The sequence below is a fragment of the Carassius gibelio genome, chromosome B17, assembly GCF_023724105.1.
Source record: "Carassius gibelio isolate Cgi1373 ecotype wild population from Czech Republic chromosome B17, carGib1.2-hapl.c, whole genome shotgun sequence".
NCBI classification, from domain to species: domain Eukaryota; kingdom Metazoa; phylum Chordata; class Actinopteri; order Cypriniformes; family Cyprinidae; genus Carassius; species Carassius gibelio.
The window spans coordinates 4,759,594-4,991,346 of record NC_068412.1 but is presented as its reverse complement, the minus strand read 5'-3'; the positions used below and the strand labels follow the sequence as shown (position 1 = coordinate 4,991,346).

General features: G+C 39.4%; 7 protein-coding genes and 1 long non-coding RNA gene across 17 annotated transcripts; 6 read left to right on the top strand and 2 right to left on the bottom strand.

Annotated features, from left to right (window-relative positions):
• Positions 1-252: 252 nt before the first annotated feature.
• Positions 253-44,988, bottom strand: eipr1 (EARP complex and GARP complex interacting protein 1). Its single transcript, XM_052580072.1, is given in 11 exon segments — positions 253-495; positions 6,212-6,239; positions 7,980-8,148; positions 9,681-9,819; positions 9,821-9,848; positions 18,755-18,799; positions 18,801-18,883; positions 22,171-22,270; positions 25,861-26,017; positions 33,659-33,791; positions 44,875-44,988. Coding segments are annotated over 11 exon segments (1,143 nt in total). The 3' UTR covers positions 253-348.
• A 1,429-nt stretch (positions 44,989-46,417) lies between these two features.
• On the top strand, positions 46,418-71,946 carry trappc12 (trafficking protein particle complex subunit 12). 2 transcript variants are annotated; one of them, XM_052580601.1, is made up of 12 exons: positions 46,418-46,544; positions 47,667-48,820; positions 50,202-50,318; positions 57,094-57,207; positions 57,659-57,797; positions 58,292-58,404; positions 58,505-58,577; positions 68,544-68,617; positions 69,748-69,846; positions 70,247-70,350; positions 71,208-71,295; positions 71,386-71,946. In XM_052580601.1, the coding sequence occupies exons 2-12, from the start codon at positions 47,687-47,689 to the stop codon at positions 71,626-71,628; spliced, it is 2,298 nt and encodes a 765-aa protein (XP_052436561.1). In that variant the 5' UTR covers positions 46,418-46,544; positions 47,667-47,686; the 3' UTR covers positions 71,629-71,946. The 2 variants fall into 2 exon arrangements, with proteins under 2 accessions (XP_052436561.1, XP_052436560.1); XM_052580600.1 differs by lacking the exon at positions 46,418-46,544 and adding an exon at positions 46,607-46,748.
• Positions 64,298-68,536, top strand: LOC127976286 (uncharacterized). 3 transcript variants are annotated; one of them, XR_008157764.1, is made up of 3 exons: positions 64,298-64,547; positions 64,684-67,154; positions 67,257-68,536. It is a non-coding gene; the product is annotated as an uncharacterized LOC127976286 (long non-coding RNA). The 3 variants fall into 3 exon arrangements; XR_008157765.1 differs by having other exon boundaries at positions 64,298-65,172; positions 65,207-67,154; XR_008157763.1 differs by having other exon boundaries at positions 64,298-66,971; positions 67,040-67,154.
• Positions 71,947-72,491: 545 nt separating the features above from the next.
• adi1 (acireductone dioxygenase 1) lies at positions 72,492-83,771 on the bottom strand. The gene is made up of 4 exons (XM_052580605.1): positions 83,534-83,771; positions 73,816-73,935; positions 73,525-73,704; positions 72,492-73,302 (listed from the first exon to the last, which is right to left on the bottom strand). Exons 1-4 carry the CDS (start codon positions 83,657-83,659, stop codon positions 73,186-73,188), a joined length of 543 nt encoding a protein of 180 aa, XP_052436565.1. The 5' UTR covers positions 83,660-83,771; the 3' UTR covers positions 72,492-73,185.
• Positions 83,241-100,738, top strand: psen1 (presenilin 1). 3 transcript variants are annotated; one of them, XM_052580603.1, is made up of 11 exons: positions 83,241-83,300; positions 88,541-88,594; positions 89,816-90,075; positions 92,432-92,573; positions 92,654-92,721; positions 93,407-93,627; positions 93,750-93,848; positions 93,957-94,043; positions 96,563-96,730; positions 98,694-98,812; positions 99,724-100,738. In XM_052580603.1, the coding sequence occupies exons 2-11, from the start codon at positions 88,559-88,561 to the stop codon at positions 99,877-99,879; spliced, it is 1,356 nt and encodes a 451-aa protein (XP_052436563.1). In that variant the 5' UTR covers positions 83,241-83,300; positions 88,541-88,558; the 3' UTR covers positions 99,880-100,738. The 3 variants fall into 3 exon arrangements, with proteins under 3 accessions (XP_052436563.1, XP_052436562.1, XP_052436564.1); XM_052580602.1 differs by lacking the exon at positions 83,241-83,300 and adding an exon at positions 87,857-88,004; XM_052580604.1 differs by lacking the exon at positions 83,241-83,300 and adding an exon at positions 88,327-88,350.
• Positions 100,739-109,592: 8,854 nt separating this feature from the next.
• Positions 109,593-155,685, top strand: paplna (papilin a, proteoglycan-like sulfated glycoprotein). Of its 3 annotated transcripts, none has more exons than XM_052580596.1 (29): positions 109,600-109,738; positions 111,425-111,469; positions 111,564-111,638; positions 113,044-113,147; positions 117,497-117,557; positions 118,024-118,126; positions 118,264-118,394; positions 123,203-123,326; positions 123,412-123,492; positions 127,120-127,292; positions 127,555-127,678; positions 134,442-134,568; positions 134,771-134,842; positions 138,086-138,290; positions 139,263-139,439; positions 139,549-139,699; positions 139,904-139,984; positions 140,167-140,332; positions 140,456-140,543; positions 145,796-145,913; positions 148,073-148,409; positions 150,426-150,584; positions 151,955-152,082; positions 152,229-152,301; positions 152,390-152,530; positions 153,156-153,283; positions 153,376-153,484; positions 153,580-153,752; positions 153,965-155,685. In XM_052580596.1, the coding sequence occupies exons 3-29, from the start codon at positions 111,588-111,590 to the stop codon at positions 154,135-154,137; spliced, it is 3,558 nt and encodes a 1,185-aa protein (XP_052436556.1). In that variant the 5' UTR covers positions 109,600-109,738; positions 111,425-111,469; positions 111,564-111,587; the 3' UTR covers positions 154,138-155,685. The 3 variants fall into 3 exon arrangements, with proteins under 3 accessions (XP_052436557.1, XP_052436556.1, XP_052436555.1); XM_052580595.1 differs by having other exon boundaries at positions 140,164-140,332; XM_052580597.1 differs by lacking the exon at positions 134,771-134,842 and having other exon boundaries at positions 109,593-109,738; positions 140,164-140,332.
• Positions 155,686-168,632: 12,947 nt separating this feature from the next.
• Positions 168,633-210,123, top strand: aqr (aquarius intron-binding spliceosomal factor). Of its 3 annotated transcripts, none has more exons than XM_052580593.1 (36): positions 168,633-169,046; positions 169,144-169,200; positions 169,475-169,515; positions 169,719-169,754; positions 169,834-169,954; positions 170,304-170,444; positions 171,378-171,446; positions 171,705-171,805; positions 171,887-171,963; positions 175,186-175,250; positions 175,468-175,584; positions 175,955-176,068; positions 177,270-177,373; positions 177,859-177,961; positions 179,571-179,691; positions 180,767-180,908; positions 181,195-181,373; positions 182,073-182,240; positions 182,500-182,669; positions 184,200-184,441; positions 184,765-184,908; positions 185,216-185,285; positions 186,230-186,340; positions 186,538-186,647; positions 190,804-190,939; positions 192,441-192,650; positions 195,941-196,078; positions 196,329-196,400; positions 197,914-198,101; positions 198,425-198,596; positions 199,842-200,012; positions 203,088-203,173; positions 204,712-204,877; positions 205,209-205,322; positions 206,485-207,357; positions 209,342-210,123. In XM_052580593.1, the coding sequence occupies exons 1-35, from the start codon at positions 168,969-168,971 to the stop codon at positions 206,779-206,781; spliced, it is 4,431 nt and encodes a 1,476-aa protein (XP_052436553.1). In that variant the 5' UTR covers positions 168,633-168,968; the 3' UTR covers positions 206,782-207,357; positions 209,342-210,123. The 3 variants fall into 3 exon arrangements, with proteins under 3 accessions (XP_052436553.1, XP_052436554.1, XP_052436551.1); XM_052580594.1 differs by having other exon boundaries at positions 168,688-169,046; positions 206,488-207,357; XM_052580591.1 differs by having other exon boundaries at positions 168,688-169,046; positions 209,345-210,123.
• An 8,081-nt stretch (positions 210,124-218,204) lies between these two features.
• On the top strand, positions 218,205-223,163 carry LOC127975992 (gap junction delta-2 protein-like). The gene is made up of 2 exons (XM_052580088.1): positions 218,205-218,780; positions 219,803-223,163. The coding sequence occupies exons 1-2, from the start codon at positions 218,710-218,712 to the stop codon at positions 220,659-220,661; spliced, it is 930 nt and encodes a 309-aa protein (XP_052436048.1). The 5' UTR covers positions 218,205-218,709; the 3' UTR covers positions 220,662-223,163.
• Positions 223,164-231,753: the final 8,590 nt, after the last annotated feature.

Here is a 231,753-nt window from a genome sequence, read left to right as displayed (position 1 = left end):
ATTTCCCACAGCACCAAACAGAACACCGATATCTGCATTCATATAAACTAATGCGGGTGCTGATGAACGGCAGACCAGCTCAATAAATCATCAGGTGTTGGGAAATCACCACACTAATACAGTGACGAGTAACAGCTCAGCTGCTACAGATGTCTGATGTGACAGAGTTTACTCAAACAGTCCTGTATGAAGTCAAAGCAGGGTTGCACTCATCCACGTCTGCAGAAGCTGGGAATGTGAGTTCATCCTGGGAAAAGAGAGGGACCAACTGTTATTTTTTACACATTACTCAATATTGAATAGTATCATTGGTGTCCCTGTTTTCCATCATTCAGTTGCCCACCTGCTCTACAGTAGGATGCGGTACTTGAGGGCTTGAGGGACTCTGTTAATCACCAGCCAGCCGTCATAGCTGAGGGAGACGAACAGCCAAGGGTTTGCAGCAGACCACTCCACTGCATACACGCTAACTGAACTGATCTGATCTAAACTATACTGAACTAGACTAAAATAAATAGAATTAAATATTGCTGATTGTAACTATGCATTCTTTTTGTGTGATTTAACAGAGCTTGACTAAACAGAACTAACCTGATCTGAACTATTCTGAACTGGATTGACTTTATAAGGATTTAATATAACAGTATCTGAGCTCAAATGAAAAATAAACGACCTGAATTAAATTGTACTGAACTGGATTGAAATGAAAACGAATTGAACTTAAATCAATTGAAAATAAAATATATTTTGTGGAATTTAACTGAATCAAACTGAACTGAAAAAAAAAAAAAAAACACTGAGCTAAACTGATCTGGCCTAATTGTTGTCACAGTTGGTTAAACCGTGATCTCTGCTTAGCACTATGTGAGTGGAGTTTTGTGTGTCTCTCATCATCACTGATCATTTCATGTGGGCGTCTCTGTTAATTGTTGATCAACCATTAGCTGCTCCCTACTTATTGCCCCGTCTTTCATTTTGTGTTTGTCAGATCATTGTTTGAAGCTCCCTGTTGTATGCCTGGTTTCTTGTTCCTGTTTCTCCCTGTTTCATCTCCTCGCTGGATCTTCACACCTCTGGAACCCCATCCACTCCACTCACATCAGATCGCTCATCTCAGTTCCTGCGTCACGCTCTCCTGCTGCCTCACCTCATCGCCACTTCCTGGACAGCTGTGACATCATCTCTCTACACACCGTTTGTCCCTGCTGTTACCACTGTACACTTGCGTGCCTCAATAAATCCACTATTGTTACTTGCAATTGCTTCCTCACCCTCATTGCCATTACAGAGCAAACTGATCAACCATGGAAGCAGCAAATTCAACCTCAGTCTCTGAATTCATCCACCACAGCGTGGTGACGCAGGTGTCCAAGTTCACCCAGCATTTCCAACAGCTAACCACTCACGCTGCGCCACCCACACCGTCTGTTCCCCGAGCTATCCCTGAGACCAGCTATTGACCAGAGCCCCATCTACCAGTTCCTGAGAGTTACTCCGGTGAGCCGAATTTCTGTAGAGCATTCCTTACCAGATGTTCCATGTATTTCTCATTGCAGCCTCGCACCTTCGAGACAGAAGAGTCTAAGGTTGGGTTTGTTCTCACCTTGCACTCCAGGAAGGCAGCCTTGTGGGGAACGGCAGTGTGGGAGAACCGAGACCCATGCTGCACCTCGTTCTACACCCTTGCGGCCGAAATGAAGAGAGTTTTCTACAGAGCAGTAGCTGGCAAGGAAGCTGCCAGGAGACACGCGGGTCTCAAACAGGGGGACCTTTCCGTTGCAGACTACTCCATTGAGTTTCGCACATTGGCGGCCGAAAGCAAGTGGAACGAGGAGGCACAGTGGGATATTTTCCTGCATGAGCTGGCCGACCGTGTTCATAAGGAGATCTACCTGCTTGATTTGCCATCTAGTCTCAACGGGGGTATTGACTTGGCGCTTTGAGGGGAATGCTTGCATTGAATGACTGGGACTGCACGCCCGTTCTACATGTTTTCCCAGCAACGCTGAGATTGGCAACCTGAGCAGAGAGAACACGGCTGGCCCCTTCCTCGATCACGAGGAAATGCAGGTGGGTAGAGCTCGGCTGTCCCGTGAGTAGAGAGAGAGGTGGAGGTCCCGTGGACTCTGTCTGTATTCCGGTGGCTCTGGACATTTTCAACTCTCTTGCCCGGTAAGAGGAACAAGCCCATTAGTAAACTTGGGGCTACTATCGGGTGGGATCTCCACCGGGAAGTCCTCATCATCCACTCTCCTTCCGGTGAGACTGAGATTGGCCAACAACACGCACACCTGTCAAGCCCTTCTGGACTCCAGAGTGGAGGGTAACTTCACTCGCACCAGATCTCCATCAGAGTTCTTAACGGCCAGGAACTTCCCAACATCACATTCACCACTGGACCCATAACTCTCCACACCTCTGGAAACCACACTGAGACCATTCCCTTCCTCCTCATTAATTCCCCCGTGGCACCCATTGTCCTAGGTCACCCTTGGCTGGTCAAGCACAATTCACGAGTGGATTGGGGTTCCAACACCATCACCTTGTGGAGCGAATGAGTCCTGTCTGGTGTCTGTTTGTTCCTCTGTGTCTGTGTCTGTTTTTTTATTTATTTATTTTTTCAGGAGAAGGCCCAGAGTATGTGGATCTGAAGGAGGTGTTCAGTAAGTCCCACGCTGTTTCTTTTCCTCCGCATCGTCCCTATGACTGTGCCATAAAGTTAGTCCCAGGTAAGTCCCTAGCACTAGTGTGCAGCATCCACCTGGATGATGCGACGGCAGCCATTTTGCGCCAGAACGCCCACCACACACCAGCTTACTGGTGGAGAGGAGACAGAGTGATGAAGCCAATCAGCAGATATGGGGATTGTTAAGAGGCCATGATGGTCAGAGGCCAATGGGCGAATTTAGCCAGGATGCCGAGGTCACACCTCTACTCTTTTCGAAAGACATCCTGGGATTTTTAATGACCACAGAGAGTCAGGACCACGGTTTAACGTCTCATCCGAAGGACGGTGCTTGTTGACAGTATAGCGTCCCCATCACTACACTGGGGCGCTAGGACCCACACAGACCACAGGGTGAACACCCCCTGCTGGCCTCACTAGCACCTCTTCCAGCAGCAACCTAGTTTTCTCAGGAGGTCTCCCATCCAGGTACTGACCAGGCTCAGCCCTGCTTAGCTTCAGTGGGAAACCGGTCTTGGGCTCCAGGGTGATATGCCATTCGTGCTTTCCTACTCTCCAGCAGTTTTTCAAGCACTCGTTAATGACGTGTTGAGAGACATGGTAGATCAATTCATATTTGTTTACCTGGATGACAAATAGATTTTTTCTTCATCTCTCTAGGAACACGTGCAACATGTCAGACTAGTGCTCCAGAGGCTAGAGAATGGGTTTAGATTACATGGTCTCGTCTGGATCATATGGATCCTCACAAGGTTAAGGCTATGATAGATTGGCCAAGTCCAGATTCCCGTAATGCCCTACAGCAGTTTCTGGGTTTCTCCAATTTTTATCTGTGTTTTATTCACAATTTCAGCCAACGAATCTCACCTCTGACCGCCTTGACCACCCCCAGAACAACGTTCAGGTGGTCCGATACAGGCGAAGCTGTATTTACCAACCTCAAGAGTCACTTTGTTTCGGCTCCCATCTTAGTCGCCCCTGATCCCACACGTCAGTTCGTGGTGGAGGTCGACGCATCAGAGGTGGGAGTAGGTGCAGTGCTTTCCCAACGCATTGCCTCAGATGACAAGATGCACGCTTGCGTGTTTTTTTTCCTCATCATTTATCTCCTGCCGAACGTAACTATGATATTGGTAACAGAGAATTGTTTGCCATCAAGATGGCATAGGGGGAGTGGGGTCATTGGTTGGGAGGGCCGGGGGTACCTTTCATTGTCTGGACCGACCATAAGAATTTAGAATATATTAGAACTGCCAAAAGACTAAACTCCAGGCAGGCTAGGTCGGCACTTTTTTTGGTCGTTTTGACTTTTCTTTATCGTACCGCCCAGGTTCCAAGAACATCAAACACTATTCTTTGTCACGTATTTTAAATCCATCCGCCCGGTGACTTCCGAGTGTATTTTACCTGAGAAAGTAGTTATCTCATCACTCATATGGGAGGTCGAGTCGAAGGTGAAGATGGCCTTAGAAGGGGTAATGCCTCCGCCTGGGTGCCCACCGTATCGGTTGTTCATTCTGGAGGGGTTGCGGTCCGACATGCTTAGTAAAGCAACGAATCTGGTGTCCACTCATGGCTCGCTACATTCACAATTTTGTTTTGGCCTGCTCAGTTTGTGCCAGTGGTAAGCCATCTAACTGACCTCCACATGGGTTACTTCAACCGCTGTCTGTCACTTCATGACCCTGGTCCCACATCGCTCTAGATTTTGTTAACGTCCTCCCGCCCTCTAATGGTATGACAGTTGTTTTGACCATAGTGGACCAATTCTCGACGGCATCACATTTCATTCCCTTGCCCAAATTACTGTCAGCCAAGGCAAGTTACATGGTTACATGGCCTCCCGATAGACGTGGTCTCTGACAGGGGTTCCCTATTTGTGTCCAAATTTTGGCAATAATTTTGTAAATTATTGGGAGCTACGGTTATCCTGTCTTCAGGTTATCATCCCCAGAGCAATGGTCAGTCCGAGCGTGCCAACCAAGATTTGAAGAGAATATTGCGATGTTTGGTCTCCAGTAGGGCTGTTCAAAAAATCAAATGCGATTTTCATGCGCATCTCATCAGTAAAGACGCTCCTGTAATTAGAAGTATATCTCCAGCACGTGCGTTCAGATAAGGGTTGCCAGGTTTTCACAACAAATCCTGCCCAGTTGCTTCTCAAAACTAGCCCAAGCATGTTTCCAGGAGGTTTCCCCTTTAAAGATAGCTTCCCGGGGTTAAAATATACGTTTTTGGCAGGGTTAACTTGGTAAAATGTGCATTTTAGACCGCAGACTTGGCAACACTGGTTCAGGTGAAACGGCAGTTACTACACAGAGCCGTAGTCTACCAACAACCAACACAAAATCACTTTCAAAATCGACGAAGAATCGCCTGCGATTTTAAAATCGATTTTGCGTAGACTGTCAGTGAATTACGGCTCTGTGTAGTAAATGTCAACCAGTGTTGCCAAGTCTGTGGATGTTTTTCATGTCCGTGGGTCGAAGCGACAATACCAATAATGTGATTTTTAGCCCCTAAAATGCGAATATTACCAATGCAACCCTGCCAAAAAACATATATATTTTAACCCCAGGAAGCAATTTTTATCCTCCTGGAAATGCGATTGGACTACGTTTGGAATAATTTTGAGAAGCAACGGGGAAGGATTTGTTGTGAAAACCTGGCAACCCGAATCTGAATGCACGTCCTGTTGATATACTACTAATTACAGGAGCGTCTTTACTTATGAGATGTACATGAAAATCGCATTCGATTTTTTGCACAGCCCTAGGCTCCAAGAATCCTTCATCCTCGAGCCAACAACTCTCTATGGTTGAGTACGCACATAACTCGCTACCAGCTTCATCCACGGGCCTCTACCCATTAGAGTGCATAGATGGGGAACCCACCTATTCAGTAAATTGCATAATGGACTCGAGACGTAGGGGTCAAGGATTTCAGTACTTGGTGGACTGGGAAGGTTACAGTCCAGAAAAGAGGAGTTGGGTACCTGCTAGGGGCATACTGGATAACTCCCTATTTGATGATTACAATCGACAGGTAAGGTCATCAGGGAAAGCCAGGAGGTGTTCCTAGAGGGGAGGATACTGTCACAGTTGGTTAAACCGTCATCTCTGTTTAGCACTATGTGGGTGAAGTTTAGTGTGTCTCTCGTCAGCACTGATCGTTTCATGTGGGCGTCTCCGTTAATTGTTCATCAGCCACAGCTGCCACTCATTACCTGCTCCCTACTTATTGCCCTGTCTTTCATCTTGTGTTTGTCAGATCGTTGTTTGAAGCTCCCTGTTGTATGCCTGGTTTTTGGTTCCTGTTTTCCCTGTTTCATCTCCTCGCTGGATCTTCACACCTCTGGAACCCCATCCACTCCACTCACATCGGATCACTCATCTCAGTTCCTGTGTCCCGCTCTCCTGCTGCCTCACCTCATCACCACTTCCTGGAAACCTATGACATCATCTCCCTACACTCCGTTTGTCCCTGCAGTTACCACTGTATACTTGTGTGCCTCAATAAATCTACTATTGTTACTTGCAATTGCTCCCTCACCCTCATTGCCATTACAGTTGTACTGAACTGGACTGAAATTAATAGAATTATACTAAACTTAATTAAAAATAACAATACTGGGCTAGACTAAATTGATCTGACCTGAACTGAACTATGTTGAACCGGATTGAAATTAATAGAATATAACTGAAAATAAATATATTTTGAGGAATTTAACTGAGTCAAACAGAACTGAAAAATACTGAGTTAGACTGAACTGAACTTGACTGAATTAAATAAAAAAAAGTATAGAACTGCTTGGAACTCAGTTGAAAATAACAAATGTATTTCTTATAATTGAACTGGATCAAACTGAACTGAAAAACACAGAGCTAGATATAATGGAATGGCATGATCTAATTTATATTGAACTGGATTAAAATTATTAGAATTTAATGGAACGGTACTGAACTCAACTGAAAATGAACTCAACTAACTTAAATTGCACTTAACTGAATTGAAACAAACAGAATTGAACAGAATTATAATGAATTACATTGAATAAAATCCTAGAATCACACTTAATCAAACTGAACTGAAAAAGACTGAGCTAGACTTAACTGACTTAAACTAGGGCTAGGCAATATGGCCAAAAAATTATCTTGATAAAACTTTTTTAAATCATCAATATTGATAATTGTCATGATAAATTCCAATCTCTATTTCTTTCAAATTTAAATTCCCATTTTTTTTATTTATTGTGATTTTAAACTACTTGTCATGGTCAGAATATGATAAAGACTTCAAATTCTTGAATTCTTTACAATTTTGCAGTTATTTTCACTTACCCAAATAAACAGAAACATTAAATAGATGAATTTATAGAAACAGTAATTTCTTAGTTTCTGGACCCTCTAATGAGGGATAATGTTTTAAATCATGAAACAGATTTGTGTTGCCTGACTCCCTTAGAAATGCATATTTTACAGTAGTTTGAGTTAGGTTTCAGATGTAAATTAAAGTTCATTATTAAAAACAGTAACATCTGTAAAAATTGTAACAACTTTAATTATTTGATCATTATGACTGCTTGAGTTTTAGTAAAATAAACTATTGGTCTTCCATAGTAGCATACATTTAGACCACGATAACCACAGTTAAAAGCACACACCATGGTGCAGTTAGTGTTACTACAATAAATCCATGGTATTTATAGACTGAAAAGCCTTCTGACTATATCTTTTTCTCTATTTGTCAGTGCTATTTCTATAAACTAATTTACATCACAAGTCATTTGTGTTCTTGGCTGAATTGAGGCGCCTTACACCAGATCTCACAGTGTTGTTTAGTGTTACATGACCGAGACTTTTGAGTTAAGCATCTGTTCAAGTGAAGCTCTCGCTGTGCTGCTGTTTGAACTTTGAGCCGAGCGGATAAACGCTCCGTCTGGCGTAGCGCTGTTTCCTTACATTTTTTATATCGAAAATGTTTCAAATTCTTGTTGTAGCTTTATAGAGGAAAATTATATCGCAATAATTATCGTTAACATTGAACTAGCCTGAACGAAATTCTACTGAACTGGAAATTAATAGAAGTGTACTGAACTCATTTGAAAAGAACAAATATATTTTGTGGAATTTAACTGAACCAAACTGGACTGAAAAACACTAAGCTGGACTGAACTGACCTGAACGGAATTCAACTGAAGAGAACAAATTTATTTTGTTGCATTCATATAGAATATCTGAGGACCTAAAAGAAGCTGATGTGGAAGGGGAGAGAGATAGAAAGGGAGGTGTACTTTTCTTCCTGATGGCTCTCCTCATTGTCACTGAGCTCGTCGTCGTCCACCAGGTGTCCGAGCGGCTCTGAGGAGATGGACACCATGTTGGACAGGATGACCCTGCTGTCGCTGCTGCCGGTGAGCAGCAGCTGGTTGTGAGAGTGATTGTACCTCACACTCCACACCCTGGAACAAACAGCCCAGCGTCACACACGCCTGCGTTCCCAGACTTATTTCTCTTATTTCTCCTTCCTCCATCTATTTAAGCCCCGGGCACAGCTCAGAAAAGGATCCCAGCCCTCATAGCCAGGGACTGTGGGAGGATAACTCAGCTGTCAGCAGTCAAATCTGGCTCAGTCAAGACTTCTCCCTAACTAATCTGTCTCCTATCCCAGAAAATTCCCTAATACCTCCCAGCCCGAGGCTCAGCCGAACCCCTGTCGCTGCAAACACAAGAAATGAGAATCATGTACGGGACATTGTTGTTGTGGCTCTTTCCTATCTAAATAGGATCAAAACGGCTCTGATTGATCCGGCGCCTCTATCTTTAAGAGATAGCATCCTGCTGACATGCTATCATGCCTTGATTGGTGTGCGCACGTGCGTGTGTGTGTGATTCTGAGGCAATTATATCCAGTGACTCACACCTACGAGCAGATACTCTCTCACAATCACACACACTCCTCTTTCTTCACTGAAATAGATCTGCAGTGAGCTAAATCCAGCTACGTTAACACACCCCGGAGGCCGGAGCACTATAACACACAACTATAGCATCAGCAAGATGTAAGAGCACAGATATATACACACTAATTAAAATACTGTCTTCTACATTTAAGATAACAATGTTGAAACCCGACACGCACAGATAAAATAGCACAGAAAGGATGGATTCAAAAGAAAAATGTAAAAGATCGTGCTAACACAAGCCTCAAACCTCATAAAAAGATGATTCTCTTTGACTAAAATACAATTATAAATGTGGCTGCAAAGGTAAGTCACATTAGACGGATTAGCAGCTAATTAACAGAGATCTCACACACATGCATTTCAACTAATATAAAGCTACTGCTGATATAATGGACAGGACACAAGGTAGTATCATTATTGACAGATTCAATTCTGTTTCGTAAGTAATAAACAAATTTTTATATAAAAACAAACAAACAAACAACAAAAAAGTTGAGGTTAAGAGTTGATGTTTCCAAGCCTGCATTTATTTAATTAAAAATACAAATAAAACCATTTAAAAGTCTGTTTTCTATGTAAATATATGCTGTAAAGTGTTATTTATTTCTGTGATGCGCAGCTGTATTTTCAGCATCATTCCTCCAGTCTTCAGTGTCACATGATCTTCAGAAATCAGAATAATATGATCATTTACTGCTCAAGAAACATTTCTGATTATTACCAATGTTGAAAACAGTTGTGCTGCACAATATTATTGGGGAGACTGTGATACACTACCATTCAACTGTATGGGGTAAGTAGATATGTTTTAAAACAAGAATCCTGAAAAAATAATTCATTACAATTTCTACATAAATGTTACACAGCCATAATTGTTTTCAATATCGATAACAAAAAGGACCATTGTTAATAATTGAGCACCAATATAACTGAGCAGAAAATCACAGATATATATTCAAATACAAAAGAGTCATTTTAAAGTGTAATAATATATCACAATATTTTTTTTATGTTTTTATTATATTTTCAAGTGAGAGTGCTCCTCCAGACACTTGACGGGTTCGTTGATGTGACGCACGTCCCAGAACTTGACTTTACAGTCGTCTCCGCAGATGGTCAGGTAATACTGCTCGTTGGGTTTGAAATCCAAGTCTCGCACCAGCTGCCCAATGAGCGCTTTCAATGCAGTAGATCTGACTGTGAGCAAAAAAAACATCACATCACACACTCAGACCAAAACAGACGAGAAAGCAAACGAACAATGGAGAGAGAATCACAGAAGAGAATGAGAGGAACAGACAGAGTGGGAAAGAGAGAGATAAGTATAGAGCGTTTCTCATGAATCAAAAGCAGCCCGAGCGTCTGGGTCTGAAGGTCAAACCTCCATCAAGCGGCGTGTAAAAGTGTGACAAGCCATAAAGCACAGGCTGCTGGCGTCCTCTCGCAAGGTGATTGTAAACCTCGTAAAGGTGCTCTGTGTGTGTGTCTCTGTGAGTGTGTGCTTTAGAGGACCTCAGGCTCATCTGTATGGACTAAACACAGTCCAGACACATTACTACACCATCACGTCTGGATTTTTTTACTCCCATTAGCCGGCTATCTTGCCACACACTCATTAGACAATTAACACCCTAATTAAAAATCTCATTAAAACAGGAAGTGAAATATTTGACATGTGAGAGTGTATGGAGATTCAATTAAGTCTCCATTCGAGACAAGTCTAACTCAGCCGCTCGAGAGCCATGTTAACATCGAGAGTCTTGTTTTATTGAGTGGAAATATTAACTCAATGGCAGAGGACATCAATATGCCATCTAGGGCTGCAACTAACTAATCTTATGGCAATCAAATAATCGGACAATTACTTCTTCCATCAAAATCTTAAGTTGTCAAATATATATTTTCTTATTTTATAAGTGAAATATGTTGTTATTCCACAGCTTTCTCAGCACTCTCTAGGGATGCAACTAAAAGCTAGTTAGCAAATCAATCGATTTGACAATTATTATGCCAATTGATTAATCGGACAATTCTTTTTTTCTTTTTTTTTACAATTTAAAAACTAGATTGTCTTACTGTTATTCTACGTCTAGCTCAGTACTCTCCTTCTATACATTTTAAACTACAGTAATCAGGAAGTATTTTATTTATTCTATGTAAGATTTCAGTCAAATATGGTTTAGCTATTGATCGACAACAAATCTTTGGTCATTTTTTTTCTCATTTTCTGTCAACAGTGAAATAAGAATTGTACTAGTGATGATATTCCATCACATGCACAGATAACAGTTTACAAGTTAACCTATACAACATATAAATAATCTATCAAAGACACAGCAATCTGGCCACGTGAAACAATATGTCATTCATTGAAAATTGTTATATAAAAGTACATTTTTATTTTAATTACTTGTGAAGGTCCTTTAATTCTACACAGACCCAACTAATTAGGGCCAGAGCACTGTTGGTGTGAGGACCCTACTGGAATTGCTTGGAATTCCAAAATGAATCGCATTTTTGTGGGCCTAAATATGCTCAAAACATATTCAGTTATAGTCATAGCGCCTCCTGCTGCAAACAGGAAGTGGCATGTTTTATGCTCTAACAAACTCCTCCTAGAGATTTAATGACATCAACAATATATTTGGTCAGTCTACTCTAAAGACCTTTGCAATGTTTAATTGAAAATATCTTGAGTTTTCGTTAAAATACTGTCCATGACAGTGTGACAAAATTCAATGTCTCACCATTAGAATAGAAGTTGTTGTAACTATAAATGTCCAATCTGCCCCAAAATTCACACGTTTGATAAGAGTCCAAGCTTAAATACATATAAAGGTCAATATTCTGTTATAGAGCCATCTCCTGTCAAAAGAAAATTACTTTTTTTTACACTAACTTAAATATTCAATGTCCAATCTGCACTAGACTTGTTTGGTAAGAGTCCTGGCCTGAAGACATTTAAAGGCAATATACACTTATAATTAAAGCGTCACCTGTTGGCAAAAGGATATGTCAAGTTTTAGAGTAACTCAAACATACCATGTTCAATCTGCACCAAACTTTATATGTTTGATGAAGTCCTGGTTTGAAGACATCTACATGCAAATATTCAGTTATAGTCATAACGCCACCAGCTGGCAGCAAGAAGTTTGGCACATATAAATGTCTGACATATTCCTCCTATATGTCCCACTTTAAATGTATATCACTGACCATTCACTGTTTTCCTAAAGCCACCGAGAGGCGGTGAGTCCAGGTGCAAGATCCCTTTCAATGCTGCTTGCAGCTTTAATTCATAATGAAATTTATTGTTGATCATCATTATTGATTTTTTATGAGTCTTTTGATTATTTGTTGTAGCCTTAATTCCATCATCTTATCATGTCTTCAGACATTTTCAGCACAGCCACAGTGTGTTGACCGACAGCCACACTGACCCTCTCTTACATTTCTCACACAAAAGTTGATTATAAGAATGTAAAGTAAACTCCAAGAGTTGAGGTGCACAGGTTATATCAGTAACAAAAATCAAAATCAAGTGACTTAATCGACAATCAAGTCTTTCTCAGAATTGTGACTGAAAGGGTGTTTAGTGCACTCAAATGTCCTAATGAGTGGCATTTACAGAAAGATGATAGTGATTTAGTTCCTCACACACTCACTTAAAATTATGCCATTAAAAATTAAATTATTATTTAATTCATGTAAAAACTAATTTTCAGTCACACTGTATTGCTTATATACTAGTACTAGTACTCAACCATTTGATGCAATATATATATAATGCACATTTTGGTTGACTGTATTTATGGTATACTACAGAACACATAGTCAATGTTAACTAGCTGCTATAACTCATTATTAATTAGCATGCATAGTATTAGCATACTGGCAGTTTATTAGTACTTCACAGTGAATACCATGTGCTTCCTAATCGAAAAGGTTTACATTTAAAGTATTTGCATTTATTTGTACAGTACTGTTAACTTCATCCCTAATTGTATTACAAAACCCTTATAATCCTAACAATAGCCCTAGCCTTACTATTAAAACCCAACCCTACAGCAAATACAGTAAATTAGCAGTAAAAGTGTGAATTGTCCAGAACAACATGCAGTTATGAAGTAAATCCATAGTCTTGAAGATATTTCATGTTAGTACATAGGAGTTATACCACTAAATATATAGTGTGACCATTTTTTTTTTCCTTACGTAAGTATGACTTAACGCAGAAAGAAATTATTTGGAGAAATACATAATATATTACATGAATTGTCTTGTGATAGAGTTTATAAAATGTACCAAAATAATTAAAACCAAGAACAAAAGAAGAAAATTTAGGAACTAATTTCCAGTCCCCATTGACTATGAAGTCAACAGGGACCAGCTGCTTGTTTACACATCCTTCATAATATCTTCTTTTGTGTTCAGTAAATGTTGACAGAGTTTTAACTTTAGCTGGACTATCCCTTACACAGTAAATGGTAATGCCCCTTAAAAAAGGGTTTTATAGCTTGCTCTTGACAAATGGCCAGACTCTATGCTGATATTGTCGCATGCCCTCTCGTTGGCCTCTCAAACCACGCAGACGTGACAAAGGAGACTTTTAACAGACGGACAGGTTGCAAACTTTCTCCCTCTCATGGTTAAGGAGCAGGGGACGCATCCTGAGCCACAGCCAGCACCGACCCAGCCAAGGAAGTGGAGCAAGAAATGAGGTTAGCTGTGCTGCTCCTGAGTCCTTCATGCTTGTAAATGTGAAATTGGCAAAATGGGCAAAGCCTGGGTGAGCACCCGCCACACAAAATCAGACAGAGATTAGTTGTGTTGATCCATAAGCCTGCGGACAGGCGCAGGCCAATCTGCATCCCTATCCTGGCCGCAGAAGTCATTCTGAGCTCCAGTTCTGCACTGCAGCGAGGCAAGGCCGGCTGATAAATGGCCGTGGCTGAGCGGATCGGTCTGCGGAGCCGGACCTCTGTTTCCATGGCAACAGCCAGGCACATGACGGCTGAATGGTAGGGCTCGAGACCTGACATCTGCCTCCGTCTACGAGGAAGACAGTTTAAGAGCATGTGGGTTTCAAACAGCTCTTAAACACTCTGCAGGAAATGGCACTTTCTGAAGGCTACGGGTAATTCGATAGACAGCAAGAAAGTTAAAAGGTCAGGAGACAGTCTGTGGATGTTTGACACACTGCGAAGACATCCGGTGTAAAAACACTGACGTGTGTGGCTCACATTTTTTTGCAGTAAAGATGTCACACACACACACACACACACACACACACACACACACAAAAGCAGCCTGAAGAGGATAAATAATAATAATAATAAATAAATACAATTCTAATTAAAAAATAAAATTGTTATACTTTTTAACCCTTTTATTTCAATATTTAAAATTTTTTATCACAATTACGGTAAGAATCCATCAATTATATTAGCATGATATATTCATAACATTATACATTATTATTACATATTTAATTTTATTTTAACTTTTTAATTGTTATTTTAAATGGTGGTTACCCGCGGGGTCCGCTAATAAAATATGAAAATATATATTCAAATTAGGGATGTTCATTTCGGTTATTTTTCCTAACCGACAACCGACGCTCGTTAACCGATTATTAACTGACAAGATTATTTTAAATTAGAGATTAATTAAATTAGAAAGGATAAGTGTCTGTGACCCGTTAAAAATAATGCACAAAGGTTTGTTTTTATTGTGAATGTACACAAATAAAGGCAAACCGTTAGAATTCTGATTATGCTCTTTATGACTAAAAGGAGAAGTTGCTCCCACTGTTAGAAGAGAAAAAATCAAGTTAAGCTATGCTACTTTAACAATACAGCCTGTTCATTACCATAATAAAATACGGTCAAACAAACAGAAAAAAAAACGCTGCTCAGTTTAAATACGTAATAAAATATGTGCTGTTAAGTGTTATTACAGATGTTATGCAAAACATTTTGTTGTACGTGGATATTGGAACGCGATCGTAGGCTAAAAATAATAATTTGGCATTGTCACGGTTGGTAAACCGTGATCTCAGGGTGTTTGCACTTTGTGGTGAATTCTGTGTGTTCCGCGTCTGCACTGATTAGTTTGTGGCCGTCTCCGTTAACTGTATCAGCAACAGCTGCCACTCATTACTCATCCACTATATTGGCTTGTCTCACGTCTTGTGTTTGTGAGATCGTTGTTTAATGTTTGATGTGGTTACCCTGTTCATCTGGCTCTCAGTGTTGTTTGTGTTTGGATGTCTGTGTTTCCCTAGAACCTCATCCACTCTCCGCACGTTCACTCAGCCAAGGACATCTACCTTCGGCTCCATTCCCCGCAGTTCCTGTGCCATCCTCTCCTGCTGCCTCACGCCGTCATCATCCGGATGCCTCACCTTCTCTCCGCCGTCAGCTGGATTCCTCACCTCTTCACCATCCCCTCCGAGTGTCGCTGTCTCATCGTCATTGTTTGTTTATGTACTCATTCTATATCTTCTCATTAAATTAGTAAACTTGCATTTGCTTCCAGACTGTCCTTTCACCCACCGTCACATAACGATCTCACCACCATGGAAGCAGCGAGCACCAACACCTTCACAGATTTTATGCATCACAGTGGTCAACGCATGGATCAGCAGCAGGAGAGCACCTCTAACACCTGACGCGCTATCCAAGCGCTGGTGGCACAGGTGTCAGAGCTCACCCAGCGTATCCATCAGCTCAAATCTCCCACTGTGCCCATCGCACCGCCTGCGCCGTCCATCCCCCGGGAGATTCCCCAGGACCACTTCAGGCCAGAGCCGCGACTTCCGTCGCCGGAGAACTATGCAGGTGAGCCAGCGTTTTGTAGAACCTTTCTAACCAAGTATTCGATGCATTTCGCCCTACAGCCCCGCACCTTCACTACTGAAGAGTCTAAAGTAGCGTTTACGCTCACACTACTGTCTGGTAAGGCTGCCTTATGGGGGACGGCGGTGTGGGAGAATCAACACCCATGTTGTGCCTCGTTCCATGCCCTCTCAGAGGAGATGAAAAGAGTCTTTGACCAGGCCGCGACCGGCAGGGAGGAACTCCGGCAAGGATCTTCTTACGTCACCGACTACTCCATCGAGTTCCGAACCCTGGCGGCCGCGTGCCAGTGGAACGAGGCGGCGCAGTGGGATAGATTCCTGCATGGGTTATCCGACCGTGTTCAGCAGGAGATCTACCTCCTCGAGCTGCCCCCTACTCTCAACGGACTCCTAGAACTGGCGTTACGAGTTGACGCAAGGTTTAATCGCCTGGGCCGCCAACCCAGTCCTTCTAGATCTACCATCTCTCATGTTAGGGGGCGCTTGAGTCGAGAGAACATGGTCGGTTCTGTCGACGACCACAAGCCCATGCAGGTGGGTAGAGCTCGGCTGTCCCGGAGGGAGAGGGAACGGAGGAGGTCCCAAGGACTGTGTTTGTACTGTGGAGGCTCAAATCATAACATCAACTCATGCCCAGTTAAAAGAGCCAGCCCGGTAGTAAACTTGAGGTTACTATCGGGTGGGATCTCCGCTGAGAAGTCCTCACCAACATCATCGACCCTCCTTCCGATGAGACTGCGGTGGAAGAATCAACATCATGAGTTTCAAGCCCTTCTGGACTCCGGAGCTGATGGTAATTTCTTTGATTCTTCACCTGAACATTCCTGTCCTTCCTGTGTCTCTCCCCATCCATATGTTACCTGAGAAATTAGTGGTCTCAGCACTCGTATGGGAGGTCGAGGTGAAGGTCAAGACGGCCTTAGAAGGGGTAACGCCTCCGTCCGGTTGCACACCGAACTGTTTATTTGTGCCGGAGGAGTTAAGGTCCGAAGTTGTTCAGTGGGGTCATTGTTCTTATGTGGCTTGTCACCCAGGGATAAGTAGAACTAATGGGTTGGTTAGACAACGATTCTGGTGGCCACGTATGGCTTGTGATGTTCGTGATTTTGTTTTGGCTTGCTCAGTTTGTGCCAGTGGTAAGTCATCTAACCGACCTCCTGATGGGCTTTTTCAACCGCTGTCTGTCCCTTCAAGACCCTGGTCCCATATCGCTCTAGATTTCGTTACCGCCCTCTAATGGGATGACGGTCATTTTGACCGTAGTGAACCGGTTCTCAAAGGCGGCACATTTCATTCCCTTGTCCAAATTACCGACAGGTAACAGTCCTGACTTTTCCATCACCTGGTTTCCTTGCGTTCCTTGTATTTTCAAGTTCCTGTTCCTGTTTGTTTGTTTGTTTGTTTGGATTTGGACTGATTTTTGGATATGACCCCCAGCTTGTTTGATTCAAATTTTTGGATTACCCAATAAACTTCACTGCTCTTGGATCTCTCGTCTCCTGTGTTCCCGAAAGTTACAGAATTAAATAATAAAATGTGTCTTATTGATATGCTGCGTGACATTTGATTTTATCTCTCTAAAAAACACATTTTGTTTAATACATTTAGCACAGCTTATTTTAACAATGCCGCAAACTTTTTTAATATATATTTTATGGGGAATTGCAAGCAACATCTTTTTTTTTTTTTTTTTTTTTTTTTTTAATGACCCGCCCCAACCCGCTCTGCAAATAAAGTGATAATTTCTTTACCCGCCCCAACCCGACCAGCGGGTTACCCGTGGCATCAATAATGACCAGATCATGACGAGCACATTGTGTGTATTACATGTTATAACTTTTTATTTTATTATATTCAATAAAAAATGGCATATCAAATTATTTTGCCATATAAATGCTGTTGTTTAATTATTAGAAATGCTAAACAAATACAGTTTGACTGACTGTTGTAATTCAAATCAATCAAACTGATTCTGTTTGATTATAAATCACTTAATGAACCACTGAATAATTTTAGTACTGTATGTGTAATCTAAAGGTTCCTAGTGATTGCAATTACTAACACCCACATGTGTCCTTTTAATGGAGCCAATACTGGTTGATGAAGCAACCTAAAAATCCTTAACCTATAATGGAAAATAACATATAGAACGTATACATACTGTTTCTCATTACCATTGAAAAACTTCATCTGGAATATACAGATGACAGAAGTTGTCCATCACCATCAAGAGCAAAGTAAATGAATGTACCTTTGGACATATTTGACATTATTCTTAGAGAGAGAGAGAGAGAGAGAGAGAGAGAGAGAGAGAGAATGCATTTATGCTGAAACTTTTGATGAAGCAGTTTCCCTTTAACACCTTCCTCACTGAGCTGTAAATGAATGTGCTGATGTCTCCTGAAATCAGTGCAATCAAACTGCAGGGCATATTCTCACTCAACAGTTATCATACGACCTCAATCTATCACAGACTGCCCTTTATACCAGAGGATCCTCCCTCAACGTTATACAATGATCATTCTGAAGTTATCTCAACATTGTAGGTTTAATACATAGTTTGATATAAACTACATTACGGATGGAAATATGACAGATTACTCTTGTTATGACATTCATCATGTAATGCTAAAAATAAGTAAGAGAAATAGTACTTTTTCGAATAACCTAGAATATAGGAGTGTAGAGTCATAACCATGTTTATGAGTACATGGTGTATCATAATGCATTCCCAGACACGATGATAACATGGATTTCTGGTAAGAAGAAAGTGTTCAAACTTGTTCATATTTTGAAAATAAGTCAACAAGCCTGTATTTATTTGATCAAAAACGCAGTAAAAAAACAGTAACATTGTGAAATATTATTACATTTACAAAAAAGTGTCTATGCTAATATATGTTTAAATGTAATTTATTGCTCTGGATTTTCAGTATCATTATTCATCATTATTATATTCTTCAGTGTCACATGATCCTTCAGAAATCCTTCTATAAGGCTGATTTGTTTTCATTACTGTTGAAAACAGTTGGGCTGCTGCATATTTTGGGGAAACCATGATATATTTAATTTTTCAAGATTCTTTGATGAATAGAAAGTTCAAAGGAACAGAATTTATTTGACACAGAAACATTTATAGCATTATAAATGTCTTTAATGTCACTTTTAAACAATTTAACGCATTCTTGTTGAATAAAAGTATTAACTTGCGTGTATGTGAATGAGGCTCCTCACGTCGTACCTCATGCTCGGCAGGTCCCAGCCTCGGATGGCCGTGTGCTGTGTGCTGTGTGCTGTTGTGATGTGTGCTTCACTTGCCTGCTGTGAACCTCAGCTGCCCTTTACCCTCCAGAGTGGTGCTGCTCGAGATCTGTGGGAGGAGAATCGATCAGTTTTTCAGTGACCTTGCTTCTGGAAGTATCAGCCATTTCATAGGCTTTTAAAATAATAAAACGTTTTTTTTTAAGCATTATATGCCACGAACCAAACCAACCTCCTATGAGGTCATTCACAACTTTATTTGAAGCAAAAAATGCAAGAAAAAGAAAAAAAGTACAAGACTGTTGAGAAGCAGATTTCCCAGTTCTTTGAATCTCTCCTGCTGATTTTTTTAGGGTTTGTTGCTGTGCTGTAGCTCACTGACCACAGAGAAAACATATTCAATATTCCAGCACAAACACCAGTCTGAGCGACTAAACAATAACACATTGATCCATCTTTTGATCATCTGCTTATCAGACATTTTAATGCATGATAAACACACTTAAAAACAGTAGGGAGCATCTTTATTTGAATGATACTACTTTTTAAAATTATTTCTTTCACTTAAATGGTAAAGCAGTATCACATTTTTCCTTTGCTAAGGAGAAGAAACACAAAATGCATTCCAATAAGCTCACTAAAAAGTTCACAGTGAGAAATCTTAAATATAAGTATGCTTAATGCTAAAGCACATACTGTATATTTCTGTGCTATATATTTTAGCTTATTATCGAGCATGATGTTCTTATATAGTATTTTTGTCTTGTTTTTCAGATATCTATAACATTCCTAAATCATGATCCATTTACCAGAGAACCAAAATTACCCAAGAAAAATATATCAAAATTAAATAAATGCATGTTTTAAAACAAAACATATATATATATATATATATATATATATATATATACCAACAGCATAAAAAAACAACCTTTTTGCTTTGAATTAGGTTAATTTTTCTTTCCTTATATGGCAAATATGTGTTTTTTGATTTGAGCATAAACTCTATTAATTCTGATACATTTTTAATTAAAAGGCATAATATCATAATGTCACATGTTGGTTTCCATTTAGATCAAGTACGCTCCTGTTTAGTTAATCTTCTTCATAAAGATCACCTGTTTCTGGTTTTTAGTCAACCTCATTACCTGTCTGCCTCTTGTTATCTGCCCTGTCTTAGTTTGAGCCCATTCTGTTCTCCCGTAATGCTATGTTTGAATGGTCAAAGTGTGTTTATGTTTATTAAAAACTCCTTTATTCCTACTCCTTCTTTTCAAGCCTTTATTAAAACAAAAATTGAAGTTCAAAAACAAGATTCCACATATTGCTGCACACTTGTTTCTCTAAGCTCTATAGAAGTGATTTTTACCCACTAGCTAGTTCTACTTTATTATATCTACAGTAGCATCCCATAGATAAAATTAGATTGTATTCTGTCAGTCCAGTCTGGGCAAACAGTGCCAGCCACACAGCTGGTCATAATTAACAATGCTTTAAACATTTCAATGATGTTATTATCCAATCATCATCAACATTTACATAGTCTAGTAGTTATAAATGTATCTCTCACATGTGTCCTGAAAAATCCCATCTATTGTCCTAAAACACAGCAATAAAACAAACTGTCACACAATTAAGAAGCACTATTTAATCTCATATTTTGCTATATTTTTTTTTCTTAAAAATGGCATTTAAAAAAAAAAAATTTGCAGCGAATGCCATAGAAACATTTTTTTTAAGTGAAAAGTTCTTAAAATAAAAATTATCCAAACTATGCTAAATATTTTTTTACTATAAAGAACGTTCTGTGCAATGCAAAAGTTTCACGATATTAAAGGTTCTTCATGACACCATCAACGCCAATAAAGAACCATCATATTTAAGAGTGTGCTGTTGATTATTTTCTCAGCCAGTTTGTTTGAGGACGCTTGTTTCTTTGGAGAAAACGCCCCAGGTACATGCAGACGTGAGCTAGGAGGCTGCTTCTCGCCTCCTTTTCTGTTTGTGGGATTCAGCGATATCTGAATAAAACACTGGCAGACGCAGCGTGGTGATAAACACATCAACCTGAGCTGTTCTGGAGAACAGAGGGATGAGCGGATGGGGGAGGCTGATGAGTGTGTGTGTGTGTGTGTGTGTGTTGTGAGGATGGGGGTGGCATGAGGGGAGATTTGCATGAGGCAGATTAGCATTCTTCACGACACCGCTGGAATCTAGCTGTGCCGAGAGCTTTCCGAACATCCTCTCTGTCTCTCTCTTTCTGCCTCCCCCTCGTTTCCTTCGCTCTGGTGTTTTTAATGGGCGCTGCACTCAGCAGGCCTTGCCACTCTATAACCTCCTCTCACTTTGCATGCAAAGCTGACAATAGTGGGACCTCATGGAGCTACTCAGTGTGATGTCAACCACGGGCCTCTTCTCCAGCCTCCACTGAGTGTTTTCGCAAGTGACGCTTCTTCGTCAAATGTCGAGTCAAGGTTATGTTCGCAAAGGCCTGTGACACCGCAGACTGTGAGCGGCAGTCTGGGAGGCATTAATTAGTAACGACTTCAGCTGATTATTATTGAACATTATGCGCAAAGCTGTTTCTTACTAATAGCACTGTCAGTGAACCGGTGAAGTTTCTCCTCACTACAAATATTAGGCATGCAGGATGCAGAAAATGAGGACGGAATCAGAGAATCCAGTCAAAAAAATGGAATTCCCAGTGGAATGTAGCAGAATTTGTCAAATTTTGGAAGGAAAAATCAAAAGGAATTTAATCAAATTCTGAAAGTCCAATTTAACCTCAAGTAATAATATTAATTATACAGTATATTAAAACATTATTTTTAAGAAATATCAAACAATTTTTCATCCATGTTTCAATTTAAACAGTAAACCTGCAGTGCATTATTTGCCAGAAGGAAAAAAGAAAAGTTCGAATTTGATTTAATTGCATTTTAAAAGATTAATTAATTTTTATGTTTTGTGCATTGGTTTGATTTACACAGTTTTTGGTAATATATATGTATTAAATTATAGAACGAAAAATACAGAAAAATTACAACAGAAAAAACTTTCTGAATAAATAATACACTATATTATATTATATTATATTATATTATATTATATTATATTATATTATATTATATTATATTATATTATATTATATTATATTATATTATATAAAAAAAAGTAGTTTATAGTATATATGGGAACTATTTTTTTTTTCCTTTCCTTAATACAAATTCTAACTACATTGACTAGCAAGTCGTACATCTATACTCATTGGTTGTCTCAGTAATATCTAATGGGAACTGAAAGTTGTGTCTTGTATCATTGATATGCCGTGCTGGTGGCTCCAGAACTGAGAGAAGAGCAGTGAAACTCTGCAGTTATGAAAATAATGAACCTCACCGTGGCCTTGGTGGAGCTCTCCTGAAGGTCCCAGAGCAGCACGTGGTTTTCAGCCAGAGATATCACACGCTTCCCATCACCCATGGGCTCCCATAATACACTGCAGGAGACATGAGAGAAGACACTGACACACACAGTCATGTGCATTTATTCAGTGAATGCTAGCATTTAATATAATGTTTGAATGATGCTCTTTGCGTATGTATGAAGAATGTTGATATAGTTGTACAGGAGGTGTACAGCAATTAACCACACTGCAGTCCACACATTATTATCATTAGCTATCAACAGAAAACGTTTCTATATGAGCGCATGTTGTCCAAATGCAGTGCAATAAACATCCACATTTAACCCAATCAAGTAATTCAAACTCCTTTTAGTCAACAATGTTCTTGCTCAAAATTGATGAATTTATGAGGTGGGGATATCTTGCCCAATTACCTTTTCCTGATAACATCATTAATGATTTTTTTTTTAATTAGGTATCATTAGTGTAAAATAGTTAAATCACATATTCAGTGTAAATGTATGCAGCTTGACAATCTAGTTTAGATTTATTAATTAATTACAGGACAATAATTTAATGAATAATATGCAGGCTTTTAGTTTAATTGAAGGGATGTCTTAACAGAAAATCAAATACCATTAAATAACTTGACTCAATTGCTCCGTAGGTTATGATGAATAATGAAGATAATTTAAATTAATCTAATTCTAATCTATTATTATGTAATACCTCCATCAGACCTCGAGAGTTTAATAAAAAATAAAAATGTTTTACTTCAAAATTAAAACTATTCATATTTTTTGTGACCTATACTGTACAGTATATACAGGATTTTTTTAGATTAAAACAGTAACAGTTAAATTAATAAGAACATAACCATTCAGTAAATGTACAGAGATAAAAGTTTAGTTGTTTAGATTAATCAAGAGAAGACAAAACTAGGAGGAATTTTACCTCATTTTACATTTCATTTGCATGTCAACTTTTTTCACCCCATTTACTCTCATATTTAATATGCATGCAGCTTTTTATGATCTCATATTAACTTAGAGACTAAATGAAGTATTTGTACTGTACAAATTGCTGCAATAAATTCCTAAAAGTATTATCACATATTTAATTTAGTAATGTCATTAAAATATTGATGTTGATTAAAAAATGTCCATGGACACCAAATAAACACATGCTGGGGAAGCTGCTTCAAACTGTAGTTTGTCAAGCTTCACATGATCAAGCATAAGTTGTGTAAAAGTATCTAGCAAGATATAATCTAAATATATTCAAACTATTGAAATGTGCCATTTATTTTAGTGCAATTTAGTGTGGCTTCATCAAACCTGAAGACACTGGACAGTCTCTGGATAATTCACATAATGCCACTATTTTTAGTTAATCTGCAGTATATATAAAACCAAACAGAAAGCAAAGTATATCTGATAGTTTGGTAAATGGCTTAAGTTTGGTCTGAGGGAAGAAGGCAAGGTAGGAGGAGTGATGTCAGGAGGAAACCCATGCGTAGCAAATGTCCACAATATAAAGGTGTGTGAGCATCGACTGGCCCCTGAACATCACAGAGATTACTCCATCATTACTGAAAGTATTGACTGACCTATATAACAAAGTATGCTTTCGTTTCTTCTTCCAATTGATCTAGCATGATCAGCCATCACACAGCCATTAGCCTGTCTCACGCTGCCTTCGCTACTCGCTCAGCACGTCCCAGGCACAAATACTCACAAATGCTCCACTGGCCACAAAGTGCTCAATGGGCATCGATTAAGAGGCGTCCACTAGCTTTCAAAATAAAGCCATTCTTTTGTGTGAGAGGCAAAAACAAATAACAAAACATAGGTGACAACAAGTCTTTTTGGTACATTTTTCATTGATATCTCGTCTATTCTCTTCAGGGAAGCAATTGGAATGTTTTCAAAACCGGCACATTCTCACTACTGAGACAGAACAACAACAAAAATTGTTGAAAATTCCCTATGAATCATGTTAACACTGGTCTCACATGTCAGAATCTCGTCTATTTGACCAATGTGCACAACAACAACAACTTACATTTGGAAACAGGAATGTGTGAATTGCATCTGTCACTGATCTGTGAGAAATCAGAAGTGTCATTCATCTTAAACAGATGATATCAGAAGACTAAACACATTATCAGACCCCAGTCACTTCGGTTCACAATCGCTTCACTTCGGAACATGGGCTGGAATATGTTTGCAGTTATTTATTAACAAGGTCACAATCAGGTATACTTAAGAAAAATAAGACTAACAGCAAAAAATCTAGCTTATATTGTTGTGTTACTTTTGACCCACCTGTGTGTTACTTTCGTCCAAACCGATGGGGTCGAAAGTAACAATGTTCAACTTATGTTCAAAGTGAAATTATACTGAAGTCTTTCTACATTTCTACAAAATACCACCTGGTATTGTTAGACTACACATATGAGTTACTGGCCACAGCAGAAATATATCTCTGTATACAACATTATCTTTTAAAATGAAGTTTTTCTGATTTTTCTCTCTTTCGCCACTGCTCTCCCCTAATGCTTGTGAGCTGTCCTCGTCTGGTATGCGACTTGTGTAAGACTTTTGTATGCTGACTTACTGAAGAATCTAGACACTGAATTGTCAGTTAGCTGTAAACTGTGCGGACTTCACCCCTCTCCTCACCAGTCAAAACCAGATGTAATGGCTCGAATTGAGAGGTGGATGTGCAATTCCTTCGGGTCCCCCAAATGACTTTGTTTTGTCCCATACCCTTTTCAACCTTGCTAGAATTAAGACACATCGTAGGTGCACACAAAGGCAAACATCTAGTTTCTCTTGTTTCTTTTGCTGTAACCTGTGTGCTTTCTCCCCTGCATGCTTCTTCTTTGTCATGTCTGCATTGTTTGCCTCACTTTTCCTTTCCTTGCTAAATGATTCTACACATCCACATATGTGAGACACCCTACAGCATCTCACTAATACTATTTGTGATCATTGCACCAATATCTGTGGGGGACATCTTCAATCAACCTATTTCTGATGACACACTCAAGACTCATTTGTGTTTATACATATTCAAACGTTTAACATGTTGCACCAAGTTTGACTTCCCTGACCCCCAATGGACATCACTTGTAAACGATTGAGACATGCAATGTGTACATTCTGAAAGCTATTATTTTATGCTTTAACTTTGGGCTTTAATAGTTCAATACAGTGAGGAGATCTGAATGTATTAAATATTACAATTTTCATTTTGCTAAATTGAAATGCCATTAGTATGTGCAAAGCCCTCATCTGATGGATGTGAGTATGATGGCCATTTGGCAAAACCTTAAAAACACAACCAGGATTTTTTATTTTATTTATTTTTTCCTATTCTGTGTTGTGAATTATCGTGCATAAAATAAAGCATGTGACTGAGACATGTGCAGAGGTTGAAAATGAAACCAAACAGATGGGTGCATGAATTACAGAGCAAACTGATTTCTGAAACATCTAGAAAAGAACTGAACAATAGATTGAAGGGAGGCAGAGCCAAAATGCTGCAAGAGATGGAGACAAAGCGAGACGGAAAGAGAGAAAGGGAAATAAAAGCCATGACGAGAAGGAAAGCAAAGCTAGGAAAGAGGGAGAGAGAACGGGGAAGCTGCAGGGTTAAATCGATAGCGTGTGGCGTACCAGGCCACGCTGCCATGGGCCGTGTTGTCAAGGTGACAGAGGAGCTCCAAGGTCTGCGGGTTGTTTGATGAATCATCGGGGGACTCGTGGCTGCCTGATTCCCATTCCGGGGGCATCCTCCACACCGCAGCACATGTGAGCCGTCGACTCTCAGACGCTGGTCGACAGGAAACACACACACACAATCTCACATGAGCATGCATGCACACAAAACAGCTTAAGATCACGGACACAGCCATTTCAGCTCATCTGCAATCTGGAGCACGACAAACAAAAGAAAACAAAAATGCTGATTCTTTAGAGATGCATATAGACATTATAACAGCATCAACCATATCAGTCTAATCACATCATTTGACAGTAAATGTATATGATGTGTATGTATTCATTGGGAATGTGTATGGTTTGTGTCTAATGCATCTGTGGATTGTTTTCCAGCAGCACATGCCACATGAGCAGTACAGGAGTGTGTATACTAGTATCAGTAGTGTATACTGCCTCTAGAGGCCAGATTACTCATAACGCTTTATTATTTCAAATACTCATCTTTAATGGAATTGGAATAGATGAATGAATGAATGAATGAATATCGTGTTGTTACAAACATGATATGTTTGTAATACCCTGTTCAGTACATTACAGATTTGTAAATAATGAAATTCAATACAATTCAAGTTTATTTGCATAAGCGCTTTTCACAACACAAATCGTTGTGAAAGAAGCTTTACAGAAAATTACGTTTCTACAAATATATTTAGTGGTGACTATGTCAGTTAATGTAAATATGAAAATGGCCAAAGGAAATCTGTAACATTTCTCAATAACGTTATTTTTTAATCATTACTTAATTAAATAAGTTAACATGAACTAACTAACAATAAAACTACCTCTAAAGAATTTTAGTTCAACGTTTACTAATAATTTATTATTATCCAAAGTTTTACGTGTTTACATTATTTAATGGAATTGAGCTGACACAAACCAACAATTAACAGTATTATTTTTATTAGCTAAATGGCATTGTCACTTAACGGCAATTAATGCATTAGCTAACGTTAATGTTGGACCTTATTGTACAGAGTTGAAGAAAAATCTCACTGCACATCTGAATGCAAAATGATTTCATTATGAGAAACTTTTACTCCACAACGTGTCTTAGTTTTGAAAAAACACACATATTTTGTTATTTAAAAATGAAGTAATGTTATATAAAGCATGCAGGCAGCAGTCTCTCTTTTGATGTGTGGGAGAATGAGAACGAGTGTTCGGTTCCTCCGGTGTAACGGCTGCTTTGGGAGAAGTTCAGAAACGCACATCAGCACTTTCTGCTTCAGCCAAAAAGTGTACAGCTAGTTATGGGATACAGATAAAACCTGCAGCCAATAATTACATATATACAACAATACATGGCTTGTGTTTTCTCTCAAGTATTTTAAAGCTTTTATCTCACATTGTAAAAAAATATTTACAAAAACTGCAAGTTTTGATTGCAAGAAATCCACTGTAAAAGTTTACATTCATTTCATTTAGTGATGCATACAGTATACCAAAATCACAGATAACCACCATGATAATACAGCTGGCACAACAGAGAGCCACATGGTAAAGCAGAGTTTATAGTCTGTCCATAAAACATTATACATATAGATGATGCAAAGAGTCACGAAACACTATCAGTTAAACACAAAACACAATCAGTTAAACACTTATGACACTAAAATAATGCAATGAACTAAATAACAGAAAAATATAACACAAAGCACTCTAATGTAGTCAAGTCAAGTCAAGTCTGCTTTATTGTCAATTCTTCCACATGTACAGTACATACATAAAGAGAATCAAAATTGCATTACTCTAAGACCCCCAGTGCATACAGATGACATTAACAGTAGAGCCTAAAAATCTAGATCAAATATAGAAAAGTTAAATAAAGCAGTGCAAGGCACATGGCAGATAGAGTGCAAATCAGTGAAGTGAGCAAACAGTGCAAAAAGAGCAGTTATTTTATTTAACTGACTGATGAGGTAGTGGAATAATGTCAGTTCCATGGTGAATGAGGTTGTGAGCAGACCAATGTTGCACAAAGTGACTGGTGCATGTCATCGTATATTAGTTGGGGGGGGGAGCACCTGAGGATGTGGGATCGGGGGGGGTTCATAGTTCAGTGGTGCCTGGGGCAGAAGAGGGACAGGGGGGCAAGTTCGGGAGCGAGTTCAGCTTCCTGACAGCCTGATGGATGAAGCTATCCTGGATTGGAGACTCCGCAGTCTCCTCCCTGATGGTAGCAGGCTGAAAAAGCTGTGTGATGGGTGAGTGGGATCACCTGTGATGCAGAGGGCTTTGCAAGTGAGACGGGTTCCATAAATGTGCTGGAGGGAGGGGAGAGAGACACCGATGATCTTCTAAGCTAGTCTCACTATGCGTTGCAGAGTCTTTCGGCAGGACACTTTTCAGGCGCCATACTGCACAGTGATGCAGCTCGTCAGGATGCTCTCGATGGTGCCTCTGTAGAAAGTGTACATGATGGGGGGCGGGGCTCTGGCTCTCCTCAGTTTGCGGAGGAAATAAAGATGCTGCTGGGATTTATTGACCAGTGCTGCTGTGTTTTCTGTCCAGGAGAGGTCCTCTGTGATGTGCACACCCAGGAACTTGGTGCTGCTCACTCTCTCCACAGTTAACCGTTGATGGTAAGAGGAATGTGCAGAGTGTGTGCTCTCCTGAAGTCAACAACAATCTCCTTCATCTTCTCCACGTTCAGAGAGAGATTGTTGTCACTGCACCATCCAGTCAGGTGGCTCACCTTGCTCCTGTAGTTTGTCTCATCTTTGTTGCTAATGAGACCCACCACAGTCATGTCATCTACAAACTTAAAAAAGAGGTTGGAGTTGTGCGATGGTGTGCAGTCATGGGTCAGCAGAGTGAAGAGGAGGGGGCTCAGCACACATCCTTGGGGGGTCCCAGTGTTCAGTCTGATGGTGCTGGATGTGTTGTTGCCGACCCGTACTGCCTGAGGTCTTCCAGTCAGAAAGTCAAACAGCCAGTTGCACAGCGAAGTGTTGAGCCCCAGCTGGACCAGTTTGTGAATGAGCTGTTGAGGGATGATTGAGTTGAATGCTGAACTTCAGTCTATGAACAGCATTCTGACGTATGAGTCTTTTTTCTCTATATGTATGAGTGCCGAGTGGACGGCAGTGGAGATGGCATCATCGGTTGACCGGTTGGACCAATATGCAAACTGGAAGGGGTCCGGGGGATGGGGGGCAGACTTGATGTGGTGCATGGCTAGCCGTTCAGAGCACTTCATGAGTTTGGGAGTCATTGAAGCAGGATGGAGATGGTTTCTTTGGAACTGGAATGATGGTGGTAGTTTTGAAACATGTGGGAACAACAGCCTGACTCAGTGAGATGTTGAAAATATCTGTGAAGACATCAGTGAGTCCTGCTGCACAGTCTCTCAGTACACTCCCAGGGATGTTCTCAGGACCCAGAGCTTTGCGTGCATTGATCCTGAAGGATCTCCTCACGCTGTCTGGGGTCAGGGTCATAACCTGGTCGCCGGGAGGAGGTGGAGTCTTCTGTGCAGTGGTGCTGTTTTGTTGCTCAAAGCGAGCGAAGAAGGTGTTCAGCTCATTTAACAGAGAGATGTTGTTGTCACAGGTCCCTGGTGGGGACTTATAGTCCGTAATGGTCTGTATCCCCTGCCACAGGTTCCTAGTGTCTCTGCTGTCGCTGAATTGATGGGCTATCCTCCTGGAGTACTGTCTCTTAGCCTCTCTGATGCCGTGGGACAGGTTGGCCCTGGCTGTTCTCAGGCCCACCTCATCTCCAGCTCTGAAGGCAGCGTACCGTGTCTTCAGGAGTCTGTAGACCTCCCCTGTCATCTATGGCTTCTGATTGGCCCGGACAGTGATGGTTTTTGTGACTGTTACATCATCAGTATACTTGTTGATGTAGGCAGTGGCAGTCCCTGAGTAGTCCTGGAGAATGCAGTTCTGCCGACATCGAGCATGATGCTTCAACCATCATGACGTACATGACATGTACATGACTGATAAAAAAAATATAAGAGATAAAACTATTCAAATAAAATATAATCATATGAGATGTATCGCGAGGGAAAGTCATTTTACTTGTTTTCGCTGTAATTTATAGTAATGTTTACTACCAAGAAATATAAAATTACATACAGTAACTCATTATAACCATTTACATTTTCTTTAATACATACACATGGTTTGGTAATTTACAGTTTTACTGTAGTACATTTACAGTATTTTACAGTACAAATTACAAATATTTTTTTGTAGTGCATCATTATAGTAAACGTTGAGCAAGATAAACAATGCAAATGGCCGCATCTGCTATCATTATATTTGCTGTGTAAAGGTACAGTAAGAGATTTCTAAGAAACAATGTTGATATTTTAATCACCAAATCACCTAAATAAACACGCCCCTACCCAAAAGGATCACACCTTTATTGAAGGGGTCCTATTATGCCCTTTGGTCTTTGAGGTGTACTAGAATAGGTTTTCGTCCTTGATTTATCATTATCTCCCACTTATTTTACATTATTGAATTATTAAATGTGCTCTGATTGGCCCAGTGTGTTGTGATCATAACCACAAGTTTCATCTGCTCAGCTGTAAATATTAACAAAGGTGCCGTTTTGGCCGATCCAGACCCTGAGAATGTTTGTGAACAAGAGGATCGTGCTGAACCTTTGCAAGCACAAATAAATGGTTTTTTTTTTAAACCGGGGTGGAATTTGTTTGTTGTAGTTATTGAAAAGTGTTTAGGTAGAGAAAGTCTATGTCCTTTTAAGGTGGACTTTGAGCTTTGTTAACTTGCAGATTTTTAAATCTCAAACAGCAACATTACACATGAACTAAAGTTAAAAAATAATAGGATTATTATTTAATCATGATAACCGGAATAAAGCAAGAGCTGGAATTCAAGCAATCATAATTCAGTGGGGCTTTGATTCATCTGAAGGCACCAGCTAATTACAGCCGTGCTGATATTCAGAGTAACAGCACAGTTACACATTTGATATTGCTTTTATACAACAGCTCATTTAGCATACAAATCAGTATACTGTAAATCTCCTCATACACAATGGTGGCCAAAATGATGAGAACACATTTTCAGCAGCCCAAAAATGGTTTCAAGTCAGTTATTTCTATAGTAGTGCTGTAGTGTGTCAGTAAGAAAATATCTGTTTGCATTTCCAAACATTCATTTTGTCATTAATTGTAAGAATCCAGTGAAATACTAGTGTTGTAATCACTTTGGCCACCACTGTAGATCTCAGATTGATTATGTATCATTGACTAAGCTATGAGTTGGAAGGTTTCATACTGCAGTTCTTTTCTGTTGCTGAAGCCGTTGAAAGGCTGTGGCAGTGTAGTAGTGGAGCTGAAGCGTACAGCCGTGTCAGAATAAGAGCTTTTCTCAGATCAGATGGTCGAGTGCGGGTGATGATGGAGCAGACTCAGTGCCGCCCAGCTTCTCCATTAGCTTGAATGTCACGGTAATTACATTCCTCTTTTGAACTCCACCATGACATCTTGCACATTGGCCTCATCATAATGAAGATGGAAGGAGAAATTAATAAAAAAAAGGAAATAAATGTTTCCCACTATGTGAACTGTCAGTTAACAGCCACAGGCGTTGGTCTTATAAACATGGGATTTAATTAAAATTTCCACTTTCAATTGCTTCTTCATGTTTGTGTACATTTTTTAATTGCCTCGAGGCGAGTGCAAGAATGTGTCATATATTGCTTTAACAGTCTGTGTGACTTGACTGTGCCAGTGCACTCACAGCACATAGAACCACATACTAAAAAGTAGAAAGTCTTTTTTGAAGTTTCACTCATGAGGTTAGAAGTAATCTGAATGGAAGTACAAAACCTTACTAGTGGAAGACAGCAGATGACTCATACGATTTAATAAGCATTATGCACACAGCTTTATGAGAAATTGACTACTTTAAGACTACGATTTTGTTACAAACCCTACCTACACATTATGATGCTCAGAATACAAACGCTGTTCTAAACAGCAAAAGGCAAAATTATTACACTAAAACTACTATTAAAACTACTACCTAGTTGCTTATTAGCATACATATTTCTGGCATAATGGCTGATTATTATTACTCATAAAATGATTTTTTTTAAAAAACAAATAAATAAATGTTTTAATATGTTATAGGCTAGGCTAAACTGCCTGTCACTATCATCAGCTGGAGTGCCCATAAACTCCTATAGAGGGTGCTCCACTCAGGACTCCGGCATTTTGTATATCCATTTCCAACTCCATTCCCCAGAATCATATGCTAATCACCACCAGGTATTCCCCATTACCACTCCCCTATATAAACTGTGTCTGGACTCAATTAAGTGTGAAGTCTTGTTCTAGCTTTGTCTGTCAATTACGAGCATTTCTCCTTGTGTTTGTTCCTCCCGTGTCTGACTTTGGATTGTTTATACCGATTTTAATTCTCTGCTGCCTGCCCCGACCTCTGCTTGTTACTGTTGCTGATTCTGGATATCCCTGACATACCTGACACTGTTTTCTCTGATCATTGCCTGTTTGACCATTCTCTTTATTAAACCACTGCATATGGATCCGAACCTCTCTGAGTCCATGTTACACTCCCTTTAATTATACATATAAATCATGAGAAAATATAGTTATTTTATTTATAATTTTCTTCAATAACCATGTCCCTGAAGTCATTTTCCACCCAATAACTTTTTTTGTTTTGTTTTTTACATTTTATCCTGCTTGTCCCACCCTTAAAGTTCCACCCTGTTAGGCTATATTATGGAGAATGTTTGTCCTATCAAAAAATGTAAAAATAAATCTGACATAGTTATAAAAGTTCTGTTAATCTGTAGATGGTTAGCTAGCTAAATGTTGATCACTCAGTGATCTATGCTTAACTAAGCTCAAAATTTTCCACCCTGTTAGGTGGAAATTCTAATATAATAAATAGTATTTAGTGTATATAGAATATATTTATATATATATATATATATATATATATATATATATATATATATATATATATATATATATATATATATATATATATATATATATAGTCATCTATACAGATAATTATTTTGCCACCATGATTGATTGTGATAAGGAACCACACAGCTATGTTTTGTGTCCCTCCTGGATTATTATTTATTTATTTATTTATTTATTTATTTATTTATTTATTTATTTATTTATTTATTTTATTGTTTTGAAATAATATTATATAGCAGCAGTTCCACACATTATAGATGGGAAACCATGCAGGACAATGACGAAAAGCATGTCCACCGTTAGAACCTGTTAACACTGGTGTTCCACCCTGTTATGCTCCTTTCCACCCTGTTAGACAAAACAGTCCCTAACAGGGTGGAATATTTTCAATATTTTTTTGAGACCCCGAGCTTGACCAACATCCATTCCTAAAAAATAAAAAATAAAAATAAAAATCATGTAACTTTTTTTCCAACACTTATGAAGCCAAAATGTTACCCCATACCAGGAATGACCCGAACAGAACAAATTAGCATGAGATTGCAAACCTTACTAAATCACTTTGTATGATTCATTTAAATATTCTCGTCTCTTAAATGTTGCAACTGAAAGTGAAACTCCTGCAAAAATGCACAAGCAATGAGATCTGCCCCAAAAATAACCCTATCCACACCTTCGGTCAATCCTTCTCATTTAGTAAATCCTGCCAGTAGTTTTTCATCAGTACTGAGAGGAAGAGAAAGAGAGACTCACTCTTGCTGTAGCAGGTGGTCAGCACTGATTTGTCTGCAGGACTGCCGTTGATGTGCCAGATCTCACCAGCGTCATGCAGGAGAACGCTCTTATTAATCATATTATTCTCATCATCAAAGTCAATGATGTGAATCTGCAGAAGAGAAAAAGCAGAGCATCCTGATGGCAGTTCAAAGAGCTGGGACTACACTCGCAGATATTTACTTCAATATGGCAGTAAATGAAATCTCAAATGCTTTTTAACTTCACACACTCCTGACACTCATTTCCCAGCTTTTATTTCAACTTTGAAGCGACTGCATCTTTTGAACTAATGTTAGATGCTTAAAAGTTATATGCAAAGCCTGGCACATTTGAAGAGGCAGTAGAAAGTTATTATTTTACTGAGGGGCTTCATGCACACTGTGGGTAATATTCTACTGTAAGTGTTGTCATTATGTGAATAAAGGAGTTGTTGTGTGCTCTTCACAAAATCCTATTCTATCCCTAAAAACATCTAAACAGCATTAAAACAACAACAATCAATTTACTTTGAGAAGGAAAATTGAAATATATATGGTCTTTTAATCTTGATAGAACAATACACTCCAAGCAAAAAGCATTGCTTTTTAGGAGTTTATTTCATTGCATTTTACCTATTTGCATCTGTAAATTTAAATTACAACACATATCTCTAAAGGCTTTCTCACAATGAGACAGACATCTCGCATACACTAAGCTTAGCAGTTTTATACTGTATATATATATATATATATATATAGAGAGAGAGAGAGAGAGAGAGAGAGAGAGAGAGAAAGAGAGTGAGTGTCACGTTCAGTGTTATGGAAAACACAGAGAGGGAACCAATTGCAGGTAAGTCGTTTATTAAGGGATAATCCAAAGGGGTAAACAGTCCAGGCAGGGTCAAAACCAGAAGATCCAAAACAGAACATAAACAAGACACGAACACAAGGCAAGGCAAGAATGACGGACAAGAAAACTTACACATTAAACAAGGACTCCATGACACAGACTGAGACAAACCGGGTATAAATACACAGAAGGATGATGAGGGAAGTGGAGACAGGCGGGGAACAATCAATTAACAAAAACAAGGAGGAAGGTGACCAAATAAGGGAAAGTGAGACCTCTAGTGGACACCCAGGGATACACAGACCAGACACTGTGACATTACCCCCCCCCCCCCCCTCTAAGGAGCAGCTTCCAGATGCTCCACAGACACAAAAAACAAACCAAAAAGACCAGGACAGCGGCGGACAGGTGGAGGCTCAGGGGGAGGGACGGAGGGCCGGAAAGGAAAACTTGGGGAACAGATATCAGAAGTGTAAACACAAAACAGGGAGACCAGGAGGGAGGAGGAACGGAGGAGGTTCAGGGGGAGGGATGGAGGGCCAGACTAACTGAGGGGAACAGACAGAAACATAACAGAAACCAAAACACCAAATAGAAGTCCATGAAGGGCATGTTGAGGCACCCACCAGGGCGGAGCAGAGGACCACCACAGCCATGTGGTCAGGGTGGAAGCCCCCCAGGATGGAGCAGAAGACCCCCACAGCCATGTGGTCAAAGCCAGAGCCCTCCAGGGCGGAGCGGAAGACCACCACAACTGTGTGGTCAGGGCGGAAGCCCCCCAGGGCGGAGCAGAGGACCACCACGTTCTCGTGGTCACCGCCCGAGATGCCCAGGGCAGAGCGGATGACCACCACGTCCTCGTGGTCGCCGCCCGATTCCCCCAGGGCGGAGCGGATGACCACCACGTGACTTGGCTCTGGAGGGTCATCGGTGACTGGCCCTGGCTCTGGAGGGTCCACAAACACTGGACTCGACTCCGGAGGGTCCACTGACACATGACTCGACTCCAGAGAGTCCACCATAACCTGACTCGAGGTTATGGCGACCATCTTGTGCTGTGGCGCTGGGCTGGCGGCCATCTTGTGCTGTGGCTCTAAGCTGGCGGCCATATTGTGTTGTGGCTCTGGGCTGGCGGCCATCTTGTGCTGTGGCGCTGGGCTTATAACCACCCTGCAGGAAGAGATAGGAGTGGCTGGGGCATCCCACCGACACCGATGCTGCAGGTAGCGCACAAATTCCCAGAATTCCAGTGTCTCTAACTGTGCCATCTCCTCCAGAGACACTGGATCATCCAGACCGCCATTAAAATTATCTTTAAGGGCCGTATCGTTGTAGCCCATGCACTCTGCCAGGGACCAGAACACCTGAGCCATGGGCACCCACTTCATTGCCCTCTTGGCGGAGGGCGGTTAACCTCAAATACTTGGCTCGCCTCTCCGCCATCTTGGCTGGGGAACGGAAAAACGACATACCGCTGGTTCTTACGGTGACGGAGTCCTTCTGTCACGTTCGGTGTTATGGAAAACACAGAGAGGGAACCAATTGCAGGTAAGTCGTTTATTAAGGGATAATCCAAAGGGGTAAACAGTCCAGGCAGGGTCAAAACCAGAAGATCCAAAACAGAACATAAACAAGACACGAACACAAGGCAAGGCAAGAATGACGGACAAGAAAACTTACGCATTAAAGAAGGACTCCGTGACACAGACTGAGACAAACCGGGTATAAATACACAGAAGGATGATGAGGGAAGTAGAGACAGACGGGGAACAATCAATTAACAAAAACAAGGAGGAAGGTGACCAAATAAGGGAAAGTGAGACCTCTAGTGGACACCCAGGGATACACAGACCAGACACTGTGACAGAGAGAGAGAGAGAGAGAGAGAGGGAGAGAGACAGATAGATTATTTTCCTGATTTATATGACTTTATATTTATTTTAAAAAATATAATTTTTCTGTCTGATTTATGGAGTGACTGAAAGAAAAAATCTGTGAAAATGTTGAACTCTGTCAACAAAATTAAATGATCATTAGAAACTGGCTTCATCCAATGTTAAGATTTCTGCTTGAATGAATGCAGATTAGTGTATATTTAATTAGATAAGGTCTCGTTTGCATGTTTAGTTGTAACATTTCAGAAAGCGTAACACAAAAGCAGATCAATTGTGTTAATATACTGTGGTTAATCAGTTGGGAAGGTACGGTAAGATCTATAGTATATCTATCGTTTATTATATACTGAAGAGTCTAGGATTGCATCATCATGTGATGGGTATTGAAGAGAGAGGACTCAAATGCAAGGGCAAAATGACAGTCTTTAATTAAACAAAGGAAAGCCACAGGAAAATCCAACTAAGGAGTACAAAAGATGAGAACCAAGGAAGACCCGAAGGCTGGGTTTAAATAACACAGGAAACCTCTGTGGCTGGAACGACCAGAAGGCTGGCGAGGTGGAGGCTTGACCGGGCTCAGGGGAGAACCGGGGATCGGAGCTCGCAGAGCGGGGCGGTCGCGGCGTAGAACAGCAGGTAAGGTTCTGTGGGGTGCAATGGGTGAGCACAGAGATGTACAGGTAATGATAGCAGAAAACTAACTTCACCCCGACTAGACAGGACAGGACAGGACAAGACCAATTGCTAACGTAGATGCCAAAGGCAACGGCTTCATTCGGAAGTAACAATCTGACAAAGAGACACGGGAACGAGAGGGTAGAAGTAGCCCAAATAACGAGGCAGGATGAGAACCAGGTGGAGGGGAAATTATCTTAATGAGAAGTGAAGACAGCTGTGACACAGAAGCGAAGAGCGAGGGAGACAGGAGGGGATAAACCAGCAGGGGGAGACAGAGAGAGAAAAAGAGAGAGAATGACAAGATGGTCATGACAAGACCATGACAGTACCCTCTCCTCAAAGAGCGCCTCCCGGCGCTCCAGCGGGGAAATGCTGGCGAGACCGGAGGAAATCATCAATGAGCGAGGGGTCCAGGATATCCTTAGGGGAGACCCAACTCCTCTCCTCAGGACCATACCCCTCCCAATCGACTAAATATTGGTGTCCACGACCCCGACGCCGCTTATCTATGATCCTGCGGACGGTGTAGACCAGGGAGTCTTCGATACGAACGGCAGAGAAGGATGTGGGAGGGGGGGAGCGAGGGGCCGGTTTAATGCAGGAGACGTGAAACACCGGGTGAACACGACGAAGATTCAGCGGCAACCGGAGTTTGACGGCGACAGGGTTAACGATCTTGATAATGCGGAACGGCCCGATGAAGCGGGGGGCCAGTTTACGGGAGTCAGACTGGAGGGGTAAATTAGATGTAGAAAGCCAAACCTTCTGACCCGCGACATAGCGAGGACTCTTGACACGCGATCTATTAGCAGCCACGCACATGCGCCTCTTAGAACGACATAGAGCAGATCTCACCCTCTTCCAGGTTCGCTTACAGCGACTGATAAAGGTCTGAACGGACGGGCAGTGAGAATCGGTCTCTTGGGATGAAAATAAGGGCGGTTGATAGCCGAGGCAACACTGAAAGGGAGAGATACCAGAGGCCGAGGAAGGGATGGAATTATGAGCATACTCAGCCCAGGAAAGCTGTTCGGCCCAAGACGAGGGATTGCGAAAGGCTAGACTGCGGAGCATGCGGGCAACAATCTGATTGGCTCGCTCGGCCTGGCCATTAGTCTGTGGGTGAAAACCCGAGGAAAGGCTAGCAGTGGCACCTATGAGACGGCAAAATTCTTTCCAGAACTGCGAGGCGAATTGCGGACCCCTATCGGATATGACGTCGGTGGGCAACCCGTGATACTTAAACACATTATCAATCATAATCTGGGCCGTTTCCTTAGCAGAGGGCAGTTTGGTAAGAGGAATGAAGTGCGCCGATTTTGAGAAGCGGTCGACTACCGTCAGGATGACAGTCTTATCGACTGAGGGCGGAAGACCGGTGATAAAGTCGAGAGCTATATGGGACCACGGGCGAGAGGGAACAGGTAGCGGTCGGAGGAGACCAGCAGGCGGAGAGTTGCCCGCTTTGGTCTGGGCACAAACAGAGCAGGCAGCGATAAAACGGCGCGCATCACGTTCTAAAGAGGGCCACCAGAAACGCTGGCGGATAAATGCGATAGTACCTCGAGCACCGGGATGAACCGCTAGTTTAGAGGAATGGGCCCATTGAAGAACTGCTAATCGTGTGGGAACTGGGACAAAGGGGCTGCCCCTAGGGCAGTTACGGGGAGTAGCGACGTGACAGAGAGCGCGCTTAACCTGTCTCTCGATCCCCCAGATCGTAGCCCCCACCACCCGACCGGGAGGAATAATCTCCTCTCGGGGGGTGCGGCCGATCGAGGGATCGAAAAGTCGAGACAACGCGTCTGGTTTACCGTTCTTAGAGCCCGGACGGTATGAAATGACAAAATCAAAACGCGTAAAGAAAAGGGCCCAACGAGCTTGACGCGAGTTCAATCTCTTGGCGGAGCGAATGTATTCTAAATTGCGATGATCCGTCAAAACAATAAAAGGAACAGAGGAACCCTCTAACCACTGCCGCCACTCACCCAATGCCAGGCGGATGGCGAGGAGCTCACGATTCCCGACATCATAATTACGTTCAGCGGGGGAGAGGCGGTGGGAGAAGTACGCGCAAGGGTGTATCTTATTATCCGACGCTGACCGCTGGGAAAGAACGGCTCCCACCCCTACCTCGGATGCGTCGACCTCAACGATAAACTGTCTTGAGCTATCTGGAGTGCGGAGGATGGGTGCGGACGTAAAAAGGGTCTTAAGCCGGTCAAACGTTTCCTGCGCAGAACCGGACCAACCGAAACGAGATTTAACCGAAGTGAGGGCGGTGAGTGGCGCGGCCACCTGACTGAAGTTGCGTATAAAGCGGCGATAAAAATTAGCAAAACCGAGAAAGCGCTGTAGCGAGACACGAGAATCAGGGACGGGCCAATCGAGCACGGCCTGGACCTTGGTAGGGTCCATACTGATCCCCTCTGCTGAGATAACGGAGCCTAAAAACGTTATAGACGAAGCATGAAAGGAGCACTTCTCGGCCTTAACAAAGAGTCGATTCTCAAGCAAACGTTGGAGAACGCGGCGAACGTGCTGCACGTGAATCTGGAGAGAGGGCGAAAAAATCAAAATGTCATCGAGATAGACGAAAACGAATAAATTGAGCATATCCCGAAGGACGTCATTGATCAGAGCTTGAAAGACAGCGGGGGCGTTAACCAATCCAAAGGGAAGGACCCTATACTCGATGTGGCCGAGGGGCGTGTTAAAGGCGGTCTTCCACTCGTCCCCCTCCCGAATGCGTACGAGATGGTAAGCGTTACGTAGGTCGAGCTTGGTAAAGACTTTTGCCCCCTGCAGGATATCAAAGGCTGAGGACATCAGTGGCAGGGGGTAACGATTCTTAACAGTGATGTCGTTCAGCCCCCGATAATCTATGCATGAGCGTAAAGAGCCGTCTTTCTTTTTAACAAAAAAGAATCCGGCGCCGGCAGGCGACGAGGACGGAACGATTGTGCCGGCGCTGAGAGACTCAGATAAATAATTTTCTAAAGCCTCCCATTCGGGAGCAGAAAGAGAATAGAGCCTACCCCGAGTGGGCGTGGTCCCTGGGCGGAGATCAATAGCGCAGTCATACGGACGGTGGGGCGGAAGAGACATGGCTCGAGAACGGCTGAAAACCCCTCGCAAATCGTGATACTCCTCCGGTACCCCAGTCAGATCTCCCGTCTCCTCCTGCAACACAGAAACAGAAGACACGGGGGGAACAGCCGAGGCTAAACACTTAACATGACACGACAACTTCCAAGACAAAACAGACCCCTTAGCCCAGTCAATGTGTGGATTGTGAAGTTCTAACCAAGGGTGCCCCAGTACTAAAGGAGTAAAAGGAGACTGAAAAATAAAAAAGGAAACTGTCTCTTTATGGTTGCCAGAAACGGTTAGAGTTAATGGGATAGTCTGTTTCTGTACCCTAGGTAGGGCGCTGCCATCAAGGGCAAATAAAGGGGTGGAGTCTCTTAGCGGTGTGAGCGGAATACCTTGTTGGAGCGCCCACTTCTCATCCACAAAGTTTCCCTCGGCCCCAGAGTCGATCAAGACCGCACAGGAGGCTGACGACCCCGCCCACTGGAGATGCGCTGGAAGTGTCGTGCAGGAAGTGGAAGGGATGGTCTTAGTGGTAGCGCTCGCCAGTAACCTTCCTCCTACTGGCGAGCGTTGGCTTTTACAGGACACGAAAACACAAAGTGAGAGGCACTAGCACAGTACATGCAGAGGCGGTTAGAGATCATCCTCTGACGCTCCTTAGGTGAAATACGCAGGCCACCCAGCTGCATGGGTTCCGGTTCTGAGTGGGAGGGGTTGACTCGGGGCGGCGAGAAGAGACTCTCCTCTAGGCGATGAGCACGACGGCGCTGGTCAAACCGTCTCTCCACCCGGATGGCCAGGTCGATAAGGTCGTTGAGCCGGGCGGGGATCTCACGGACGAGGACCTCGTCCCGCACCTCTGGAGACAAGCCCTCCAGGAAGCGAGCAGTCAGAGCGGGTTGGTTCCACCCACAGGTGGTAGCGAGGGTCCGGAACTCAACGGAGAAATCCGGCACGGATCGTCTTCCCTGCCGGAGTGTGGAAAGCCGACGGGAAGCCTCCTCTCCGTAGGCGGAGCGGTCGAAGACCCGGATCATCTCCTCCTTGAAGCGTTCAAAGCTTGAGATGCACTCTGCCTCAGTCTCCCAGTTGGCCGTTCCCCATTCGTGAGCCCGCCCGTGGAGGAGTGAAAGAACGAAAGCCACCTTGGCCCTCTCCTTAGCATATGTGACGGGCTGGAGCGAGAAAACCACCTCGCACTGGGTAAGGAAAGCGCGGCACTGGGTTGGCTCACCCGAATAGGCCGGAGGATTGTTTATCCGAGGCTCCGTCAGACCAGGAGGACAATAAGAGGCGGAAGGCTGGAGACGGAGGTTGTGGACCTGGCTGGACAGCTCGGACATCTGGGCGGCCAAAGAACCGACGGCGTGTCGGGTAGCGGAGATGTCCTCCTCATGCTTCCCGAGGAGGACGCCCTGGTGCTCAACGGCGGTCTGGAACGGGCTGCCACTCGCTGAGTCCATCATTTGGTCAGATTGTTCTGTGATGGGTATTGAAGAGAGAGGACTCAAATGTGAGGGCAAAATGACAGTCTTTAATTAAACAAAGGAAAGCCACAGGAAAATCCAACTAAGGAGTACAAAAGATGAGAACCAAGGAAGACCCGAAGGCTGGGTTTAAATAACACAGGAAACCTCTGTGGCTGGAACGACCAGAAGGCTGGCGAGGTGGAGGCTTGACCGGGCTCAGGGGAGAACCGGGGATCGGAGCTCGCAGAGCGGGGCGGTCGCGGCGTAGAACAGCAGGTAAGGTTCTGTGGGGTGCAATGGGTGAGCACAGAGATGTACAGGTAATGATAGCAGAAAACTAACTTCACCCCGACTAGACAGGACAGGACAGGACAAGACCAATTGCTAACGTAGACGCCAAAGGCAACGGCTTCATTCGGAAGTAACAATCTGACAAAGAGACATGGGAACGAGAGGGTAGAAGTAGCCCAAATAACGAGGCAGGATGAGAACCAGGTGGAGGGGAAATTATCTTAATGAGAAGTGAAGACAGCTGTGACACAGAAGCGAAGAGCGAGGGAGACAGGAGGGGATAAACCAGCAGGGGGAGACAGAGAGAGAAAAAGAGAGAGAAAGAGACAGGATCATGACAAGTCCATGACACATCATTGCGGCGATTAATATGTTTCTAGCATGTTGTATGTTTTGCAACAGTTAATTTAACCCTAGCTGATGCAGTGTGTTGCATTTCATTTTTTCATTAGACAACCAATGATTTCTGAGTGAAAAATAATGTTTTATAAAAAAAAAAAAGAGATTTCTTGAGCCTTTGTTTACTTCTGCCTGTGGTTTTTTTGTAGTTTTTAGTATTTTGCGCTGTGCATAACAAACGCCCCTTAGCTGTTATAAATTCACTGTAAACCACAGCTTCATATGGGGTTTATATCTTTATTACCCCCCCCCCCCCCCAGTGTTGTTATAACATTGTTATACTGCATGTGGGTTTTTGCTTTTGCTGTGTATGCTCTGACATGGGTCAGTAAACTGGTAGAAATTAAATAGCAGTGGTTTAAGTATCATTCTCCAGATCATGATTTTAGCAAATTAATGTCATATTAATTAGCTGTTTGCAAAACTATAGCCCAAAAGGCATCAGTCTTGCTGGTCACCTGTGTAGATGTATGACATGTGAGAGAGAGTAAGTGCGCACACACACACACACACACACACACACACACACGAGAACATCTTTGTCTCTGTAGAGCTGGAGAGGAAGCCATTTACCTTGAGTTGGACTGCACTGAAGGAGAATTATTAGGCAACGTTATAACTTTATGGAGGAGAGCAATACAAATAAATTGCGATGGCTGGACAGGATAATTGGAGGCATTGGAAGGTTCTGTAACTAGTGCTGGGCTTGAAGAGACTTGTTCGTGATTCATCAGCCTCTACCGAAGCTGAGTGAATTATCTCATGAGCCTCTTCTCTTGCCGTAGTGGTCATGTGAAGGAGCGGTCAGGGGCTCAGGTTCAGACGCGTGCAGACCTGCTGCAGGGAAGGTTTATGAAGCACAAGTGTTTTTACACACTGCAAAAATGCCCTTACTATGCTAGATATTGTAACCGAATATGCCTAAAATAAAAAAATCTAAACTTCTTGGAAGCTGCCAAGTGAGAAAATGATCATACAGTTGTGCTCATTAGTTTAAATACCCCTTATGAAATATGGAAAATAATTTTTATTCTGTGGAAGGAAATATTTTAAAGAATGAAAGGAAGTGGGGTCTAATGTTGCTCTGCACACTGAACTCATCCAAACATCTTCTTTACGTCTTTGCACAGATGAAAGTCAAACGGGTTTGGATTTATAATTATATGACAGACTAAATGATTATTATGTGTTTGTTTATTTGTCAGAAAGTAAAAATGAAAATACACTGTAAAAAAATCAAAAGTTGAGAAAAGTTAAAAGTTTAAGGCAAACAGCTTCAGGACATTTTTGAGTTTATCGACCTCTTGTATTCAGTTTCTACAGAAAAAGTTGACGAAAAAAACAATAATAATAATAAACCTAAAAAACTTGTTTCCTTAAACTTTTAAGTTTTCTCAAGGAGAGTGATGAGGTGCTGCTCCAGATGACCTGGCCTCCACAGTCACCGGACCTGAACCCAATCCAGATGGTTTAGGGGTGAGCTGGACCGCAGACAGAAGGCAAAAGGGCCAACAAGTGCTAAGCATCTCTCGGGGAACTCCTTCAAGACTGTTGAAGACCATTTCAGGTGACTACCTCTTGAAGCTCATCAAGAGAATGCCAAGAGTGTGCAAAGCAGTAATCAAAACAAAAGGTGGCTACTTTGAAGAACCTACAATATGACATATTTTCAGTTGTTTCACACTTTTTTGTTATGTATATAATTCCACATGTGTTAATTCATAGTTTTGATGCCTTCAGTGTGAATCTCCAATTTTCATAGTCATGAAAAAAAAAAGAAACACTTTGAATAAGAAGGTGTGTCCAAACCTTTGGTCTGTACTGTATATATATATATATATAAGTTATTATTAATTAATATTATTAATCTTATTAAATTTGTAACTGTATTAATCTATGATTTTATATTCCTGTTTATTTATTATTGTATTATTATGATATATAATTTTATCATTTACTATTGATCTTAATTATATTTTATTATATTTAGGTTAGACATCCTTAATATTCTACAAGTTAAGATGAGCACAAAGAAAGTCAAAAAGCCTTATTCCAATGGGAGGAGTGTTTAGGAAACCTGTTTGAAAACAGTGATTTGTAGTGATCACAACCAATGCCTTTTTTAAAACATATATGAGTTTTTCAGCTACTAAATCAAAGTCTGATATAAACTGGCTAATGTAACAAAGCAACAAGTGATAAACACTTTCTTTTACATGCAAGGTCTGTGATTTGCTTTTAACCCACTATGACAAATAAGGCAATTTAATTGTTTTGTTGTGTTGTATTTCTGAGGCGTTTCCTCAAGTAGCCGTAAAACTCTGGTAACACTTTACAATAGGTTTCTATATGTTAGGCCTAACATCCGTTGATGGTGAACTAACAACAAACATTTCAAGTTGTATCAACCAACATTAGTTAGTGTCAAGCACATGCATTCAGAAACCTGTTAGAAAGAGTACTGCAAATACATACAATAACATTATTATAGCAAATATGAGGACTGTAGAGAAATCCCCTGCATTCATCCACTCACCTGGTTATCAAATCTGAGTGACTGTGTGCCCACTAGAAACCTGATGGCATCTGTCTCAGCTGTCTGAGCTGTCAGAGCACACGTCTGAAACACACGGAGAGAACCACAGCCCATGCATTAATGATACACAGCCAAAAGACAACACGTATATGACACCAGATGCCTGCAAGCTGCTACTTACATTGCATTTGTAGGTATTGCAAGGTGGGCTCATTAGGATGTTTTCTGCCCTAATGGTAGTTCACACAAACATGCTGACTAAGTAAGCAGCTTAAGTTGTATACATGTTTGCTATGTAGGAAGCACTTGATATCTGAAACTGCTGTTTATAGACATCTCCATAGATGCCCAAAAGCACTGTCTAGATAAACTGATCATTTAAATGACCTGAAATGACATCTGAACCAAGCTCAGAGTCACTAGACACAGATAAAAATACAGAAATACTGTTTGATCCTGTCTTACTTTAGGATCAGTGAGGTGCAATTATTATTTTTCATTTTTTGTATTTTCCCTTTTTATTTTCAATTTAGTTAAGGTTTTATTAGCTTTTTTTATGTCTATATTAATTTTCAAGTTTAGCTTTAGTTACTTTAGTACACTAAGATAAACTAAATGGTAATGAGGTGAAATAAAAGCTAAAATATAAAAAGATGCAGTCCCACACACGATCCATTCTAAATATAGAAGTTTATTAAGAAATGTATGTGATTAACAACTTATGCCTGATGAAGGTCAGTGGACTGAAACATTGCTTTTGTTAATAAACTTCAATATTTAGCAAGAATTGACAGTGTACGGGATTGCATCTTTTTTTTAATTTTTTTTTTTTTATATTTTGGAATTGACAGTTTTGTTGGACCCTTTTCCTAAGCACCTATCAGTTTATTTTTTTGTATTATTATTATAATTATTTTTTTTAAGGTGTGCTGAGTTTGTGTTGAGTAAAATAAAAGCCAAAAAGCATAGTCAAAATAACATAAGCACAAAAATGTAGCAAAACCATGTGATACATCCATATAATTTTATTATTATTATATATTTTTAGTAAATATTCATATTTTACATTTCCTTTATATAGGCTATATATATATATATATATATATATATATATATATATATATACATATAGAGAGAGAGAGAGAGAGAGAATTTATTTTATTATTTTTTGCATTTTATTTTTGCCATGAGAAGTTTGCCATCCATAGTTGCTACATTGAAGTGCTATGGTAATACCATCTGATTCTATGCATACACTGTGACAGATGTTTGAAACGGAAAATATAACGGTATATCAATGTGTTACTTTTAATACAAATGCTAGTTTTTAATATCCAACTGATATTTAACGTAAATATCTCAGCAGTTCAGTAATTCTCAGATACTAATAACAGGTACAGCAGTTCCGCGATAGTGAAATAAGACTTACGCAAACGGCGCATGGAAACTACCGTAACACTCTTCCGGGTGTCGCGCTGCTTCTTTTACTGTCTATGCGCTGCTTTAGGTTTTGTGAACGTAAGTTTCGTTCAAGAATACCAGACTCCACCGCAGCGACGATGTTTGACACCTTTCGCACACCGTACCGTAGGGTTAGTTTGTCTACGTCAGTGCGCATGCGTGTGTTTACTCCGCTGTCATCCCCATAGACAGCGTTCATTTCACAGAAGGTAGTCTCGTTTTTACACTTTTTATTTTATTTTATTTTCATTCACTTTGCGGAATTGTTGCGAAGAATATGACGTTTTCTGAAATGTCAGTTCAACGTTGTTGTGTTTTAGTCTAAATTTCATCACGCAGTTGCAACAGAGCTCTTCAGAAATACAGGATTTATAAGTTTTTATCGATAAACTGATGTTTAATCATATTTCTGAGTTAAGTTTCTCCTCCAAAATGTTTGGATTTCTATCATTAACGTTAACGCTACTAGTATTATGATTGCAGTTGCTCATTTGATATTCATCATCATATTTATTATTGTTAAGGGGATACAAACAAGAAGAGGTTTAACGTTACGCGTTTGTTGTTTCAGAAAAGCGTAAAGGTTATTTGTCAAATAATATTTCTGTTGTTTAGTCTTCTGATTTGTATTATAGTATTTTGATAAGCGATTGCTTCCTTAAATATTATGTGAACTATAGAATAATGTCATTGCACTAAATTTAAACTATAATATTTTTTTTCTCCATGTAATTGCAGTTAACATGCAATTGATTGTCCAAAACATTACATTAAGTAATTTTTTTAATGTAGATTATTTGTGACCCTGGAGCACAAAAGCAGTCATAAGTATGTTTTTAGAAATATCTGACAATACATTGTATGAGTCAAAATTGTCGATTTTTCTTTTATGCCAAACATCATTAGAATATTAAGTAAAAAAAGTATGTTCTATTAAGATATTTTGTTAAATTTCATACTGTAAATATATCAAAACTTAATGTTTGATTAGTAATATGCATTGCTAAGAACTTTATTTGAACAACTTTAAAGATGATTTTCTCAATATTTAGATTTTTCACCCCCTCAGATTCCAGATTTTCAAATAGTTGTATCTCAGACAAATAATGTGCTATCATAACAAACCATACATCAATGGAAAGCTTTCAGCTGATGTATAAATCTCAGTTTCAAATAGTTGCCTGTTTTTGTGTTCCAAGGTCACATTTGAACAATAAGCATGCTAAAGTGTCCTTCGTTTTCACAAGGGTTCTTCTTATATAACTAAAGTTTATTTATTAGTCATTTATCCTAAATCATTGATCTCTGTTTTGTCTGAACGTGTATCGCAGGGAGCATCCAGGCTGGACTCATGGACAGCAGTGAGGGTCCAGCCCAGAGGCCTGTGACTCTGGACATAGATGGAGCAGATGAGATGCTAGAGGCCTCCGTCCCGTCCCAGACCGACCCGACAGAAGACTCCTTCCAAGAGGAGAGCATCGATCTGGACGCCGAAGCATTTGTTTCGCCGCAGGATGACAGCTGTCACTCTGAGAGCCTGATGGACAAGCTGAATGACCAGATGATGGAGAGCGTGATGATTTCTGACTCCCCAAATAGTGAAGAAGAGGACGTGGTCCCCATCGACTTGCTCTTGGAGCAGAATGAAAACAAGGAGGACAAAACACCTGACAGAGATACAGAAGCAAGAAACGAAGACGTAAGCACAGCCAGCACTGCTGAACCTGACGAGGCATCTGAAGCTTTATGTAAAGAAGAGAACGAGGAGGAGAAGATTGTGCAGGTGGATGACAAAAGGGAAACTGTTTCACCAGACGACATGAAACCACAGGCTCCCAAAACCCAGGAGACTGCGCTTGAGATGGATACGGATACAACCCCCAAAGACGAAGCTATCCCAGTGTGTACCCTCTTCAGTCAAGGTGTGCAACCCAAAGCACAAGCTCTGATTCCTGACGGCTTTCAGCCCACGCTGGTAAAATCTCCAAGTTTTACCATCGGCAACACAGAAACCCCCAACAGACTGGTTCCTCAGGTGTGCCAGCCGAGCCCCAGCCTCAGCAAGTTCTTCACGGACAGCAGCGCGGTCAACCCCGCATCAGACTTCTTCGATTCATTCACAACATCCACGTCTTTCATATCGATCAGCAACCCAAACGCAGAGTCGCCCAAGACAGCCGCCCCTCCAGAGTCTCCTCTCTTATCTGCTCCCACCGCGGCAGGCACGTACTTCACCCCCGTCGCCCCCAAACCTGGAGGAAGTCCCGTAGAGCCCATGAACAAGCTCCAGGCTGTGTTCCCGAGCGGAGACGACCCCTTCGGAAGCGCTCTGATCACCAGTGACCTGGATAAGCGCTATGACGCATGGCTTCCCTCAGAAGACACCAGGAGAGTGCTGATATCGGTGGCCACACAGCAGATCAGTCCTGTCCAGATAGACCGAGAGCAGCTGGCCATGCCTGGACTCAAGTTTGACAACCTGCAGGTCAGTGCAACAGTACAGTTTAAAAACTTCAAAAATGAATGAATGTCATTATGAAAGGCTATCTTTCACCATTTTTAACAGGCTTTGTATTGCATGTCAAGAGTGGATAGAAATGAACAGTCTGTAATGTCCAAGAAGAACCTTTGGCATCGAAGGAAATGGTTCTTTAGATGATTAAAAGTCCTTCACACTAAGAAAAAATGGTTCTCCGGATAACTCTTCACTGAAAGGTCCTTTGAGGAACCCAAAATAGTTATGCACTGCGAAACCGCATTTTACAAACATTGTTTTAAACTGAGCAGATGATGTCAAACACACCACCCAGTGACTTTTTGAAACCCCAAGGGCTTTGGTGTAAACTAGACATGGTATTTCTGTATCTCTGCATTGTGGGTGATGAATTAATCTTTATAGGGAAAGGGAACACCAAAGCAATTTCTGTAAAATAAATTCTCATATTAGAATGATTTCTGAAGATCATACAATACAATACAATATTTATTTATAAAGCACATTTAAAAACAACCAAGGCTGACCAAAGTGTTGTACATAGCAGAGAATAAAATGCAGAGCAGTACCGGACAAAAGAAACCATAGAAAAAAATAAAACAAAAATAAAAAATAAGCATTAATCGTATCAGAATCAATGAGCATCAAAAGCAAGAGAAAACAAAAAAGTCTTTAAAGAAGATTTGAAGATGGAAACTGAAGGAGCCAGTCTGATATAGAGAGGCAGACTGTTCCAAAGTTTTGAGCCTGCAGTCGCAAAAGCACGGTCACCTCGTTTTTTAAGCCTGGACCTAGGCACGATGAGAAGACAGTGATCGCTGGATCTCAAAGTACGAGAAGGAGTGTACAGACAGAGTAGATCAGTCAGGTACTGAGGGGCCAAATTGTTAAGAGCTTTATACACAAAAAATAAAATTTTAAAATCAATTCTAAATTTTACAGGTATGAATGGAGTTTGAATAAGATAGGGGTGATCGACTCATACTTGCGTGTCCCAGTGAGGAGTCTAGCTGCTGCGTTTTGCACTAGCTGTAGGCGAGAGAGAGAAGACTGAGATAGACCAAATGACTTTACAACAATAGGTTTCATGTGACACTGAAGACTGAAGGAATGATGCTTCACAGCAATCAGTCACATTCTACAGTATATTAACATAGAGAAATGTTTAGGAAACAATACTGTATTTTTATAATTAAGAAAAAACAATCTTTCAGGTCTTTAACTTGCAGTAAATAACATATTTAGTAAATAAACTATTTTTAGTTAACTAAGATAGATACTAAACCAGAGACAGTAGTCACTTTTCATTGCTCTTGGTGTTTTAACTGTGTAACAGCGAGTGAAGCAGAAACTGAAGCTCTGGTGTTTTCAGGGCGATGCGGTGAAAGATCTCATGCAGCGGTTCTTGGGCGACCAGGCCGCTCTGAAGAGACAGGTGCTCTCGGCCAACTCAGTGGAGCAGGACTTCCTCGGTCTCAAGCGGCTGATAGTGAGTAGCACATCATATGTACTGACTCATTTAAGCACAGACATGCACCTGTTTGGTGTCTTCTTTGTGTTATGGCTGGGATATTTTAAGTTGGAGGTGAGCGACATTTATGGCGAAGCTTCACTTTTTGTGTTTGTTCAACTTCTCCATTTCTTTTTGAGTTTCATCACTGTATAAACTAACTTGTGGCAACTAGCACTGATTTTCCCCAAACTGTAAATCTGAGCTCAAACCCTTCACTGTAATGTATTCCAGCCATTAGTTGTAGTAGTATAGTCAATCACAATAGCTATTTGAATTTAATCCTTTCAACAAAAACCCAATAGGATTTTTCCATTGGCTTTTTTGATTATTGCAGAACATAAACCCTGTGTGATCAAACAAAAGTTTATGATTCTTGCATGTTTTGTCCAATGTGATCTTCACAAAAGAATACAACTTATGAATTTTGAAGCATAGATGCAACTGGCAGAAGTGAAGAGCTAAACACAGAAACAGAAACACTAAAGAGAAGTTGTGCTATGGCTGCAGCACTCTGTTGAGAAAATAGTAATAGTCAAGAATTAAAGTGCTTTCGTTTTCTATTAAATCTGATTATTAATTCTACACCACTCCTTCCAATCCAATCAATTTCATTCGGATTAAACTCATTCAGATCAATTGAGGTGTTTACATGAAGGCTTTTTTTTTCGATTGACCCTCCAATCTGATAATAAACAGGTTATTGGGTGCATGTAAACATGGTGATGTTGCTTGATTTTGTATTACTAGCAAAATCATCACACACACATAAAGCATGTATCAGGGATATTCAGTATATCTTCCATATACATTGTATATCCCATAGTTTTGGCCATCTCTGTCTGAGATTGTGTGTGTGTGCAGTGCTGAATCGAGCAGCATGAAGTGTCAGCTGGAGCTCCAGGGGCCCAAAATTACTGCCTCACTGATTTACCTCTGAACACACAGACAGGCCTGAGATGCACAGCCTTGCCCGCTGTGCCCACGACCTTCACCGAAAGACAAGGAGACACTGCGTGTGTGTGTGTGTGTGTGTGTGGAGCCTGTGCAAGCTTGAGCTCTAATCCCCAGATCCTGGACTTCACAGGCCAGATCACACAGCTCTGAAGGCAGAGAAACCCTCAGAAGTTCAGTCCTCTGTATATAGTGAGGCGTTCACAGGCAGTGCACTGTATTGCTCTAAAAAAAATACATTTACATTCATGCATTTGGCAGATGCTTTTACCCAAAGAGACTCACATTTCTTCCAAACTGTAGATTCATTAGTTCATGCACTCTCTGGGAATCAGACCCATGAACTTGGTGTTGATAGTGTCATGCATTACCGCTTGAGCAACAGAAACCATATGTGTGTGCTCTCTTGATAAAAGAAAGAAACATTTATCTGAATCATTTGCAGTTAATTACAAATATTGACATTGACATGTCCCATCCAAACTTACTGTTTTAATAGGAAACATGTTCTGAAAACATATTTTCATATTTTGTTATTGTTAATAATATGCATGATAATAAGCACCTTGTTAATAGTGACAACTGGTCCCTATGCTAAAGTGTTACTGAAATTTTAAATGCAATTCAGATACGTAAATCTTTTGCCTATTTGTGTTTGTGTGGAGATGGGTCAGGTTTTTTTTTTGTGTGTCAATAAGTGATGGATAACTTTTGACTAATTTTTCACTGTGTAATATAAAAGCGTCACTTTGGAAAGGTTTGTTGGGAAAAAAATAGTCATGGGCCTTGTGGATAAAGTAAAACTTATTTTTGTTGTTTCCATATTGTCATGCAGTCGTGGTTTTAGTAAAGGCGCACGAAGGAGGAGTAGGAATAAAGGGGTTTTTAATAAAATAAACATAAACTTTGACCATTCAGAATAAACATCAGTCCAGAACGAAAAACAGAATGAAACCTTTTAAAGAAAGGGAAACAAAAGAGCAAACGAGATGATTAATATAACACCGGTTGAAACCAATGAATGAAGACTAACATGAGAACAGGAAATGAACCAAATGAGGACAGACAGGAACTAAACCGAAATCAAGACGTGACACATGCAGTGTATTTGTACACAGGACTGAGGTATAGCTGTTGAAATAGTCTGGGACTGGGACTGCTGTAGAAGAGCATGCTGATCCAGATCTGTCATCCCCAGAGAGAAGAGATGTGTGTTTCTCTTTTATTCTCTGTTTCTTCTGATCTGGCTCTTGTCTTCATGCGGGGTTGCAGCGATTATTTTTGGCTTTTCTCGTGGCACCATCCTGACTTCCTCTCCAGCTGTTTAAAATAATGTTCCTCCAGCTTATTTCTATGCTGACAAAGGACTGGATCTCTTGCTTCATTTCACGGTTCAGTTTAGATAGTGAGACAATTTAGGGATTTGAAAAAAAGATAAGATTGCATTTACATAGAATCAGTCAATTTAACCTGTTAACTGTCACCCGTCCCCTCGGTGGGACGCCTATTTTACTTCACTATATTACAGTTAAATCCTAATCTAATCATGACAAACTATATATCATTGGAAAGACTCCTAAATAGATATTTTACCAATATTTTTGTTAAAAATTATGTACTCTTTCACTCAGAAATTGCAAATTGTGATACAATTTATTTTCTTTTCATAATTGCAAAGAAATGGCAAGTAGCATTGAATTAAACATGAAATTAGAAAGACTCGAATGGTATTTTCTTGTTAAACATGATCCAATAATCTTTGTTTTATTTACAACTTCAAAAAGGTTTTTGTTTTGTTTTGTTTTTTTAAGATTGAAGTTGTTACTTGATCATTTCTTGCTTGATTTTAATAAGGATTCATTAAATATCTGATGTGTTGATGAGAAGTCAAGCTGTGAAAGCGTATAACTGTTGAAATGAGCCGCCATAGTGATGTTCCTTTACGGTCTCAAACTGTCACAGGAAGCAGAAAGATGGGTCTGAAATCAGTATGATTTTCATTTATAAATAAATAAACTAATAAATCCAAAGAAAGTCATTGACCTACTACTGAACTTAGAGCAGATTTTATGAGAACATCAGCCAATTCATTACTGCTAGACTGTATTGAATTAATGCTGTACAAATGAGTACGTTTATTGAAATTAAATGTGATGCTTTCATTTTGTACGTAGGCTTTTTTTCTAGAATTTAAGTAGAGTTTGAAAGCCATTCTGAATTACTGAAGTTCAATCGCAAAACAATTTTAATTTCACTTTGAAGTCAACCCATTGATTCCTATGTTTACAAAGTTTGATTTGTTTCCAGATTGAAAAGGGGAAATGTGTCTTGGACTCAAGGTGTGTTTATACTGACAACCCTGATCCATGTGACTGGAAAGTACAATACAAATGAATTATCTTCCTGTATTTTTGTGAAAAGATGCAAATAGATCCTTGCCCTTAAACTCCCTTTCCTTCCACCACAAACAGGGTTTCTGTTGCACTGTCAGGTTAGACACTATTAATAACTTTTACAAGGCTGTAGTCACATATTTAGGATTAAGTAAATAAAAAGGCCATTAATACATTGGTGATTTTTGTGTCTCTTTAAAAAGCAAATTGTGTGTGTGTGTGTGTGTGTGTGTGTGTGTGTGTGCGCGCTCTTGTTTTTGTGACATATAAGGAAGCAACTCTGTATAATGACATGGGTATGACACAGGTATTACAAGGAGAGGGTGACTTATGAGGACATAACCCATGTGTGTGTGTGTGTGTGTGTGTGTGTGTGTGTGTGTGTGTGTGTGTGTGTGTGTGTGTTTGGAGTTCCCCGAGTATGCAGTATATCAGGAAGGACCCTCATTTCCCCTTTCATTGACTTCTCTTATGTTTTATCTCAGTGGTGGCTGCTGCTTTTGCCCATTTCCTGCCAGTGGTTTTCTGGCTTCATTTGCCACTCTAATGAAGATTTAGAGTCTCTGGGATCTTTGACTGAAGAGAGAGAGTGGGAGAGAGCAGAAAAGAAGGCAAGCAGAAGTGAGAGGAGGTTATGGGGCGATAAAAATGCAGAAGAGAGACTCCGCTCAGGATGAGAAATGAATACAGATGGGAAGACAGTGCTAACAAACAGCATCCCATCTAGGGGACTTGCACACCACCATGATCCAAGTTACAGTCCTCTGCTCTGCTGTGAGAATTGCACAAAGTGTAACCAACAAGAAGTGTAACCAAAAAACTACATGAGGTCAAAGGGTGAATTTTGATTAAGATCTATAACAAATCTAGATATTTTTTAATCCTATATTCTATTGTATCTATTTTTCTGATTAGATGATTCATTGTTTTGCTAAAATGATTAAATGTATGTAAATGTAAAATAACTTTGCCGATGCACGGTTTACAGATTTGTCTTTACAATGGCATGCATTGAGTAAAGATCCTAGATTGTATTCCCTTTTTTTCCAAGTTTTATGGAGTTATGGAAATATGTTACATCAGCTTTATAATTAGCATAGATTAGTACATCTATGACTCTTTCCTGTAAGAAATTAAGATCACTATTGAGGTCCAAGTCTCACTATTAACTCATGCTTTGTTGCTTATTCATAGTTAGTAAGTTAGTTGTTATGTTTGGGTATGGGGGGATCCAAAAGATGTTCATGCATAATATTCCATTAATATGGACTTTATAACTACTACTACTAGTATAGTAATATGCAGTAGTGTCAGTTGGTCCCTAAACTAAAGGGTTAACAAGATTAAATATGGCACTGCCCTTGCTAAAACATTTCTGTCTTTTGGATGAATCTCTTGTCATGTCTTGGCAAGACAAGTCTCATTTATGTGCAATGAGCTGGTTATTTTCTAACCCCTTTCAATCCAGTCAAGATTTCATTCAGATCGAAATCAATTGAATTTATTGAGGAGTTGACATGAAGACTTTTCAATCTAGTCATTATAACATTGATAACAGGTACACAAACATTGATGGGGCTTACATGGCGACCCCCCTTCCTCACCTGGGACAGTCAGATCACCTTTCCTTATTTCTCACCCCTAAGTATTGACCTCTCAGCAGCCGTGTGAAGCCATCAGTGAGGACTACTGGACCAGACTCTTTACTTCAGGACAGGTTTCAATACACGGACTGGAGTATGTTTACTTCTCAGCCTTCCTGTCACAGGGCTGTGTGCTGAGCCCATTCCTCTCCTCCCTCTACACCCACAACTGCAAGCCTGTGCATGGATCCAACTCCATCATCAAGTTTGATGACACCACGGTGATTGGCCTCATCACAGACAACGATGAGACTGCCTACAGAGAAGAGGTACAGCACCTGGCCACATGGTGCGCTGACAACAACCTGCTCCTTAACACCAGCAAGACCAAGGAGCTCATTGTGGACTTCAGGAAGAAGAAAGAAAGCATGCATGACCCCATCCGCCTTTTCTTCCTCAGGACACTGAAGAAGAACCAGCTGTCTTCAGCCATAGTGGTGAACTTTAACTGGTGTGTGATCGAGAGCATCTTAACCAGTTGTATCACAGTGTGGTATGGGAACTGCTCAGTTGCTGACTGCAAGGCACTGCAGAGGGTGGTGAAAACTGCCCAGCGCATCACAGGGACACCACTTCCTGCTATTGAGGACATCCAGAGGAAACGCTGTCTATGTCGAATTCACAGCATTCTTAAGGACTCCTCTCACCCTGACCATGAACTGTTATATAACGCGATATTGCAGATTATTAAGATATATAAGCAGATTATTGGGGTAAATGTAGCAACTGCAGACATCCAAAAAACAGATCTATGCCACATGTGAGTTAAACTTTGCTGTGAACAAGCCTGATATGTCAGTCCCCTGTTTGTATCACAGTAGAAATTAATTCCATTTCGATGCTCATTTTGAAGGTGTTTAATTGGAAGTCTTGGCTTAATAAAAGGTAACATACACAGTCTCACCTAATCTCATGTTAATCTTGAGTACCTATAGAGTAGTACTGCATCCTTCATATCTCCAAAAAGTCTTTAGTTTTATCATATTTATAAAAGAAAAATACAGCTTTCCGATTTTTTCCCAAAAAAGCCGAGCTCCTGGAGGCGTTCTGTGGGCGGAGCTATAATAATGCTGTTTCGTGCTGTTTCCATTAACATACCTTCACTTATATGCTGATTTCCAACAAAATACACAAATCTGATGCAATTGTACTTACATGAATGGGGTCTTTTTATAACAGGGACGGCTCCATGTTTTAATCGCAAACGATGTGCAAATCCAGCATCGACTTGGGCCTTGTTTATAAAGCATTCGTCACTCAAATGACCAGAACACACAAACGCACTTGATACACTCTGTCGCTGCCCCGGAACAACAACAAGCATCCACTGTTCGTGTAACGCTGGGTTCTTGGGAAGCTGAACATGGTAAACTTTCTGTCACATCCAAAAACGCACTTATTTGGAGGCATTCATGAACAAATCCTACGCAGCGCTGCCGACGATTTTGAAGCGCGTTGATGAGCTCGGTCTCGCTCTTCTCTGATCAGTGTGTGTGCGCGGCACGCTTTCCAGAGAGAAGTGCTCATATAAGGACTTCCGTTCTCGTCTACGTCATTAGATCCATGATCGAAAAAATCCAGCCGAAACTTGTACCAACCTGGAAGTAAAATTTTCGGCACAGAAACTCTGTCATTCTTCTAAATTATTTTTTACAACTTTGGCCATGTTTAGCATGAGAATCCATCTCTTTAACACTGTGAACAGCTCTGAATACACGAAACACCATTGTACCCCCCCTTTAATGTCTTCATCTCTTCTCACAGAGCACTAAGAACTGGAGGGCGGCCGTGGACCTGACGGGCAGACTGCTGACGGCTCACGGTCAGGGCTACGGCAAGAGCGGCCAGCCCACCAACCACACCACTGACTCCCTGCAGGTGAGCAGAAGCACTAGCACACCGGGGCCAGATTCAGCTCGTGCCAGGAGTTACTAAAGACACATCCAAACATTAGCCATGAAAGGCCATGAGCACAGTTATCTTTTTGCATATGATTAGTTCACGACATACACTTGTCTATTATTATTACCTTCTTAATATTTACGTTAACCTGCAAGATAATGTTTAATGGTATTATTAACCCAGTGTGTGTAATACTGAAGATAATGATTGCTCAATTTGGAGGCAATACTTGCTAGTTTCATAACACCTAATTTCATCAGTAGATTTTATCACATTACTGGATATGCACTTTATTTAACATGCTGAATGAATGCCATCATAGTAACCTAATATTTTAAAGACCAGAAAACACTGGTAAACTACACTTACAGAAAGAAGTAAATGTTGGTTAGTTTTCCTGAAGCAGAGCGCTCTCTTCTCTCTACAGCTGTGGTTTGTGCGTCTCTCTCTTCTGGTGAAGCTCAACCTTTTCCAGAATGCAGAGCTGGAGTTTGAGCCCTTCGGGGATCTCGATCATCCAAATCTCTACTATGAGTATTATCCTACTGTTTACCCTGGAAGGAGAGGTAAGAGTTCTGGAGTTATTTAACTACAGTTCATGCAGAAGGATGTGTTAAGATGTTGAGGAATAGCTATCCATACAAAGAAATCAGTCAATTATTCAAAAAGATGCACTAAATCGATTAATAGTGAGATTAAAGACATTTAACGTTATGCAGTTATGTTATGTAATATACAGGCTTAGTGAGCAAAATAGTTCTCTTTAAAAACATTTTAAAAAATTACTGTTCAAAAAACTTTTGCCAGGAAGTGAAGTTCTTTCTCAAAAGCATTCATAATATCAACCCAACAGAGCTTTATTTCAAGACATGCAGATATATAATATACAAAGTTTTATATTAGGTCTGCGTTACAGGATCGGTCCTGATATCAAAGAGGCGCATGATCAAAGCCACTCATTTCACCAGCATGGAGTCTGTTTCTTGACAGAAAAACAGAAGAGAAAGAGCATGCATTAGTGTTGATATCTATCTCTGTGTGTTTGTTTTGCCTGCTCTAGGCTCGATGGTGCCCTTCTCCATGCGTGTTCTTCACGCCGAGCTCCCTCAGTACCTGCAGAAGCCTCAGGAAACTCTGGACCGTCTCCACAGAATAAAGAGCGTCTGTCAGAAGGTGACCTGAACTTTACACCTCAGCGCTCGCACCTGCAGGCAAATTGAATTAGCCTCGCTGTAATTAGTGCTGTAAAACTTCTGTTCCTGTCCTCTCACAGATCCTGAGTAACCTGCAGGAGGGTTTAGCTGAGGACGGGAGTATGATGAACCTCACGCAGGACAACAGACTCGGTACAGACCACTCAAATCTGTCCTCTGTGGCTAGTGCAGGTCAAATACATAGCGCTGTTGAGTCAGAAAGAATGGAAAATCTGACACCTTTCACTCACCCTTCAAACTAGTTATTTATACATTTATATTGATATTTTCATGTAAGTTAAGATGATTGAATTATAGCACAGACTTATAAAGAGATTTGCAGACATAAAACTTTCTTAAAATCTAGGTTGAGGATAATGTTTAAATACCTTTTTCTAATATTAAAATACTTTCTAGCATGAGACAATGCCCAGACTCCCTGTTGGGACAAAAAATAGGGAAAATATCAACACAAAAAAGAAAACTGTGCTTGTCATGTCTGTTTGAGGTAAAATTCCATTAAAAAAAAAAATAATAATAATAATAAAAATTACATACACTCAAACATATATATATATATATTTATATATAACATTAATTAATGAGGACATTTGTTATTTTTTTTATTATTAATCTTTTAAACATGCATAAAAATACAAAAATTCATTGTTAGTTCATTACATTTACATTTATGTATTTAGCAGACGCTTTTATCCAAAGCGACTTACAGTGTATTCATGCTATACAATTTATTTTATTTTTTTAACCAATATGGGTGTTCCCTGGGAATCAAACCCATGACCTTTTTTGCTTCTAACACAATGCTCTACCACTGAACCACAGGAACAGTTCATGTTATCTCCGATGAATTAAATAATACAAATACATACTGTATTTTTGGACTATAAGTCGCACCTGAGTATAAGTCGCACCAGTCCAAAAATACTTCATGACGAGGAAAAAAACATATATAAGTTGCACTGGACTATAAGTCACATTTATTTAGAACCAAGAACCAAGAGAAAACATTACCATCTCCAGCCGCGAGAGGGCGCTCTATGTCTTCAGTGTAGACTACAGGAGCACTGAGCAGCATAGAGCGCCCTCTGGCAGCTGGAGACGGTAATGTTTTCTATTTGTTAATTTCTCTCAGTTCATGTCAAATTAATTTTGATAAATAAGTCGCACCTGACTATAAGATGCAGGATCAGCCAAACTATGAAAAAAAAGTGCGACTTATAGTCAGGAAAATACGGTACTTTAGATTTTAATAATATATGCTGTAGAGCTGCAACTAAAGGTTATTTTTTCTGTTGACTAATCTAACGATAATTTTTTCGATTAGTCGACTAATCTAACGATTATTTTTATTAAAATAAGTTATTAATCTAATGTTCTTTTTTTTGATTAGCTAATTAATCCTTTGGATAAATAAAAAAAATATATATAAGTACAAATTCTAATATAATATTTATAATATAACCTTTATTCATTTTTTCCCTAAAAAACTTCAAGTTTTTACAGTATACAAAAATAAAGAGGCAAAGAAAAATTATTTTACTATGGCAAATATGAGTTTACGATATCATTTATAATTAAACCACAGTAGCCACATATTTGCAGTAGTCTGAGACGTCATGAAATGTTCTTTAGCATCACAAACCATAAAATGTAGTCAGGGTTCTGCTATGGTTTATTTTCATAATAGGTAAACACAGGTCACAAGTTAACACGATCACATTTCCTTGATTCAGCAGCTGACGATGTGCCACCGAGAGTCCTGTCTTAAGGATAGATCGGTAGCTCTGTGATTCATGACTGTTGTCTCGTAGCGCTGTCTTTTAATGCTTGTTCGAAACCCGCACCAACACAGACTTACTTTATTTTTTTGTTTATCCTACTTACTTCAGCCGCTATGGGTGATCATACCAATAACTTTTTTAATCTTTACAAGAATATCAGAATCATGCAATGAGCAAGTCTGCGTTTATTAGACACTTAATAATATCACATCAGTTTGTGCTTTTAGAATCGCTGAATCTGCTGCGGTTGTTCCATCACATCTGCAGCGGAGACCTGAACCGGGATAACACGGTAACCAGTTAAACCGTAACACCGGAGAGCGCCAGAATGTTTTCTTCTGAGGTGCTCGAGCATCACAGTTGTGCTGTCGTCGTGCACCATATCGGTTTTGCAAATGGAACAAAGGGCCATTTTATTTGTCCTCTGTTTAAAGTATTCCCATACTTTTGATAACAGTGGTCTCTGTTTTTGTGATAGAAAGCAACTTTCTCCATTTCCAGGAGCAGAAGCTATTACGCGAGATGTACACACTGTGACGTGTCGATGCATTTCACGCACGTCGACGTATTTTTGTAGTCTACGTAATCGATGACGTCGACGCGTCGTTGCAGCTCTAATATGCTGACATTAATGTTAGGTTGATGATTATTTATTTTTATTCAAATTAAATTAAATTAATTAAATAATATATACTATGCGTGTATACATTCACCGGCCGCTTTATTAGGTTCAACTGTTCAAATACTTGGTAACACAAATTGCTAATCAGCCAATCACATGGTAGAAACTCAATGCATTTAGGCATCTAGATGTGGTGAAGACGACCTGCTGAAGTTCAAACCGAGCATCAGAATTTGGAAGAAAGGAGATTTAAGTGACTTTGAACGTGGAATGGTTGTTGGTGCCAGACAGGCTGGTCTAAGTATTTCAAAAACTGCTGATCTACTGGGATTTTCACACACAACCGTCTTTAGGGTTTACAGAGAATGATCTGAAAAAGGGAAAATATCCAGTGAGCAGCAGTTGTGTGGACAGAAATGCCTTGCTGATGTCAGAGGAGAATGGGCAGACATACACTTATGCAAAATGTATTTTAAGATTGATATTTACTTTCCTGCCCCTTGAAATACATTTTTGAATATATTGACATTTTGTTTAAATGAAATATATTTTTAGTGTGAAAAATACCAATACTTTTGGTCCAAATTATATGTATTAGTATATATTTGTAATATATATTGGCCATGGAAAAGTCTATATTTTTAAATATCACCATTAAACTTGGAGCCTCTAAGCTTTGTCTGGCCCGTGAGTCTGCTCTCTAAAGCTACCTTGAGAAGAAGCCGTCGATGGTAGCGTAAGATCCCGTCTCAAGCGATCCATCAGAGCTGATACCAGATGCATCTGTAAGTCCTGCATGCTCCATTGATTCCCTCACATGTTGTTTTGGTGAAGACAGAGATAAATACATGCTTCAGCGTAGCTGTGAGGAGAGTGTGTGACTTCAGCAGCCCCCTGCCGTCTGTGGGTGTGATGTGCTTTCAGCGGGACGTCTGTAGCAGAGCTCTCACCCTCAACCCTTTCTGTCTGGCTGTTCATTGCTCCTGTGTGCCCCCTGGCAGCATGAGGAAGAACAGGATTGATTCAGAAAGACCACATACATACTAGAATCCTGTAACATTGAAGGTGCAATTTTGTCTGAGCTGTAGGTGCTTCAGGTTCAAGTTAATAGAATTTTCAGTATTATCAGTTTAATGTTCTGTCCTCCATTTAGTTTGCCGATACAATAGCAAAACCCAAACATCAGTGTGACCACAGTAGAAAATGTTTTATTTAGATTTTTATTCTGCAATTCTAATCAATACCTCTAATATCTCAGAGATTTATTTAAATATGTTGTTAATTGCATTTAATTTGATGGACATATCATGAAAATAATTTGGTTACATTAAATGATCACCACGATCAAAACTTTGCTGAAAAATCTGTTGCATATCATCAGGCTTTTGGGGAGCGTTTATTTCTTCGTCTCTCTATAATTGGATTGCTTTGCATTTTATGTTTTAAATATTTGAATATCTTACTAAGACATATTGTAGATTTAGAGTGATGACTAACATTTTATGAAAGTGTCTGCTATACTGTTATAAAGATCACATTGATTTACATTTCAAAGCATCAAAATTTCATCATATAAATATCATCATCTGCACCAAATTGCATATTTTTGCTCAGTTTGGGTCTGTTTTCTCTTCTTCACGTATGAGTTCGATATTCCCAGTATATGGTACTTTATGAACCATAAAAGCCTGATGTATCAAATATGAAAATCGATGAAAAAAAAAAAACTGATTTATTTATTTATTTATCCAGTTTCAGCAAACTACTTTTGCTACTTTTAAAGGGGTCATGAATTGTGAAATTCATGTTTGATCTTTTGACATTAAAACCAGTCCTGTAACTTTCCGTAGTGGACTAAAAACTTATATTGAAACCAATCTACTAAACTTGTTTTGGAATGTGTCACATTATGACATCATAGTGCAATGAAAGCCCATCCCTGCAGTAGAAGATCAAAACCTCTTTGACAGTGGAAAAACCTTCCTTCTGATCCAAACATTAATAAAGAGTAGATGAAGTTCCAGATCACGTCGGTAACAACCTGGTCATTTCGTTTCATTTTTCTGTGAATTAGTTTTTAAACAAGACACAATTACACACAGAATTTTCAGAGAGGTTGATACTAAAAGAAAATGCTGTGCTGACTATATTGAATCAGACAGTAATTTCGCAACACAAGTGTAAGTAACAATGTTTTAATCATGTATCACTTTTGCTTTTTTGCAGTAAGCCCTTTTTTATGAATGTGTGAGATATCCAGTACATTAGACCCTGTAGGGAAATGTTTTGAAGAATAACAAAGTGCAGTAAATGGTAAAACTGTTTGCACTACAAACCAGTTTGTTCATAATTAAGAAAATATGTTAAAATAATATGGTTAGACACAACAGTTTGCAGTATCAAGAAGCAAAACTAGTGATTCTATACAGTACATTTTTTGGATATTTCAAACAGTTTTTGGAGTCATTTTCATCGTTTAGTTTCTGCGTAGACCTTTGCATTCACCTCTCTCGCAAACGCTACATGTGCGAGTCAGGCAGTGATGTAGAATCGACAGGCGAAACAAACCGGCGGTGATGTATAATCGGTAGGCGGGGCAAACAGGCAGTGATGTATAATCGTTAGGCGGGGCAAACAGGGAGTGATGTATAATCGTTAGGCGGGGCAAACAGGCAGTGATGTATAATCGGTAGGCGAAGCAAACAGGCAGTGATGTAGAATCAGTAGGCGAAGCAAACAGACAATGATGTAGAATCGGTAGGCGAAGCAAACAGGCAGTGATTTAGAATTGGTAGGCGGAACAAACCAGCGGTGATGTATAATCGGTAGGAGGGGCAAACAGGCAGTGATGTAGAATCAGTAGGCGAAGCAAACAGGCAGTGATGTAGAATTAGTAGGCGAAGCAAACAGACAATGATGTAGAATCGGTAGGCGAAGCAAACAGGCAGTGATTTAGAATTGGTAGGTGGCGCAAACGGGCAGTGATGTATAATCGATAGGCGACGCAAACCAGCAGTGATGTATAATCTATAGGCGACGCAAACCAGCAGTGATGTAGAATTGGTAGGCGGGGCAAACAGGCAGTGATGTAGAATCGGTAGGCGACGCAAACCAGCAGTGATGTAGAATCAGTAGGCGAGGCAAAGAGGGAGTGATGTAGAATCGGTAGGCGGGGCAAATAGGCAGTGATGTAGAATCGGTAGGCGGGGTAAACAGGCAGTGATGTAGAATCGGTAGGCGGGGCAAACAGGCAGTGATGTAGAATCGGTAGGCGGGGAAAACAGGCAGTGATGTAGAATCAGTAGGTGGGGCAAACAGGCAGTGATGTAGAATCAGTAGGCGAAGCAAACAGGCAGTGATGTAGAATCAGTAGGCGAAGCAAACAGACAATGATGTAGAATCGGTAGGCGAAGCAAACAGGCAGTGATTTAGAATTGGTAGGTGCGCAAACGGGCAGTGATGTATAATCGATAGGCGACACAAACCAGCAGTGATGTATAATCGATAGGCGACGCAAACCAGCAGTGATGTAGAATCGGTAGGCGACGCAAACCAGCAATGATGTAGAATCAGTAGGCGGGGCAAAGAGAGAGTGATGTAGAATCGGTAGGCGGGGCAAATAGGCAGTGATGTAGAATCGGTAGGCGGGGTAAACAGGCAGTGATGTAGAATCGGTAGGCGGGGCAAACAGGCAGTGATGTAGAATCGGTAGGCGGGGAAAACAGGCAGTGATGTAGAATCAGTAGGTGGGGCAAACAGGCAGTGATGTAGAATCGGTAGGCGGGGCAAACAGGCAGTGAGGTAGAATCGGTAGAAGAGGGTAACAGGCAGTGAGGTAGAATCGGTAGGCGGGGCTAACAGGCAGTGAGGTAGAATTGGTAGGCGGGGCTAACAGGCAGTGAGGTAGAATCGGTAGGCGGGGCTAACAGGCATTGATGTAGAATCGGTAGGCGGGGTAAAGAGGCAGTGATGTAGAATCGGTAGGAGGGGCAAACAGGCAGTGATTTAGAATCGGTAGGAGGGGAAAACAGGCAGTGATGTAGAATCGGTATGAGGGGCAAACAGGCAGTGAGGTAGAATCGGTAGGCGTGGCTAACAGGCAGTGATGTAGAATCGGTAGGTGGGGCAAACAGGCATTGATGTAGAATCGGTATGCGGCGCAAACCGGCAGTGATGTAGAATCGGTAGGCGGGGAAAACAGGGAGTGATGTAGAATCGGTAGGAGGGGCAAACAGGCAGTGATGGAGAATCGGTAGGAGGGGCAAACAGGCAGTGAGGTAGAATCGGTAGGAGCGGCAAACAGGCAGTGATTTAGAAAAGGTAGGTGGCGCAAACAGGCAGTGATGTAGAATCGGTAGGTGGCGCAAACAGGCAGTGATTTAGAATCGACAGGCGGAACAAACCGGCGGTGATGTATAATCGATGGGCGAAGCAAACAGGCAGTGATGTAGAATCAGTAGGCGAAGCAAACAGGCAGTGATGTAGAATCAGTTGGCGAAGCAAACAGACAATGATGTAGAATCGGTAGGCGAAGCAAACAGGCAGTGATTTAGAATTGGTAGGTGGCGCAAACGGGCAGTGATTTATAATCGGTAGGTGGCGCAAACGGGCAGTGATTTATAATCGATAGGCGAAGCAAACAGACAATGATGTAGAATTGGTAGGCGAAGCAAACAGACAATGATGTAGAATCGGTAGGCGGCGCAAACAGGCAGTGATGTAGAATCGGTAGACGGCGCAAACAGGCAGTGATGTAGAATCGGTCGGAGGGTCAAACAGGCATTGATGTAGAATCGGTAGGCGAAACAAACAAAATTATTTAGAATCGGTAGGCGGCGCAAACTGGCAGTGATGTAGAATCGGTAGGCGGCGCAAACGGGCAGTGATTTATAATCGATAGGCGGGGCAAACAGGCAGTGATGTAGAATCGGTATGCGGCGCAAACCGGCAGTGATGTAGAATCGGTAGGTGGGGCAAACAGGGAGTGATGTAGAATCGGTAGGAGGGGCAAACAGGCAGTGAGGTAGAATCGGTAGGAGCGGCAAACAGGCAGTGATTTAGAAACGGTAGGTGGCACAAACAGGCAGTGATGTAGAATCGGTAGGTGGCGCAAACATGCAGTGATTGTAAAATCGACAGGCGGAACAAACCGGCGGTGATGTATAATCGATGGGCGAAGCAAACAGGCAGTGATGTAGAATCAGTAGGCGAAGCAAACAGGCAGTGATGTAGAATCAGTAGGCGAAGCAAACAGGCAGTGATGTAGAATCAGTTGGCGAAGCAAACAGGCAGTGATTTAGAATTGGTAGGTGGCGCAAACGGGCAGTGATTTATAATCGGTAGGTGGCGCAAACGGGCAGTGATTTATAATCGATAGGCGAAGCAAACAGACAATGATGTAGAATTGGTAGGCGAAGCAAACAGACAAGGATGTAGAATCGGTAAGCGAAACAAACAGAAAATGATTTAGAATCGGTAGGCGAAACAAACAAAATGATTTAGAATCGGTAGGCGGCGCAAACTGGCAGTGATGTAGAATCGGTAGGCGGCGCAAACGGGCAGTGATTTATAATCGATAGGCGGGGCAAACAGGCAGTGATGTAGAATCGGTAGGAGGGGCAAACAGGCAGTAATGTAGAATCGTTAGGCGAAGCAAACAGACAATGATGTAGAATCGGTAGGCGAAACAAACAAAAAATTATTTAGAATCGGTAGGCAGCGCAAACTGGCAGTGATGTAGAATCGGAAGGAGGGGCAAACAGGCAGTGATGTGGAATTGGTAGGCGAAACAAACAGAAAATGATTTAGAATCGGTAGGCGGCGCAAACAGGCAGTGATGTAGAATCGGTAGGAGGGGCAAACAGGCAGTAATGTAGAATCGTTAGGCGAAGCAAACAGACAATGATGTAGAATCGGTAGGCGAAACAAACAAAAAATTATTTAGAATCGGTAGGCAGCGCAAACTGGCATTGATGTAGAATCGGAAAGAGGGGCAAACAGGCAGTGATGTGGAATCGGTAGGCGAAACAAACAGAAAATGATTTAGAATCGTTAGGCGAAGCAAACAGACAATGATGTAGAATCGGTAGGCGGCGCAAACAGGCAGTGATGTAGAATCGGTAGGTGGCGCAAACAGGCAGTGATGTGGAATCGGTAGGCGGCGCAAACAGGCAGTGATGTGGAATCGGTAGGTGGCGCAAACAGGCAGTGATGTGGAATCGGTAGGCGGCGCAAACAGGCAGCGATGTAGAATCGGTAGGAGGGGCAAACAGGCAGTGATGTGGAATCGGTAGGCGGCGCAAACAGGTAGTGATGTGGAATCGGTAGGAGGCGCAAACAGGCAGCGATGTAGAATCGGTAGGAGGGGCAAACAGGCAGTGATGTGGAATCGGTAGGCGGCGCAAACAGGCAGCGATGTAGAATCGGTAGGCGAGGCAAAGAGGCAGTGATGTAGAATCGGTAGGAGGGGCAAACAGGCAGTGATGTAGAATCGGTAGGTGGCGCAAACAGGTAGTGATGTGGAATCGGTAGGAGGCGCAAACAGGTAGTGATGGAGAATTGGTAGGAAAGGGGAAAACAGGCAGTGATGTAGAATCAGTAGGCAGCACAAACAGGAAGTGATGGAGGAGGAGTGAAATACACATAGAAAAGATGGTCAGTTCTGACCTCTTCAAGTGGCATGGATACCAACGAGATCAAAGGCGGATATCACATTATTCACAAAGTAATTCATTTTGCTTTAATACTAATGTGTATTTTAGATTTTTATAGAAATATGACAACAATCATCTCTCACAAAGAGATCGCACTGTCATAGTGTTTGGGAATATTCATATAAAACCAGTTAAAAAAAATATATATATATATATATATTTTTTTAGAAGAGAACACAGCATCACAGTTGTCTGAACCAATGAGCATTAAGCTGTATCATCAGTCAGTCAATTCCCATCATGCATTTGATCAGCGCAGTCGGTGGAGAGCAACTCGCCGTCATGACAGTTTTTTGGCACACTGCAGCATAACATCAGGGCAAGTCAGACGTACCTCGGACACTTTTCTAACCAGCATGTATCTTGCGGATGATCACGGGTGATCGGCTCTGCACCGATTTTTCTCATCTCAAATGAGCTTATTGATCATCTTCTGTGGTGGCGGTGCTCAGAACATCCCACATTCGTTTTGACAGACCGTCTTCAATATCAGCTGTTTTTAGAGTAACAACAAAGTTTTGAGTTCTGTAACTTACAGGATGTCTTCATAGAACAAAAGATCAAGGGAATTTTAGTTTCTCAGTTCATGACCCAATTAATTAGTATGCTTTCAGGAATATTCTCACATTTCTGATTTGTGTGTCAGGAGTGGAGGAAGCGTGATATTGTCAGTCTGTGTGGTCACACAACATCAGAACTGAGACACATATGCTGAAGTCTGTTCTCACACACACATACACACACACACACACATGAGATCAGATCGGCTCACTGATGGGGGTCTATAGTGAGCCAGAGGGGGAAAATAAATGCAATTGTCACTGTGTCTTTTCCTCCTGCACTATAATTCCCGCCAGCAGACAAATAATTGATGGTTTAGAGCCAGGAAAAAGGATGGAAAGACTGCAATTTCCAATTTTATTCCATTTGCTCAGTCTTTCTCTCTCTCTCTCTCTCTCTCTCTCTATGCTCTGTGTTTCAGCCTCCATCCAGCTGTGGAGGTCACGTCTGAGCAGAGTGATGTACTCCATGGCCAACTGTCTGCTAATGATGAAGGTACGTGAGTGGAAGAGATAGCAAACACATACTCACTCACACATTCATATGTGACCTGAATCATATCTGTGCACATGTTTAGACTCTAGGGTTAGAGAGAGAACAGGCTTTCCTTCCAGCAGGTGCCTACTGAGAAAATAGCTTTTCTGATTACTGTTCTACTGGTAAAACAGTGTGTATGCACACATAGTCTACTGTTCTCTGTAGTATACCAGACTGTCAGTAGCTAAAGAAATAACAGTTTTTTTGCAAGTTATCATGGTCAACAAGTGCCATCTGCTGGCCAAAGACTGTAGTGACACACATTAGCAGACTCACACCGAAGAAACTCACAAACCTGAATCCTTGTTGTAGTGCATCTTTATATATATATATATATAAAGGAAATCCACATATTACATGTATACTATATATATAAAAAAAATATAAAATATATATATATATATATATATTAGTATACATGTAATATGTGGATTTCCTGGGGTTTTAATGGGTAGAAAAAATAGGTTACACTTCATTTTAAGGTGCTGTATAATTAAATTCAATAATTAAAATCTAAATAAAGTTTTTATCAATTATAAATTCTTAAACTGTTGTCAATTTTATTCCTGATTTATGTTTATATTTCACTTAGGTCTTGATTTATTTTCTATAAAATACACATAAAAGGGTAACACTTTAGTATAAGACTCCATTCTCACTATTAATTAGTCACTTATTAGCATGCCTATTATTAACATCCAACGCACTTTTGGTCTTTTCAGTGACCACGTCTGTCAACCTCAATGATAAAAATGTTTCTTAACAGTAGTTCATACACCTTTGAATGAGATTAACTATCATCTGCAGTTGTCAAATCTCATTCACCCCGCAATATTCAAATGTACACGTCACGATGCATTTGGTCCGTTCCTCACACAGAGCTATGACTTTAGGAAACATGGAATGAATCACTAGGTTAGGTTCCTAACAGTCATATATGTATTTTATGGTAATGTCATGGTGTTTTTGTTTTTTTGGAGCTTGGCAGTCATCAAGAGTATTTCAGCAGAACACAGGTTCGAAGCAGTGAGATGGTGTGTAATCCTGACAGACTTGTAAAAGGTGTTTATTTTCTCTTTGACATGAAGGACTTTGTGCTGGCAGTGGAGACGTATCAATCCATCATCGAGTACGAGCCGGAGCAAAGAGTGCAACTGCTGAGTGGAATGGGCCGCATTTTCCTACAGGTGCATCAGATGGCATCAACAGCAAAACACTGTTTACAATTCACAAATTTACAAACTTTAAAGTATAAGCATGCATCTGCAATATGTACACTACTGTCCAAAAGTTTGCAGTCAGTGATTTTGAGAAATTAAGAATTATGTCCATCAAGGGCACATCAAAGGTCTGGAAAAAAATAAAAATAATACAATGCTGTAAAGCTTCACGTTGGACCAATTTTTGGTTGAAATATGCCGTGTTTACCTGTAAGTGGAAAGCCACAGAACGTCTGCCGGATGAGGGAACGATGTCTTCGCTCTGCAGAGCTGCTTTTGTTTGAAGAGGATCAGAGTGTGTGCTTCTCTCTTCATGTTTTATCTCCACACAGACCATAATTAATGTTCTGTTTGTTCATATGATTAGATTGGAGACATCCGAACTGCTGAGAAGTATTTTCAGGATGTGGAGAAAGCCTGTCAGTCAAAGGGGAAAACACCTGAAGAAGACACCTCAGTGCTGATGAACAGGTGAGCGCTGATTTCATGAAATCTGTTGACACTCCAGCCCATCGAACGCTGGAATAACTGATTGCTTTTTTTCATTTTTGAAAGATGCGTTTGAAGTTTCTTCTGCTCATCGAGGCTGCATTTATTTGAAACAAAAATACAGTAAAAGTTATATTGTGAAATAATTTTACATTTTAATATAGCTGTTTTCTGTGTGAATATCTGTTCACCTGTGATGTATTTCTGTGATCAAAGCTGTATTTTCAGTATCATTACTCGTCTTCAGTGTCACATGATCTTCAATTATTAATAATGGTTCTTCTTATTATGAATATTTAAAACACTTGTGTTTTTTAACCTAACATTTTTTGTGGCAATCATGTTACTTTTTCAGGATTCTATGAGCAATATTTACTTAAATACAAGAATTTATAAGAATAGATATTTTAAATGATTTGATGATTTAAATAATTGTATATTAATAAATTAATATAAAAAAATATTTCCTGTCACTTTGGTCAGTTTAATGTGTTCTTGTTGAATAGAAGTTTTTATTTGTTTATTTTTATTTTGTTGATGTTGTGCATTTTGGTTTATTAGCATCATTTGGCATCAACTGTTTTCAACATTGATAATAATCAGAAATGTTTCTTGAGCAGTAAATGATCATATTATTCTGATTTCTGAAGATCATGTGACACTGAAGACTGGAGGAATGATGCTGAAAATACAGCTGCACATCACAGAAATAAATTACTATAAAAAATGTATTTTTGATTAAATAAATGCATCCTTAACAAGCTTTCAGAAGCATTTGTTCATCTGTAGTATACGTGCTTCTGTGACTCTCCTGAAGCTGGATGTGATGTCGTCCACAGGGCTTTTGTTTATATGAGTCAGAATAACTATGCAGACGCGCACATGTGTTTCTCCAGTGTCCTGAGACTCGATCCCAAGAACCCAGTGGTAAGTTAAACATGTGATTGAGTGATGCACCGCCAGACAAACAGCACTGGATAACCTGCCAGCAATAACAACGCCAACTTTGTTCTTCAGGCAAACAACAATGCAGCAGTGTGTCTGCTGTATTTGGGGAGGCTGAAGGAGTCCCTGGGCCAGCTGGAGAGCCTGGTGCACAAGGACCCAGCGCTCTACCTGCACGAGAGCGTGCTGTTCAACCTCACCACCATGTACGAGCTGGAGTCCTCACGCAGCACACAGAAGAAACAGGCTCTGCTGGAGGCCACCGCCTGTAGAGAGGGAGACAGCTTCAACGTCCAGTGTCTCAAGCTAGTATGAGACGCCCCCGTCCAACACACAGGACACTACCGGATGATTACGAGTGAAAATACTGTTCTGCATTTACAGCTTTTACAAGTTCACATATGTTGTGCTTACCATGTACAGACAGGACCAAAGTTAACATGACAACTCAATGATATTTGCGCCGCACAGAGCAGAAAAAGGGTTAAAGTTACTTGCGTTTCAAGAATCAAGAGAAATGCTTCTAAATGCATTAAGTGATTGTTTTCAAAGAGTCTAAGCTAATTATAACTGTACTGTGTATTTCTGAAGATGAAAAAAGGAAATCTTGTTAATAAATGTGTTAAAACCTGACCTGATGTTGAGATGTGGTTTATTAATGCGCCATATATTAAGGAGAACTATTTTGTTTTTGTACTCTTTTACAAATTATTTGATTTTAAAATGGCATTTCCCTGCCACTTTAAATAAAAAAGGCTACTTTTTGACTCCTCCTAGATTGTTTGTTCAATTCACAAAGAGAGCTGCAACTCCTCAGCAGTTTAATCAAGGTCAATTCAATTCAATGTATTTCTTCTTTAGTGCCAGTGCTAACCAAGCCTTGGAAAATCAATCATACAAAACAACAAAAACGCCAGCCATTAGTTAATAACATGCATTTTTTATGGTGACTTATCGCAATAAAAATTTGCATAATGTATGAGGCTGTATACTATATTTGCTGAGAATCTAATTGACATTTTTGCTAGCATCTCTGTAATTGTAAATGCTGTAACTTTTTCCATTAAGCAACAGTTTTGTGGATGAAAATGCCTTGTTGATGTCAGAGGTCAGAGGTGAATGGCCAGACTAGTCATAGAAGCAACAGAAACTAAAATAACCGCTCATTACAACCAAGGTACTTTTTGATGATATTCTAATTATATGACCAGCACCTGTGTATACATATATACAATTGTATGAAAAGGTTTTTTTTTTTACCTATACATTTTCAGACCAAAAGTTGGGTTGTTTGCACAAAAAATCTAAGTCTTCATAAAACACAGCACACGTGAAAAACTGAGAATTCTAAGAAAACATGCAACATTTCATACATTTCTGATGCTTGACCAGTTCATTTTTACAATGCAGAGAAAATATTGTTTTATTTAATCAACGAACAAAGAAATCAGTGAAATGCTTTAAGATCATCAAACTAGGATTCAGTCTCTTTTGAGCTAATTAATAGTTGTCTGTTGTGGTATGAATAAAAAAACAAACACTTATAGGCTAAACTGTAAGAATATCAGTGATCATTCAAACAAACACGTTTTCATTTCAATAAGACATGTCTAACATGTCTTCATTACTTACATGAATTAATGGTACAAAATTTGAGTCTATTAAACAACCACCATCCACACAGCCTTCCAGGACTACAATTCATTGTCATAACTATCAAAAACCTCATGTGTTTATCATTAGTAATGATTTTTTAGATGTAGTACTCATGATTGTAACCCGTTCAAGAGTGTTTGTTAAAGGCACAGCAGAGTTTGATTCTCCTGATCATCACTGATGAAGAGCACAACTAAACCAATCCCATCATGCATCTCAAGAGCAGCTCAGGGAGTTCACATAGGCTTTGCGGATGTCAAAGTCATCAGCTGGGCGGTTGTAGGCCTTCCAGACCGGTTCACCAACAAACAGACGCATGGCTTTCGTGTAGTTCTAAAGAGAAAAGCAAAACACTGTTTTAGTTTAAAAAAATGAATGTCCTCACCCTCAGATCGTTCAACTTGTAGATGAGTTTCTTTCTTCATCAGATTTGTAGAAATGTAGCATTGTATCACTGTCTTGAGGATTATTGTGATGTTTTATCAGACTCTCATTCTGACAGCACTAAATGACTGAATGGAAATGCTTTAGTTCAGTAAATTCTGAGACGCATACACTCTCATCAACGGTGAATCTGTGGTAAATTCCCGCCGGCAGCGTGATAAGATCCCCTTTAGATACAGCGATTCGGATCCAGCGGTCATCTTTGCCCCTCACATCAAAGTAAGACGATCCGTCCAGTATATAGCGGATCTCATCGTCAAGATGAAGATGTTCTTCATAGAACATTTTCACCTGGAAAATAGAGTTTGAAATTTACAGATGGATTTCATTACAAAAATAAACATACCGTACTGATTTTTTTTTTTTCATACAAATTAAATCATGTTAATATGCATAACCTACTTTGTTCTCATAATCAGGAAGTTTATCTGGGTGAATCGTTATGATATCCATATAGGAGTAACCCTTTTCTTCACGGATCTTCTGCAGTTCAGGGTCATTTTCATAATTATCAGCATTTAACTACAAAAAGAGACAGAAAAAATCAGAACCTTTGGAAAGTGACAACCAGTCACATTTTATTGCAGCTAAAATACTATTAATTTATGTTAATAAAATTGAGTAGATTTTATTTTTCACTTTCTAGTATATATATATATATATATATATATATATATATATATATATATATACACACACACACACACACACACACACACACACACACACATTTACATTTATTCATTTAGCAGAAACTTTTATCCGAAGCGACTTACAAATGACGACAGTGAAAACAATCAAAAACAACAAAAAGAGCAATGATATATAAGTGCTGTAACAAGTCTCAGTCAGGTTAACACAGTACACATAGCATGGGCATTTTAAATAATATAATAAATAAAAAGAAAACAGATAGAATAGAAAAAGAATAGAGCAAGCTAGTGTTAGAGGTCGCTACACACACACACACACACACATAAGCATAATAAATGAAAAGAAAATAGAATACAGAAAGATTAGAAAGGTAGTTAGATTTTTTTAAGAATAGAATTAGAATAGTGAGTGTTAAAGTTAAAGGTCAAATAAAGATGGAAGAGATGTGTTTTAAGAGGATTCTTGAAGATGGCTAAGGACTCAGCTGCTCGGATTGAGTTGGGGAGTTCATTCCACCAGAAGGGAACATTTAATTTAAAAGCCCGTAAAAGTGACTTTGTGCTTCTTTGGGATGGCACAATCAAGCGACGTTCACTTGCAGAACGCAAGCTTCTAGAGGTACATAAGTCTGAAGTAACGAATTTAGGTAAATGGGTGCAGAGCCAGTGGTAGTTTTGTAGGCAAACATCAATGCCTTGAATTTTATGCGAGCAGCTATTGGAAGCCAGTGCAAACTGATAAACACAGGTGTGACGTGTATTCTTTTTGGCTCATAAAAAATTAATCTTGCTGCCGCCGTTCTGAATTAATTGTAAAGGTTTGATAGAATTGGCTGGAAGACCTGCCCAGAGTCCAGCCTGGACAGAACAAGAGCTTGAACAAGGAGAAAGAAAGAAAGGGACTGATCTTCTTGATCTCACAGTTGATGGAGATTTGTGGGATGCACACCCAGGGCACGAAGTTCCCGTTCCACCACATCCCAAAGATGCTCTACTGGGTTGAGATTTGGTGACTACGGGGGCCATTTTAGTACAGTGAACTCATTGTCATGTTCAAGAAACCAATTTGAAATGATTCAAGCTTTGTGACATGGTGCATTATCCTGCTGGAAGTAGCCATCGGAGGATGGGTACATGGTGGTCATAAAGGGATGGACATGGTCAGAAACAGTGCTCAGGTGGGCCGTGGCATTTAAACAATGCCCAATTGGCACTAAGGGGCCTAAAGTGTGCCAAGAAAACATCCCCCACACCATTACACCACCACCAGCAGCAGCGTGCACAGTGATAACAAGGCATGATGGATCCATGTTCTCATTCTGTTTACGCCAAATTCTGACTCTACCATCTGAATGTCTCAACAGAAATCATCAGAGACTCATCAGACCAGGCAACATTTTTCCAGTCTTCAACTGTCAAATTTTGGTGAGCGCGTGCAAATTGTAGCCTCTTTTTCCTATTTGTAGTTGCCATGAGTGGTACCCGGTGGGGTCTTCTGCTGTTGTAAGTCATCCGCCTCAAGGTTGTGTGTGTTGTGGCTTCACAAATGCTTTGCTGCATACCTCGGTTGTAACGAGTGGTTATTTCAGTCAAAGTTGCTCTTCTATCAGCTTGAATCAGTCGGCCCATTCTCCTCTGACCTCTAGCATCAACAAGGCATTTTCACCCACAGGACTGCTGCATACTGGATGTTTTTCCTTTTTCACACCATTCTTTGTAAACCCTAGAAATGGTTGTGTGTTAAAATCCCAGTAACTGAGCAGATTGTGAAATACTCAGACCGGCCCGTCTGGCACCAACAACCATGCCACGCTCAAAATTGCTTAAATCACCTTTCTTTCCCATTCTGACATTCAGTTTGGAGTTCAGGAGATTGTCTTGACCAGGACCACAACCCTAAATGCATTGAAGCAACTGCCACGAGATAAAGATTTAAAAAGATTTTTAAAAAATTCTCTCTAAACTACGCAGAACAATAATAATTAATTTATTCTACATATAAAAAAAAATATAAACATAAGAATCACTGCGATGCCTCACAAACGTTGCTGTGCCTTGCGTAATTGCATTCAAGGTGCTGCCGCGAGCCCACAAGAGCTGCTACGTTAAAGCTATAGCTTGAAGCTAAAAATGGATCACTTTGTCAAACTTAAAAAAAAAATTTGAGCACACGGAAAATATAGCAATAGGAGTGAAAATATACCGTTGCAGTGGAGGGAGAGCACTGCTTGACCTTAGAAACAGAGGACACCAAGGAATTGGAGGATGAGGAGACGCGACCGGAGTCCGAGGCGGAGGAGACAGGTGAGCAGATGGAAAGAAATGGCTCCTCATCGAGCGCTACAGCGGGCACGGATGGTGGGAATCCTGACGGTGGAGTGGGTTTAACAGGGGATTTAAGCCATGGCCCAGCCGAGAAACCAAGACAGCCTCAACTAAAATCATACCCGCGTCGATCTTTTGGATCGCAGGGGCAGCTAGCATCCAGGGGTTTTAGTTACTCGTGGTTCAAACAGTACCAGTGGCTTAATATTCTGTGTCAAAAGACGCTGCTTTTTGTTTTGCCTGTTGTCATTTTTTTTCCACAGTGTGCATGGATCTGGTGGTAACTCAGAAAAGTACTTCACCCTGGAAGGATTTAAAAACTGGAGAAAAGGAGGAGAGAAACTGGCGCAACATAATGCCTCATAATGCCTTGTCAAACCATTGGTCAAAGAGGGACCCAAGAGAATGAACAGTCCACCAACAGAGGTAATCTGCTGGGGAAGTTTGATAGCACTGTATCCAAAAATTATCTACTGGGCCAGGTAATACAAAATATGTCCATCATGAAATTCAGAACGAGTTAATTGATATAATGGCCTGCATTTTGAGAGAATAGGTTAGTAACAAAGTTAAACTGGGAGAGCACTTTACTTGGTGGATGAAAAAAGATGTGAGCAAAAAAGAGCAGATATCTATTGTTCTGCGCTACATACACAATGATGACATTTATGAAGAGTTTCTTGATTTTGTTCCAGCTGATGGTTTGGATGCAGAGTCTTTACTTGTGACAGTGAAAGAGGCATTGGCTAAATTCAATATAGACAAAAATGCATGTGTTGGACAATGTTAAGACGGGGCATCTGTAATGTCTGGCTGCAACAACGGTGTTCAGGAAAAATTCCGCAGAGAAGTCCCACATGCAGTGTACATCCACTGCCATGCACACAGATTAAACTTGGTTTTAGTTGACTGTGTCCATAATGTAAAACCAGTTGCTGACTGCTTTGCCACAGTTCAGCTACTTTACAACTTTTTTTCTTGTTCAGTAACTCACAAAGTGATCATAGAGAAACAAACAGAACTTGAGCCCACTAAAAAAAGCTGTGGAATTAAAACGTCTGTCAGATACCAGATGGGCATGTCAGTACTATAGTCTTTGAGCAATAAAGCAAAGCCTCCCTAGCATCTTAGCCACACTTGAGGGAGTCAGCAATCAAACAAATAGCCATAGAGCTATTGAGACTAGATCACTAAATGGCTTGATTGATGCACAGTTTGTTTTGCAAATCTACATGCTGGAGAAAATATTTGGGCTCACAAAAACTTTATCTGACCAACTACAGGCCACATATTTAGATTTGGCATCCGCCATTGATCTTGTCTTTGCACTGGTTGACACAAAGAAGAACGCAATGGTGAAACTTGGACCCATTTGTGGCAGGGCGCAAATGACATGTGTGAGAGAGTGGGCACTGACATGCAGCGCCAACAGGCAATAAGAAAAATAATACAGCCCTCCCACCTGCAGCAGTAGCCACACAAGGAAAAAGATACTGCAAACACCAGAAGACTACAAAATCCACTGTTTTTTTCCCAGTACTTGACCGTTTAATCAGTGAATTGAATAGGTGCTTCTCTGCTGACAGTTGCCACGTTATGAAAGGAGCTGCAGTTATTAATCCCAAACACAAGACCTTCCTGCACCAAGATGCCCTTCAACCCATGGCTAGGCAATATGGCATATTAGAAGACAACCTTTCAGCAGAACTACAGTCAGGTCCATAAATATTGGGACATGGAGACAATTCTAATCTTTTTGGCTCTATACACCACCACAATGGATTTTAAATGAAACTAGCAAGATGTGCTTTAACTGCAGACTTGCAGCTTTAATTTGAGGGTATTTACATCCAAATCAGTAAACAGTGTAGGAATAACAACAGTTTGTATATGTGCCTCCCACTTTTTAAGGGACCAAAAGTAAAAGGATAATTGGCTGCTCAGCTGTTCCTTGGCCAGGTGTGTGTTATTCCCTCATTATCCCATTTACAAGGAGCAGATAAAAGGTCCAGAGTTCATTTCAAATGTGATATTTGCATTTGGAATCTGTTGCTGTCAACTCTAAATATGAGATCCAAAGAGCTGTCACAATCAGTGAAGCAAGCCATCATTAGGCTGAAAAAAACAAAACAAACCCATCAGAGAGATAGTAAAAATATTGGGTGTGGCCAAATCAACCATTTGGAACATTCTTAAAAAGAAAGAATGCACCGGTGAGCTCAGCAACTCCAAAAGACCTGGAAGACCACGGAAAACAACTGTGGTGGATGACCGAAGAATTCTTTCCCTGGTGAAGAAACCCTTCACAACAGTTGGCCAGATCAAGAACACTCTCCAAGAGGTAGGTGTATGTGTGTGTCAAAGTCAACAATCAAGAGAAGACTTCACCAGAGTGAATACAGAGGGTTCACCACAAGATGTAAACCATTGGTGAGTCTCTAAAACAGGAAGGCCAGATTAGAGTTTGCCAAACAACATCTAAATAAGCCTTCACAGTTCTGGAACAACATCCTATGGACAGATGAGACAAAGATCAACTTGTACCAGAGTGATGGAAAGAGAAGAGCATGGAGAAGGAAAGGAACTGCTCATGATCACCTCATCAGTGAAGCATGGTGGTGGTAGTGTCATGGCGTGGGCATGTATGGCTGCCATTGGAACTGGTTATCTTGTATTTATTGATGATGTGGCTGCTGACAAAAGCAGTAGGATGAATTCTGAAGTGTTTCGGACAATATTATCTGCTCATATTCAGCCAAATGCTTCAGAACTCATTGGACGGCGCTTCACAGTGCAGATGGACAATGACCCGAAGCATACTGCGAAAGCAACCAAAGAGTTTTTTTTAAGGGAAAAAAGTGGAATATTATGCAATGGCCAAGTCAATCACCTGACCTGAATCCGATTGAGCATGCATTTCACTTGCTGAAGACAAAACTGAAGGGAAAATGCCCCAAGAACAAGCAGGAACTGAAGACCGTTGCAGTAGAGGCCAGGCAGAGCATCACCAGGGATGAAACCCAGCGTACGCTGATGTCTAATTGATCTCCAGACTTCAGGCTGTAATTGACTGCAAAGGATTTGCAACCAAGTATTAAAAAAATGAAAGTTTGATTTATGATTGTTAATCTGTCCCATTACTTTTGGTCCCTTAAAAAGTGGGAGGCACATATACAAACTGTTGTAATTCCTACACCGTTCACCTGATTTGGATGTAAATACCCTCAAATTAAAGCTGGAAGTCTGCAGTTAAAGCACATCTTGTTCGTTTCATTTCAAGTCCATTGTGGTGGTGTATCGAGCCAAAAAGATTAGAAAGGTGTCGCTGTCCCAATATTTATGGACCTTACTCTACATCAACTGAAATGCCTCATTTACAGAAAAAAACTAAATGGGGTCTCTCTCACAATGACTTGCTGATTCTATTGAGGCCATACAAGGAGACTTTCATTGATTTATACAAACGTGTGTGCATCTCCATGACACTGCCTGTGAGAGGAGCTTTTCCTGCTAACGGCATTTAAAAACCTACCTCAGAAACAAAAGTGGCGATGTCCGAACCAGCAATCTTGCTGTGCTGGCAATCAGCTCAAGAAGAACAAAAGAGATGGATGTAGATGTTGTTATTGATCGCTTTGCAGCCAATCATAACAACAGGCAAATTGTTCTCTTTTAAGTGGTGAGTACACTCCTTACGTTATATTTTAACCGGTTGAAATTGTACTTATTTAATGCAGGAAATCACACCTGTGGAGAATGGAGAGAAGACAGGAGGAGACTGGACAAAAGAGCTGTCAATATTGGTGAGTGAAGTGAGTTAGGTGAACCTCTTGCTATTGTGTTGCTGTATTTAGCATAAATACTAGCCTCATGCGTACTATAAACTCATATGTTGCAGTAAATCAGACCCGTGGAGACTGAAGAGAAGATGCCAGGAGGAGACTGGAGAGTAAGAGGAGCAGAGAAGAGGACAGGGGGAAACTGGACAATAGTAGAGCAATCAAAAGGTGGCGAGAGTATGAGAATAGTTACATGGATGTGGTTATGGCAATTCAAGTTTGAGCAGATTGTTTGCAAACTGCAATTGATTAATTAAAAACAACGTAGTTGATATGCTGTGTTGTTTTTGTTGTTTAATAGCAGTAATATGCAGTTATTAGCCGTGTCCACTGTATTTTTTTGTTGGTTTTCATGAGACCCCCTTTGAAATGACCAGGACCCCCCATTGGACCCCCATCAAGGGGAATCGACTCCTCTTTCAGAGTATTTTTCAGTTCAACAAAGCTTATCTATGGGAGTCTAACGAGCCGGCACTGATCATTTAAATTTTATGATGTAGCCTTTCGTTTCAGAAGCACAATTCACCTAAGCCATAATTAGAACAGTTGTGAGATAAAAGATTATTTTCAATTTTATATATATATATATATATATGATTCAGAGGTTATTTTACGGTGGAACTGGCTTGTCCACAATTTTGAGCGCTGCATGAACGAATAGATCATGACGTCACTGAGGGTCTTGATCTTATTACCATCTAAAATTATATTTTTTTTTAAACATTTCTATCAGCCAATGATACTTATAAATAATATGTCACGAGCATAGATCAGTGGACGAGAGCCATCTGATTGACAGAGCTCTATCAGTAATTAATGTTCTGGTTATTTTGTTTCAGTGTACGGTTTGTTAATATTTTGCAAAGTATACAAAGTAAACTTCATCATTCAGCTGAACTGTGCACTTTTATTTTAGACACTTCATGTCTTATTTAATTCAAACGCATGTCCCTGCTGAGCTGGGCTATGACTAATTTCACGGGCAAAGCTGAAAAAAATAAAATTTTCGTATCGTAAATTTCTTTTTTTTTCAGCTTCATATTATAGGAAGGATACATTATACGACCTATCCTGCAGTAATCACGGTGAGATTAGGTTCCTTTTAATCCAAAAAAAAAAGAAAGAAAGAAAGAAAAATAATTGGAAAAGAATCGAAAACAATAGTGAGTTTAATGCTTCCTGCATATTCTAATGTATTTTATTAAGTCACCATTTAGGCTACCAGACGCAACGATACAGAGCACGAACGCTGCCTAGAGTATTCTCATAAATAATAAACAGACCAGCACTGGCTATAATCAATATAGTAACAGACAAAAATGCAAAAACACATCTAACCTTTAGAAAAGCTGCAGTCGACGAGTGGAAGTTTTAAACTTTCTCAGAACGAGGTCTTTCCATTCGTTGCGCATTTTCTTTGTAAGGTCCCGCTCAAACGCAAGTTGCACGAGCTGAGAGTTACGTGTGTGGTTCATTGCTCGTCTGTTGTCCATGAAAACGTTCTTGAGCACAGAAAATGAGTTCTCACATAGCGGTAGAGGCCCCGAATGTGACAGCGAGTTTAAGTGCGGACAAAACACTAGACATATAATATTGCTTCGAGAACGTTGTGATGTTCAGAGAGAAGTCTTCTAGTAGTCATCATTTTCTGGGTCAAGAGCGGCAAGTGCTGCGGCAAACTATGAATTACGTTCACTGAAACGCACCTCAATTTAACCAAGAATGTGATCCAAAGCACTGAAGTACAGCCTGCGTACGTAGCTCCACTTTATCAATGATGTTGGCTCCAGTTGTTTCTTCAACTACATATTCAGCCAGGTTCTTGTTTACCTGTCGCCTCCGTTTTGCTGAGACAGGTGTATCTTTTGTGCTCAATGTATGTGTCACAGAGAATGCAGAAATCATCTTCGCTGTGGAGATTGCGCACACATTCGGCAAAAGATACAAGTTTCATCTCAGTTAAAAGGTCTGTATCCTCTCCATGCAGAATGATATTGGCAGGATTGAGCAACAAAAGAAGGTTGGCAACGATTTAATTAAAGTTTGCGTTAACTGAAATTGAACAATGAAGGATATCTCAGAATTAATGCTGTTTGTCTTTTTTTTTTACATTTAAGAAAAATAGGCCTAAATAAAACCAGGCTATTTAAACCCATATTACGACTATCTTTAGTCGAACTGTTTTAACTGCCTTTTTAAAAAATCCCTTTTCAAGTTTCAAGAGAGAGCGGGAGCGAGCGAGTTTGAATGAGAGATGAAGTTTACATTTTACAGTTTTAACGTTTTTCCTACATTATTTATATTAAAATATGTTATGTAGGCAATAACTCTGTTTAATATTTGACTAATTTACTGAGGTGGCATCGTTGTTGACTTGTGATGATATGATGATGATAATTTGATGGAAAATTCACATTTTTAATAACAGTTAATAACAGGTAGTGTATTCTGATGTAAAATTAACGGTCGCCTGAGGACGCTCTACAACCATCTTATCTGAGCTCAAAACGCTGCTTGAGCAAGTGTCAAGATACTAAAAATAATAAATACATAATTATGAACGTGTTTATTTTTGTTCTCAGTATGTAATTTTAACAGCAATTAATGATTGTGAACATAAAATCATTAAAAAATAAATAAATAATTATATACCATGGATGAAACCACAAAGCTGAAGCGGAGGTATGTATAACTGCAATATAAAGTCATTTTGAGTATTATTGTTATTAGTATTATTTTCTAAAATTAGGTACATGTAATATAAAAGTACATATGGCAATGTTTTTGCAACAGCTCCAAGTCTCACGCGCAGTGTAGGCTATACGTCACTGTCCGAATCCGTTCACTTATTTATTTGTTCACTCCTTCCTGATTTAGTGAACTCAACTGCCATACACTGTATAGGGATTAGTGAATGAGTGAGCGATTTCAGACACAGCATGACTCTCAATGGCTGAAATCGCGCTCCGAGGCAGGGTGGTGTGCTGACTAGAGGTGAGGGGGCACAGTAACATAGGTGGCCGGGCCAGGCCCCCTGAGGCCCCCTCGTGGCGCCGACACTGTGAACGGGGTTAGTGCAGTAAAATTAAATTGTTCATAACTGTCTAAATGCCATCTAATAACTATGTTTACCACGACAACCGACAGTAATGTTTTTGTAAAGGTGGAGCATGATGTTGACACTGTTTGCACTGATCCATAATACACACCAAGCGCAGAGCTCCTCGCCTTATGACATTCGTGGCAGACGAGCAGTGTGTGTGTGAGTGAGTGTGAGTGTGTGTGTGTGACTCGTGCTCGAACCTTCCAGTGATAGACTCCGATCTGCTCGAGCTGTGTGAGGGTCACGGGCTGGTTCGGCTTCAGTCTGTGAGGCAGCTTCTGCTCCTCCCTGGACTCATCCATGTACCATGCCTCCAAACTACCCATCGTTATTATTACATACACACAACCATAGAAAAGAGGGTCAAGAGCGGAAATACGTCACCTCCACTAGCGACGCCGCCGCCATGTTGGACCGGGCCACACTTTCCGTGGAATTACGTCGCCTCCACTAATGACGCGGCCGCCATGTTGGACCGGGCAACACTTTCCGTAGAATCACGTCACCTCCATGGCGGCGAGTGGAGCTCCATTCAAGAACGAAAATACGTCAACTCCACCAAACTTTCGTTTTATATTATTACTTGTTATATACCTGTATAAGGGGTGCTTTGCAAGTTATGTCACCTCTTTGTACGTAATGTTAATATGTTCTGTACTTTTATCGTTGTTACTTTTACCTAGTAGAAATAATAAAAATAATAATATACTAATCTTTCACGGTTTATGACAGGACAGCAATTTTTTTTATTTCCCCTCAGCAATTTGCACTACAGACATCCACAATCCATATTTTTAGGGCTTCTGCCTTTTGTTCATGTTTTTTTTACCAACGTACAACTGACAATGTAACATTCCATACATTTTAGAAAGTTAACCCTATGTTTGTAATATTTAGCAGTGAAAAAATAATGAAATATTAAATAAATTATTAAAATAATACCTCAACCAGAATTTGTGTGTTGAATTTTGTATTTTAATCGAAATAATAACATATACAAAATAACCACAGTAACATAATGAAGAATAACTTCCACAATTTAGTCTTTGTGAAGCTGGCTGCGCTGTAGGTGACTGCAACTAGAGATGATGTAAGGCTTTCTGTACTTTAGATAGTGATAGTGTCTCTTTAAATATCTTCACTGCACCTGTTCAGTATCATTTTCATGTTTCAGTCAAAAGTTTCATGTTAGGGAAATGGAAGAGAGTGAGATTACTTAGCCTAATTATTATAGCCACAAAAACAAGAGGGTCAACCACACTTACTGAAGTCACCATCAAGCCAGTTGAGTGTGGCTCCTGTTAAATATGCTCCTGACTGACAAGTGTTGTTAAATCTCTGGCATGAACAATTACGTCAGATGGGTCAAGTTTAATTACAATACTGACATTTCATTATCATTAATGTTAAAGCAATGCTTTCATATCAGAGAACAGATGAGGTGAAGCTGCTTAAAGACAGGGAGAAGTAGCTCAGAGTTGCAAGTATGTGCTGTGTAAAGGGTCAGGTAATCAATTTTAATTATGTCATGTCAGAAACAGGCTAGCACATTTTCATATTTCATAGGTGAGACAGGGAAAAATTTTAGTTAACGTTTTTGACTTCATAAAATTATTCTCTCAAGTCTTGGGTATTCAACAATAAATAAAGTAAGACATCTTTTTCTTCTACATAGTAGCCTATTATTCTTTTTGGCAGAATTTATAATTATAAACAACGTAATTATTTCCTGGATTTTGTATCACCATAGTCCCTATTGCGTCATAACCACTCGACTCTCTGTCGCATTACCGTACAGACAGGAGGAGAAGCGCGCAGGAAATTAACTTAATATGGCTTACTGGCGTTACATTTTAAAATACTATACAAAATAATTAATCAGAATACTTACTCCTGCTCACTCATTTTTGATCAAATAAATTGACTTCCATTGCTCAAGCTCGCCGTCTCTGCAAGATTAACGATGGCAGTTTGCACGCACAGCTACTAGAAGATTTACATCTGTCAGACAGGTTGCTGACGTCATCAAGCTTCGTTTGAGTCTGCGCCTCAGAAACGGAAGTGCTAAAAAACGCTAAATGAATGTGAGGTGACATTCAGCCAAGTATGGTGACCCATACTCAGAATTTGTGCTCTGCATTTAACCCATCCGAAATGCACACACACAGAGCAGTGAACACACACACACACACTGTGAGCACACACCCGGAGCAGTGGGCAGCCATTTATGCTGCGGCGCCCGGGGAGCAGTTGGGGGTTCGATGCCTTGCTCAAGGGCACCTAAGTCGTGGTATTGAAGGTGGAGAGAGAACTGTACATGCACTCCCCCCCACCCACAATTCCTGCCGGCCCGGGACTAGAACCCACAACCCTTCGATTGGGAGTCCAACCCTCTAACCATTAGGCCACGACTTCCCTGGGCTTCATTCGTCTCAATTGAGTTCCAGTGGGGTCGCTGTGTCCATTTCTTTTACTGTCTATGTTCTCACCATAGACAGTAAAATAAAACACACAACCCGTCGTCTTTTCTTCTTCTTTAGTTTTTTGACGTATAACAATCTAAATGTATACCACCACCTACAGTACGTTTGCGCTTGTTAGCTATATCATATAGCCTATATGGCTGTATTCTCTTCAGAATGACTTATAAAATAAGAGTCTCCTGTCAGTCTCATCCTTGTTATAATGACTAGTTCCCTCCTGTTTCTACCACTAATGTATCGTTTATTTAAATAAATAAATGCCTCCCCTACTTATCTGAATCTCATATTTCTTGCCAAGCCTTTAAAATATTTTCATAAATTATAGTTTTTACTTCACGTTTACTTAAAGCAACATTAACATATACTTCCTTTTCTACATTTACATTTAGTCATTTAGCAGACACTTTTATCCAAAGCGACTTACAAATGAGGACAATAGAAGCATTCAAAATTAACAAAAGAGCAACATGTAAATGTCTGGGTTTCCTCACACGGGACACCTAGCAAAGTATTTATAGGCAAGGCAAGTTTATTTATATAGAGCACATTTCATACACAATGGCGATTCAAAGTGCTTTACAGAAAATACCAAAATAACAAAATCACAACAATAAAATAAGGAATTGAAACTATGCAAATGTATGAAAATTAATTTAAAAGGTTTAAAAATGAATTTAAAATAGAGACTACAACAGAACAGTTATGAATTGAAAATGATTCTACATAAAATACAGTGCAATCAGTTTGGACATTGCACAGTGCTCATTCAATAAATGCACAGCTAAAAAGATGAGTTTTGAGTCTAGATTTAAATGTGACTAGTGTTTCAGCACATCTGATCTCTTCTGGAAGCTGATTCCAGCTGCGGGCAGCATAGTAAATAAGGGCGGACTGTCCTTGTTTTGTGTGAACCCTTGGTATTTCTAACTGACTCGATCCTAGTGATCTGAGTGCTCTGTTAGGTTTATATTCAGTGAATATATCTGCAATATATTTCGGTCCTAGGTCATTTAGTGACTTATATACAAGTAAAAGTACTTTAAAATCAATCCTAAATGTAACTGGAAGCCAGTGTAAGGACCTGAGGACTGGGGTGATATGCTCAGATCTTCTGGTTCTAGTCAGAATCCTGGCAGCAGCGTTCTGGATGAGCTGCAGCTGTCTAATGGTCTTTTTGGGAAGAACGGTGAGGAGCCCATTACAATATTAGTATTAGATGATAGTATTCTGATTTAGTTACTGCTTTGACATGACTACTAAAACTATATATATATATATATATATATATATATTGTCCAGACTATATATATATATATATATATATATATATATATATATATATATATATATATATATTATACTATGCCCTAAAAGTATGTACTCTTTTTGTAGAAGAATAGTAGGCAAGGTTTGGGACATACTTCGTCATAGCTGCTTCTTTCATGGATGCTGTGTCGCTTAGCTATGTATATTCTGTCACTGTTTAAACTGCACTGTCAATCATCTCATCACAGTTAACATCATCCACATTTTTCGTTTAATTTTTCCCTCAGTCTGATTAATCTTTTGTTTTAGAATATTCCTCTCTTCCTTATATCTTATACATTATTTATACACACCTTATCCACACGCAGAGCATAAACACTACTGAACGGTAGCGCTGGTTTTCAAAATAAAAGTTTTATCCTACACCAATAATAATAATAATAATAATAATAATAATAATAATAATAATAATAATAATAATAATAATAATAATAATAATAATCGTGTATATTTCTTTATTTTTTAATTTGACTTAAATCATTGCTAACCAGAGTAACACATTCCTGGTGGGGACAATCCCAGTAAGTAAGTAATTAAATGTTTTGAATGTTAAAAAGTAACGTTAAGTAATTAAGCATATTTGTTTGTTTGTTTGTTTGTTTGCTTAGAGGGAACGCCCTCATAGTTAATGCTCTATGGATATCCAGTATAATTAGTTGTCGATTAAGGTTTACCTGTTATTATGCCCTCTACTGCCAAGTTTAATAACGCCTGCAAAGTGAACGTTATACTTTTGGATTTTTGTTTGAACTTTTATTATGACAAACACACAGTTTTGTCCTCTCGCAGCGCTTCCGGTCTGTCTCACCGTGTCTCGCTTCACAGTATTGAGGGCTTTTATCAGTGTGAATTCAGACTCCAGGTTTGTCAGACGTTCATCTTTAAATTATGTTATTTGAACAGTTTTTTTTCCTCCATAATTTTACACGAAATGGTGTATGAATGTAGGGCTGATTCTGTTTCGTTTTAAAGTGTTCACTTGTAACCTTAGCTGTTGATAATCAAGCGGCTAACCAGCCTGTTAAATTGACATTGTTGTGAAATTAATCGCTGCTTTATTTAATCAGTATTTCCGCCCAGAGTCAGATTTGAGGAACTACTCAGCTATGTGCGGTTAAATAAAAAACCACAGTAATACCACGAGTTTAACATACCATCACGATACAATCTAAAACAATGGTATCTGAAAACATGCGGTTTTGTTTAAGGTAATATCAAAGTCCAGACTCCGTCACTATATCACCACAGAAGTGGTTTGTTTACATTCCTCACAAACCTTCACAGTATGTACTACAAGTGCTGTTTTCTGAACGTTAATAATCTTGCACTCAAAGAACAGAGCAGTCAGAGTTAAAAACATGAACTTTACATGATTCTGTGATTATTTCTGTGACCCAGGGTCTCTTCACAGCATCGATGGCTGATCATGTGGAACATGCTGTCAATAATGTGGTGAGTAATGTGCTTTATATTGTGATGATGTGGTTCTGTGTAACACCCAGTGATGTAGTCCTGTTCAGTATCATTCCTCTGTGATTAGTGTTGTCTAGTGCTCACTCAGTAGTGCAGGAGCGAGGCAGGGCCGCACCCAGCACAGGGCAGATGAGGTGTTTATCACTGTTTGTGGCTGGAGGCTTATCTCAAGCTTTTTTGTCAGCGATCACAGCTGGAAAACTCAGTGCTTTCATTTCCTCGTCACATGGATGCAGTACTTTGACACTTGCTCTTGTGCATTGCTGTTCGTTCATTTTTTTCTTTCTGATAGTGTAGATAACAGTTTGCTTGTTAGTTTGCTTGGTATTAATTTCCTTTCTCACAGGTTCATGATAGTAAATATTCATTTTTTTTTGTTGGCACTTGCTAGCAGGATTGACGACGTGATGACGTATCATGCTGTAGATTTTGATTTAAAGTGTTCAGATTTTTTATTGCCGTTTTTTTTTATAGCTGTGATCTTTCGCCCTTTAATCAGTTAGAAGGAAGTGTTTATTTACTTTACACATTTTTGCAATGTAACGTTTTATTGTATTTAAATGTGCAGGCCAACACTTCACACACAGTTTCAGTTATAATCTTAAAGTTGCAAGATTTCTGTTTCAAATAGATGCTGTTCTTTTGAACTTTATATTCATTGATAATAATCAGAAATGTTTCTTGAGCAGTAAATCATCAAATTATTCTGATTTCTGAAGATCATGTGACACTGAAGACTATAGGAATGATGCTGTAAATTCAAACAGTATTTTTAAACTTAATATTTTACTCTATTTTTTGATCAAATAAATTGACTTCCATTAAAAACAAAAAATAAAAAAATCTACTGATACAGACCCCTAAATTGAATTGTCAATGTTAGTAATTTAATTAATTGCTATTTTGTTTGATTCTATCAATGAAGTTTCTAAATATATCCTATTCCCCAAAAAACAGTCCAGTATAGTAAAATCTGCATAATTGTTAAGGTTATTACACCAAACTGTGGAATAAAGGCAGATAATGCAGACTCTTGCTTTAAAACACATTAAAATAGAAAGCAGCTATTTAAAACCGTATTACAGTAATATTTCACAGTTTTAGTGTTATACTGTATTTTGAATCAGATAAATGCAGCCTTGGTGAGCAGAAGAGACTGTAAACAGCAGAACGAGACACCTCTTCTCTCTCTCTCTGCAGTCAGTGGACGGGACGGAGGGCAGCCGGCACACTGAGACGAGCCCCGGCCGAACCGAGGTGGAGCTGAACGGCCAGCCGCCCACCGCTCGACCCCCGCTGGTGCTCACAGACACCGAGGAGGACGAGGATGAGGAGCTGACGCTCAAATACGGAGCCAAGCACGTGATCATGCTGTTCATTCCCGTCACGCTGTGTATGGTGGTGGTGGTGGCCACCATCAAATCAGTCAGTTTCTACACGCAGAAGGACGGCCAGCAGCTGTGAGTATCTGATTTGATGGGAGTTGGGCTTCAGCTCGAGCCTTCAGGGACTGTTTGACAGAATTAGTTCATGCCTAGAATCAGAAAATGCTCAACGTTTATCAGCATCACGTCCTGACTTGATCACGGATGTGTTTGTTCAGGAGAAAGGCCAAATTCTTTCATGGAGGGCATGATGCAAGAAATACTCTGAATATCAAAGCATCACTACTACATTATAGTCACATAAGTCACATCACATCATAGTCAGGGTACTTCCATACGTGACGCTGGAACACAAAACCAGACATAAGTGACAGCTTCTCAAAATTGAGATTTATACATCATTTGACAGCTGAATAAATATGCACTAATAAATTGATGTATGGTTATGATCGGACAATATTTGTCTGAGATACAACTATTTGAAAGTCAAAATATAAAGAGAATATCATCTTTAAGTTGTCCAAACGAATTCTTAGCAATGCATAATCAAAAATAAATAAAAGTTTTGATATATTTACGATAGGAAATTTATAAAATATCTTCATGAGCATGATCTTTACTTAATATCCTAATGATTTTTGGCATAAAAGAAAAATCAATAATTGTGCAATGTATTTTTGGCTATTGCTACAAATATACCCATGCTGCTTGTGACTGCTTTTGTGCTCCAGGGTCACATTTAGTGATGTCAGCAATTAATCAGTGATTGATTAAGAGATGCAATCAATTAAAGCTGTGATCTTCTGGATCTTCTGTAATTAATGCTTTTAATGTGATCCAAATAACAAAAACTTACATTAAAGTAGAAACAACATATACAAATAACATTTAATTCAAAACATTAACAAAGACTGGAATAGTATATTCTGCTATAATGAAAGTTGAGCAACACCGAGTCTGAACCGTTGTTAACCACATGTGTGCTTCAGACGTGAAGGATCATACGCTCGAGATGATCAGAAGTAGGGATGCACAATATTAGATTTTTGACGATATTCGATATGCCGATATTTTTCAAATCACTAGCCGATAATCGATACCGATATATATTTCAGATGCAGAAATTATAAACCAACTATTTTTTTTTTTTTTTTTTGGTTAGTTTTGAGTAATGAAGTAATACACTTTATTAAAATATACCAGTTTATTAGAGTATAAACGTTTATTAGAGCACATTTAAAGCCTTGAAAATAACTTTAATAAAATCAATATCTGTGTCTTTTTTTTTCTCAAACAGATTCAGTTGAAACCAACAGTTTTTTTGTGGATTTAACACTAATAGATAGTCTAAAGCGAAAGAGCTGTGAAATTTCCTTATTTAATATTTTATATTCATTTTACATTCATTTTATCACAAATCAGCCAACAGTGCCCCCAAAGTAAATGAAACTGCATATTGACTTTTTTATTATGATTATTTTTATACTGTTCCGATAATATGGTGCATCCCTAATCAGCCGTGATCAGACTTAAGGCTTCGGCCTGGCTGATGATGAACACCAGAGCATCATAGAGACTCCCTCATAAACACAATGCTCTGACAAGCACTCTGAACACATTAGCATCATCCTGCCAGTTACACACAGCTCACTGCATTCATGATGCTGGAAAACACCCCTCTGTACCTGTTTCATCAGAAAACCCAGGTTTGAAGCTCTGACATGTCTGTGAATACTTGAGTAAGGACAGTGATGCAGTGGCAGTGGCTCTCCTCCAGACCGTGCCAAAGCTTCACTGACCCCTGCTTCCTCTTGACTGGCACACTTTAATCTCTGATAACTGTAGTTATCCGTTTCATTTAGAACTGTTGTCAGTAGTGACTTTCGATAGATGAAATATAAGTAAATGTTTACACTGATGAATAAATAATATACTATTATGTTAGCATAATACTAATGTGAATGAGTTCTGTGTGGTTTTTTTAACCCCCTCATTTCAGTAAAAATACACTAGTCGACATTTGAAGTGGATCAAAACCTTTCATCAAAGTTGTCCATTTGCGAGTGATTTACTCACAATGAGGGTTTGGTTGACAAGAAACGGATTGCTGTCACTTCGTTTCTGTCACTAGCATGCAAGCGCAAGGCAACACTGTGTGCATGTGATACTCATAGGAGTTGTAGTGTCACACTGCAATATGGCTTATTTCAGATGCCTTTTAAAAACACTACAATTATTCAACCCGCCTGTTTAGTTGGAGTCACTGTGTTACCCGCCACGAGCAAAATCCACCCACATTTGGCAGGTGTTAATGTCAAGCCCTGATTGTAAGACTGTAAAAGTCTGAGTGCTCCTGATTTGAAGGTTTTCGTGTTGAGCGAGCAGCATTATGTCTTGAGCTGTTGTTGTCTCTGTTGTGTTATAACATCAGGATCTACACTCCGTTCCGTGAGGACACAGAGACGGTGGGACAGCGGGCACTGAACTCCATGCTCAACGCCGCCATCATGATCAGTGTGATTGTGGTCATGACCCTGGTGCTGGTGGTGCTCTACAAGTACAGATGCTACAAGGTCTGTTCACTCTCACACACTCGCTTTGACCCACGCTGCACGTTCATGATGGATTTATTCACTTGTTTGGGCTTTTGCAGGTGATTCAAGGCTGGCTGTTCTTCTCCAACCTTCTCCTCCTCTTCTTTTTCTCCTTCATTTATTTGGGGTGAGTTCTGTTTTGCTGCTTTTGTGCTGTAAAAAAGGGTTAAAAGTGATTTAAGGACTGTTTTCAAAGAGCCTGTGAAACCACTGTCCTGTTACTTTAGTACCATTGACATTGTTTTACTTTTTTTTTCATTTTAGTTTCACTTATGTTTTCATTTTAATTAAGGTGCAAGTAATTTTTTGTGTGTCAGTTTATTTTATTTTATTTTTTAGCTTTATTATTTATTTTATCAATATTAGTACATTGAGTTAAACTAAATGATAAAGGAAAATTCTGCTTTGGCAGCTAGATTTAGTTTTTAACTATTATTATGATTATTATTATTATTATTTTGTATTGTAATGTTTGTTTTATTTAACGTTAAAAAAAAAAATTAACAATTTTTTTACTTGATTTTTATGAAGATTTCTTAATGACATGAGACCTTTTTTTAGTTTTTTAGTTTATATATGAACTATATTTTGGTGATCTATAATAACCCTCAGTCAGTGTTGATATATTTCGGGTAGAGATGTGTATTTGCAGTGGAGAGCATTTAATTTGGTGTTTTAAATGGTGTTATTGAAGAATAATCATGAAGTAAAATGCAGTATAAGCATCGTTAACAGAAATCAAGATTTATCTAATGATTGTGCATGAAAGCATCGCTTCTAATGACCGCTGCACTTGTGTTTCTTCACACCAGGGAAGTGTTCAAGACATATAACGTGGCCATGGACTACCTGACGTTAGCGCTGATCATCTGGAACTTCGGTGTGGTGGGAATGATCTGTATCCACTGGAAGGGTCCTCTGCGGCTCCAGCAGGCCTATCTGATCATGATCAGCGCTCTCATGGCCCTGGTCTTCATCAAGTACCTGCCCGAGTGGACCGCCTGGCTCATCCTCGCGGCTATATCCGTCTACGGTCAGTCACTGAAGATGACTTTATTAGCTTCATCTGGGTTGTTTATAGAGATGCTGTAAAGTAGAATAGGACTACAAATGGTCTCAAGGCTAAACCGCTAATAATTAATGCTGCTTGTGTAGATCTGTTGGCGGTGTTGTGCCCGAAAGGACCTCTGCGTATCCTGGTGGAAACGGCTCAAGAGAGGAATGAACCTATCTTCCCTGCTCTCATCTACTCCTGTAAGAACCTCTGTCTTCTCAGCCTGTGGAGCATTGAATTCAGGGTTTAAGTTGAACGTGTGGTTGCTATCGTCACATTTACACGTGTGCATCCATTTGATTCGTCAGCAACCATGGTGTGGCTGTTTAATATGGCGGACAGCGCAGAGACCAGGAATAATTCCAGCCATCCAGTTCCTGAGCAGGAGAACCAGGGTGAGTGAGTGGAAGAGCGTCTTCACTGAAGAAATATTCATTCCAGATCTGTCTCAAAAGTGCTTCACTGGCTAGATAAAACATTGACCAATAAGCTAGCTTTCATAGGTTTCACGTTTTGAAAGAAGTATTTTCTGCTCACTAAAGGGGGCATGTCACAGGACAATGTTTTCAGCCAAAAGCAGGAACATTTATACAGCGTTTTGGTTTCCGTGTAAACACCGAATGCAGGAGTCTTTGAAAACGGTGACGTCATGCGTGTGTGTAGTATGTGTTAGGTGTGTAGACGTGTGCAGTGCATGTCGATTTTAAAGTCAAGCGAGAACAAACACAACAATGTCAGAGTACATGCTACTGTTGTTGCTGCTCAAGAGTTTCTTAACACTTCTTCAGCAAAGTGTGGAAGTACTTCACCAATATTACAAGCAAGAGCAGAGACGCATCATATACAACATACAATCATCACTTCCCTGCAGGTACGGTTTACTAACCAGGTGACAGCGCCAACTACTGGCCTGACACACCTAATACAGCAGTTCTTCTTTCACAGATTTGTGTAAACGTGGATCTAATGTTGTCACGGTACCAAAATTTCAGTATTTGGTACCGATACCAGTGAAAATCCATGGTTCTCGGTACCAAAGCAAAACATTCAGTACCAAAGCAAAAATATTCTAATTAAAAAAATAAAAAATACTTTTTAGCACTAAAAATAAAACCAATGCCATTCTTTATACTTATTTACAATTATGTTTAAAGTTTTTCTACAAGTTATATAATTATGAAAAACAGTAAACAAGTTTCACCCAAATTTAATTTGTCTTTTAATTAATGTAATTTAAACATTTAATTTTAAAGTGGATTTGCTATTAAAATTTAAACATGGAAGAAATATTGTGTGATTTTATTTCTTTAAAAAATGAAGTTTTATTAATTTATTCAACAGTAGTAGCAGTATCACATACATTCTACTAAAATAGTAATTTTTCTAGCACAATGCCTTTATGTAAAAATTAACTTTTATTTTGACACTGGTTTTACTCAAATGAAATGGTAAAATGTAGGGGTGCTCCGATCACGATCGGCCGATCGTTAATGCGCATCTCGTCAGTAAAGCCGGTTATTTAATCAGTGCTTAATTCCATCAGGTGCGTGATTTCACATAGAGCAGCTGTTACTACACAGAGCCATTGTTAACTGAGAAGATGGGCCAATAAACGCTGAAAATTAACGTGATTTGCGCATCTTCTCTATTAACAACGGCTCTGTGTATTAACAGCTACTCTATGTGAAATCACGCACCTGATGGAATTAACCGCTGATTAGAAAACCGGCTTTACTGACGAGATGCGCATAACGATCGGCCGATCGTGATCGGAGCACCTCTAGTAAAATGCTTGTGAAGTGACTCAGAACAGTTTTGGTGATGTTGTTAATGTGTTTATGTCCTCAATGAGATGGCAGATGCTGAATTACTGCAAGTGTCAAGCGCTTCAGTCGATGTAGTAAACAAACCCTCACGTCTCTGCCATTCATTCATTCACACAGAGATGCGCTGAACATGCAGGATTCAGATTTCAACCAACTTCTGCAGCTTAACATTTACAGATACTGGTCCATATGGAGATTTGATTTGATAAATTTATGCTAACTTTGACAAATTCCGAGACTGTCCATATTAAAATATAAGTTTCATTTCCATGCTGGATTTTGAGATTCCGTCCTCGTTTTCTGCTTTGCGGAAATCAATAGCGCTGTTTGCGTCAAGAACCGGGTTGACCGAGTCCTCGGTACCACTGGTACTTTAGGAAACCTGGTACAGTCACTTTTTTTTATTTTTATTTATTTTTTATTATTTTTTTGTACCGACTTGGTACCGAAGTACCGGGTCTTTTGACAACACTACGTGGATCGTTTTTAAAATGTTGTCTTTTATACTATATACTAATATTTCTGTTTTTGACTACATCATTGTCATGCTTTTATTTGATTAAAAATACATTAAAAACTGTAAAAAGGCTACATGTTATTTTAATTTAAATGTAAATATATTTTAAATTGTGATTTATTCCTGTGATTTCCTTCAGGAATCATTCTAATATGCTGGTTTACTGCTCAAGAAACTTTTCCGATTATTATCAACCAAGTATCAATTATTTGCCATTTATTTATATATATATATATATATATATATATATATATATATATATATATATATATACAGGTCCTTCTCAAACAATTAGCATATTGTGATAAGTTCATTATTTTCCATAATGTAATGATAAAAATTAAACTTTCATATATTTTAAATTCATTGCACACCAACTGAAATATTTCAGGTCTTTTATTGTTTTAATACTGATGATTTTGGCATACAGCTCATGAAAACTCAAAAAATTAGCATATTTCATCCGACCAATAAAAGAAAAGTGTTTTTAATACAAAAAAAGTCAACCTTCAAATAATTGTTCAGTTATGTACTCAATACTTGCGCTCCTCATTGAGTCTGTCTTGTGTAGTGGCCGTGGCACCCATGGCTCAGCCGGACGATGATGGCGGGTTCACACCAGCATGGGTCGATCAGCAGCAGCATCAGCTCGGCCCCATGCAGTCCACTGAGGACAGCAGACGAGAGATCCAGGAGCTGCCCTCCGCTCGCCCTCCACCTGAGGAAGATGAAGAAGAGCGTGAGTATCTGCACTAACTCTGTCCTCCATCCCCTGATTCCTCCATGTGTCTGAAGTCCATGTCACATGATCAGACCACATGAGGATGCTGTGCCATGGAATGGGCCACAATGGTCAACTACTATTATAAAACATTTTTTCATAATAAATATAATTAAATTATATGTGACCCTGGAGCATAAAGCAGTCATAAGTAGCAAAGGTATATAAGTAGCAATAGCCAACAAAACATGGTATGGGTCAAAATTGTGTTTTTTTTTTTTAATGCCAAAAATCATTAGGATATTAAAGGTGCCATCTGTAATATTTGGCAAAAAAAAACAAATCATACTCCACATTCCATACCAGATGGGGGCAGTATGCCTCAATAAAGTGAATTGGTCTACTCTAGAGTAACAAACGAGAAACAGCATAGTCTCTGTGCTCCGCCCCTACTTTCACAACAACACTACAGCCATAGCTGAAGCCTAACTGTGCGTTCACACCGCCGGCGTCGAGAGCGTCAAAAACCGCTCTTGCCGCTCTGCTCACGACGCTGCAGAAAGATTTGTGAGCGCTCAGATGCTCTAACGTAGATCGAATGCTTATTTTGTATTTAAAGCGGCCGCAAAGCAAACAAGCTTGTTGATCTCGTGCAGACTAACCACAAGGAGTTATAACCTCATTAAATATTGTTGTGGACGAAATATTATGATCCTTTACTTAAAATGAACAATCTCAGACACCTTGGTCCACGTATCACTTTAATTTATTTTTTATGTCCCTGTACGCAAACAGGGACACATCATAGATTAATTCAAAAGCTAAACAGCAATAATCAACCTGTCCTCTATGTGCCAACTCTCAAGCATTCACTGTGAGACACACGCAATTGACTCTTTTCACACGCTTTCACGCCACACATAAATTTTTTCACGCACAGAAAAAACACGAAGCAAAGAGGACACAGAGACCAACAGACTAGACAGAGCAGGTTAGTTATGATATAATAAATGGGTAACGTTAAGTTATAGCTAGCTAATTATCAAACGCAGCTACGGTTAGCCATCGTTAACATTAGCACGTTTATCGAACAGCCTTCGATACATTTCTATGTTATAACTTCCCGAAAACAAATACACAAACATATAAAACACACTTCTAGCGAAATACTAACAGCATCTTACTTGCCAATCCAAAATAAATGTTGCAAGTTCGGAGTGGAACCTCATTTCTTTCAGGTCCATCAGTTGTCTCCAGCGATTAAAAGCAGTGTAGATGTTAATTTGATTTGTGATTCCGAGCGCGGTTGTTTCCCTGTAGCGGGTGGCGCTCTCTTCCCTGAACTGAAATGCTCAATGAACTTTCAATGAAAGTACTGGGCTGTACTTTCCACACGATTGACATCAGGTTCAAGTACACGCCCACAAGCCGTGCGAGTTATTCGTGTATTGCAGGTTGGCTGGTGGTTATGTTGCCCGCCTACCGTCTCCCGTGGCCGAAACTGGTATTACGACACGTGTTGGGCCGGGGCTAGTAATGCTAATGCTAATTAAGGTTGATATCTCTGCAGCACTATAACTTGACATTTTTTTAATGACATCATCTCCCTTATTTCTTCTCATTCTTTTGATGCGTGTAGGTCATGTTATGGATATTTTTACCTCAATTTTTGCATATGGCACCTTTAAGTAAAGATCATGTTCCTTGAAGATATTTTTTACATTTCCTAAATATTTCCATTTAATTTATCAAAACTTAATATGCATAGACAATTTAGATTTTTATTTTTTTGGACCATCAGATTCCTATCCTAACAAACCATACATCAATGCAAAGCTCATTTATGTCTCTTTTAAATAATAAATACATTTCATAAAATTGAACCTTATGACTGGTTTTGTGGTCCAGGGTCACACACAGGCACACACACTTGCTGTTGTAACCCCATTGAGCAGGATTTCATGCTCATGCTGTGTTTCAGGGGGTGTGAAGCTGGGTTTGGGAGACTTCATCTTTTACAGTATGCTGGTGGGTAAAGCATCAGCCACAGCCAGCGGTGACTGGAACACGACGCTAGCCTGCTTTGTGGCCATTCTTATCGTAAGTATCTCAAACAAATTAGTACAGCTTGCTAAATCAGGCGTAATTCAGGTATTATTCTACAGACATGTATAAAGGCCCCAAAAAGTGTTCGGATACTTCGGGCAAATCCATTGTTTTCTCATGCACTGGTCAATTTTGCTTCTTGATTTGAGACTTTTTTCAGTCTAATGAAAAGCAAACACCCAAAATACACATTTAAGTGTTTGTTTCTGATATATTTTACCTATTTGCATCTTTAGATTTCAGATAAAAATATATATAAAAGTTTTTTTCTGAAACCATATACTTCATTAAATATTCAGAAGAAAAAAAATTCCTTGTTGACTATATTTATTTATTTATTTATTTATGGGGTGATTTAAAAATCCTTTCAAAATCCCCTTTGTAAAAAGCTCTGATATATCAACGAAATTAAACCGAAAATAAAACCCTGGTTCTGGAAATGTATGCGAGGTAGTGCATATGTAGATAGATGAGGTCTAATTTGCATATTTAAACTTAACATTACATGAAACTTGGAATACAGAGCTGTAATCTGAATGGACTGTAATGTATTTACTGGGGAAGGTATGGTCATATGGATAAGTTAACATTTTTACACATTTCACACATAGTATCTGGCTTAAAGTCACCATGAACCCATTTAAAGATGTTCGGTGAGCTCTTATTCATCAGAATGGATTGGATTGTGTGAAGTGGTGACGTCACCTGAAAAGCTAAAGTCATTTCAAAAGTGAAGCTGTTTATTATATTTGTATGAAAGATTATGACCACACACTTTTTGCAGTAATGTGCACAGATGAATCGTTCCCGATTAGACTACTAGTCTAAGCAAGTGTATAACCTGTTCACTCTTAATTACGTGTTTTGTCAGCATTCACAATAGTCTGATATTTCTTCCTCCTCAGGGTTTATGTCTAACTCTGCTCCTTCTGGCCATCTTCAAAAAGGCCCTTCCAGCTCTCCCCATCTCCATAACCTTCGGCCTGGTCTTTTACTTTGCCACTGATAACCTCGTGCGGCCGTTCATGGATCAGCTGGCTGTTCATCAGTTCTACATTTAGCACGAAGGAGAGGTCACTCGTCATGCACTCCACTTTACAGCTAATTCCCAGAATCCTCTTGCAGGGACCGTGAACCCTGTAGACTAGCACACCTCTCATCTTCCTCTGGACACATGACTGGATTGGCTGTTCTGCCATTGAATGACTCTATTAATCACAGTGCCTCTCCATGACCTGATCCTGATATCCTGATATGGCAACATCTTCGGGCGATACGTCGAACATTTGTTTGTTTGGAGAAAATAAAAACCATCTTACATGTACGAATGGATGAAAATGATTGACATTGAAACTTAATTCAAAGTTTGATGAACTCTGTTGTATAGAATGGGACCAGAGCTTGCTTTGTCCACCAGACCTTGGATGCACTTTCTAGGCATTACATTAATTCCAGCTCTGATATAGTGAGCGTTAACCCAAAGCTCTCTGAATGATACGTCTGCGCGCACAGAGGCCGGTACTGATCACTTTTGTTGGTCTTCTGAGAGTGCCTGTGATGCTTCGAGTTTTCATTTTTAACACCAGCCATTTGACCATATTTGAGACGACTCTAGCATTAAATCAAGTGCTGATCCAAGCTACTGTTTTGCTCTCCTGAAAAGTGTGAGCGCGTTATTTTGAAATGTATTAGATTTTGGACAGGATGTCAGGAGACTGTGTAAGAATTGTTTGTTTGTTAGTTAATTTTGTTGTTTTGTTTCTCTTTTTTTTTTTTTTTTTTTAACCAGTAAAATGGATGATTGAATGACTTTTACTTTCATAGTATCCACACCTTTTGTCATTTCAAGAAAATGCAAATGTTTTGTACTTAAATTGAAAGATTCACAAATAAAAGGATTGCTCATTTGAGCAAATTTCAGTCTCCATCAAATCATTTCCCATTGAAATATCTTTTTTTGTTGTTTTTTTCCGCCTTAAGTACACCTGGTATTTACAATCATGTCATTGATCTGATCACAAGAAGATACTCTTAATATGTAAATGGGGTCCAAACTGTTTTATAATCAGGGTTGTCATAATTAAGAATGGCAAATGAGTTAACCTTCAGGTGGACTGGCCAACTCTTGAGGACATTAGGGAACAGTCAAGTCACATTACTTTGGGGTTCATTGTCTTGACCTATTGTTCCATCTTGCTAATGTTAAAGGCCTGGAAATGGTGGGAACATTTGAGAAATTCCACAGTGTTACAGGACTGCCGAACCTCATCCAAGTCTCTGACCCTTTGTATTTGGCACGTTGCCTGAATCTCTAGAGGTAGTAGCAGTTTCCATGGGGCCAGCTTGGCATGGCATCCTGGGATGGCCATGGTTCTCTTTTGTGATTGTACCTTGGTGATTAGCATCAAGCTGAGCCTTCACATTCCACCTCAGCGTCTCGCCTGAAGTCTGCAATGATCTTGTTATGCCACAGGTGTAATCAACAGATTTCCACAAAATCACAACAGGCACTGGCACATCACTAATACTATTGCTCAAGCTGTTTTTAAAGCTCTAGAACATGGCAAAAAAAAAAAAAAAAAAATAAAGATTTGCATTGAAGGAAGGACCAAAGACAGGGCTCTTCAACTCTGGGCCTGGAGGGCCAGTGTCTTGCAGACTTCCCAGTTGACCCAATGGTCTGTATTTTGCAAGTAGTTCTCAACACTTTGGTTGTGGTTGGATTTATCTAATCTGTGGGATTTGCCAACTGCTGGGTGGAGTTGAAACGGAGACTTAAATTTGGACACTTTCCGCTTCCTGTAGTTATGCTAATGTTGCATACTTTATAAACAGATGAAATGGAATAGATTGAGTATTCTTCAAATAAACACATTTCAGACAAGCTCATGTGGCAACAATTTTTCTACAGTTCTTCATATACTGCTTAATCCAAAGCCTGTTTACAATAATAACGACAAGGCTATACTTTTTAAATACAAGTAGTTTCTATATTTTAACCATTTTTTTTAAATAAATGTAATATAGCATTAGGATTACTCTAATATTTGTACTATTATAAGATCAGATTTTGTGAGCTTTAGTAGAACTGGGGCCTGTACCATGATGGTAGCTGAACAAATTCAGAGTTACAGGATTAGTTTTGAGTTGACGAAACCAAACTTCTCCAATCCGGCTCTGTTGGTACCAAGGTTAAAGGTTTTGCTAAAGGTTAAGAGATTGAAGAATATGACAAATTTAAACAGGACAAATAAAATAAATAATCTTGCTCTATCAGTGAAGTCACAAGTGAAACTTGTTAACTTAGTTCATACATAAAATATATAGTGGTAGAGACTAGAACATGTAAGGTCAGATTTTTTATTTTTTTAAATAGTGCAATCTTTTGATACTACAGCTTATTTATATCACATGATCGGTATACATTTATATTTATTTAAAATAAACGATTTATAATAACTGTTTAACTAAAATTGCTTGTGTGTAAAAGATAAATAATAATAATATGAACCACAATAATTATATAATATAATTATCATTAAAGCCAGACTACTTTTTTTTTTTTTTTTTTTTAACATTAGTGACATTTAATTTGGAGCAAGATACACTGGAGTGACTTTGCGTCAGACATGTGTCACTTTTCTCACATCTGATTGGTCCAGCTTCAGTTTGAGATCTCTAACTCAGAACATAACCTGCCCCGGAGCAGGTTAGCTGTGGAGTGTAAGTTACTATGGCAATGAATGCAGCTAAAAGCCAAGCCACTTACATGGTACCTAAAACCCAGGATTGGTGCAAAGTCTGCAAACTAAACTGAAACTTACCTGGCTAGCCAGCTAATCCAGCTTCATGGTACAGGCCCCTGAAGGTGTCGGAATAAAAACAAAACACATGATCTTTGTCATTGGTTAATCCATCCTGTGAATTTTGATAGCACACGCAACAGTGACGTGATGTTGTACAAAGTCAAGTCAGGGAAAATTTCTAACTTGCATGCACTGCTTCAAAGCAGATGCCAGTCGGCCTGTGCAGTGTAAAATGAAGTCAACCCAGTTCTATATTAGCTGATTCCAGTCCATTTGTTAGGGTTAAAGCTAAGCTTAACTGGGTTGGAGTTGAAGAGCCCTGACCTAAGCCATATATCAGGGGTCACCAACATCGTCTCGATTTGCTCCAACCTTCATAAGAACTAACCTGCCCGTCAAATTCTGGTAACCCTTTTGCTGCATTACATTTACCTCGGAAATTGGATGTTGGAGCTGGGAATGACATCACACAGTGATGGATGATTCCGTCGTTAAACCAGTCGATTAAAAACACATAAAAAGTGGTATTTTGCCTAGATTACGCCAAAGTATCATCTCCACAAATAAATGTTGGATAGTACTGTGTGGACCACTTATTAAGTTTATTGAGACTTGGACAAACATGACTGCTAGTGCACAATATGTTAACACTGTTTCTCTTCTTTTGATACACTGAACGGCCTTATTGGATTCTGAAGTTTGAGTGATTTCTCAGGGATTTCGAGTCAGAACTCCAACTTGGGAGTGCGTTCCACTTAGGCCCTGTTTACTCTTGTGCGTTTTCATTTTAAAAGGGGTTTTCACTGTATCTCAGAAACAATCTCTGTCTACACTTCACAAGAGAAAACTCATGTCACATAACCATTCATGCAGATACCACCATAGAAATGTAGGTAGATGGCCTGTTATTTAGATGGTGGGCGCCTTAACATGCTTTGAGCGGTCGAATGGAGCATCCACCTATTCATATCTATGGGCACAATGATCATGATGCTATTGTTTACACGGTCATCAACGATATGCAGAGTAAATGTGGGCAGCCACACCATCATTTTAGAAGTCTCTGTTTTGCTCCGTTTACACTGAAATGCAACAAGTTTTCAAAATAAATTTGGTCTGCAGCATTTTAAAAAGTCGTAATTTTCGAGGGTTGAAAATGCCGGAGTAGTGTAAATGACAGGACTAACTGTAGAAAAAGTTATGCATTTTAAAATGAAAACACACTAAGGCCATGTCCACACGTACACGGTTATTTTTATAAACTGAGCTTAACCTTTTGTTTTTTTCGTTTTTTTTTTTTAAATCTCTGTCCACATAAAAATGCAAATGAACGCTAGGATGAACTTTCAAGAGCATGGCCGCTGTGGTTTCGTGTGGATGAATGGCCAAACCGTGTAGAAAAAGCTATGTTTTTAAAAATAATCAAGTTTGTGTATACAGGGCCTAAGTGTAAGTATAGCCTTCAAAATTCCTACTACCAACTCGGAGGTTCCAGCTTCCAAGTTTAAATGGAACACAGTATTAGAACTTGATTAGCTTGTCCAGGTGTGTTTGATTAGGTTTGGAACCGAACTCTGCAGGACTGTGGCTATCCAGGTCCGATGTTGACCACCACTTCAATATATGTTCCTATGGGTTTCTGGAGGAGTGGTTTTTAATCCTGTTCCTCGGATTCAGGTGTATAATTTAGGGAGACATGCAAAATGTGCAGAGCTGTGGGTCCCCTGGAACAAGTTTGAAAACCACTGTTCTAGAGGTCCTATAAGTGTCCATTCCTGCTTCTAAAATGCCACTTTCTTGAAAGAGAAAGTCATGACATTTGCCAAGTATGGTGACCCATACTCAAAATTGGTGCTCTGAATTTAAACCATCACAGTGCACAAACACAGCAGTCAGAAGTGAACACACCCCTGGAGCAGTATATACCCAGCACACAGGGACCAACTGGGGGTTCAGTGCCTTGCTCAAGGGCACTTCAGACATGGGTATTGAGGGTGGAAGAGAGTGCTGTTCATTGTTCAGGGATTGGACAAAGGGGTTGGGAAACTTCAGTCCTGGAAGTGTTGTTGTTCTAATCTGCAGAGTTTGGTTCCATCCCCAATCAAACACACCTGCCTGGAATTTTTGAGCAATCTTGAATACTTTTTTCAGGTGTGTTTGATTAGAAATGTAGCTAAACTGTGCAAGAGTGGACCACCAGAACCAGCATCGCACGTCCCTGCAGTAGAGCACAATTGTAGTAGCGATACGGTTGTGGGCTTCATTCCCAAAAAGATGGGAGGTATGCAGTGTAAAATGTTATGGCAAATGAAATAGAAAGATATCAGTTGAGAGGGCAAAACATCACAGAGATTGGGGATGGACTCTTTTGAGTTGGGTTAATGAATAACCACCCAAAATACCTAATGTCAAGTTGGGTTCAGTTCGGTTTGGTTTAAAACTTATTTGTGGCAGTGTGAGGAAGCAGAGCTAAATTTGGTTACACCTTTTCTTGATAGTCTGTTTACCCCAGGTCCATTCAATTCCCGGTACTGTATTAAGCTGGCTTACTTGAGGCCATACAAGACTCTCTAATCTCTGGAGGCGAGTCTTGAGCATCTAGACCACCGAGACTACAGGAGATGTGGCTAAGGATAGCTCCTCTAATGGGATTACTAGAACTGTGAGGGAGTGTCCTATGGCATACAAGACAAGCCAGCGCTCAAGGATTAGGCCATTAGTGATTAGTTTAGTCACACCACCGCCACCAAGGACACAGCCACTCTCTTATCTTTCACTCTTACACTCTGCAACCCAGTCCTACAACTTCAACTAGACACCATGTCGAAGGAAAAACTGGAAGGCCTGGTGAACCGCATGGAGGTGACCCTCGTGGAGATGGAGCAGCTGAAGCAGCACTGTGGCCGGCAGAGCGAGGAGCTGAGCCAGCTGGTGGTGGAGCTCCGCAGGGAGAACCAGGAGCTCGCTGAGAAGTACAACCAGCTGGCCCAGGACATGAAGGAGGCTAAGGAGATCATCGAGCAGTTGCAGGACACCAAGTATGCTTTTGACGCAAAGGAAAGGCAAGCCCAGAAGCTCAGCCGACAACTTTGAGAAACCACAATCGGACTGACAACCTAATGTTCACTAGCTACATGTTGAGAATATTTTTGATTACAGAGACTTGTTACAAAGAAGAGAAGGAAACTACATGGACTTGGAAACATATTTAATAATTACACGCTGTGTGCTCCTGCTGGTGTGTTTTAGGTCGAGGAGTGGTCCAATGTAAAATATGCTGATGTTGATTTAAATGTACCTTAGTTCACTCCTTAAATGTTTGGTTTCTGTGTAACGAAAGAATGGCAATCTGCAATTTTTTGCTAACAGAATATTCTTGATTATGGTTGAAGAAGAGACAAAGCAACGATACTAGAATTGTTAAGCTCCCAGTATTTGAAATATGAGGTAGTTGTAAAACTGTGGCAATGACAAGGCATTTTGTGAAGTGAATCCCTGTCATTGAACAAAGTAAAATCACACTCTGGTTAATGTAATGCCTGAACACATGGTTGACCTACAGAGGATTATCTAATCAAATGGAAATGGCTGAATCCTGCTGGCGACTGTACATGTGAATGAGTAGTTTTAAAGCAATCTGTTTCTCTCACTCTTTTGGACACTAAATCCAAAGGGTGGTGGTTAGGTTATAGATCGCGCCAACATGGGTTTTGATGTCATGTAGTTGCAAAGTTTATATCCAAGTCTACCCTTTTCCAGGTAATCGGTTTAGAAAGAGGACTAGATCAAGCTTTGCTGTCTGCATGGATTTACAAAATGCATTTAAATTTAGACTTTAACCTTGAAATATTGTTCCCTCAACATTACACAATCTATAATCACTCAGACCTAATCACTCAAATTAGAGGCCTCTATGATGCATTTTTGGTTCCTGTCACAATATGCAAAGCCAGCTATTTAAGGGAAAAATGGGTACACTGTTAGTTCACCTAAAGCTGATAAAACTGTTCCAGTAATTAGCCTGTTCCCAGTCCCTACATCCAAGTCAAGGAAATATATCAAGTTTGGGAAATTAATCGTACTTTCTTCAGTGCAATGTCCACTATTGGTGCAGTGGTTTCACATTAAAATGCCTTCTAATTTGAATGAGAAATCTGCAAAATATTGGTATAAATTATAATTCCAGATTAAAATCAGTGATTTTATCCTTGTAGCTTTTAGAAGATCCATACCTTAATATTTCCCATACATTAAAAATGTTGATACTGGCAAAATAAGTAATTATGCTATAGTGCACTGTGGGGAAAACAGTCGCATAGCACCCTGAATGTATGGTGCTATCTGTCACCACTATATAATGTTGTTATGTATTATTATGCAATGTTATTATTTCTATAGTACTCTGAAGTGCTTCTCTGCTGATTCAGTCGGCTTACCTGAAGTTTAATTCACTGAGTTCATATAGCATTGTGAAAAAGTTATTTCCCCCAAAAAATATGTATATATTTAATTAAATAAACATGTATTTACCTTTATTTACATTTTAACAAATTGTAAATAAAAACTGATAAAGGTCCTTTAATATAAAACATTACCCTGAAATGTGAAATGTGGTTTCCCAGTGGCCGTAAAGTTTCTACACAACTACATTTAACACTGGATTATGTTTAAAATTAGAGTGAGGTGCTGTGAAAGAATAAATACAAATCCCATCCATATGAGTCCAGGACTATTGAGACAAACAAAAAAAACAAACAAAAGAACTTCATTCTAAAGGGAAAGGATGGAGCATGGATGACTTTACACTACTTTTTTTTTGCCTCAGTGGTTTGTCTTGGAGTCAATGAGATGACCAGTATGATGACCGCCAGACATCACTCTGATGAAGATGATCTATCTGTAAGGAGTGGATAAATCCTGTCAATACCAGCTCCTGATGCTAGAGGGCACAGCTTGTTTTTCCTCAGCAGACCAATGCATGTCTTTTGAGCTCTTGATTACACAGAATATTTATCATTATTTATTAGATCACCTCCATCTTTATTTAAATAGAGCTTAAATATAAATCTTTGGTTATGTATTACAGAAAAAAAGAGCAGAATAATTGATTCCAGACATTGTTAAAAATGTATGCACACCGAGGTGTAATGCTTCATTTTGTAGCAGCATTACCAACTTTTGAGTGAGTTATTCCAAATCATCTATGATTTAATACAGATTTCAGAGATTATTCTTCCTAAGGAATAAAACCATGCTGATATTCAGACCAATAGCTGATTGTGAGTGTGCGATATTGCTTTTATACAACAGTTCAAAACACCATTAGTTAATACTGAGTTACTCTGGGTATTTTTACTCTGCCTACAAAAATCAACAACTGTAAATTGTAGTAAAGAGTATAAAACATAAAATAATCTATAAAACTATTCTTAAATTCTGTTTGGAATCATCTTCTTGATGCAGTGTTAAACTGCAAACTCTTATGTAAAAAAGAGAGTTAAGTGGGTTAATTTAGTGATTAAAGTAGGGATTAATTGTGCATCTCAAGAATATTAACCCTTTAACTGCCCCACCAAGAAAAAAGCATTTGAAAAATTTTTTGTTTGCATTTCTTATCTCCTTATGTCATTAGTTACCACACTCAATGTATTTTTTTTCAACACGTCCCATAATTTTTAAAATATCGGCCTCTACCAAATGGTTGATATGTCACTTTATGGCAAAAGTACCGGAATTCATACACATACTATGGAAATCAGAAAATATGAACTATAATGAATGATCAGAAAGTTATATTTCTCAGCAAATAGTACATTCTGACAGCAGAAAGGATTATCTGAAAACATTAGCTTAGCTTTTTTACGTTTACCATAAAGTGACAAATCAACCATTTTGATGTGCACTAAATATTGTCCATTTTTGATTTAACATAGTTATTTTATGTTCAGGCAGCACACAAAAGCTTCAGTGTTTTTAAATGAATGGCTTAAGTGAATAATACAATGACTCAGGCTTAGTGTATCCCATCATTCATCATGTTCAGGAATTTATGTTTCCCAAAATCCTGAAATTAATTATTAGTGACATTAGTTACATTTTATGCAGAGATGGTATTTTGTAAAAGGTTTCAACTTTTATTAATGAATTAGAATTACCACTATCAATAAATTAAATAGTCATTTATATATATTTAAAAGCCCTGCAAAAACCTTATTTCCAATACAACAAGTGGTTCACGACAGGATAAAAATGACAAACAAGCAGAGGTGGGTAGAGTACCCAAAAACTGTACTCAAGTAAAAGAAAAAGTACTTCTAGAAATATTTACTCAAGTAAAAGTAAAAGTACTAGTGTGAATAGTTACTTGAGTAAGAGTAAAAGAGTATCGGATAAAAAAAAAGTAGTTAGTTACTAGTTACTTTGGGTCATATATACTGAGCCTGTTTTTATTTAGATATAGGCTATAGATAAAATGTATGTATGACTTTATATTAAATTTGAATTCAACATTGAAAGTTAATGTGATATAAATATTGCTACTAATCTTTCATTGTTCAGAAAGAGAGCAAATAACATTTACATTATTAAAGATCATTTTCACTGACAGTCTAGAGTTCAATCCCTCCCAGAAACTCCCATTAAAATCACTGAAGCTGTTAACACTGTGAAATCAATATCTTAATTATAGATTCGTACACTCATCTGCACTTTGTTGTTTCTGATGAAATAGGATTTGTAAGAAACGTCATATTTCCATCGTTTCGTTTAATTATTAGTATTATTTATGCTATTCGTGACAAAACATTATCACAATTATACAACAGTACTGTGGCATTTGTAAGGTTTGGCAATTGTTAATTGGCGGAAACGATTGTTATAGGCTATTTTTGTAAGGGGAGTTTTCCCACTATTAAAACGTTAGAATTGAATGCTTCTTAAATTCTCAGTGCTGCGTGCGCGCGCGCGCGTGTGTGTGCGCGTGTGACTCACTCTGGACATTTAAGCGCAGTCTTCCCTCGCGCTCCTCAGAGAGAGAGAGAGTTCAGAGAGCAGATCCTCCGCGTGAGATGCAATCATCAATTCTGCTTGCTTTCGACATCCGGAACAAGACAGAGTGAGTTATATGTTTACGAGCTATTGTTCATTTCTCTTTCAGTGTGTTTCTGTGTGAGGAAAAGAAGAGAGTTTGTAAGGTTCTCGCTGAAACACGAGCAGTTCATCAAAGTCTCTGTCGGGGATTGATGTGGGAATCCTATTTCACTCTGGCTGGATTATTGGTTAAAACGGAAAAAAGAGAAAACACTTAGAAACACTGAACTGAAAGTAAACAGTGAGAAAGTATTTGATGTAATTGAAACAAAGCAAGTTCAGATTAATCAAAATAAGTTTAAAATATCCTTTAACATTTCTTATCACATTTAATGTAAAGTGGTGTGAAATTCATTACAAATATTACAGTCTCTCAGTCAACATTATATAACAACATGATTAGTTTTAGATACATTAAAGTTTCATACAGCAAAGCTGCTGCTAGTTAAATTGTTAGTCTTTTGTTCGTAGTATATTTTAGCTGTTTGTCCATTTCGATGACTATTAGGTGTGTTTTAATAGGAGAGATTACATATACAAGTAAAGTTTACATCACACATCGCTATGAATTTATGAAAGGTATACAATGTATTTCACATCTGAACAAAATCTGAAACAAACACAGGTTCTTCTGCGGTTCAGAAAAACACAACTTGCGTCGGCGTTGGCAGGAAAAAGCATGCTCAGACTAGCAGCAAAGCAGTCATTTACTATATTAAAGATCTTTAGTAGCTTGTTTCAGGCTGTTTGAACATGATTTCTGAGAGTGTTGCCAGACTACCCAGAAGTCCAGTGCATACTGACATCACTGAGCTGAAGCGGTTCACCGTTGGCTGCCCCAAATCACAGTTACGCTGATCTGCTTCAAACAATAGTGCCACACACACAGCAAACAAACCTCAGTGCCCTCAGATCACTGCAACCTCAGGCAGCTTCAGAAACAAAGATGGGATGATGGGAAGAGAAACTAATGTCACACAACTGAGGACTAAATAATAATTCATCTATCTGAAGTTTAATTTCATATGGCCATTTGAGACTGACAGGTCGTTGCTCTTGCAAAATCTGCAGTTTTGGCACTTGGTGAGCACCAGTGAATTGTAATGGCACTGAATCTTAGCCTCTAACATAAAAAACCTGTTTCAGTTCAGTCAAAACAATCAGTGCATCCACTGATTTCATATTACAATAATTTTTCCCTTCAAAAACAGAATTTATAATTTTATAGTAATTCTGAAGTCTGTTTTACAGAAAGTGCAGTGTATGATCTTGTACTTGGATTTTTAGCTTCAGACTATGAGTTAATGGAGTCAGAGGATATTGAATATGTTTGGGTTAGTTTTAGAGCACATACTGATTACATTTGTTTCTGTGCAAACTTTTTTTTTCTTCCGAATGACAGTGTATGATGCACTGTTTTCTTTTCCTCAGCTAAAATCTCTTGTTTGGTTCAGGGCTGTGCATTGGCCATTCTAGGCTACCAAATAATGGAAAGTTTTGATTTTCTTGGCTACAATTGCAAATGTAACATTTCTAGTAGCCCTTTCCGGGGGCTGTTTGGCATGCGTTCCTGCGTTGCCAATCTAATGTTTTTTTTTCTTCATAATTCATGTTTTGAGCCGAGGTGATGTGTCTTGTCTGTTTGAGCATGCACAGCCTCAGGGCATTGCCAAATGAACAGAAATCTAACACACACCTTTGTCTGTCACAGGACGGACGTTGGGTGTGTGAACACTGAATTGGCAGAAGACATCAGGTATATTGTCCACGTGTCATCTGCACACGTTATATTGTGTGGCACAGGTGTTGTGGTTTAAGCATGTGTGCTGTGTGCTGTGTGCTGTATCCAGACAGGATTGACGTCGAGCATCAGGATGCTGTCGGTTGTGGCCTGTCTACAGCTGTTACTGGCCTCTGCTTTCATGGTGAGTGAAATATTTCAGTAGTCTGTAACAGATGACAGTTCCGGTCAATAAATTACACTTACATCATCATGTAATGTAGAATACTAGGAAATCTGAAACAGAGACATGTAACTGTTAAACAAAACATCCCAACACATGGTGTGAGAGGACAAACCTCATCTGCTTTACAATTTATATCTAAAAGCTAGCCACGTTTCATATACTCTGAGACATAGTACAGAAATACAGAACTGTTCGTTTAGGAATTTTAGAAAATACAATAGTGGCTCTATTTGGAGACATCTGAGCACTTAAGTCACACTTAAGTCACAATGAAATTGACTTTTTCTTCGGTTATTATAATGTACATCTTTCTATTCATCAGTTGTTTAATCTAACTAAATTAATGCAGAAGTCCTGGCTGCATAGGTTAAATAAAAATTAAAACATGAAACATGTACATGGATGAATTGCTAACATAACAAAAAAGATTAGAAAATATAATTTTTATTTCATGGCAGCTTTATAACTGTGTGAATGTTACAGTATTAGTGCTGCATTCAGGAAATGCTACACACCGACTTTCAGATTAAGTGTTTGGATGTTTCCAAATATCCTCAAATGCGATCTGCACTAAAGTGCTCCACTTATCTCGATGTTTGTATTATCATTTTTTTCACATCACACAGGTGTTTTAGCAGAGGAACTACAGTTGTACTTCATCACATTAACAACATAATCACACAGCTACTTGCCAAATCAGTGAATGAACACACACATAAAATGATTATTTAATTGAGCTGGATTTTTTTTCACGCGAGTAGAAAAGGTGTGGAGTGACACTTGCAACATTTATGGCAGCTATGAATAAAAAATCGCTTGTCTGGATAGTGGAAAGGCAGATTAGCATCATTATTTGAAGAACACAGAATAGCAAGATTGACCAATCCAAATCAAGCATCCCAGAGATTAATTGTAATTGATAGGAGCACAATATTTCAGTTATCTTAAAATACCACAGAGTGATTAAAGCTTGCAGACGGCATGACAGGAAAATTCACCCTTTCTGTTTGGCAAATGCTTGATGTAGTGTCATTACTGGACCTTCCAGTGAAAATGACAGATTGATCTCCAGTGACATCATATGCATTTCTTCTCCAATCATTTATCACAGCTTTTCTCATCATTATCTTAAACTCCGCCCCTTCAAGCTCACCTCCACTTTCGAGAGCCACGCCCACATCTCAACATCCAATCAGCAACTGCTGCACTGAACCAAGTCCTGCCTTGCTTTTTTTTCTTTTCAGATAATCTTATAGGATGTATATCGTAATGTGGCAGAAAACATAATTTCCTCATGACTTGAACTATCTTCATACAGTATGTGATTTGATAAAAACTGATGATGTGCTAACCATGTTTATAGCAACCCACGGGTGATTTCTGGGATGAGTGGGGTCCGTACAGTGAATGCAGTCGCAGCTGTGGCGGTGGGATTACGATGAGGACCAGACGATGTGTAACCCAGCGGTGAGTGGCAGACTGTCATCATGTTCACTTGAGTTAGTTCAGGGATGAAACGGATGTCAAGAGGTCCGTCAGAGCTAAAACACTAGATATTGAATAGTGCTTTGAATGCACAAGAGAGAGAGCTATTCTTCTCTAGCTGAAAGGAGAATATCCAGTTTAAAAGAAGACGGTAAACTGAGACGTGAACCTAGTCAAGGCAGGTCAAGACAGCTGTGTCATTATTCAGTGTGGAGAAGAGCCCACGGTTGAAAGCACCAGTCATCATCCTTGTTTACATCTTTTGGCTGTATAGAAACAGGCCTGGCCTCCAGGTGTTCAGTTAAAGAAACCCTATTCTCTATTCCTGTCCTTAAGATGTTATTTACACTCTTAAATATAAAGGTTCTGTATTGGCATCTACACTGAAAAAAATGATGTAGAAACTATTTTAGTATAGAAATTGCTAGTAAATTTTACTAAGAAACGCCAAGTGAATTAAATGTGAAAATGTATGCCATAAAACGATTAATCGTGATAAAAGTTTTGTGTGTGTACTGTGTGTAGTTTTATTGGGTCTCATTCATGAAACATTCGTAAATATACGAGTTAATATGTGAGTGATTTGCGCGTAAAGAGAACTTCCCGAAAACTCTTTTCCTGATTCACAAAAACTTTGTAAACGTCAGATGTGATAGTGAAATGTGTGTGTTAATGAATTCCAATCAGTCGTAAATGGGACGCGCGTGCACGCTCATTCTCAATTACCATAAATCCCGCCCATTAAACCCGACTGACAACTATATATGAGTATCATATTATGACACCAAACAAAGGATTTCAACATGTCTTCTCAAAAGCGAATGAAAAATAAAAAATTCTCAGCTGCAGAAATTGAAGTTTTATTATCAGAAGTTCATTCAAAATGCCACGTTTTATTTTCAAGCGTACTAGTGGCGTATCAGGTCCTAAAAAAGAAAGGAAGCTTGGCAGCATATTACAGATGCTGTTAATGGAGTTTCATCTGTTAATCGAACAGTCCCAGAAGTGAAAAGAAAAACCGTATTTAATTACTATATATAATATTTTTTTCAAAATGCTGTGTAAATATGTACCCGATTATTAATTAAAATGCAGCCGTATTAATTAGCAAAACGTTCAGACGTTAAACGCACTATTTACGCGTGGCTGGGAGCAGGTGTAGATTCATTTCGTACTAACTAACATTTGGAGAATACAAACATTTTAATGAATCCGAAAATTTACGCCAGAACCACTTTACACACGATTTACACAAAAATGCGTTCTGCTCGTGTTTCATGAATGAGACCCATATCATAAATATACACAGTACACATGGATGTACAGTATTGTTCAAAATAATAGCAGTACAATGTGACTAACCAGAATAATCAAGGTTTTTCGTATATTTTTTTATTGCTACGTGGCAAACAAGTTACCAGTAGGTTCAGTAGATTCTCAGAAAACAAACAAGACCCAGCATTCATGATATGCACGCTCTTAAGGCTGTGCAATTGGGCAATTAGTTGAATTAGTTGAAAGGGGTGTGTTCAAAAAAATAGCAGTGTGGCATTCAATCACTGAGGTCATCAATTTTGTGAAGAAACAGGTGTGAATCAGGTGGCCCCTATTTAAGGATGAAGCCAACACTTGTTGAACATGCATTTGAAAGCTGAGGAAAATGGGTCGTTCAAGACATTGTTCAGAAGAACAGCGTACTTTGATTAAAAAGTTGATTAGAGAGGGGAAAACCTATAAAGAGGTGCAAAAAATGAAAGGCTGTTCAGCTAAAATGATCTCCAATGCCTTAAAATGGAGAGCAAAACCAGAGAGACGTGGAAGAAAACGGAAGACAACCATCAAAATGGATAGAAGAATAACCAGAATGGCAAAGGCTCAGCCAATGATCACCTCCAGGATGATCAAAGACAGTCTGGAGTTACCTGTAAGTACTGTGACAGTTAGAAGACGTCTGTGTGAAGCTAATCTATTTTCAAGAATCCCCCGCAAAGTCCCTCTGTTAAAAAAAAGGCATGTGCAGAAGAGGTTACAATTTGCCAAAGAACACATCAACTGGCCTAAAGAGAAATGGAGGAACATTTTGTGGACTGATGAGAGTAAAATTGTTCTTTTTGGGTCCAAGGGCCACAGGCAGTTTGTGAGACGACCCCCAAACTCTGAATTCAAGCCACAGTACACAGTGAAGACCGTGAAGCATGGAGGTGCAAGCATCATGATATGGGCATGTTTCTCCTACTATGGTGTTGGGCCTATTTATCGCATACCAGGGATCATGGATCAGTTTGCATATGTTAAAATACTTGAAGAGGTCATGTTGCCCTATGCTGAAGAGGACATGCCCTTGAAATGGTTGTTTCAACAAGACAATGACCCAAAACACACTAGTAAACGGGCAAAGTCTTGGTTCCAAACCAACAAAATTAATGTTATGGAGTGGCCAGCCCAATCTCCAGACCTTAATCCAATTGAGAACTTGTGGGGTGATATCAAAAATGCTGTTTCTGAAGCAAAACCAAGAAATGTGAATGAATTGTGGAATGTTGTTAAAGAATCATGGAGTGGAATAACAGCTGAGAGGTGCCACAAGTTGGTTGACTCCATGCCACACAGATGTCAAGCAGTTTTAAAAAACTGTGGTCATACAACTAAATATTAGTTTAGTGATTCACAGGATTGCTAAATCCCAGAAAAAAAAATGTTTGTACAAAATAGTTTTGAGTTTGTACAGTCAAAGGTAGACACTGCTATTTTTTTGAACACACCCCTTTCAACTAATTGCCCAATTGCACAGCCTTAAGAGCGTGCATATCATGAATGCTGGGTCTTGTTTGTTTTCTGACAATCTACTGAACCTACTGGTAACTTGTTTGCCAAGTAGCAATAAAAAATATACTAAAAACCTTGATTATTCTGGTTAGTCACATTGTACTGCTATTATTTTGAACAATACTGTATATATAAATAAAACGTTTATTTTCGGATGTGATTAATCGTTTGACCGCTCTAGACTAAAAATGTGAAAAGTAGAAATATTTTTTTGTTCCATGCAGAACCTTTACCATCCATGAAAGCTTTCCATTGGTTCTTCATAGTGAGAATTTAAAAATCTTCTTCACACTAAGAAAAAAAAAATGGTTCTCATATGGCATCACTGCAAACCCTTTTTGGAACCTTTATTTTTAAAAGTGTATCATCTGCAATGTTTCTAGTCAAGTATGCAAGGTCAAGGTCAAGTACGCACTCTAAGAGGACCGTGGTAAGTGTATAAGTGTGAGTTTCAGTGATAGGGACTTGACATTGAGAGCTTTGGTCATAAATCTGGGTGTTGGAATCTGGTCTGCGTGTTTAGTCTTGCATTTTACTCAGTGAACGGCGAGTATGAAAAGGAGGCAGATTTTCTATAAATGTACCACTCCTCTTTAAATTATTTGCCCAGCCCAAATTAAGTTAAATAATACTTTCCCATAAGAAAAGGTAGGCTTCTACCAGTTGGAATCTCTTCTGTCTTTGTTTGCATGCACGATGCTTTGAGAAACATAAACGTGCATGTGTGTCAGAACTTCCCAGAAACTGAGTTTTACAAGTGAACATGTGAGTAATTTGAGCTTTTGAACACACTTATCGCTCAAGACTAGAATGTTCCCCTGAGGCGACGTTTCTGGGACTTTCAGACATCTCTCTTCCAGCTTGGTGCGAGTGTTCGTACCTGTGTACTCCTGTGTCTTTTTGTCTCGCCGGGTGACTCACACAAATTATTACTGTCGCAATATTACTGTCTGTCATGTGCTGACATAACATTTGGAAATACTGGAAACTCCACGCAGCTGTAGGACAGGAGAACGGGATGACGACTTTGGACCAGACGAGTAAACATATGAAGTAGTGCAGAACGTGTTGTGTCTCTGTACACACCTATAAGCAGAGAACACTTGTGGGTGTGTTTCTTTAGCAAGGGTGTGCATTTGTATGCATCCTTAGACATGTCTATAATAGGAGACGCTTGATTTGAAGGTGTTTTCAAACTTTTTGGGGGGGCTCTAAGAGGCATTTAAAATATCTTGAGTTGTATTGTGATAAGTGCTATACAAATAAATGGGAATTGCATTGAATTGTGTGTTATACGTGCATGATTGAACACTTTTTATTTTCACCTTTGTATAATGCAAAGATGCTAGTTACCATGCTACATTACAGTAACGTTACACAACAACACTGAGTTGATGGTATTTAATGTTAATAACATTGTCAGCTGCAAATATGAACTTGGTTTTCCAGATCACCTTGCAATAGTGTGTTTTGTGAAGATCTCACCTTAGTTCCTCTTTCTACAGAACTGATGGAGGTCATAGCTGTGTGGGTCCAGAGAAGTCCTATCGCTCGTGTAATATCCAGGTACACACTGGAAACCTGACCCATGTGCATGCTAGAAATGAAATTGGATATCTGATCCATTAGTACCATACTAAAGTTGATTGTATATTGTATTTTGCTTTGACATTATTAATATCTACATTATCATTCAAAAGTTTGTGGTCATGAACGTTTTTGCAAGAAGCTCACTAAGACTGCACTTTATTGATAAAAAATACAGTAAAAAAAAAAAGTAATATTGTAAAAAACTATTGCAATTTAAAACAGCTCCTTTTTCTATGTGAATATGTATTAAACTGTAATTTATTCATGTGACGTAAAGCTGAATTTTCAGCACCATTACTCCAGTCTCCAGTGTCACAGAACAGCATTTATTCCACACTGAAACTTCTTGCAATTTTATCAATGCTTTTACTGTCACTTTTAATCCATTTGATGCATCCTTGCTGAATAAAAGTATTAATCTTCGGACCCCAAACCTTATCAGGACTGTCCCGAGGGATCAAGGGATTTCAGAGAGGAGCAGTGCTCTCAGTTTGATGGCTCTGATTTCCAAGGAAAGCGCTACAAATGGCTGCCGTACTATGGTGGTATGTACAGACAGGAAGTGATTCTGCACTGCACTTCGGCTGATTCAACACAAAATGAAATATTTAGCATGGTATACTAGAGGTTCTGTGCAGGTGACAGTACCAATGTTATGCTGTATCTTCTCTCTTCCGTTCAGGAGAAAACCCCTGTGAGCTCAACTGCATTCCCAGAGGAGAGAACTTCTACTTTCGGCACAAGTCTTCGGTGGTGGACGGCACACGCTGCCACCCCGGAGGAAAGGACATCTGTGTGGACGGGCTCTGTAAGGTTAGCACAACTTACCTGAGTGTGGAATAAATCTCATCGAGTTTTTCAATGATGATCCAGATGGTCGGTCAGTCAGCTAGTGGATAATTGAGGCCCAGTAGTGTATTTACATTTTATTTATCTTTAGATAGCAGACGAATTTAGAGACAGAACCACTCTTGGTGAACTCTCTTTGAGTGGGTTCTAGTTTCATTCCCTATTTCTGCTCTGCTGCTAAAGCTATCAAAACACTGGCTGTGTAACAGATCCCCTGCCCACAGGAACACATTTCAGAACAGGTTCTGGCAGACCTCAACTCGAAAATCCTGTCAACGTTTACTCAATGTTGTTCCAAACCCAGACCAGGGCTGTACAAATACAAATTATGAGTAGCTGTATTTCGTTATAATTACATTTTAAATAAGGGGTAATCAGATTACAGTTACATCTGAAAAGTATTTTAGATTACCAGTGATTACTTGTATTTTTATGTCATTTATTAATTTAATATTTAAGTAAACAGTTTGGGGATTTCAACCAACACTACGACTGATTTCCTGTTGAAACAAACAAAAAAACTATGTGCAGCTGTCTGTTCAATTAGCAACTCCAAGTGAGCGATACATGCTCATCATCATGACACATCAATTCTCCTAGAACTCACACTTTGCATTCAGTTAACAGATCCATATGAACCATGCATGAAATAAAAGTGTAAAAAATTAACGATAGCTCTTTGTCCTTTACAGATTAACTTGAAGTTTTCATTCATTCGAAATGTTTAATAATAGATCATCTTTTACTCAGTAATGCAAGCTCATGATCTGATTCGTGAACGGATGATTCTTTTGATTCAATCTTTCAAAATAACCTCTTTTTTTGTTTGTTTAATGAAACCAAGTGTGGAAACCAATGGTTCACAAACTAGATAGATCTGAGATGCAGGGCATGCAAAATCGCTATCCCGACGTCCCGGGGCAATTATGTTTCCAGTCATTGAAACAGATCGAAGCGAATCGTTTGAACTTGTTTCTAAATCTTGCCGATTCAAACACTTAAAACTATTCGCGCACATTCGGATCTTGCACGCACTCGTTCAAAGCATGCGCTGAGAGCAGCATTTCAGAGAATGCACTTAAAAAGAATTGATTCCTCTTTCGTGTATCCTTGCTTCTAAATGAAAACATAGACACAAAATTATCTCAAAATAATTGTCGCTGCAAGTATTCTGGTAAACACAGTCGGTTATGTCTTAAGTGAACTTATACAGTGGAGAAAGACATCTCCTGTGCATTATTAGATTGGATCTGTGCACTTGGTCTTAAAGGGGCAGCAGCCTTTAAATACCTGCTGTTCCATTAGTGCCACCTGCTGTCAGAGAGTGACATCTGCGTCACATTCACAAAGTTAAAATCGGACTATTCTGTTTTAATTAAAAAAAAACATTATTATACAATCCAAGTAACATGTATTTAACTTTTTTTATATCGTAATTCAAATGGTTTCCTCTGATTTAAAATAGGGAACATACACATTTTGTGTTTAAATTAAAATTTCTTTTGATTGTATGATTTTTTTTTTAATTTTGATTTAGGATTTGTTTTAAAATGTAAAGTTAGTTTTATTATTGAACAACTTAACAGAGAAATATGCAACATTTTGTCTTTTGTCTAATAATAAAAGGACACATTTTCATTTATAATTTATCTTAAACTCATTTTATAAAAAAATAATATATATATATTATGGCGGGGTGAAAAAAGACACGACGAGTAAGTACAGGTGAGTTCCCCGAAGGGTGGATTTTATTAATAAATAGTGTGGCAGAAGGCGGTGAGGTGAGGTGGTCTGGTGTGGGGTGCTCAGCTTCCTCTGTGATCTGTGTGCTGTGGCGGTGTGGGTCCGTTGTGCTCTCCCGCGTGCGGTGGGGCTGGGGGTCACACACTGCTCTCTGAAAGCAAGACAGACAGTTAGGATAAGCTGGCTCTCCTGGAGACATCTCTCACCTCTGTGTTCGTTCGCTCGGTGTTGCACGGTGAAGTTGAAGTCCTGGAGCGCCAGGAACCACCGTGTCACCCTCACGTTCGTCTCCTTGGCCTGGGCCATCTACTGTAGGGGGGGGGGTGATCTGTAATGAGAGTGAAGGGGCTGCCGAGGAGGTAATATCTGAGCTCCAGGACTGCCCACTTGACGGCCAGCGCCTCCCTCTCCACCGTAGCATACCGTTGTTCCGTGGGGGTCAGCTTTCGGCTTATGTAGATCACCGGGTGTTCCTCGCCGTCGTGGACCTGGGACCCGGTGTCGGATGCGTCCGTCTGCACCAGGAAGGGACAGTTAAAGTCGGTCACTCAGAGTACCGGCTCCGTTGTGAGGGCTGCCTTTATCCGGTGGAACGCCGCCTCCTTCTCGGGGGTCCACGGAGAGAGGCTAAGGAGGAGAAGTTAGGGATAAAGCAGCGGTAATATCCTGCCAACCCCAAAAAGGCCCTCCGTCTTGGAGGTGGGCCGCGGCGCGGAGAGGATTGCTAACACCTTCTTCTCCTGAGGTCTGATCAGGCCGCAACCCACCTGGTACCCCAGATACTTTGCTTCTGAGAGGGCCAGGTGACACTTCCGGGGGTTGGCAGTCAGGCCAGCCCGGCGCAGTTCCAGTAGCACCCTCCGCAGTCTCTGAGTGTATTACCACGTCTTCAATGTCCCTGGTGTCGCCGTGCACACAGGTGATGGAGAGCTTCGTTTTGGCTTCAGGCCGTGGGGGCAACACCACTGTCTTCACGAGGCTGACCGCATTGCCGGAGTCCAGAAGAGCGAGGAAGGGGCGGCCGTTTAGGTGAATCTCCGCATCTGGCCCAGGATTTCCTTTTTTAACTCCTCGTAAGACTCGTTGAGCGCTGGGGGAAGAGTGAAATAAGCCCGTTGGGCCTCTCCCGTCAGCAGCGGGGCGATGATTCGGGCCCACTCCACCTTGGGCCACACCTCCCGGGTGGCCACGGTCTCAATCATCTGGAGGTACGTGGTAACGTCATCGTGGCATGTCATCCTCGGCAGCAGCTGCGTGGCCTGGACACGGGGGTCAGGCAGCGGAGTACATGCACCGGCAGCCATACGGAGCGCGGCCAGCTCCCGTTCGGTTGCCCCTTGCCGGGAGGCCATGTGCTCCATAATTTGTCCATAACTCACATCCAAAAAGACACTTATTTGGAGACCTTCTCGAACATATCCCATGCAGCGTTGACGACGATTTCCTGATGAAGTGCGTTGACATGCACGGTCTCGCTCTACTCTGGTCAATGTGTGTGCGCAGACGCGCTTTTCAGAGAGAAATGCTCATAAAAGAAGTTCCACCATCGTCTACGTCATTAGATCCATGAACAAAAAAATCCAGCCGAAACGTGTAGCAACCCGGAAGTATGATTTTACTACTTTGGCCTTGTTTAGCATGAGAATCCATCTCTTTAACACTGTGAACAACTTTGCATACACAAAACACTATTTTACCCCCCCCCCCCCCTTTAAAGTTCGGTCCATTCATTAAACAAATCTATTGTATAACTTGTTTTGTCTACTTTTATTATGTGTTTGGTGTGCCTGGATTTGTTTTGAAGCTTGGAATGCAGCACGAAACAGCACAGAATCCTATTCATTAAAAAAAAAAAAAAAATGTTGTCCATAGAAATTCTGTGGAAAATTGATGTTCTTAAAAATAAAATGCAAAGAAAACACAAATCCTATGGGTGGTAGATGTCAGTAAGCATAAAAACAAGACATCAAGTTAATATGTTCCTTTGTGTTACAAAGCTGAAGTATTTCAAAGTATTCTAAAGTATTTAGATTAAGTTACTAAACCTGAGTAATCTACTTTTTAAAGCATGTATTTTGTAATCTGTAATGAAATACTTTTTAAAAGTAACCTTCCCAGCCCTGACCCAGACTCTGGTTCATCTTCAGAACACAAACGGAGGACATTTTTAAAGAAACCTGAGAGATTTCTGTCCCGCCATTGAAAGTCCAAACAATCAAAACTTTGATGCTTCAAAAGGTTCATAAAGAGATAGTGAAATTAGTTGCTTTATTTAATGAAATAATTAATTTGGGCTTTTACTCACATCAGGGCCATTAACGTTAACTAGAACTACGTAAAAAATAAACATGAAGGCAACATTTGTTTATCTCATTGAGGTTAAAATTAATGAAAAATGTAAATATTATTAATAAAAATATATAAATAAATAATAAATAATAGTCTATTAGTGATACTAAAATAACACTGATTCACATATAATCTTTAATCAGCACATGTACACAGAGCTCATCAAATGTTATGAAACATGAAGTGTGAGAAATTTATGATATCATTTTCTTTTTCAGTCATCCAACCCTTTAAATCCGACTCGCATCCAGAAATCCCACCCAACTCACTGGTCAATTATGGAAATATGCAGTTTTGCACATCCCTTCTGCAGGTGCTTTCTTGCCTGCTGTGGTTTAGTAAATATTTTGCGTGCCTAATAGCTTTAAATTCTTGGAATTCATTTTAACATTTAGTCATTTGTTCTTGGTTTTTTAATGAGGTCTATTTAGAATAATTATCATATTCACAATTGCTTTAAAGTTGACATTTTAAAAGTAGGAAGAGAGTGAAAACAGTGAGCTTTCTAAGAGCCTTTAATTGGCTGTTTGAGGTTTCTCAGTGGACGTTAAGAATCTCTCAGTGTGGAGTTGAACAACAGCATCTTTGTTAAATCGTGCAGCCACAGGAAGTCTTTTACCTTGAACTTGTATGGTGTTTAGAGAACTACAGCACTGTGTCTGTTCTTTGTCTGCTCACAGCGTCTCGGCTGTGATAACATGCTGGATTCGCTCCAGGAGGAGGATCCCTGTCTACAGTGTGGAGGAAACGGACAGTCATGCAGTCTAGTCAAAAACAATTTCTCAATGCGAAACCTGCCCAAAGGTAAATGCGCCCAAAATATAACCACATTTACATTTTAGATGCATGTTCCTGTGCCTGAAAAAATCGTTTTATCTCTTGCTTACAGGTTACAATCAGATGTTCATCATCCCTGTTGGGGCGACCACAATCAGCATTAAGGAAACAGTACCAACGCGTAATTACCTTGGTGAGTGTATGTAAGCAGCGGTGGCTCGTGGGTTTTAAAATAGAGGAGGCACTAATTGTATTGGTTTATGGATCCCTACCAATAATAATTATTATTTGCTTAACTTTTTTTAAAATGGTGTTTTGGTTGATTTTAGTCAGAAAACATAAAGAAAATAGGAAACACTTTATTTTGATAGTCCACTTTAGACACTCTGCTAGCAGTAAGTAACTTTGCAACTACATGTCAACTAGCAGTTAGTAGAGTATTAGTAGACTGTCTGCTTAATATCGTCTAACACTTTCTTTGTCAACTTATTGTCAACTTATACTAAGCCTAAACCTACCCCTACCCCTAACACTAAACCTACCCTAACAGTGTACTCTGAGAGTTAGTAGACATGTAGTTGCAAATTTAGTTGATATGTAGTTGACATGTAGTTACAAAGTTACTTATAGATGGTAGAATATCTAAAGTGGACTATCGAAATAAAGTGTAACCAGAAAATAATATCCCTTCTTAAAAGTCTGTTGTGCTGTATAATTAAGACGACTGCTGTAGCCTATATCCAGCTCAGACGTGTTCACTCTTTATTTTTAATTTGTGTATATATACTGTTTGAATGACAGCTTGATAAATCTTTTGGTGATTCAACATTAAATATCACTACTCATCATAAGTACATCGTAAATTATCAGTGCAGCTGGAGACGTTCAAACTAATATCACATAATTCTCTATGTTGATTGGTTGATATACTGTACCAGAAGGGAGGCTAAGCTCCTCTGTGAGGTTTCTTTTCTCAACACTCCTCAGCGCTGAAAGTAAACACTCGATGGTGATTGGCTAAGACATGAACTAAAATGAATTCTAAATTTTATTAACATTAAATCATCCTCGTCCCATTTGTGCCTCCCTCAACGAGACTCCACTGTATGGGAGTAAGATCTAGGGCTGTAGTACTCGAGTCCGGTCTTGGACTCGAGTCCGGACTCGAGACATTTTTCTGTCGTCTCGGACTTGTCTCGGACTCGTTGAATTTGCACTCGGACTTGTCTCGGACTTGGCCATTGGACTCGCCAAGTCTTCTAGTTGGTCTCGACCGAGTCCAGCAAAAAAATAAAATAAAAAATGTCTCCTTCAAAACAAAACCACATTTGCATGATGTCGCGACTGAAACTGTATGGAAAACGCTAGGCGCGACGCTCTCCTTATTTCCAAAGCACTCTGTAATCTGCGCTTGCGCTCCAGTGGCGTCTGCTGTTGCTGGGCAACCATGACCCGCTCTCCATGATGACGCAGAAGTTTCAGCAAAGAATAAATGGAATTCCAGCACTTAAAATCACTTGCAGTAGCTCTGCTAATAGATTCATTTAAAAAATCCTTGTACAACTATGATCATCTGTTTCTCCATCTTGCCTTAGCTTTCAGTATTGTTCCGGGAAAGGATGTGCATGACCAGTGGTGCACTTACTGCGACCTGAAAAGTTTAGATGTTTCTAATTTAATTTTCTACCTGTTAGATTGTGTTTTATTTACGTCTACACCTAGATAGCCTTTTTTTTTTTTATCAATAAACGCGTATTAATGTATAGCCTTATGCAACAATTAAATATGTAAATTTTAAAAACTTTATATATGACATTACATATTTACATTTTCATGTAACAGCCTGTATTTGTATCTGTAACAATCACACATTTTTTCCTATCTGCATTCGGATACAACATCGTAGCCTACAGTTACTTGATAAGACTGTTATGACTTTTTATATATGTTTTCGTAGTTATCACTGAACAAGTATGTCGTGTTAAACTGAATTAATTATTAATTTCTAAAATAATATTTATCATGCAAGCAGAGAGATGTCATGACAAACTTGTCATAGTGATCATTTGAACACGACTGAATCCATTCAATGCGCACATTTTCATTACGCAGAACACTTTGAGCGAGTCTATAATTTATAGTCGACTTCACTAAACAGATGTGTGTGTGCCGCGCAAACCAGCAAAACATAAAGATGCAAACATGTAGGACAAGTATACAATGTTTCCATATCTATGTTGATTATTAGCCTACTCTTGAGAGAGAACTGATTTGGTTTTTGAGAGACTGAGACGCGCAGCGCGGCTGTTTGATTGGAGAGCGCGCTGTGCTTATTCCATTCATTCGTATCATATGGTAGCCTAAGCTTTCAATATTTGCCTTTTAAATATATACAAATAATATAACGTGTAGCTATGATGTATTATTATAGGTAAAATTACTCTTGCAACGCTCTGATTTCTGAGAGATGCACAGAGAGGCGACAACAATGGGGTGTTTGATTTGCTCTCTTTTCACTCATAAAGTTTACATTCATTCACTTCTGGCGCTGATGCCCTGGCTCACCTGTTATCTAGCAAACACCAGACTCTGTCAGCTTTAGCCGAGTATTCAGGCAGAATTATTCCTTGTCCGTTATTCGTTTTTTAAGCCATTATCCGTGCCATTCCGAATAAGGTATTCGGCTTCAGGCACAACCCTAATTATTACATTACATAGGCCTATTTTATTTTTACATGCAACATAGGGTCATATAGTAACAGCTCCACGCAATATTGTAATTCTAAAATTCACGTCGTACTTGCAAACACTTTGTATGCATTATGGTTAATACATGCTGGAGTAGTCGATTGTTTCTGACAGTGCTCGACTAGTCTATGCAAACACTAGCACAGTATGACAAAAATTGCGGTATTTATGTGCGCATGCCCAGTAGAGCCAAACATATCCATTCTAGCTTTGCTGCGCGCATTTGTCATATCCCGAGCTTTGCGTGTGTCTGTGCACTGTGCCAATTAGGCATAGTCATATACATTTTTGACCACAGATATAATGTCAACAAAAAATAAAGTACATAAAAATTATTGGACCTTACAGTTCCAAACTTTGTTTGTTTATCCAAGTTTAGCTCCCAGGGTCGGACTGGGGGTAAAACCAGTACTCATTAGCAAGGCCCCAAAGGAAGAGAGGGCCCTTGAAAAGTATGAATCTGAAATATATTTTATTTTACCTGGATATTTTCATGGGTGGGGGGCATGGGGGCCCATCAGGACTGCCTATGCATAGGGCCCAGGATCTTGTTTAATGCCCCTGTTAGCTTTAACCCTAATTATACACACTTGAACATAATCAAGCTCTTACTAGACACACTAATCTTCCAGGTGTTTTAAGGCCAGTTGGAGCTAAACTTTTCAGGACATTGGCCATCCAGGAAGTAGTTTGGAGAGCCCTGTCCTACCGAGTTGTTACTTTGCACATGCTTTTTGATCATTACAAATAATAATGTAAAATGATTTTCTTAGAATAGGAGATATGCTGTCTCTCGCATCACAAACATTATCAGTAGTTAAGTATGTGGTCTTGAATAGGACCCTTTTTCACTCATTTGGACTCGGTCTTGGACTTGGACTCGAAACTTTTGGACTTGGACTTGACTTGGACTCGAACCTCTTTGGACTCGGTCTTGACTCGGTCTCGACTAGTCCTGGACTTGGACTTGACTTGGACTCGACAAAGCCGGACTTGACTACAGCTCTAGTAAGATCCTAATCCATTCATCAGCATCATTGACCTTTGTATCCTTGCATTTTTCCTCTGACAGCAATCAAAAACCTGCGTGGTGAGTACTACCTTAACGGACATTGGGTGATCGACTTCTCTCGTTCCACACCTATTGCTGGCACTGTGCTGTATTACCAGAGAGGAACCGAGGGGGAAAATACTCCTGAGATAATCACAGGCCGCGGCCCGACCACTGAGCCCCTAGTGATAGAGGTGAGAGCACATTTAAGGATTCCTATTAGATTTGAGTGTGTGTTAATTAATGTTGGAAGTAGAATTCACAATTAATCAAAACAAAACTGGAAGTGGCTAGTGCAATTTAATCGAATAAATGTATGAGCTGCATGTTTCAGAGTGAGGCACTGCAATGAAGGAGAGCCTGCAAAATGTAAACAAAAACGTGCTGCTTGCCTTCACCTGTTTGAGACATATTTTCCACAGAACACTATGACCACCAGTGTCTGTTTCTCTACAGCTAATCACTCAAGAGGACAATGAGGGAGTGGAGTATGAGTATTATCTGCCGAACGGACGCTCAATGGAGGGATATTACTGGAGCTATGGCTCCTGGTCTGCCTGCAGCAAGGAGTGCAGCTCAGGTCAGTATCTGAGCACCAATAAGTAGTTTGCACTGAGGAAATATGCCAGGCTCAGCCGCTGGGTTTTGTAGAAGGACACGGGAAGAGTGTCTGTACATTTAAGGCAAGATACAACAGGCAAGTTTGACTGAAAGTTTCATTCCTGTCTGTTTTCTTAAGGGCTTTACAGAGAGGTTTGTTTAGATAATAGTGTTATGCAAGCTGATATATGTAACACTATATCCATAAAAACATGATGCTTTTTTGCTGCCTTTAATATGATTCTGACAGTATTTATTTAGAGAGTGGTAACAAGAGAAACTTTGAACCTGGCTTTATCCAGTGTTCAGATTTCTGTTTTGGATGTTTTTGCAGATGAGTGCATATTTAGTCTCATTTGTATACACTGAAAAATTAGCAATATGATAATGGTAACATCTACATTGTTTAATGCAGCTTCACATAAATAAACAGGAAAATAACAATGTTAACGATGTACTGTAAAATAACAATGTCAAATTATGAAACTATTTTAGGATTTAAAGCAGCTCTTAAGACTGTAGTGTAATCACTCAGCTCAGTTTAGTTCAAATTCGGTTTACTGCCATAAACAGCTAACCAGGCTTTTTACACGGGCATTTTGTGGATTCTGTTAAAAATGCATAGATTTGTGTCACAAACACCCTGGACTGATCAGGACAGATAGGGTGTGTATCAAGCCAACCGGCTCCAGTGGCATATCCTGTGGAAGGAAAGCTCTAAAGTGGCACTGTTTGAAGAGTATGAAGGGGATGTTTAATTTCTGGTTTATTTAATCTCTGATTAAAGACTAGCTGCAGCAGAAATCTTGAGGCAGTTTGGATGTTGTTTTTACTGAAGTACATCAGGAGCAGTTGCAGTTAAGACACTTATCATCAAAGCTTGGGAGGGCTGCTGTTGGTGAGATGCACATGATGATGCATAATAACAATCTTTATCAATATCTAGTAAGAAGGAAAGCAGAACGGGGGTTGGGTGCCAGAATACAGCAGTTTATGTTGTAACTGGTGATTCTGGAAATCTGAACAAAAATATTTCAAACCTGGAAGACTTTGGGCCTATAATGTCATTGTTGTTTTCATGTTTATTAATATTTTTTTCATATAATGCAGGTATTCCCTATTTTTTTTTGTCAGCCAGATCCCTTAAAAGTATTTACTTGAAATAACTATTAATTAACTAGTATTTACTTGAATAATAAATTTCAGTAATTTAACAATACATTTGCATTTTTACAGTTCTTTGATGTTGGTTAATGGTCACATTGACTTGCAGAAGAACAAATAAAATGTATTATATTTTTAGCGTTCAAGTGTTTAAATTATTATTATTTAAACATTTTATGATTTTACTAATTATTAACCCTGCTGCAGTTATTACATTAAGCCCAGTTTGAGAAACCCTGGTGTATGATATTGACATAAATATAGAATGTGTTTTTCTTTACTTTTTTATATCAGTATTGTACTTTGATGGTAAGTTTAAAACAAATTTGATAAAAAGTAATCTGAAAGTAATCTCAAAAGTAGTATGAATGTATTACCTTAAACAAGTAACCAACATTATGTAACTAACTACAGTTTTCAATATGTAATTTGTAATCAGTAACAGACTACAATTTGTAAGTACTGAAATCTACTCTTCTGTAGAACAGGATCATTGCATATGCACTAACTTACACTGATCACCCCAGCCTGTTCATGTTGTCATTAAAGCAAAATAAGGACCAAATTCTCACATTTTTAACAAGGGTAAAGCCAGCTAATGTCACTATTAGAACAGTGTATCGCAACCTTTTTGACTCAAAAATGATATTCAGAGGTATTTCTGATATTTCTGCTGTGATGACAAAAGTTTTTTATTTACAGACAATAGGAGTGACAATATGTTAAAATTCTGTAAAATAATTAAAATATTTAAATAAAAACATTCTGGAGGTTCATGCTAATTTCAAACCTTGTCTATGTAAAGAAACTATTGGCAACATATTCTGAATAATTAAAATAATTTAATCAGACAGTGATTATCAGATTCTAGATCCATCACTGAACTCTGGCCAGGGGCTGGAGCCATCACTGGGCTGTACTCCGGGGCTGAAGCCGACACTGGGCTGTGCTCAGGGGATGGAGATGACACTGGGCTATCCTCTGGGGCCAGGGCTATCACTGGGCTGACTCTGGAGCTGGAACCATCACTGGGCTAAATGCTAGGGCTGGAGCCATAACTGAGCTGTGGTTATGGGCTGGGGCCATCACTGGGTTGTACTCAAGGGCTGGAGCCATCACTAGGTTGTAATCAAGAGCTGGAGCCATCACTGGGTTGTAATCAAGAGCTGGAGCCATCACTGGGTTGTACTCAAGAGATGGAGCCATCACTGGGTTGTACTCAAAGGCTGGAGCCATCACTGGGTTGTACTCGAGAGCTGGAGCCATCACTGGGTTGTACTCAAAGGCTGGGGCTATCACTGGGTTGTACTTGAGAGCTGGAGCCATCACTGGGTTGTACTCGAGGGCTGGAGCCATCACTGGGTTGTAGTCAAGAGCTGGAGCCATCACTGGGTTGTACTCAAGAGCTGGAGCCATCACTGGGTTGTACTCAAAGGCTGGAGCCATCACTGGATTGTACTTGAGAGCTGGAGCCATCACTGGGTTGTCCTCAAAGGCTGGGGCCATCACTGGGTTGTACTCGAGAGCTGGAGCCATCGATGGGTTGTACTCGAGAGCTGGAGCCATCACTGGGTTGTACTCAAGATCTGGAGCCATCACTGGGTTGTACTCAAAGGCTGGGGCCATCACTGGGTTGTACTCGAGAGCTGGAGCCATCACTGGGTTGTACTCGAGGGCTGGAGCCATCACTGGGTTGTAGTCAAGAGCTGGAGCCATCACTGGGTTGTACTCAAGAGCTGGAGCCATCACTGGGTTGTACTCGAAGGCTGGAGCCATCACTGGATTGTACTTGAGAGGTGGAGCCATCACTGGGTTGTACTCAAAGGCTGGGGCCATCACTGGGTTGTACTCGAGAGCTGGAGCCATCACTGGGTTGTACTCGAGAGCTGGAGCCATCACTGGGTTGTACTTGAGAGCTGGAGCCATCACTGGGTTATACTCAAAGGCTGGAGCCATCACTGGGTTGTACTCCGAGGCTGGAGCCGACACTGGGCTGTGCTCAGGGGCTGGAGCCAACACTGGGCTATACTCAGGGGCTTGCACCATAACTGGGCTGTATTCTGTGGCTGGAGCCATCACTGGGCTGAATTGTAAAGCTGGAGCCATCACTGGGTTGTACTCCGGGGCTGGAGCCGACACTGGGCTGTGTTCAGGGGCTGGAGCCAACACTGGGCTATACTCAGGGGCTGGCAAAAATAAATGAGCTGTGCTCATGGACTGGAGACATCACTGGGTTGTGCTCAGGGGCTGAAGCTGAGACTGGGTTGTACGCTGGTGCTGGAGCCATCACTGAACTCTGGTCAGGGGCTGGAGCCACCACTTGGCTGTGCTCAGGGGCTGAAGCCATCACTGGGCTATACTCAGGCTGTAGCCAACACTGGGCTGAATTCCACAGCTGGAGCCATAACTGAGCTGTACCAAGGGCCTGGAGCCATAACCGGCCTGTACTCTGGGGCTGGAGCCAACACTGGGCTGAATTCCAGGGCTGAAGCCACTACTGAGCTGTGCTCATGGCCTGGAGCCATCACTGGGTTGTACTTAAGAGCTAGAGCCATCACTGGGCTGTGCTCAAGGGCTGGAGCCATCACTAGCTGTACTCATGGGCTGGAGTTAGGAGATTTAGCAATCTTAGGACTGGGCTGACACTCTGGAGAGAATTCAAGAACAGACTCTGGGCTGAAGACTGGATAGAAGAAGTCGTCTTCTTCAGAACTACCCAGAAGAAAGTAAAGGCTGGATCTGCCACTTTAGGTATCAGGTCAGCTCTGTTAGAAATCATCTTTCAGTCTTGGGGAAAGACAGGTGGACTGGGTGACATGGTCCCAGTGCTAAGGTATATGGAGGGTGCAGGCTTAGGTGAGCTGGAGTGCCCACATGATTTCGGATGGAGACTGAATGATGATAATGATTGCACTCATAAACTGCATCAACTACAACATTTGAATTGTTCAGACAGAGGACATAAGCAATGAAGTTCACTAAGGGCCTATTACAATCAACGGGAGAAAGGAACTGACATAACTCATATTTATAACTTCAGTCCCATCCAAAAGCAGGCATTGAGAAATGTATTGCTTCAACTCACCAGATGGGAGTTTTCCAAGAACTCCTCCACATACCACTCCAGAGGTCATCCGTGCTGTTGGTGAGGAGTTAATCTTCAGCCCGGTTTATTAAATCCTTGTTTTGTTTCTGCATTCTCTCATGGGTTTTTAGGTGCAGTGAAGCACACAATGAAAAAGATCGGTAGCACTTTATTTTACAGTCCTGTTCCCCATGTACATACTATGTACTTATTATAGTAATTACAATAACTATGTAATAACTAGGTACTAACCCTGAACCTACCCCTAAACCTAACCCTACCCCATGTAGTTACCTTGTATTACCAAAACTTTCTTAGATAAATACACTGTAAGTACACTATAAGTACATGTTAGTACACGTACTGTAAAATAAAGTGCAACCAAAAGATCCTTAGGAAGATGTTTTAATATCTCTTAAAAACATGAAACAGGAGGAAAATACAACCACTATAACACAAACAAACCAAATCAATACAGGACAAAGGGGAACAGGAAACTGAGGGCTTAAACAATAAGCAGACATGGGCCCAGACCAGTGAGGCACACCAGAACAGAAAATTCCTAATCCATAACAAAAGAAACAAATAATCAGGGAACAAATAAAGGAGAGCTGAACTAATTAACAGGTTAGTTAAAATCAATCATGAAACTGAAAACAGAAAAGACATAAAAACTAATCAAAAACAAACTATAAACAAACAAAAAATGTAACAACTTTTTATTACCAATAAATGTGTACTTTTCCCATGTTTGCTCAATAAGCCATTTCTGAGCAATTTAAATTTTAGAGCTTATTTCCATCTATGCATCCATATATCTAGGCTTTCCAATACTGTGGGAGCCCCTGGATTACAAATAAAAATTACAGGTTTAGAGGGAACTAATTATAAAAAAAATACAGCTTGAATCTTGAATATATATATATATATATATATATATATATATATATATATATATATATATATATATATATACATTTTTTTTTTGAAGCCTTAATGCTTGTTTTGTCTTATGTCCAGGTGCATCTCAAAAAATTAGAACGTTGTGGAAAAGTTCATTTCAGAAATTCAACTCAAATTGTGAAATATGTGTATTAAATAAATTAAATGCACACAGACTGAAGTAGTTTAAGTCTTTGGTTCTTTTAATTGTGATGATTTTGGCTCACTTTTAACAAAAACACACCAATTCACTCTCAACAAATCAGAATATGGTGACATGTCAGTCAGCAAATCATATCAAAACACCTGCAAAGGTTTCCTGAACATTTAAAATGGTTTCTCAGTTTGGTTCACTAGGCTACACAATCATGGGGAAGACTGCTGAGCCACAAGGAGGGTAAGCCACAAACATTCATTGCCAAAGAAGCTGGCTGTTCCCAGAGTGCTGTATCCAAGCATGTTAACAGAAAGTTGAGTGGAAGAAAAAGATACACATCTAACGATAGAACCACAGTCTTATGAGGATTGTCAAGCAAAATCCATTCAAGAACTTGAGTGAACTTCACAAGGAATGGACTGAGTCAAGGCATACAGACATGCAAGGAATTTGGCTACAGATATCATATTCCTCTTGTTAATTAAGCCAGTCCTGAAGCACAGACAAAGTTAGAGGTTTCTTACCTGGGCTAAGGAGAATAAGAACTTAACTATTGCCCAGTGGTCCAAAGTCCTTTTTTCAGATGAGAGCAAGTTTTGTATTTCATTTGGAAACCAAGGTCCTAGAGTCTGAAGGAAGTGTGGAAAAGCTCACAGCCCAAGCTGCTTGAAGTCCAGTGTTAAGTTTCCACGGTCTGTGATGATTTGGGGTGCAATGTCATCTGCTGGTGTTTGTCCATTGTGATTTTTGAAAACCAAAGTCACTGCACCCGTTTACCAAGAAATCTTGGAGCAATTCATGCTTCCTTGTGTTTACCAGCTATTTGAAGATGCTGAGCTTCCATACCACCTCAGCAGTGCCACAAACTGATCACCTCCATTACACGCCAAATTGAGTAGGTAATTAAAGTAAAAGGAGCACCTACCAAGTATTGAGTACATGTAAAGAAAACGAACATTCACTATAATTCACTAAAAATATATATATTTATTTATTGGTCTTATTAAGTATTCTAATTTTTTGAGAGTGAATTGGTGGGTTTTTGTTAAATGTGAACCAAAATCATCACAATTAAAATAACCAAAGACTTAAACAACTTTATTAATTGATTTAATACACAAGTTTCACAATTTGAGTTGAATTACTGAAATAAATTAACTTTTCCACGACATTATATTTTATTGAGATGCGCCTGTAAAATATTTTTTACAGGTGCATTTTTCTGGTTGAGAACTATTGTGTTTGTAGGCTGATAATATTATGCCCTGCATGCAATTGTTGTGGTTGGGATTTTCTTATGTATTTGTTATGCATTTATTCATGGTTGGCATATCTGTATTGAAAAAGGGTTTATATTTTTCTGTAATTTTGCAATTCTTTTTCCATATATTCTAGGTTACCAGTCACGTCTGGTCTTCTGTACTTTTGATGATGAAGCGTATTCTGATTACCTGTGTGCTTCCGTCCCTCGACCCCTCAGTAACCGCACATGCAATGAACAGCAGTGCCCACAAACCCGCAGGTACAGCATTTTCAGCTCAAAGTTTAGTTTGTAGTTTGTTTGGTGCATTAATATCTGGAATGTCTCTTTAGAGTGTTTATGTAGTATCATAAACTGATTTCTCCCCACAAATGTGTTTTAATGTTTTGTTGTAAATTGCGGTCTGACTTGTTGAGAACCGCTGGGTCTCACAGCTTTGGCTGTACTGTTCCTGTTCTGTAAGGATGGCGTATGTGTACGAGCCACGCTTGTGGAGGCCCATGGAAGCACCACGAGTCTATGTACAAGTGTACAGGTAACAGCCTTCAGAGGCTGAAATACTGCAGCGCATGACCTCAAACACACATATGTGTCCAGACTATGCAACCTCTCAGGAATCTCACATGTTTCATGTGCCTCTGGACTACATTATGAGATTTTCGAAAGAATTTTAAGCGTCTATGTGTAACTGATTTCCTGGTACGTACAGCACCAAATTTTATTAAAAACAGTCCATCAGTATAACAGTGTCTTTTAGATCTTTATGCCCTTTGAGAATGAGCTGGGTAGTAAATGAATGACAATTTAGATTACAGTTACTAAACTAATCTGAAAAAAAAAAAAAAAAAAAAAAAACCTGGAAGACTTTGGCCATTTCATTGCGGATTTCATGTTTATTAATGTTTGTTTTATTAAAGTGATCAAAAAAAAAAAAAAAAAAAATCAATCAAATCCCTCTGTCCTACAATATTAACTTAAACAATGCATTTGCATGTTCTCTGCTGTTGGTTAATGGTCATAAATAATTCCATTTAAATCTATAAATGAGTCAAAAGTAATCTAAATTAATTCATATGTAGTCAGAATAAATTACCTAAAATTAGTAATCTTAGTTACATTACCATTACATACATATAAAGTACAGACCAAAAGTTTGGACACACCTTCTCATTCAAAGAGTTTTCTTTATTTTCATGATTATGAAAACTGTAGATTCACACTGAAGGCATCAAAACTATGAATTAACACACGTGGAATTATATATGGAATTATATACATAACAAAAAGTGTGAAACAACTGAAAATATCTCATATTCTTGGTTCTTCAAAGTATTACCTTCTGCTTTGATTACTGCTTTGCACACTCTTGGCATTCTCTTGATGAGCTTCAAGAGGTAGTCACCTGAAATGGTCTTCAACAGTCTTGAAGGAGTTCTCCGAGAGATGCTTAGCACTTGTTGGCCCTTTTGCCTTCTGTCTGCGTTCCAGCTCACTCCTAACCATCTCAATTGGGTTCAGGTCCGGTGACTGTGGAGGCCAGGTCATCTGGCGCAGCACCCCATCACTCTCCTTCTTGATGCCTTCAGTGTTACTCTACAGTTTTCATTGTCATGAAAATAAAGAAAACTCTTTCAATGAGATGGTGTGTCCAAACTTTTGGTATGTACTGTACATATATTAATACTTCTATATTTTTGTTTTTATCTCTTTTTAGTTTCTTGATCCGTCAAATTAATCTAAATGAAATGAGAACTCTCGCTTTGCACCTAGCTCAAATCAAATACGTTTTTATATATTTCCTTTCAGTAAATGTTTATTCTATTTAAGTGCATAACATAATGTAATACTGTCTGGCTCATCTAAGAGATTGTTCAGATCATTAGTGTGTTTGAGTTCAGTTCGCACCAGTGTTTTACATGTTTAGTGCAATGTTTATGTCTTACAAGCACTCGTTCCTTCACATGTGAAGATGAACCAGGGCAACTGTTCAGCTCAGAGCTTCACTCGTCTCTTTGAGCCTGCCTCGTGTGTCAGAGGAGGTGTTTCTCTTCTGCTTTAAAGACACTGCAGTAGTTTCCCCTCAGTAAATATTTCTCTGAGCTCTGAGCTGAGCTGCTGTCTGTGTTCTAGGTAGGTTGTTGTGTATTATAGTTTCGTGGACACTATCAATCTATTTTATATGAATAGATTTTATATACATGATGGGCCTAATTTACTAAGAGCCAATATAGAGAGTATCAATTAACTTATGCTGTAGTAGTATAGTATGTGCGCTTTGTAGATGAATAATTGTGCAGGTTGAACACATTATAGAAATAATGTTATAAAAATAACATTATATAATGTTATATAAATAATTTTTACCAAATATTGGTCACAGCTCAATGCCATATTACTTTTCATATATATTCAGATTTCATATAATCTGTATATTAGAATGATTTCTGAAGGATCATGTGACACTGAAGACTGGAGGAATGATGCTACAATAATTTAACAATACATTCCCCTTAAAAAAATAAAAATAAACAGTTATTTGATATCGTAGTAATATTTCACAGATACTTGAATAGCTGGCAAATGAAAATGAATATGACATGAAAACCTATTTGGCATGTGTGCAATCACAATCTTTAGTTAATTCTTATATTGCATTAGTAGATCAGCAGTTTTCACATGCAAACCTGTTGTAAATCATGGCCTACATGTATGATCTAGATGTTCTGTTGAGGTCACTGTCTGGGTGTTTTCGGTTTATCTGAGTGTATTTGCGTGTGAAGTAGAAAGCAGTATTTGTCTGTTAAAATAAAAAGTCTTTCACTTGTCTTAGCGGTAAACCCCTGGGTTTTTCTTCTGATGTTCATGTACAGAAACCTGAAACTGTCGTGGTCCCTGAGCAGGTCGACTGCCAGAGAACACGTGCTTTTGCTTTTTGAATACATTTGTCCCCACCGTGACGATATCTTCAGAATGATTCTCTCATCTTCAGGTTTCTGGGAGCACCTGCTCAGCTTTGACAGGCCAAGTGTTTCAGCTGAACACTTGCGTTGTCCTTGTCTTTTTCCAGAATGCAAAACCTTTATATGTATGTTTAATGTAGGTGTGTAATTGTAAACCGTTAAATCTAGGTTAAATCCAATTTCTGTGGAATGCTATTAGTTACCACTGCAAATCATTATGACTTGTCTCATCAGTTTTGGAAACCGTTGAAATGTTTACAGTTGCTCTGTTTAAAACAGAATTCAGTAGACTGTGAATAAATGTTTAAAATAAATATATGTAAAATCACTAACAAACCGTATTACTCTGTAATTTTCGCTCTAAGAATGAGACATTTATCATAGGATGTTTAAGTGCCTTTTACATGAGGCAAATTATACACAAATTATACTCTATTATATTATGTTTTTTATTATATATATATATATATATATATATATATATATATATATATATATATATATATATATATATATATATGATAATGCATAAACAGAAGTTTATCTGCTAGAAAAGCAGTCCCTCCTCAAAAGGAGTGAATTATGCCTTGGTTGCTTGCCATTGAAAGAGCAAAACTGAATGACGTGTCACAATATTTTTTGTGCTAATAGATCTTAAATTGTATTTAACCTAGAGCATTTTCATACTCATGAATGTAAATGTTTCATTGGGTTAGACTGGCGCTGTGGAAGCTGGTATTGGGTAGGCCAGCTAAATGAATCCTCTATAACTCACTGTGATTGTGCTTGCTTTGCTCGTGTGTGTTGACGTGTGTCAGCTGGGTGACCGGGGAGTGGAGCCCGTGTCCGGTGACCTGCGGCGGGGGTCTTCAGGTGAGGAGAGTGGAGTGTATGTCTCACGACTCGGCAGGATCGCGAGTGGTGGAGGATTCCCAGTGTGCTTCCTACACACCCAGACCGCTCAACCAGCAGAACTGTAACATGCAGAGATGCGCTCAATACCGAGTCTCCAGCTGGAGCCAGGTACATAAACTACACTTTATGAAAAATAATATAAACCAATTCAGATAAAATTGTAAGAATGTTTTTTGTGTGAATCTTTTAAAACCTGTCCACCCTAAAATTAAAAAGAACTTTGTTTAAATAAAATGTTTTCATTTAAGAAAATTAAGCATATTTTTGCATTGTCATATTATTTTCATAACAATTGAGCATTCTTAATAAATCTGATTCTGAAAGTCATTCTTGATACTGTAATGTAAAGAAATTATTATAAGTTGTAGAGTGTTTATACTCCACATTTAGCTGCTATTTGTATTATTTGTTGTATTCTGGTTTAAATACAGATACTGTAATTTTGTAAATTTATTTATTTCTTACAGAATAACACACAGTAATGAAGAGTTATGGAATTGTAGTTAAAAAAAAAAATACAAAAATAAAAACATAAACCATTTCACTTTATAACAAAGTTCCATTATATTAATTAGTTAACATAACTAACATTGAAAAATATATCTAAAAATTTTGTAATGTTAGTTAATGATAAAATCTACATTAACTAATGCATTGTTAAAACCAGAAGTTGAATCTATTAGTATTATTTAATTGGCCTGAGTAGACATAAAATAAATAACATTAAATTAATAGTATTGTTGAATAATAAATAAATGAGAATAAAAACTGTAACGAATGTAGTGCACATTGTTAATATTAGTAAACCCATTAACTTAAGATAACTAGTGGGACCTTATTGTAAAGTGTCACCATAACATTTAGTAGAAAATTTACTTAATTGTAATTAAAATTAATGTCAAATCATCTTATTGGTTCTAAAAAGGTTTTTATTAAAACAGAATTTATTTTTATTTCTGAGATTTGTTAGTCTTTTAAACATTTCTTCTAAATTCTTCTTGCATTTTACTTTTATTTTGTTTCATTTGCTTTACTTTATCTTTCATTCCTGTATGAATTCAAACCTGTTAATGTCTGTAGTGCTCTGTGACGTGCGACTCTGGGAAACAGACGCGAGATGTGGTGTGTGTGGGTTCAGACGGAGCTTCTTTGGAGGACTACGCATGTGGGACCCAACCGAAGCCCCCCAGGACCCAGGCCTGTGAGATGCCCGTCTGCAGGAGCCCCATTGGCTGGCACATAGGAGACTGGGGTCTGGTAAGGAAGAATCCACACCTCATTTACAGACAAGCCGTTGGATAAGCATGCACCCTCCCTCTTGATAAAATATGACACAAGCTTACCTGCTCATAAACTCTGTCTGAAGTGCTCTAAGAGCTGTGGCTCGGGGCTGCGGGAACGGCAGGTGATCTGTTCAGACAGACAGAGAAACCTGTACAGCGTAGAGGAGTGCCAGTCCAAACCCAAACCTTCTACCGTGGAAAGATGCAATGCACAGCCTTGCTACAGGCCTCAGGGTACACAAGTTTGTTTTTTAGCTTTTTAAGTGCTCCTCACACTTCCATTCTTGTTTTTTCAGAGTGATTTGTACACATATTCTACACATGAATGCATAACGTTTTCACATATGATACATGATCTTGTTTATTACAGAACTATTTAAATGGGTTTGATCCAGTTCATTTATGAAGTTTCTTTCTTTCTTATATTGGTACGAGTAGAGGTGCCCAGCATGCAGGACCCAACCGGTCACGATAACACCATTCATGGCTTCCTGCCGTACATCGAGGATCCCACATTAGGTTTGTTTCTAAACATAGTTGTCCATCCATCCATCTTTCAGTCCGTACAGTACACACATGCTGTATGTAAGGCTGATCTTCATCAGATCCCAGGTTAACTTTTTATGCTGGTTAAAGATGATCTTTGTGTGTCTGAAACATTCATTAAAGTGCTTGTTTTTTTTTATTGTTTAACACAGCAGAAACTCCTAAAAATAATGCTGTCCACAATCCTGATGGGACGCCTCTCATGCCTCACTGTAGCCAGACCTACTATGGCTGCTGTCCTGATGGAAGTACCCCAGCCAGTGGACCACAGAGCCAAGGCTGTCACCAGGACCAAGGCCTACCATCGTGCACATGGAGCAGGTACACATGGACTAAGATTGGTTAATCACAGGCACTCATTTTATTTATGGCCCAGTATATAATTTCTTTCTTACAGAATAACTGTAAGTTACCAGAAATGTAATGCAAATGTATTTCTCTCAGGTACGGCTGTTGTCATGATGGTGTGACCATAGCCCAAGGTCCCAACAAGGAGGGCTGTCCAGATTCCTGGCCACACTGGTCTCCAGCAGTGAGTGTTTCATTTGCACATATCAAATTGTGTTGAAATGCTCCAGAACAGTATTTCAGCAGCTTAATCCAGTCCATGTTGTTTCCATTTAATAAGAGTACTTAGAAGCACCTTCAGATGATTACAATAAGCACCTACTCTTACTCTTTGTGAAATCAACTCGACTCAAAGTCATACTTTTATAAAGCACTTTCAAAAGTGCAAGGCACACCTACAATAGGTGCTGTGCATATCAACCCAAAAAATTAAAGACCATACTAAAAACAACCATCCAAATCATACAGAAAAGACAAACATATGCAAATGTCAATATAAATAAATATATCAAAGATGGATTTTAAAACATCAATTGAGCCTTCATCTTCAGTGGTAAATTATTCAAATCTTAGAGCTGCCACAGAAAAAGTGTGATTTTTCTTTGCACTTTAAGATCAAGGTGCATAATACAGAGCTTGTCTAATGAGTAAAGAGATTTTAAAGGTTTATAGAATGTAATTTCACCAAATAAATGCTGAAAATGCAAACAATGACACAATATCCTGCTACACATTATAATGACGTTTATCCCAGTATTTCCCAGAAAATACTAAGGTGAGAGTGAGAATTAGTTGCTATAAATCATGCACTCAAGATGGAAGGATTCAAAGAAACAGGAGAGACACATTTCACTCACACTCATAAGTTAAACTCTATGGTTTGAGACTGGAAGGCTGAACATTAGACTGAGCTCCTTGATAATAGGGAATGGCACAGTGATCTGTCATGCCAATTTACAATCTGTCAGGTCTTTGGTGGAGAGCCACACATATTGTTAATTTCCCCCTCTTGGCCCCACTTGGCCACCAGTAAGGAGTCAATGAAGTTGCCCTCGGCCTCCGAGTCCACAAGGACTGAGCATCAGAAACTTGGCCTCACTATAAGAATGCAGGGGGGGGGGGGGGTGAACACCACAAATAATTCAATGATAGTCATATTGCCTGTGTGGTCTTGGGCTCAGGAGCAGGTTCATTAAAAGAAGGGGCAAGAGGTAGAGCTTGATGTACTCTTTATTCCAAATAGGCCTATGTTGAGCACACAGCCAGCCATCCTGATGACAAGATTCTCTAGATCAGGGCTTTCCCTGACCCAATTAACACACCTGGATGAGCTAAACAAGGTCTTCGGGATCATGGAACTTCCAGGCAGGTGTATTAGAGCTAAACTCTGCAGGAAATTAGCCACTCAGAAGCAGGACTAGACACCCCAGCTCCAGATCAATACATTCCGCCAAAAGGTCATAGTTGTAAACCTCCTCCAGAATGGCATCAGCAAGCTCATGCAAGATGTTGTCCTACTGAGCTCCCACATCCCACCCTCAGGAAAACTTCAGGGTACAAATTTAGTGTCACAATTTAAAACTAATTAATGCAGATGGAGCAAAACTAAATAATATGCCAACTACTGATAATATACAAACAACTGGTCCAACTGGTCCATGGAAAAGAAGTTGGCCAGAACACAAATTGAAACACATTCAAGCCTGTCTTCAGTCCAGAACAGTGGATGCAACTGTCAACCTAAAACCTACTACATAAGCTAGTCTCAAAGATATTCACACCATATTATGTTTGACCCTTCAAGTTCATTATAATATTGTTCTAGTTTAGTCTTTAGTGGAGACCCCCACAGATTGTTCACTTCCCCTTTAGTGGGCCCATTCGCCAGTGAGGTGTAAATTAAATTGACCTTATCTCCAGAGTTTACAAGGACAGAGCAGAAATGATAGTGTAGCAATTATGTTTCTTTCAATACAATCAAGATGAGCCGGTGTGTGTTGCAAATTGTCTCCCCTGTTCATTTTATGTGTTGATGTTGGCTATTTAACATCCGTTTTAACTACTGTAAACTCAACACTGTTAACTTATGACTGTCAAACATTACTTGATTTTGGAAATCTAATATCTGACTCGCCTGATGCCATTTGGAGTGGATCTTATACATGTCCACCGCAGTTCACCTTGAACATTAATGATAATCTGTGTTGACGGCCCTTCGATGGATTTACTTATCCTTTGGACTTAACTACTGGCATCCTGGTCGTTATGTGGCAAGACATGCTGTAGAGGCCCTATCAGTGGATTATTCCGATTGCCTCTGGCTTTCTGGAAGCGCCCGTGTGCCCCATCTCTCCCTGGCTTGCGGTGGAGCTAACCACGGCATTCTCCATCTACTGAACGGAGGCCATCCTTTGATTAGCAAGTCCTTGCTGATCAGAATGAGATAAATTAACTTGCATGACTTTTTTACTTCAAAGGTTTTGGATTTTACATTTTTGATGGAAACTTGGGTTAAGTGGTTAAGTCGGGAAGTCGTGGCCTAATGGTTAGAGGGTTGGACTCCCAATCGAAGGGTGGGCAGCATAAATGGCTGCCCACTGCTCCGGGTGTGTGCTCACAGTGTGTGTGTGTGTGTTCACTGCTCTGTGTGTGTGCATTTTGGATGGGTTAAATGCAGAGCACAAATTCTGAGTATGGGTCCCCATACTTGGCTGAATGTCACTTCACTTCAATTAAAGAGGGAGACTTTAGTCCTTTTTCTGAACTTGTTCCTCGGGATTGCACCATTATAATTGCCCCAAGGAATCTGGACATGGAGGAGGACTTGCAGCTGTTTTCAAATGAAAGTTTATTACACGTGCCATTCCGACTGGTATCTACTCAAGTTTTGTGGTACAGCTTCTTCAAACATATTTGGTACATCAAGTTCTGTGTGTTAATATCTATCGCCTACTGTGTATTAACAATGCCTTTCTATTAATTATCTGATTTACTCCAAGGTTTGATTACATCTTAGTGTTGGGTGATTTTAAAATCCATTTATGTTGCCCCACTAAACCCCTGGTAACTGAATTTAAAAATCTTATTGACTCATTTGTTTTTTTGCAGTGGGTACAAGAGCCTACTAATGCTCATGATCACATGTTGGACTTGGTCCAAATATTGGACATTGAAATAAGTGAAACTTGTTTTTCTGACCACAGACTGGTATTTTCATCCTCTCATTTTCCCAATCCAGTAGTTCCTACGCCTTCAATGAATCATTATTTCTCCACTCTTGTGAGATATTTGCTGCCTCTTATGCTAAAACTGTATCCACCTGTGCCCTGAACTGTCTTCTCCTATGCAGGAGGTAAACAGACTTTTTAATTGCTTCAATCAAAAAATTTTATCTACTCCAGAGTCTTACTGCTCTGTTAAACCCCAAACTTATTATTACTAAACCCCAGCAATGGCTTAATGATTCAACTTGTTTGCTTAGAAAGGCTTGCAGAAGAGCAGAGTGGAAATGGTGCAAGTATAACTTATAGGTCTCATATGAAATGTGGAAAAATGATATGTGTATCAGAGGGCTGTTAAGGCCACCAAGTCCAAATATCTGAGTTTATTGGTGACAGTTTACACAGAACTAACACCCTCTTCTCTGTTATTGATTCTGTGCTCAATTCCCGTCATTTTTTTTTTCCTGATGCTTCCGAATCACTGTGTGAACAATTCTATACATTATTTAATGAGAAATCCATTCCATTAAGATCTAAACTGCCCTTGGGGAATTCTGTTCAACCTGAGAGATCAAGTGGTTTGGTGCTGTGGAGCGATTTTCAGCCTGTTTCTTTGGAATCATGTATAGGCATTGTTGAATGTCTAAGATCATCTAGATTAAAAATAAATAAATAAATAAATACCGTTGGACATGATCTTTTTTTTCTATTTTGAATACTAGTCTAATTACTGGAGTTGTTCCTGACTGCCTAAAACAGCTACAGAAACTCCATTATTAAAAAGGCCACATCTTGATTCTTCAAATTTTTATAATTTTAGGCCTATATCAAGCTTGCCATTTTCTTTCCACGATTCTTGAGAAAATTGTGTTGACCCAGCTGCAGTCCCATTTGCTATCAAATAATATATACATTTTTTTAATTCCAGTTGGTTTTTAAGTCACAACACAGCACAAAAACCGAACTTTTAAAAGTTGTAAATTATATTCTACTGGAGACAGATAAAGGAAATGCTGTGGCTTTTGTGCCTTTAGACTTAAGGTCTGCATTTGATATGGTTGACCAAAACAACTTGATTTCCAGGTTGAAGAGCTGTGTTGTGTTACAGGGCAAGGTGTTGAAATTATTTCAATCTTTTTTAACAAATAGTTTTAGTGTTTCGATTGGTCAACATAGTTCGTCCTCATGCCCACTTGCTTGTGGGGTGCCACAGGGCTCAATTCTTGCCCCAGTTTTTTTTCTAAATTTATGCTACCGATGGGTGCTTTCTTTGAGAAATAAGGAGTGTCCTTCCACCTATACACATATGATACTGTATTTTTCCTTGCAGCACAAAAGTATGGAATTCTTAGGACCTCTGTTGAATTGTCTAACCTAATTACAAATGTGATTACATAGATAATTTGATCTGCTCCCTCTTTGCCAGTATTTAAATACCTGCTTAAAAACATATTTTTATACATGCTTTTATCTAGCCATGTCAGTTGTATTGTTATATTGTGTTTTGATGTTTTGTGGTTTCTTAGGTTTCATTTTTACTGTATTGTACAGCACTTTGGATCAACTGGTAGTTCTATGAAAATCCTTTATATAGAAAGAAAGAGAAAGGATCAGCCCCACTGTAGGAAGGCAAGGAGAAAAATGGACACCATAAAGAATTCAACAATCATTATTCTTACATGGTTTTGGGCTCGACACAGGATGAGCATGGAGAGTGGCAAGAGGTAGGGATCCCTTGTTGTGTAATTGCTAATCAGTCATCCTGATGGTCAGATCATCTAGATCAGGGCCTATTTTATTTTAATCAGTATGCCAGGTTTTTCAACAATTTCCCTTTGAGACCCTCAGGGTTTGTCCTCCCTGGCTGGCATTGCTTCAGTTGATCTCGTGTATATGTTCTGGAGGTCACTGACTGTCCACTTCTTGGGAATTTTGAGGAAGACTTGCTCTTAGATTGCTTTACCTACTGTAGATATGTGAGTTTCTTGGATCTATTTAAAAGTTTTTTGCTTTTCTTTTGGGAGCATTAATTGGCACTGCTTTTTTTTTTTACTTTTTAATCTGCTCACAAAAAGAACTGTTCTGTGTTCCTGGAATATTCTGTCTCAAATAAATGCTCATTTGCATTAGTACATAGTACATCCTCAGAAAGAAAGCCCTAATGTCTCTTTCTATCTCTGTTTTTATATCCTTTTTGTTTATTTTCTCTACAAAGTCAGACATAGCATCTGCACCTACAGACTGCAAGATGTCCACCTATGGTTGCTGCTATGATGGTGTGACGGCCGCTGGTGGTACTCATGGGGAGGGGTGCTCCAACCCCCACAGCAATAGTAAGTCATAATATAATATATCAGAGCATTAGAAAAGTGTCGTAGTCAAGACCATCGTATTTGAATTGGACCCAAGAGAAGGGTTGAGTCCAAAGGGACTAAGCCCATGAAAATGAAAATGTGACCCAGGACCACAAAACCAGTCATTAGGGTCGATTTTTGGAGAGCTTTGGATTTCATGAGATTTACACATTCCAAAAAAGTTGGGACAGGTAGCAATAAGAAAAGTTAAATGTACATGTAAGGAACAGCTGGAGGACCAATTTGCAACTTATTACGTCAACTGGCAACCTGATTGGGTATAAAACTAGCCTTTCAGAGTGGCAGTGTCTCTCAGAAGTCAAGATGGGCAGAGGATCACCAATTCCCCCAATGCTGTGGTGAAAAATAGTGGAGCAATATCAGAAAGGAGTTTCTCAGAGAAAAATTGCAAAGAGTTTGACATTATCATCATCTACAATGCATAATATTATCTAAAGATTCAGAGAATCTGGAACAACATCTGTGCTTAAGGGTCAATGCCTAAAAACCATATTGAATACTTGTGATCTTCTGGTGCTTAGACGGCACTACATCACATACAGGAATGATACTGTAATGGAAATCAAAACATGGACTCAGGAATACTTCCAGAAAACATTGTCAGTGAACAAAATCCACCGTCCCATTTGCCATTGCTGTCTAAAACTCTACAGGTCAAAAAAGAAGCCATATCTAAACATGATCCAGAAGCGCAGGCGTTTTCTCTGGGCCAAGGCTCATTTAAAACTGTTCTGTGGTCAGACGAATCAAAATTTGAAGTCCTTTTTGGAAAACTGGGACACCATGTCATCAAGACTAAAGAGGGCAAAGTTGTTATCAGCGCTCAGTTCAGAAGCCTGCATCTCTGATGGTATGGGGTTTCATGAGTGTGTGTGGCATGGGCAGCTTACACATCTGGAAAGATGAGCACCATCAATGCTGAAAGGTATATCCAAGTTCTAGAACAACATATGCTCCCATCCAGACGTCGTCTCTTTCAGGGAAGACCTTACCTTTTCCAACATGACAATGCCAGACCACATACTGCATCAATTACAACATCATGACTGTGTAGAAGAAGGATCCGGGTACTGAAATGACCAGCCTGCAGTCCAGATCTTTCACCCATTGAAAACATTTGGCAAATCATAAAGAGGAAGATGTGACAAAGAAGACCCAAGACATTTGAGCAACTAGAAGACTGTATTAGACAAGAATGGGACAACATTCCTATTCCTAAACTTGAGCTACTTGTCTCCTCAGTCCCCAGACGTTTGCAGACTGTTATAAAGAGAAGAGGAGATGACACACAGTGGGAAACATAGCCTTGTCCCAACTTTTTTGAGATGTGTTAATGCCACGAAATTTAAAATCAACTTATTTTCCCCATATAATTATGCATTTTCTCAGTTTAAACATTTGATATGTCATCTATGTTGTATTCTGAATAAAATATTGAAATTCGAAATTTCCACATCATTGCATTCTGTTTTTATTCACAATTTGTATAGTGTCCCAACATTTTTTTTGGAATCAGGTTTGTACAAATACAGTATACCTGTGCTACTTAAGACTTTTGCTTTTGTGCTCCACGGTCACATATGTACAAGACCAAGACAATGTAATTCTCAAGGCTGAATCCATGACCAGATTTTGATGGCCCTTATGAAACAAAAATATATTGCAGTATATTGGAAAATATCATGTAATATATTAGGCATATATTCTTTTATATATTTATTTTTTCCAATATATTGCAATATATTGAAAGCGGCAATCTTTTGTATATTTTGCAATATTTTATATAATATATGTATCATCAATATATTATTAAATGTATTCAAATATATAAAATATTAGAAAATAAAAAGGGAAAATAATATATTACAATATATCACAATATATTTTAAGAAATATATTGGTAAATATATTTTCCTTTCGTAAGGGGGTTTTGGTTTATCATGGACTTAGGAGCATGTGGACTTGGCCTTCATTCTGATGACACTGTTCTGGTCTCATGATTGATTTGGACTCAAATGAGTCTCGACTACAATACTGACAATTGAAAAAAAAAGTTGTTGGCTAATCAAACTGTGTAAAAAAGATTGCATATTTTCTCTTACCCCTCGGCTCCTCAGCACAGCATTCTCGGTCCTGTGACCTACCCCATACAGTCGGGCCTTGTGATAATTGGACACCCCGTTACTACTACGACCGTTCTTCCTCACGCTGCATTCATTTCTGGTATGGTGGCTGCCATGGCAATAGCAACAACTTTGCCTCAGAGGAGGAATGCCAGAGAATGTGCCTGAGATCCGAACTGAGCCAGCGGGACCAGGCGCATGTCTTGTCTTTGCAGCATGGTGGACGTCGCTTCCCCGCACGGATCCACCACAGCTCTAGTGGTGCGTCCAACATGCACCGGGCTCACCGGCTGGACCCCAGTGCCATGCAGCAGAGCAGCCCCGCTGCCAGGTAAGTTTCTCCAAATTGCCCTGGATCGCTCTACTCCTCTCCCAGGCCCAAACCCCTGCAAGTTCTCTTCTGCTGTTTGCCCTTCATGCCCTGCTGAAGAGCCGAGAGAGGAGCTGCAGGCCATGCACAGAGACTTATGTGTGTTAAATGCATATTCTTTTCACAAAGTTAGCGATAGTGAGCATTGCTTCACTAACAGAGTCCTGCATATGTACACACAGGATCCAAAATTAACTTTTTGCCACGTTTGCCATTATTTCCTGACTGTAATAAAAAATAAATGTTTCCCTTATGACAATAGTTTACACAGAACATCATATACAGGCTAGATTGGTTTCTCAGGAAAAAATTTGCTTCTGAAAAGAACTTGATGAGACTTCCCATAGACAATGCTAACATTTCAATAGCTCTTAGTGTTTTCTTTTTTTTTTTTTGGTTGGAATTTTAGACTTTCATTCATGAAGTTTAACCATTTGTGAGACTAAAACTAGTTGTGATATTAAAGTTCTCAAATAAGTAACTGGCCAACTAGCAAGTTAAACTTGAACCCTGTGTACACTCTCTAAAACATATTTGCAATTTGAATGCAGCGTAATGTCATTTTCATGTATTATGACTTGCCACTCGCTTCTTAATCTTACTAATCTACTGCATAGGTATACACACACTCCCTGTAGAAGTTGACACTCCTCACTGTGAAGTGCTGGACATTGCTGTGCTTTGGGACTGGTTTATTTCCCCTGACGCAGACTGTTATCCTCCTCTTTCTGTTGCTTTAGTGTTGTTTAGTTAGTTTTAGTTTACCTCCCCCTTCCATAACCAGGTGTGTGTGTGGAACATGATTCATTACACCGTGACTAATAAAATCTGCTGTGGGGTCCTAATCATCCCTGACTGTTTGTGTGTCTCTCCCAAGTCCTGTTCTTAAACACACTTGTGCTGCGCCTTGCGTCGCATTGCGCCGGGTGTATGATAGGGCACCTAGTCCTAAATAATAAAGCATCAAGTAATAAATGGGATTTCCTCTATGGATCAAGGAATTGTATTCATTATGTTTTCATCCTTGAAAAGCAATTCTAGAAGACAATGCTATTCTTTCACAAAGGCTGTTGATGAAGTTGTCAAGTGGTACAAACAGAAATCACTTTTAAAGAAGTAATTTTGTTGTTTCTGACCATCTTATCCCAAGAGGCTAAAACTTGATGCTACTTACTAAACAATTTATCCAGGCCTGCCTATCCCTCATTTCCTCTAGTGTTTGTCTTTGAGAAATATTCCTGATGAATTCTCATGTTGTTTTAGACAAACAGCCGTAAGCAATATGAATGAAACAAGGCACAAAAGAAGCGATATTTGATTGATCTTGTCAAAAAAACTTTTTGCTGTCAATTTTTGTAACCATGTGTATACCTGAAATTTTCCTCCCTGCTTTGAGTAAGGAAAGAAGATTTAGGACATTGAAATTTACTGCTAGAACACGGTTACAAACTGATCTGAGAAATGGAAATATCGAGCGCTGCAGTGATGATCAAGTCAATTAAACTGGAATTACTGAAATGCAAACTACAAGTTTTGACCCACAAAACTTTGTCATCCCTGCAGCACTCTGTGGGTGGCCCATAATGGAAGTTCATACATATTAACCATCCAGTTTCTAACCTATTTAGATCTATTGTCTGGATAAGTTAAAACTGGATGGCAGGTTCTTCTAGTTGAGTTCTCCTCTCCCTGTGGTCTCTTGTGGGTGAATTGTGTTGGTCTGGTGTTGTTCTTTGGGGATCCTGTATTCCAGCTGTAGCCGGTCAAGGCTGATCTTTATGCTTGCTGTGGTGACTGCAGCTCATGCTTTGCCATTCCCAATAGTACAGCATAAAGTCATATGTTTTTTTCTTTCTTTCTCTTTCTTTTCTCATGCATGTCTGTCTGTACACCCTTCCCTTTTGTCTTCTCCCCTTTCGTCTTCCGTTTCTGTTCCTGTGTCTGTTTCCTCCTGCTGTCTGTACTCCTCTGATTCAGTTGGACAGCTGTAGGTGTGAGTATAGACAAGTCGGATCCCTCCACGGTGGAGGGGCTGGTTGGGCAGCAGGTAGTGTTACCCTGCAGGGTGAGTCCTCGGCCCTCCTCCACTGTGATGGTGGAGTGGAGACGGGATGGTGTCCCTGTTGACCCCACCAGGTGAGTACCTGATGCACTTTATGTCCTTCTATACACAATGTGTGATATAGAAATATCATATAAATCTCTTAACATCTTTATCTCTTAATATTACAGTTTTACTGTATTTTTTAATCAAATTAATAGTCTTGGTGGGCAGAAGAGACTTCTTTCAAAGGCATTAAACATTTTTATTATTCCAAACCTTTATAAATAAGTATTGGACACATCACCATTTTTACAAATAATTTTATTTCTAAAGGTGCTGTTGACTTGAAATTTTCACCAGATATTGGTAACAACCCAAGTAATCCATAAATACAAAAAAAAAAGTTCAGAAATAAAGTTCTGTGTAATAAAGTAGAATGACACAGGGGAAAAGCCAAGACTCCAGCTGAAATGTATCAGTAATTAGAAAGCGATCCTGCCCCTCGTCAGTGGAAATGAATATTAGCGGGTTCAGTCCCAACACCTCCAGTACCAGGATGATGAAGATGAAACAATGCTGGACATTTCAGAAAGACAATGATCCCAAAAACTAACTCGATTGGTTTCAGAGCTACAGGAGACACTTGAAGCTGTCGTTAACAACAATTAAATACATTTCAGTAGTTGAGTACTATTTCTCTGTGTCATTCCACAGAATTTAATTTCTGAGATTACTTGTATCGTTTTCTTTGTGTGTATGGATTACTTGGGTTGTTACCCACAACTGGTGAAAATGTCTTGTCAAAAGTACCTTTAGAAATATATTTACTGAGAAAAATAGTGATGTGTTCAATGCTTATTTTACCCGTTGTATATTCAAAAACCTTGGGAAAATAATTACATTACGTAATTGTCTGCTTTATGATGGTATAGCTTTGTTTTAATGGAATAAAATCAGTTACTCATGTTGTTCCAAAAAAAAAATATATATATGTCATACAAGTTTGTAATGACATATTGTTTTAGTCCATCTCTAATCTCATCCATAATTAATTCATCCAAAATGTAATTCTATTTTTAATGATTCTGTATGAGAAAGTATGATGATTTAATGATAATGATACTCCTTTTTTAATTATTTTTTTTATTTCTCTCATGATTTCCAATTAATGTGATTGTAGCTTGATTTTGACTAGCATATGTTAATTGGACTACAGTTATCTTTGACAGTCTATGCACACACTGAAATACATATTTTATCATTCAAAAATATTACATTTTACATTGTGATGGATACTTTGAGAAAGATGAAGTTCGACTGCACAAAAAGCCTGTTGTAGCTTGATTTATAGCTACCTTATAGTACCTTGTTCCTGTAAACACACTTAGTAAGTGCACGTTTGGCTGAACTATTCCTATAACGAGTCTTTGATAGATTTGTTGATGAGTAATTACTCATTCAGGCATCAGCAGCAGTCGGACGGCTCTCTGTGGGTGGGTCCTATAACATTGCAGGATTCTGGCTGGTTTCTGTGTGTGGCCACGAAAGACCGTGACAGAGATCACCGCTACATTTACCTGTCTGTCTCAGGTTAGTGATATCCTGTCTCTTTATTTACTTGCTATTATACAGGTTTATACTTATCACTATTGATGACATTTGGGGTTAATGTGATTTACATGATTATTTCCATGAGCAAAAAAAACTTTCAAATCATTTCAATCTTTCAAATACAGGAGGATCTCAGAACGGTGGAGGAATATCAGAGACAGATTCTTCCCAGTCATACACATCACAGTCATCTTCCAGGTACATCCACCCATCAGTAAATGTTGGTGTAATTCTCTATCAGCATATGTTCTCAGTCATGACTCACCGTGGCCTTCACGTTTGTCAGGTTCAACATTGACTATACGTCTCTGGTGGAGGCTCGAGCAGGTCAGACGGCCAAACTGCGGTGCGCTGTGCTGCCAGGCTCTTCCATGCACGCTGTGACCATTCACTGGAGCAGAGCCGGACAGCCGCTCAACTCGCTCAGGTGGATTTATCTGCACACATTTCTGTGACTTTCTTTCAAACCTTAGTGAGCTGACTTGCTCTATGCTGTCTACATAGAGCTTCATCCTATGCACTATAGAACCCTAAAGTGGGACTGATTTGGGATGCACTAGATAAGCAGCCACTCTGTGTGCCATACAAATAGTAAGTTGTATAATTGTAAGTCGCTTTGGATAAAAGTGTCTGCTAAATGACTTAATGTAAATAGCAAAAGAGCTTCAAACTACAGGCAAAAATACTGTTTCTTAGTTTCTTCATGCATCTGTCAGTCATGACCCTAAACCACAAAACCAGTGATAAGTGTAATATTTTCAAAATTGAGATTTGTATACCATCTGAAAGCTGAAGAAATAAGCTTTCCATTGATGTTTGGTTTGTTATGATCGGACAATATATCTCACTGATCTTGATAACTCTAATTCAAGTATGAGAATGTTTTATTTTATGGTGTTAATTTTAGTTAACGATAATAACCCTGATAATTTGTGCTACTAAATAAAATACCTGTGTTCAGTTTTTTTAATTGGAGTGCATTCTGGGATTGGCTTTTTGTCATCATGTGCTTTTCTCTGACATGTTGAGCTGTTAAATGTCTCCTAATGCAGGCATTCTCAGCACTCTGATGGGACACTGGTGATTAACCAGCTGACGTCAGACGATTCAGGGCTCTATACCTGCACCATCACGGATGCCCAGAAGTCTGAAGAACGCCAAATCCAGCTCAAGGTTTTTGGTGTGTCTCTCTTTCCAGTAAATGAATCAAATGCAACACACTTTGAGTTTTCTGTCTCTGCAGTATGTTTGTAATATTCTCCCCCGTTTCAGGCGACCTCAGGATCACTAAAGCCCCCACAGATGTCCATGTGCCGCAGGGCAGAACTGCTCAGCTGACCTGTGTGGTGACCGGAGAAAATGTGAACGTTGGCTGGTCACGGTCAGTTCAGAGAACATGTTTTATAGCTCATAGTTTGAGTGCGAAGAAATCATTCATAGATCATCTGATCTTGCTTTGCCTGTCTCTCTGGACAGGAATGGTGTGCCAGTGCGATCGGATGGACATCATGTGCTTGTGTCAGCAGACGGGACACTAATACTAAATAATGTCCAGCCAGTGGATGAGGGGACGTATACCTGCAATGCCTACACTGGGACATATTCAGTCAGCGCAGCGGCTGAAGTGCGACTGGCTAAATCCACTCAAGGTCAGTGGAGTGAGAACGAGAGAGCAAAAAGCTGCTGTTCAAACAAAAATGAAAATGTATAAGTTTCTTTTTTCTATTGAATGCAAAAGTAGATATTTAAAAATAAATGTTGGAAACTAAACAGTTGACGGTAGCTATTGCCTTTCCCCCTCATGTTAACGTGATGACATGCGCTTGTGAATGTATTTTAATGTGTCTGACTGTATCTGCAGAAGTCAGTGAGAGTCCGGGGTTGCCACCAGAATGCGTGGATCATCCTGAACTGGCGAACTGTAAGCTGATTGTGTACGCACGCTTGTGCTCCAGCCAGTATTACTCCAGTTTCTGCTGCGCCAGCTGTGCCAGATATGCCACGGACAAAGAAAGACCTGGACAAGCCAGATAGATCATATGCAGTGAATCCCTCGGCCTCATCGGTCGATTCAGACTGATGTTCACGCGCCGTGTACAGAGACTCACCTCATGATTAAATATCAGCTTCACCTGCTGCTTCAACTCCACATCAACGCTGACCTCAGGCATTCAGTATTCCCGGCCCAGTCAGATCAGAGCTTATTTATCTTTGTGTGTCATCCCTGTGTGCATTTTTGTGTTTAAGTTCATGTGTGAATGTTCAGTTTGGATTATTAACAGGTAAATGACTAGAGCTGTCTTTATTGTGCTGTTGTTGTAACATGTATTAGGACATGCAGTTGAAACAAAACTGATTCCATAATTAGGAGATGCTTTTATGTATTTTGAATGTGTAAACTGCAGTGATGCACTGAAATTCAGGCAACGAAAATACTCGTGGTAATGAATTGTCTGTTTTGGCTGAAGTGTTTTTTGAGGGCCACAATCGTTGACGTTGAATTAGTGCTTCTCTAATGGAATTCCAGTTAGCTTTACACTTTAATTTTTACTATTAAAATTAAACATTAAATGTGGTTTTGCTGCTCATTAATGTGTTGTGACAGATCGCTGTAGAGCTTAATTTCAAATGGCAAATGAACCAATCATCTCTTTCTCTTTATTACTAGTTATAGCACCAAATAAACATGAATGAACATCAGAAGAAACCATACAACTTACTGAACTGAATCATGTCTCATGTAATCAGTCAGTCAGCAGTTCAGCTGCATATAAAAGCTTGTAAACAGCATGTCATGTTACATCAGGAAATACATTCAATGTCCATAATTTGTTTGTTAGGTAGCTAGAAAAATTAACTCTTGAGAGAAGCATTGTGCTAAATAAATGCACTATATTATGTTGATTATATTTTTACTTTATTAGCTACAGCATCAAAATACTTATTCTTTAACAATGAACTACAAACTAAATTTAGTGCTAAAAGGTTGATATGAAATATGCCTTGAATAACTGTTAAATTGTAATGTTTAAATACAACAGTTTTTATTCGAGTTTTAGTAAATAAATTGTAATTAACTGAGTATTAAACTTATCTTCGCCATGTTTGGCTAAATGGAAAATAATTTTGCTTTCGATGTTTCAGTAAGACATTAATTTCGGTGCATCATTAGTAGATATATTTTTGTAAGTAGAATGTATGCACAATAGTGCACAGTATGTACAAACATTAATGCCACGTATGAAATAAACTGGTTATGGCACATAAACCACTAAATACCAAAGAAGGATCATTTTCACGTAAAAAAAAACACTTTTCCTGATTGGTTGGTCTAGCTTTTTTCCTGCTGACAATCTAAGAGGACATGAAATACTCTGCTAGTTAGAGAAGCGCAGATTTCTTTTGGTCCAGCATGAAGGAATGTCTCAGCAGATAGAGCTGGAATTGGCAGGGTTTCCTGCGACAGTTGTTCAAGATCCATCAATAGCTCATTGACTTGTTTATGTTTTTGATAATTTTTCTGTTTAATACCCATCATAACTCTGTTGAATGAAGAAATAAACATTTACACATTGAATTCATGATTATGTGTGGCAACTTAAACTTTAAAAAAGCAAAGATGTTCTGTTGAAATATGACGCTTCATGTTTTTCAGATGCAACAGCTAAGAGGGAATGTCCCCACGACTTTCATTAAAGGGGTCATATGATGCAATTTCAAGTTTTCCTTTCTCTTTGAAGTATAACAAGCTGTTTGTGAATAGATAGATCTCAAACCCAAAGAGATATTCTTTATCAAAGTTAAGACTAATCCACGCTCTCCTAAAACGGCTCGTTCTAAAACGCCCCCACATGTCTATGTCACTGTGTGGGAAGATTTGCATAAAGCCGCCCAAATGTTTACACAAAGGAAGAAGTTCAACCCAAATATTCAGATGTGTGCTGCTCGTTTTAAGGAGGACTGTTTCCAGATCCTGGGAGAGTAGCCTTCAATCCCGTCTATACACAAAGGCTGTTTCTTTCTTTCTTTCTTTTTTTTTTTTTCAAATATTTTTATCAACATTATAACCATTAACAACCTGAACAGAAAAAAACAACAACAACAACAACAACGTCTGGCAATTACAGTACAAATAATAATAATGATAAAAAGTTAAATAATAATAATAAAATAAAATAAAAAGACATGAGCATTATAATATACAAAACCTCAGAATATTACTTAAAGAAACGTCAATACAATCAAGGTATGGGGTCCATATCTGATGGAAATCTTCAGTTGTTAAATGAGTAACATGTTAAATATTCTAATGGAATCAGTTCTCTAATAATCTTATTAGCAAAGGCTGGGAAGTCAAATAGACGTCTAGCGGATCTATTTGGCAAATGTCTATTTGGAAGACCTAAAAAAAAAAATGGGTCCAGCTGTAACCGTAATCCAAACATTTGACTCATATATTTAATAAGTTCTAATTACAGAACAGTCCCAAAAACAATGCAAATGGTCCCCCATTCCACCTTGCATTTAAGATACAATGGAGTATTGCTTGGGTCAAATTTACTTCTAAGGAGTGGTGTGATATGCATTCTATGCACAATCTTAAGCTGAATAGCTCTAGCCCTGTTGCAAACAGATTTTATTTGTCCAAACCCACTTCCAATCCTCCTCTGTTATCGTCTGTTGCAACTCACCCTCCCATATTCTTCTAAGGTCTTGCGTGTTTGCCACTTCATATAAGCAAAGGGTGTTATAGAAGCAAGATATCTGCTTTCTCAAAGGGGGATTCAAGAGTATCTTCTCAACAGCTGACACAGAATGGTTAGTGACAAGGTTAGTATTTTTAAATATATAATCCCTGATTTGGAGAAATCTAAAAAAAAAAAAAAAAAAAAAAAACGATATGGGCAGCTTGTATTTTATAACTAAATCTTCAAAAGATAATAGAGAACCTTCATTGAACAAATCACCAAGCCTACATAACCCATGAGCCTGCCAAACCTTAAAACCAGAATCTGAAAGGCTAGGCATAAACTCTGGATTATTGTAAATGGGAGTCATCGGAAAAGACATGCTAGCCCTGCCCTCAATCCTACGTATGATGGTCCAGGCCTTCCACGTATTAAGCACAATTGTGTTATCACATAGGGCCTTAATTACCTTGAAACTTTTAACAAATAGCAGATTTTGTAAAGGAAATTATACCTGTAAGGCCTCTAAATCCACCCAAGTAGACTTAGAATCCTCTCTGAACCATTCGGCAATGAATCTGAGCTGGCAGGCCAATTGATATTTTCTAATGTTTGGCAGATCCAAGCCCCCTTTAGAACTAGAGAGTTGTCTTTTAATCGACAACAGAATTGGTATCATCTGTAATGGGTAGAGAAGCCAGGGCATTATAACTACAGCAATACGCCCAAGCCAGGAAATGGGCAGATCAGACCATCTAACTAAATCGTTGCAGATTTTATCAAGCAATGGGAGAAAATTCACTTTTGCCAATTGACTAATGATAGGAGTAATATGGATTCCTACATACGTAAAACCAAAGTCCAACCCTTTGAATGGAAAGGAAGCCATATTAACTATCCGAGCACTTGAGTGTCGTAAATGCAAAGCAACAGATTTGGAGAAATTTATTTTATACCCTGAAAACGTCCCAAAAGAATTAACAATGTCTACTAAAGCAGGCACCGACGACTCAATGTCCGATAAAAAGAGCAAAATATCATCCACGTAAAGGGAGATATTGTGCTGTTTAAGACCGCCCGAGACACCGGACACAGCCGACCCCTCCCTAACTGCCTGTGCCAATGGCTCTATTGCTATAGAAAAGAGCATTGGGGAGAGGGGGCAGCCCTGTCAAGTGCCCCGGAGCAAAGGAAAGTTGTCAGACCTATGACCGTTAGTGACAACAGCTGCGAGTGGAGCAGAATATAGTAAACGCACCCATCTTATGAAATTATCACCAAGGCCAAACCTTTGCCAAGTATAAAATAAATAAGGCCACTCCACACGATCGAATGCCTTCTCCGCATCTAAGGATAAAATAAGGGTGTCACTGACAAAGGCTGTTTCTATAAATCGGGGCAGTTCCAGCATTGCAAGGACAGTCTGGCGCTTCTGACTCACAGCCTTTAAGTACGTTTTCATATCAAAAGAATTTGCCACTGATGATTCAAACATGAGTTTTGAGCAGTGTTGAGTAGCGCTTGTTTGTTTGTCATTTCTCCGATTACAAATGCAGACATGGTTTTATGTTTACATTGCGTGAGGCAACGCAACACGTAAAAATACAGGATAACTCTTTATAACCAGTAATTATTTCCCCACTGGATGCAATAAATGCCTTGTTTGTAATGGGTTTCATTGTTTTTGTCTTGTGCCAGGAGACGGCATCACAGTATGTTTCACTAGTTCACGCTTACATATAATTAGCTGAGGTATGGTATGTGTATTTGGCGTGTTGTCCGGGGAAGGGCTCCGAGCTCGGGAATGGCCCGAACCTAGAGTACCCCCCCTTCCCCGTCTATTTATAAAGTGAACTTGAAGTGAGGAGATGGGGTGGAGGAGGGATGCTGATAAACCGTCAATGGATAGAGGTAAGTCAGCGATATTTATACTATGGGATTGATTACTTGATTATGGTCCACCTGTGTTGATTAGGCTAAGTATCTGACGCGCTCCTCCCGAATCTTATTAATAAATTACATTTCACTAGTTCACGCTTACAAAAAGGCAAATGTACAAGAGGACTGCCGCCAGTTTAAAGAATGCCCCCCCAAAAAAGCAGAGTACTGGTGGGGGCTGATTTGGTTTCTGAGAAGTCATCTCGTTGGCAGGCTGGAAGGGCCTACGTACTCCGGAGGGAGCAACTTGGGCGTTTGGGAGAGTAGGCCCTATCGGCTGCAGCTAGTGAACTACGTGGTTGTTGGCGCCTGATCAGTAGGGCTCGAGCCGATGCTCAACTGGAGCTTTTTGGCGTTGGAACGGTGAGCCCTACCGGCCGATGAGGAGGAGCAACGTGGTTGTGGTGCCCGATCGGGAGGACCCGAGTTGCCTCGACCGGAATAGGTCACGGTGTCGGCGTACGGGCCCTACTGGCTGATAGCCCTTGCTATTCAGTGGGTGAAGGGCCTAACGCTGACCAAGAGGGCCCATGAAGCCTCCGACAGGAGATTGAGACTCGGTTGGTCCTCTCGGTTTGGCAGATAAAAAGCTTTGGGCTGGCCGACAAGGAGGACTCTGGTGACATCCGAAGGGAGATCCTGACTCACGGCATCGGATGGATGAGACTCACTTGCAGCCGGCAAGCATAGGCCCATCCGGGAGAACTCTCGCCAGACGTCTGAAGGGAGCACACGCATCAGACGGGTAAGCCTCGACGGACGGGGAGAGTTGGAAAGGAAAACCCGACTGGGAGGACTCTCGCGGCATCCGATGGGGCCTCAAACTCAGAACATTGAACGGGTAAGCCTCGCCAGGCGGGGTTAAAAGATCTGAGAGTAGCTGAGAGTTTTTTTTTTTTTTTTGCAGGATTTGGCGAGAGGACGAGACTCGTAGTGTCAGACGGTTAAGCCTCGCCTAACATCAAATGGAAAGGTAAGTTGCGTGGCCGAGAGACTGTTACCGACGTCCGAAGGGAGCACACACATCGAACGGGTAAGCCTCGCAAACCGTAGAGTGGAAACGTAAACCAAGTCTGTCCAGGAGGCTCTCGCCGGCGGCCGAAGGGAGCACATGGACGGAAAAGGACGGAAAAGGTTGTCCAGCCAGGAGGCTCTTGCCTTCGTCCGACAGGAGCTTAGCTCCCGGAATTGAACGGTTAAGCCTCGCTGGCCAAAGGACAGAAAAGGTAAGGTTGTCTAGCCGGGAAGCTCTCACCTACATCCAATGGGAGACCTGACTCCATGCATTGGGTGGGTAAACCTCTCCGTACGTAAGACAGAATGGCAAAACAGGTAGCCGGGGGCTTTCACCTATGTCCGAAGGGAGTGTGAGCTCCTGGCAATGAACGGGTAAGCCTTGCTGGCCGCTGAATGGAAAAGGTGATGTTGTCTGGCCGGGAGGCTCACGTCAGCATCTGATGGGAGCTCAAGCTCTTGGCATCGAAGAGAGAAGCCTTGCCGGCCAATAGGATTGAAAAAGGTATGGTTATCTGGCCGGGAGGCTATGGCCGGCATCCGGTGTCTTTTTATTTATTTATTTATTTATTTATTTGATTAAATTTGCGACACTGGATGGGTAGTCTCTCCAGCCATCGGATGGAAAATTGAGATTGTTTTATCTGCGAAGCACCCATTAGTGTTCGGCAAAAGCGTAACTTGCGGTATTGGATGGGTACATCTTGCCATCGGAGGGAAAATTTGTTTTGGCTGCGATGTACTTGTTGGTGTTTGACAGGTAAGTGTCGCTGGCTGAATTTATTTTTTAATTTATTTTTTTATTTTTTTGGTGGGTTAATCGGCCTTTTTAATCGGGTAAGCTTCACTGATGGTCGGATGGAAAGTCCAAGATTGCTTAAGCGGGAAAGCATCTGACAGGATTTCAATACTTGCGATGTCATACGAGTAGGCTTTGCTGATAGCTGAACGGAGAAAGCAAAGGTTGGCTCAACCGGGAGCCCTCTTGCAACGCCTGACAGGGAGTTCGATACTAAGGATGATTTGTTTGTCTACGAGGGTAGACACTGTGAGGCTTACTTGAATAATTGTTTAGCAAATCCAATGAGCTGCTTCCGATAATGAGTCCAAAAAATCTTGGTGCAGTCATAGTATTCGAAATTAAGCGTGCAAAAATAAATTGGATTTCCTGTGCCAGTGTACCCCAAATAGGTGCCATGTATCGGCGATGTGGTCATTGTCAGCACATAAGATCGATGGTACATATCGACGATGTAATCGTGCATGGGTGGAGTAAGAGAAAGATTCTTTATAATTGTCTGAGCTTACTATTTGCCATTTTGACCATGCAGGTTCACGAAAAGAGCCTATGGAATCACCAATAATCGAAAAATATACTTTCGGACGTACTGATAAACTGGCATTAAGTATAAAATACTATATTTAAATACTGCTAGTTCATGTAGTCGGCACTACTGTCATCTTGCTTGTCCTGTGAAATTTTTTTTTTATTATTTTTTTTTTTTAAATATACGATAGTAGATTCCATTTGAAGTCCAACGATTTAACCCTAATATGGACGTAAACTAATGCCTTAAATATAAGGTATTCAAAAACCGGTAAGTTCAAATATTTGGAGTGAGTTCGGTTGAAATGATGCTTTGGTCATACACGCTCCGGACCACATGCCTCATGATGGGACCAACGCGCCACCCCTGAAACCAGATTGAGATGCGTTCTAACGTAACTGTGGCATTAACTCCGTTAGTGAGAGCTAGTGAACTACGAAAAAAAAGGGTTAGTAACATTTGATGGGGCAAGCTAAAAATGAATGGGTAGCCTACTGTGTTACCAGCTTAGCAATTGGTTGCCTAATTTGACAATTCCTCTAGCCTTGTCCACCTTATTATGTTCCTGTTGGAAAAGCATCTTTCCTCTCATTTGGCCTCCGGGCTCTTTAGACGGTCTCCCGAGCGGATACGTTTGGAACGCTGTTTTCACGTTGTATTATGGACTGTGGAAACAGAGGTTTTTGGAAACGATGAAGCATGTTTAGTCTTGTAAGACGTTGTACCGAAAGACATGATTATAGCAGTAACGTTAAAGGGGTCATATGGAATTGCTAAAAAGAACATTCGTTAGTGTGGTTTTTATTATTTCCCACATAATTTACATTATTGCTGCTCCTCTATGCCCCGCGTTTCTGAAATGCGCCGATTTTTACAAAGCTCATCATTCTGAAAAGCTAGGTGAGCTCTGATTGGACAGCTATCCAGTGCTTTGTGATTGGCAGAATACCTCAAGCACGGATTGAAATTTTTTGCATCTTAATGTAATTTATTAATAAGATTCGGGAGGAGCACGTCAGATACTTAGCCTAATCAACACAGGTGGACCATAATCAAGTAGTATAAATATCGCTGACTTACCTCTATCCATTGACGGTTTATCAGCATGCTGGTTCGCTTCGTCAGTCACCTTATCACAGACCCAATTTTCGTACCAACGAATAGTGCTACACAGGGGATTTATAAGACCTGCTGCTTTTGCCAGACCCGAGATCATTTCTACCCAGCCAAACACGGCCGTTGAGCAGCATTAAGCGATATCGCGACAGCTGCTCTCCTCACCAATCCACACATCGTGGCCAATAGACCGTGCAAGCTCCGAGCTCGCCTCACTCGATCGTGCCGCCCGAGATCGAGCTCTCGTTGAGCGCTGGATTGCAGCAGAAAGAATCCAACCAGCCTGGGCTGAACAGTTCTCACCGCGGCTCAGTCTTTCACCACGGCGTTCCGGCCGAGTGGCAGTTTGAGGCCGCTCCCTCTTCCTGTTGTTTAATGTATATAAATAATCCAAGTGCATAAACCTAAACATATAGAGGATAATAAATAAAGTGTAATTTTCATTGTTGCTCTATTAAATTATTATTTTTTAGATCAACTTTGGCTTTTTACATCATGTATCATGTCAAACATGCTGAATAAAATTAAGAAAAAATGATATTGAGCAGAAAAAAATTACATTCAAATTAATTATTTAAAAAAATTGCATATGAAAATAAAATAAAAAAACAGTTACACCTCAAAAGAGAAAGGTGAGCACATTTTATTATTATTACTATATTATTATAATATTTTTACTTATTTATTTAGCCTATTTTTAAAAATAGCCTGAATGTTTTTGCAGATGTTTGAAAACATTTATTTGTATCAACAGTTGCAGAAATATGTTGGCCCAATAGTCATAAAACATTGGCGGGTAAGCCACTATAAGAGGAGTTACAGTAATCCAATCTAGAGGTTATAAAGCTATGTATAATAGTTTCAGCATCTACAAAATTAAATTAGGGATGTATACAAACAATATTTCACAATTGGTAAAAGCATGATTTAGCAGTCAGACCAATATGTGAATTAAAGCATAAAGCAGAGTCAAACAACACTCCCAAACATCACACATTTGTCGAGGGCCTAATCTGGACACCATCAATATCTTTGAAAGCATCATGCTGGGAGGAGCTCTGTGATTTCAGGCCAACCAGTAGAACTTTAGCTTTGTCTGCATTTAGTTTAAAAAAGTTATCTGACATCCAAGTTTTAAAGGGGGGGTGAAATGCTATTTCATGCATACTGAGTTTTTTACACTGTTAAAGAGTTGTATTCCCATGCTAAACATGGACAAAGTTTCAAAAATTAAGTTGTACGTTTGAAGGAGTATTTCTGTTCCAAAAATACTCCTTCCGATTTGTCACAAGTTTCGGAAAGTTTTTTTCGAGTATGGCTCTGTGTGACGTTAGATGGAGCAGAATTTCCTTATATGGGTCCTGAGGCACTTCTCCCGGAAGAGCGAGCGCTCCCGTATAGCAGAGCACTGAGAGCACAACAGACTTCACTGATCAGAGCAAGAGCGTCGCGAAAAGTCACAAAAGAAGTGTGTTTTTGGTTGCCAGGGCAAGACAACCCTGCACAGATTACCAAAAAAAAACAGCATTAAGGGACCAGTGGATGGAGTTTATTTTTACAGAGCATCAACGGAGTTGTGCAAGTGTTTTTGTTTGTTCCCTGCATTTCGAAGATGCTTGTTTTACAAACAAGGCCCAGTTTGACGACGGATTTGCACATCGTTTATTTCTTAAGGATGATGCAGTCCCAACGAAAAAGGGTCACGATCGTGTGTTGGAACCGCAGGCGGTGAGTAAAACTGCTTCAAATATCTCTGTGTTTGCTGCTCTTGTTAAATTTCAGCCTCTGGATCTGATTCTGGATCATAAATATACGCTGAATCTGACTGTTAGCCATGGTTTGTTTTGGTTGGTTTTGTCCTCACGTAATGTCACATCTTCCAAATGCTATGAACGCAAAAGCCTTCTGGTGCTCTTGATTCTTTAGCTCCGCCCACACGTCACGCCTACAGACGCTCATGTTTTTCCGGGAAAAATCGGTACAGACTATCTTTCTCTTATGAATATAATAAAACTAAAGACTTTTTGGAGTTATGAAGGATGCAGAACTACTCTATAGGTACTCAAGATTAACGGGATATTGAGTGAAAACAAGCATTTCACCCCGCCCTTTAAAGTTCTTGAAGACATAAAACAATAGAAAGGGGTGGACAAACTGAGTTACGTTGAACTGTAAAATAGATTTGAATATCATCAGCGTAGCTCTGAAAATTGAGACCATGACGTCTGATGATCTGACCCAGTGGCTTCACGTAAATGAGAAATAGAAGTGGACCAAGTACAGAACCTTTGGGGACACCACGGGAAATAGTGACAGTGTGAGAACTATTCTTATTTATTACAACAAATTTCTGTCTATCTGATAGATATGAAGTTAGCCACTGAAGAGCAGCACCATTGATACATATAGCAGATAGTTGAGAGAGAAGAACAGGGTGGCAAACAGTATCAAAGGCTGCACTCAGATCAAGGAGAACCAGGATACTGTGGGTACCTGAATCAGAAACCAGAAGGAGATCATTAACCACTTTTAAAAGTGCTGTAAGAGGGATGGAAACCAGATTGTAACTGTTCATAAAGATTATGTTTTTCTAAATGAGTCTGTAGTTGTGCTGCAACTACCTTCTCAAGTATTTAGCAACAAATAGGATGTTTGATATTCATCTAAAAGTATTCAGATATGTGTTATCAAATTAAGGTTTCTTAAGGATTGGGGTGATGTCAGCTACTTTTAAGTCTTTTGGAACATAATTAGTGGCAATGTTTATAATATAAGTAATAGGTTGAATGAGTGCAGGCAAAAGGTTTTTGAGAAAGTATGTTGGAATAGGATCAAGTGTGCTGGAAGCAGAGTTAAATTTGATAATCAGTTGTTCGATCGCAAATATATTTGTGGTTAAGAAAGAGGGTTGAGTGAGTAACCTAATAGACACAGAGAAAGGTAGAGTGTGCAGTGTTAAGTGTTTCTTTATATTTCACTACTGAATCTGAGACAGCAATAGCATGCTCTACAAGGGATGATTTTATATCATTCAGTCATTCATGATGACATTCAGCTTTCATTATGTTCAGGGGTGAACCAAGAAGAGGAGTGAGCAGAAAGGACAGTCCTATTTTTTTAGTGTAGCAAGGTCATCCAAAACATTACAAATAGATTCATGTTGAGAGTATCTTATCAGGGCTCAGGAGTTTGAGTGTGGATGAGAGAAGGGAGGCAGCAATAGCAACAGAAAAATTTTCAGTGTTTACAGATTTCGGTTACAGTAAGCTATAGTAGTTTTCGTTTTTGGTTTTACAATGGCAAAAGGAAAAAACAAAGACTATAATTTTATGGTCAGAGATGCCCAATTCAAGACCCTGAGCACCAACATTGTCAATACCAGCAGTGCAAAGCAAATGTGTGGGGAAATCAATATGCTGTGATACATCAAAATAATCTAAAACAGATAAAACTTATTCTCCAGTATCAAAATGATCAGAATCAACATGTATGTTAAAGTCACCTAACATTATGAATCTGCCACGCTGGGTATAGAAGGAAACTGTTTCTTGCCACCTCTTGTTCCTTCTCACAGTGCATTTAGAGAACTGAGTTCTCATGATCAGTTTTGGGGTCACAGGCTGTACAATGGAGGAAAGCATCACTTATGTTTAATTCAGAATCAGAATTAAATGCTGCATGCCGTGCACATGGGTTGGACAATATAATGCGAACGCCCATTATTATAAAGTTTTAATTTGTGTAGACTACAATTACAAAAACAAACAAAGAATGTTGTTATTTTCTTTTGTTTATCTTTTCATTGCCAGTTATCTCTACTTTGTGATATGGACTATTCTATTGACTATTAAGAAGAATTGTGTCCAAACACCACAGAACTACTGCAGCAAAGTGACAGCTAAACTTCAATATTCACCTTGAAGATCCTGTTTCCACACACGCCAACCACAGAGAACTTCACAAAGCCAACATCCATGAAAGAGCTGAAACTCACCAAACTTCAAGCACAGACATAAATACCTAAATGTTATTGTATGTATGTATATAGTAACTGCCATGTTGAAAAAGAGTGATCAACAACGAGAACTGACCCACGGTCTAAAAGTAAATAAGTAAAATAAAAACTGAATATATCAGGAAGCCGTAATTTGAAAAGTATGATCCATATATATATATATATATATATATATATATATATATATATATATAGTTATAAGTTGTGTAAATTGTACTAATTAATTAATAAGATCTTAAAATTCTATGTTCATTTTTATCAATACTATACATTTTTCCACTGCCAAGCTCCATAGAGCATCGGGTAAAAATTATGAGTAAGTTTTGATAACAGCTGAGGCCTTTAAATCAAAAAGGTTGCGAACCACTGACCTTTGTCTAAAAATTTATCTCTGTTCTTCTGCAAAGAAAGTCTTCCAGCTTTTATTTTGGAAGGGCACTCAGAAAGCGGAAGCAACAGAGCATGTTTTAATAAAATGTATATAATAGTTGCTTATTATTTCACACTCCAGTCCAGCTGGTGGAGGTAAATGCACCAGAATTTGGTTTGCCATCCGCCATAAAACGTTATTAAAAGAAGAAGAAAAAGCCATCAAACTATAGCATTAACATTGCATACTTGCAGATTAATGGAAAGAATGGTAAATAAGAGATTAATGTATTTTTTGGAAATAAAAGGGTTTGATAAAGGTATGTCGAATGGGCTTTAGGAGAGGAAGGGTCACAATGGATCTAGTGTTGTGTTTAGAGGACGATGTAAGAAAAGCTCAAATAAATAAAGAATCTATGGTAGAAGTATATTAGAAGTAGTTGGAAGGAAAATTATGTTATGGAGAGAGGGTTAATGCTTAAACTACCCAAATTGGGAGTAAGAGGTAAAGTTTTTAATTGGATTTTAGATTTCTTAAAAGGAAGATCAATTCAAGTTAAAATGGGAGCAGATATTTCAAATAAGCATACAGAAAATGTAACCCCACAAGGGAGTGTTATAAGTCCTAAAAAAATTCAGTTATGATAAATTATATATTTAATAATGTATTGAATGACATGACCAGATCATTGTTTGCAGACGATGGGACACTTCGGAAACGTGGGAAAATTATAAAATATGTAGTTAAGAAAACACAGGAATTCATCAGATTGAAAAATAGGGAATGGAATGGGGTTTTAAGTTTTCAGCTGGAAATTCAAAAGTGATGTTTCTCTCTGGAAAGAAAAATAAAGATATTAAACTGAAACTGTATAGGAATAATCTGGAAAGAATTTTTGGGGGGTTTGGTTTGATTCATGACTAACATGGAGATCACACATTAACAAGTGGAGGATAAATGTAAAAAATGTATTGAACATTATGAAGTGTCTTACAGGAGTGGAGTGGGGAGCAGATTTGAAGGGACAGATAGATAGTCACCCAACCAAAAGAGTGTTACAAGACAATTGGGAAAAGGGAAAGAGGGGAAAATGTAGTATTGGTTGGACAGGAGATGATGCTGCACGTGACCTGGGAGGATATGGAAAGGGGTTTTGTTCAAATGGTATGGTTTGACACTCCAATAGTGGATCTGAAGGCATTACAGACCAAAATAGCAAACTATCAAGTTGATTTGGTGAGTGGATTTTATAGACATGTGAACCAAAAATAACCCAAGTTTTTTACAGATGGATCAAAAGACCCCAAAACATGAGTTACAGGTGCTGCAATTGTAGTTCCCAAACAGAAGAGTAAAAAGAGCAGGTGAATTCAGATCACTTAAGTGTTTATGATGTGCTGTTTGATATTTTGATGACATTAGAATGGATTGAATGTGTAAGGAATAACTGACTCTGGGCCGTTGAATTATTAAAATAATTGCACACCTCAGAACGTTCGTCAACCAATCAGATTCAAGCATCCAACGGCTTCAAAATAGATAAGAAAGCACTGCAAAAAGAGAGTATAGAAACAGTCATCAGTCTTTCAATATCAGAAGGAAAGAGTATAGTGTGGGGGAAAAATATCTGAGAATGGCACCACAGCTGGGATGAAAAACTAAAAGGAAGACATTTATATTTGAAAAGAGTTAGCAGTGTGGAAAATAAGGGAGGAAACAGGAGTGAAGAGATTATTATGACCAGTTTAAGAATTAAAAAGCACTCTTCATATCATGGGAAAACATCCAGCTGTGTTTTGTGACCAGTGCCAAATAGAATATGTGCTTATTAATTGTACAAAATATGAATTACATAGGATGGATATGATAAATGACATGGAAATAATAGGACCAATAGGACGTGGAGTAAAGAGTATACTGGACTGCAGAAGGAGCTTTATACAGTCTATGAGCAGAAGTGGAACGAAATATTTGATGATTTGCTTTCTGACTAAAAAGGGGACTCATGACAACTACATTATACTAATGTATATGGGAAATTACAAGAACCAGAAGATGGCAGTAATGCGAGGTTAATTACTCAAGCGGTCGTGTAAAGCCAAAGAAGAAGAAGAAAGCGGAAGTTGTCATCAGCCGCCACTTTCAGTTGCACATGTTAGCATACAGCTAAAGCTACGCAACGTTTTCATGACGTTTCTGTTATAAACAAAGTTTGAATTGATTGAGTTCACACCGCAGCGTATATTTAATCTATTCTGGTTTTCAGCAGTGAATGCTGAAAGATGTGAATGAAACTTTCAGGCATCGAGTAGATAAACAGACGCCTGTAGCGATCAGTAAGGCACGGGATTATTATTATATTTGTTCAGTTTGCTGGTTTGTCACCGATCGTGTGAATGATGCAGAAGGACTCGAGGGTGATGAAGACCTCTGCGCCTCCGGTGTCTCAGATCAACGCGGAGTATGTGACTCAGGTGAGTTAGAGGACTTTATCAACTCAGATCAGCTCCTCAGATCAGCACCAGACGGGCTTAACTTAGTTTACTCCTCTTTGTGTTTCTCTCTCTTCAGCTTTCAAACAAATACTGGGCTCCTCATGTCAAGAACAAACTACCATTCGATCCTCAGGTGAGGCTTTGACCTTTAATCCTCCTTTAGCCTCAGTCTGCAGGACTTGACTTTACAGAATATATATATATATATATATATATATATATATATATATATATATATATATATATATATAAAGAGAGATATTACTCGAAATATAGATCCTAAAGGTTTGTTGTCTTCTGTTAATGTATTGTTGTGTATGTCCAGAAATGCATTTTCAATGCAGTGAATGATCAACTAGCTTAATTCAGGATGTGACTTATAACAATTGAATATTTTCTGTTTTCAGGTCATTGAAGACATTTATCAGAATGAGATTCTTAAATCAAAGTAAGAATTTTTATGTTTAGTTCTTGCGTTATTATTATTATTATAAATACTGTGGTCGTTGTTGTTGTTATAGTCTGTCAGACTTTCCACTAAGAGCTTGTTGTAGAAATTAGTGAAAGCAGAGCTGCTGTTGTCTTGTGAACTATATGAAACTGTTTTAAATGGAAAAACTTTGATGCATGTTGGCTGTTTGTTTTTTTTAGATTTGCCATCAGAAAGATCATGCTGTTGGAGTTCAGGTTGGTGTTTCCGCTCAGGTCTGGTTGTGTGGTGGATCTGTAGGACTGCTGGATTGCTGATGCTCTGTTGGTTTTACAGCCAGTATCTGGAGAACTACCTGTGGCCCAACTACACGCCTGAAGCCTCCAGTAACGGCTACCTGATGTCCATCTGCTGTATCGTCAATGAGAAGTTTAGAGAAAATGTTCCAGCGTGGGAGGTTTGTGTTAAACCGTGAATGAATGGGTAGATTGCATGTGAAACACTTGCAATGCTATGTCAAAAAAGTTACACTTCTGTACATGAATGACATTGATTACAACACATTCACTACTGATGTGCACACATTTTGACACACTGTATTGAAAATACAAATTCAGATTTAATTACTGAGATTTTCTTTTCAGTTCAGTATTTGGGCTAAATGAAAACCGCTTTCAGATTTGGTGTTTTGGTAAAAATTTTGTTTCGGTGCATGACTTTTTTTGCATTGACACATTTTTAACGACAACATCAGAACCGATTTCAGATCCACAGTAACAGTTTGATCCAAATTTCTGTCTCTTCAGGTTTTTAAGCGTGCGCCCACACACTTCCCTCACTTCTTCAAGTGTGTGATGGAGTCGTGTCTGTCCGGTGAGGAGCTCGGCCTGCCGCTGAAGGAGCAAACCGTGCTGCTGCTCTTCCTCGATCACTGCTTCAACAGTCTGGTTAGTTACCAATCATTAGCAGTGGTTAATAACCTCCTGTGTTTGCATGTGTTGATTTTGGCTACAATTGCTAATGAGCTGTTGTTTTCTGGGCACATCACTTGGTGACACTGTGGCCTTGCACAGAGCAAACACACTGAAATATGTTTTATTTATTTTTTTAACTGCACTTAAGAAACAAGTGCAAAACACTTTAGAAATGACACCAAATAGCAGTTATAATGACAACTTAAATTCAAAGATGTGTTAGTCTATTTTTGGGTTGTTGCTAATTTAAGTCATGCTGTCTCCCCATTCTAAAGCAGATGGTGCATTTGCATTGTTGATGAGTTTGTCTAGTGTTTGTATGCTAATCATGTGTATTTCTGCTTATGCATGCACTGTGGAGGAAGGTTTTCTGTTTGAGTATCAATAGAAAGACCATCATAGGCCTATAATGTCCCTGATTAAATGTTAGGGATGGTGCAATCATGCTGTGGTCAGAGAGCATCCGTCATGACTGAACTCTGCATTATTAACGAGTCATGAGCTGATGAATGCTTTCTATAGTGCAAGTACAGATGCTGTGAGAGGATCCAGTGCAGAAAATTACACCTGTAGTGAATCTGCATTTTCACTCTCGTTTTTTTCTGTTTGAGAATTTGATTGTATTTGGAAATAAATGGTAAGTGCATTTTTTTTGTTTGTTTTTTCCCACATACAGAAGACAAGTAGCATTAGTAAGTGGCAGGAGCACATGGACATTGATGATACAACAGTGTTTGATTTGAACTATAATATATAGAGGTTGCATCCAGTGATCAGCAACACAAACTGAAAAAAAGAAATGTCTTCAAAAGCTCTGTATTTAAACTAATGTGATATGAGGTTCAGCTTCATCCCTGTTAAAGCAGAACTAACAGAAGATATTTTTCTCTTTCTTTGTGACTACAGGAAGTGGACTTGATCCGTGAGCAGGTGCAGAAGCTGGTCTCTCTGCCCATGTGGATGTGTCTGCTGCCGGTGAATATTACTGCGTTTCATGTCCTATATGAGCGTTATATCCTGCTGTCCATTACATCAGCCATATTTTACAAAATGAATGCGTTACAGTACAAAAACTCAATATTATACTCAGTATAACTTTGTCTTATTACATCTTTTATGCACTATTACATATTATTTTTCATTTTATGCATTACTATATATTTCATGCATGGATACTTGATGTTTTGAGATTTGAGATTTTTGAAAGTGACTCCGGATTTTGTGGTTATTCAGACGAGGCTGCAGCAGGAACTGAAGAAGGTCCCAAAACTGCAGAAGTTCTGGAACCTCATTAAGAAGAACTATGAGAAGATGAAGCCGCTGGAGATGGAGCAGTAAGACACAGCCTCACGCCCCATAAACCTGAAACACCTCCAAACTGTGTCCTGTGAGTCTCATGAGCTGTGTTTCCACAGAGCTAAGAAGGAGCGCACCTTTCTCGCTTCCCTCATCAAGAAATTCCTGGTGGTGCTCATGTCCATCCCTGCAGCAGGTAAACCTGTTTATTCACACCAGCGTTTCTGGGTGATTATTTATATATATATATATATATATATATATATATATATATATTTGGCTTTAAATATCATTGATTGTATTTATGCCTTCCCCTACAGTATAAAACACACACACACACACATATAGGTGTGTTTATGTATGCGTGTATGTGTTTTTTTGTTTCTGAAAGAAGTCTTTTATGCTTACCAAGACTAAATTAATTTGGTCACAAAAACTGTCATATTGTGAAATATTTCCATTTAAAATAGCTGTTCTATTTTAACTTCGTAAAGCTTAATATTAGAAATAAGTCAGAAAAATCTAATCTAGCATGTTTGTTTTTTTTGTTGAGTATCATATTCAATACACCAGGCTTTGATGGCTTATAGTCTGACATAGTGATAATATAGACAATATGGAATATGGAGCTCATACTTGAAGATATGCACAAAAAATTTTTGGTGCAAATTAACACTAGAACTACCAAGGCAGTCATTTTGACCGTTTTAAAGATTTGCAATGTAATAACTTTGTTGAAATAATACCCATATAACTACAGTTCCATGACTTTTCTTAAATTAATGTAAATTTTATTTTAACATTGTTATTTTATTAAAATTACAAAACACAAAAGAGTTCTGAGTATTTCTACCTTGAATGGCCATAGCGGGCAATTTGACCGCACATATTACAGGCGTTGTATCTCCTCAGCGCTTTTTCCCGCCGTTAAAGATGTGCGTAGCTGTTGCCTAGCAACCTTTCTCTGGCAGTTTTGTATGCTTTTGCTAAGCTAAAACTTAGCTTTACCGTCAAAATGGCAACAAGAAAGAAAATGACTGTCACTGAGATTTCATCCTTGCTTGAAAACATTGATGATGCAGAGTCTGATGGAGGAGCAGAGAGCGATGTCTCTTGGTCTCTTGACAGTTCGTCTGACACTGATTCAGAGTTTATTATCTGTCCTAATATAACAGAACTATTTATTCATTCTAGATTTCTTTAGAGGCTGCATTGTTTCCGATTTGTGTGGTCCAAACATTTCCGATAATGCTAAAGCATTGTAAACTCCAAAAGTCATAATGTATTGAATAAAGACAGATGTAATCATTTCCAAACTTAACAATATGTTTTTATCAAATAGAGATCACGATTCTGAAATAAACGAAATAATGTGTGTCCAAAAATGGCTGCAGTCTATGTAAAAGCATTTAATTAATTTGAATTGTTATATGTATTTCAAATATAATATTTAATACATCAGTATTTAACATTTAACTTATCGAAAAGTGGTTTGAATGAAAGAATTAATGACTCATAAATGCTTCTCTTGGATAAATACTGCTGTTTTACTTCACTTGTCTTCTTCGTGTATTTGAATAAATCTCTTGAATGAATGATTCAATGATAAATAATCTATTGGCAGAACAATGCAATCGATGCAAATGTTATTTGAAGTCTCAATTACTTTCAAAATGACTTTCTCTAATTTGAACGCTACCAAAGACATCGATGTTTAGGCCCTCACCTAAAAGTTCTTGCAGAAAACACAACACCTCTGCCACCAAACAGTGAAAAGGAACATTTTGCGTTTGCTCAAAGCTCAAACTCATTCCATTTGCCGCCAAATGCAGAGTGCATCGAAACCGCTCTCTCATTTTGAATAGTTTCAGTCATCCTCAGAGGCAAACCCGTAACACTTAAATTCAACCTCTCACAGGCCAGGCCCAAAGAGCCACTTTGTCCGCTGCCGGTTGAAAAGTCTCTCCATGCGCTTGTGATAGGAGGTCTTTGTGCAATAGATGCACCGTCTCCCATCAGAGAGAATAATAGAGGACAATGAGTATTTTGGAGCAAGGTGAAGAAATCTAGGGCACCTCGGCCAAACCTCTACAACAACTGGTTCACTACCTGAGTTTGGAGAGTCCATTTCCTGTACAGAGCATTCCCCCTTGACAGGAGATCTGCCCCTGCATTCATTGTTCCCGGGACACGAGTCACCTGTAATGAATTAATTTCCTTTCTCTGTTCTGCTACCGCACATTGCACCCCAACATGCAGCGACACTCTCTCCAGCAGCGGACAGCTCGCAGCCAATGTCAATCACATTATCACTTTGTGGTTGAGGTGGCGCTTTGGTGCTCTGTGCTGCTACCCAGCACTGAAACTCTCAATCGCAACAGCCCCAATGGGATGACAGACACGGTTTGGGCCATCAGCACCAGATGACGTAAATATAGTCTGAATAAGACTTTTATTCCTCTCTTGAAAAGGGAGAGACAACCAAGAATTGACCTGATGCGCTCATCTGATAGAAACACTTGAAGCAGCTCTTGAGTTTATGATTGATAGAGTATTACGTAAATCCAAGCTGCTTCAGTTCAGTCAGTGTTCATCTGGAAATACTACTAACAATTTGGAGTTAATTGATATTAACTAAAGTTCGGGAGCAGGGCCACGCCTCCCTTTTCATCCATTCAGCCAACCTTCTCCCACATTATGTCTCTATCAGGTTGTATCAGGAGGTCCTCATTGTCTGGCCTAAATATATGCTAGAGACGGTACCCCCACCCTGAGTCTCCCTGAGCCATCAATTCAAGATGCCCTGATCATCCTGACCATCATCCCATTCCCTCGACCCCCTCATCCTCTTTCTACTCTTCCCCAGTTTTGTAGCTGGTTTGTGGCATGGTCTTAGTTAGTGAAATCAAACAAATTCTTAAGTTTGCTTGATAAAAATCAGTAAGAATTTGCCCACAAAAAGACAGATGAAGCAGCAGCTGAAGGGGATGTTTGGACAAAGACACTAAAAGACCTCGCCTGCATTTGTGCTACAAGTTAAGATGGGACTGATTTCTGTTACCCATAAGGCCTCGTTCTTCCTGCCGCCCCTCAGGCAGTGATTTATTTTTCTCTGTTTTCACCGTCCTGTGACATGACCCAGCTTCAGAGCAGCTGATGCTCTCCTGTGGGCTCCTCTCACCGCTCTGCTAACACAGGCCCACGTTCCCCCCTCCCATCATCCACCTGTTCAGTCTGGAGATGGTGTGGCACACACTGTTTATGAGACCATCACAATACTGTCACACTCTCTCTTCACTGCATTTCCCTCTGAACGCAGATCCAGCATCCACCCCAGAATGCCATGTTTGTCTGTCTGTGTGTGAAATGAGATGTGTCCTCGCCGCTTTGATGTGTTTTGTGGTTGATGTTGCTCTAGGCGCCGTCCCAGTGGAGAAGGTTCACTACTGTGAGAGATTCATCGAGTTCATGATTGACCTGGAGGTGAGTTGGCATTCCAAACCCTGCCCCTTGTGCTCATCTGCCTCAACTTTTGAGTGCCACACCCACATCTTAACATCCAATCAACAGCTGATGCATTTCTACTTTTCTGATAATCCATTACACTCGGATGTGCATCAGAATACAGAAGACATGATCTGTCACTTTGTCCATTGCACCATGACGTGAACATGTTTCTAACCTTGCCGGTCTTGGCCAGGCTCTCCTCCCGACCCGCCGCTGGTTCAACACCGTGTTGGATGACGCCCATCTGGTGGTCAACTGCCAGCTGTCTCACCTCACAGACCGGGAGAAAGAGGGTCACCTCTTCTGCCAGGTACAGCACTGTGCCTTCCTCTTTTGTTTCTCTGTACTTAGTCGCTTGGTCAAATTGTACATCCCTGCAAACAAGCACAGCAGACTAGGCTTTTTATAGTTTTTAAATGGCAAACACAATTTTTTTGCATAAAAATCTGTAAATATTTTCCCAAATTGTAAAGCCTTTTCAACCACTGCCACTGCTTTCATTATTTAACGTACTATGGTTATTGCAAGCGTATTACAATAGCTCCTTTCTGCAAACGTAAGAATGCTTTACATTAGTAAGACGAAAACTATGACAGCAGGCCTAGGCACAATAAATGCACACAGAGTACGGCGTCTGTTAGATGTAGAGATACTGAACTGTTGATTGTTGTTGTGTTCAGCTCCTGGACATGTTGAAGTTCTACACCGGCTTTGAGATCAGTGATCAGACAGGAAATGCACTCACACAGAAAGAGATGACCACACTTCACTACGACAGAATCACCTCTCTACAGGTAACCGTCTCTCACACACCCTCATCAGTCCCTCACACTCATCTGAGGGATTTATACATGGTTTGAATTTAAGAATTAATTGATTAACTCCGACAATTATTTGATTGTGCGATAACAGTTTTTTATTAGTAAGCTACTACTAAATATTGTAGAAACGTTATGATCAAGGCTCTGGACTCTGAGCATAACTTATTCTATAACAAGCTATAAAATATTTTCTATAAAAACTTTAATGTCCTGATAGTGACAAATAGCTTGTTTTTTATTTAATTGAACTACATTTGTGTTATAAGTTGAGATTCAGGCCACATAAAATATTTTAGCTTCTATGTAAAAGAAACACTGCTATAAAAAGCGTTTGCAAACCAAATGTTATTACACTTTAGTTCATATAGCAGTAGGCCTACTTTTAAAATAAAAAGTGCACAATTCACTACTTTTGAATGCATTATTAGTTTTTGATCATGATTAATCGCAAAAAAAAAAAAAATGTAAGAATTGCCCAGCAATAGGGCTGGATAATATATTGAAGGATATGATCATGTGCATCTCGTCAGTAAAGTCGGTTCCTTGATTAGTAGTAAATCCCCATCAACTGCAATTCATCTTCATAAATGAACTCTATATAGTGTAGCGTGTCAGTGGACTACGGCTCTGTGTATTAACTGCAGCTCCATTGGAAAGCAGTTGATGGGGATTTACTGCTAATTAATTGTACTCTTATTATATTGTGCACTGTATTTGATCTACATTTACATTTATGGATTTAGCAGACGCTTTTATCCAAAGCAGCTTACAGTGCATTCAGGCTATTCATCTTTTTAACAGGATGTGTGTTCCCTGGGAATTGAACCCATAACCTTTTGCGCTGCTAATGCAATGCTCTACCACTAAGCCACAGGACCACCAGTATTTCTCCTATAAATAACTAGTATGTATTAATATGTAGTATGGCCCTTTACCTAAATGAATATTTTAGGCATAGAAGCCCCAAGCAGATGATCTAAATCCAGTGGTCTGAAGTTATGTGCAACACTCAGGTTCAGTAATGGAGAAGTTGGTTCTTGTATCACTTTTGGTGTATTGGTAGCCACCCGAGTCTGTTCTGGAGCAGTCATGTGGTTTGTGATGATTCATTGCTCTATGATTATTGAATCTGTGGGATGTTTCAGAAGTTCTCTGACTGGTGTTTGTCTTTCAGAGAGCAGCGTTCGCTCATTTCCCTGAGCTCAGTGATTTTGCCCTGTCTAATGTGGCCGCTGTGGACACGCGAGAGTCCCTCACCAAACACTTCGGCCATCTCAGGTGAGTAACAGCAGTTAAGTGTGATGATGTGTTCTCTCTTCAGAGAGAGAGAGAGATACGCTCCATTAGATTAATGGCTCCTGCCAGAGCTTGCTGATAAAGTCCCTTAGCTCCACATGGGGTTCCCACAATCATGTTTTACTAATGATTCTTTTAATAATCAATTCATCTGTCAATTATTTCTTCAGTTAATTGCTAAATACGATAAAAAAAAAATATTTTCGGAATATTTCCTTAACCAAGATACTGAGAACATTACAAATCAAGAAATTAGTGGCTAATAGTTTGAAAATAGACACTTAAATTGTGAAATGGATTTTTTTTTTTTTTGGTTGTATATGATTTTTATGACATGTTAGATAAATTACATGTGCATAATAATGGAGATGTCTTCTTGAGCTGCTTAGAGGTGCTGCTTTGAATTGGCTCTGTGTGCTTTTGTTCATCTGTGACTCAGTTTTGTCTGTTCTTCTGTCTGCTTGTAGTCCCAATACCCTCCACCGGGTGTCCGCATACCTGTGTCTCCTCCCTGAGCTTCCTGATGGACAAGATACATCTTACCATAAAGAATTCCTTCTGGAGCTACTGGTAGGGATCTCTTAAAATACCACAAGCATATAAAAGGGTTTCCTTTTTTCCTGCTGTACTTTGTAGTGGCCAGATTCTAAGGCAGCACCAGAATGCATCAAATGTAGCTTGCCAAACAAATTCAAGATCTCAGGGGACCTGAGAGAAATGTAGACCGTAAATATGTTTTGTTCAGTACTGACAAGTAATAATTAAAAACAGGCTTATCTAATTTAACAGCAACAAATGGCACATTATTGTGACTGTTTAAAGCTTACGACATAGCTTCACACACTTCTGATTGAGAACATTTTTCCACATTCACACAATTCTCACAAACAGCTATTCAGACCTTGTTTTCCAGCACATGTGTGTGTCACCAGACATCCAAACGAAAGTTTTTAGACATGCACAGAGATGATGTCAAAGGACAATATTTCTGCTTCCCAATAGATCATGTATTCTTGCAAGCAGATTTTTTTATATGTTCTCACATGCTATAAAAATGCACTCTGGGGATTTTAAACATGCATTTATTCCATGCATGCTTTGTGAAATACAGATTTATTCCCGCTGAAAAGGTTATTATATTTTTGTTTTTTTTTGACCCATGTAATCTTGTATTCTAACCAGAATTTTAGATACCAGTTCTAGATTCCAGTTTTGTTTCCCCAAAATAAAAACTACTAGCTTAACTACTAATGTAAAGTTCAAACATTTTTAAAAGCTAGTGAACGATCAGTAAAAAACAAGAAAAAGAAAATGAACACATTGCAAGCAATAGAACAAAGTAAACAATGCTTTTAGGTTTTTCAGGTGGGTCTAACAGTAGTAATCAGATAGAGATGTTTAAAGGGATAGTTCACCCATGTAGTTTTTTTAGCGTTGCTCACAGAGATTTATTGTTGAGGGACAAACATGTTTAAAAGGTTTTTGATGATTGCTAAGTGCTCGAGGCTGTGAATGGCTTTAATTCTGACTCTTATAGTGTATTTTCTCAGGCCCATCGGTGGTCCTGTTTCAGTGTGTTATTTACTCCCTCCTAATCTCATCAAGAACTCGAGCATTTCCTCTTTAATGCTGTCGCTGTGTTGATGGAGCCGGTGTCAGGCGCTCATTTGTGTGTTGAGCAGCTGAAATCTGGTTATGTGCTTGTGCTGCGGCCCACAATGGAGTCAGAGCAGGTCACAAACCAGATAAAACACTTAATTAAGCTTCAACAGGATAAGCTGCCCAAACACTCCTGATTAATTCATTTGATTTCCTCAAAGCTGCGTCCCACGTGAGCCTGCCGACTCGTTTTCTCATTGAAAATGTTTAATGTTTTCTCAGCAGAGTAGTCTCACAGCGTTAGCTAATTAGGATTTGAACAGAAACTTAATAGAAAGGTTTTCTAGCCATCAGGATGTACAGGAAAAGTTCATTCAGACAGTTCATTATGCATGCACTGCGTATAACAATTTCTTTTAAGAAAGTTTTGAGACTGTGGCATTTGAACTACTCGGTTTGCGATACATGACTTATACAGGTTTACCCAGCATGCTTTGTCCAGCGGGCAGATGATTGGGTGATAATTGAGGAGCTGTCCAAGACTAAACTAACCCCATGAACCCTCCTCACTTCTGTCCAGGTGTCCCGCCACGAGAGACGAATCTCCCAGATAGAGCAGCTCAACCAGATGCCTCTGTACCCCACCGAGAGTATCATCTGGGACCAGAACATCGTTCCCACCGAGTACTACTCTGGAGAAGGTGGGAATCTGAGGAGTTCACCATCTAACATCATACTATTATGGCATATACCTTTGCATTAATAACATTAGAGGAAATTAGAAGAAATAATGACAGAATTTACATTTCTGGGTGAACTATCCCCTAACACCATGCTCAACTGATGCCATGATTGTGTCCGTTTGTGCAAAATTGTGAAAAAAAATAAATAAAAAAAAAGCTGCCTGTTCTACAGGAAAAAATTGGTTTGGTAAATCAAGACAGAATTATCCTGTAGTTATATTTGACAATTACATTTTAATAGTGATGCATCTACATTTTTGCAACTGAAAGGAATCTTCTGGAAATAGATTTTTGGCTTGAAGCCGTTTTGAATGAGTGAAATGTTTGTTTCAACAAAGAATTGAAGTATGATAATAAAGTTATGTGCAATTAGAAAAAAATTATACATCTGTTTTTATTTTAGAAATCTATTAAATGAAATTGATTGTAACACTTTAATTTAGTTTAATGAAAACTTAACCAAAACACTAGCTGCATTTACATGGACCATACTAATCTGATTTTAATAAGACCCCAAACACATCAGAATAAAGTCACATGTAAACAAACACTCGATCGATCGGATTGAAAACCCAAACTGGAAAGGACTGCGCATGTGCAGTGACGTAGAACTAGCGTAATGACGTGTGACGCACAGTACGAGCTGTTCTTCCTGGTGAATAAAGTGTAATGAATAAGTATCATGCCATTATAAAACTCCCCTTTCACTCAGAGTCCTTGTTTTTTGTGTCGGAAAGGGCACTTTTTTTTAAGTGAGCAGCACTGCACAACAGTTCATGTGCTGGTCGTCACCTAATTTGAACACGAAGTAGATTAATATCACCTGTGCTTTTTAAAACAGCATGCGACAACAGCAGGAAACTCTGTATATTCATGCAGTGTGTGCTTGTCAAAAGAGGAAATCCAATCAAAATCTTGTGATATATAAACCTGTTTATCAACCCCGTCACTTTATTTAGCGTTCAGGTAAACACTACGCTCAGATTGGTCAATCAGAATGCTTATAATTGCCCTTTTTTGTGTGACTCTGCAGGTTGTTTAGCTCTCCCCAAGCTGAACCTGCAGTTTCTGACCCTGCATGACTATCTCTTGAGAAACTTCAACCTCTTCCGTCTGGAGTCCACCTATGAAATCCGGCAGGACATCGAGGACATCGTGTTACGGATGAAGCCATGGTTTGTTCTCAGTGCAAAACATTTTTAGCATTTTAACAAAAGATCTAGATTTCAAATGAACATCTAAAGGCCATTTCCCATGAATTCCCTCAGGACTTCATCAAGGGGCAGTTTTCATGAATGTTTTAATTGATAAACTTTTTAATGTTGAGATACTCGATGTGGATACACACAGGATACTTTTTCTAGCTTAAGTTACTGTCAGTTTTGAAGCTCCTGTACAGCATGCATGCTAACTGCGTGAAGGTCTTGTTTATGTGTGTGTGTGTGTACTTGTGTCCCGCAGGCAGTCCGAGTACGGAGGAGTGGTGTTTGGAGGATGGGCTAGGATGGCACAGACCATAGCCTCGTTTTCTATCGTGGAGGTGGCCAAGCCAAACATCGGAGAGAACTGGCCTGCTCGTGTCCGAGCTGACGTCACCATTAACCTCAACATCCGGAGTAACATCAAAAACGAATGGGAGGGTAAAGCTGACTGACCCTGTCTCTGCAAGCATTAGCAGCACATTTAAACCTTTCACAACACCCTTGAAAGCACCCAGCAGTATCATGGTTATTATCATTAATAACAGTCCGTACCTTTTTTGGTTAAAAATGATCCGAAATCAATTTTTGAGCAAGTACATGTCCATCCAGTGTCCAAAGCTATCTCTTTACCTTAGCTTGATTCACAGTGGTTAGCTTATGATAATGTTTTCAGCTTTGAGTCGTACTGGTAGGAATCTGTGTCTGTTAGCATAGAGAAGAAGTTTAATTTAAAGTTATTTCATTTTATTTGAAAGTACTAAAATAACTAAAACCAAATAAAACTAATATTAAAAAATCTAATAAAAAGGACAGAAATACACAACACAATTGCTAAAAATGCAACCATAATTATAATGAGAAGAGAAAATATAAAACTTTAATGTTAATTCAAAATATTAATGAAAACTATAATAGTTTATTTGACAAACTGTTTGAAGTATTTGCCCAATTCTATATTCCTAAGAAACAACCTTTTTGCATCAGGACTTGAGATTGAGTTGGAAAATCAATGTATTATATTGTTGAATGTTTAATTTGTATCTGACATGTTAATGTACCAGTGAAGCTGATCACATCAGTTAAATCAGTGTAAGTGTTCTTCCTTGCATCTCTTCACATCTTCGCTGGTTTCTGCAGGGCTGCGGAAGCACGACGTGTGTTTTCTGATCACGGTGCGGCCCAACCTGCTCTACGGCACACGCTTTGACCGCCGGCAGCCGTTTGTGGATCAGGCCGGGCTGGTGTACGTGAGAGGCTGTGAGGTGCAGGGCATGCTGGATGATAAGGGCCGCGTCATAGAGGAAGGTCAGAGTTCACTCAACCGTGTGATGAACAGAATGTGGGAATATACGATAATGCAATGTATTTCTGTGATGTGCCGCTGTATTTTCAGCATCATTCCTCCCGTCTTCAGTGTCACATGATCTTCATAGGATGATTTACTGCTCAATGTTGAAACCTGAATCTCTGGATGGTCCTCACTGTTTCTGGAGGTTTTTACCCAGAGCGATTTCACAAATGAGCAATCATCTTGTGACTAATTTATGGTTTTATTTGTGCAAAGGTCCCGATCCGAAGCCCAAATTAAAAGGTGACACCAGGACGTTTCGGATATGGCTCGACCCAAACCAGTACCAGCAGGACATGACCAACAGCATCCAGAACGGAGCAGAAGACCCCTACGAGACCTTCAACATCATCATGAGACGCAAACCCAAAGAGAACAACTTCAAGGTCAGACGACTCCCCGTATATGCCTCCAGTACACACACTCACACTGTTGAGCGGCAGCAGAAGATTCGATTGGCCTTTCTATGATCTATGTGACAATAAATTGCAATATAGCCTATTATCTATGCACACAGTGATTGGCTGAGAGTATGTTGCCATAAACAAATAAATGAACAGCCTTTTAATTAACAGAGTAGAGTAATCATGACTGATCGTAAGACATGCAAACGTAAAAGAAAACCGCTGTTACTTCTTGTCCAGCTGGTTAATGAAAACAAGGATGTAATCTGGAGTTGGGATAACCTCCAAAACCAAAGGCGATATCTTTTTAAAAGCTCATCATGGTCAAATGTTTCTGAAATGTTTATGTTTATGAGTAGAGCTGCAACTAATGATAATTTTTTTTCTGTCGACTAATCTAACGATTATTTACAATAAATAATTAATCTAATGTCCCTTTTTTAATTAGCTAATTAATCCTTTGGATAACTTTACAAAAAATATATATAAGTACAACTTCTAATATAATATTTCAACCTTTATTCATTTTCAACCAATGTGGTTGAAGTTTTTACAGTATAAAATAATGAGGCAAAGAAAATGATTTTACTATGGTAAATATGAGTTTATGATAGCGTTTATAATAAAACCACAGTAGCCATACATTTACAGTTGTCGGAGACGTCATGAAATGTTCTTTAGCATCAGAAACCATAAAATGTAGTCAGGGTTCTGCTATGGTTTAGCATGGTTTCCAGAGATCTGGAGCTGATTCGGGGTGGCTGGGTGGTTTGTGACTGTTGTCTCGCGGCGCGCTGTCTTTTAAGGGCCCGTTCACATAAGTATTCCCATACTTTTGATAACAGTGGTCTCTGTTTTTGTGATAAAATGCAACTTTCTCCGGTGTAAACGATGACGTCGACGCATTGTTGCAGAACTAGTCGTGAGGCAGATTGCTGGCAACTGTGGTTCAGTCTTAGCGACTTAGGACTCCTCTTCACTGCTCCTAAACTCTCACAGATTTAGGAGCTAGTTAAAGCACTAAAGCGTTTTGTGAAGTACTCTTAGAGCAAAAATGTAGGAGTCCCACATTTAGGACTGACACACCCATTATTTTTACAACTTGTATCCTAAATCTGTGAATTATGAGCTACTTTTAGCCTTAAGATGTTTTGTGAATATGGACCCGGTTTCCTTTTTTTTTTTTTTTGCTTCCGACAATGGAAAGTCAATTGTAAATTGTTCTGTCAATTATGTCTTTATTCTTTTTATATCTTGCAGTTCTTTGAGTAAATTCTGTGGTGAGAATGTGTTCAATGATTATCACTAAAATAACATTTTCTAAATAGTAAATGGTAGATTGTTATAATATTAATAAAGCTTAAAAAAAATAAATGTATTAATGATGCTAATAAATGAAGCGCTTAATCAGACTGGAAGTAGATATTTTCTTTTAATCAACACAAAACACCAGAGGTTTGTTGATTGGACCATCCCCAAGGATCAGAAATGGATCTGTTTGGTTGTGTGCAGGCCGTGTTGGAGACCATCCGTAACCTGATGAACACCGAGTGTGTGGTGCCCGACTGGCTTCACGACATCATTCTGGGTTACGGAGATCCTGGAAGTGCCCATTACTCCAAGATGCCGAACCAGATTTCCTCTCTGGACTTCAACGACACCTTCCTGTCCATCGAGCACCTGAAGTCCTGCTTCCCCAATCACACGGTGAAGGTGACCGAGGAAGATCCCGCTCGACAGATCCCGCCCTTCAGGTCAGGAATCATCATTATTGGACAAATGCTGCGTATTCCTGCTTTACAGTGCAAGATTTAGCTTTGATCACAAGATGAAATACATTTTAACATGCATTCAAATAAAAGGAAGGTGCCGTAGGTGATTGTCTTCAGAAACATTTATTGTTCTGCTGATTTTAAAGTCTCTTCACATCCCGTTAGCAGTCATTAAGTGGTTTAAATGTGTATATATATATTCTGTGGAAGGCATAAGACTGAGAAAGGTTCGTCCAGTCAATACGCTCCTTCCAAATGTTGAATAGTTGTGTAAAGATTGAAATTACTTCTCTTTTCTCTACCAGAATTCGATTCCCTGCACTGAATGCGAAGGGTAAAAAGCGTAAAGCGAATGAGGAGGAGGAGCCAGATGAGGAAGATCTCCCGCTGGTGGTGGAGCCTCATGTGATTCCCAACAGAGGCCCGTATCCCTACAACCAGCCCAAGAGGTGTGTGGAGCTCATGCTCACAGTCACTGGTTCAGGGACCAGCCTTTTAGACACTCCAACTAGGGGTGCGCAATATATATATCGTAACTGTTGTTTTAACGATGTGCGAATATGGTTTATATAGATATAGATACAAGCACATATGAAAATATAGCGGAGGACACAGACTGAGCTGCTGCGGAGAAAGTGCATAATCCAATTTGTTCTAAACATGTGACCAGCTTCATATTATATGAATTATATAATATATGTATAAACATTTCCTGTGATGGAAACAATGACGTCCATTGTTGTCCACTTCAAACAGAAACACAATCCAGTTTACACCAACCCAGATTGAAGCCATTCGTGCAGGGATGCAGCCAGGACTTACTATGGTAAGACATCTCTGTTACACCTAAAACGGTTCTTATTTATATATACAAGTGGTGGCTAAAAGTATTAGAACACTAGTATTTTCACCAGATAAAAAAATGGTGTTTCAATTTCATTTTACAAGACCGGTCTTGAAGCGTCTCGGAGACACAGTTGTTCTGGATTGAGTCTGTCTCAGTTTCTTCATGTCACTCCAGACAGACTGATGATGATCAGATCACATCTCTGTGTGCAGCACAAACATCTCACTGCATTATTACTATTAATGACTAAATTAATGTTTGGAAATCTAAACTATATTTACTACTGACACACTACAGCAAAAGATAGAAATATCTGACATAAAGCATTATTTTAACTGCTGAAAACACTAGTGTTTCAATCATTTGTTAGTGTGTGTGTGTGTGTAGATATGTGCCTGTGGGTGCAGGACACTTTAAGTGAGGATAGCAAAATAAAACCTGACACTTTGAGCTGAGCATGTTTTGCTGAAGTGTTTTTTCTTTAATTTCAAATGTGATCTTTGTAAACCACAGACTGAACAGAATTAAGCATTGCTTGGTACTTAGTTGAGCTAAATTGCTATTATCTAATAGTGTACTTAAATTTAACAGCTGACGACTATTCAACCTAATTCATTACATGCCTTTCTATTAAAGTTATCTGACATTATCAAGATGAATTTGTTCTGACAGTTTAACTCTTAGTTCTTCTCATTTTATCAAGAGCAACATGCAGTTCTTACTGTTTTCTAAACTATTATAATGTGAGAAATGCTGAAGGTTTTTCTGGTCTATGCTTTACCTCATGACTTATTTTCCTCCCAGTCAATAATGAGAGAGATTTGTGTCTCCCTGCAGTTACTGGTGTTTCTGGTTTTCAGTCTGTAATGACTGTGTCTGTCAGTCTCTCCCTGTGGGTTTATCTTTCTCTCTCTTTGCTGTAGGTTGTTGGTCCTCCCGGCACCGGAAAAACAGACGTGGCTGTTCAGATCATCTCCAACCTGTACCACAACTTCCCCGAGCAGAGGACGCTTATCGTCACACACTCGAATCAGGTACACACACACAGCACCGTTACTGAAGAAATGATTCAGTTAGGATCACAAATCTGTCACTTCAGCTCTAAATCATGACCATTAAACCAATCTCAACATCTGTGAGAAATTATAGGGACTATAGGGGAAAAACATCACTTTTACCGATCTCTAATGTATGTCCGTTTTTTGAATATGTGTGTGTTTGTTTCGTTCAGGCTCTGAACCAGCTGTTTGAGAAGATCATGGCATTAGACATCGATGAGCGTCACCTTCTGCGTATGGGACATGGAGAAGAAGAGCTAGAGACTGAGAAGGATTTCAGCAGGTGCAGCTTTATATCTCTAACACACACACACACACACACACACACACTGACACTTAGCAGCGCAGTGGCACGGGCCAAATCAGTTCTGATTTACTGTGCATGTATTACAATAACCTTTTTTTTTTCTTGATGTTTTATAATTAGGGTCGCTGTAAATGATTTTTTTTTTCTTCTATCAATTATTTTTCTGTTTAGTCAGTTTTCTCATCTCATTTTTTCCCCTGATAAATCTGTTGATTATTTTTTTTTACTCTTTGATTATGATTGTTATTTTGTTAATTTGTCAATAAATCATAACCCTAGCTATAAATAACCACTAAATAATTTTCCTACAATTCATTCAAACATTTTCTCCATAAAAGTAGTTAATTTAAATATAAAAAGATACCAACATGAAACAGAAATAAATAAAGTGGCAATAACGAAAAGGCATTTATCAGTAATGCAAGTCCAACTTAAATTCAGCCCAACGATGGCAAGTGTTGGTTACACTTGAAACATGGAAGTGAACGACAAGTTACGCAATATCGCGTTTATTATCGGCGATGAATCGCCTGTGATTATGTACACAATATTGCGAAGCTTGTCAGTGAACTATGGCTCTGTGTAGCAAATGCTGCTCCATCTGAAAGCAGATGATTTACTGCTAATCAAAGAAACCTGCTTTACTGATGAAATACACATGATAAACGCATTGGATTATTTGCGCAGCCCTAAACTAGAATGCAGTGGAAAACAAACATGAGTGATTCAGTCAAAGCAGATGACTTCAGACGTGCTGCTTTCTGGTGTTAATGTTTGAACATCAGATGTAGTTAATAATAAATATGGTGTGTTTGTTTTGCTTGTTCCCACGTTACACAGCATTAATGTTTGATCCCATGTGCAGTACAGACTCTCGTCCTCTTGTATCCGCCAGTACCTGCATATATAATTAAGTTCTGGACGCAGCGATTGTGTCTCCTTCCGCTTTGTGGGTGACATAAACGCGTTGTCACATTAAAATAATTATTGTGAAAGAACCTGACATGAGATTTAAAATAAATTAAAAGAGGCTACGAGGCACAGGAATTTGCCTCAATCATTTTTTGTAATCGAGTTACTTGAGGAATCATTTCAGCCATAATATATTGTTTTCTGTAGTTGAGTAAACCCTAACCCAGGCCCCCAAATACTCTTAGACTTCAGAGGGTTAATGTAGTCGTCCAACCATGTCTCAGTAAAACAAAAGTCCCACCTTATTGCTGTTACTGAGGAGACGTATCTCTGTAATTTTAGGGAGAAGGCTTCTGATGTTAAGATGGAGCTCATGAAGTCCCCTTGTCGAAAGAAATGAATCCACATTTGGCTTAACCTTACAGGCATCCTCCAAAACCGAATAGGGCGACTGAACTGAACAGAGCTGTGAGAAAGAATTAATGGCTTGTTTGTATCTCAAGTTGTTTGTATGTTGTTTGTAACATGATGCTAGCCATTCATGTTCATGCAACACCAGAAAAGTAATGTGAACTATAACGCTCAGTCTCTATCCGCTTTTTTGGGATGCGCCAGGTTTTGGGTGGCAGCATTCACACTCCCTCAAATGAACTACGCAAACAGAGCCACCACAGCAGTGTGAACAAACCCTAAATGTCTTCTTGTATCCTGTATTTTATAAAAGTGTTCAATAAGTTTATTTTCTAAAATGTTTATATATGTATATATTAGGGGTGTAACGGTACATGTATTCGTACCGGACCGTTTCGGTACAGGGCTTTCGGTATTCTATACTTCATGTTGAGCATAAATATAAAGCCTACTGATAAAAGACACTGTCAACAGTATACACCAACGCTACTTTTGCGTCATCAAAGGGTAACGCCCCTTTTTGGGGGAAAACAAACGGATTTCTGATACAGAACTCGCTCCAGGGACCTTTTGTTTTTCATTGTTTGTGATGTGTACAGGCCTGTCAGAAACAATTACAAACCGATATTGTATAATATTTATATTGTTTAGTCCTAGCCTGTGAATATTTCAAACGTAAAATCAGTTAACAACCAAGGTAGCATGCCTAATGAGAGCTAATGTTAATCACGTAGCTACTAGCAGCTTCGTATTTCTAACTACAACAAAACTGTCAGTAGCTTAAATCAAATGAAATATGATCCAAGTAAACCACCGACTCCTCTTGACATGGCCTCATCGTCTAGTTTATTATACTGTGAGTGTGTTAATGAAAATAAATAGGCTACTTGGTGATTCCACGAGATAATGGTAACGTTAGATGACCATATTTGGCCACTGCGTGGGGTTATTAATCCAGTTTTCGACCATTTCAAAGGGACACCTCTGTAAACACCGTATCCAGTAGCTTCATTAAATACCTCTCACAGTCCTCGGCCCGCAAAGAGAGTGTGTATTTTTTCTATAAAGAAATTAGAGCGAGTTCTGTATCGGGGGAATCTGTTTGTTTTCCCCCAAAAAGTAGCGGTGGTCTATTGACGGCAAAATTGACTATATTTGACAGGTGCAATATGCCAGTGCGCCACCAGCCTAAGGTTTTCAAAAGGCATCACGTGAGTGTGAACTCACTACAACTAGGAAAAAAAAACTATTGTAATTCAAATCGCAGCTCCCGTCAGCATTTGAACAGACCTTTGCTCTTAATTCCGATCGAGCCAATGCAATAACGAAATCTGAGCAGGTCTAAAAACTGAAACGGCTGATGCTGCACTTTACACTTTGGAAAAGTTATATTTTTAAAATATGAGCTGGCCTACAAGCTGGGATTGGTAATGGTGCACTGTAATCATTTATATTTTTCATTATATTTTATTATATGATATTGGTTTGAGACCACTGATCTATCATATAGAACTGGATTGCTCATGACGTCATTAAAGTGAAGCCGCCGCGCCGCCATATTGGTAATCCCTAGTGTGCGAAAACGTTCCATTGAATTAGGAAATTGTTTGATTTTAATTAGAAAACATCACCTAACAAGTCAGAATTTATAAATTTGAAGTATTTCTGTACATTATTACAATGCAAACACCCTAGGCATGTAAAGGGTTATTTTTTTAAATGTTGCGAATTTCCCCTACTTATAAAAAAGCTATGTTTATTACAGTAGCGAGCATCATGAACATGATAAACATCAGACAGACGACCTCAACACATATAACAAACTACAAAGTGTTCGTTCTGAAATCTGAATTTATTCAGAGAAATAACTGACTATATACAGTAATTTAAAGACATAAACTTTATAAAGCTTTATTTCCAAGATAGTAAGTTAAGCTTTTCATGTATATAGCAATACTAACAACATAATTGTATAATTCATTGTAATCTATTCAAAATCAATTTCTGATACTAATACGTTCATGTTTAATAATTCCTAAAAAATTATGTTGATAAAGAAATAAGCAATTTTTTGTGTTTGATCAGTTACCTCTGTCGTCAGTGCGCAGCAGACACACCTTAACGATTTAAATATATCGCTTATCCTTTCCCAAAAGACCGTAAACACTGCAGATAACATCTGAAGTAAACATTACTTTATTACACATAACATAAAAACGATAATATATATAGATCAGTGTTTGAGACTGAGAGTATTTTATTTAGTGGAGAACTTTAATAAACTTAAAAACTTGAATAAAAAGTATTTTAAAATAAGCGTAAAAAAATTGTTAAAAAGTGTATAGTAATAAACAACCTGCAGTTTAATGTTTGCATTTCTTCCCGTACTGTACCGAAAATGAACCGAACCGTGACTTTAAAACCGAGATACATACCGAACTGTGATTTTTGCGTACCGTTACACCCCTAATAAATATACAGTATATTGCCCTGCACCACAAAATCAGTAATTATTTTTAGTAAAAAAAAATTTTTATTGAGGTTTATGCATAATCTGAAAGCTCAATAAATCCTCTCTCCATTGATGTGTGGTTTGTTAGGAGGACAATATTTGTCTGAGATACAACTATTTAAAAATCTGGAATCTGAGGGAGCAAAAAAATTTAAATATTGAGAAAATCATCTTTAAAGATGTCCAAATGAAGTTCTTAGCAATGCATATTACTAATCAAAAATGAAGTTTTGATATTTTTGCAATAAGACATTTACAAAATATCTTCATGGAACATGATCTTCTGGTCTGTGTCAGGTATGGAAGAGTGAACTATGTTCTGTCTCGTCGTCTGGAGCTCCTGCAGGAGGTGGCCCGTCTGCAGGAGAGTCTGGGTGTTCCCGGTGACGTCTCCTACACCTGTGAGACTGCTGGACACTTCTACCTCTACCAGGTGCACAACCTCAATCACACACCACTGCCTCTGCACAGAATCTGCTTCATGCATCTGCTTTCAGATTGCTCTGAAAGCAAAAAAATCCCATGTTATTTGAAGAAAAAAGATTGCATATGGTAGATAAAATATTATCTTACTAAGGTAGCATTAAAAAAGTAATAGTAGTAAGTTTTGCAGTAACGTACAGTGACTTTTGACAGTCTGTTAAATTAATTAGTTGAATTTACAATGCAGATGATTATAATTCTTATTGAAAAAAACTTTTATTTTTATACCAAAAAATGTTATATTTAGTTGTGCCTCTCTTTTGCTGTGCTGTACCACTACTGCATGATTTGTTTCCTGCAAATAAAACAAAAAGCATCATATGATATACATGAAAATCAGAAAGGGCCTTATTGCCAAGTGTGCTTGCAGGAATTTGCAAACATACAAATGCAACAAGAAGACATAACAATAATTAAAGATTATGAATAAATAGGAGTGAGTCAAAGATATTGCACCAGAGTGAGTCGTGCACAAAGTGAGACCTTGAGAAGCATTTGTTCATGAGGGAAGCTGCTGCTCCTGGATGTTGTAGTTCCCAGTGATCTGAGCCGCCATCCAATAAATCCCATTTATTAGAGAGAAACAGCATGAACTGGAATCTTAGTTCAACACCTCAACCACCAGGGTCTTGGAAAATAGGGATGTTTTGAGGTAGCATGAGGTAGATATTTCTGAGGAGAGATTTCTGCCACAGCTTATCTTGCCGATGCTGATAATGTCAGTTGCAATGAGCACCAGGAAACCATTTAAAGAGGTATATTCAGCAGCATCTGTAACAGGATATGAAGCACCCCCCAACAAAAATAAAAAATGATCTGCAACTATTTTATCAAATGATCTTAATCACATCTATTCATTTTACAATTCTGCTACTAATATGAAACACAGTCTTGGCTTTCCAATTCTGTCAGTTTGATAACAAACCTCATTGCGTTGTATTACATTTTCATGCACATTCATATTTTTACTCGACCTGTCATCTTTATTGCTGTATGTTTCAATAAATCTGTCATTGAAACTAGTTATTACAACCACCGTATGAACAATGTTTACTTCAACGGATGGAAGTACAACTTTTTTGAACTAAAAAAAAAAGTTTTAGGTCTCAGTTTCCGGTTATATTAAAAACTTTTCAGTTTTGATGGCATTCTGCATCACTAATGATAACCGCTGGTCTGTAGCGCAGCATTGACATGTGGATCTGAGCTGAGCTTCACACAGGTCTGCTTTCATTTGTTTTGCTCTTATCTCTCGCTGTGGTTCGATCCATCACGCTGTGGCCTGGAGATTGATATTAGCACCTCAGGGGATCTGTACGGACCATCACAGATTAATTCAGTGTGGATTGTGACGAGGCTGTGTGTCCAGTCAAGTGTTCTTAATGAGTTCCTCCCATGAAATCCCCAGGCGCCTATGCTATCTATCTGTGTGTGTGTCTCGGGTGTTGTAGGTAATGTCACGCTGGGAGGAATACATGAGTAAAGTCAAGCCAAAACCCGGCCGAGAGGTGAAGACTGAGGACGTGGCGTCACACTTCCCCTTCCATAAGTACTTCTCCAACGCTCCTCAGCCGGTGTTCAAAGGCCAGTCCTATCAGGAGGACATGGACATCGCCGAGGGCTGCTACCGCCACATCCGCAAGATCTTCACCCAGCTGGAGGTAAGGCTCAAACTGGGTTAATTATGGTGGATTTTATCCTACTCTACATTTATAAAGACCACTATTCAAGTTTGGGGTCAACAAGGACACATTATTATAATGCATTTCTTTTGAACTTTCTATTCACCTGTGAATCTTGAAAAATAAAATGCATCACAGTTTCCACAAAAATACTGAGCAGCGCAACTGTGTTCAACATTGATAATAATCAGAAATGTCTTGAGCAGTAAATCAGTATAAAATAATGATTTCTGAGGATCGTGCGACACTGAAACTGGAGGCTGTGCATCACAGAAATAAATTAGTTTTTCTATAGAATTTCTATACTTCTCTGTGCTGACCTGATCATCACTCTTTGTGTGTTAAACATGATCTACTACATATACACAACTTGATTTAATGAAAAAATATATAATCACAATCTATGAAAAAATACTATCATAAACTAGTTTAGTGGATAGTTCAGCAGCAAAAGATACTCGAGATTCTAGAAAAATCAAAGGCGCACAATTTAGTAAAATCTAGTGAAATATTTCATTTACACAAGTTGAATAAGTCTACAATCTGGTAAAATGTTACACATTGCTCTTTGTATTGTTGTAAAATACATTCATGTAAACTCAAATACATTTATATAGAAATCAAAAACACGTTTCTTTTAAATGTATAGCACCGTAATAAAGGCAGCAACGTGATAGATAGGACAAATAATTATAATACTAAAGGCACCAGTATAGAGCAGCAATATAGAGTAAGTTAATTACTAATTTAGATAATTGGTTTATTTCAGCCACGTTAAAAAGTGAATAACTTAATTTGTGGATTAATGTTTACTGGAGACACGAACAGTTTCAAACGATTCAGTCTGATTCGGTGAACTGAACCAGACATCACTAGTATACTAGTATATTTGATACGTAGTGTATTAAATCAGTGTGTTAGTTTATTGAGCCTTTTCTTTGAACAGTTTAAACCTCAGTTTTAAAACCAGAGTTTAATGACTTCAGTATTAATCTGTACCTCACACTGAACTATGGAACAGCTGCAAAAAATCGGTTTGGTGCTTTGGTTTTTTTTTTTTTTTTTTTTTGCCTTGCCTTTCTTGCAGCTCAACAATAACACAACAGTATACACACAATATCAGATTTGTATCAGTCTCGTCTGACTGATACCCGGTCATCAGAAAATGCCAGTATCAGATCCGATACAGATCCTGAGTATCGGATCGACGCATCCCTAACAGTCAGAACTTTTACTATCGGCATTGAAGTCTTGTGCACTTTGCAGCTTGTTCTGGTAAAGAGAAGTGCATAGAAAAAGAAAAGCATAGTAACAAAACAGTGTTTTTTTTAGCACCTTTTAGGTAGGGACAGGTTTATCTAGAAATAGAGAAGTTGTAGCCTAATAAATAGTACAGTGTAAAAACAATGTGTCATTATACAGTGTGATTGCGAGAGCGTCCTCTAGAGACTCATGTATTTTGTGTTGACACGTGAGGCTGCTCTGCATTGAGTGGGATTTAAAAAGGAAGAACAGATGCCACAGAGCGCCATTCACATAGTTCTCTTAAATTACATTAAATTTGTCCCAAATCATTATTAATGTTCATTATGACGTCACCCTTGGCTATAAAATTGTGTATTGTGCATTTTTTAGCAAAGCCTTTGTCTTTCTGTGGCTCTAATAAAGATGTTTAAAGGTGCTGTAGGGAACTTTTGTAAAAAAAAAAAATATATTTTTTACATATTTGTTAAACCTGTCATTATGTCCTGACAGTAGAATATGAGACCGATAATCTGTGAAAAAATCAAGCTCCTCTGGCTCCTCCCAGTGTCCTATTGCCATTTGCAGTTACAGACCGCTCCCGGTAAAAAACAACCAATCAGAGCTGCGGTCCGTAACTTTGTGTTCAAAATGTAGAAAAATGAACATTAATAAGCGAGTACACCATGAATCCATTTTCTAAACCGTGTTTTTGGCTTGTCCTGAATCACTAGATCGCCCTCTGGTGGCTGGAGGGGGCTAATTTGTCTTGGCTCATGTCAAATTAATTTTGATAAATAAGTCCCACCTAACTATAAGTCGCAGGACCAGCCAAACTATGAAAAAAAGTGTGACTTATAGTCCGGAAAATACGGTATAAAGCATTATTTTAATTTTTGTTCAGTAGTTATTTAAAAATCTATCACTTGATTAATCAGTATCATCCAGTGTGGTCCAATCCAGCTACCGGTATCGGTATCAGTATCGGTATCGGTAAAGTCCACTATCAGTTGACCTTTAGTTTGCACGTGTTTGTTCTGATCAGAGCTTGTTATCGTCTGTTCATCCATCAATAATAATCTCCCTCCCTCTTTTTTAAGCTCATTATTCTGGCATGCCCCTTTCTTTGATGCCGATTTCTCGTTCTTTCATCCTGTGTGTTCATCCGGCTCCTGTGATAAAGTGCGTCAGAGCCGCAGTGCTGCTGTGTTTGGGTCTGTTTGGACATCGCTGTCTCTCAAGCGTCACTGCTCAAGACTCAGGGTTGAAACGTGGCCTCATCAATATTGATGCTTTGATTGGATTAATATTAATGCAGAATGGCATCAAATATTCATTTCCCAGTGGATGCGGTCCTGAATATATCCAGCTGGGTTAACCTCTCTTCACTGCACAGATTGAACAGAAACAGATACTCAATGACTGTGTGAGCCGCCCATGCTGAGAGGAAACCAGAGATGCTGTTTCTAACACATGACAGGAAGTAGAAAGAAACACAATCTCCTGTGCTAGAGATTTAAACGCCAACCTCACCTTGTGAAATTCATAGTCATTTAAAATATTGTGATGACTCACCACATTTAAACCTATAGTGTCATATTTGGTCTGCAGATTTCTTTGCTATTATTGGAGATATAGAGCGATGACTAATAATTATAATTTTATGTAAGTATCTGCTTATAAATATCACATTGATTTACTTTACAAGCATCACAATTTCATCTTACTGTTTTGTCATATAAAATGATTGCACCAAATGCTAAGTTTTTGCTCAGTTTGGACCGTCTGATTGAAACTGAGCTGTTTTTGTTCTTGCTGCTAAAGTTGATCATTCTGCAGGGAGAAGTGTCAGAAACACTCAGTATGTCAGCTGTATGAATGCATTAGCTTTCACATTTTTTGATTGAGTCATTGACTTTGACTGGTTTAATTTTTTTAATGATTTGAGTTCGAGGAGCTGTGGTTACGATGTTTGTTTGTGTAGTTTTAGCAGCGAGGTGATCATGAATGCATCTGTTCTTCTGCAGGAGTTCAGGGCGTTTGAGCTGTTGCGCAGTGGACTGGACAGATCCAAATACCTGCTGGTGAAAGAGGCCAAGATCATCGCCATGACCTGCACACACGCCGCCCTCAAACGCCACGACCTGGTGGAGCTGGGCTTTAAGGTATCAGTGGCACAGAGGACGTCAGCAGTTCCCCATTTATCAGTTTATTGCTTTGCTACTATTATGAAATATGTGAAAGAAATATGTCCAAGCCTTTGATGTAGTGCACATCACAACAAACGAGAATCAGTGTTTTTATCTGGTCGTTTAAAATGGACTACATGAACTGATTCACTCTTTTAGTCTACACTTAACACTAATGCCTCAATCTTCACATGCCTCAATCTTCACATGCTCGATCTTTCTCTAGTATGATAATATCCTGATGGAGGAGGCAGCTCAGATCCTGGAGATCGAGACCTTCATCCCGCTACTGCTACAGGTACAACCCTCTTTCTCCTAAAATCTTGTTTGGGTGTTATGTTATGTTCCCCTGGTTTTACAGATAAGGCTAAAGCCTAATGCCAGACTAAAATCTAAGTCTGAGCTATTACAACTGAAAGAAATTTGCTCTGACTGATCTTAAAATTACAACAGTGCCTTTATTTTGTCTTAAAATGAACGCCAGCAATGTTTTTTTTCTAAGGCATGTTTATAAAAATAACTTGAATGTCCTAACTGAACTATGGCTTAATTTAGTCTAGCCTGGTTAGTTAGTTTAGTCTAGTCCCTGTCTGTGAAACCAGGCCGTTATGTTATAATGTTATATGTTGTATTGTGTTGTTGTGTTGTGTTTTATGGTGTGTTATATGATGTCTTGTTATTAAATTACATTATTTTAAATTGTGCATTGTTAAATGTTATTGTAATTTTTCAGCGGAAACTGTCAAACAGCCATTATTGTCAATTAAATACAAGCTAATATATAATAAAAATATTGTTAAACATGGGCAAAATTACTTCTTTTCAATATAAAAGTAATTGTGGCTGGATTTTTTCTTTTTTTTTTTTTTACTTTTTATAACAGTCTTGGGCATGTAAAAGATTAGTAGCAGCATTGGCTTTAAGGCATTTTTAGTTTTTGTGCAGCATTAGATTTCAATTTTTTCACCCTCATTTGTTGTTGGTGGCTGTTTTCGCCCCATTGACTTCGATTATAACGACATTATAACGACACCATGTAATCATGCATTCTTGATTGTTTGTGGTTTTCCCTTTTGGGAAGAGGTCAAATTTGTTATTTTTACAGTTGATCACTAGGTGGGACCATTAACCCTTTAGATCAAATCTTGGATTTTTTTTTAATGTTTGGTAGTTTTGATCAGGACTGAGGTTGATTAATAGATTTGTGCAAAAAAAATTGAAACAAATATTTTTCTGATACATTTTTACAGCAGTTTAATTTAGTGGATGTTTTCGTCCACGAACAACTCGAAAGGGTAGTGAATTTGCCCACAGTGTACCGTTGAGTTTTTGAAAAATTTCAAAGCATTTTCCCAAAATATGGGTCAAAATAAGATTTGTCACCAAAAATCATTCCATTAGCTCAAACACATAGAAAGTTGTGGCCGAAATAAGTCTCAACTTTACCCCCTAGTGGACGAAAACGTCCCCAACAACGCATAAGGGTTAAAATCAGCAAGCTGGAAGTCATGACTAGGAGTGAAATGTCTCCAGAATCCATCATACGTGTCACAATGGGCCTGAAAACACACTTGAAGACAGCAGTCTTGTCCTTGTAGAAGTTATTCTGGTAATAAAAGGGACTTGTTCTCTGGATTCAGGACATCACATTACAAAAGGATGTCGAAAGCAGAAATGCTACAAAAGGCACATCACATTTAGTGAGAGAGTGTTAGATACATGAACCACAATTAGTAAGAGTCGTGGTGTTGTTTTAACTCATCGTAACGTAACCTTGCTTCCTCAAACGTTTCTGTCTCTGTGTTACACAGAATCCAGAGGACGGTTACAGTCGACTCAAACGCTGGATTATGATTGGTGATCATCATCAGTTGCCTCCTGTCATCAAGAACATGGCCTTTCAGAAGTACTCAAACATGGAGCAGTCACTTTTTACTCGCTTTGTGCGTCTGGGTGTCCCTACTGTAGACTTGGACGCCCAGGGCCGAGCACGGGCCAGGTCAGTCCATTTCTCAGACTGGAAGATACTTTTGAAGCTTTTGTGATGGCACTTCTGATTTGTTTAGTGTTTGTAGTGTTTGTAGAGACCAAACAGCTGATAAAAGCAGCGCAATAATATAAAATAATAATTATAATAATGCAAATACATGTTTTGTGTAAACTAAGATATAATGCTTTAAAAAAAGAAATTTAGTTAGATGGTTCTCTAGGCTTCAGAGCAGAGCTGTTCTGTCCTCAGATACACTTTTTGATGTGAAGTGTCCTGTTTTGACGCTCTCTCTCTCTCGTGTGTGTGTGCGTGTGTGTGTGTGTGTGTTGCAGTCTGTGTAACCTGTATAACTGGCGCTATAAGCAGCTAGGGAACCTCCCTCATGTTCAGCTCCAGCCTGAGTTCCAGGCACCGAACCCTGGATTCACCTTCGACTTCCAGCTCGTTAACGTGGAGGACTTCAACGGCGTGGGTGAATCTGAACCCAACCCCTACTTTTATCAGGTGACTGTGATACACATGCATTACAAGAATCATCAACACTGCCCTCAATCATCATAAACATGTCATTTCCAAAACACCTCAGAAATCATCCTCATTCATTCTGTGGCGGAAATTACATGTTATACAATTAATGTTTAACAATATTTTTATAATGGGTTATTCCTGTAATGGAAGGTGTGGATTTGGGACAAAATTACAAAAAAATTATATAATTGTAAAATAGCAAAGATTCAATTAAAAGCATGGTAAAATGTCAATATGAACTTCATATACCAAAAAAGTGACATCCTCTTATGTTAAGTTGAGGAAAGACGAAGCCTAATTTCATGGCATGGATTTTTTGAGGATCATGGCAGGTTTGTGTTGAAGCTCCTCAAACTCTGTTCATAAGTGATGAGTGTACGGCAAACAGTGTGCAAGACACACGAGTGTGCTCCGCTACTGTTTACTGGGGTCTTGGAGGGGATTGTCCTCATTACAGTATCCATGCACACACACACACACACACACACGCGTGCGCTGCTCTAATGGGCCGTATGAATTAGCCTCTCACAGAGCAGTAGAAAGGACATTGTTTGCGCAGTCAGTGCTTGCAGCTGCTGAAGAAGCATCTCTTATTAGTAGGTTTGTACCCTTATTAGTGCCCTACTGGAGCTGTTGCCGTGTCAGCAGTGCTCTGTTAGGTAAAGTTTAAGTTCCACCTACAATTTCAACACATAGGTTTAGCCTTTTTTTGATTTGATTTTTTCAGGGTTCACTAATTTAATGTTTTTTGTGTGTGTGTGTGTGTGTGTTTTGAAGCTTTGTGTAGTGCTCTTAAAAGTGCAGTGTTCGTTCATTATTACATTAATACATGTTCAAATGTGAACAGGTTTACAGAGGAATACTAAATGTACACAAGCTGAATGTGCATGGTTTCAGGAGTTAATTCAGATACAGCTGTTTGTTATGTAAATGTCCTTATTACGTTGTCTTTATACTGCAGTAAAATCAACCACAAAAAAATTTAATTTACATTGATAATCAGTAACATTAACCAAGATCATTCAGTCTAGTTTGTTTAATTCTCTTTCGTTCTTTCCTTGCTTTCTGTTTTGATTTCTCTTGAGCTCTAAAATAAAAACATTGTTACTTCTGTTTTTTACTCGTGTCATGACATCATGATTACATTAATTGAAAAGGTTTGATTTTGTAATATTGTATATATTGTCAGTTCATTATGAACTCGTGTGTGTTTGTTTGCAGAATCTAGCGGAGGCTGAGTATGCGGTGGCACTCTTTATGTACATGCGTCTGCTGGGATATCCTCCTGAACGCATCAGCATACTGACCACCTACAACGGCCAGAAACACCTGATACGAGACGTCATCAACCAGAGATGTGCCAGCAACTCCTTCTTCGGACAGCCCAGTAAAGTAAGAGCAGCTGATACCACGAGTTCATGTTTTATCTTCAGAAGCGGTGACCCTGGATGCTGATGCATGGCCGAGTAAACTGGATTAATGTGTGTGAACAGCTTGTTCTGTGCTATAAATGAGTTGGGTTTTTTCTGCCCAGCGTTCACTATTTTGCCTCTTTTGTAGCAGTGGGCAGGTTTGCTGTAGCTTGTTGTTGAGGGTGATTGGCAGACAGACTCACTAAAGCGTGTTAAGGTCCTGCTGAGTACAAGCCTAAAAAATAAATGAAATGTCTGTGTGAACGGCAGTCATCTATGAGCATTCAAGACTGCAGAACAACTCTCATTGCCTCTAGGAGACGTAATGAAGACAATTCTTCTGTGGTTCACTGGAACAGACTCAATTTAAAAGTGTCATCATTTACTTTGTGGCACAAAAATGTATAGAAATGTAACAATGCTAAACTGCTCTTCATACGTTGGAAGTAAATGGGACTATAAAATTTGTCTATGATCAATTTCAGACTCTTCTGAGGTCATAGGATTCATTTTTTGAGCCTGATATAGTAGGTCTCCTAACATATCCTTAATGTTTTCAGTGGATTAAAAAAAAACACATTCCAAAGCATAATGTCAGACTTTTGCCGAAATCGACACCAGCTCTGAGAATAGTTATTGATGTCAAAATAGTGAACCAGCTGATTCTTTTCAGTAAACCAGTTGAATCTGTTCTCAAACCACACTGAATGATTCGTTTCAATTGCAGCTGTTCTCGAATCAACGACTCATTGATCTCTCTCTGATCAGATTGAATCAGTAAATTGTTCATGACTGACTCGAAATGAACCAAGAACTGATCGCATGACAAGTTAATGCAGTTTTTAGTAATAAGTATTGTAAATGTAAATCGTCTGACTGTCAGTTATTTGTAAACTAAACCTGCTGTAAAAAGAGCAGATCAATGCATATATCCTTGCATTTATACGGCTGGCTAGTATTTACTTGAGATTCTAGCCGTGCGCTTTTAGATTTTCTCTGAAGCCCTACACCTTCCCCAGCTCCACCTGTATAGATCTACTGTGGGTTATTTAATATGCTCTTTGTGCAGCAGCAGTGTGTCTTAAATATTCATATGAATATATGTGAAATTGAAATATGCTGTATGCACTCTTTCTATTCATTATTTTCTCGCGGCCCATATTATTATTTTAACAAGACAAAAATAATAACAAATAATCAATTGATAATTATTTTTGTGAAAATCATTTGTGAACGTAGGCGTTTGAGGAAGGCTTTAAGACCAAGTGTAATCCTCCGTCAGCTGCTCAAAAGCATGATGGACAGAGCTCAATATATTGAAGTACAAATCCAAACACCAGAAGCAACCTACAGTCTGTGTTATTTCATTGAAAAGTATGCATTTGATTTATTCACAGACTATATGGTTGAAATATTTTAGTTCAAAACTTGAAGTGCCATTGTTAAAAAAAAAATGCTTTATTGATTGATATTTCATAGACCTTAAAATCCCATGCTATTTGTAATTTCACAGTATTTTCACCTCCTAAATTAATACCTCAATTCTATAATGATAAAATATATTCAGGCCGATGGCATTTTTTATGACATTATTTTTATTTTTAGAATAATTGTAGCCTACATAAACGGGTGAATCAAAACAAATATGATAACTTTAACTGCAGGCAGATATAGGCCTATGTATTAATGTACATTACAAATATTTGGATCGTCCCTTATTCTGTCCCTTATTTTATTAAAGAATAAACACTTATTTTCTACAAAAATAATCATTATAAATAAAGGATAAAAGAAAGAATCTCAATTAGCCCTTATTTTCCATTTCTGAGTTAATTTGCAACTCTGATGATGTGACTCCCCTGAAAGTGGTACATTACATACAAATCTTTAATAGATTTAAAAAAGAAAAAAAAGTGTGTGCATGGTTTGCAAAATGGAAAATGAATACAGCTCGTAAAAAATGCTATGATGAAAAAAATATGATAACATATTCATAGAAATATATATATATTTTTAATACCATATTCAACTTTAATTTCAATACTGTTAAACTGACTTTAAGTTTATAAACGGTAAAATGTCACAGTGCATGTTAAATAGCCTTAATGAACTTTATCATGTTCAAAAGACCAATTAATTTCAAACAGGTTAAGTAAATGACAATTTAAATTTTTGGATGAACTGTAAGATATGGAAGGTATTTTGATTAATCGGTGTCAGCAGCTGATTAATTGTAATAGCATAGTGCATAAGGCCTGTAGCAGACTCCTTTTCATTTGCAGGGGTTAAACTGGTTGCTCTGCTGAAGATGAGATCAGCTCAGTCGTTTATTAGCATTTAACATTTCTTCAGGACAGAAATGGGCCAGTCTCGCTTGAGTATGCACATCATGTATTGAGCGGGCACAGAGACTCGCTGATGAATTTCACATCGGACACCATCTGCTGAGAGGCAGATCCAGACACAGAGACCGAGGAAGAGCAGAATGATAATGAGACGCCAGGCTGTTTTAACACCAGCCACAGGACATCGAATACTGGGCTGTGTGCCGTGATGCCATGAGCAGATCCAGACACTGCTGGGCTGGTTTAAGGGAGAATGTGTCGAATCCAGTGGAGAAAATCAAATATTAAATTATTTCTATCTTGACATTTTTGCTGTCACAGAAGAAGTGTGTGTTCATGTGGGACGTCGTCCACAGATCCAGTTTCAGCTGAGCAGCATAAATTTCCATCAGGCCCGAGAGCATATATGAAATGTAATGAACTTTTTTGACTGGTGGCTGGGTTTGTGTGAGTTGATGAAATTTGATGATTCTGTAAAAGTTTGAGTTTCTGAGACCTGTTGCCTTGATCACTTTCTGAGAGACACACACACGTTCTCTCCTGAGGGAGAGTTTCAATCGGTTTCGTTCATCATGCTTTCAGCAGGATGGATTGGCTCTGCATGATTTCAGAAATCTAGATCTGATCAGACAGTAGCTAGCACTAAACCCGTGCAGAGGAGCTCAAATAAACCCTCATTGCTTGTTTACAGACTGCCCTTTGTCTTGTAGGTGACCACAGTGGACAGGTTCCAGGGTCAACAGAACGATTATATCATCCTCTCGCTGGTCCGCACCAAAGCTGTAGGACATTTGAGGTGAGCACTTCCTGTGGCTGTTCAATTATTATTAAAATATATAGTTTAATGTCACAAAAATCACATGGAACTTATTTACGACAATTCTGGTTTAAAAAAGTGTGGTTAAATGTAGCAAATCAGTGTTCTCTTGCTATCATTGAAATACTAGATTATTATGTTCATTTTATTTAAAGGTTTAGTAATTTTGTTATATTATTTTTGTATATAGTTTAAATATATATTATATATATTAGTATAATTTTTATTAGTTTTTGTGGTTTCTAAATATCTCCATATTTAATTTTTATTTCAGTTTTGTTAAGTTAAACTAAACGAGAAAGGTGCTTTGCCTTGGAAAATAGCTGGAATTAAATGTTATATTATTGTATAGCAATATTATATCTGTGTCCCTGGAGCACAAAAGCAGTCTTAAGTCTCTGGGGTATATTTGTAGAAATAGACAACAATACATTGTATGGGTCAAAATTATTGATTTTTCTTTTATGCCAAAAATCATTAGGATGTTAAGTAAACATGTTTCATTAAGATATGTTGTAAATTTCCTACCGTGAATATATCAAACCTTAATTTTTGATTAGTAATATGCATTGCTAAGAACTTAATTTGGACGACTTTTAAAGGCGATTTAAAAAAAAAAAAAATTTCAATGTTTATTTGCAGCATCAGATTCCAGATTTTCAAATAGTGGTATCTCGGCCAAATTTTGTCCTCCTAACAAACCACACATCAATGGAGAGATTATTTATTCAGCTTTCAGATGATGTATAAATCAAAAAATTGAACCTTAATGCTGCGTTCACACCAAACATGAATAGAGCGTCAAATTCACGTCTACCGCGTCTAGGTTGCCGCTTGAACATTTTGAATGCATTCGCGCGTCTAGAGCGAAATACACACGTATGGAAAGAAAAAGTTTGAAGCTAAATTGACGCGCGTCTGAGGTGAAATCCACTTCTTGTGGGAGGGGCAAGTACTAGCTGTTGTCTGTTTGCAAGATGGCTGATGTTGATCAAAGTTCAAATTTTTCAACTCGGGCGTCAGACACGGATTGAAATAATTTGCGCCTGACCCTCTATTCGCGTTTGGTGTGAACGCAGCATAAGACTGGTTTTGTGCTTCAGGGTCACATATTGTAAGTTACACAAGATTTTATTTAATTATAATAAATATGAACAAAACAAATCACTTTTTAAATTGACCAAGGCATATTTAAAGCTGTTGATTTAAAATATTAGCAATTAAATAACAACAATTAAATAATTCATTAATTAACCATTTCTAAATTGTTACCTAATATAAATATTAACTGAAATTCAAATGTTAAATTTTTTTAATTAATTTTATTATATCAGCTAATTAAAAATTTTCATTTTTGTTTAGTTTAAGTTCAAGTACTACAATATCTAAATATTAAAATTGGTAAAAAATGATCAATTCTATATTGACATGTTAAAACAAAAATAATAAAAAATGACTAACTTTAAAACTGAAGTGTAAACAAAATATGAAGTGACTGATGTTTTGTCTTCTCTCAGAGATGTGCGGCGTCTGGTTGTGGCCATGTCTCGTGCCAGGCTCGGACTCTACATATTTGCTCGAGTGTCTCTTTTCCAGAACTGCTACGAGCTGACGCCAGCCTTTAACCAGCTGACCGCCCGACCCCTGCAGCTGCACATCCAGCCCCATGAATACTACAGCTCTGTGAGTGTGTGTGTGTGTGTGTGTCATGTGACGTTATCTCAAAGACACAGTCTCCTGCAGCTTTATAACACGTGTAGCAGAAGCTATTTGTGTTTGGCAAAGCATCTGTTTTTGTGAAGTTAGTCTTTATATCATCAGTAGGTTTGAATTGTATCAGTCAGGTTTCGCTTTCTTTGTCTGGAAAAAACATATACATGTTGACACGTTGTTTTAAATGTGAGTCTTGTGACTGAGCGTTTCCTGGAGAACTGTGCTGAACTGTGCCCTCTCTCTCTCTCTCTCTCTCTCTCTCTGTCTATCTATCCGTCTCTCTCTCTCTCCGTCCATCCAGACGGAGGAGCGCTCAGCCCGGCCTGATCAGGTGATCAAGGACATGCCGGAGATGGCTAACCTGGTTTACAACATGTATATGCACATGATTCAGAGCATGCAGCAGCACAGACAAGTAAGTGTGCTCATGTTTCTAACGTATGATGCAGAGCTTTAAACAGCTCGGACGTGTGAGCAGCTACCCTTGAATAGAGCACAAATTGGTGTCATGTGACTAAGCAATAACAATTTATTTGTTTTCTCTCTTGATGATAAATGATCCAGTGAGTTAACTCCTGCTGACAAACAAAACCCATTTTGGTAATTACATAGCAAAATTTGCAATAGAAAATAAAGCAGCTCATATAATATTTAGTTTCTCCTCCTGAGGTTATCAGACAACAATCTTTTAAGTTTAAGCACTTGTGGATGACACTTAAAAAAAAAATATTAAATTGTTATTATTAAAATAAAGATAACTTAATTTAGTAAGAGCTTTGAGTCTGATTTGTAGCGTTTGTAAAATGCTGTCTGTTGTAGTAATGTCTTGTTTTGAACGTCAGAACCTCATGCACATTAAACTGGTGCTTTGCTTCCGCCATGAGCAAAGCAAGGTCCCAATGGAAACTTTTCGGTTTTGAGCCCACTATTTTTGTAGTGTAATTAAATTTTCATTTAAAGGTTCATAACAAAATATCATTTTTTGTATCATTCGATTTTAATGGGGATTTTAAAGTTATTTGCCATTCTGACATTGAATTCACCATTCACCATCCATTCACATGATTTGTGCAAATCCAGTTTAACTGAAGGGAAGTGACTTTAAAGACGGTTTAACTGCATTTTATATGATGCTCAATAAAGTAGTGCTTCTAACTTTGTGTAACTTTGTTCTAACTGTTCTGCATTTCTTACTGCCAGAGAATGAATTTGCATTTTCATTCAGCCCATCTGCTCCTTTTGTTCTGACCAATGAAATTAACATGGTCATAGTCATTGACTGTGCTTAAATATGAGGTTTATATAAACTTATTTTTTTGTTATTTTCTATTAATTTCACTGTTGTTTCAAAATAGTTTTAACACTCATTTTAGGGTCTAGAATGTTAAAATTGAATTTTGAGTCATGTTTTATTAAGAGGACAAAATGATGCAGGCGAATGCATTGTAAGTTAACAATGAGATGCGGAAAAATGAAGATGCATCAACAATTTTAACTCAAACTGGGGATCATTTCTGTCAAACGGTACAGTGTCTGAATCACGGTTAATGATTAATTTACTGCTTCTCTTTCTGCAGCAGCAGCAGCTCCTGGATCCTCCTCGTCAGCTGCTGAATTCAGAGGAGCCCATGGAGGCCGACGAAGAGCGTCCCGAGACTCAGAGTCAGACTCCCAGTGAAGAGCAGCATCCGACGGCCGCTGAGGAAAAGGAGGGACAGACAAAGATTGAGGAGAAAGAGGAGGGACAGACGAAGAATGTGGAGGAAGAGGAGGGAGAGGCGAAGATTGAAGAAGAGCAGGATCATACCAAAATGCCTGAACACCCAGGCAGAGACAGCGACAGCGGAGACAGTGATGAGGACGAAGAGGCCTAGACAACCTCATTCACCTACAGATGTTTTTGTTGTTGTTTTTTTTAAGATAATTACCGTTAATGAACATTGAGTGTTGAATGTTCATTCATCTTTTGTAATAAAAAATTCATTACAAATGAACTGTCATGCCTTTTATTTAACACACCATCGTTTTCCCCTAAAGTCTTATTGTTTTGTATCCCAATAGCCAGTTTTCATTAGACACTGTGTAACTCAAGTTTTCTTTTTTAAGATTTTTTAACATAGTTTATAAAACCTTGTAAAAAAATGCATTTAATGTTTTAAGTAATAATTTTTTAGTGCTTCAACTTTAACAAATCAGAAATAATTATTTTATTGAATGGTTTTAGCTTTAGCAGCTGGTGATATCCCTGTGAACTTGAGCACATATCTGCGGTTAGATCACATGAATGCTTTGGTTGTGTAACTTGTGAAAGACGTCTTTCTCCAGCTGCCTGAGCCGAGCGCTGCCAGAGCTGTGACAGACTGCTGGAAACTCGTCTTCATCAGGGTCTCCAGGAAACATTTACTGAGCTTTCAAGAACAACTTATTACGCAGCTCAACAGTCGCTCCCAGTAAGTACTTTCATTTTCATGTTCAAGACTAGCAGGTTTGGTCAGTAACACACCAGGGTGAGCTAAATGTGATTTAACCTTCAATGTGGATTTAAAGAGAGTTTTATATGTCGTGTTTTATCAGCTTGAAGAATGTTTTTGTAAATGGTCTCATTACAAGCTGAACACTTGAAACAGTCCAGAGCAGAATGTACTGACACAGCAGCATGTGATTTCCTCAAACCAGCCTGGGCGTTTACTGTCAGTTACTGTAGTAGACCGCACGCTGATCACATGCCTTCTGGTTTAAAATTGTGTCATTTTATGAACATTTATTTAAAATACCATTAACCATTTAGTGCACAAGAGTCAAAGTAAGTCTTTTCTTTTGGAAGCCCACATTTTCAATGGCATTACGGTATGGGGGAAATTACTTTTATTTACATTACTATCAGTTAAATATTAAAATGAGGAGTGAGGTTGGGGTAAGATGTGCCACTTTTTGCTCAGTCATTTATGACAAATCACATGAAGGTAAACCTATTGAACCTAAATATATTTCAGTGTCTGTAATCAACTGAAATGATTCCAAAGTGAAGAAGTTTGCTGCAAATTCATGACAAAAATAAATAACTTGAAAAAAGTTAACAAAAATAGTTTAAATAAACATTTTCGTCACAACAAACCAATGCATTATATGAACGCTTTAAAATAAGGTTAAACTGGAACGAACAATAAAAAATGCTTCTGCAGTATTTATTAATCTAAGGTAATGCTAATTTCAGCGTTTACGAACAGATTTTTAAAAAACTAAATTGTATAATTAGTTAATGCACTGTGAACTAATGGCTGTTTTTACCCAACAAATGAACATGACATACTGCATTACTATTGCACTGCTCTCCATCAGTGTTGTGTGTCCTGATGTACTGTGGCTCCTGACCTAACCTTTGAGAGCTGGTTTCTCCATTCAGTGCTCTCTCAGATGCTCTGAAGGAATTTGGCCACCTGTGCAGAAAAATACCCTGTGAAATCACAGTGAGATTTACATCCAGATGTACTCAAGCTCAGGCCATCGAAGTTCAAGCTTGTTTCTTCGTCTGATTTGGTGAAACTCAGCATTGCATCACTCAGCAACAGATGCTCTGCAGTGAATGGGTGCCGTCACAATCTAACAGGTTATTAAAACATCTCAATAAGTGATGCACAAAAGCTGCGTGTTTGTAAGAAACAAAGACATCAATACATTTTGTTTTTTTTATACTTAAATCTGTTGCTTATGGACAAAATATGAGTCCATAATCCATAATAATGCTTCCTCTAGAGAGAAAGTGCATCTCCTGTTGTCTCTCACATCAAAATCCAGCCACATTGGTTTAGAGCTGTTTTGGCTTGTAAATAGAGCTTGGTCTGTGCAGATTTCTCTCCTGATTAACACCAGGCCACTTTTTCACTGGAGGAAGCAATATTATGGATTTGTATTTTAGCCAGAAGTGATGGTTTAAAGTAAAAAAAAAAATGTGGATGGATTTGTCTGCTAAAAACATGCAGCTTTTGTCTTCTCCAGATGTTAGTGTGGATAGTGATGTTTTTATCAGCTGTGTGGACTCTCATTCTGACGGCACCCATTCACTGAAGTGCATCCATTGATGAAACACTGATGCAATGCTACATTTCTACAAATCTGATGAATAAACACAGGCCATCGAGGAGGTAGATGAGTTTGTGTAGATTTCTGCAAATTGTCATCTTTCCAGGTGAAATGTTCCTTTAAGGGAGTGATGTATCTGATCTCACTCTCTCCTAACCACTGCTCTCATTAGCTCTGAAACTCTGTTGCAGCAATGTATTATTATTCTGAAGGCAGGAGTGTGTTTGCATCCTAATATTAAAACCCAAATTCTTCCTGGAGAACAGCACTGCTTGGTGAAGTGAATGCACTGACTTTGAAAAAGAGTAGTAGTGTGTGGATGAAATGTTAAAAAGCTGTTTTGTATTCCTGCAGCAGAGGATGTCATTCGGCTCGTTTTTCTGGGGCATCTTCTGGCTGCTGGTGCTGCTGTTTCTCGGCTGGCCCTTGAGCATTATGCTGGGGGGTCTGTACGGCCTCATCGCCCCTCTCACCGTCTGCCTGGGTCTGGATCGGCTGGCTGACCTGCTGATGGAGGGGGCCAATCTTGGAAGAAAGTGTGCCCAGAACATGAAGCATGGCACAGCGCTGTGCTGAGACCAACAGCTAAGAATGCTCAGCCTCCACGTCTCTTCACTTCAGCTGTATTAATAGTCAACATGAACTGTTCTTGACAGTTTACTGTGCCTTTGATTTTCTGTGACTACAACATAATGTTTTCTTAAAGCCTTAGTATCGCTCGCTCGCTTCCTCTCTGTATCTCTTTCTCTTAGGCTGTTTGACTATGAAAAATGTACATTTTCTGGTACTGGTGTCTTGAGTTCACAATGTTGAAACACATGAGTATTACAAGAAGAGTTTGTTAAAATGCAAGATGCAGTTCTTCAAAACCATCCATCGAGTCTCCACACAGGCCACAAAACAGTCCTTTTCAGGACAAGAAACTGCAGAAGTAAACGTTTGTGTCAGTGCATTATTGTGCATTTATTATTTTTGAATCGATATGGCAATAATATGATTGAATGTAAAATAGTTATTTAGAACTGAAACATTCCCATTATCACAGATTAATGAAGAAACAGATTTTCAGCTCCATGTACTGCAGAATAATACTAAAACTGATTTGTTACTTGAAATAAAATTATTTTATAATTACATATATGTGTGTGTGTGTCTCTCTCTCTCTCTCTCTCTCTCTCTCTCTATATATATATATATATATTGAATTCTTGATTGCTGGAAAGTAGAAAGACTGAAAGATCCCCTGATTTTAATGATTAAATAAATATATCAGTGGTTATAGGAAGTCAAGCTCTGAACGCTGTGGAGAAAGAGAGGGAAAAAAATGCATAAAGCTTTCTTTAAAAAATAAATAGTTTGCCTTTAGTTTAGGGTCAATTACAAAAAAAATAAAAAATTCCCATTGTCACTGATGGAGTTTTGGTTCCTTGACGCTGTCACCTCTGACCTACTTAGTTGGGGTCACTTCATATCCAGCAATATCATCGACTTCATTGTACAGCTACTATTTGAACTGAACTGAGCTGGATAATAAGTCACTGTATGAATGATGAACTGCCCTTTACTGAAAATTGAGTGTTTACTATTGTCCTTCTGCATTATTGACACTATTTTCCTATTTAATATTGTAAATCTGCATTGACAATTTGTAATGTTAAAAGCGTTATCTAAATAAAGGTGACTTGACTATTAACAAACTATTAACTATGACTTATGCCTTCATAAACTCCCGATTACTGCGTATTAATATTTATTAAGATGGTTGTTAAGTTTGGGTATGGGGGAGAGATTTAAAGATCTAGTTAATAGTGAGAATCCCTAAATGAAAGTTACCAAAATGACATTTGTTTTTCTTAAGTTTAATATGCAAGTACCAAGTGATGCGCTGAGGGCAGGTTGTTTTAGGAGTGATGATGAAATAGAACATTAGTGTTGAGAATAATAATCATCTCTGATGAAATTTAAAGTGGAAGTGTTTCTATTTTTAAATCTGCTGGCAGGTTAAGGGACATGTTAAGTTTCATCTATGAAGAATCGGAGCTCACTTTCATCCATAGATTAAGGATATGAGAGGAAATGTGAGTTCAAACGGGATTGTGCTGAGTTTGTATGGAGGCAGTAACTGGAGACTGACTAGTGTCAGATTAGAGAGATGTCAAGAACCATCATGAATTGTAGATCCAAGCAGTGTAACCAGAGAAACCTTCAGTTCTCCAGCAGCTCATTCAGTGCCCACATCTGACAGCCCGTCCATCAGTCCATCCATCAGCCTATCCATTCATCAGTCTATCCATCAGCCATTCATCAGTCCATCCGTCCGTCCATCAACTCGTCCGTCCATCAGCCATTTATCAGTCCATCCGTCCGTCCGTCCATCCATTAGCCCATCTGTCCATCAGCCATTCATCATTCTATCCTTCTATCCATCAGCCAGTAATTAGCCCATTCATCAGTCCATCCATCATTCTGTCCATTCATCCATCCATCTATCCATCAGTCCATCCTTTTAGCCCAGGGATCCTCAAATCTGGCCCACCAGATCCACTTTCCTGCAGAGTTTAGCTCTAACCTTAATCAAGCACGTCTGAGCATGCTAATCATTGTCTTCAGGATAATTATAAAATCACAGGTAGGTGAGGTTGATAAGTGTTGGAGCTAAAGGCTACAGCAGATTGGCCCTCTAGGGCAAGATTTGAGGAACCCTGTTTTAGCCCATCCATCATCCAATCCATCCATCAGTCCAACCATCAGCCGAACCATCAGCCCATCCATCAGTCCAAACATCACCCCATCCATCAGCCGACCCATCAGCCCATCCATCTGTCCATCCATCAGCCCAACCATCAGCCCATCCATCATTCCATCCATCAGTCCACCCATCAGCCAAACCATCAGCCCATCCATCAGTCGATCCGTCGGCCCATCCATCTGTCCATCAGTCGATCCGTCGGCCCATCCACCTGTCCATCAGTCGATCCATCGGCCCATCCATCAGGACATCCATCATCACACCCATCAGCCCATCCATCGGCCCATCCATCAGCACACCCATGAGCCGAACCATCAGCCCATCCATCATCCGAACCATCAGCCCATCCATCAGTCCAACCATCTGTCCATCAGTCGATCCGTCGGCCCATCCATTTGTCCATCAGTCGATCCATCGGCCCACATTCATCAGGACATCCATCAGTCCACCCATCAGCACACCCATCAGCCCATCCATCTGTCCATCCATCAGTCCAACCATTTGTCCATCAGTCGATCCGTCGGCCCATCCATCAGTCGATCCATCGGCCCATCCATCAGGACATCCATCAGTCCACCCATCAGCACACCCATCAGCCGAACCATCAGCCCATCCATCAGCCGAACCACCTATCTATCGGCCCATCCACCTATCCATCGGCCCATGCATCTATCCATCGGCCCATCCATCAGTCCACCCATCAGCCTATCCATCAGCCAAACCATCAGCCCATCCATCAGTCGATCCGTCGGCCCATCCATCTGTCCATCAGTCGATCCATCGGCCCATCCATCTATCCATCGGCCCATCCATCAGGACATCCATCATCACACCCATCAGCCCATCCATCGGCCCATCCATCAGCACACCCATGAGCCGAACCATCAGCCCATCCATCAGCCGAACCATCAGCCCATCCATCAGTCCAACCATCTGTCCATCAGTCGATCCGTCGACCCATCCATTTGTCCATCAGTCGATCCATCGGCCCATCCATCAGGACATCCATCAGTCCACCCATCAGCACACCCATCAGCCCATCCATCAGCCCATCCATCAGTCCAACCATTTGTCCATCAGTCGATCCGTCGGCCCATCCATCAGCCGAACCATCAGCCCATCCATCAGCCGAACCACCTATCTATCGGCCCATCCACCTATCCATCGGCCCATCCATCTATCCATTGGCCCATCCATCAGGACATCCATCAGTCCATCCATCAGCACACCCATCAGCCGAACCATCAGCCCATCCATCTGCCGAACCATCAGCCCATCCATTAGCCGAACAATCAGTCCAACCATCTGTCCATCAGTCGATCCATTGGCCCATCAATCTATCTATCGGCCCATCCATCTATCCATTGGCCCATCCATCAGACCATCCATCAGCCAAACAATCAGCCCATCCATTTGTCCATCCATCAGTCCAACCATCTGTCCATCAGTCGATCCATTGGCCCATCCATCTATCCATCGGCCCATCCATCAGCCGAACCATCAGACCATCCATCAGCCGAACCATCAGACCATCCATCAGTCCAACCATTTGTCCATCAGTCGATCCGTCGGCCCATCCATCGGCCCATCCATCAGTCGATCCATCGGCCCATCCATCTATCCATCGGCCCATCCATCAGGACATCCATCAGTCCACCCATCAGCACACCAATCAGCCGAACCATCAGCCCATCCATCAGTCGATCCGTCGGCCCATCCATCTGTCCATCAGTCGATCCATCGGCCCATCCATCTATCCATCGGCCCATCCATCAGGACATCCATCATCACACCCATCAGCCCATCCATCGGCCCATCCATCAGCACACCCATGAGCCGAACCATCAGCCCATCCATCAGCCGAACCATCAGCCCATCCATCAGTCCAACCATCTGTCCATCAGTCGATCCGTCGGCCCATCCATTTGTCCATCAGTCGATCCATCGGCCCATCCATCAGGACATCCATCAGTCCACCCATCAGCACACCCATCAGCCCATACATCAGCCGAACCATCAGCCCATCCATCTGCCGAACCATCAGCCCATCCATTAGCCGAACAATCAGCCCATCCATCAGCCGAACCATCAGTCCAACCATCTGTCCATCAGTCGATCCATTGGCCCATCAATCTATCTATCGGCCCATCCATCTATCCATTGGCCCATCCATCAGACCATCCATCAGCCAAACAATCAGCCCATCCATTTGTCCATCCATCAGTCCAACCATCTGTCCATCAGTCGATCCATTGGCCCATCCATCTATCCATCGGCCCATCCATCAGCCGAACCATCAGACCATCCATCAGCCGAACCATCAGACCATCCATCAGTCCAACCATTTGTCCATCAGTCGATCCGTCGGCCCATCCATCAGTCGATCCATCGGCCCATCCATCTATCCATCGGCCCATCCATCAGGACATCCATCAGTCCACCCATCAGCACACCAATCAGCCGAACCATCAGCCCATCCATCAGTCGATCCGTCGGCCCATCCATCTGTCCATCAGTCGATCCATCGGCCCATCCATCTATCCATCGGCCCATCCATCAGGACATCCATCATCACACCCATCAGCCCATCCATCGGCCCATCCATCAGCACACCCATGAGCCGAACCATCAGCCCATCCATCAGCCGAACCATCAGCCCATCCATCAGTCCAACCATCTGTCCATCAGTCGATCCGTCGGCCCATCCATTTGTCCATCAGTCGATCCATCAGGACATCCATCAGTCCACCCATCAGCACACCCATCAGCCCATACATCAGCCGAACCATCAGTCCATCCATCTGTCCATCCATCAGCCCATCCATCAGTCCAACCATTTGTCCATCAGTCGATCCGTCGGCCCATCCATCAGTCGATCCATCGGCCCATCCATCAGCCCATCCATCTGTCCATCCATCAGCCCATCCATCTGTCCATCCATCAGCCCATCCATCAGTCCAACCATTTGTCCATCAGTAGATCCGTCGGCCCATCCATCGGCCCATCCATCAGTCGATCCATCGGCCCATCCATCTATCCATCGGCCCATCCATCAGGACATCCATCAGTCCACCCATCAGCACACCCATCAGCCGAACCATCAGCCCATCCATCAGCCGAACCACCTATCTATCGGCCCATCCACCTATCCATCGGCCCATCCATCAATCCATTGGCCCATCCATCAGGACATCCATCAGTCCATCCATCAGCACACCCATCAGCCGAACCATCAGCCCATCCATCAGCCGAACCATCAGCCCATCCATTAGCCGAACAATCAGCCCATCCATCAGCCGAACCATCAGTCCAACCATCTGTCCATCAGTCGATCCATTGGCCCATCCATCTATCCATCGGCCCATCCATCTATCCATCGGCCTATCCATCAGACCATCCATCAGCCAAACAATCAGCCCATCCATTTGTCCATCCATCAGTCCAACCATCTGTCCATCAGTCGATCCATTGGCCCATCCATCAGCCTAACCATCAGACCATCCATCAGCCGAACCTCAGCCGAACCATCAGTCCAACCATCTGTCCATCAGTCGATCCGTCAGCCCATCCATCTGTCCATCAGTCGATCCATCGGCCCATCCATCTATCCATCGGCCCATCCATCAGGACATCCATCAGTCCATCCAATAGGCTGTCCGTCTGTCCATCCACTATTGTTCTATCCTTCCATCTGTTGGTCTGTTAATAAACAATTTTTAGATAATAGTTAATACTGTGATGACCGCACAAGACCCAGTTCCTCTGTCTGTCCAAAGCCTCTCTATCTTTTTATTTCCCCCTCTCTCTCTCTCCTTCTTTCTCTTTTTTCTTCCCAGCTGTCCTTAAGGGGAACCTTCACCAGCCAAAATTGTCTGGTTTTAATTTCAAGTTTGTGCTGGCAATGCAGGCCATAAGCACAGGGCTGCCTCACAGCGTGCGGTGGAGGAAGCACATTTGACAGCCGCTATGGTTGGAATCGGCCTCTAAATATTTCATTTGTGTGTGTGATCAAGGATGGAAAAAGGCCTGAATGCCTCGCTGTGCTTCTGCCATATGTGATGAACCCCACACTGCTTTTCTCATTTAACCCTGACACGTACAGTACTACCCTCCTGACTGAGTGTGTGTGGATTCATGTCCATTTTCTTAAAAAATATTCTGAAGATTGTTATTGCATCAGTATTATTCAGCAATGATTGTTTTTTTTAAAAAGACCAGTGTTTTGGTGTATTTGTGAAATGTGATTTACTGACTGATATATGAACAAAGCAAATCACTCAGAATTGAAGGAAGAACAATGTAATACTTTTTTTCTTAGCTAGACGTACAGTATTGTTAAAAATAATAGCAGTACAATGTGACTAACCAGAATAATCCAGGTTTTTAGTATATTTTTTATTGCTACGTGGTAAGCAAGTTACCAGTAGGTGCAGTAGATTCTCAGAAAACAAACAAGACCCAGCATTCATGATATGCACGCTAGTAAGGCTGTGCAATTGGGCAATTAGTTGAAAAGGGTGTGTTGAAAAAAAAATAGCAGTGTGGCATTCAATCACTGAGCTCATCAATTTTGTGGAAAAAAAAACAGGTGTGAATCAGGTGGCCGCTATTTAAGGATAAAGTCAGCACTTGTTGAGCATGAATTTGAAAGCCTGATGAAAATGGGTCGTTCAAGACATTGTTCAGAAGAACAGCGTACTTTGATTAAAAAGTTGATTGGAGAGGGGAAAACCTATAAAGAGGTGCAAAAATATATAGGCTGTTAAATGCCTTAAAATGAGAGCAAAACCAGAGACGTGGAAGAAAATGGAAGACAACCATCAAAATGGATTGAAGAATAACCAGAATGGCAAAGGCTCAGCCAATGATCAGCTCCAGGATGATCAAAGACAGTCTGGAGTTACCTGTAAGTACTGTGACAGTTAGAAGATGTCTGTGTGAAGCTAATCTATTTTCAAGAATCCCCCGCAAAGTCCCTCTGTTAAAAAAAAAAGGCATGTGCAGAAGAGGTTACAATTTGCCAAAGATCACATCAACTGGCCTAAAGAGAAATAGAGGAACATTTTGTGGACTGATGAGAGTAAAATTGTTCTTTTTGGGTCCAAGGACCACAGACAGTTTGTGAGACGACCCCCAAACTCTGAATTCAAGCCACAGTACACAGTGAAGATTACTATTGTGTTGGGCCTATTTATCGCATACCAGGGATCATGCATCAGTTTGCATTTGTCAAAATACTTGAAGAGGTCATGTTGCTTTCTGCTGAAAAGGACATGCCCTTGAAATGGTTGTTTCAACAAGACAAATCCTAAAAACACTAGTAAATGAGCAAAGTCTTTGTTCCAAACCAACTAAACTAAGGTTTTGGAGTGGCCAGCACAATCCCCAGACCTTAATCCAGTCGAGAACTTGTGAGGTGATTTCAAATATGCTGTTTCTGAAAAAAAAAGAAATGTAAATGAATTAACTATTTCGTTGTTATTTTGAACAATACTGTATATTGATCTAATTTGGCACTATCTTTTGTTCAGTCAGTTGTTTCATTGAATATTCCAGTCAGATTTATGATGTGAGCAGCCTGTTCCCTCTCATGCTGAACTGTTCATCTCTTCCTCTTCCTGATGTCAGAATGGGGCTGGTGTTGAAACCTGAAATTTTTATTTTATTTAGGAAGAACAGTAATCTCCAGTTTTCTGGGACTGGTCTAGTTTTGCCAGCTTTGTATAAAGATTTTTTTTCTTCTTTATGGACATTTTATGCATTGTTGGCATTGACAATGAAATCAATGTTGTTCAGCCTACAGTGTGGGTTTGGAGCAGGAATATGTTATTGTGTGTATAGTGGGAGAGTGTTTAGGAAAACAGAGACTCGACTCGAACTCAACCCTTCGATTGCAAGTCCGACTCTCTAACCATTAGGCCACGACTTCTCCTTTTCCAACTAAAATATCTTCATCTCAAAAGCTACCAATACAGTTTTTTTAGCAGATGCTATTACCACAGTTACAAAATAAATCAATGAAAATTGTCTATTTTAAAGATGTCAAGCATGGTATCAGGACATGAGGTGAAAATTTGATGAAGTGTTAAAAAAACGAAGACATAAAATTTGACACATTTTGTCTTCAAAAGGTATCCCATCAATGCAAAGGGCATATTTATTTTAAAGATATCAAGCATATGCATATCAAGACTTGGGTTAATAATTGATAAAGCGTTAAAATAAGAAGACATAAAATATTGTGACAATTTGTGGTTGTCAAAGGGAACAAATATCTTCGGGGACACTGTCCTTCCTTAAAATAGTCAAACTGCAAAAAAGATGGTTTGATGGTTTTAAACTGCGCATGTACGGGCGTTCGATGGGCGGGTCCAAAAGTGTCTTTACTTAAACAGAGAATCAGCTGACACTTTCACCTCACAGTGTCCAGAGCCCCAGCGCTGTTTTACACTGCTGCTTCACGTGAACAGGGCGGAGCTAAAGGTCCTCTCTGTATTCAAGGACATTTGCGCTCCAACAGCTGCGTCGCCTTTCAAAATATACAGCAACAAGTATGAGCCTCATGTCCCCTAAATAAATAAAGGTGGAGGTCATCTCTGCCCTGCTTACTATGACATGAGTTCACCATCACCGGACCGAATCCGGTTTAATTCCCAGAATATGAACATCATCACACATATGAAAACAGCGCGTTTTGGCAGGTCGAGATAAAGCCCCATATGACGCAGCAGGGCTCTCCACGGCACTGATGCCATATTAAAGCCCGCCGCCCTCCACCCACACCATCAATCTGATGTGGAGATCGAAGATAGGAGGTCTCACATGACTCCACTCCAGTCTGGAAGACGAGGAGAAGTGTGGCATCTTCCAGCATCAGCACTGCCACAGCCGGCGCAGCTCATAACGGCGGACAGTAGGAGGAAATATTCACGCTTTTCCCTGGATTTGGAGCCGAGTCTGCGGATGAGCAGCGATGGGGGAATGGACCATACTAGAGAGGCTCTTGGAGGCTGCTGTCCAGCAGCACTCCACTATGATCGGAAGGTAAGAGCTAATGTCAGTGCATCTGACGCCGAGATTCAGCTCATTTTGGGTAGGGAAAAACGTTATAATCCTTGCCAACAGGCGTAGTCGCCCATTTCACCCTTTTAAATAAAGGATACACCATAAGGATAAAAAAAAAAACATGACCTAGCAAAAAATGTTTGCGTAGTAAATATGAAAAATATACTGGTTTCAGCACTGGACAGCACCCTTTAGTTCAAACGACACTGAACTATTGACAGCTTTATTTTTTTCCTATGTATTTTAATATTTGCTTCATTTAAAGCCCCGTTTGAACGCAGAGCGATGCTTCTTGCCAGGTGTGAAAAAAAGGGGTTACCGCCTATTACATGTTCTTCAAATGCCGTAGAAAATAAAACAAAATAAAAAAGGCAATAAAACGCACTTGTAAAATATCGTGTTATTGGACCACAGTGAACGGTGACTGAAATGCATCGTTCATTGGTTGCGAACGCACCTGAATTTATTCAGCTCCCTAATAACCCACGAGTAAACCTGCCACTTATACATTTATTTGTATTAATTTATTTTATTGCTTTATCTGAAGCCACCTTTTGAGTCAAAGTGATGCTTTTTGCCAACTGTGCGCAGTAACTCTCACTTATATAAGGGAAATATATGCCAATCACGTTGTGTCTGTAAAGCATAATGTTTTAATTGAAACTAAAATAAAAGCATTCATGGGTTGAGAATGCACCACATTTTCAGCACTGGGCATCATCCTACCCTTATGTTTTAACTCAACTTTTCCTATTTAATTGTGTTTCCTTTGTATTTAAGTTAAGGCAATGCAGGGATGTTTGATGGTTTGTGAAACACCATGCTCAAATTCACAAAAATTTACAGTATCAAACGTGACATCCCAAGTGCTATCTGCATAATCCATATGCAGCGTTCAGTGACAGCGAAACAATGCACAGCCCGGTTTCAGCACCGGACAGCTCCCTGCAGCTCAAGCTCATATATTGACACATTTATTTTTCTGTGTACTTGTTCTTTAGGATCCTGCTCACTGTGGTGGTGATCTTCCGGATCCTAATCGTAGCTATAGTGGGAGAGACAGTGTATGATGATGAGCAGACCATGTTTGTCTGTAACGCCTTGCAGCCGGGCTGCATCCAGGCATGCTATGACAAAGCGTTCCCCATATCTCACATCAGATATTGGGTTTTCCAGATCATAATGGTCTGTACGCCGAGTTTGTGCTTCATCACGTACTCGGTCCATCAGTCGGCCAAGCAAAAGGAGCGACGTTACTCAACAGCCACCGTCCTCCTCTCTCTGGATAATAAGGAACAGGATTCCCTGAAACGAGAAGAGGCCAAGAACCAAAAGATCAAGAACACCATCATGAACGGAGTAATGCATAACACAGAGAACAACACAAAAGAAGCTGAGCCTGACTGTCTGGAGGCCAAAGAAATGGACAGCTCGGGCAAGAAACCGGGCAAGTCCAAAATGCGACGGCAGGAGGGCATTTCCAGGTTTTACATCATCCAGGTGGTGTTCAGAAATGCTCTGGAAATCGGCTTTCTGGTGGGCCAGTATTTCTTGTACGGATTCAACGTGCCCGCCGTGTACGAGTGCGATCGATACCCGTGCATCAAGGAGGTGGAGTGCTACGTGTCCAGACCAACGGAGAAAACCGTGTTTCTCGTCTTCATGTTTGCGGTCAGTGGCTTTTGCGTGGTCCTCAATCTGGCCGAGCTCAATCACTTGGGCTGGAGGAAGATCAAAGCGGCTGTGAGGGGCGTGAGGGCCCGCAGGAAGTCCATCTATGAGATCCGGAACAAGGATTTGCCCAGGATGAGTATGCCCAATTTCGGCCGCACTCAGTCCAGTGACTCCGCCTACGTGTAACGGGTTCGTAACAAGAACACAAAGCCCACGCACCGCCGAGTTCAAGACTGTGGATGAGTCCCATCGCCACGTAAGGTTCATGTATTGCAAGAACATGGGGTAGGACTTTTTTGTTACTGTTTTAAAGACTCCATTGGCAACTGTGGACGACAAACACGTTTGTAAAGTGGTTCACTACAGAATAATGCATCTTTTTAGAAACGTTTGTACTCTGAGATGTACACAAAGAGCAAATGCTGATACCTGAATGCGTATTGCCTCTCTGTAAGCTGCGGTGACACTTGACATGACAGTGTCCGTGTTGCACACAATGCATGCTATATGATTCATTACAGTAAAAAAACCAAGCGGCTCCATGACAACTGCTGTGCCATGAGCACTGACATGTGAAGTGTGACCGAACCAGCTGCTCTACTGTACTTGAACGGAGTAAATGCGTCTTGCACTAAAAAGTGAACATGATGCTGACATAATATCGCACATCGGGAGAGTCTCGACACACCATCCATGTATTAAACACTATCGCATCTGCTACGGTTTCTTTCCTTTTGGTTGCCTGTACCACACCATTGACCTTAACGTAGGCTTTGTGATGAGCTCCATTGGAAATCTGCTGTCATGTCCTTGTGTGTGTGTGTGTGTGTGTGTGTGTGCGTGAGCAGGGGTGGATTTGCTGCAAACGCTTAAAGTCTGTGATGATTTCCTTAATTTCAACACCAAAGCGCCCTCTGCTTTCATTTGTAATGTGTTTTTTCGCGCTTAAGTGTAATCAAGTGCCATACTTGTATATAAATATATGCATATATACATATAAAATCTATTCTGAAGAATATATCCATATCCATAAAGCAGATTTATTGCTTAAATTATGCTTATTGCGTCCAGATTTGCTTTGGCTCTATTTGCTGTAAATGCAATATAGATTCTTCCTTCTCTCTGATTTAAAAAAACGGCCGGGTGGAAATAAAGTACTGGTCTTTTTCTACATAGGGCAGCCGTCTGTTCTCGCTAACAAATGACAGAACAGTGTTTCAGCAATGTTTTGTGCTCTGTTGCTGGTTTTTCACCCAGCACTTCCAGCAATATTTGTAAGCAGAATAGTTTTTTTTTTTCTTTTGGGGGAGGTTATGTACTTGTTAAGTGAAAATCCCACGCCTGCTATATCTCTTCCACTCTCAATGACAATGTAAGTGTGTTTAAACAGGCGTGTGATTTCATTATAAACTGGTTTAAGGCTTTGTTCAGAAACAGAGTCCAGTGCATTATTGTTTAACATCTGATCGTTAAGATGTCATTTAATTTCTCCTCTTTGAATGGTTCTTTATGATTATGCCACCATATATTTATGACAAGCTAATGCGTGCACAGAGAGGAGATGTTCTCTGCATTTCTGAGCTTGAAGGGAAAGTATTGCATGCTTAAGATCTTATATTCAAGACAATTTCAGGGGATGAAATCTATGCGACATTTGCTCAAGTATTGATATGTCACCCCACCACCCTACAGACGCTTAAGAACTGACACGTCTTGAAGGTCACAGAGGATAAAGAACAGTTTGTGACCAACCGTCTCAGAAAAAACCTGATGGGATGACCCCTGGGAAGATGGACATTTGCTGTTATGAAAAGGGGTGGGCGGTGGGGACGGGAACAAAATGGCTTGGCTGTACAGTGCAATCTTCCCTTTTCTCTCAGTAATTCCTCTTTCCTTGGATAAGCATTCCAGGACTCCTGAGATTTTTACAACTTTGTGGTCCTTACTGAGAAACGAAAGACCAGAGCTCAAAAGACTGTACTGGACTGACAGAGCAAAGCTTAAATAAAACATGAACTGGTATCTCTCCTGCCTTATATGTACTGCAGTCTCCCCTCCCTCCCTCCCCTCAACGTCTTTCATTCTCTCCCGTGCATTTTCTGCAAGAGCTGAGCTGGTGTTTTTACAGCTCCTCCTAAATGACAAAATGATTGGGTTATGTATGAATGTAATTCTGCATGCTCTGATGTGTCATACATCATGTGAGAGGTCAGTTGATGCAGTTGCTTTCATGTGTGCTGCAAACCCACAAACGGAGACTCTCTTGAAATGCATTGTGCACGCTCAGATGTCTCCACTGCAGTTGAAACCAACAAAAATATCTTGTTTGCAGGCCTGAGGTGATCAAACACGTTAGCATGGGATGCCATTACTGCAGATACACAAATGAGGGGATCCGTAGGGTGTTATTTTTTTCTGTTTTAAGGAGGCGATTCTCCCCGGAGCGCCATCATCTGAGAGCAAACGACGGTATGAGTGTGTAATGTCGCAGTACCTCATATACATTGTTATTTTATCCTGATCAATTTGCATATTGATAAAAAGGGCCTTGCATGTAGTGAACGCAGAAAACGCCGGGCTGTTCCTTTCTGAGCCTCCAGTCCTTGTGGTCTTGAGGATGGTACATGTGTAAACTGAATGAAATGAAGATGGATGATATACTGTGAATTAAATCCACTTCTTTACAAAGATGGTGATAAAAGTGATGAGCCTGATCTTTTGTTTTCTTGCCGTGCGCACACACACACACACACACACACACACACTCGTGCCGCTCCTCTGAGATTTCATTGAACCGCAGTGTCCTGGAAGGGCTGCGCAGAAACTCTGCAATGCACAACTGCTCTCACCTGCACATCACTGAACATGGGCTTTGGAAATCTCTTCAGTGGGTACACTTTGTGTGTGTGTGTGTGTATTAGTTTGGATATACAAAAGTAGCACAAATGTAAAAGAATGATCTTATATAATGACTGTTAACCGAGGTGATGGGTTCATATATTATTAGTGTATATTAGTGTTTGTCAAAGTATTGTGTAATTCGTTGGATGTTGATAGATTTCCTAAGAAAACCCAAGAGCTATAAATAAAAAGAAATGTCTCATTTGAAATACAAGCCCATCTTATTATTTATTTGTAATTAATGAAAAATATTACTGAATGTATTTTCGATTTGTCATTGATAAGGTCTGGGAACCACGAGTGGAATTGTTACTTGGATTTCTCAGTCAAAATGATCTGTATTTCTGCATTTTGTTATAGTAGATTATGAATTTATTTTGCATGTATAAAAACAGAAATTACTGTATAACATGAATGTGTAATCAGATATGACAATGTCCCTTTGGTCACTTTATTAGTTAAAAGTTTTCTTTCTCTTAAAAATAAAGGTTTTTCGCTGATGGTTCAGGGAAGAACCTATAACATCCAGGGAATCTTTCCATTCCACAAAAGCTTCTTTAAAGTGGAAATATTAAAATGTTCTTCTTCTTCTTAAAAAATAAATAAATAAAAAATGTATTAATTAATTAATTAAAAAATAATAATTAAAGAAAGGAAAAGGTACTTTGGGGAACCAAAAACAGTTCTTTGTCATCTATGTGGAAAAAGAAAACCCTTTTGTAACCTTTATTTTTAAGAGTGGTATTAATGAGAATAGGATGTAATAGTACCCAAAAATGACTAACACATAGTATGATAACACTATGATCAAAATAAGCCAAAGGCCACAAAATACATGCAACACAAAGATGATGGTGGATGTTTTATTCTTGTCAGGACATGATAAAAACACATTTTCATTATATGGAGCGGTTCAGGATCACAGATTCAAGGCTTAACCTGGTCACATCTGACTCTAGTGTGATGAAAGCAATTACTCTGAGAGCTTCAACGCATCCACACACACACACACACACACACACACACACACACACACACACACACACACCTGCACAGTCTGGGCTCACGGTAGTAATGGAAACATTTAATTAAGTGAAAACTATATAGGTTATCTGTCTGCTGTTGCGGTATCTTCATCTGAGCAATTAAATCCCATAATGCCCTAATGATTGTGATCAAACCCAACGACTGGTAAAAGATGCACACTAATGCTGTAATTAGCATGTAATGCTGAAAATCAAGCAGATAGTTTCCAATTAGAGACTGCCAAACTGACAAATCAATAATTTCCTTTGATGTTATCTTTAATTTGCTGTCAACCAAAGCAATCTCTCTCTCTCTCTCTCTGCTGTCAGGTGAGGCGAGCAGCCCTCTTAGCCAGACCAATTGTTCCTGATAAATGTATACGATACGCACCATTGCCAGCCAATAAAATTCACCGGATGACCAACCCTAATCACTAAAAAAGCTGTTCTCTGTCTAACAAGATTAGAGCCGGCCAAACAGACTGAGTAAGTGAATGGAAGCAGATGGAAGACAAAATGGGAAAAGAGGTTAAGAAATAATGCATATAGGGATTTGTTTTGTACAGAGGGAAGCTAGCTTGAAGAGGATGCCTGGCAGTTTGTCCCTGTTTAACACAGGGTTCATTTACGGTTAAGAGTTGAATTGTGTCACAAAAATGGGAATCACTTTTTATTACAAGTACTTAACTTCTATATACTCACATTTAATTTACACAGTAGATACAATGCACTTATTTTGTGTAGACCGGTTTTTACATTGTAATAATAATAAAAAAAGATCTGCATGTAAAATTACATCTGTAACTGATTTCTGTAGTTATCTATAATTACAGTGTTGACCCTACCTCTGCACTTTAACCAGCTCCTGAACCCAACCGCACCACCAAACTTTTGCCTCGTAGGTAAAGACACCTAATAAAAGTGGGACACAAAGAGTGTCCATATTTTATAAAGACATTAAAAGATTAAAACTTGTCAAGGCTGTAATCTTGTAATGTCCAATAATGGATATAATTGCATGGGTATCTATCACACTCGTACACGACGGGCACGTTGAATCCGTACAAGTAATACTGGCCCACCAGAAAGCCGATTTACAGAGCATTTCTGAACACCACCTGAATGATGTAAAACATGGACATAAATATATCAAATAATCCTACAAAAAACATTGGTTATCAGTCTTATACAAAATCCCTTTCCAGAACATTCTCGTTCACCGTTCCTGGCTGGTGGAATGATCTTCCAACTCCTATCAGGAAAATCTTTAATCTTTCTCTGTCTAGCCTGTACTTATTTGCACAATGCTTGAAACTTGGTATTACGAGCACTTTATGTGTCTGTTTAAGATGATTCATTTGATGTTTTCCACAATTGTAATCACTTTGGATAAATGCATTTGCTAAATGAACAAATTTAAATGTAAAAATAATTTAAAGAGACATTTTAAATACATTAATGTGTGTCACACTGACAGTAAAAAGGTATTCTGCAGTTTTTACCCTAAAGAGCTATTCACCTGATTTAACCTATTTAAAAAATAGTTTTGTTGGTATAAATTCACAGGTCAACTTTATAATTATTATTTAATCACTCAATATTCACTGTTTGATCCCTGAATTATTAAATTTGCACCACAACTATTGCCAACCATCCCGCAGACACCATTGAAAGTGTATGTTTCGAACTAAAGAATATACCCTGACATGAGCTGTAAACCTTGAATTATTAACCATTTGCACTCTGCTTATCAATGAGATGTATCTTTTGGTCTGCTACACTTTTTCCTGTATGATTTATCATCTATTTTCCACATACTTGCTCACAATGAGTTTTGATGTCATGAAAACACTAGAACATGCCTTCTTCATCATTGTATGGGGCTCTTTCTTTAGCATTGACACAGTGTTCAGCTTGATGGTTTTTTTTTTTTTTATTATTACTTAGTGAATATGTATATGCCTTAACGAACCATTCTGATGTCATCACAGTTGAGCACAACATTCCAGATGTAAGTGAAGTGAAGCTCTGGAAGTACAAATCTCAGTCATTTTCTCCATACAGAGACGATTGCATATAATACTCTCGACACAGACTCACCATATGATTTTAAAACATCATGTTTAGAAGTCATATTCCTACACAGAACTACAGAGCCCACAGTCCTGGAGATGGACCATCAAACACTCCAAATGAGATAATAATGTGGATCTTCTTGCTTTCCCAATCTAATAGTTTGGCATACAACTGAAGATTACATAATTGATCTTGAGCTGTGTCACTGCTTCACAGAGGATGGAAACTGCACTGAGCTGTGAGTTTCAGCTTGCTGAGAGCTGGTCTCTGTCAGAGCGAGGGCTGCAGTCACGTGACGCTGAGGAACAGCTGCAGTGGGACGGAGCGGGGATGTCCTCTGCAGCGCTGCAGGGGTGAGAGAGGAGGCGCTGGGTGTGACTGCATGCATCACTCATGCAAAGAAATAAGGAAATAAAACTTAGTGGATTTTGAATTGATTTAGTAATTTTTTTAGTTAAAATATTAATAATGAATAATACTTAATTAAAAAAAATATATATATTAAAGTTGTATCTGTTATAAAATAATAATATTATAATATTATCTGTTAATAGTATGCACTTTAATTAACGTGAACAAGCAATGAACAACAGCATTTTTATTAACTAACATTAACTTATGATTCTAGACTAATAAATGCTGTAAAATGCATACTTAGTTTATTTTAGCCAATGCATTAATCAATGTTAACAAGTGAGACCTTACTGTAAAATGTTATTATATTATTTAATGGGCCTAGTCTGACATGAACTACAATGAACAGTTGAATTTTTATTAACAGTATTTAATATTAATAAATGAAGAGTTAATTTTGTTAAAACAGAAAACTCAGTTTTTCTCAAAAGTTAAGTTTTTTCATTGTGCATTCCAGTTAATATTAGTCAAACTGCAGTTGGGTTATTTTGATTTGGTTGAAAAAACTAACACAACAGTACACAATAAAACAAGAAGAAAAAGTTTTTGTAAATAAACTCTTCAAATATGAATAAATACTGATTACAGTAACCCCCCCCCCCATGCTGTTTAATATTAATGTTTAATCCAAAATTAAGGGCGGCTTATGGTTAAGTGGTACAAACCCCATTTAAAACAGTCACTGTCACATTTACAAACCAGAAAGATTTGAAGACATGATGCCGGGCTGAATCATTTCCTCAGAGGAACGCTAATTGGTGTCCAGTTTGGCACAGCAGTTTATGGCACTGAACGCGCTCCCCTCCTCTGGTATTGGATTGTGTTTTATGGTGTGATTCATTTCCCATCAGACCTCCCTCCTCCTCTGCTTCAGGCTAGAATTTATGCAGGCCTCTATCAATCACCAGCAGCAGCCCAGCACAGCCACATTCAACTACAGCTGAGCTGAGCCAACGCTGTGTCGGATGCCACAAACACTTCTTTCACATTCATTCTTTTAAGCAAATGATTATTTACGGCCTGGATTTCCCCTGAGGACCCTGCATACATCTGTGCCATAGCCACCATGAGTATTTCAGAGAAAATGATCACTGGCTTTTGTCATTTTTGTTGCTTACCTTTGAAAAATGATTATTATCTTAACACAAATGTTAAAAATGTTTCAATATACTATACCTTATTTTGAAATGGAATACATGAATATAAATAAAAGATTCAGAATATTTTTATATAACGACGACAGAAAACAGCCACAGGAGTCATGTTTCCTTCCAGGATCTCTTCTATAAAGCAGGGAAACTTTGACCCGTCCTCACTGTCCACTTACAGTAACTAGCATAAGCTCTTTTACATTATTAAATAAACCAACTATGACTTGATTTCTATGACATTGTTAGAAGCAAGAATGAAACAGACTGTGAAGACACAAATAAAACCCTTATTACTGTAAATGGACAAAAGAAATAAAAAAGGGAATTAAAATAACATAAAAACACAACATAACTATTTAAAATCTATATTTTATATACAGTAAAAATACACAAATTATTTGATTGATATTATATAATATAATAATGAATAAGTATATATATATATATATATATATATATATATATATATATATATATATATATATATATATATCTTTTAAAACATCATTTTGATGAGTCAAGCACACTACCAGTTAGTAAAAGTAATATTTTGTTGCATTACAATGTAAAATTACAGTAACAGTTATTTTTATTTATGTACAGAACACATTAAAGGCAGTCTAGCACAATACTGTAATATCCTTGAATGATCTTAATGTAAGGCCTTTTTAATTTGTAAATATTTAAATTAATTTGATCATTAATTAATTGGTTGTACTGTACATTTTGTTATTGAGGAAATTAGTCAAGCACACTACCATTTTTTTACTATATGGTATTTTTACTGTATTATAATACAATACAATACAATATTTATTAAGAGAAAACAAAAAAGTCTTTAAAGAAGATTTGAAGATGGAAACTGAAGGAGCCAGTCTGATATAGAGAGGCAGACTGTTCCAAAGTTTTGGGCCTGCAGTCGCAAAAGCACGGTCACCTCGTTTTTTAAGCCTGGACCTAGGCAAGATGAGAAGACAGTGATCGCTGGATCTCAAAGTACGAGAAGGAGTGTACGGACAGAGCAGATCAGTCAGGTACTGAGGGGCCAAATTGTTAAGAGCTTTATACACAAAAAGTAAAATTTTAAAATCAATTCTAAATTTTACAGGTAGCCAATGGAGTTTGAATAAGATAGGGGTGATCGACTCATACTTGCGTGTCCCAGTGAAGAGACTAGCTGCTGCGTTTTGCACTAGCTGTATGCGAGAGAGAGAGGACTGAGATAGACCAAAGTAAAGTGAATTACAGTAGTCTAGTCGTGATGTTACGAATGCGTGAGTCACTATTTGAAGATTACTCTGAGTTAAAAACGGTTTCACTTTAGAGAGTTGGCGAAGCTGAAAAAAGCATGACTTTACAACAGCACTGATCTGTTTCTCAAATTTTAAGTTGTGGTCAAACAGAAAGCCCAGATTTCTTGCGCAGTGGGTTTCATACGGTGCAAGAGAAACACGCTCAACATCAAACACACAGTTTTCCTTGGGCCCGAAGACAATTATTTCAGTTTTATTTTCATTTAGGTTTAGAAAGTTACTTGAAAGCCAAAGTTTAAGATCACTTAAATAGGCAAACAAGGGTTGTAGACCATTTTTATCATTATGTTTTAAAGGAAAATAAATCTGAGTATCGTCGTCATACAAATGGAAGGATACTTCATATTTATTAAAGATGGAAGCCAGAGGTAACAGATACAGAATAAACAATATGGGGCCAAGGATTGATCCCTGTGGGACTCCGCAGTTCAGAGGTACACTAGTGGAGGATTGGTGACCAATACGGAAAACACTAAACACTAAAACCCACATATGTCTCCAGATGTCGCAACAGGACCTCATGGTCAACTAAGTCAAATGCAGAACTCAAATCTAATAAGACTAAGGCCATTAATTTCCCAGAGTCAGTTTCAGTGAAAATATCACTTGACACTCTTAAAAGAGCAGATTCAGTACTGTGTAGGGCTTTAAAACCAGATTGAAATGTTAATTTAATGTTAATGTTAATGTTAATGTTAATGTTAAAGTTAATGTTAATAATTACTTCTATTATGATAACATTAGAGTAACTCTTTTACAATTCAAATAATTTTACAATAATTTTCATGAAATGTATAAATTTGGTGCAATAATGTGATGTTTGGGGACTTTTCTCAACAGATTTATTTTGCTGATTAATTAGTTGATATGACACTTGCTAGGTTTCTCGAGACTGACATCAAAAAACACACTTCTGAACAAGTGTATTCATATTTTGCTCGTCTAAAAGTTCTCTTGCTGCACTTCCTCTCTTTCCTGTCATAACCATAAGGAATTATGCTTTTTCGAGGCCTGATCACATCCCCATAATGCAGCATACCAGTGTATGTATTTCCTTGACTCATCCCTTCAATGAAGCTGCTGAGTCATGTGTCTCATAAACTCCAAAGCTCGGGCTGACATTCCCAAAAAACAGATTACTGAACCTACATCTAAGCTGCAGTATCGCACCAGCTCCCAGTCAGCACCGCTTCTATTTAGAGCACAACATTGTGCTGTTCTGCCTTTAAACGTTTATACACATATCTGTAGTGAACAGGGTACTTCATTTCCTGAGGCAAATTCTACTGAATGTACCAGCATTAAAACTTAAAAGCATATTTCAAAAATGCATTTCAGCCCCATGAGAATCAGCGATGCTGACGTCAAACCTGAAATGATAAATCTTGTTGAATAAGATTTGACACACACAAAGCTACTGTACATTATGTCCACAGAAATCTTGCTATATAGCACACACGTAGTTCATATTGTTATTTTAGTTTGACTGTCACATTGAAGACAAATAGGCAAGCTAGACATTTTCTTTTAAACAATGTAATAAAGAAAGTAATGAAAAGGTCCTGTAAATATAATACTAATTAAAAATTGACTGAGTTTCTTTTACATTAGAAATGGTTTGGCTATGAAGCCAGTAAATATGTACCCTTCTCCAGTTAGCTGCTTCTGAGTATCTTTGTTCGCACCTGTGTCTCTGACTGATGGATCACAGCACTATAAATACTGTAATGCCTCCTAAACCAGAAATATGATATTCTCTGATTTCACTTAATGTTATGGATATTATAATGGACATATTGTACTGTTCTACTTCAGTGTAACACAAGATGTCCACTGTGAAGCTGCAGTGAATGAAACACATGAGCAAGCAATTCAGTGTTTCTTCAATTCACCTCAATAGCTGTGTCGATGTAAAACACATATTCAGCATCTGTATGAAGACTAAATGACTGCAGTACAAGGTGCATGCCACTTAGTGTTAGGAGTTTGTCCAAATCTCTAACCCTATATATAATTAATAATAATAATAATAGCGATGCTTCATTCAGCATACTCCTCTAAGTAAGGGATAATGTACATCCAGCTGGTTGTTATCTCAGAATAAACCCTGACAGGGTGATCAGGACCCCGACGTGAAGCGGAGCTAAATACACAACTACTTGCCACATAAGTAAATAATTGGATACTAAATATTGATTTGAGTTGAAATATGTGAACGCAAAGCTTTCATGAACAGCAGTTGAGAGCAACTGGCAAGTTCAAACTAGATGTAATTTAAGGGAAACAGTGCAGTCAAACCACTTATTACACAACATTTCACCACATGAATAATTAAGGCTATAAAAGAGTTAAGACGAAAATATTTAAAAATCAGTTTGTTAGTTATCTTATAATACAT

Bases quoted from the DNA above. Each gene is read 5' to 3' on its own strand.
- adi1 (XM_052580605.1), bottom strand. From the start codon at position 83,659: ATGGGTAGTTTGGAGGCATGGTACATGGATGAGTCCAGGGAGGAGCAG. The intron at 73,936-83,533 runs GTTCGAGCACGA...CTCTTTTTGTAG, and splicing joins TCGGAGTCTATCACTGGAAG to TTAAATGCTGATAATTATGA. The intron at 73,303-73,524 runs GTATGCGTCTCA...TTTTCTCTTTAG, and splicing joins GATTCACCGTTGATGAGAGT to AACTACACGAAAGCCATGCG.
- psen1 (XM_052580603.1), top strand. From the start codon at position 88,559: ATGGCTGATCATGTGGAACATGCTGTCAATAATGTG. The intron at 94,044-96,562 runs GTGAGTGAGTGG...TGTCTTGTGTAG, and splicing joins TCCTGAGCAGGAGAACCAGG to TGGCCGTGGCACCCATGGCT. The intron at 98,813-99,723 runs GTAAGTATCTCA...CTTCCTCCTCAG, and splicing joins GCTTTGTGGCCATTCTTATC to GGTTTATGTCTAACTCTGCT.
- LOC127975992 (XM_052580088.1), top strand. From the start codon at position 218,710: ATGGGGGAATGGACCATACTAGAGAGGCTCTTGGAGGCTGCTGTCCAG. The intron at 218,781-219,802 runs GTAAGAGCTAAT...CTTGTTCTTTAG, and splicing joins CACTCCACTATGATCGGAAG to GATCCTGCTCACTGTGGTGG.
- paplna (XM_052580595.1), top strand. From the start codon at position 111,588: ATGCTGTCGGTTGTGGCCTGTCTACAGCTGTTACTGGCCTCTGCTTTC. The intron at 118,127-118,263 runs GTATGTACAGAC...TCTTCCGTTCAG, and splicing joins ATGGCTGCCGTACTATGGTG to GAGAAAACCCCTGTGAGCTC. The intron at 153,485-153,579 runs GTCAGTTCAGAG...CTCTCTGGACAG, and splicing joins GTGAACGTTGGCTGGTCACG to GAATGGTGTGCCAGTGCGAT.
- aqr (XM_052580593.1), top strand. From the start codon at position 168,969: ATGATGCAGAAGGACTCGAGGGTGATGAAGACCTCTGCGCCTCCGGTG. The intron at 171,806-171,886 runs GTAAGACACAGC...GTGTTTCCACAG, and splicing joins AAGCCGCTGGAGATGGAGCA to AGCTAAGAAGGAGCGCACCT. The intron at 200,013-203,087 runs GTAAGAGCAGCT...TTTGTCTTGTAG, and splicing joins TCTTCGGACAGCCCAGTAAA to GTGACCACAGTGGACAGGTT.
- trappc12 (XM_052580601.1), top strand. From the start codon at position 47,687: ATGGACAGCAGTGAGGGTCCAGCCCAGAGGCCTGTGACTCTGGACATA. The intron at 58,405-58,504 runs GTGACCTGAACT...GTCCTCTCACAG, and splicing joins TAAAGAGCGTCTGTCAGAAG to ATCCTGAGTAACCTGCAGGA. The intron at 71,296-71,385 runs GTAAGTTAAACA...TTTGTTCTTCAG, and splicing joins TCGATCCCAAGAACCCAGTG to GCAAACAACAATGCAGCAGT.